Source organism: Pollicipes pollicipes, unplaced genomic scaffold, assembly GCF_011947565.3.
Source record: "Pollicipes pollicipes isolate AB1234 unplaced genomic scaffold, Ppol_2.1 Scaffold_7231;HRSCAF=8579_pilon_pilon_pilon, whole genome shotgun sequence".
In the NCBI taxonomy this organism is placed as follows: Eukaryota; Metazoa; Arthropoda; class Thecostraca; order Pollicipedomorpha; family Pollicipedidae; genus Pollicipes; species Pollicipes pollicipes.
Window position 1 is genome coordinate 4,379,448 of NW_023597034.1, and position 250,691 is coordinate 4,630,138.

The 250,691-nt window shown below is 55.0% G+C and overlaps 10 protein-coding genes, 1 long non-coding RNA gene, 1 other non-coding gene and 2 pseudogenes across 23 annotated transcripts; 4 read left to right on the forward strand and 10 right to left on the reverse strand.

The window, feature by feature from the left end:
- Positions 1-13,669: 13,669 nt before the first annotated feature.
- Positions 13,670-15,408, reverse strand: LOC119109278 (N-fatty-acyl-amino acid synthase/hydrolase PM20D1-like). Its single transcript, XM_037232872.1, has 4 exons — positions 15,400-15,408; positions 14,603-15,088; positions 14,421-14,545; positions 13,670-14,333 (listed from the first exon to the last, which is right to left on the reverse strand). The coding sequence occupies exons 1-4, from the start codon at positions 15,406-15,408 to the stop codon at positions 13,670-13,672; spliced, it is 1,284 nt and encodes a 427-aa protein (XP_037088767.1).
- A 39,906-nt stretch (positions 15,409-55,314) lies between these two features.
- On the forward strand, positions 55,315-58,213 carry LOC119109279 (opsin, ultraviolet-sensitive-like; annotated as a pseudogene).
- Positions 58,214-59,154: 941 nt separating this feature from the next.
- LOC119109434 (carboxypeptidase Q) lies at positions 59,155-73,139 on the reverse strand. 2 transcript variants are annotated; one of them, XM_037233050.1, is made up of 7 exons: positions 72,868-73,139; positions 70,187-70,336; positions 64,163-64,363; positions 63,626-63,896; positions 62,730-63,393; positions 61,586-61,633; positions 59,155-60,062 (listed from the first exon to the last, which is right to left on the reverse strand). In XM_037233050.1, exons 1-7 carry the CDS (start codon positions 73,018-73,020, stop codon positions 59,987-59,989), a joined length of 1,563 nt encoding a protein of 520 aa, XP_037088945.1. In that variant the 5' UTR covers positions 73,021-73,139; the 3' UTR covers positions 59,155-59,986. The 2 variants fall into 2 exon arrangements, 1 of the variants encoding a protein (XP_037088945.1); XR_005095413.1 differs by having other exon boundaries at positions 59,972-60,062; positions 62,717-63,393; positions 72,868-73,137.
- A 13,890-nt stretch (positions 73,140-87,029) lies between these two features.
- Positions 87,030-91,764, reverse strand: LOC119110515 (uncharacterized). Its single transcript, XM_037234371.1, has 3 exons — positions 91,557-91,764; positions 88,038-88,091; positions 87,030-87,423 (listed from the first exon to the last, which is right to left on the reverse strand). The coding sequence occupies exons 1-3, from the start codon at positions 91,605-91,607 to the stop codon at positions 87,208-87,210; spliced, it is 321 nt and encodes a 106-aa protein (XP_037090266.1). The 5' UTR covers positions 91,608-91,764; the 3' UTR covers positions 87,030-87,207.
- Positions 91,765-92,050: 286 nt separating this feature from the next.
- LOC119110240 (WD repeat and FYVE domain-containing protein 2) lies at positions 92,051-100,612 on the forward strand. 4 transcript variants are annotated; one of them, XM_037233983.1, is made up of 9 exons: positions 92,051-92,205; positions 95,927-96,115; positions 96,325-96,466; positions 96,852-97,057; positions 97,461-97,583; positions 97,968-98,084; positions 98,660-98,765; positions 99,110-99,225; positions 99,766-100,612. In XM_037233983.1, exons 2-9 carry the CDS (start codon positions 95,961-95,963, stop codon positions 100,019-100,021), a joined length of 1,221 nt encoding a protein of 406 aa, XP_037089878.1. In that variant the 5' UTR covers positions 92,051-92,205; positions 95,927-95,960; the 3' UTR covers positions 100,022-100,612. The 4 variants fall into 4 exon arrangements, with proteins under 4 accessions (XP_037089878.1, XP_037089879.1, XP_037089881.1 ...); XM_037233984.1 differs by lacking the exon at positions 92,051-92,205 and adding an exon at positions 92,211-92,267; XM_037233986.1 differs by lacking the exon at positions 92,051-92,205 and adding an exon at positions 92,217-92,233.
- Positions 100,613-103,931: 3,319 nt separating this feature from the next.
- On the reverse strand, positions 103,932-120,456 carry LOC119109452 (lysosome-associated membrane glycoprotein 1). The gene is made up of 5 exons (XM_037233073.1): positions 120,109-120,456; positions 117,253-117,659; positions 116,709-116,931; positions 108,040-108,225; positions 103,932-105,106 (listed from the first exon to the last, which is right to left on the reverse strand). Exons 1-5 carry the CDS (start codon positions 120,158-120,160, stop codon positions 104,958-104,960), a joined length of 1,017 nt encoding a protein of 338 aa, XP_037088968.1. The 5' UTR covers positions 120,161-120,456; the 3' UTR covers positions 103,932-104,957.
- Positions 120,457-125,170: 4,714 nt separating this feature from the next.
- Positions 125,171-129,292, reverse strand: LOC119109542 (hydroxyacid oxidase 1). Of its 3 annotated transcripts, none has more exons than XM_037233196.1 (7): positions 129,255-129,292; positions 128,704-128,839; positions 128,269-128,420; positions 127,119-127,239; positions 126,795-126,929; positions 125,957-126,444; positions 125,171-125,397 (listed from the first exon to the last, which is right to left on the reverse strand). In XM_037233196.1, the coding sequence occupies exons 2-7, from the start codon at positions 128,835-128,837 to the stop codon at positions 125,333-125,335; spliced, it is 1,095 nt and encodes a 364-aa protein (XP_037089091.1). In that variant the 5' UTR covers positions 128,838-128,839; positions 129,255-129,292; the 3' UTR covers positions 125,171-125,332. The 3 variants fall into 3 exon arrangements, with proteins under 3 accessions (XP_037089091.1, XP_037089090.1, XP_037089089.1); XM_037233195.1 differs by having other exon boundaries at positions 125,816-126,444; XM_037233194.1 differs by having other exon boundaries at positions 125,171-126,444.
- A 5,356-nt stretch (positions 129,293-134,648) lies between these two features.
- On the reverse strand, positions 134,649-139,588 carry LOC119109543 (peroxisomal (S)-2-hydroxy-acid oxidase GLO3). The gene is made up of 7 exons (XM_037233197.1): positions 139,511-139,588; positions 138,913-139,048; positions 138,378-138,529; positions 137,766-137,886; positions 136,797-136,931; positions 135,328-135,821; positions 134,649-135,095 (listed from the first exon to the last, which is right to left on the reverse strand). Exons 2-7 carry the CDS (start codon positions 139,044-139,046, stop codon positions 135,031-135,033), a joined length of 1,101 nt encoding a protein of 366 aa, XP_037089092.1. The 5' UTR covers positions 139,047-139,048; positions 139,511-139,588; the 3' UTR covers positions 134,649-135,030.
- A 10,575-nt stretch (positions 139,589-150,163) lies between these two features.
- On the forward strand, positions 150,164-176,662 carry SA1 (stromal antigen). Its single transcript, XM_037233234.1, has 21 exons — positions 150,164-150,331; positions 151,006-151,181; positions 151,722-151,895; positions 153,576-153,780; positions 162,034-162,128; positions 162,706-162,836; positions 163,810-163,963; positions 164,901-165,049; positions 165,524-165,746; positions 166,308-166,435; positions 166,756-167,029; positions 167,400-167,612; positions 168,012-168,173; positions 168,556-168,744; positions 169,152-169,305; positions 169,721-169,854; positions 171,209-171,382; positions 171,699-171,907; positions 172,196-172,353; positions 176,117-176,165; positions 176,628-176,662. The coding sequence occupies exons 1-21, from the start codon at positions 150,247-150,249 to the stop codon at positions 176,629-176,631; spliced, it is 3,240 nt and encodes a 1,079-aa protein (XP_037089129.1). The 5' UTR covers positions 150,164-150,246; the 3' UTR covers positions 176,632-176,662.
- Positions 176,663-179,585: 2,923 nt separating this feature from the next.
- On the reverse strand, positions 179,586-194,287 carry LOC119110504 (EF-hand domain-containing family member C2). 2 transcript variants are annotated; one of them, XM_037234355.1, is made up of 18 exons: positions 194,200-194,287; positions 193,206-193,257; positions 192,793-192,873; positions 191,899-192,015; positions 191,274-191,424; positions 190,805-191,028; positions 189,657-189,908; positions 188,278-188,420; positions 187,732-187,841; positions 187,331-187,496; positions 186,847-186,989; positions 185,739-185,938; positions 184,766-184,925; positions 183,825-183,959; positions 181,743-181,887; positions 181,331-181,430; positions 180,371-180,489; positions 179,586-180,031 (listed from the first exon to the last, which is right to left on the reverse strand). In XM_037234355.1, the coding sequence occupies exons 2-18, from the start codon at positions 193,245-193,247 to the stop codon at positions 179,869-179,871; spliced, it is 2,451 nt and encodes an 816-aa protein (XP_037090250.1). In that variant the 5' UTR covers positions 193,248-193,257; positions 194,200-194,287; the 3' UTR covers positions 179,586-179,868. The 2 variants fall into 2 exon arrangements, with proteins under 2 accessions (XP_037090250.1, XP_037090251.1); XM_037234356.1 differs by having other exon boundaries at positions 193,206-193,287; positions 194,200-194,268.
- On the forward strand, positions 181,024-181,095 carry TRNAD-GUC (transfer RNA aspartic acid (anticodon GUC)). The gene has a single exon. It is a non-coding gene; the product is annotated as a tRNA-Asp (tRNA).
- A 1,637-nt stretch (positions 194,288-195,924) lies between the features above and the next one.
- On the reverse strand, positions 195,925-198,074 carry LOC119110510 (uncharacterized). The gene is made up of 3 exons (XR_005095501.1): positions 197,962-198,074; positions 197,334-197,413; positions 195,925-196,885 (listed from the first exon to the last, which is right to left on the reverse strand). It is a non-coding gene; the product is annotated as an uncharacterized LOC119110510 (long non-coding RNA).
- A 943-nt stretch (positions 198,075-199,017) lies between these two features.
- Positions 199,018-203,445, reverse strand: LOC119110507 (meiotic nuclear division protein 1 homolog). 5 transcript variants are annotated; one of them, XM_037234365.1, is made up of 3 exons: positions 203,426-203,445; positions 201,693-201,746; positions 199,018-200,034 (listed from the first exon to the last, which is right to left on the reverse strand). In XM_037234365.1, exon 3 carries the CDS (start codon positions 199,798-199,800, stop codon positions 199,183-199,185), a length of 618 nt encoding a protein of 205 aa, XP_037090260.1. In that variant the 5' UTR covers positions 199,801-200,034; positions 201,693-201,746; positions 203,426-203,445; the 3' UTR covers positions 199,018-199,182. The 5 variants fall into 5 exon arrangements, with proteins under 5 accessions (XP_037090260.1, XP_037090255.1, XP_037090256.1 ...); XM_037234360.1 differs by having other exon boundaries at positions 203,282-203,444; XM_037234361.1 differs by lacking the exon at positions 203,426-203,445 and adding an exon at positions 203,167-203,182.
- Positions 203,446-206,359: 2,914 nt separating this feature from the next.
- LOC119109280 (collagen alpha-2(IV) chain-like) lies at positions 206,360-231,525 on the reverse strand (annotated as a pseudogene).
- Between the last annotated feature and the right edge of the window lie 19,166 nt (positions 231,526-250,691).

The window sequence follows — 250,691 nt, forward strand, 5'->3', positions numbered from 1 at the left end:
GGTCCAAGGACAAAATGCGACAGGGATAAAACTCTACAGGGATTCAATTCGACAGGGCTAACTGCAAAAAGATCAAGAGATCAAAAAGATTAAAACATGACAAGTTCAAAGGACAAAAGCAGACAGGAAGCCCACGAGGTACAAGTGAGCGTTTATGCTGACGCTCTCGTTATCATTACTACAGCTGAAAACGCAGAGTTCTAACAAGATAATTGTAGACGGCCGCCACGTCGAAGACACCGAGGTTTCAGGTGCACTACATTTCATGACCGCCCATCGCCCAGCACCGTGCCGCAACTCCTCGTAGACGCTAACAGGGAAAAAAATGAAACCTCGGAAATGGACAGACTAGACCTAGAACTAAACAGAGCGGAAACAGACAGAACAGAGACCAAAATTAGCAATGCAAAATGAATACGAAAATAGCATGGATTGACTGACACTAAATTAGACCTCAAGATAATAGTAAACTAAGTGACTCAACAAACGAGAAGCGAGCACTAAATCAAACTAGACATGCAAACGGTACACTGACTACACCCGACCCTGGTAACAAAAGAGAAGACATCACTTTGCAATTTTCCGTCGCAGCGCACGATCACAGAGCACGGCCGCAGAACACCGACACGGAGCTCGGCCGCAGAGGTCGTCCGCATACATCTCGGCCGAAGAGCTCGGCCACGGAGCACAGCCGCGGGGCTCGGCCACGGAGCCCAGCCGCCGCGGACATCACGGCCACGGAGCTCGGCCGCGGAGCTCGGCCGCGGACAGCACAACCGCGGGCAGCACGGCCGCAGCGACGACCCATCTGCGAACGCTAGGTAAAACACACGACATACGCAGCACACGCAGCCCACAGTTCGGTGTAAGTTAACCCACATCGCACACAATCCTCGGGCCGCGTGCGATGTAGCTTTCAGCTTCACCAACTGGCATAATAAAGAACAGCTTCGGCTTGAGGCATGACTGGGGGACCGGGAAACAGGGCTCGTGAAGTCAGTGAGTCATGCCCATGTGCGCTGTCCCGTTAACAGGACACACCAACCGGTAGCGCTACACCGGTAGGCATGCGAAGACATTGTCAAACACGACAAGACAGGAATAGCACCCAGACAGTACATTTTGTCCTGATATAATCCCATTGCATTTCATCCATTTCCATTGCATTTCAGCCACATTTAGCCAAACTTAAGCAAATCTTAACTAACGACTTAACCCGGACAGTAGCGATCCGGTGGCCTAGAAGCTCTGTCAGAGCGCCGGGGGGGCTGGCACAGGAGCAGGGGCCATCGGAGACACATTAGGGATCAACACAGGAGCGGTCACGGGCCCATCAGGCACCAATACAGGTGCGGTCAGTGGTCCATCTCCACCATCCGGAGCAGAATCGGGAACATCAAGCACATCAGGGGTGTGCCCACACACATGTCCCTCCGGAACCGCAGCGGATAAATCCTGCATCTCTGACGGAACAGGCATCCCTGTGGAGAGAGGCGCCGGGCCACCCACAGCAACAGCCGCGGTTACCGAATTCTCGCCGGCTTGAAATGTGCCACGAGCAAATGACGACAAGTACGAGTCGCCCTCCGGTGACGCTCCATCTGGTGGCTGAGGCGATTGGGGTGAAGGCTGATCTCGAGCCTCGGGGTCCGCAGATAACGGCGAGCCAGGAATCGTCATGCCTGGGCCCACGACAGGCACTGAGAGGTCATCGGAACGAGGTTTCAGTCTATTGTGGCGAACAACGACAGACTTCTTCCCTCCCGATACCCTCACCCTGTAATTGAGGTCAGACAGCTTAGCCATAACCACCGCAGGCTTTCATGGCCTGACAAACTTGTAGTACTGTCCTCGCTGAGCTACACTCTTGAAAAGATACACCGCGTTACCAGCCTGAAAGTGGTACATGGCCAGGTTCTTGTCGAACAATCTCTTGTTGCGCGCATGACGCTTGTTTGAGGCCTGCAGCGCAAACTTGTGAGACAGTTTGATCCGCTGTGTGAGTCTGGACAGATACTCAGAAATCGTGGCACATTTGGGGACAGCAGATGGTGCCTGGATTTGAACCGCAGCTGGTAACCTAGGATTTCTGCCAAACATCAGGTAGTATGGAGAGTGTCCCAGTGAAGAATGTACCTTGGCTCTGTATCCGAGCATGAGCAGAGGCAAGTGAGTGTCCCAGTCGCCATGGGTCTCGTCTAAGTACTTTGCCAGCATGTCCAGTATCGTTCGCATCATTCTCTCACACTTTGAATTCCCCTCAGAATGGAAAGCAGAGCCATGCGTTTTCTCAACGCCCAGCAATCGACAAGCCTCAGCAAAAAGAGTGCCAGATAAATTTGCAGCATTGTCTGAATGAATGCGGCGGGGGAACCCGAAACGCGCGATAAATTGGTTGACAATCACATCAGCAACAGTGGCGGCAGTCATGTCGGAGACCGGAAACACTTCACACCAGCGAGTAAAATGATCACAGATCACCAGAAGATGCTTGTTCCCACGGGCCGTCGTGGGCAGGCCACATAGAAAATCGATAGACGCAGTCGCAAAAGGTTAATCGGCAAGCAATTCTCCCGCTGAAGCTCTTGGGCGCGGAATAGGATTAGCTCGTATGTTGCACTTCTCACACCGGCTGCAAAAATCTTTGATGGCAGCCTCCATCCCGAAATGACTCTGTGACTGGTGAAATGCATCACCAAAACTCGCGTCTCACCGTTGACGTCAGCGACTCTGAGCCAAAATGGCCACCAGCAGGGCCGGCATGTAGGGAAGTCAGTACACCGGGTATCAACTGTTTTGGGACAACCAGCTGTAGCTGGTCTCCACCACCAGCGCAAATCCGATAGCGGCGGAAGAAAACACCGTCGATAAGTCTCAGACGGTGCCATTGGCGCAAAAGTGGAATCGACTCAGTGTCTACAGAAGAGGATCTTGGTCTCTTGCACAGAGATAAATGTTTCGCAATCTCAGAAATCGCAGAATCCTGATCCTGCTCGTGTCGCAGGAAACTGTTAGACCAGGAATTCGCAGATACTGCACACATATGTTCATCAGTCTGGGTTTCGGCGTCATACGTCATTTGGGGACATCGACTCATCACATCGGCAGGGACATTCTCAACACCAGGTCTGAAAACTACCTCAAAATCAAATGCAGAAAGTATTTCAAACCATCTCGCCAAAATTCCACCGGGTTTTTTAAATGTCTAGAACCAACGCAAGCTGGCATGGTCCGTGCGCAGCTAGAAACGTTTCCCAATCAAATAATGCCTGAAATGTTCGACAAACACGACACACGCCAAAAGCTCTTTGCGGGTTGCGCTGTAATTGCGCTGTGATTTGCTCAGTTTCTGAGAGACATAGGCAATCACACGGTCCTCACCGTCCTGCTCCTGAAAAAGGGCGCCCCGATTCCCAGGTCAGATGCGTCAGTATCGAGACGAAACCTTCCGGCACCAGCCGAAAAACGCGGAAATGACACAACAGGCGCACACAACAGCGCTCGCTTCAGCATGTCAAGCGCGCTTTGCGTTTCCTCAGTCCACACGAACTTTGTTTCTTTTTGGGTCAAGCGGAACAGGGGGGCAGCGATCTCAGCGAAGTTTCGTGCGAACTTGCGAAAATAGGAAGCCAGCCCAAGGAAACTGCTTAGTTCCTTCTGTGCTCTAGGGCAGGGCCAGTCCACTACCTTTTGGACCTTCTCCGAATCGGTGGACACACCATTAGCGGACACTATATGTCCCAAGAAATTCACACTTTTGGTGAAAAATGAGCATTTCTGTAGGTTCAGGGTCAGGCCAGCACTCTCAAAACGTTGCAGAACCGTGTCGAGTTTGGTAATGACATCATCAAACCACAGCCATGCACAATGACACCGTCAAAATAATGGACGCAGTCTCCGGGGGTCACATCTCCCAAAACAACGTCAAGAAGACGGGCACAGGTTGCAGGTGCCCCAGCCAAACCAAAAACCATGCGAGTATAACGGTACGTGCCGAACGGTGTGGTAATGGTAGTTTTGTCCGTCTTCAGGATCCACGGCAACCTGAAAATATGCGCTGTTCATATCCAATTGGCAGAATGTGTCAGAGCCAGCCAATGCCTCAAGCGAATCATCAACTCTTGGTATGTGATATACTAGTACCTTTGACACGGCGTTCAGGCGGCGCAAATCAGCCACCAGTCTGTATGCACCAGATTTCTTTTTCACTAGACAGGTTGGCGACGACCATGTACCTTCAGACTCCTCCAAAATACCTTGACTGACTAGCTCACGCAGCTGAGAATACAGTTCGTCCGCCAGGTGAGGTGGAACACGCCTGGGGGGCTGACGAATGGGAGGATGGTCACCGGTATCAATCTCATTGGTGACCAGATCCGTAAACTCGATATGTCCGTCAAACATGTCAGCGTGTCGTTCGAGTAGCGACTCTAACTTACTTCTCTGCTCAGGCGACAGGTCGGAACCACACTGGTCAGACCGCAGTTTGACAGCTTGCTCAGTCATCAGCTCATCCTTCGAACCGTGTGGATCCTCGGCAAAACCAATCTCCAACCTGGTCAGGGCGCGCTTTTTGGGAATAGTAACGGGCTCAGTCGTCGCATTTCGCACAACAAATGGCACTCTGGAGCCAGCGACAGTCACGAGTGCACTGATGACCAGCAAACCATTCAGTTCATCAACGGGTTCGACGAGAGCAGGGCCATTGTAAAAACTATTCTGCACAAAACCTTTTAAAATAACCTCAGTGCCAGGAAAGACGACTCGGTCAGCACTCAAAGGAACGTCGCCGATCGTCACAGCGCGAGCGGACACTGAACGAACGGCCTCGACGGGGGTAACAAAAAGTTGTTTGGCACGCAAATCAATAACACAGGGGCAATACTGCAAAAAAATAAACACCAAGCAAACAAGGCACGTCAGTGTCATCAGAAACAAAAAATTGGTACGGTGCACTTAACGCCAGCGATGTCGAAAGGCACCACAGTTCGACCAAGAAGTGGGAGCTCAGAATGTGACCCAGTACGGGCCTGTACAGATGTCTTTCTCAGTGAGGTTCGGCATTGCATCACACACGGACTTATGCAACACGCTGATCGAACTACCTGTGTCAAGAAGGCACTGACTATCCACACCAGCGAGGCGCGCCGTCAGACGCATGTCATCGGTTAGTGATATCACATTCGACGGTGACTCAGACTGAACGCCATCGGAGTTTGAGCGGTCCGGTCGCTCGGTGGTGGAACGCTTCGCTGGAGACTGCTCTCTCGGCGGCCGGACCCCAACTCGTTTCCCTGCGGAAAAGACTAGTCAGGACATGTCTGGGGGCACATCACGGCCAACTGGCCAACTGAGTGACATTTGAAGCACTCCCGGTTCCGCATTCTGCAGCGATCGCGGACATGATTCTGCCCACCGCAGCACAGACATAACCGCGAGCCGCGGTCTCTCTGACCGGCAGAAGTGCGACCGGGACGAGAGGCTGCCTGAACTGCGGCCTCTAAGCTCATCACCCTCCTCGTCAACACAGCCAGTTCACCGTCACAGTCGAGACGGCGGATACTGGGCTGATACTGCTTCAGATATGCCCGTGAAACAATCAGGTTACACACTTTAGTGATGGCGCCGTCAAAGGACGGAATACCGTCCGCAATAACAGCGGCATGTAAGCCAGCGGGCAATGTGGCCAGGAAATGGCTGGACATCAGTGAACCCGTATCGGTGAGGGTGGGGAAAGCCATAGCCATCAGCTTTCCAAATCTGATGACGAACGCATCGAGACTCTCGCCCACACTAAACGTCAACTCGCTCAAGGCGAGGTGATGCCCTGTCACGGTCTTAGCACCGAAAGCACCTCTCAACCCTGCAGCATCTCGAAGGTGGCAGCCTGTTGAGCGGGCAAGCTATCGAATGTGTCACGAGCAATGCCAGTGAGTGACAGCGGGAAGGCATTTTACATTTTCTCCCCGGTCCATTCTCGGAGCATGGCATACCGCTGAAAATCATCAAGAAAACGACTCAGCGAACCACATCTATCAAAACTCGGCATCGTCAGACCAGCCACCTCGGATCTCAAATGCGCAGCAGGAGCCACATCAGCCGAAACGGGAGGCTTAGAGTTCATGCTATCAGGAAAGCAATTCAGTCCAAAAAAAACAACGATGAAGCAAGACTAGGTACTTAACCGACCATTGCAGCAGCGCAGGCACCCAGACAGTGTCGCCTGCAGCCCGGTATCACCTGGCAGTCATCAGCCACACCTACTCCCGCTGCTGCGCACGGCACAGCCGGACCGGCCGTCCGCTCAGACGCAGCGCGGCGTCCCGCGCAGGAGGCACGCACCAGACCGACCCGACCGGAGGTCACTCGGCCGGCCGGCAGGCGGGTGGCGGCGGGCGGTCGCAGCGGCGCGCTCAGCGACCCCAGATAAGGCAGGCGTCACCGGGCAGGCGAATGAGCGCGAAAACCTCGTCGACGGGGCAGAAGTCGCGGCGTGGGCCCTCCATCCTACCGCTGCCACCAGTTGTAGACGGCCGCCACGTCGAAGAGACCGAGGTTTCAGGTGCAATGTTTGTTCTATAACGTCGCTTGATAGTACCTCTTGGTGAAATGAAAAATCGATAATTTGGCTTCCACTGGCTCCACTCCCACACAAACACCTCGTCTATCAGAACTCCATCGCTGACCGAGTGACCAGAACCTTAAGGCCCAGTGCCCACGCCGCTGCAGAGGCAGCAGCCAGGATTATGGTCTGGACTGAGAGAGGCCCGATCAACAGGCGCTGGTCGCTCGCTGCCATGGCTAGCTACTGGCCGCTCGCTACCATGCGCTGCTTGCCACGCCTGACGAGGAGCGCACGGTGATGAAGCGGGCAGAGATTCATCAGATTATGAACATCCGCTTGGTCAAGGCTGCTGAACGAGTGTTGGGGGGGGGGGGGGGCTAGGTGAAGGTGCTGTCACTTGATAGGAAGAGTACTTCAAACTTAATAGTGATTGCGTTAGAAGCACCAACTGCCCGGCCAGTCAGATCCAGATCCAGATCATTTCTGAGAAATAGATACACAATTGTGATTAGTCTATCGAACACAACGGAACACATTCAGCCTGAAATGCAAAAAAAAGACTGCAGAGGAGTGGGTGATCAATACCAAATCATCTACGGTGATCATGGGTGCAAGCTCAATCATGAAGGTGATACAGTCCAGTAAAACCTTCAGAACATGGATGCGCCAGGGTGTTATAGGGCTCTGGGTACAGCGCTGCCTTGGCTTCGGATATCATTCACTGCCAGCCATCTCCACATTGGTCAAAGCCCGGATCGCCCACACGCTGGTTGACCACAGTTTCAGTCACTAAAAGACCACAGGTCCAATCAGCAGATCCTCTTTTATCTGTATCTTCAGAACCGAGCCAGTGATTAAATCGTAACTGCGAAGGGCGAGGACGAGGGAAACTGCGCGGGGGCCGCCACGGGAGGCAGGTCCGACGGACAGAACAAAGGCGAGCACCACATCGCCGGACAGCCAGAAGCGAGGCGATTATGTGCAGAAGAGTGTCAGTACGTACATGGACCAACCAACACCAAGCTATAGAGCATGCCGCCCATCTCGAGAACGGTGGAGACGGCGGTGGTTGCCGCAGCTCCTCGTTACTCGGCTGTCACAGCTGCCTTTTCGAGTCACAGCCATGTTATGCGGAGTCAGGGCTATGATGCCACAGAGTCAGAGCCATGTTGCCGCGTAGCCAGGGCCATGTTGCCGCGGAGCCAGGGTCATGTTGCCGCGGAGCCAGGGCCATGCTGTGGCCAGTGTTGTGGGTAAACAACTGCAGTCTTGCATTTTATTTGCTGTTTCTTCTATAATGTCAAGACAAATGTGTGGGTCAAATAAAGATGTCTAGCAGAATTCCTCGGAGATGCTGCCATTTCTCACGAATGTGAAACTCAGCCATACAATTCCTCCATTAATCGGAAGCTAAGCAAGTACAATGCAAAATGTTCTATATGCAGGCAAGCATTCCAGGGTACATTCTCCTAGTAAAACCAAAATAATAATGACAACAACGTTGCAACTTTGTGTAAGCTATTACAGGTGCCTAGATCCGCTGCTAGGCACCTGTAATAGTACGTGATATAATATAATAGTACGTATAGTATAGTACGTGCATCCGTAATAGTAATGGGCACCTGTAAATGTAACAGTACGTGAACTTACCGCAATACCCCTGGCATAGGCCACCCCTAGATTGATCATTGCACATCTTCTGGGCTCCTTTGGACCGGTTACATCACATCAACTTCTCCCAAGGTTTGGTCTTCCAACCTTCTTAATGCAGCATCATCAAAAAGATCGAAATCTTCCATGATATTTACGAGAACGCTATGACATAAAACACCGCAACATAACACATGACGCGTGAAACCGGCGTCGCAGCACCAAAACTGTCAAACACCGAGCTCCGTAGATTTGTGTCGCATTTTAGTAAAATATACGACAGCTGTGACGCATTTTCTGACTTATCGTCAACGACAGCCGAACTATTATCACGTTTTACTCGTGCGGCGCACGGGTGAAACGTGATAATAGTTCGCCTGTCGTTGACGATAAGTTAGGAAGTGCGTCACAGCTGTCGTAGGCGACCCAGATAGACTCCGTTGACGTGAAACGTTTACGTTAATTTATCAAGGTAAACATTCTTATTTTACCTGTAGTGCAATCAGACGAATACAAATCATTTCTATTCTAAAAATTGGTGCAGTATAAGGCAATGCTCAAGGAAAAAATGGACTTAGATAGATACGTTGATAGATAGATTATTACATGTAGGGACAGGGATTCAAACGATCTTCTTCAAGGCGTCAAATTGACCGAACGGGCCGAAACGCCTAAATAAACTAAATAGTGTTCCCGGACAAATAGCAAAATGAAAGGGAATTGAATTAAAAAAGTTTACGAAACAAATGTGGCGAACAAGTCGACAAGGAGAGAAAACGAATAGTAAAAGTCGACCGACAAAAGTCGAAAGGGATAAAAGTTGACAGGGATAAAAGTAGAAAAGGAAAAAAGTTATAAGACGAAAAGTCGACGCGGAAAAAATCGAACCGAAAGAGTCGAAAGACAGAACAATGACAGTAGTAACCGCAACTCGAATGAACAATGAAACAATAGTAGCCATGATGATTTAAAAAAGCCACCAGGATTTGAGGTCTGGTAAGACAGGTGAATAAACCTATGGCCACGGGGAGAAAAAATGGGACGGAATGGGACTAGATGGGACTTGATATGACAGAAGGGAGCGGGCGAAACCATGCGGCACCAGATCATACCAAAAGGGACCGGGCGAAAACAGACGAGAGGCGACTGGATCAGCTGGAACTGGACGAGACAGAAGGGACCAGATGGGACGGGACCGGACCGAGCCGAACGACATTAAAGGGGACCACTCGTGACCGAACGCAACCAGACAACCTCAAACGTTAGCAGACGTGGCCGAAAGCAGCCAGATGTGACAGAGCGGGACCAGACGGACCAGGCGAAACCGGATGGAACCGGACAGAACCGGGCGGAATCGGACGGAATCGGACGAGACGAGATCATACGGCCCTGCACCAGGCATGACGCTGCCGGCTTAGGCGGGACAGAACCGTACACATTTTAAGCTGTCTTTCGGCAAAGTTGCCACCTTAAATGCCGCAATACGATGCCAAAATAAAAGTTTCAACTGTTTCGCAACATCACCTGGCTGCCATCGGCTGCACGGTGGCGCCCGGCCGCGTTATTCCTGGAGTTTTGCGTCGGGGACAGGGAAGGGAGCGGGCTTCGCAGGGCAGCCGCGGGACCGAGGATGGCGTCTGCTGTGCGGGTGTGTCGGCAATGAGCGTGCGCGTGCGTTATGAAACGATAAAAATGCCCACACTGTGTGAACCCATTGCAGGCACAAAACTATGGTACTTCATATCTCGCCGATATCAAGTACCGTTATTAGTATCAAGGACCTATCAAAGCCAGTAGACGCGCAACCAGCTAAGGGCGTTTTCTCGGTATACATCAGTAAATTTGTCATCCGAGGCTACACAATTCCAATTTGCGCATATGAACAATGTTTACCTGAGCATATTGGGACAGTAATTGTCAAAAAGGAAATTTTGACCGTGCCATATTTCAAAGTGCATAACAGCAGTTCACGGATGAGTTAGGAAATTATGCATGTGAGTTTTTGTAATGCAACTCGAATTACTTCCGTGGGTAAACTTGCATTATGCCACGATCGTTTTAAATAAAAAACGGCACGCGTGAGTTTGTGCATGCAATCGGCCACAGCAAGTCAGAATTTTTCATGGAGGGGGGGAGAGCTTAGTGAAAATTCATCGCGCTTTTTTAAACTTTGTGTTGGGAGCCATCTATGGTGAAATTGAAAACAGCGAGTCAGAGGGGAAGGGGAGGGATGTGCTTGGCTGCGTCTGGGCTTACAATGTCCCATCTTACCGGGACAAACTGCGGCCGTCAGCCATAAGCCGGTATAAGCCGAAGGAGGGGGGGGGGGGATGTGCTTGGCTGCGTCTGGGCTTACAATGTTCCATCTCACCGGGACAAACTGCGGCCGTCAGCCATAAGCCGGTATAAGCCGAAGGAGGGGGGGGGGGGGATGTGCTTGGCTGCGTCTGGGCTTACAATGTTCCATCTCACCGGGACAAACTGCGGCCGTCAGCCATAAGCCGGTATAAGCCGAAGAGGGGGGGGGGGGATGTGCTTGGCTGCGTCTGGGCTTATAATGTTCCATCTCACCGGGACAAACTGCGGCCGTCAGCCATAAGCCGGTATAAGCCGAAGGAGGGGGGGGGGGGATGTGCTTGGCTGCGTCTGTGCTTACAATGTCCCGTCTCACCGGGACAAGCTGCGGCCGTCAGCCATAAGCCGGTATAAGCCGAAGGAGGGGGGGGGGGGGGGATGTGCTCGGCTGCGTCTGGGCTTACAATGTTCCATCTCACCGGGACAAACTGCGGCCGTCAGCCATAAGCCGGTATAAGCCGAAGGGGAGGGATGTGCTTGGCTGCGTCTGTGCTTACAATGTTCCATCTCACCGGGACAAGCTGCGGCCGTCAGCCATAAGCCGGTATAAGCCGAAGGAGGGGGGGGGATGTGCTCGGCTGCGTCTGGGCTTACAATGTTCCATCTCACCGGGACAAACTGCGGCCGTCAGCCATAAGCCGGTATAAGCCGAAGGGGAGGGATGTGCTGGCTGCCGTCTGGGCTTACAATGTTCCATCTCACCGGGACAAACTGCGGCCGTCAGCCATAAGCCGGTATAAGCCGAAGGGGAGGGATGTGCTTGGCTGCGTCTGGGCTTACAATGTTCCATCTCACCGGGACAAACTGCGGCCGTCAGCCATAAGCCGGTATAAGCCGAAGAGGGGGGGGGGGGATGTGCTTGGCTGCGTCTGGGCTTATAATGTTCCATCTCACCGGGACAAACTGCGGCCGTCAGCCATAAGCCGGTATAAGCCGAAGGAGGGGGGGGGGGATGTGCTTGGCTGCGTCTGTGCTTACAATGTCCCGTCTCACCGGGACAAGCTGCGGCCGTCAGCCATAAGCCGGTATAAGCCGAAGGAGGGGGGGGGGGGGGATGTGCTCGGCTGCGTCTGGGCTTACAATGTTCCATCTCACCGGGACAAACTGCGGCCGTCAGCCATAAGCCGGTATAAGCCGAAGGGGAGGGATGTGCTTGGCTGCGTCTGTGCTTACAATGTTCCATCTCACCGGGACAAGCTGCGGCCGTCAGCCATAAGCCGGTATAAGCCGAAGGAGGGGGGGGGGATGTGCTCGGCTGCGTCTGGGCTTACAATGTTCCATCTCACCGGGACAAACTGCGGCCGTCAGCCATAAGCCGGTATAAGCCGAAGGGGAGGGATGTGCTTGGCTGCGTCTGGGCTTACAATGTTCCATCTCACCGGGACAAACTGCGGCCGTCAGCCATAAGCCGGTATAAGCCGAAGGGGAGGGATGTGCTTGGCTGCGTCTGGGCTTACAATGTTCCATCTCACCGGGACAAACTGCGGCCGTCAGCCATAAGCCGGTATAAGCCGAAGGGGAGGGATGTGCTTGGCTGCGTCTTGGCTTGCAATGTCCCATCTCACCGGGATAAGCTGCGGCCGTCAGCCATAAGCCGGTATAAGCCGAAGGGGAGGGATGTGCTTGGCTGCGTCTTGGCTTGCAATGTCCCATCTCACCGGGATAAGCTGCGGCCGTCAGCCATAAGCCGGTATAAGCCGCACTGCCATGGCAAGAGTCGAGGTCCGAGAGCCCGTACAAACCCTGAAGTTGGGGTCCCTGTGGGAGGGGGGGGGGGGGGGTGAGGCTAGATGGCGGGGTCTCCTCGATGGCCACAGTATTGCCGCGCCCTCCACCTCCGTTGATAAAACCCATGACCCCGAAAAAGTCATTGTATCGCCGAAGTGGTGTGGTGGTCCATTGGCGACCGCGCCAACATCCACCGTCTGTCTTACTGCGGACCAAGCGACACACAGTGTCATAGACTACAACAAGCCACGCGCCGACGACGCCACTATCTCAACCGGTGCAAATATGTATTCAGCATTTCATGTACACGGGGGCACGTTCATTAGCACATCCTGAGATGTTTAAGCAATTCAAAGTTATCTGTAGGGATTGCTGCACACAATGCAGCTTGAGGCGCATCTGAACGCAATTGATCTAAATAAGTCTTCCCCGCCTGTCACCATACGACCCCTTTCATCGCAACATGACGATTCCCACGTCGAATATCATTGGAACAGATCGACGTAACACTCAGGAGCGATGGAAGTCGTCGGACTCTTCAGAGGCGCCTCGAGTCGCCCCATTCCCGTGCACTGCCGCCCGTTGGAATTTCTCTAATTTTTGGGAGACTCGAGCGCCACAATGCCTGTGGTTCGAGAGTGAGCGTTAGGTGGTGAGATGCACACTTTTGTATATACCCAGAGGGTCAGCGCAACAGTTTCCGCGACGATGCTGACTTTTGACTAGTGATCACTGACGTGGGCAAAGACAGTGGGCATAGCTCGCTATGCCTCCGGTCCCATGTCGCCAAGAATCACACCATTTATGAACAACCGTCGAATTCTTGAAAGTATGCGCTTACGTCAGCGGTGCCGTTTTCTATTCAGCGCTGAGGAATCCAGCCCCCCCCCCCCCCTCTTTCAGACCCCGCCCTCTTACTTTAAGAAGAAAGTGAGTGAAATTCGGGAAGAAATACGTTTTTTTTGTGTATTTTAGAGGCAGATTGCGTCATATTTCACTGCTCATTTCCTTCCGCTTCAACTCATTTTTCAAAACTACGCCACTGACCTATCCTATCCCGTACGTCAGTCATAATCTTCTTTCAGTGGTACGTATATAGCAAAATAACCAAAGCGTGATTGATTAATTATAGTGTATTATCATACACCATACAAAGCTTAATTACGTTATATGATTTGCGTTCTCCATTTGGCTGAAAACTCTCCAAAAACATGTTGGGATGTCATTGCTGTTTTCGGCTCATGCCATGTACTTGGAGACGTTTTTCGAACGTTGGGCCAGTAAGAGGCCATTATCACGATCTCCGGTGAGAATTTTGGCTCAGTTCCTCGGACGCCTGTCTGGGCCCGCAGCATCCCGCTCCCTCGTCTGTCAGGGAAGCTTGCTGATGACTGCCGGGCACTCCAGGTTTTTCATCAGCTTGTAATAAAACTGGATGCAGTTGTGGTAGTTCTCTATGGAGATCTTCTCATCCTTTCCATGGAACATCATCTTCGCTTCACTACTGGACAAAACGATGGGGTCGAACCGTATGACGGTGTCTGTGATACCCTGGTAGTAGATGGAGTCGGTGCTGCCGACCAGGACGGTGGGTGCCGCTCCCACATCTTCACCGTGGATTTGCTGGACGGTTGCAGCGAGCAGACCGAGCACGGGCGCCTCTTCATCGAACCGCGACGTCAGCGCCGGTGCCTTGTAGTGCAGGACCTCTAGTTGAACGTTGGGATCCGAGATGGCGCGGCGGTCGCGCTCCAGAACGTCTTCCTTCGTCTCGCCCGGCATGATGCGGTGATTGATGACCGCCGTCGCCTCCCCGGGCACCACGTTTTCCTTGTAGCCGCCCTTGACGATGGTCACCGCCGTCGTCGTCTGAAAAAGCGGCAGGAAGGCCGGCTTTTTCCTCAGGCCCCAGACCAAGACGGGCGCGAGCAGCGCTATGTTGGCGTAGATGAGCCGGAACAGAGGCGAGGCGAGCGACGCCAGCGCACGGAACTGCTCCAGCGAGGGGCCGCCGGCTAGCCGCACCGGGTGCCGGCTCGGCAGTAGGCGCGCCACGGCGCGCGTCAGCCGCCCAATGGCTGTCTCTGCTCCCGGCGGCGGCAGGCTCGAGTGGCCGGCCGGCCCGCGCGCCGTCATCTTGACGTCCAGGTAGCCCTTCTCGGTGACGGCCATGTGCGCCACGGGCGCGCGCACGCCCCGCACGTCGCGCGTAATGAACGAGCCCTCGTCCAGGACGAAGGCGACGCGCTGGCCGCGCGACTCCAGCAGCGCCGCGACGCGCGCGGCGCCGTGTCGCCCAGACACCTCCTCGTCGTGGCCGAGGGCGATGAGCAAGGAGCGACGCGGCGGGTCGCCGGCCAGCAGCCGCCGCTCCAGGCTCTCCAGGATGGCGTGCGTCGTCTGCTTGACGTCGATGGCGCCGCGGCCCATGACGTAGCCGTCCTGGACGAGGCCGGCGAACGGCGGCCAGCTCCAGTGCTCCTCGACGGCCGGCACTACGTCCATGTGCGAGAGCAGCAGGTAGGGCGTCAGGTGGGGCTCGCTGCCGGCCACCGTCAGCAGCAGGCTCAGCTCGTTCACCGCCTCGACGGTGACGCGCCCCGAGCCGAACACGGCCGGGAAGCTGTCGCGCAGGTGGCGGCGGTAGCGGAGCAGGGCATCGCGCGGTGGCGCGCCCGCCTCCCGCGACACGGTGGGCACGGCCAGGCCGCGCGCCAGACGGTACTCGCTGCCGCCCAGTGCCGACGCCTCCAGCGTCGCCTGGCTCAGCTCGTCCGGCAAAAACACGGGCTGCCGGCGCCGGCAGAGCGCGGCGCGCGCCAGCAGCCGGCCGGCCAGCACCAGCGCCAGCGTCCCCAGCACCAGCACCCACATGACGGGCGTCAGGCGGCGCCGCACTCCGTCGGTCGATTGTCAGGGCGGCCGGCAGACGACAGTGTCGGACGGCCGGGCGTTGATGGCAGAGCACTGCGGCGCCAATCTGGCACGGTGCCGTATCATATCAGATCATTATGTATCCTATCGATATTATCGCGGCGGCGCGGCCCGTGGTCGTGTTCAGGCATACATCTCAGGTAACTAGATGAGTAAGGAGAACTCACGTAACACATTTCATCGCTTGGGACGCATCGTGGGACACATGTTGCTTACACAGTCGGGATCTTGGCATCACCTCTGCCAATGCGGCTCTCCCGACATCGGAATCTTGGCATCGCCTCTGCTAATGCGGCTCTCCCGACTTCGGGATCTTGGCATCGTCTCTGCTAACGCGGCTCTCCCGACATCGGGATCTTGGCATCGCCTCTGCTAATGCGGCTCTGCCGACTTCGGGATCTTGGCATCGTCTCCTGCTAACGCGGCTCTCCCGACTTCGGGATCTTGGCATCGCCTCTGCTAATGTGGCTCTCCCGACATCAGGATCTTGGCATCGCCTCTGCTAGTGCGGCTCTCCCGACATCAGACTCTTGGCATCGCCTCTGCTAATGCGGCTCTCCCGACCGGCGGGGAAGCCACGTGATTACAATGTCTGCAAAGCGCACTGGCCTGAGGATGTGAATATGCATGGACATTTGAACGTTGTGGTGAGGTAGCCATGCCTGGCACCGTAGCTAGTCTGACGGGGACAGCCTGACACGGTAACCAGTCTGGCGGGGGCAGCCTGACACGGTAACCAGTCTGGCGGGGGCAGCCTGGCACGGTAACCAGTCTGGCGGGGGCAGCCTGACACGGTAGCCAGTCTGGCGGGGGCAGCCTGGCACGGTAACCAGTCTGGCGGGGGCAGCCTGGCACGGTAGCCAGTCTGGCGGGGGCAGCCTGGCACGGTAGCCAGTCTGGCGGGGGCACTCAACACGGTTGAAAAACCTGGGCCGATGGCTGTGAGGCTGGGTCCAATGGCTTCATGCATTACCGTGACGAATATGTAGGCAGCGTCGGAGTGGTCCGTTAAAGTTATGCGGGCCAAAAACGACTTCTTGGCCAAAATGTGAAAAGCAATTGAATGCTGAACAGGACCGTTATAGCGTATTGAAAGTCTTCGTTTGCAATTTGAATACGGTGTGCAAAAATCCAACAATTATCCAAAAGGGCTATGACTTACACAATGGTACAAGCCGTCTTGCGTGCGCTAGAATCGTCCAAGGCTTTAAAAATACGCATACACGAGATGGCATATTGGAATACTAAACGAAGAAAGAGATCTAGTGCTGGTTTGAAATGCTGGCCGCGTGATTTCGACTCGAAAATGAATAACACTGATTTACGCACAATGTCCCGTTAGTGATGCAGTTTCACTTTTTTGTGCTTTTCATATTAATGACAGGTTCTGATAGTTCACCAGATCATGTTTTCGAGATTTGTTCCGAAGGTGGACACACGTTACTGACATATCATGCAGTACGCCAGCCAGTTTTAAATTGGTTTATTGGTATATCCGTTCCGTTTCGCAGCATATGGCTTTCCGCCCACCTGAACCCATATGGACTCAAGTGTGCAGAGCACGGCTGTGTGGCAGTACGACTGCATGCTGTTATCTCAGCCGCATTATTTCTGTCTTGTGTTGTTACAGCACTCGGCTGCTCAGCGTGCGGCCACGCGCCTTCCGAATGTATCTGCTGCACAGAGGATCTTCAGTTGAAAAACACGACTGCACAGCCAGGTCATGGACGGCGCCGGCTGGCAGTCCGCGCCGACCTGATGCTCGGCTGGCCGTCGAACGAGCTGGGCTTTTTCAGACGAAATCCGTGAACTTGCGGCAGGCCACGTTTCGGGTTATTGTTTTTCCGGCCTAACTCTCACTCGGTTTGGGCAGCAGCGTGTCGCTTTCGAGATCGGTTTCGAAAAACGCGACATTAGTCGCTTCACGATCGCGTGTTAACGTCACTACGGATCGGACGATGTTGGGTAGCATGAGTGGTTTGTAGACGATACATGCGCCTACATCATGCAGTTTGTTCCATGCCATTATGTGCACTGTCTGCCGAGGTCTGGCGTGCATGCTGTAAAATGTCCAGAAACTGCCTGAGCTTTGGTTTTTAAACGAGCTCGCGTAGACTGCCCGCACTTAGTAAATCGTGTTTTTGTCAGTGCGGTAGTCTGTTCTTTGATTAGTCGAAATGTGCTGATTTCGTTTCGTTCAAACGTGTCGAATTCATAGCCTCCAGCAGCTCTGTGTCACGTTGCATTAGGTATATTTTCGACAGCAACTGATCTAAGAAGGGAACGAACGGAAACGAACGGAAAACAAGGACATGCGGAGCCTTAAAGCAATATCGTAGGTTGTTATTAATAAAGACATATGTGGAAATGTATTTATTCGTTTGTCTGGTTTTTGTTCGTCACAGTAAATTAAGTTACTATCGAAAAAATCCTCACGTAGCGCGACGTTGAACTGCCGGAGACTGCCAGTCCGACGTGTTTGAGCTGAGATAATTGATAATGTCACAGGCGCTGTTCTCCGCTATTGGGTACCCTGGTTATTTGCATAGGGCCTAAGTTGTTTGTCCATGTTCTACCATCGGCCAGCGGTGCGTGGCAGAAAAGCGACAATGTCATCAGTACTCACGATTATTTTATCGGCCGCGTGTGAAACTAACGTTGGACTATTCATTAAAACCGGCAATTCATGGGCGGTTAAGGTCATTGAACGTTAATTGCTATAATTAAAACTAAAAACCAAATTAAGAGCTTGTCGCTGACTGCGAGTAGGCGGCGGAGTGACGCATACAGCATACGTTAAATGAGAGCGGACGTTGAATTTCAGCGACAAAACGACCCAGCACGGTGCATCCCAGGAAAACATTTATGGCACGCTTTGCTCGCGTGAAAATTTTGTTGTTGCGTTTTTGTTGTTGTTGTTGCGTTGTTGGTCTTTTGGCAGCGACTGATACGACAAAGCGTTTCGACTAGATGCATTCTATGACATGACATATTTATGACAACATATTTAACATATTAATTATGACAACAATGACATATTTATTATATATTTAGGTTGATCTGATTCACCTACAAATGCTGGTGAGGACAAATTATTCTCTTGCAAAACAAAGCAAGATGGAAATAGCTTCCTTCGCTTGGTTGTGGCAACATTCACGTTTTGACATGAAACGACCAGATGCAAATAAATCACGCAATGGGTTATGCGCATTCAAGCCGATAGGTAAAGTACCACGATCAGAAAATCCAGGTTACGAAAGATACAGCGTGGTCTGAATCGCGGTTCTTGAAAAAATATAAAAAGCTTCCATTTGTCGTCCATTATGAGAAAGGAGCTCTCTCCAAACATGGCTGTTAGCGTCGTATCATGCTTGAAAAACACTTTGTACGATTCAATAGCTAGTACGCACAGGGGTGGAAAATATTCCAGGCAAGACATGTAAAGGAATCGTGCAATTTCTTGGTTTTGAAAGCTACATCGAGCTGCAAAAGTGCAATAATGTGATCATTTGAACAGGGTTTTGGTCAAGCCGCGTCGGGTCAGGCTGGGTTGGTATGGAAATACTAGAAATGGTATTTTCCGCTGTCCAAGACCACTCCGGTCCGTGCGTGGTAATAATCTTTATATGTTATGCGTGGCAATAATTTTTGTTGCCATGCCTTTCATTGAACCCTAACATTCACATAGTTCGAATTTATTTACGTCTGGGTGGCGTTGGTCGCAAGAAACTTACTAATACTTCTCTTCGGCTTGTTCTGAATGGATAGCTTTTACTGTTTATGGCGCATGCATATTAGTAAAGAAACATATACCCACTGTGTTGTTTTACATCCATAAAATCTTGTCAACTAGCTGTACTAATAAGCTATTAGTCCGGGCAAGTCCACAATGCCTACCGGGCTCAAGTATGATGCCTGCACCAGCTCTGCCCACCGTTCCAGTCACGACCACCGCTGAGCACCGGCATAATACTTTTGCATGATCGTATCCTTGGGCTGTTTAGTGCCGGGTGCAGACGTTTCAACCACGTGACCTTACCGCCGGCCGGAAGGGACGTATCGGCAGGGGCGATGCCAAGACACACTTAGCTTGCCCGGCCACGGGGTGTCAGACACAGTTTTATATCGATTTTGCAGACGTCCGAAAAATTCATTCATCGAACGATTGAATTGGCGCTCTCACTGATGCGCTTCCAATGCATGTTGAATTATAGCTCAATTCGCAGTTTAACGCACCCTAAAGGCCAAAATATGCCGAACCCTAGTCACGGCCATTTCAACCGTAGCCCCTGTGCCCTGCAAACTCTAAACAGAGTTACAGGAGAGCCACCACATTGTTTACCTGAACTTCTGACTGCTCCTGCAGTGTATGCGACAGGGTGTGTCCAAGAAGCCTGCTTGAGACGCCCGCCTCCAGCCCCGCGTTGAGGGTTCTGACCATGTCACTGGCAGCAGCCGTGTTGATGCAGGGCAGGGCGGGACGTGACGGCCCTCATCTCGTGTCGGCCTCCGCCGGCCCGAAGTCACCCACACCGGCCCGCCGCCTCACTCTAGTCCGCCGCGTTTGTCCCGTGGGATGTCTCCCAGACGGGGGCGGCGCAGCGGGGGGGAGAGGGGGGGGGGGGGCAGAAGGGGCATGACACCCTGCCGACACACAGCGGGGAGGGAGAAAGAACAGGAGTGAATGCACTCCCGCTATTCGTTTCGATAAAGGCATGTCGCGGAAATATCAAGGCATCCATATCTTCATTCTCCTAGTTTTTCTCCGAGGAATAAGGCCATAGCTCACTCCTGTCTGACCTAGTCCATGCTATAGTTCAGAACGCCTAGTGTTGTGTTTAGGAGGCGCCTTTGCTAGCTCGGGAAGCCCCCATTATAAACCAGGAGGCCTTTTACTGGACTTGAAGCCATCCTTTACATTCAGGAGGTGCCAGTTCTGGGACAGGACTCACCTTTCACGCATCAGATGGACGCGGCTCTGAATCAGGGTGCTCGGTTTTGCGACAACGATGCCCATTCGTAAATAGGAAACGTCCGGGTTTGGATAAGGGGCCCTTCTTAGTGCCAAAATGTCCTTTTTAGGGTACTGAGATCTTATGATGGGCAATTAGAAGAGCCCATTCTGTTTTTCTTAATTATCTACATTTATTTACTTGGATATGATGCGCGTAACAGCTTTATAAAGGAGCGCATACCCTCGGCACCCCTCCCCTTGAATACAACCCTGCGCAGGAGGCGCCCTGTGAGGGATCCCTATTTTGTCCACGAGGCCCCTTGACAATCCGTGGTGCCGCCCCTGCACTCAGGGCGCAGTGGCGAGTGCAGCGGGGAGCCCCAGCCTCAGTTCCGGGTTGGTACTGATAGCAAGTCGGCAATGGAGGCGGAGGCATGCGCTGCAGACTAAACATTGGTAACCTTAACGAGGCAGCCGTGGCATGTGCAAGGCAATGCGCAGTAGCCTCGCAACGCTGAACTCAGCGGCCGCCTCGCTGCTCCGATCCGTCTCGTGTCGGACGCGCGCCAGCAGGAGCTGACTCTTGCCACGTGATCCGTCAGTGTTCGATGACACTGCGTGCTTGGTTGTGGGGTCCGGACCCGGCTCACAATGACCCTATACTCTGACGTCAGTCCGGGGCGATGGATGGAAAAGGATGGCTTCGAACGGTCCAATGTGACGGTTGGACCCCTCTCCTTCTCTTCTTCCGATTTTCATAAAGGTGATGATCCTGGTATTATATGATCGGAGGCGAAATCATGAGGCGAAATGTCGTCGCTGACGGCATGCTTACCCTGGCGGCACGTTTTCCTGTCAGATCACTCGCCGTCAGAGCCAACGCGGCAAATAACTGTAGATTAGGAAACACTAGTCGAGGGCCGCCGATGAACGTCGAAACCCTCCGGACTTTGGACTCTAAAATCACACATGGACAATCAACCATCGATACGTGCAGCAGCCTTCTAGGGCAGCTGACGAGATGGGCTAACCGTATCTGAACGTGGACCGTATAAGGATGGACTGTGATTTTGAGACTGGCTGAGCAGGGTGGATTTTCCGTCATGGTACAGTTTAAATGAATTCTGAAAAAGAAAAGTCAAAATGGTATCAACTGACAACACTTGACGTGAGCCATCGCTTCTGGTCTAATCATGAAGACACTGCGTCCGTATGGATAATAAAATCGCAAATCTTAAGGGCGGGTAATAGTCACGGTGAATTGCCCTGCACACCTGCACGATCGTCATGGCATACCGAGACCGGTCAAGTCCGGCGGCCTGCACGTGAGGCAATGTCTAAGAAAGGCGGCATTGCCCGTGTCTCGGTCGACTCTTGCTGACCCGGTGTTTCCCAGACGACGCACTGGTCAACCAATACCAGGCAGTTGGGTTCAAGGTGTGGCCTGCTTACGCATACAAGGTTTTACGACGATGTTGAAAAACAATGTCGAAGCACTGGTGGGTTCAGGACTGCGATCGATGGCAAGCTGGTGCTAGCTTGGAATGCGTGCTGGCATTGGAATCCCGGTCCTGCGGGTCGGGGCCGCTGAATATGACCTCCAGCCGGCCTTTTTGGCCATTCGAACCCAACAATTTTGGGTCCCGACGGGCCCTTTAGGCCCCTCAGAACCAAGGGAGCACCCTCTGCGCCCCCCCCCCCCCCTCCGACCTTGCCTGCGTCAATGGGCTGAGCCTTGACCTCATCGCAAAATTTCGGGTCAGCGGCAGAACGTTGCGGCGAGAGCGAGAGCTTGATCTACCGCAACACTCGGCAAGGTCCATGCTGCCCCTTACGTTACCCGGGCGTCAGCGCAACCGCTGCCACCGGCCATAGGCCACCCCAGTCGGGGCCCAATAGCGAATCCCTAAAGTGGCTTGCACCCGCCTCTCCACAGAGTTGCGAATCGGAAGCCGGGCGCCCTAACCAGGTGAACTACCACAGCGAACCAAAGCACGTTGCGGGACGAGACGATCTAAGATACAGTGCCGCGTCGTTATCGTCCACCTGATGCCAGCACAAAAAGGGCGACGAGAAATGGACTCAACGCATTTTGTTTGACGTGTTGCGGCGAAAGAGATATTGGAGGGGTGTTATCGACATTTTCAAACAGCTCTGACCATTACCGCAGCTTCGGAACGTCGAGTTTCCTGACCCTAGCCAATGTTTTTTGATGGCATTGTTATATCACTATTCACTATCTCCTGGAATACTGAAGGTTGATTCTTTTGAACCTCCATCTCATCACCCCGATACACCAATATCCAATATGTTTCTTGCTTATATCAACGCCCAACATGTGTTCAAGCGTCGGTCACGCTTTTTTAAGACAGCGACTCTGAGGGCACAGTTTTAATGACTTGGCTGCCCTTGCGAACTAAAGCGCGACGGAACGCTAGCAGATTGCAAGACACAGGTTCTACTGAACCGACCATTGACATTGCGGGAGTCGGCTGCAGCGAGAACCACGTGCAATCTGTGAATCACTGCGCTGCCGAATGGCAGTTTTTTTGTTTGTTTATGCGGAGTATGCTCCTTTTCCCGCACCAGCCGAATATGTGGCAAAACGCTGAGTTACGCTTCCATCAGTGGAGAACAGAAATCTGGGTCTAAAACGTCCCTTCGACTACAGTACAATGCCTGCTGTCGCTGGCTCTCATTGACTTGAATAGTCGCTCAGAGCCGCTCGACCTTCGCCCGTCTATGAGGAGGCACGCCCAGCGGCCCGGATGGGCTGCTGCCCTCCGCCTCGGACCGGCTCAGCAGCGCGCTGGATCACCTTTGGATGGTCGGACACAATTTGTGGAGAACTAGACGTGCCAGAAGGCTGTCAGAAGAGGTGGTGACGGGAGCGAGCCGGGCGCGATCGCACGGACCGAGCTGGACTGCTGCACGGCACGCGCGGTGCTCTTTCCGCGTCGGGCAATAAACCCAGAGGCTGATGTCCGCTACTGGTTTGGGAGTGAGTGGAAATCGACGCTGCTGACGCTCATGATCGCACAATCATGAGAATGACGTCATACCGGACGGATGGTGCTCAGCTGGGCCACGGTCACGCCTGTCGTCCACAGACCATCGTTTCGTCTGGTACGCAGGCGGTACTTTAACGAGAGCGCGGGGCGGTCAGATCTGTTCACAACGTGGTGTCGTGGATAGCTTACCGGCTGACCATGTGAAAAATATGGCTCTCAAAATCGATACATGTATACATCTTGATATACGTGTATATATGTAGATATATGCCTATATATGCATATGTGGTGCTTGTTGCGTGAGCCTCGACTCCGCAGTTTCCTTGTCGAGCACTGTGTGAATGGTGTCATATTGCGGCGAACACTTAACGTGCCGCAACGCTTGGAACTCTACGCTCTACGCTGAGGGTGGGAGACTGGCGCCACTGACCCGTCCCGCACCCGCTGCTGTCGCGCGCAGTCCGCTCTACACTGAGGGTGGGAGACTGGCGCGACTGACCCTTCCCGCACCCGCTGCTGTCGCCCGCAGTCCGCTCTACGCTGAAGGTGGGAGACTGGCGTCACTGACCTGTCCCGCACCCGCTGCTGTCGCCCGCCGTCCGCTCTACGCTGAGGGTGGGAGACTGACGCCACTGACCCTTCCCGCACCCGCTGCTGTCGCCCGCCGTCCGCTCTACGCTGAGGGTGGGAGACTGACGTCACTGACCCTTCTCGTACCCGCTGCTGTCACCCGCAGTCCATGCCAGTGTAGGGCAGAAGCGTAGACGCGAGAAGTAAACGAGCCCATGTATCCTGGCCGCGTCCCGTTCATAGATATACAGAGGTTACGCGCGTAAACATGGCCCCTGAGGACGGATGCTCGAATAATATCATCATTAAAGCCCGCCTTGCTCCACACAGCACCGACATAAACAACAACGCGTCCAGCACCCAACGCGCTCGACCAATCCACACGGCTGATTGCCGGGTCTGGTATTCCCCTACGATATGGTTTAACTAAAGACCTGGACTTAAGAAAAGTGCCTGTAAAGAGCCTCGTTGCATATGATATTCTTTGTTGGATAAGCGTGGTTTAGCTATAGAATGCCAGCTTAATCGCGCAACAACAATAATTTCGTGGCCAGCGTGTTCAGCTTTTACTAGAACTTCCTCAGAACAATGGAAGCACATTTGAAAATTTTCGGGGCATAATCCATCTTGAAAACGGCTTATGCCGCCGAATGCGGCCAATGTCATCAGTGTCGCCTGATTCAGCTCCCGATGTCAGCAGTGCCGCCCGATTCAGCTCCCATTGTCAGCAGTGTCGCCCGATTCAGCTCCCAGAGGACTCCTACGCGTTTCTACTACCGCTGTATTTACAGCTAAGTGTGAATCTTAAGCTCCATTTTTCCTTCGCAGAATGTATAGTAAAGATGAATGAACGATGGTCTTTGGCTTGTAAAGGGTGGTCTTGGTGGGTGACCTTGGTCGTTAACCGGTCCATCGGTGGACGTATCAATCATTCGGATAATTTTGATATCTCTGTTGCACTGCTGTTGTTGATGTTGAGTTGTACTGAGACATTCACAGCCTACACGTGCAGCTGGCCTCACATTTTCATCTGATCTGGTTGCTGGGATCTGACATCAAGTTTGAAAAAGGTCCCGAAACCGGCGGGTTTTTTGGGGGCGCACGAGGGCGCGTGGCCATCTGCACATGTCGACCTGCACGTTGTTGCCAATATGGTTGTTCTTCTTTTCCCTGGTCCAAAGGTGTCAACGACACATCGATGCCCCTCTGAGTTGGCAAGATCCGCTATAAACTTATCTTTCTATGTCAATCGAATGGATAAGATGAAATCGTAGTAATGTTGCGATGGTGAAGAAGGGTCCGTGCAATCAAATAGCGTTTTTTCAATGTCTAACCACTTGCGCGGCGCAATTTTTATGAAATTTTGTCACAAGATTGCGCTTATGTGCTGAGCACTCAATGGACCTCCAGTCAGTGATTGCAGATTTTTTATCTTCTGAAAGTGTGGTGGCCGGGCCTTGCTGTGCCGACAACGTTGTGCATTTTGTGAATTAGTTGATAATAACGAAATCATTTGATACAGCAAAGACCGTGCCGTTTTTATTACTTTATCAGGTAGGCTGCATACATCGGTTAGGTTCGAATAAACAATTGAATTGAATTGAAAATGGTACATTAACGATGTGCTACCTTAATTTATTTCGCATGAAGTATGTCAAGTTTAGAGCCTTCCTTTCTACGCGCTTGGGTAGGGGGGAAATTGTCCCGGAGGTTTTCCAGAATAATTTCTAAAAGTTGTGGCGTAGCCGCACCAGACTTTGCAAATCTGTAGGCAATTTAATAGCGTACTTTTGGTGATAAAAAGCAGGTGCATCTTGTAAGATTGTTGACCTATGGCAGGTCAAAGTCAGGCCGTGGCTTTTTCATGTTTAGCCATTTTTCAGGCCGTGGTGAAGGCTGTTTTTCGGGAGTTGTTCAGCCTGACGTGGCAATGCAGTGTTACACGAATCCATACGTCTTTGGTATGGGTTCGTAAACAGTAAGACGATTTAATTTGGGATAAAAGCAAACCCCATAGACCTAAGGCCAAGTACAAAGCTCAGAGCAAGGGCAAAAACAATGTGCTTCTATACTGGAGGGCATGCTTTAAGGGGTAGTTTCTGATGCTCATTTCCAATTACTTGATAACAGGGACCGCAACAGAGATCTTCTGTGGGCTTTTTATAGGTAAGAGTAGGTCACAGACCTAAAAAGTCCCAGCTAAACCTTTGGTTCTTAGGAACATACTGTCCAGCATGATCTTTGACGCTTGCTCAAATAAACATCGAAACAGCCTAGAAGGTTTTTGGCCACCATGACCTTCTAAAGGCCAAACAATGTCACTGACCTAACATGGACACCAGTGAAGGTTTTAGGCCACCATAGCCTTCTAAAGGCCAAGCAATGTCACTGGCCTAACATGGACACCAGTGACCTTTTGCTTTGGGTAGGTATCTGGGTTTAAGACGGCTGTATGAGGGGGTCTGGGGGCACTTCGGACCCCAATCTGGAGCTTGACTCTTTAAACTTATTTGATCCAAACGTCATGTTTTATAAGCCTCGAATTTGACACAATTATGCTCAAATTTAGGCTATCCCACAGTGTGAATTTGGTGTTTGTCTCTAGCTCTCTAAGTTTGTGAGATCTCTGGTGGTCAAAGTGACCCCGACCTGATCGTGTGGTACTTATCCGGCCCCCCGGGCGCGTGTTAGATCGGTGGATTTCACGCAGCACATACAAAGGCTACGTACCATACCTATTTGTTTGCTGCACTTCTGCTAGAACTGCTTGGCAGGACTTTGATCACCTTTGATCTTTAATCGCCGGGCTCATACACTCGTATGATGGCGACCGCTCCTCAATGCCACGACGTTATCCTGGCGGACCTAAAGACTTCGCTGCCGCACTATCTTGAGTACCTGGTGTCAACACTTGCTCGGTTACCTGCGTGTCAGCAATGGCCGTAGTTGTCCGCGGTCGCCCGGTGACCTGGGGTCGTCCCAGGCCCGTGACGCCTTTTTGGAGAGGCAAGAATGGGTTGTTCTGAGGAGGTATCCCTGTCAGACAGGCTACGTCGGGCCCCATCATGGACAAGCCGCCCATTGCAAGCCAACGAGCGCAGCTCATGTCGGAAATCGGGCTTCAAAGAACACAGTTCGCGTCCCTACCGTGGTTCTAGTACGTTAAGGTAAACTGCCGAGCGGCCGGAAAGCACGTGCACCGCGAAGTGACGCGTCACATCAGGAACAACGTGATGAAGGACAACGGCATCGGGGTTCAGGTATAGATAGGTACTAGCCAATACGGCTTTCTTCGCTGCGCGAAGAGGCAACACGTGGCCACCAAATGACCACTGCAGTCGGCGCGCCCGAAAACACCAATAAACAACAAAGAGGCGACACCGTTGGTGCTGGTAGCGCCGCCACTAACAACGTAACGTTGACTTATGTCGCACCAATATAAAGCGGTCTTTGGGAATACTTGTGTGAAGTTTAATACACATAGATCACTGGAGCACATTGCACTTGCAGACATGATATATATATATATATATATATATATATATATATATATATATATTGCTCGTCGAGTTGTTGTTACCGATTGCTTCGTCGCTGAAAGAGTCGGCGCCATTCGCTTCAGTATAGCACCGTTTCGGCACACCTGAAGCGTTGCAGCACCTAAAGCAACGTAACATTGGTTTCATTTTAATGGTAAACATTGTGCCTTGATTACCTTTTCTGCATTCTACATATCTTTTCTCCATCTGCGGCAATGGGAAGCCACCTGCAAATGAAGACGTTATGCTCAATCCTGCTGGAAGTTTTGCGCTATGTTTTCAACGGCTTGTTGTCTGAAAACGTGGCGAAAATATAGTCTACGATTTGTTTATCCTACATACATGGAACTTTCACCCTCCGTAATGAAAAATACGTCCCATTGTTGCGCGCATAGAGAGGACACCGGCACCGGACGGACGCGCATAGAGACGGACACCGGCACCGGACGGACGCGAATCTGTGGAACAACACGCCCCGGAGACCGCGGGGCGGACGCCCCGGAGACTGCTGGGCCCGCAGGGCCCCGCCCAACTGCGTCCCCCGGCATAGCTCAGCAGTTACCAGGTCAAGCACCGCTGCAACCCACCGTGGAGGCCACCCCGCTCCGACGCGCACCTGTGACCAAGCCGGGGTGACCCAAGCACCGCTGCCACAACATTGGCGCAATACCACAGGCGGTGTCAAACATCTTAAAACAAACAATGCCAATGTTATAACTAAATGCAAACGAATGAAGATATTAACAGGAGTATATTTTGCAGCTAAAACCAAAGCGGGTCAACACACGATTCAGTGTGGGTAACGAGGTGTTGCAGGTCGTAAATTTAATACATCAGTTTCCGTTGCAAGCCGTACAATATACTTCAGTTTGGCGAGGTCATTCCACTCAGGGCTTTAGAAAATAGCCACGGTAGGCAGGTAGGTAGCAACAGGTAGGTAGCAGCCCAGGCAGGGGAGAGCAAAGGGGGTGCCTCCCCCTCTTAAGTTCTGGGAGACCCGAAGGGCCCCTTGGAACCTACGATTAAGGGCCCAATTTAATGGTTCGAATGGCCCAAAAAGCCCGCCGGATGTCTCATTCAGTAACCCAGGCCCTCAGGGCCGAGCACTTCAGTGCTAGCCAGAGGGCCCTGAGCGGGCCCTGATCAAGGGACCCAATGAGTCGATAAGTTCCTGTATTTCGGTCAGACACTATCAGTAACGTACTGTCGGCTACTTGGCGACATGGGCCTGAGGGTCCATTTCCCAAGCAGGAAGAAAGCCAGAGCCAGCGCTTTGTTTTGCTCGGGGCCCCACAGCGCCTAACAGGGGCCCTGTGCTGTCAAGGGGCCCCGAGTCGGCCGGGGGCAGTGTTTGAGGAGGCCCGAGGGGCTTAGGGGGTCCCCGGGTCTGACGATCAGGGCCCGATTGGAGGGTCTAAGGGTATGAAGGACTGGTCGGAGTCTTATTCAGGGGCCCAGGGGTGTGAAGACAGACCCTCAAATAACGGTCAGAAGGCATTTTGCGCCGATTGAGGATCCCCTAGTCGATATGGGCCTACATACCGGCCAGGTACCACCGTACCTCATAGCCGGCTCCGTGTAGATATGGGCCTGAGGACCCACTTCCCAATCAGCTATAAAGCCGGGACCAGTGGTCTACAATGGTCGGGGGGCCTTGTACCTGTCAGGAACCCACAGCGCCTAACAGAGGGCCCTGTGCTCCCAAGGGCCCCGAGCCGACTAAGGAAAGCGTTCAATGAGGCCTGGAGAGGGCCCCGGCGGCCATCGAAGCCGACGATCAAAGGCCCGGCGTGAGCGCATTAGGACCCGAAGGACTGGCTGAAGGTCACATAAAGAATCGCGGCCCGTAGGGTCGTGACCTGAAATATCAGTCAGAGGCCCTCTTGCACCGTTTGAGGAACACTGAGACAATGCGGGTGTCTGAGTGGGCCAGAGACCACGAACACTGAACAATCAGCTTCATGTCCGTCTGAGCTTCTGAGACCCATTATCCGCGCAGAAACGAGGCCGGAGTCCACGATCTGCAATGTTCGGGGTCCCTGACACAATGAGGGGTCCCTCTGTCGGTTAGGGGCCACTGCACCGAACAGGGGTCCTGCGGCGGCAAGTAGCCCCAAGTCGGAGCGATGTTTGAGGGCCACGTTGGCCACTGCAAGTAACGCCAGGGGGCGGACGCCGAGCGCGCAACAATGATCATCGTAACATAATGTCTGAATGTCTCAAAATCAATTCGTGCAGTTAAAAGATTACACTGGGCGAATTTTTTCAACAACTTTGAAGATTGCTCTCTGGGCAGATTCACGCTAGCAGCAACGCGGAACTTTAGTGATTTTACCTCACGCTTCCAGTTCCCCCACCACGTTCCAGCACCACTTCGCTGTGCTGTGAAGACAAATGCGTTACTGATCAATCTAAAAACCGCATGGGTGACATGTACACCCAGAAAATCTCTAAATGCACGCTTTGGTGTGAAAAACTTCAAAACTACGTCTTTCGGATGCTTCGTTTTTTGCGTCCACCTGTTGGCCACGGCCTAGTTGGCCACGGCTACCGGGCTGATGCTGGGCGGCCAAGGGAGGCTGCAACGCCTGGCGTCGAGTTTTTTTTTTTGGCATGCGAGCGCACATAAAATAATCTGCTGATCCAATGATCTTAGGTACAATCGTGTGATGCCAGTGAACCTGTCCTATGTACGGCTGTGTGTGAGTGCTTTAGCGGCGACATTAGAATAACATCTCCGGACCACCACGTGTAGCATCACATAGGTCTTCCTATAGAAAGGGCAGGTCCGTTCGAGCCTGACGTTCCACGGTGACCCATAGATCACGACCGTGAGTGAGCTGGGGTTAGTGAACGGAGGACTCATTCACCAGCACCATGTGAGAAGGGCCGCGGCTGCGTCGCTCCGCTGCGTCGGGCGACTCCTGCACCGAACCCCTGCTGAACACCCGGCTGCCGCTCTTCCGGTCGTGGCATCTCTCATTAGTCGTGGTGGTCATTTTAACACGTTTTGCTCGCCTTGCTTTTTGCCTTCGCATGAATTTCATTCCTACTTGCATAAATCTTCGTCCGTCTTGTTTTAACTGATTTTGTATTCGGTTACTTGTGTTTTGAAAATATCATCTGAAATGTCTCTATCTTTCTTCCTTCCGGCGAACACTTCCGCTAAGTCGTTCAGGCCTTTAACGGGGCTTTAAGTGACACTGGAAACAAGAAAACTTACAGACTTATGCTGTGGATCGTCACGAAAGCCGAACCTATCGTATGCCAAATTTCACAGCTATCTGTGCAGCCGCCTGTGCTGTGCCTCAGGCAAAAGACGTGCTGGCAGACCGACAGTCAGACAGACATACGCTCGGAAAGCAGTGAACCGGAAGAAGAGGGTGCCAACACGACGGCTCCGGCAGACGGTGCTCAATTAGGAGCGGTGGTAGCAGGGCTGGGATTGAGGATGCATACCGTTTCTCTCCTTGTTAGAGATGCAGGTCTCTATAAGCCACTCTCTATCACATAACTACGCCGTAAATAGCCATGTCACCCGAGCCCGGCTGGACTCCTCAGCATCTCTGACCTGACCTCGGCCCCGGTGACAACACGACGAGACACCCTCGGCCCCGATGTGGAGTACCAGGGAACGGGCCGACCCGGCGAGGCTATCTGTTATTCAGCCAGGTGGCTGAGCAGGCCGACCAGACCGCAGCTGACACGGCAGGCGGGAGAGATGTTCGCACCGTGGACTTATGAGGCTAGCCTTATAAATACCGATACCGCTTAGTAAAAGTTTAGTATGTGAGCCATGCTTGGTGGCGATGCTTTATATAATATATATATATATAATATATATATATATATATTATATATATATATATATATATATAATTAAGGCATAGTAGTATTCATGGCATGACATGTGGGGACTGCTCTCCAGTCCCTGGTCTGACCCGTGTATTTGACATGTTTCTTGATACTTGACATGTCTTCGATGTTAATGCTGTAATGAGGTTTTGCATGCGAAGCGATACCGTGAGTATGTTCTCGAATGCTGCATAAACCTGACCAATTAAAAGTTCCGAATTACCTGTACCTGACAATAGAGAACGTATCTCTGAAACGTTGCACTTGAAGTAAATGTGCATGCTGTCATAATTGCGACATGCAGCCGACCATCGGAAATAAAATCTGTAGCTTACCCAATGCACTAGAATGTTCAATGCAAAGGTCTGGAAGACGGGGAAAGACTGATAAGGGCCTTCATATACAGGCGTATGTGCCCGACAGAAGACATTGTCCTTAAATACACGAATATATATGCATATATATATATATATATATATATATACATATGTGTGTGTGTGTGTGTGTGTGTGGTGTGTGTGTGTGTGTGTGTGTGTGTGTTGTGTGTGTGTGGTGTGTGTGTGTGTGTGTGTGTGTTGTGGGTGTGTGTGTGGGTGTGTGTGTGTGTGTGGTGTGTTGTCACTTCATTGTTTGCCTGCATTTCATTCAATGCATTTAATGTTTGTATCTACCTGTTTTCTTCACTGGTTTGTTGGATGCAACCTTTCGTGCATACGTCCTTTTCGCGTGATGCAAAGAAAAATACAAATTGATAATTGCTCGTTCGTTTCAAATTCAAAGCTGACGGATGATGAGCGATCCTAGAGGAAAGACAATGGGACGGTGCTGGTAGCAGGTTAGTACATCCCTGTTTGAGAGAGTGGTACGTGGATGGTACAGAGGGGTGATACGGAGTCACCCCCTTAGTTTCACCCCTGATAGGTGAGACTAAGGGTGTGATACAGAGTTACCTTGTAAAACTGCAGAGCGGTCTTGGGAGCCTGGTATTGGTGTCGTAAACGTGACAGAAGGAAGGTGGAAGAGACTAGTCCCTTAAAAAACGTGGACGGTGGGTGTTTCGTTGCAGCCGGTACTATGGTTGGACAACCGCCACCATGTTACCAACAAAAGTGGTAAAAGTTGCGGCTTGTGTAGGCTGTCGACAAAACTGTGCTTTTGGCCTGCAGTTTCACAATCGAATGGTGGCGCCAGAGTTTTTTTATAAATTTGATCCGAACCCTTTAAATGGATGGATTTCTGGGATCAGAGCTCACGCTTGTTGTGTGAGCCCTGACCCCACCATCCGATCTCGCAATTCCAGACAACGACAGAATTTTAGTGGTGAAAGCTTAACGTGCCGCAATGCTCGGCACGGTCCGTCCTGCCCTCTGACGTCAACTGACCTTTACAGCGACCGCTGCCACCGGCCACAGGCCATACCTGTCAAGGGCAAATAGCGAGTGCCTTGAAGCGACTCAAACCCATCCTGCCACGGGTGGGTGGATCGGAATGCAGGCGCTCTAACCAACTGAGCCATCGGGACGGACTTGGTGTCGTTGATGCATTGATGTCACTGAAACAAAAACGCTGACAGGAAATCTCACCACGGTTGTCGGTAACAGGATGGTAGTTGATTTGTCAAACCATATTACCGGGTGTTCACGACACACCCACCACCCAGGTACTGCACGGAACTGGTCTCCCCTACCACCTTTCTTTTACGTTTACCACACCAAAACTAGGCTTCCCACGACCACTCTGCAGTTCACTGAACTAACTCTGTACCTATAAACTAGCCCTCTGTTTTACCTACCAGGGGGTTAACCTCCCCCCCTCCCTTAACCATCCACGCAACACTCTCTCAACAGGGGTGTACCAGCCTGTTACCAGCACCGTACCGCTGTCTTTCCTCAGAGATCGTTGATCCGTCAGCTTGGAATTGGAAATCAACGACAGAATATCAGTTTGCAGTTGTTATTTGTACCACGCAAACAGAACATCAAACGAACGCTTGCAAACGCCAAATCCGCAAAGAAATCAGGCAGGCAGGACTGTACGTAACGTTCAGGTTAACAGCTTAACCAGAACACGGTCAAGCAATGACGGTGTCATTCACGATTAACACTAGGGTTCTTCAGTGGCTCTTCGTCACGCAGTATCGAACGATAAGCGCGGGCCAACAGGCGATGTGAACCACTAGGCATGACTCTCATTGTTCTGACAACTTCAGTACATTAGGTTCAGGACGATAGTGTCGGCATAAAACAACGACACTGTCGGGGAAGCCCGTTCCTCACGATGCGGTGTGGAGGACCAAACGCGCCGCAAAGACACCCGCAGACCATCACCGCAAATTGTTTGGACAACAGCTTGAACTCTGGACCCACCAGCAACAGGTCACGTCACGGGGTCAGGTTGCTTTGTGAAGACGGCCTAAGTGCCATACCGAACAGCCACGAGCCAAGCCATAGGTCAGGAAGCTAGTGAATAATGCATCAGACTCTGGACTGCGGTCTCCGGTTACGCAGTAACTGGATTTTTCGGTCAGGGCAAAGGTTACCAGTAAAAGAGCCTTCGTTTTGTTCGGGCCCATCGCCAACGAGGCCATTTTGGACCCTGCCCGACAGGGCAGTTCAAGGGGTATGGCCACAAGTGGTTGACAGTTGGAATTCATGACAACATGTAAGTCACAGGGTCAGGTCAGGCCATCATTGGAGAAAGGTTTGGACAAATTTCCTACTTGGGCAGAAGTGCATCAGCCCCAAATGGGCTCATCAAATGCGGTAATTGAGCGTACTATATTTATTGCGCAACGTCGAATGCCCATTATGGTCTGCTGAGCGTCGCGGACGCCATTTCCGGTGCCATAAGACTGCCGGAGGACACTGTGTCGTGTGTGCGGTCTCTGATATTTCAAGACCTCCGCATCGTTGAGCGATTTGGACAATGCAGGCGGCAGAAAGGCGGGCGGGAAGCGTGGTGAGTCGCATGACCATGGGGCTGGGATATGCAGATACTAGTCTGCCCACGCACACGATACTGGTTCGTGGGTGCGGGGGAATTACCGGTTAAGCTGGCACCTCGTTTTCTCACTTGCGATCCTGCTGTGTACCAATCTGCGCGAAACGTTCCTGATAGTTGGAAATCTTAAGATGTGTCGAAAATTGGTAACTAGCATAAGGTGGTAGTGAACATATTTCAAACATATTTTACAGAACAGTCCCAGAAGGTAGGGTGTTACTGCACATTTTTGGTACATGATCTTCCACTTTCAAAATTCATGACACACTTGCGTTACATGTCGCTAGCCATTCATCTTAAGGGCCCCAGAATATCCAGGTAGCTTACAAAACTAGCCAGTGGGTCTAATTATCCCAGCATCCTGATACGGAACAGCGACCATCTGGTGTATTGAAGGGGTTACCTGTTCCAAAAATGGGCACTCCTGAATATGTAGGGTATCTCATAATCCACCACAAGGCACCATACTTCGTAGCGGGACCTCCGAAGCCATCCAAGGGCCTCCTTAACATTTATATCTACTAATCTAGAGCATGGGCTCGATTCATAAAGCTGACATTATGATCAGAAAACGAGTATCTTGATGTAGAACAGGGCTTCTGATCACGATTCATTTTTCCTTATCTCAATTATGGAGACCTCCTTGGCCTGAACCCTGGCTGTCTACGGGCAGCTACACTGCTTTTAGCATGGAAAAACGAACCTTGCAACAGCTTTGGGTGGCAGAATCTTTTTTTATAAAAAGAATCAAATACATAGGTAAGATGAGATCGGTGTGTTAGGAAGGACCTTGCCGGTGCGGCACATATTAACCTTTCGCCACATGATTATACAACTGAGCTTGAATTTAACGAGTGGATGGTGGGGTGGTCAGGAATTACGCAAGCGCAACCAAGCGTGGGTTCTAAGGCTATCTAACCTTGGTGTAACTAATCCACGGTGGGTTCTGATCCCATGGCACAGGCAAAGGGGACGCAGGGGACACGTGCTCCTTTCGTCCAAGGGGGCCGCGGTGGCCCTGGAACCGACGATTAAAGGCCCGATCTTGGGGCCCGAGCTCTACAAGGATTGCAAGGCCATATTTTTGTGTTTTGAACGGGAGATGATATATTTCGGCAAGTTGCATTTGTTATGGTGTTTCCAGTCTAGAGATGATGTCTTGCACAGATGGTCTTGTGCAGGGCAGTGGTCCAAGGGTTAACATGCACCCTTGCCAACGACTGTAAAACGAAATAGTTGAAATTTAAAGGGAAGTAAAAAACCGACACAGATTAAGCCTTCCTTGACAATGCCAGAGGTCTTGCTAGTAAAAACCTGGATATTCTGGGGCTCTTAGGACAAATGGCTAGCGGCACATAATGCAAGTATGTCATGAATTTTGACAGCGTAAGGTCATGTACCTAGAATGTGCAGCATCATCTTGCCTTTTAGGACTGTTTTGAAAACTATGTTTAAAAAATGTATATCATCCCCTTAAAACTATTACCGATTTTCAACACGTCTTAACATCTCTAACTACCAACTATCTTTCACGCATGCTTGGTTCACATGTTCGCAAGTGACAAAACGAGGTACCAATTTAACCGGTTAACTCCTCCCCCCCCCCCCCGGTACATGGACGAGGCAAAAAATGCAATTTCCAGATGAGGTCTGTCTTTTAGGACGGACCGTGCCGGTGCAACACAGGTTAACCTTTCGCCACATGATTGGGCGTGAATCGCACGCTCATGTGACATATTCTAAACCCATGGGCATGCGACTTACCCGCACTCTCCGCCCACTACTCTGCTGCTACATTTTCCAAAACGTCCAACGATGCGGGGCATTTGAAGTATCAAAGACCGCGCCTGCGACACCGTGTTCTTCGATAGCCTTATGGCACCGGGAGTGGCACCCCGACGCTGAGCAAATTTTAATGAGCACTCGGCGCTCCACAACGAATATTGTACGTTTAACTACCGCATTTGCTGAGCCCATTCGTGGCTAATGCACTGCTGCCAAAGTAGTAACTTTTTCAAAACTTCCTCCACTGATGGCCGGACCCTGCGACTTATTATGCTGTCATGTGTTCCCCGTGACCTAGACCCGTTACTGCGTTACCGGAGACCACAGTCCAGAGTTTAATGTATTCTTCACTAGTTATATGACCTATGGCCTGGCTTGTGACTGTTTCGTCTGGCACTTCTTCGGCCGTCTCGGCTGTCCCCCAAAAGTAACCTGACCCCGTGACGTGACCTGTTGCTGGTGTGTCCAAAGCTCAAGCTGTCCTCTAGAAGGATCTTGCCCTTCGCATGTACAGACACTGCAGTGTCAGGAGTTCCAACTGTCCCCTCCATTGACCTATGTGACCTCTCCTATTTCTATCCGAATACCTAGCCGTCGCTACAGGTGACCTTGTCCCTTTGACGTCCGTTAAGGCAGCGACGTATTCATACCAGAAATCAGCGACGAGTATTATTTCCATTTACAATAAGTTTTCAAGGCCAAACACAAACCTCCGATAACGAAAATCGGATCAATTTTGCTCTGCCTCAAACAAATTGACTTCCGTGGGTCAATTCACCCACTAAAGCACGCTGTACCGCCGCTGCATGACACTGAACTCTTTAAATAGCATCTCATCTGAAAGCCAGTCATAAGTCCCAGCCTGGTATATTAAAATGTCACACTTCGAGGTCTACTGTAATGGTAATAAAAAAAGCTCCAAGGGCAAATTTTGTATTTTAAATGATGGGGTAGGATCGCATTGCCACTGTATGGGATGGATTTGTACAGCTGAGGTGGCGTTAGTAATCCCGTTGTCAATTCCAGCCTGGGCCTTCAAAAACATCAGAGCTGAAGTTGAAACCCAAGGTCAAATTCAAGGTCAAAGGACGGAGTAGCGTCACCATGTCGCTGTATGGGATTGATCTATTAAAATTTTACTTTGGCTTTGATGTTTTTGGAAGCCTAGGATGAAATCGACCTTTCTAATGACACCTTATTAGTACAAATCCGCCCCATACAGTCGCGTGGCAATCGACGCTATCCCGTCCACTGACCTTGAGAATGCGATTTTTAAGCTTTTGCTTTACTATAAACGACCTTGAAGTTTCACGTTTTGATATCCCAGGCTGAAATCGACAACGCGTGTTCTAGGACGCGTTCGGTCGAAGGAAAATTATTCAGCGAATAATTATCTCTCCGATAATCATCTACAAAAGTTTTCCAGTTACGTTGGGCGCATCATGAAATTATCCTTCAGTTTAGTGTCCCATGCGTCTGGCACAGCTAATGGTCATAGTTCTATGCATAGCAAATAAATATTTTCCGTCTGACAATTATATGTAAAAATCTCCGGGGATCTCCCTTGTTACGGAAAATTATCTGGGACAATTTTTCGTGCTGGCAGTGCTGGACACCATCACGGAAATTTGTCCAGCGTGCCGGATAATTTTCAGAAATTATCTACCTGCCGAGCGCGCGCCTAATGATGCCTCATTTGGACAAATCGGTTCCATACAGCGGCAGAGCAGCGCTACTCTGTCCTTTGACCGCGAATTTGCGTTTGCATTTGACATCCGCTGGCACTTCACATTCATACGTGGCTATTACGTGTCATTAGTCTGAGAGATAAAACAGGATGTCAAAAAACAACGGAAAATGATAATGGGTGCACATAAATGCGTGCACGCATAGACAGGAGGACACAATCGCACAAAAAGAAACTGACAGCGCGCTTATAGCTTGTTGAATTCGTTCGCTGAACATCCACAGGCAACTCATTAAAGAGAGACACCGCTCGGCATGCGAAGGACCTCTGTCCTGCCGCCGTGCGCTCCGCCGGGGGCGCAGGTTGTGGTCCACGCGGGTAGTTCGGTAACTGGTCCTCGCATCGGCGTATGTTTCCAGCAAACGGGTAAGACCCTCAGGTCCACCTCGCTCACGGGCTTTGTGCGCAGCGATAACAGTTTGCACGTTATACATCTGGGGGGGGGGGGGGGGGGGCGTGGGAAAATGCGGGTCATTCCCATGGTCAGCAGTACCCGTTGCGGAAGAAAATGTTCCAGGTGGCGTAGACCGATCAGGACGCCGATGCACTTTTTTACCGCATCACTGAGGTGAGTGCGCCAGCTCAGGTGGCGGTCAAATAGCGCCCACGTTTTGTGCGGTCAGGCTATCCCGAACGGTCTCTCCACTAACCCGCACGCCGACAGGGGACAGTCCGTGAGTGTTCTGTCGGGCGCCAAGGCGAGGGAGTTCAGTTTCGGCTTGAGCGTATGGCCGTGAGCTTGAGACCGTGTACATGGAACCACGATGCTAGGGAGGACAGGGCGGTCTCAGTGCGTCGGATGAGGAATGGAAGGTTGCGTTTAGCATCGGACATGATAACTTGGGTGTAGTCAGCGCACTGTGCATCCGGCGCGTGCAGCCTGAGGTTGTTGGCGAAGATTGTGGATAAGAGAGGATTAAGAGCTGATCTCTGGAAGACTCCTAGAAAGGAGTCTAGCTCATGGAGATCTAACTCGTTGAAGTCTAACTCAAGGAAGACTTAACTCACGGTATTTGGGAGGGGTTCGGAGACCACTCTGTCACTAGAAGAAGAGGTTAATTTTATAGAGCTGGAGCCTGGAAAGTAGTTAACCATGAGGAATGACGTCGAAACATTTACTGAGATTCAAGAGGCACAGGAATGAAAGGTGAGCACGATCCATGTTGGAAAAGATGCGGTGGGTAACGGTGAGCAGAGCAGTCTCAGTGGAATGGTGGGGACAGAAACCATGTTGGGATGAGGACAGAAGACGATTGTCGGACATGTACGTGAACACCTGGCGCTGCACCACACGCTCGACAGTCTTGGCCATGACAGTAACGATAGAAATGGGACGGTAATTAATTCCACGGTTGGGCCGCTGGGTTTGAAAATAGGATGAGCAAGGGAGAGCTTCCAGGAATCGGCAAAATCGCGGGGTAGAGGCAGCTGTTGCTAATATGGAGAAGGCTATGGCCGATGACGTCAAAACAGAGGAGCAGGATACGAATGCAAACGCTATCAGATCCACACGCCCCGGAAAGCTTCGTGGAGAACATGACGTCGTGCAGCCCGCCAAGGGTCGTGCCAGTCGCCTGAAAACCGCAAGCGCCCACCCTGGGCAGGCGACATGAAACGTCGGGTAGTTTTTCGAGACCAACCAGGCTGGCTGCAGCGCGGGTTCGACATTGACAAAATAATCATTCATCCCGTCCGGGGTTGCGGTAGGGAGGTTGCGAGCACTGCCCCTTTTCCCCGCTAACGGCGGGCGGACAATCCGGTACGGAGAACTGCTCGCCTGTACACGCAGCCTCTCCTCAATATCCTCCGGGCAGTCACGCTTGATCGCTGAACTTACCCCCCGGCCCAGTTCGCGGAAAGCCGGCGATCTCCCCTCGTGGCGCAATACGCTGTGCCACGTGGTCCAAGGTCACCAGGGTGACAGGTGGTGCGTTTGGATTCCTCAATGGCATTAGTTTATTCGGAGCGTGTTTGTTGATGGTTGGTATGAGACAGTCAGTCAAATGGTACCACATATCAGCGACTAATGGACGCCTAAAAACACCGCGCCAGCCGACATAGTACAAATCACCAAGCAAACAAACATGGTCAATCCGTTTCAACAGTCGAGGGTGGATACGGAGAGGCTTGGCACGACACTTTGGCAAAGCTAAGAGCGTGCGAACAAAATGATGGGGGCTAAAAGCGTAGTGAAAAGCTCCGACACGCTGAACGACGTTATCTAAATCAGAAATGACCGCGTCTTAAAGCGACCCAGAAGAAAGCGGGCTCTCTGACAAACTGATGCAGATGAAACGATCGGAAGACTGCATAGATAAGACAGTAGTATAAGTCTTATTCCTCGGAAAAACCAGGAGAATGGAGATATAGTTAGGCTGATATTTCGACAACATGCCTTTCTCGAAACAACAGCGGAAGTGAATTCAAAGTTGCCTGCTGATGATCCTACTCGATTTTTCAGTTTTTTTTAAAGAGCATGACACATTTTATGACATGACACATGACAAGAGCATTTTTACAGGATACCAACAATCAGAGCATTAAACAAAGAGCGATTGCCAGCCATTACCAAGATGCAGTGCCTATCATGTAAACGATTTAAGCCAGCACACATCACGCATAGAGGCTTTAGGCCCTCGCACATCATTATATGTGGTGCCCTTTTCACCTCTCGTTGTACCCTTTATGTGGTCAGGGCTGTCTCTATCATGACCATGTCACACATCTCATTTAGCCCTCATTGCGCACGCATCACACATAGGCATGATGTGTGCTAGCTTCAAATTGTTAACATGTGTAAGTGATGCTTGACGCGTGATGTGCGATGCCTGTTCCATTGAAATCGTTTGCATGTCAGCTCGCTTGCATGTTCGAATGAAGCGTGATGCGGGATGCCTATTTGCTTGAATTTATTTGCATGTACGCATATGTCCGGGCATTCTAGTTTTTAGATAGGCACTGTATCTTGGTGATGGCTGGCAATCGCTCTTTGTTTAATCCCCGATTGTTGTTATCCTGTAAAAACTGCGCCATGCTCTTAAATAAATCTGAAAAATCGAGCGGGATCATCGGCAGGTAATTTTGAATTTACTTCTGCTGTTGTTTCGAGAAGGGCATGTTGCCGAAATATCAACCTAACTATATCTCCATTCTCTTGGTTTTTCCGAGGAATAAGGCTGATGCTACTGTCTTATGCTATGCTAATGCGACTGTCTTATTTATGTCACCAATGTTCCTCGCTAATGCACTGAACAACTTACGTGATCGGAACACCTCATTTAACTAGTACTTTGCAGTGTTACTAGCAGGGTCCAGGAAATTATAATTTGCGTGATGTCGATCGGTCCGGGGTGCTGAAGAAGTACCCGCTGATCTTGCAGCTCCAGTTCGTTGAGGTCCGCCTGGAGAGCGGCCACGGCACGGCGCGGAGGCCGGTAGATCACAGCCACAGTGAAACGCGGACCGGACTCCGATCTCACACGCAGCCAGAGGGACTCCAGCCGACAGTGCAGTGAAGTTGTCTTCGGCATCAGCGACTGGATGTTGATCAATCCCAACAGCAGGTTCCGACGACGACCGTCCGGAGAAGAGCGCCGCTATACCTGACCGCCCCCGCAGCCCCGGCGCCTGGTGCCGGCATCGCGCCTACCGCGCCGGGCAGCGCGAGCAGCCGCAGGCAGGTCACGGTCAAGGTCACCTTGGCCGGGGTGCGGGGCGAGTTCGCTTCGAGATCAGGCAACGTATCGACAGGGCTGATGGGCGGGGGAGGGGGGGGGGGGGGTCGCTACCAGACAGCGCCGGTGACGATGATACTGGTCCGAGTTGGGAAGGTGACTAGGGTTCTGGTCTCGCAACTGCTACGAACAGGTAGGTTAACACCAGCAGCACCAGAGAGCTGGCAAGAGCGCTATACATCTGTACCGCGGCAGAAGGGGACTGTTTCGTCGAGCAGACTGTCGAGCAGACTGTTTCGTCGGCTGACGGGACGTACGCAGGTCCACGTCACGCCATGAATGCACGACGCCACGTCATGCAGGCGATTACTCTCTCGCACAACAGTCAATGACAGGCACGGAGGACGAGGCACAGTGCGGTGGGGCAAGGAGTGGAGCTCCCGGCACCGCAGCCGACCGGGGGCGCGGCGCGCGGGGAACTGACGACCTTGGATCCTTGACTTTAACTTAACCTTGAATCTTGATTTTGACTTTGGTGTTTTTGGGAGCACGGGCTGGAATCGATGGCAAGTTTTCTAATGATGCGTTATTTATGCAAATCTATTTCATACAGCGGCGAAGCGACGCTACCCCGTCGTTTGACCTTGCAAATTTGCTTTGGAGTCTTTTCGACTACAATGGAACTTGAAGGTTGACATTTTGACATCCTAGGCTGCAACTGATGACTGGCTTCCAAATAATATTCTATTTGAAGACATCAGTGCCGAACAGTGAGAGAACAGCTTCATACTTTGTTTAATTAACCTTTGGAGGTCAATGTGTTTAAGGTAGAGCAAGGTGGACCTGATTTTCGTTACCAGTGGGCTAAGTTTGGCCAAAAGACTCATTTTTAACGGGATCGGTACTCGACGCTGAATTCGAATACAAATGCGCCGCTAACTGAGCGAACATGCCCCATTGCTTGTCATGTTACCGCAGGTTCGGGTGTGCCAGGTGTCGTACACGGATGACCTGACCCCTTGACCTGTCCTTTCTTTGCAAGGTCCAGAGTCCCATTCTTCCTTTTCTGACGACCGTGCCCGCAGCCCGTCATGGCACAATGCCTTTCCAGCGGTCCTCCAACGATGACCTGATTCTGTGACCTGTCCTGTGTAACTGCGGTGATCCGAGCTCCAGCCAGTGGTATACAGTGGCACTTAGCGGTGTTCTCTTGTGGTATCTCGGCAGTTGATCCGTCCTGGTATCATGTTGCCCAGAGTTTCAGCTCTCTTTCACCAGTTATCTGATCGTGTGACGTCTAGCTGTGGTATCTATAATTCCATCCGCCCAGAAAATCAAATTTCGTAAATTTTTGTCATTGTATCAATGCATGCACAATGCGTGATTAATGAATGATCCCAGATAATTTTCCGTAACCAGGGGAATCCCGGACAATTTCCAGAGCATGGTCAGAACGGAATACACACACACACACACACACACACACACACACACACACACACACACACACACACACATATATATATATATATATATATATATATATATATATATATATATATATATATATATATATATATACATTGCTATGTATGGCTATGATCGTCAGCTGTGCAAGGTGCATGGGATTCGAATTTGGAGGATAATTCCGGACCTGCCGAGGATAACTGGAGAATTTTCGTGGGTGTTTATTGGAGCAAAATTATTCGTTGAATTTTTTTTGCGGCCGAACACGTCCAAGAAAACCAGTTGTCGACTCGAGCATGATATATCGAGGCCTGAAACTTCAAGATTGCTTATAGTGGTACAAAAGCTCAAGAAGCAAATTCTTAAGGTCAGTGGACGGGGTAGCGTCGCATTGGCGCTGTATGGGATGGCGATGCGATGGCGCTCATAAAGGCAGGTCATGACCTAGGCCAATGTCATGTACTCTGCGGTAATAGGATGATGGCGCATGTGATTTAGTACTCTTTTCTCCACATGCAAACACCAAAACTACGCGAAAATGCGTAAAAGTCGGCATTATTTGGAAAGAACAGCAAAATTAGTCCTCATCTCAGGTCACTAACCTCTCCTGTTTTAAAAAAAATCTGAAATGAATTAACTTGAGATTCTATCAGGTTTTAGTCATTATAGCAAGTTTGAGGAAAAGCAACAAAAAACGCTCAAAAAAATTATGTGGGGTCAAAACTTTCTAGAAGTTTACCCTTTTGACCTGGTCTAGCTGTTCAAAGAGGCAGTGCTATGCCTTTCAAACCTTAGGGGGAAGTCAACTTTCTCCCGGCCGGTGGCGGGTTAAGGACTCTTATGAACATCTGATGACGACCGGACAGTTAATAGGTGTCCGAGAATCACACCATTTGTTCTCGTCCTGAGACCACCCAAGATCCTCATTTTGTAACTTCAGAAGAATGTAAGCTGTGAATATCCCAAGCAAGTTGGTTCTAAAAATGGCCTCAGTGGCCTTGTTGCCATGGTTGTCTTCTGGTCGTGCACACAGCACTTGGCGACGTTTTTTTTCTGGCTGGGAGCTGGAGTCAAGAAAATAGCACTGTAGGAGATTCAGAGAGACCTATAAAGTAAGGATGGAGGGGCTCTAAAGACATGAAAGCAAGGGATTCATTTAGCCCTCCTCGGCCCCTAAGTTCCCGGAAGTGGGAACCTCAGCGTCTGCAGCAGTCGCCGAGCAATCTGAGCTCCTCAATGGCGAGGAAATGGTCCACGGCGATGGCCGCTGAGACCAGGCAGATCTTCTGATGACCCGGTGCCTCGGTGGCGAAGAAATGACCGATGGCGATGGCCGCTGAGACCAGGCAGATCTTCTGATCACCCGGTGCCTCGATGGCGAAGAAATGACCGATGGCGATGGCCGCTGAGACCATGCAGATCTTCTGATGGCCTGGTGCCTCGATGGCAAAGAAATGACCGATGGCGATGGCCGCTGAGACCAGGCAGATCTTCTGATGACCTGGTGGCTCGATGGCGAAGAAATGACCGATGGCGATGGCTGCTGAGACCAGGCAGATCTTCTGACGACTCGGTGCCTTGATGGCGAAGAAATGACCGATGGCGATGGCCGCTGAGACCAGGCAGATCTTCTGATGACTCGGTGCCTCGATGGCGAAGAAAAGCTTAGCCGGCTGGCCACAACCCTTGTCTACACGAGGCTCGTCTCCCGCGCCCCGATGGCGAGACACGGACTTCGAGTCAAGCTCCCATGACTCGATGGCAAGACACTGCGGCCGCCGCCTCCACACGCCCCCCCCCCCCCCCCCCCACTTCCCCAAATGCTGGTAAAGTGTGGGACCTCAGAATACTGAACGAGGATTCACCCAGCATGCTCACAAGCTATCATGCTCACAAGCATGCTCACATCATGCTCACAAGCTTCTTGCTATCATGACTGCCGCGCCACTGCAACTGCCGCTCATCTACGCAGTCATGCACTGGCGTTCTCTCAGCTAAAAACACGCGCGGTTGCGGCGAGCACAGCTGTATTAACGACCTTTCCGGTTACACCAAACCATCCGAAGCACTGCATACGAGTGAGGCCGACACGTGTGGTGCCGGCCTGAGGTGACCCCGCGAACCGCCTCCCCCTCAGCGACCAATCACGAGCCAGCACACCTCACCTCGGGGCGGGTCACCCATCGTCAGGCTAGCCGTCGGTTGTAGCAGACCTTTCACGACACGTCTAAAATTTTAAACTTCCCCTGGCTCATTAGTCTAAGCAGTTGAATTTTCGGGAATTAGAAATGGAGACCTCGTTGGGGCATTTCAAATGGCATGTGTCCCATTTAAATTGACCAGGCTGTTCTCAAGACTTGTCAGAACTAGAGCCTGGTCACCGGCGGACCGTCACCGTAAACCTCACAGGTCGCAGGAAATATGGCTAAAAATGCCGAGTTTTTGCGAGCAAGCGGTAGCTGGCTACAAAAGCACGACCATGTTTCTGGCTACTTGAAAATCGCGTACAGCCCAACGCCAAAACACAAACGTGCTGCGTGCAGTGCATCGGGCACTGAAAGCAGGACAACCCGAATAACTGGCAGCGGCGATCGGGCACACAAGGAAGGGGGAGGGAGAGGGGGGGGGGGGGGGGGAGGGCGTCGTAAAATAAGTGAGCGGACTGAACAGTAAAAAATGACACACCCTACCCCATGCTACACATGCAATCGGGTTTCTCCCCAGATTTCGCCCACTTTGTCCTCAAAGTTGGGGGACTGGAGCCCCCCTCCCCCAAACTGAAAAGGGCACTACATCTCTTGTCCACGCTGCGAAACAGTGGCACGGCCGTAGTACAAGGCCGGCAGCAGTCTCACCCCACCGGTTATCCACAACGAGGCAGGGCACCGGCGACACAACTAGAACGCAGTATAGAGTTATCACCGCCATTCGCACCTCCAACGTGGTGCACTGCCGCTCTTTCCATACCGCACTACCTTTTGACAGCAGGTGGGAAAAATGTCGCCAGTAAGACAATTACCACAGAAGTCTCACCACGTATAATATGAGACCACTGCGTCCTATCTGCGCAAAGCGAGGTGCGTAAGTGTTTGTATGTTGTCGTCATTGTGAAAACTTTATTGTATCGCCATTTTCAAACGTCGCGCTTATATGTTCTTCGCCGTATCACTATAAAAACTTCATAACTGAATCTTAAAATGTTGACGGAATAAATACAGTACGTCAAAACCGTGATGCCCGTGACCAGCTCAGCATTCTCGTGAACAGAGACGGCGAAATTAAGGGCCAATGAGGTGTTAGTAGCAGATGAAATGTGACGCTGACGTCAACATGGAAAGCTATCGTAGACTCGCATCATTGCCGACGTTTAAAATCTCCCCTCACCCCATGAACCAAAGCGCCATCCCAGGAGGGGCGGTACGGCCAAAGTGACGAATGCATTCAGATTTCAGGGACTAGCTGGTTTCTTTATGCTCTATGTGCGTGCAGATTCCTGCAAGCTATTCTACGTTAGTAATTTAACACTAATTTGCGTGCCTTCTGAGTCAAAACCCAAAGTTCACTGTTCGGCCGCTGCCAACGGCCCAGCGACGAGCACCGCGCAGCGCCGCACGTGGCGGGCGGCACCGCCCAGCAGGTGCCGTTCAGGGCCCGACCTCATCCGCAGCGTTGGAGAAGCCGACCCCCTGCGTGACCCAGGTGTCGGTTCTCCAGCTGGGGTCATATCGGGCGATCCGGACGTACTTCCGGCAGCACCCGTAGATGCCCACCCAGTTGATCTCCGGCAGAGTACGCTGCGCCTGCGCCGTGTAGATGGCCAGCTGGTCATCGTTCTTGAAGACGGTCACATGGCCGTTGTTGTAGCGGACGGTGAGCGCGGTGTAGGCCGATTCGCTGAGGACGGCGCCGGTGTTGGCGGAGTGGGTAACGTCCTCAGCATTGGTGGCGGTTGACCGATATATGAGAGCGCTAGCGGTGTTGTTCCAGCCACCGATGGCGATTAGTAGCCTCTCTGTCGAGTGTCCGCCGAGCATGACGCTGCAGTCCTGCGCCGCCATGCAGTCGTACTTGATGGTCACGTCAGTGGTGGCGTCGATCCCTTTGGAAATGTAGGTGTTGTTCCCTATCTCGAAGACGGGGTCGGGTCCGGTGCCGGCTTCCTCAAACAGCCAGCGGTCGGCCACGTTTGAGTCCACCCTCAGCCAGGCCGGCTGACGCTCACTCTTCACTGACAGGTAGTTGATCGGCTCTGTGAGGGTCAACTGTGCGCTGACCAAGGTAGGATTGTCCTCAGGCCCGATGGTCATGGTACCGCCGCACCAGGAGACCTTCAGACGGCTGTATGATTCCGTGTTGGCCATACCAGGCGTACTGGCGTCGAACACAATACCACGCCTTTTGTTCAACGCATCCCGATAGAAAATGTCCGTTGTGCCGGGCTCGACTATGAATATCACTCGGGTGCCGAAGGGTTGGTCCAAGTGGTTGGCGCTGATCATGGCCCACGAGGTGCGGCTGACTTTCAGGCTGATGTCCAAAGAACACGTTCCCGGCTTGAGTTTTTTGAAGGTATAATAGCCTGTTTCCATAAACCAGTCCATGTTTTTGGGCATGGCAAGGCCGGACCGAACTTCCCAGAAGGAGTCATCCAGTTGACAAGAGCCGCTGGAGCAGACGTACGCCCCTGGCGGGCTCAGAGGCGGCGAAGCGCAACGCAAGTCGGAGGTGCAGGCCTCTCCCACGGCTCGGGCGGGGCACACAGTGGAGCAGTAGCCGTCGCGCGTGCAGCTGGCGTCTTGCCAGCGTGGCTGCGCCATCTCCGCCTGGCGAGCCGGCTGCTCCGTGACGTCATAGTAATCTACACCCGTCTCGCTGATCAGCGAGTGGCCCTGGCACGCCTGCTGCTCCAGCAGCTGACAATTGACTGCCGCCGCCATCGGGCCGTAGTTGAAGGCGCTGCACGCAGTCAAGCCGTCGCACAGCGCCAGGCAGCGGTAGGCATTGGCTACCAAGTGCTGCTCGAGCGGCGTCCGACCCAGCAGCCTCTTACCTGTTCGCCGTGAGCCACTGGCGTACTTGCCTCTCACCAGCCCGGCCAGCAGGACCAGCAAGAGGCACTGGGCGGTGGCCGCGGCGCTGAGGAACGCCATGCCACGAGCTCGTCCAGACCCCGAAGCTGTTTTTCCCGTTTGCGAGTAATCACGGGGGGGGGGGGGGCTGCCGACCTCCCTGGCGATCGGGGCGGGCGAGCGAGCGCACCGGCCGAGACGTACCCTGCGACTCACAGCCGAGTTCGCAGGCTGACCACGTCGTATTTGTTGTTGGCAACGTGTGTTGGTATGAACGGCAAACCGCACGGCTCGCTGAACCTGCCCGTTGGGGCAGTGTCTGTGCCGACCGGGCACCAGCCATGGATGAGTCGCCTGCCGCGAGCAGTGTTGAAGACGGTGACCCTGCGCTCTGCCCGGCAAAATCACGCCACCACCATTGCGGTACAGGCGGATGTGAAAGAGCAGTAGAATCTACTTTCATGTTACCGCCTGCAGGCTACATGTACATGTTTCAAGTATGTGAATAGGGCAGAAAACCTCATATTGAGTCCTCGATACTTCAGCCCTAAATTATGTCATCCATTCAACCTTTCTGTTCTCATTTTTCTCTCCCACTTTGATAACCGGGAAATCGGCAACACATACACCACGGTAAACAGGATAAACAAGGCCTCCTTGCGGAATGATGACCCATGTTTTTAATTCTTTCTTTGGTGCTGGCTTCTGGCCAGATGTAAGTGGCGGACACCGATGGATTTAGCTCAAATTAAAGGGAGTGTTTCACATTTGTTTTGGGTTTTGAGCTGAAATGGCCATTTTGAAGATCATTGGTTGCATTTCACAGCTCTGCCCATCTTAAGAGTCTATTTCGGGGAGACTATTTCAATGTCATCCGAGTATCCGTTACACCACAATAAGATCACTCAAATCCCGCCATTCCATTAATCATGCGGCAATCGAGGCCAGGAAAACCATAATTGTCGAGTCGTTTACGTCTGGCGGCCGTGAACACAATTTCCAAACATAACGGCCTTCAATTGGCTCTCAATCAATGTTGTGCGAGGTACGACGACGCATCAAACGATGACGTATTGGGGGCATATTTACTAAACAGATTAATCGTGTTGTAGAAAGCGGTCATTCGCAACAAAAAGCGTACCAATAGCTATAAGTGAGCTTTTTCTATCATATGTGGTGCCTGCTTTAATATCTTCAAAGGTGGAACATTCCCTTTAAGCTGTGACGACGGGCTTCCGGCGCTCGATACACGTTGTATGATTCTGCTCTGTTCAGGTTCAGCGTATGCTCTATCTTCATTCATAAGACTAAGAGTATGTCGCCAGCCTTCACAATGACGAGACATACCACCATAACGTAACCCGTTATTTCCCAGCATGCACTTGCATTTGTTCAGTTCGTGGCTACCAAACAACGAAGATCCAGCTACCTATGAAGATCCGCATCTGTCTATTGTTTGCAAAAATGTTGCCTCCGTAAGCCAAAATGCAAACGAAAGCCGCCCCGGTCCGACCGCTTTCCAAGCCACTGCTTCATTCACCAACTTGTCTCCGACGCTGGATTGACCTTTTCCGTGACCGGTTACCTTTGTTCTGAGCTATCGGTCCCGTGTTCCGTTCCCATCTTAACCTGGCCTTCTCAGTGGCTCCCAATCTACTCTGCGTGTCGATGGTGGCACCGTCTATGGCCCGGGTGGTTGGATACGTGGTGGTGGTTGGATATAAACGGTCGTGTGGATGGATACAACGACAGTTTGCCTTCTGTTTGCAGGGCTGCTGTTAAGCATTTCGTCAGAACTTGGAAAGGAAATTGGTCCTGCAATGTTGAAGAAGCCCAGGTGAACCGCCCGCTAATAAATGCTGACAGTAATGCAGCCTGCATCGTCGCCAGATGTGTTATCGGTTTGAAGTGAACCAGGTGTCGGTAATGAAGTTAATAGTTGACCATGCTATTTTTGACCATATGATTGGAAAAGTGCGGAAGCTTAAGGTGTTCTCGAAGTGGTTCTTGCTGGAGATCGACGAAAAAGAAGAAATTGATGGGGAAACGATTGCATTCGTCCAGAACCTGTAAGTTTCCTAAGCGAACCCTCAGCCAGGCAATGTGCGTACGATTGTGCGATCAACGCTGCTGTACCTACACCATGCAATATCGATACAAAACACAAATCGCTTTTCAAATGGGATGCCTTGTTATGGTGGGTATAGGTTCGGGCGCATTGTCTTTGTGTGAAAAATGGGGTGGATTGTGGTTGGAACATCCACAATGCACAACTTACCATGCAATTTTACAACCAAACGATCTGTTCCCGCTACACAACACACGACCCAAATGAAAGGCTAACCGGTGATCATTGCTATGCCTTGGTTGCTTGTCCTTTGCTTGAAAACACAGTGCCATTTTTTAACTGTGTTTAGGCCAATAAGCGTCTAAAAAGTGTGTGCGTACATGTTCGTGCGTTTTGGGGATGCCAGAACCAATTCTGAAGCCGATTCGTTCCATGCTGTTTAGCATTTTGGGAACGTTGAAGTGTCATGGTACACACGGGTCCCGCACCCACCCTGCGCCTCTGAAGATGTGTATGTGACGCCCTCCGGTGCAAAAGCGGTGTTGGCGAAGTGGCGTCATCAGTGTTTGAGAACATGTTGCATGGCAATTAAAAAAGCGATTGCTGCCAGTGTACCAGGCAGTGTAACACTTCTTTCAGGCGGTTTGGAACAGCCTTCTGCTTCATAGAATTCGTTAAAATTAGCTGAAGGTAGAAAAATTCCCCAGGCAACCGAAGCCCAGAAATAATTCGGACACTTGCGATGCGCCAGGGTTTGGTATTGTTTCCGAAAATGTGTTTTTCTTTCACTTTCATGAGCACTATACCCTATGCGGTTTCAAAAGAAACGGAAATCTACGCCCTTTACCAGCAGCGGTAGAAAGTAGTGGTAGTAGTAGAAGTACAAGTGATGGTAGCAGTAGTATATCAGAGACGATCCACAGCATGAAAGGCTATGACGTTTCTATCGTCAATAAAATGCAAAGAACGCGAACTTGCAGGATGCACATCTAACCGTAAGCCGAGATCTTACGCTGCCTCGAAATCTTTGCTGCGTGGGTGCATGTTTTTATTATTTTGAACTATTGTCATGGCCACGCCCGAGTTAAGCCCTAGTCAGATGTACCGCGCAGCTTCATAGCCTGACTCTTCTCAAAATCAATCATTTTTGGTCGCGTACCCACAAACAACGTTCAACACGCATTTGCCCGCAAACCAAAATGCTGTAGATAGATTACGTGTGTGTGTGCGTGTGTGTGCGTGTGTGTGTGTGTGTGTGTGTGTGTGTGTGTGTGTGTGTGTGTGTGTGTGTGTGTGTGCGTGCGTGCGTGCGTGCGTGCGTGCGTGCGTGCGTGCGTGCGTGCGTGCGTGCGTGCGTGCGTGCGTGCGTGCGTGCGTGCGTGCGTGCGTGCGTGCGTACGTGCGTCTTTGTGTGTGTGGTTGTGGTTGGGGGTGTGGGTGTGGGTGGGAGTTTGTACGGGTGTGAGTGTGGGTGTTTGTTCTTATGTGATATTATATATGATATATTATATTATATATGATATATGATATTATATATAATATTCTTATGTGATATTATTTTGGGTTCTGAGTGTCATTCATAATCTTTTGAGTCCTTCCCACAGTTTTAGCCTTTTGACACTGGAGAGCGCTTTGCTGCCAATGCATCATTAGCCATACACACAGCAGATTTCCTCATTTCATCTTGACTTCGGTAAACGTCTAATTCAATTTTTTGTGACCCGTAGTTCTGTAACTTATGTTCACTTCCGTAAGTCAGAATAGTGTATCTTCATGCCGTCAGTGACTTCGGGACAAGAGACCATGTGTGAATACAGCTGAACCAGCGTCGTACCTGTGCTCCTGGTTTGGACCTCTTTGCACTCAACTGTCAAAAGCCCTCGCGAGCACTTGGATTGCATGCATTAGGTCAAGTCCAAAGGAGCAGTACATTAGGAGTACTCGCACTAATATCTTTGCAGCGAAATTAGAAGACCGTTTGCCTTTGCAGTGAGCAAATGCGCTGTTTGAAGCCAATGATCAGCGAGCATGTAATGAGCATCGCATTGATGAACACTGGCGCCTTACAGCTGATATCACTTATAACGCACAAACCAATAAACCACCGGTGGAATTCGAGGACAGGATAGCAAAGACAAAAATAATAAAATGTCATCAATGCAGTGGAAGACCAGCAGAAAGGTACTGTTGCGCCGCTGTACTCAGGGCGGCTACATTAGTGGAGTGGTGTCCACGTCCACCAGTCGGCTGCTCGGCTAGCGGCAGCTCTCGTACGTGCGGCGCCGTCGGCCACGCGCGCATCGGCCCGAATCCCACCGCCGGGCCGAGTCCGACCAGCCGTCCACCCGCCGTCGGCTGGGCTGACGTGGCTGTTGTGAGGGGAGCTGTTCCGCGCTGGGCTGACCTCGCGGTGGACGCGGCGCCGCCCACCGGCTGTGGCTCCACGTCCATCAGTCTGGACCGCGCGTGTTTACCTTGTCATTGCCCAGAGCGCAAGGAGTTCACAACTTGGGCGGCCTAATCGGGTTGTTATACCCCGATTCCCCCCCCCCCCCCCTCCCTCCCGATTGGACGCGGCGCCGCCCACCGGCCCGGCTCGTCACCGGGAGACCGTGACGAACGCCGGCCGCCCACGCGTGAGAGGCTGTCACGTGACATGGCCGCTGTTGCCATGTGACATGATATGGCGGCCGCTATTGTCACATGACATGGTGTGACGGCCGCTATTGTCACATGGCATGGTGCAGCGGCCGCAATTGTCACATGACATGGTGTAGCGGCCGCTATTGTCATATGACATGGTGTGGCGGCCGCTATTATTACATGACATGGTGTGGCGGCCGCTGTTGTTGCATGACATGGTGTGGCGGCCGCTATTGTTACATGACATGGTGTGGCGGCCGCTATTGTTACATGACATGGTGTGGCTGCCGCTACTGTCACATGACATGGTGTGGCGGCCGCCATTGTTACATGACATGGTGGGCGGCCGCTATTGTTACATGATATGGTGTGGCGGCCGCTATTGTTACGTGACATGGTGTGGCTGCCGCTATTGTCACATGACATGGTGTGGCGGCAGCTGCTGTTTTTTTATTTACTTTGAGTGCATTTGAAAGCATTCTTTCCATCGTGAAATACTGGCGCATGTCCTATGTGGATGAATGTTTCTCATGCAAGCCACGTTATATTTGCCGGTCGTTTGCGAAATCGGTGGCGATCACGTGAATGAAAAGTTGGGCGAGGTCGCTGTTGCCTACCACCGGCGCGGCGGACTGGCGGCGCGGGTGATTCCGGTCCAGTGCATGCGTGGCCGGGGCTTAATTGGGTCATGTTTATCACGCCGTTTGTTGGCCAACGTGCTGATGTTTACGTGAGCGGTGCGCAGCTCCGGCGATATCTATCGCCATTCGTGGCGGCCAGCGGACAGGCCGAGGTCGGCGCAATGGTAGGGAAGCAACTGCGGTTGTTTGGAGAGGAAGCTGGGGAGTCTTCATTCATCAGCGGAACCCGGCTTACCCAATGCGTGAAGGGATGATGCGCATTCCAGGCCGTGTGCTGTACTAAGCCGGCGCTCAGGTCGCCCGGCGTGGCACAGATCGTTCGCAGTGAGCTCTCTCGGCGCCACGGCCGCAGTCCGACGCGCCGTTAGCAGTGGTCTTGTGCTGCTCTCGGGCCACGGCCGCAGTTCGCGCGCCGTTAGCAGTGGTCTTGTGCCGCTCTCGGGCCCACGGGCCGCAGTCCCCCGCGCCGTTAGCAGTGGTCTGTGCTGCTCTCGGGCCACTGCCGCAGTCCGCGCTCCGTTAGCAGTGGTCTTGTGCTGCTCTCGGGCCCCTGGGCCCAGTCCACGCTCCGTTAGCAGTGGTCTTGTGCCGCTCTCGGGGCCCCGGCCGCAGTCCGCGCTCCGTTAGCAGTGGTCTTGTGCTGCTCTCAGTGACGCACGCAAGAGGAGACCCAGAGGGTGCAGCCTAGCGTTTTGAAATTTCGCGCCCTTCTTCCGATTCATTCAACCAGCCCCAGGAAGCCAGAAGGGGGATGTCGCGAAGCACGAGTGGCGTGGCGCCCCTAGCGCGGGTGAATGACAGACCCTAAGTCAAGGCAGAGAAATGCCCCCCCCCCCCCCACCCAGAAAGGAGGCGTCCCAACCCCATGCAGAGCGGCATCACCCGATACTAAGAAGAGCTGTACCCTATGCTTAGGCAGAGAGATTCAAGTCAAGTAGAGGCGCACCTGAAGCTCGAAGAAAAGTGGCGCCCCTAGCTATCGTAGAAGAGCGCACTAAAGCATACAAGTGTGGCGCCCCGGCCGAAATAAAGGAGCACGCCCTATTCAGTATTTAGCTAGAAGCACCGAGACCAATTCAGGGATGCATATACGAGGGTACTGGGGTCTCCCCCGCCCCCTTCTGCTCAGAGAAGAGGTTAACGCTTTTACACCAGATGCTTTTCAATTTCGCAGTAATTCGGTCCAAGCTCGAAGATTTCGTAGAAGAAATTGGCATTTGCTCCCCCGGGAGGGAGATTTTGACCACGTGTCTGACCCGATTACAGGTAGAGTGACAACTATCATTGAGCAATGCTAGCAGTTTGTAGTTAGTGTCTTTCGGCTTCGTTACCGCTTCGTTTGGTTAGTGTCAGCTGGTTTCAAGTCGGTGTATCTTCCGGCTGCCGAAATCTAACATTAGTACTTAAGATGCCTATAACCGGTAGATTGACGATGCACGCTCGAGTGGACGTGGCCTGCTGCCCGCAGCTTAAAATGCCTATAACCGGTAGATTGACGATTCACGCTCGAGTGGACGTGGCCCGCTGCACGCAGCTAAGCGCATTATTGCTCATGCATTTTGCCGTTACTTTCTCAGTCAAATCGTACTGGCCCCGTTTTGATGCGAGTCCGGGCTATCGACGCCTAGGTCACACCTAGGTCACGCCTAGGTCTAGATCTAGGACGCCTAGGTCTACGCGGACCCCATGCACAGAGCCGTGATCAGTGTGGGCTGAGATAGCGAACAGCCTGACAGTTGGGCCGCTCCAGCTGATAACTTCTCAGTCAGGACACACTTACTTGACCTATAGTCCACCAATATTTCCACGGCTTCGCTCGCATAAAAAGACAAGTAGTCTGCAGACAAAGCTCTGACGTGCGCGTATTTGCGAGAGGACGAAAATCGCATTTGTCACTTATTGATCGACTTAGAGCTGATCAGTTTAAACATCTTGTTGGCCTGTAAGAACACATAAAAGTGCACGAAGCCATGGACAAATGAATCCAGCGGATATAAGGCGCCAACGTTCAGAAGACCACTGCACTATTTGGTACCACGTCTTGCATCTGGGTTCATCGCTCCTGAGACGCGACCACCAAATTAAAAGCGATGGACGTGGGTCTGAATTGCACGTTGCCGCCAGCATACCTCCCACTGAGGTAAGTATTGGTGGATTGGCACCAGGGGTGTAGCTTCTTATCCAGTTAGTGGGGAGCGGGGCGGGGGTGGATGGATCAGCCCCAACTTGGGCACCAGCACCTACCACCCCCCCCCCTCCCCACCCCGCATTTGAGAAAAAGTGGGCAAAACCGGGAGAAACCCTTTTGTTGGCGTCATTTGGGGGTAGAATGCATCATTTGTAATTTTTCACTGATAAGCCCCAAACCATATTGCGAAACTACATCTCTCATTATCAGTGTTTTCCACCGTGATTGGTGGGACTCAGCAGCTGTATTATATGTTAATCTCAAATCTTTAGATAGCAGTTGACCATTGATTCGTCCAGTCGCCATCGATATTGATATAAGGATATGTCATCGGAAGTGATAGAGCTCGGGCCCAAGTTGACTAAAAGTTGACTTAAATTGGCTGAAACCTGAAAGTAATGGAGTGTTTACTGTGCAGCATAGGTTTCATCACGACGTATAAAGCTTTCTAATGCGAGCGATGTTATCAATTGAATGCACTGTGATACGAAGCTGGTGCCAGCTTCGATCAGTGTTTGATTTCATTACGTTCTATGGTCCATTTCGTCTTTTTTCTACTTTTTCCCCCCTTTGATTTCATGTTAGCTCGGACTTCGTGGGATTCTGACCGTGGGCAGGGGTGTATTTCCTTTCCATTTGGACAGCTTCAGCTAAGGGGCGTTCTTTCGCTAAATGAGTTTGGGAGAAGGGGACGCTGAACAGTGATCAATTACTCAAATTACCTAAAATTAACTAACAAACGGACTTACTCCGGATTTGGCCCTCTTTCCAAAGTCGGGGGAGGGGGACTGAGGCCTCAACTTGTCTGCTGAGCAAGTGGGACTCATCCAGAGAGAAACCCGTCTACTGACGCATTGTGGAGGTAGGCTGAGTTATTGCTCGCTGTTCAACCCCAAATCGCCCTCAATTAATTTTCCGAAACCACACCCCCCACTCCTGGGTAACCTGAGTGGTAACCTGAGTAGGGTGAGCCCTGTAGGGCTACCAGTAACCCTTCTCAGGTTACAGAGCTGAACATCGTGTACCTTGTAATTACGTAACTCGTACGCATGCATGTGGCTTTAATATGGATACGCCTTATTAACAAAAAAACGAATGTATAGTTAAGAATATTTTAATGGATAGAGTGGGATAAAATAGTTGAAAGGAATGGTACATTAGCTTAGGAAGCCCGAAGCTAACAACGCCGTCCAGCGGTCTTCACCGACAAGAAAGCGAAGCAGCGCAGCAGCGGACGTGCATTGCGCAGGCGCAGGGTTTGTGTCAGCTTACCTTGATGTCTCGTTGCAGGATATCCGACGGCCATTTCGTCCCTCGATTTGTTGTTCAACTTGTTGTGTTCGACTAGCACCGAATGATAATGCAGACTATTGTCCCTCCGCGAAAAAGTTGTTATGCCTCATTGGTATGCCTGGCACGCGGCGTCCTTCCTGGTCGCCGCATGCGACTGTCATAATTTAGAAATCCTTGGCACGTGCGCGTGCACCTGAAAATGGTGTCGAGTCACTACGGTGTCGCAACGTGCTCCCCAGGTCTGAGGTGCGGATGATGGGCTGGAACACGCCGCCCGAGTATCTCTCGCACGTGGACCCGCACTGGCTGACGTTTCCGGCGCCCGAGCCGGTGGCGCACCACGTCCTCGGAGTCATCTACATCCTCTTCCATACCGTCTCCGTGCTCGGCAACGGCAGCGTTCTCTGGATCTTCCTGACCACCAAACACCTGAGGACGCCGTCAAACATGCTCATCGTCAACCTGGCCTTCATGGACTTCTTCATGATGCTCAAGACGCCCATCATGATCTACAACAGTTTTCCAACAAGGTCCGGCGCTCGGCTGGGTGGGCTGTGCCGTTTTCGCCGCGATCGGTACAATCTCCGGTGCAGGCTCGTCCTGCGCCAACGCGCTGATCGCCTTCGACCGCTACCGCAAGATCTCCGACCCCATGGACGTCACCTTCAAAATGACCATGGGAACGGCGCTGGGGCTGGTCCTGCTGATGTGGCTGTACATTGCTCCGTGGGTGGTGCTGCCGCTGCTGGAGAAGTTCAGCCGCTTCACAGCCGGAGGGCTTCCTCACCACCTGCGGCATCGATTACCTCTCCGACACGTGGGACACCAAGGCTTACATCTTCGGCATCTTCTGCGCCATGTACGTCTTACCCGTGACGTGCATCGTCAACTTCTACTACCGCATCTTTGTGCAGGTATCCGACCACGAAGGCAAAATGCAGGCGCAGTCAGCGCAGATGAACGTCAAGACGATCCGCGCCGGTGCAAGTGAGATGCGTCAGGAGCTGCGCGTGGCGAAGGTGGGCGTGATGCTCACCTCGCTCTACCTCTTCGCCTGGACGCCGTACGCTGTCGTCGCTTTCATGGGCGCGTTCGGCGCCAAGGCGCACCTGACGCCGCTGATCTCCATGATCCCAGCCTGCACGTGCAAGCTGGCCGCCTGCCTGGACCCGTTCGCATACGCCATCAGCCACCCGGCGTACCGGCGAGAGCTTGTGCGCCGCTGGCCGTGCCTCACCGAGCGCGAGGCGGCGCCCAGCGCCTCGCACGACGCCGCCTCGGCCGCCGGCGAGCCGGCCGTGGCGGAGGCCGACCCGCCAGCTCAGCCGCAGACCTGAGAGGGCCGGCCGCGGCCCCAGCGCGGCCGCGCGCGAGGCCCTAAACCCGAGCTGGGCGAGGCGAGCCTCCGGCCTGTCAGGCCCAACTGCAGGCCTGGGCTTGGGCTGCCGACAGGATGGCCTCGACTCTTCAGTCGTAGCTGTCAAGCCGGGTGATGGTTACCGCTGCAGGTATCGTACCGATAGCGTCGGCACTTCGAGGGGAGCAGTCAGGATTTTCTTAAGGGGAAAGAGAGGGGGGGGGGGGGGTTGGAGCTCATTAAGTACCCAGGACGCCGATTTTGAACCTCCTGTCCGAAGCTATCTATAGCGAAAAACGAGAAAAAGGTCGAGCCAAAATCCGGGTCAGGGGATTTTGTCTTCCCTTCCCCCTCCCCTTTCCCCTTTGTCTGCGCCCATGGGCTCTTGTGGAAGCGGAAAGATATGCTTGCTGCAGTGAGAGCGCAACCCAACGGCCTGTTCATAACACCACGTCTCCACCACTCAATCCAAACCCCTCGGATCTCAGCAGAAAACCAGGTAGAATACGATAAACACAATACAACTATTGACGTAGAAGTGCATTGGAAATTTTTAAGCAATCATGTCCATGTATTCACACGGTTCTTGCTACCAGGAGCGTCCGTGTGGGTTGCATATAGACATTTGTAGGACCATGCTGAGGACCTACAAGCTAACGGCCCTCCGGGGGGGTTGGGGGGCTTTAGGGCGCGTCGACCGCTGTAGGTCATGCAACATAACGGCCCTCCGAATGCATGCTTCCCAGCTGATTCAGGCCGTTTGACGTTGAATGCATACACTGAAAATATTGTGATTGACAAAACATTATTTGGGGCGAAATCCACATTGCATCAGGGGCGGGGCCCTCCGAAATATTTATAGATCGACGACTCTGCTTTCTTCTGAGCGGTGTAGCTCCCCTTCAAAATCTTCAAACGGTATCTGAAATCCGCTTCGAACTTCAAACACGGCGAAACAAAAGTTGCAGCTAAAGTCCGGTCGGTTGCAACGAGGTCTGTATTATTTCCAGCACAGCAGTGCCTATAAAAATGGCATATTAGCCGCTGCGAACGGCGCAGTGAGTCACTGCAGTGGTCCTCGACAACTTACCAGACGGAAGCGACAGTCGCGTTGTTATTGAACGCCTTCGTCACGGGACTTCCACAACTTGTTGCTCATTGATGTTTTCGGGCGCGTCGACGGCAGTGGTCACTTTGCGCCAAAAACTTTCACAACTACTGCATACATGTTTACATAACGTTCTCCCAATAAATGCTAGGTCACCAACCTAGTCTACAAACAACTGCGAACACTGTTTATGGCTTGGGCGGACGGGAACTTGTACGACCGTGGCATGGGGTGGAAGGAACAATTTTCGAAACGTCATACTGCTCGCATTAACATCAGCAGGTCGTCAAATAAACACAGTGACAAGCACGACCTAGTCAAGTCCTGGCAATGAGCTCAGCGGACCGAACTATCCTGTCCCGTCAGCGGCCGCCTCGGCAACATCCAACAGCGGCCGCCACACCACGTCACGTGACAGTTTCCCGCGCGCGGGCGGGCGGCGTCCGTCACGGTCTCCCGGTGACGAGCCGGGCCTGTGGGCGGCGCCGCGTCCAATCGGGGGAATCCGGGTATAACAACCCGATTAGGCTGCCGAAGCTGTGAACTCCTTGCGCTCCGGGCAATGACAAGGTAAAAACGCGCGATCCAGACTGATGGGCGTGGAGCTGCAGCCGGTGGGCGGCGCCGCGTCCACCGCGAGGTCAGCCCAGCGCGGAACAGCTCCCCTCACAACAGCCACGTCAGCCCAGCCGACGGCAGGCGGACGGCTGGTCGGACTCGACCCGGCGGTGGGATTCGGGCCGACGCGCGCGTGGCCGACGGCGCCGCACGCACGAGAGCTGCCGTTAGCCGAGCAGCCGAGCTGCTACCGCCACCACCGCCACCAGGCACAGCGCCGGCCGTCGAGCGATGGCCGAGCTCCTGCAGCAGACGGAGGCGTGGCTAGAGATGAAGCGAAACTGGTGGACGTGGACGCCACTCCACCAATGTAGACGCCCTCAGTATAGCGGCACGGCAGCACCTTTCTGCCGGTCCTACACTGCACTGATGACGTTCTGAAAATTTAGCGCGAACAGCACCGAACCAATCGGCGTGAACCGGGGTAAAACGCACCGATCAGGCCGCGCAAACTGTAAATGCCTTGTGCTCTGGGCACTGGCAAACTGTAAATGCCTTGTGCTCTGGGCACTGACAGGGTAAAAACCTGCGATCCAGACTGACGGACGTGAAGCCCATGGTCACGGGAGAAAAAGTGAAACAAAAGCACAGACAGCAAGAGTCGTGCGAATAAAAATGTGTTGTCTGAGAAAGGCAAGGGGAAGCTTGCAGTCCTTCAAGCTCCACTTTTTTGCTTTTCCAAAATTCGCACAGCATCAGATTTAATCATGAAGAACATGTCCATAAATAATTTACTACTGCAAATGGCCCACGTTGTCAACAGGTTCAAATGGCTCATCGGCGACCGCGTGCGTCGACCGAGCTCACACATCGGCCGTACTACGATCACACCATCAGGACGGATGATGATGCACCTCCAGGACGGTGCGCCCAAGCGGCGTGTGAATTTAGCTCAATGAAGGACACTATCTCGATGCGAATTAGTGGAAAATACGAGTGCACACAAAAAGTGAAATTGAAAGTGCGGGGAGCTCCGTATATCCGGAGAAAATGGCCGACAAGCAAACGGCAAGATGGATATGCGAAACACGCTGGTTGTGGTATGGATAGTCTCTGGCATCGAGAAACAGACCGTAAAATGGGAGAAAGGGGGGGGGGGCGACAAAACCGGGTAAGGACTTCACCAGTGTTCATTCTTATAACGGGTGCCCACTAGTACTGTGCATGATAGCAGCTTTCATGTAACCAAATGACCCAAATTGAGCAAGAGAAATGCAGAAATATAATTTTGAGCCGACGCTACCACGCGTGTTTCGTATTTTATTGTTATGTCTAGTCGTGCAAATGTTCCCTGATGATGTTGGTAGGACCAATGAAACGCCATAATATATATATATATATATATATATATATATATATATATATATATATATAAATATGTATATATATATATATATATATATACGGAGCTTTTGCGTAAGATTTTCAAGTGACATCAATGCACTGGAAGACAATGTATGCACCGCTCCAAAAGTATTTTAAATTGTCTAAATGCCCACAAAACACCGCGATGCCGCAGTTTCTCACCCGAAATCCCTGTTCAAAATTACTGTTCATAACCATTGGTGGTGATTCAACGAGTCCAATACATAATACACTAATTGCACATGCACAGAATCACGGAAGATGATCTAGTCGGCCGAACTAAAAGTTCTCAGAGCTCAAACTGAAAAGTAAACCCAATCGACAAAAACAACTGTCAATGTGTGGGGAATAGCAGAAATCAAATCTAGTTCAGAATGCAAGGCTGATACCACTTTTCTCACCTCTTATTTGCTGAGCCCTTCACTGACCGCAGGGGCACTGCAACGTCACTGGAATTACAACACAAAAGTCATGTATTTCAGCACTGCAGCGCTCGATTTCTGCATTTGGAACCGAAAGGACGAAGCGCAGATCCAGCAGATGCCAACGCATATGTCAAACATTGGCAGCAATACAGCCCCCTGCTGGAATAATCCATAGGAGATGTCTCAGGTGTCGTCATGTAAAACACCGTTGTCTGGAGCCTCGCCAAAAATCACCCACAAGGTCCACGTAAGTGACAGCAGAAATCACCCAAGGCGTTCCGTGAAGCATCACTGGAAACCTCTCACACAATCTGCTATTCGACAGCAAGGTTGGGAGGTTGCTGGACCCTCCAACATGGAATATCAACCAACATCAGTATTCACATGTTACATTCATGTCAGCGGGTTTTCGGACCCTGAACAATAAAAAACGACAACAAGCTTAAACTTTCATGCGCGAGGGTTAGAAGACAACAAAGCAGAAATGTTAGAGACGAAGGATTATGAACCACAGTATTCACTGCACAATTGGGGCTGTTAGCTACATGCAAGTCAATCGGGTGTTTCCGAGTTGCAAACGTTGTGCAAAACACCCCATTGTATATGCGATTAGGCATCAAAGCAAAACTGACAAATGTCCTAATATTTTGCGTCTTTGTGCGCACATAAGTAAATTAAAAAGCATGCAAATCTAAAATGTTACCAGCTTGCTATCAAACTAATCTATCTGCAACTAAAAATCCATCACTGAACAATGAGTTAGACGGCTCCGATCTACTGAACAGCCACATGCGTACCTAATGTGCCCGATCTCGCGCGCTGTCACAGGTGTGTGTTGGGGGGAGGGGAGTACCCGGCTTCATAGCTCGGCCCCCACGGAGACTACAGCGTGAGACACACGCTGTCACAGGTGTGTGTTGGGGGGGGGGGGAGGAGAACCCAGCTTCAGAGCTCGGCCCCCACGGAGACTACAGCGCGAGACACACGCTGTCACAGGTGTGTGTTGGGGGGGGGGGAGTACCCAGCTTCAGAGCTCGACCTCCACGGAGACTACAGCGTGCAGCTCTCAAGCGCATAAGGATGTGGTGCACGCGAGACAACACTTACGCAAGGCCTCTACCTGGGGACCCGGTCCGGCACGTCGGCGAACACGAAGGCGGCCGAGGCCATGGTGGCCACGCACAGGTCCATCTCGCGCGGATCCAGCGCGTCCATCGTGTCGGCCTGCGTGTGGTGGTACCAGAAGTAGCGGCTCTGGTCTGTGTCGATACACGCCGCCGGCACGCCCTTCTCGTTGAAGAGGTGCGCTTCCGACAACGGCGGGTCGCCGGCCGTGCGTGTGGAGTTGGCCAGTCCGAAGAGCGAGGTGGTGTGCTTGACGAAGCACTTGGCGGCGTCCGAGCCGGCAATGCGCAGGCCCAGCGGCCGGGACACGCCCAGGTCGTTTTCGATAGCAATCTGCATCTTCTGCACGTCGAACTCGTGGTTCTTGATGTACTCCTTGCCACCGTAGTAGCCCTCCTCCTCCGCCGTCCAGAAGACCACGCGGATGGTCCGCCTGGGCATCAGGCCTAGCTGCTTGAGCAGCTTGATGCTATGGTAGTTGACGAAGACGCCACCGCCGTTGTCCATGGCGCCCTCGCCGACGTCCCAGCTGTCCATGTGGGCGCTGAGCAGCACCATCTCGATGGCGTCAGCGGGACCGTAATCGACGATCAAGTTGCGAGACTTTCTCTGCGGCAGATTCGCCGCCGACATCTTCAGCAACAGCTCCACTGGCTTGCCTGGAACACACGGGCCGTCGGTCACCGCCGCCCGCCCACGAGATCAATACAATCACACGCGAATCACGCCAGTCAGACCAGACGCCATCGCAACCTTGCGTGACACTCGCACTCTAACCTGTAGATCTAGCTTGTAGATTTCGCCTGCAGATCTAGCCAGCAGATCTGGCTGTCAAACCGGAAAGAGCGCATCACTCCTACCGCGCCGTTCGACGCTGGCGCAGTTGCCCACCTTTCTTGAAGTGCCTCGCCATGATGTTAGCGTCCTCGGGCGTGACGGCTGCCGCCGGGATGGGCGTGCTGACGTTGTAATCCATGGAGCCCGTGTGGGGGGTGTTCAAGCTGAAGTCCGTGCGAGAGCGCACCAGAGCAGCCAGCGCTCCTAGCTTGGAGGCTCGGGCCGCACCATGCACACGGTACTCGTTCGACTCCCTGTAGCGGTCTATGGGAAGGTCCTTGGTGTCTCCAAACGGAGCGTTGAAGACGACAATCTTCCCAGACACCTGCAAAGTGGGGAGGTTGAGAATGGAGGTTTCCGTGTCGGCAGCCTACAGATTATCTCCTTTCCGAGCGACAACTTTCCGCACGTGCTTATCGCTGTGCCCCACACTTGGGCTTTCCATTGCGTCAGCCAGCATGTAAAAAAATGCAACACACGTTACCGCCACTAGCAGCGCCACCAACCACACCAGGAAATTCCAAGCTCCATCCCAAACCACAAGCTATCCCTACCCCTACCCCCGAGGCACACGGAACTTCCCACACCCACCTTGGCCTTGCCGGCCTTCTCCATCTCCTCGAAGCTGTTGAACACCACGGCCTCGGCCTTGAGCACACCTGCGGGGTACTGCTGCGTGCCGATGGTGGTGCCCAGGCCCAGGATGGACATGCTCTTGCGGCGCGGCCGCAGCATGAGCAGCGTCTCCTCGCCGCGCACCCAATGTGGCACCATGACCTCCTCCGTGCGCACCTGCCGATCATGAGCCACTTCATGAATTGTGCATGGTGCGTTCACCTACGCCGTACGTTGGTTTCACGTTTCTGCATGCTCTGGTTGCCAATATCTGACCTCATTCCTCAAACATGTCCGAAAGTGGCGAATCCATGGTTTGCACACGATTGTGCATGAGACTCTGCACATACGACCCACACTCCGCCGGCGCGACTGTCGCTTCTCTCTTCTGTCAGTGTGAGTCTCGCTGCGGCTCCAGGCCGCCTTCAACCTTTCCCGTTCTGAAGGCTTAACGTTTCCTTCCTTAACTGAGTGGGGAGGAGAAATAGTCGCGATATCGCCACGCCTCAAAAATACATCGCCTCATCAAACAGGTGATGTATCAAATGCGTTTTTGGCTGGGTTGTTGAAGGTAAAAAATTACTGGTTGGTTGACGGTAATATCCGCCCAGCCTTTGCCCTCACTCCTAGAACAAATCTTCCGCCAAACATGTGCTAGATTTGATTCAATGAACCAATTTGAATGAAATGGCGAATGTTTGACTCAAAATCAAAAGTGGATCCAGTCATTTCTGCCATTCAGCGTTGAATGCTACCGAGCTTGCGATGAAAGATAGATTTCAACGCGCCAACAAACATTCTAATTATAAAACAATGTGTAAGAGTTACCTGCAGTTTGGCATGCAACGCTCTTTAGAATCTAGGAGCCAACATAGAAGACAAGTCAAAATGACACACAAATAACTACGCTAATCCCGGATTTTGACTTCACTTTCCGGATTACAGGCATTTTTTGACACAACTGCCGATGAGGTAGCAGGGAGTCACTTACAGACTTTAATGGGCATGCACAAACCAAAATAAAAGGAGGCTAGGCAATAATTTTGCCAATATGTACATCTAGAAAACAGATCATAGTATTAGCAAGGCAGAAGTGCAGCAAAGCAAGCTTCTTCCAGATAACTTTGAACTAACGCATACAGTAAAATAATCTGTAATCACAATGACTATCACAAAACCACATTGTTAATGATCACAAATGTGCAGGTTTACGACATTGGCACTAGCTTCCGACAAGCTTTTGCAGACTAATGTATTGTGCATACGCATGAGCCGAACATACATTCGCGTGCAAATCACGTGTTACTCTCAGGCAGCTGAGTTCAATTTTTTTCTGGTGCCTATTGATACAACACAGTGGTGATGGCTACACCCAGGAAAAGCGTACCTACTCATCTACATTCAAGGTCATCACTAAGCCGTACCGAAACAAAGGGTCGGAACCAGCCAACAATTTGCCTGAATTCCCAAGTCATTGTGCACGGCGAAACGCATTCTTCATTCATAATTGCTCCATGTCGCGGAGGAATGAGCGGCGAGTTAGACTAGTGCATCGGCCAGCTGTAAGGAGATCCTTGGCCACACTGGGTCAGAAAAGGCAGCTGAACTAAGCAACTGGCATTGAACTGGGAATCACCTTTGGAGCCTGGTCTTATTGCAGGCTATCCTGGCGTCTGTTGAGGCGTGCACAGGCTCAGCCTTTTTCACAAACCCCAAGCACCAGTTCACAGCTGTTCACACATTCAGACCATTCACCCTCATCGACGTATACCGAAAACGTTCCAAATGTGCGGAAAGACTTAACAAGACAATTTTTGCCTAACTCAATGATTTTCGGCATTTCAATGGGCTCTTGTTTGCGAACGGCACCCGCACATCTCTTGCAACGTTCAACAGCATGCCAATAATTTACAATATCGCTCCGAAATACGCAAACCTATGAGTTACCTATGAGTTACCTAGTAAACCTATCTATTGCTAAATGTAACTGAGGGATGCGCAAAGAAAAGTGTGCTTTTTCACGCACACTACGCCTTTTGTTTTCTTGGCCTCCAAGAAAGTAACTTTGCGCATAGTGAAGGGGTCGCCGCTGTTCCACTACCAAAAACTGACCGAATAATTACCCGGTACCCGCCGCTAGGCGTGCTTGCTTAGTCTCAATAGTGTTGCAGTGATTAACTCTAGGTAGCCATAAATATAGTTGCTATATGCCTTTTAAAGCCCATGAAGGTACCTTACAGACACTTTCTCATTTGGACACTTGCAATATCATGTTTTCTGTTCAGCTGTTGATTTGAATAACCGCGATTCCATTTTTGATTCAGCCTGTATTTTCATGTTCAAGAAGCGGCCAGCAAAACAGAACGGTCCGAGTCAAAGATGAATTTCGCTCAAACCTGACCACATGCCTCTGATTTGAATTATCAGCTGGCTCCGATTTCCTTTTTGGAGGGGAGGGGGGGGGCGGCTAAAAGTCGTTTTAAATCATGCACAAGTCAATGACCACGAGTCTGTCTGTAACATGGTGCATTTTTAAGAGTTATACCATGTCATTAGCACCATTTAAGCAGCAAGACCAAGAACGAGAGCTAGGCAAACAGTTTATTTGCTTCAAGACCCATAACACCAATAAGCACCAATAAAGTACACGCCGGCAAACCTGTTGTTTCTCCCCAAAGCTTTAGGTAAATTCCAACATGAATATTGCGAGAAGTAAATTTGCTGTTTTCGTCAACATCTCAAACTGCTAGATCTATTTTTCCTAGCAGCGCTCAGTGGTGCTCACGGTCGATGCGTGGTGCACAATGATGAAATTTAAGTTTGCTATTAGCTGCTTTAATCTAGTAGTTGTTGCTCTGAACTATGCATTTCCGCGCCATTTTAAGTTTATCGTTGTTTCTCGATGATACCATTCTGGCGCACTGCGCGAGGCTGCTCTCAATCACAGGAACACCGATGTTTGCGGGTCATATTGCAACATGTTGACTGGAAAGCGAAGATGTCCCCCAGTCACCTGCAAATGCCTTCACTATCGTGAAACCTTGCCTTCCCAATAGGAAAACATTCCGAGAAGCGTGAGTAGCTTAGATGGCCGGTTAGTCTTTTGGCCGAATGGTAAGGATGAGTGGAGTAGACAAAATTCTGCACCAGAAGAAAACAATCTGCAGGCATATAGCAGCTATAACATTCATTTGTCTATAAAACGTTTCATAAAACTCTGATGAACTCCCCCGTACCCATCTACAGTTGCCGTAATCGCCGCTCTGGTGGAGTTTCCCACTTTTAGAGCATATCTTAAAAAAAAAACATACTCTGGTGCAGCCTCAGAACCAGCTACGTGTGGTAACAACAATGGGTAGTGCCAGAGCAGCACCGTAAAAACATGATAAGGATATCAATTTTGATCATGTTCGCTGTCATCGCTTTACAACAGCGCTACGCTTCCTTTCCTACAATCACGACCGCCGTCGTCACGACCGCCGTGGTATCTCTACCGGTGCGAATAAAAAAGTTTCCGATTGGCACAGCGGACGGCAAGCGCCTGTTACCGAAAGGACAAATTTGTAGAAGCCTGAACCAGGGTGGCACTATGAAAAATATGGCATTACCATTCCCAAAGTCAAAGTGCGCTTGGAAAAGGACTCGCTGTGGTAAACACCATAAGGGAAAAGTAATAAAGGCTATGGTGGCAACAGTTCGTTGAATTCTCAGCATAATAGCTTCATGTTCGCACATCTTTTTCGTAAACAAAGTGTTTACAACCTTTCGTAGCACTTATTACGCAAACAGTTGGACAAGTTAGTGTGTTGCAAATATTGCAGGCCACACATCCCTTGGAAAAAGCAAGACAAATGAAATGTGTTACTCGCATACTCGTGAGCGGGGAGTCCAAAGAGATCTCTCCCCTAGGAACGGCTACTTCAAATCGGAATTCTGGGCTATTTAGAACGATTTCAAAACAACTGGCATTCCTGATCAAATCGTAATGCGTCGTATCGTAATCGCATGATGTATCGATGTGCCAATACGTGCAAAGAGCGAAAAGGTGGCGTGCTCCCTTTAACATATACCCCGTTACTTGGATCTCATTCATTGCTTCCTTCCCCCCCCCCCCACAAACTCAGCAGCTGAATCCGCCATTGGAAGACATCCGCTCAATAGTCATTTCTTCCGTTGATTAATATGTCCTGTCACCATTCAGAACCAGTACGTGTGTGCTTTCTGGGGAGCGACTTTCACGAAAAAATCGGCCGCAAACCCATCACACGGATCCTCGGAAAGATAACATTCACTGATTGTATCACTATCCACACTGATTCTTCCACGGTCACCACCAATTGAAGTGATAACCTCCACATGGCCCTGTCCACAGCCACTTTTACGGTCCACCTTCCGGCAGCCCACATGCGAAGTGCGTGTAATTCGTGTCGCCTTGACACACACCGAGTGACTAGCAATCTGACGTCATCACCTTAACCCACGCTTAGCAAACATTCATGCCACCCGATCCTTCACGGAATGCCTAAGCATCTCTGACCTGACCTCGGCCCCGGTGACAACGCGGCGAGACACCCTCGGCCCCGATGTGGAGTACCAGGGAACGGGCCGACCCGGCGAGGCTATCTGTTGGTTATTCAGCCAGGTGGCTGAGCCGGCCGACTCCAGACCGCAGCTGACGCGGCAGGCGGGAGAGATGTTCGCACCGTGGACTTATGAGGCTAGCCTTATAAATACCGATACCGCTTAGTAAGAGCGTAGTATGTGAGCCATGCTCGGTGGCGATGCCTGAATACAGGTGCAAAGTTTGATGATAGCAAAACTGGTACCGATGCTGTTTATATATATATATATATATATATATATATATATATATATATATATATATATATATACGTGAACTATACCTCAACCATTCTTAAAACGCTGAGCGCGAGTTTGGTGCAGAGAAGTTTCAGTTGCTAACGGAGAGGCATCAGCATTCAATGCAAGCAGTCCAGGCTGATATTCCTGGCACTGGTAGAGTTTCGCCATGGCCCGCTAACCCAGCTCCGCTATCGCCGACACTGATCTAACGCCAGCAGTCCTGGAGCAGCGGTGTATAAATATGGCATGGCTATACCTGAACCCCGAGGGTCGTCGTCCTCTGTCACTGCTTAACAATGAGACATATCACGTGGGGAACAAGTGCTCGCTGCTTGCCGCAGTGCAGCTTCAACAGGCGGATTAGTAGCCCCGGTAAGGACACGGGCTGTGATCGCTGCAGACCAGTTCCCGACACGAGACGCGCTCGTACGTTTGCAATGGACGGCTGGTCCATGACGGGGCCCGACGTCGCCTGTCCGACAGGGGCATCACCTCAGAACGGCCTGGACCTGCCCCTCCTGAGACGACCTCAGGTTACGGGTGACCGCGGGTAATCACAGTCATCGCTGACACGTGCGGAACGGAGCGAGCAGACGATCCCGCACCCACCCGCCGGGTGTTTCCAACAGATGTTTCGGATTTTGCGATAGCGAGGCAGTTGGATTCGCGTCATACACTTGTTGTGGACAGAAATTTCTAACCACACGAGTGTACCAACCGCAGACTCAAGGCCATGCCATGCAGCTCTGGAAGCAGTGCAGCGCACAGAAGTGCCATACGGCGCAAGGCTTAAGTGACATCCCGCACGTGCACTGTGCGGATTCCGCCGTTTGAAAGAAGACCATCTTCTTAAATCTCTCATATTCGCGGTCATCCAAGGGTGGCACGGATATCCGTAAAAATGTTTATCACTCGCCAAGGTAAATCATGTGCTAAAGCTACAGTCACGCCCTTCGCGTGCAGTGCGCATGCCGACATGCCCCTCACCCCATGTTTCATACCCACAGCACCGTCATTTCTTCCTCACCACTCGGCACGTACATCGAGTCAGCAAAGCGTGCGAGCGCGGCGGTCTCGCGCCACTTTTTGTCGCGCGCCTGAGCCGCTCGAGGTTCGCGGCGGCGCGCCGCCACTGACCCTGAAGCCGTCCTGCCGAGCCGTCTGCTCCATGAAGTCGATGGCGTCCTCCAGCTCGTCGGAGCCGGACGGCCGTGCGCCGAACCGCTCGACGAAGTCGTCCAGCCCATCGTAGGCGGCGTGCCGGTGCTGCTGCTCGTTCAGCGCCGCCTGCAGTAACAGTCGAGTCAGCCGGCGGCGAACGGGCGCGACTGCTGGGTCCGTGTGAACAGCTGGTTTGACGGTTATAAACTTTCTTTTATTTAATGATTTTCAAGACAGACAATCCTTGGTGCCATAGCCCCGGAACGACTTGGGAAAAATTATTTGTTTAATTAAATTGTTTATTCAATTAAATATTATTATTTAGTTCATATATATGTATATATACTATAAACATAATATATTTTATAATTTAATGAATTGAACTTGCAACTAAGTCTACCAGAAAACATGCAGCTCGAGGCTGACGTCATCAGATTATGTACTGACGGACAGCCGCTCACATGAGATGTCAGTGGATGAGCCGCGGTGGCCTTGATGTATTGCACTGCAGGAACAGAGCGTTCGCTACACACCAGCACCCTCAACCGAACTTCCCGAGTTCGCCTCGTTTCTATGGCAGACTTCTGCACCCTTCGGTCAGAAATATCTAAAGCATTTGTTCTGAAACCAACCATGCTTTTGTTTTCAAGTACAACAGACCGCGAAACCCAAACGGGCCTTGGTTATATGGCCTCAGCAAGATGGCGAGAGCCGTAAAACAGATTCTTTTGGCCCCAGCTAATTCCATTTAATTTAGAGATGTGGTCTCACAGTCGCTATTCCATACCGATCGTCACGATCGATGTGGAGGAAAAAACCCAGTGTTACCGGCGCTGCAGCAAGTCTAGGCCGGCGGGTGTGCTTCCTCATAGACGGGCGAAGGTCGAGCGACTCTGAGCGACCATTCAAGTCAATGAACGCCAGCAGGCATTGTGCTCGCAGTCCAAGGGGCGTGCCATCCCACAGTCGTTTCCTCCACTGACTGAGCCATATCACAATATTTTGCCACATATTCGGTACACGAAAAAGGAGCCTACTCCGCAAAACGGTCGACAGGCTCGGATCAGGCAGCTCAGTGGTTCACAGATTGCATGGGGTTCTCGCTGCAGCCGACTCCCTCAATGTCACTGGTCAGTTCAGCATAGCACAGGGCTTACAGTCTGCCAGCGTCCATCACGCCTGGGTGCGCAAGGGCGACCCCAGCCACCCACATTGGGGCTAGAGCTTGACGTCATGTCTGACGTAAGTAGCGGACTTTGATCGGTCTTGCGGATTACATTTTCCGGTATGTGGGCGGATGCTTATATTCACATGTTCTCATGTCATGTTCCCATGTTTAAAGCGAAGTTCATCAGTGAGCAGGCTTGGCAGAGAATCTCAGCCTGGACTCGCCCCTGTTGATCCTCCTCTGCACGGAAATTGCTGCGTCATATGTGGTGTTTGATCGCGTACATGCCTGTGGGTACCCTCCGTGAAACGGACACGTCCTGCATGAGTGGAAATCCGATGTCAATATTTAGCTTTCCGGTGTTTGGGACTTGCACATGAATGTGGAAAGCCTCCCCCTCCTCCTACTCCTCCCAGTACAAGACAGTGGCTTTGGATAGGGCATGGATGCGTGCACTTATCCAATTCGAAGTTGCATTTGACCACTGCTTCGCGACGTCCCTCGCATTAACATCGCTGCGAGACAGCAAAGCTAACCTTCCAACCATCGGGTGTCCCCTGCTCCGATTGAACCAGTCCCGAGAGGTCCACCACTCGGAACAATCGTCAATCAAACGGTCCGCTGCCGCTCCACGTGTGAGAATCTCCCGTGGTCCGGACACGGCGCGCTCAAGCCAAACGCGCCACGCTGTCGCCTCTGCGCCATCACACTCCACAGGAATGGCTGGCCTCAGGGCGCTCCTATGCCAACTTCGGCATCTTGGGTTGCAAGACTATGACTGGAGAGGACATGTGTAGGCGGGTAAAGGTGTCTAGATGAAGTTGTCTACGCGCAGCCCACGTCGGGTGTACATTAAAACCATTACACAACTTTGGAGGCCCACGCCGCGAGCTTGCAAGCTTGGAATCACGCAGACATGACAGATCGCTGCTGCACGGTTCAGGTTTCGTACGGCATCGGGAAATGCAGGGCTCGAAGGAAGTACCCAGTCATGCTTTACAATGTAGAGGTTTCTTCCAGCATGATTCCACAGCACGTTCAGCGTCCGAGAAGACATCTGCTACAGCTACCTTCCGTGACGAACGATGGAAGCCAATCGCGTCCGCCGCTTCGCCCGCCTTTTGCGTGTCATGTCGTTGGGAAAGAGCAAAAGGGAAGAACAAACCATGATGGAGCACAAATCGGGCCGACCTTGAGACTCCTCCGCCGAAACGGGAATACTCGGCTGCTGGTTTTCAGCTCACACATCAACATTCGTTATGGCTACCTACCGAGGGAAGCATGGGGCAAGGTCTGGGTGAAAACATTGTGATTCTGAAAACGTGCGACTTTTTCCTTGTTAAATTTCAATTAGGATTCATAAAATAAACACGGCAGGTTCTTTCGGGTCTCATAAACTTAGACTGATCCTGAGTTGGACATGCCTGCAACTTGCTTATTTCAACAGCGCACTGAATTGCATTATCACCCGTTCTGCATGATCACCCACCTGCATGATCTTGTCAACGTCATCCTGATACTGGAGGATGTTGTTCTTCACCGAGTCTGGCAGAGCGCAGGAGGTCTGGGCGCTGGCGCGTGTCAACTGGCTCGCCGCCACCAGGGCCGCCAGGAGCGGCAGGCTGTGCGACCACCTCGTCATAGCCCTCGGTTGCGTCTGCCGGCAGGGAATGAGGCCTCCGCTCCTCCGCAGCCGGCGGTCTCAAGGTCACTGCCCGCCCGAGGCGACGAGCGAGAGCCTGGCCGGGCTTCCGCGTACGAGCTCGGCAAGGATTGGAGGCGAACAGAGCGTAGCGGGTGGAATGTGTGCCACGTCGTGCGTGGATCGCGTGGCATGTGTGCCAGCGGACTGTGCCAGTCGGCCACTTCGTAGTTACGTCGCCACGTAACGACCGCGCCGTCCTACCTGCCCTTCGAATACGTGGGCGGAGGAATGCGGCGCTGAGGCCGCAGGCGGGTTATGCTAATGAGCGGCGCCGTGAAAGACGTGGGTTTCCCGGGCCTCTGCCTCGACAAACACCGGGAATCCCCCCGCCGGCCCGTAGTGTTTCGGCGGCAGCGAGAACCGGCCGATCGCGCCGTGGTGGACTCGCTCTGTTGACAACCGGCGGTGAAGCGGCGCCCTCCATGCTGACACGGTCCGGCTGCCGGTCAGTCCGGTTTACTGCGAAAAAGATAACATCGTGCCGGGAAGGCAAGCGCCGTAGCCAGCCTCTAGAGGCGCCGTTTCACAAAATGCAGTGGGGGCTGAGCGGCGAGAAACGATCAACGTACCTCCAAAAAGGCCAACAAACGGGCTTCTCCCCAGGTTTGGCCCACTTTCTTCCCAAAGTTCAGTGTCTGGAGCCCAAGTTGCGGAGGGGGGGGGGGGGGAGGGGAAGGGGTGAAGCCCTCTCTCCAACTGAATAGGAAGCTACAGCCCTGTCAGCCTCCGAACTGCAGGTGCGCACATCGGGAGCGCCTTGTTGTATGCAGGCCTCTGTTGTTATGGCCTTAGTGCATAGCAGCTCTCTGCATATCTACGTCATGCCGTCAGTCACACCAAGCAGGCCAAGGGCTGATCTAGACTGCATTGCAAGTAAAATAAAGGTCAACGGGTGTGATGAGCGGTGCTGGTTGGTATTCAGCCGTCTTTTTCCGCTGGTCTTCACAGTGTCGGCCAGTCGGTCAAATGCCGGCCAGTTTCGCGTCCCAGGCTTTCTGGTTCCGTTTGACCCGCTGCTCTCATATGCTCTCACGTTGACCTCAGGCTGGCAAGCCACGCTTGACCAGGAGTATCTCGAACAAACTTAATTATATTAGCGGATTCCGTATAGGGATATTCCACGATAAGTGGACAGATCAAAGGGCCAATCTTACGCCTTCATCTTTCTGATCTTCAAAACAAGGAGTCGCAGGGGTTGTCAGCGGTACCGAAGTCGCTTGCGTCAATTTCAGGCCTTTCAGTTGAGCGGTTATGGTGTTGGGCCTCAAGCATTTCCGTGTTGTGTGGTTGAAGGGCTACGTTCGGCGGCGATTTTTTCCCTTACGGTGTAAGAAAACCGTGCAAAGTGTCGACATGATTTATCGACTTTCCATATGGTGTCCGTGTTGTGGTAGCAAAAAATATCGACGGTGGCGTTATGAATATTTGCAATCCACGCACAATCATTCTCCTACGCGATTTGAACCTTTTCTCATGTGATATAGCGAAGTTTGAACCTCATGATCATTAATAGAAAAGGCAGTTGGTTATCGGCTTGGTTATCAGCAGTTGGTTATTGGTTATCGGCTTGGACAGGTTTGGAAAACAGATTACAATGAGGGACTAAGCTTCATTCGCGCCATCCACCGTCGGCTGCCGGCGCAGTACCCCCAACGTGCCTCTCCGCCCATGCACCGGAAAATGAGTACTTTGTGAGAGAGCAGTAAGCTTGAATAAGACAACGGCTCGCGTGCACGTGAAAGTCGACTCAGTGTGCCGGTGACTCAGTTAACTCACTCTAACTCATCAAAGCTACTGAAATGAGGCGACCGTTACTTCACCCCCAACGCCTGGAACAAACTCACGGACAATGAGAGTCAGAGCACTCACTGGGGTTACTCTGCGAAGCCGAAGTGTCTCCCTGACAGTCTTGGCCGCAGCCAATCTGATACTAGGCTCATCTTCTGCTCGAAGGACTTCTCCTTTTGGTACAAAGGAACATACCACCTGCGGATTAGCCCTGCCCAGCAAATACTGGCATAGCTTATCAGCAGAGGGAATACGGTCGAAATGGAGACGCCAGAGGCTGGCACTGGTAGCAACCTTTTTTAAAGTCCCCAACTTCATCGCAAGAGTTCTTCCCATGGGACATGGCAATGTAATGCCACTTGCACTTCCCGCCAAAGTCCTCCTCATGAAAGCAAGTGTTCAAAGAAGTAAATCTGGTCTTGCACTGTGTACCTGATTCATCTCAAAGCAAGATATTTGTTCATTTTTGAAACAAGACTTTTCACTTCCGGCAAAAGATCCTGTAGACATGTATGAACCGCATTTGTGCTATGCTTCATCATGTCTGACAGCCCGCAACACCTTTTATGATCAATCTGTCCAGATTCTGGTCACTATACCACAGAAGGATGTAGCGCGCATTGCGGTGCAAACCAATGAGCCATTGAATTTCGTCTTGGGCGATAAAAGTGTGGTTTTCTGAAAAAACTCTTAAAAATACAAAAAGATCAAAGCTCAATACTCGGGTAGCCATTTTAAAGGTCGTTAGCAAATTTACCCTGGCGTTGGGACCTAAAGAGATGCCTGATTACTGCAACTGTGGCTTATGACAATTTGATCAAAAACTCATCCGTTGGCAGACCAAGTTCGATTAAATTACGGCGGTCGGTGCTCACCCACCGGCCAAATCCAATTTTACTGATCGAATCCAAATTGTCCTCTACTTGCGCATTAATTGCATCAATCAAATTAGATCACACACCATTCTAAACGCAGACAATTCACACACTCCCGCATCATGCAGGATCCCCTATGAACATCACATACGGCATGACTCAGTAGGTCCTTTCAATACGTGCTCGGATGGGGGGGGGGTGAAATTGGCCCCCCTGAAGGTTTTCCGGAATGGTTTCTGAACGGCGCGACGTAGCCGCGCCAAATTTTGCTTATCTATAGAAATTTGAATAGCGGATCGTCAGGAATAAAAAAATAGATGCATCTTGTGAGGTCGCTGACCTATGGCAGGTAAAAGTCAGGTCATGGTTTCAACGAAGGCAATCGCTGGGGAATCGTTCAATCTGATCCAAGAAAGGAGTGCTAGACGAAATCATACATCTCTGAGATGCTGCCTTAGGCAACAAAGCAATTAAATGAACATATCACATCGTTCTGGGTCATAAATGAAGGTCACACTAAGGTCAAAACTAACCTGCTTTATCATTCTAGGGCTTTCTGTACGGGGTGGTTTCTGGTGCTCATTTAGAATCTATTGATTACAGGAACCGCATTATGCACCTTCGATGGACGTCTTAAAGGTCAGAATAGGTTACTGACCTAAAGTGACCCAGGTCAACTTTTCATTTCTAGGAGCATCCTGCCTAGTGTAATCTTTGTCGCTTGTTCGAATGCAGAACTTAAAGCAGGCTTGGTCACCTTGACCTTCAAAAGGTCAAGCAAGGTCACTGACCTTAAATGAGCGTGGGAACTTTTGCTTAGAACGGGCTATCTAGGTTCTAGGGGCCCTTTGGAGACCAACCTGGAATTTTATGTTGTTTTACCTTATTTGACCCAAAGGTCATGACTTGGAACTTCAAACTTTGACCTGAGTGAGTTGACGTACAGGTCAACACACCCTGTAAATTAAGTGTATCTAGCTCTCTTAGTTCCTGAGATCTCAGGGGGGGGGGGGGATCAAAATGACCGTTCACTCGAACGAAGGGTACCCAGCCGGCCACCCAGGCGCGTGTTAAGTGGCATCTCGCGTGTCAACAGATCCAACCACCAGCTCCGCGTCCTGGTGATAATAGCACACGCAAACTACGTGCGTGCCGCTGATATCCATCAAGACGCAGTGCTCGTGGAATAACAGCCTCATGCTCGCGTATATCTAGTTCCGAACAGAGTTTTTCAGGTTTTCGTAGCAACTATTCTGCCAGCTTTTTGCCAATTAGCATGAGGCAAGCATTACAGATCACACCCGTTGGAAAAGCAAGGCAAATGAAAGGCATTGCTTCCATAGTGGTGCAGGGAATCCAGTGAGATTTGTCCCGCAGGAGTGGCTACTTCACATTCAAATTCTGAGCTTTCCAGGATTTCAAGAAAACTAGCATTACCGATCAACTCGGACGTGTCTGGTCTAACAATAAGTGAAAGTAGAAAACGGATGGCATGCTCCCTTAAAACCTCGCACTTGACCCGCTGCTCGTCACTGTGAGAGCAGGTACATTTAATTTGCCTTGCTTGTTACGTGTTTGTTCTGTAATGTTTGCAACACCCTAATGCACGGGTGTCGATTTGTGATCTTTTGTGGGGGCCCTGGCCCCCCAATGTTGAGTTGCCCCCAATGTTGGCTTGGCCCCCAGTGCTTTTGGCTGGAATACCACAAAACACGTGGGTAAAAGATGATCATAACAGCTATCTTCTTGGATCTTCTTGCGTAGTGGCGTCTCGTAATAATCTCATAACAATAAGTCGTGGTTGCTCTCACCACGAGATAAAAATCGTAACAGCTGAGCGGATGAACGATGCAATCAACTTCACATACCTAGCGCCACAATAAACGCAATGATTTGTGAGATTAAAGTGAAAAGCTTCGGAATATGGGGATGACCTAAGCTCTTTGTGGCTAACCCTGTCCCCGTCCTCCACAACCAAAGTGTGTGTCGCCTCCCATGACCGCCATAGAAGAGCGCCATCAGCGCCCTAAGGTGGCCTCTAAAGGGGCGCCTTCACGTGCTGATCAGAAGAGACGCGTGCGTCCAGTGCCTGTTCCCTGGATCCAGCCCTGCATCACTGCTGTACTGCTTAAATGAATGACTTATAATTCATACAATGATTAAGAACACATATTGTGTTAAATAAAAATGAAATGGGCTAAATCCGGTGAGAAAAAAAAATGGGGAAGGTTGCCGAGCCTTTGGTTCGGGCCGCCAAAATAATTTACAAAAATTGACACCCCATTCTAGCAGGTCTAAATATTTGTGTAATAAATGCTACGAAAGCTTAAAGCACCCTGTTTGGACAAAAAATATGTGGACATGAAGCTATCTTCCAGCGAATTCAACGAAACGTTACGCTACATCTTTAATTTCTCACCCGTGGCGTTTACTACAATGGCCGTTTTATTTATTCACGCCACTGCAGGTGCGCACAATGGTTGTTATGACGACGTTGGTCGCGACTGCAGGGAAAAGTGTAATTCAGTTTGAGGCGTTGACAGCGTAAGTCAGGCCTATACTTAACCAAAATTGGTACCATTATCATGTTTGACAGTGATGCAGTGGCACTTCACAGCGCTATTGCTAGACGTAACTAGTCCTGAGGGTTTACTAGGGAATGCTTTTTTAAGATATGCCCAAAAGATGGGTCGATCCCTTTAATGACGATCGACGTCCTGATTTCACGCTGATAAGGGCCTTCATCATAGCATGCACATGAGGGGGTCACGTTTTGACATGAAACAGGAATAATTTGTCACATAAGTAGAAGCGAGTTGCGTGAAGTCTGATTCGCTCAAAACATGCCTCAAAACACGAACAGCAGGTAAAGGAAATGCTTTACAATTGAAGGCATTGAAACAATCATCATCTTTGATGAAATAAGCTTACTTATAACTATTGGTATACTTTTAAGGGGAAAAGAGTGCCCTAAACAACACAATTTTTCTGTTCCACAAATAGGCTCCCCAACTCGTCATTGTTTGAAGACGTCATCGTACCTTGCACACCATTGATCGCGAGCCAACTGACAGTCATTATATCTGGAAATCGTGCTCACGAATGCCAGATATGAACGACTCGATAATTATACTTTTCTCGGCCTTGATTGCTGCATAGCTAAGGGAATTACAGGATTTAAATGGCATTATGTTGTCATGGGCGCTCGGATGACTTTTGAATAGTCTCACCGAAATAGTCTGAACATCATTACGAACGTTTTGATCAGAAACTGGGGGAGCCTAGGTCCTAAGAAGGCCAGGTCTGCAAATCGCACTAACTTATCTCTAAGATGGCTATTTCAGTTTAAAAGCACATACAATTATGGAACACTCCGTTAGATATAGCATCTATTTCAGCAATCATACATTTTCAAAAGGATTTGCAACCAATACAAGCATTGAAATCTAATCAGAACGCACTGTTGATTATTGAGATGCGTATAAATGTATTATGTGGCTGGAGTCGGTGCTCTACAAACGTTAAAGGGTACCAGCAGTGTAGTGACTAAGCTGCGTGAATGGGAAACCAGAGGTACAGGGTTCGATTCCCCGTGGTGCTCGCCATTCGAGCCAGGATGAGAGGCACGTGACGCCATATAGCCTCAGCGGCTGAGTGCATCGAGAAAAAGCCCTAATAACGAGACGCTCAAACAATTGAAAAGGGTCAGATCTCGTGATGTCGCTGTTTAGTGCATCGATTTTACCGGTGTGTGTGAGAGGTGCTGTCGGGCGTTGAATCTCGCAGGTCAAGGCTTTCACTCGGTACCCCAATCACGGTTCTTGCAGATGAGCGCTTTTAGCTTTGAATAAATTACGGTACTGCGCTTTTAGCGCATTGCGCAATTTCAAAGAGAACTAAATGATTCCTTTTCTTTTTCATCGGCTGAGGACCAGTTGTGTAGTCCCACAGGAAATGAGACATTGGGGAAGACTCCGTACATCTTGAGGTATAGCGTGATATTATTCCCAAAGTGTGCACATTTAACAAAGCAACCGTTACCAACGGGTAGACGTGACCACCCGTCAAAGAGCTTCACATTTTCACAGTATCTGACAAATTTTAATATAACTGAAGGTTCGTTGATTTCTGCTGAGCATGAGCGTTGAGCTGCAATCCGCGTGTGCGTCGCGCGCAGTTGCAGTTTGTGCAGGCTTTTGTAAGGAGTTCTTTAATGTATTCTTGTGAGGACCCTCCTGGTCGTTTTATGGAGCATGTTTTAGGTATTTTTACACCATGCAGTGGTCAGCATCGGGGTAATGTCATGTTGATGTCATGCTAATGTCATGGTGATGTCGTGCTAATTTAATGTTGATTTGGTGCTAATGCCATGCTAATGCCATGGTAATTGATGCGTGTGTGATACCAGCGTATTGGAAGTCAGTGACCTCTGCATAGTGCACATAGTCCTTCGTTGTCACAGCTCAAACAGAGAGCTGGGGTTCTCTGTTTGAAGGGGTTCGGGCCCACTTGTTTAACGTCGGAGATCGTGTTGGTGTAGTAAAGCGCCTGTTCGACAATCTTTATACCGACGGTCCGGTTGCAAATTGTCCTTGTTCTGAATAAAACTGCCGCTGCCGCACACAACATTTCGTATTAACCACCCGCACACAAGGAGGTCTTTAACAGATCTCAGCTGAAAAATATACTGAACAGCCACCAGACCAACAGGCCCCACCAGTACGTCCGGTTATTTCGTTGGTCGTTGGGCCCTGTTTAGCGACACCACTGGTCTTGCTGGCCGCGGAAGGCACGAAAGGGCTACCATAGCGGCCAGCCGTAGCGCGCACGACCGATGCCCTCCGGCGTGTGGGCAGGGAGGTGACTGGGCCGGCCACGCGGGGCCGTGTTAGACCAGTTACACAGGCCGACGCGTCTGGCCAGCCGTCTTGGCGGGGATTCGGAACCACCGCAGCACCGAACGGCAGGGGAACCACCGCAGCACCGAACGGCAGGGGAACCACCGCAGCACCGAACGGCAGAGAACCACCAGCACCGAACGGCAGAGAACCACCGCAGCACCGAACGGCAGGGAACCACCGCAGCACCGAACGGCAGAGAACCACCCAGCACCGAACGGCATGAACCACCGCAGCACCGAACGGCAGGGGAACCACCGCAGCACCGAACGGCAGAGAACCACCGCAGCACCGAACGGCAGGGAACCACCGCAGCACCGAACGGCAGAGAACCACCGCAGCACCGAACGGCAGGGGAACCACCGCAGCACCGAACGGCAGGAGAACCACCGCAGCACCGAAAGGCAGGGGAACCACCGCAGCACCGAACGGCAGGGGAACCACCGCAGTACCGAATGGCAGAGAACCACCGCAGCACCGAACGGCAGGGAACCACCGCAATAAAGAATGGCAGGAGAACCACCGCAGCACCGAACGCATGAGAACCACCGCAGCACCGAACGGCAGGGGAACCACCGCAGCACCGAACGGCAGGGGAACCACCGCAGTACCGAACGGCAGGGAACCACCGCAACCGAACGGCAGGGGAACCACCGCACACCGAACGGCAGGAGAACCACCGCAGCACCGAACGGCAGGGGAACCACCGCACCGAACGGCAGGAGAACCACCGCAGCACCGAACGGCAGGGAACCACCGCAGCACCGAACGGCAGGGAACCACCGCAGTACCGAACGGCAGGAGAACCACCGCAGCACCGAACGGCAGAAGCACCGCAGCACCGAACGGCAGGGGAACCACCGCAGCACCGAACGGCAGGGGAACCACCGCAGCACCGAACGGCAGGGGAACCACCGCAGCACCGAACGACATGAGAACCACCGCAGCACCGAACGGCAGAACCACCGCAGTACCGAACGGCAGGGGAACCACCGCAGCACCGAACGGCATGAGAACCACCGCAGCACCGAACAGCAGAACCACCGCTGCACCGAACGGCAGGGGAACCACCGCAGCACCGAACGGCAGGAGAACCACCGCAGCACCGAACGGCAGGGGAACCACCGCAGCACCGAACGGCAGGGGAACCACCGCAGCACCGAACAGCAGGAGAACCACCGCAGCACCGAACGGCAGGGAACCACCGCAGCACCGAACGGCAGGGAACCACCGCAGCACCGAACGGCAGGGGAACCACCGCAGCACCGAACGGCAGGGGAACCACCGCAGCACCGAAGGGCATCCCGACTGGGAACGCCGCGGTCTGCCCGGGCTCTAAGGAGCGAGACCTGCAAGGGAGTGCTGGCAATGAACCAGGCCCTCGCATCACCACACGCTTATAGTTTTGCTGACAAATGAATTGTAATGTCAGGTGTGGCTTAATTGCTATATATACAGGACGCAATCCGGAGGGAGGGGCTAGAAGACGTGCCCCCTTGGACTCCGAAGCGGTGGCTTAATTGCTATATATACAGGACGGGATCCGGAGGGAGGGGCTGGAAGACGTGCCCCCCTTGGGCTCCGAAGCGGCCCATATGCTTCGAAGGGGCCATAGCTGGCCAAGCAAACAAACTTTTTGATATACAACGCAACGAAATTGACTGGACGTCTTTGGGCTTCCAGGTAACCATGAACAGTCACCAGCGAAAGTGGAGGATCCACGAGTAGACACAAATTATTATTCATTCATTGAGAGGCCGGTGCTTCGGAGCTTTGAAGGCTCATGACGCTGTCTAGAGGCGTTACGCTGTTGTCGGAACCCTATATGTCTACTTCCCTGGTCAACCCGGTCGCTAAGAACCCTCTCATGTTGCCTTGATCTCTGCATTTTCTTGCAGGGCCCTACGCTGCCGGTGGGGCACTGTCTGCTAGCTTGCTTGGGCACTCTTGGTCGATCACGGGTCCTCCACGAATTCTTTCCATTCACCCGAAAGACTCTACTCGCTTTTGTCGGGGCCCGACATGCCAGGGTGCACTCAATTGCTCAGGGGCCCTTAATAATAGTATCAGGCTGTTCCCACCTGCTCGAATGGCCTTGTGTTGTTGCTGGGGCCCATATAAGGCGAGGCATCGGACGCCAGAGGGCAGGGTGGAGCGTGCCAAGCATTGCGGGACATTACGAGCACTTTACGGCTTTAAAAGCAAAGTTTTGCCGTCGACCAGGACTTTGACGATCGGATGGCGGAGTCGGTACCCGCACTTAGCGCTAGCGCTCATTCTGGAAATGCATACGGTGGTGTTTGTGGAGCTGGATCAGCTCGCATACGGTCTGGTTCGGAGCGAACCATAAAACGCGTGGTAACGGTCGGTGGGCATCTCTTTATTTATTCAAGGTCAAACAGGGGGTTCATTTCATATAGCAGCCCGGGAGGGTACGATAATACAGGGGAATGTGAATGATTTTCATTTCGACGATACATAGATACTACACATACAATCAAAAGGCACGTACTAAACCTAAAAAAGCTTATGACCGCCCTATTATATATCATAACACATTATATATATATATATATATATATATATATATATATATATATATATATATATATCATAAAACATTACAATCGGAACGTATCACAATTGCTAAAAAAGCAGTCCTTATATCGGAAATGCGGAGGACGGTGTTTTTATCGTTTGATCCCTAGTTGCGTGAACATAGTCATCCTAACATATCCCTTCCTCCTGTAAAAAAACATATACCAGAAACGCTGAACTGGATCTCTCCATTGTGGTGTAAGTTCTTGGCTTAGCAATTCAACAATGTTACTGTCGTAAACAAACCATGGAAAGGCGAAACAAACAGGCCGTGTGAAACTACGGCTTATTCAGTGTGTGGCTTGAACTCTCGCCATGTTTTGTTCAACAGTGGCATGTGTTCCTTTTGCAAGACCAAGACTGCAGTAGCATTCTAATGACCATGCAATGGCAAAACAGGATATAAAACAAAGACAGTCACCAGTGATCTCACATTCTTCAAATCGTGGCTCTCACAGAAGATGCTTGGAGGACAAAACCGAGGAACCTGTCAACACCACCTCAGAGCGCTTCATCGCCACCACTCTGACATCATTCTGAGCGGCCCGGAGCGATTTCACGGGGCCGGTCAGACCGTATCGTAGGATCGTGTTTTCTGAATTAGTTCTGACCTTTTCCTGTCACGTACATCAGCTTAAGACTGCAATTATGTGACTACCCACTTGCCGGACCTGTTGCCCCGAACTTTATTATCGCCTCTGATCATAAGACCCACGTCCACATGGACAAGGCAGCTTACCGTCAAAAGCTCCAGGCCTTTTTGGACTTGAGGTTAGACGCATCACCGTCGACAAGAGTGACTGAACAATCGACCACCTGCAGCGGGTTCAGCTGTTGTTCTTATTGGACCGCCAGGGCGTCATGTGGAGCATCTTTTGTTGTTCCGGTGTGACGGATGTGAAATCTCTGATGACCACCACTGTTGCCGTACGTGTTTCGTAATTGTAGTGGAAGTTGCTGACGCCTTGCAGCGTCAGTATTTGTAACGCTCAGCACCGCCCCTGCCTCGCCGGCTACTAGGCCCCTCTGGCAGGTCGGGCCGGGGGTGGTCTCGGGGTTCGCGTTCGGCGTGGCTGACATTCCCTTGCGTCTGCCGATGCCGGACAATACAACTTGCATCTCGACCGCAGTCGAATGCTACCACACTCACGATTGTGCGTGCCTTTCACTGTTGAGGAAAGTATTGGTTAAATCTTATCCGGGCCAACCAATCTTTTAAAAAGCTGGCGTACGTTGATGCCCCGATCCATTTGTATGGCCAGATGAAAAACCTTCCAGCATTCGCAGACTGGCCAAATGTATAATGGAACCAACATGACAAAAACATGGCAAAATGCCCTAAGTAGCTGATGCTTGTAGCTTAATACCAACCAATTACAAGCACATCAGGCACATGCAGGATACTATGTGGTACAAAATTAACATATCTATAGCGCTGTGTGCTGCGTACCAGACTGATCACGTTCGTGGCAAGGGTGCTGAGGCCAGCCATGATTCTTACGACTGATAATGCACCTAGTTCTTTTGGTATGCTATACAGCTTAGTGTGTAAGGCGAATCTTGGCTGAAAAATCTGCCATCGCCCAGAGACATTAATTCACGCACACTGGTCTTTGGTAATTTCTCTTTACTCAGAGGGCCCTGTGCTCTGGCCGGAGTCCTTTATGTCAGCCTGCCGGGGCACGCCCGATCGTTCAGGGGCCCACCACGTTGGTTTTGGGTTCTTCTCGCCTGCTCTAAGGACCCTATACTTGTTGACGGAAGCCTCTTTGTTTGCCTGCCGCGGCACCCATGATCGCTCAGGCTTCATCTCTATTGGTCTTGGTGCCTTAGCCTTAGAGCAGCGGTCGGATATGCGCCGAAGAATTTTTACGCATTTACATTAGACATCAGCCATCAGCTGATCACATCGACCAGCTGGCTAGTTGTAAATCACCTAGGAATAACATACGTGCTTGGTTGCAATGGTATTTGGTAGCTCACTTTGGCTCATTTTTCCATTTTTCCCGTAAAAAAATTTGCCTCAAAATGGCAGGATTTACTATGCAGAGAAAATCAATAAGCTCCATGCATGTGCGTGCGTAGCACGCCTAGTTTTCACGGTAAGACGGGTACCCGAATAAAAAAATAGCATATCAAAATCTTAAAATGTTATGGCCGGAATGCGACGTTTTTTTGTTGTTGGAGAGGCGCTAAACCTACAATGTTGGGGTGCCCACTTGACGAAATCCTGGAGTCGCCCCTGAATAAATATGTAGATATATCTATTTTATATATATATATATATATATATATATATATATATATATATATATATATATATACGATTGTTGCCAGATATTTGTTTGGCTGCCCTTGGACAGAGCATTTCAAGGATTATGGCGTCGTAGCATCAAACGCAGCGCCCGTCCGCTTGCGCGTGCGATGACGCATCCATCGATGAGAGGGTATCTGTTCAGGCATGATGGCCGAGCCGGACCATCCCTGCGTCTGTTGAACGCAGCTCGTCTGGAAACGTATTACCTGGTCGGATGAGCTTCCTTGCGTGTTTCCATGGGAACGACGATGTGAGGCTGGATTACCAGCCTGACTACCTCCGATCTTGTTGTCCCAGCCCCATCGTACGTGTATCTCATTGCCCCTCGCTGAACCGCGGTCCACTTTTCATCTAATCCAGTCCGACAGAGGGTAAATGCTGTACGACCAGATAACTGAAAAGCCCAAGACAATGTTTCCTGCGCTACTCTCACGAGAATACCCAAGTGCGGCGAGCCACCGTGTTCGCCATCGGCTCGCGATGAAGGATCGGGCCAGCGCAGAATGGCATCGCTGCTGAGTCCCGCAGCGGTTCGTCGCACCCGCCACAGCCGAGCTCAGATGCGCTCTGGTGGCTTCCCAGGTTCTTCTAAACGTGAACCATTCATTCAGCGTCAACGGAAAAGGCGTAATGTATTGGACTCCGAACACCTCGCGGCCGCGTCACATTAAACAAACGTGTCGTAAAACGCTTCCAGCCAGTGCAGTTCGGCCCAGACACAACAGTTATCACATACTTCGCAACGCTTGCTAACGTGCACTGAACGTCCAAAGATGATCGCGCTCCCCCGCAGCGGCCACCACGAACGCCAGCCCAGCGTCCATCACGCCGTGTGCATGCCGTGGATCTTATCGTTGAACTGCGCTTCGAGCTTCTCCAGCTGCTGCTCCATCTCAGCGATCTTGACGCGCGCCAGGTCGGCGTCGGGCGGCAGCTCACCGAACTGCTGCAGCTTGGTGTGCAGCTGCTCCAACGTTCCGCGCTTCTGAGTGAGGAACTCGAACCGACGCAACACCATGTCGTGCGACAGGTCGTCCGTGAAGCCGCGCTGCGCCAGCACACCCTCGTGCTTGCGCACCAGATTGCGGTACTCGTGGACCTTCTCGGTGAGAAAACGCGACTTGGCCAGCTTTTGCTCGATGACGGCTTCGCCTGCGCGCTGCTGATGCCGCCGCCTCGGTAAGCTGCCGCTGCAGCGCCGCCTCCGCCACCAGCAGCTGCTTGACGTCGGCTGCCTGGCGTTGCAGGCCGGCCTCCTCGCGTTCGAGCCGCGCCGTCAGTTCGTCGACAGCGCGCTCGAGCCGCGCATGCTCGAGCAGCAAGCCGGCCGGGCACGGCCGCTCCAGACCGAGCAGCTGCGCGGCTGCCGCCAGCGCCGCCAGCGTGCGCTGAGAGCCGGCCGCCAGGTGCACGCGCTCCAGACCCAGCCGGCGCTGCGCCTCCTCCAGGCGGCGCTGCTCGGCCGCGTACTCGGCGCGCGCACGGCGCAGGTGCGCCGTCAGCGCGCGCGCCCTCGCATCGTTGACCTCGACGGTGCGCTGCAGCTGCTGCAGCAGGGCCAGCGTACGCTTGTCGACCTCGTAGGCCGGCACGTCGGCAGTGCCCAGCGTCTCCATCAGCCACTGGTTCGAACGGACGATCTCCTTGTTCATGACTGCTTCGCGGCCGTGGTATGCTCTGTCAGCTGCTGCTTGGCGGCCGCGGTTTGCTGGGTCAGCTGCTGCTTGGCGGCCGTGGTTTGCTGGGTCAGCTGCTCCTTGGCGCCCGCGGTTTGCTCGGCCAGCTGCTGCTTGACGGAGGAGCGGATCTCGGGCAGCCGGCTCAGGAAGAACACCTGGCTGTTAGGCTGCTGCACGTACACCCTCTGCGAAGTAGATACACGTCAACGGCGCAGCTCATAGATACGATTGCCTGAAATTAGTCTACGCCCGCAATTACAAACGCGCGGGCCGCCAAGCCTGACGGGCCACTAACCATCGAGCCATGAAGCATCATTAGGTTCCCAACTCCGGCCATCATCATCGCCACAATTTCCCACTTTCCGGCGAATAATAGGACCCCCACCCCCACCCCTCCACCTCCGTCCAGTCCATCCGACGTACTTAGGAGACTTAAGCGGCGAAAGGAAAATTTCATCCGTATGAGGTAACCGGAGCACGCATTTTTAGGCATTTTTATGCTTTGAGTGAATTATAGGGAGAGAAAGGCGAAACTGCCCTCCCATTGGACTAACATGAACATTGTACCCTACATGGCACACCAACCGTCGCTCCTTTCGAAATACATAAAGGAATGAAACTACCCACGTGAGGCCTGACACCAGCAGCAGATAACAGCACACATTATGCGCTATATGTATATGGGTTTCTCCCAAATAAAGCAATCATTGCAACAACTACGCATAATATAACACCGGGTTGTATAAAGCGGTTACACAAACCCAGTCACATCTTACGCAAAATCGGCGTCACAACTTACGGCGCCCTTTTTCAGACTACTCAGCTCCGAATCCAGCACTCGCAGTTCTTCGAGCTGAAAAGTACAGACCATTACAGACCAGCTAGCGCTTCGATCCCGTGCTGGTCATCACAGTCGACAGTCGGCAGAGGCATTAGTATGGTCCAAACAAAGCATCCTCCAATACGGTCACATGACCGGGCTCTCTCGAGTCAGATTACCGCAGAGGCGAACACAACGTGGAGATACAAGTTATGGCAGAGGCGAACGAAACATGACGATACAGGTTATAGCACAGGCGAACGAAACATGACGGTACAGGTTACAGCACAGGCGAACGAAACATGACCGTACAGGTTACACCAGAGGCGAACGAAACATGACCGTACAGGTTACACCAGAGGTGAACGAAACATGACGGTACAATTGCTGAGCGAATAGGATCTCCAAAAGCAAGCTAATTCTAGTTGCTGAAAATCGACTTCTCTTGAACGATTTGGGTAAGTCACACACTTTCCACGCCACGACACGACAAACACGACGCCATGGTGAATCCGCCCGTGCACAAGACACCGGCGTCGTGTGAAAAAGAAACACTTTACTGCCCCCAGCAAATGTAGTGACTTGGTCTGGATTTCCGTGGTTTCGGAGCCCTGTGGTCATTCGGCTTGCTCAGATCCACGATATCAAGTTGCGAACAGATTAGCTTGAAACAGGTTCATCCTGCCCGCTCTGGTGTTTTATCGAAGCCCAGCTGGTTTGAGAAGGCATGAGCGTAAGGGGCACGACTGTCACGCGTAGGATTCGGCTCACGAGGCCCGAGTTGAAATCGGCGCATCGCGTTAATCTTTCACTGGCCCTGCCGCAATAACCTACGCGAGCGTTGGCGACACGTTACGAATGTTCCCCTACACATACAGAACTAATCACAGGTAAGCGCCCCGACGTGCCACGACTGATTATGGACACGGTAAAAATTGATAACAAACAACATCCCGGCATCCCACCGACAACGTTACATCCGATAAGCTTAAACGATACCCAGCACGCTGTTGAAAAGAAAGCACGTCATGTTTACATGATTATCATAAATTAATCATCGTGATTGTTGCACTCTGAAAAACGCACGAATATATCCATAAACTTTGAAAAATGATGCATTTCCTGCACATGATACCTTCAGCATCAAGTCTTGGGGTTTATTTCGAGCTAAGCAAACGATACGAACAAAGCGTTGCTTTTCGATGCTTTCGACTATAACTGGCCGGTCACATCTTAAACGTGGGGAGAGGGAGGGGACAGGGGGACCAAGCAGCCGACGTGCCCCCCGCGCTAGGCAATGCCCTGGCATCCTCGCACATGCGCTGCCACATCTTAGGATATGGTAATGGTGAAAAGAACGTGCCTCATACACCAAAAATCATCACCTACCTTGCGAAAGTAATTTAAGGTCGCAAAAAACTGCCATGTATCGGATCTGGTGGTGATAAAGCAGTGGCTGGCCGTGTATCGGGTCTGGTGGGGATAAAGCAGTGGCCGGCCATGTATCGGATCTGGTGGGGATAAAGCAGCGGCCGGCCATGTATCGGATCTGGTGGGGATAAAGCGGTGGCTGGCCATGTATCGGATCTGGTGGGGATAAAGTAGTGGCTGGCCGTATATCGGATCTGGTGGGGATAAAGCGGTGGCTGGCCATGTATCGGATCTGGTGGGGATAAAGCAGTGGCTGGCCATGTATCAGATCTGGTGGGGATAAGGCGGTGGCTGAGCGCGGAGTCCCCGCCAGTCAAACATCGTACCTTCGCATGTAGTATGCGGTCATGGTGAGCCACAAGAGCTGGCTGCGCGTCTCACCACCGTTTCCGAGGTCCGGGACCGGACTAGCCCACCCGTCACGACCTTTGCTTGTGCGTGTCCCTTACCCTCACCAAAATGGGTCTGAGGCGTTTTGAATGTCAAGGCCCAACACTGTATAACTCTCAGCTGTCTGTACTGCTCTGGCTTTCTCCACTGCTCTTTAGCTGCCATATCAGGCAACCTCTCTCATATAGTGTCCATGCAAAAGCCTGGTATGCTGCTTTTCCCTATTGTGAACATTTCACACAACCATAACTTAATGCTACAAGTTAGCTGCAGGCAATAATCTGCTAAAGGGGCATATTCCTCATGTTTTATGACATTCAATAAGAGCCTGTCAAAGCCACAAGCCAGTAAAATGATTGCTTTCATGCCACATCTGTTATCTGTAGCCCCTAATTGATTTTGACAACAAGTATTTCATTTCCAAATTAATTTTTAATGTTGCTTTGGGTGACACCACACTTGCTACAGCATGCCAACCTGTAATTTGAGCATCACATGCGAGTTACTTAGTTCTGTGTAGCTGAATATGACATCCTGGTCATTTTGCTACATAGATAACTACACCCCATAACAAGGAGAGGCTTCAACTAGCAAATTGTGCATAGCCACTTGCATGCACCACTAGTTTTAGACTGACCAGCTTTTCAGCTGAGCTTTCTAAAGAGCTTAATCATAAGAAGTTATTCAGTACTCTAGAAGGCCTGGCTTGCCATAACATACTCTTAGTGGTGCTATAGAAATTACATGGCATCTTCTGTAGCCTTCAAAACACTGGAGTAAAAGATGTTTAGTCTACAGATCCAATACCTTAGCATCACAATGTTAACAGCCAGCAATGAACCCTTATCCTTTCTACTGCTACTGGTGAATGTACAAACACATACACTAGCTATAGCAAGAAATGTTAGCATGCACAAGTAATCTAAATACTTGTACAACTGCTGGTAACTGCAAAACAATGCTAGCTCCAGACTGGCTTCCATACATCTTGGCTGGAGCTTGTATCAATGGTTCTGATGTGCACTTAAGAAGTAGTTTTATCCTGTGAACCCAAGCAGTTACAGTTGGAGACAGTATATAATAATAATAATAATACCCTACAAAACTGCATGCCCCAAAAATGTACCCCAGGATACCAGATAGCTTCATACATACCTGGAGCATGCACAATATATGACCAAGTATGCATTATTATTTCACACCAATTATTTGCTCAGCTGAATTTCTTCAGGGAACCAAACCACAACCATTTGGCATGTTTATAGCATTGTTACCACTCAGGTGCAACAAAATAGAGATAAGCTTTCAGTATCTAATCATTTATAATTATTTTTAACCTTGTACCCACTTAGATGCAATGAACCAAAGATAAGCTCACAGTATCTTATCATTTATACTTCACACACCTGATCACTTCATGAACTGTCAATTTCCCTCAGTCCTTGCCCTTTTCACCAGAGTGAGACAAACATCTTATTGCCTCAGCAGCTGAGTGCTGTTACACACTGGTGATGTTTCATGACCTGCTCATACATCAGGTGGCATACTTTTATTTAGACGTCCCTAACACACTTTCAAAAAGTTTCCAGCCAATTGCCAAACAAGCATGCTGGACTATGTGTTAGACAGGTACCTACGGTTCCAGTGTGGCGACGCCACATTATATACTTCTCTTACCTTAGTAGAATTTTCTGTCCCCTGGCTGTCATGACCATTAGTCCTTTTCATCAGGGCCGCGACCTAAGAAATTTCCGCTAACAGTTCGAAGGGACTCCTGACCGATTAAAGCGCAGTACCATCGCCCAACAGCATCGACGGGGCGCAACCCACTTTTCAAATATTTTTGTCCCTCGGTAGCTGTGCTAACTGCGCGGTAATTGACTTTTGCGGCGGTAATTAGAGAAGATCATTTCTGGCGCTTCTGAAAAATTAATGTCCTAGTACCTTTCAGTAATTATTTCCTATGGCTTTAAATTTGGTGAATTATGTAAATTTCACGCATATTATTCAATATAAGTAGAAAACAAATAAATATTTGCTACTTTGAATGCATTTATAATATCTCATGAGAGAATATTCTATCATCGTCATACAAATTTGGAAAGTATTATTTTAAGGCGCTCAATAATGTCCTGCACTAAAAATTGAAGGATGTTCGCGAGATACCGCGCTTAGAAATAAAACAGAATGTTTCCAAATTGTCAAATCAAAAAGAGGATAACAAATTTATCCGTAGTACCACTTACTCTGATTTGTTCATACTGGTTAAGCAAGGTTGTTGGCGTGCGAAGTAAAACGGTGTGGACGGGCCTCGTCGAAACCTGAGGTGTTTACAAACTGAACGAAGGGGATAGGTCGGCCCGGCTGGGATTAGACAAAGAGAGAGGCGTAAGAATGTGCATTTTGAGGGGGTCTGGCGTACCGATAAACGGTTGCTGGGTTAAATATATAGAGTGTTATCAGTGATGACGTGATCCAGATTCAGTTGATTTCTGCCTTGGGGACATAAACCTTGCGTTTGCTTTATAATTTCACAACTTTTGGGCTTTAAAGGCCATCGCAGCCCGTCTCCAGACTATTCATCGGCTCCAGAGTCCGTCCATACAATGGCTTTTCATGCACTGGGATTCAAACCTACCATGCAAAACTTAAGACAATCTGAGTTATGACACACATGGGTGTAACCTTGCTACAATTTTGTCAGCATGCAAGACTCAAATACATGGTGTAATGTGTATTTCTACATCATGTAGCATGGATTTTTACAGTCTGATTCAGTGCAGACACATGCCTGGATCCATAGGGAAGATCAAGGATCTGCTTGGTTTCTATGGTAACAACATTCGGGGATCTGATTCTGGGATGTTCTGGGGGTTCCAGGCATATATCTGGTCCTATGAATGATGAATATCCAGTATGGGTGCCTTCACTTGTCAAAGCACTTTGATGTATACCAGTGGAAGCTGCAGCCCAGCCCAAGATAAGATACAGTTGCAGAAATGGCAAGATTCTGGAAATTGAGATCAGCTGTTGAGTGCCTGGTATTTGTTATTTTCTCCCTTTTCTGTGGGGAATAATATGAATGATGAGGTGCTTAGCATACTTGGTTCTTGCATGGAGGCCTGGGTTAAAGTCCTGGACATGCCATAGCCCTGAAGCATCAGGATAACCAACTTAGTTCTTGGGAGTTTATGGCTAACTTGGGTTCCTGCAGACACCACAACACTGGATGCTTATAATACATGCTGATATTAGCCAGGTGTAGAGATATAAGTTTTTATGAAAGTTAAGGCACTGTTAGGCAAAAGCACATGCTATCAGATTTGTATTCATTGTGTGGTGCTTAAAATGTAAAGCTTTTAGAACCATTCAGTATGGTTTATCAGCAGTGATGCAGCCTTCTTCACATGTTGCTTAACACAGAACACTGGAACAACTAAAGAAGATAATTGTTTTTTCAAAATATGCTATCTATCACATAGTTTTCTTTTTATTATGATTCATCTCATTTATATTTTTTACCACATTTATGAATGCTATGAATAATATGCATGCCATTATACTGAATACCTCAGACAAGGCCATGCTATTTCATTGTCATTGCTGCTCTGTGCTCTGCTAAAAAACTGCTTGTTCCCTCATCTTGAACCTATCATCATTTGTAATACTCCCTAACAATTCATAAACTGGGAAGCCAGGTGACCTTTGGTCACTATGTTGACCTTGGAATGGGCAGGTAATCATGGTGTGACAATCACATCAATATTGCAATAACCTGTTTCCCAAGTATCTTAAATCTTTTACAGTTGGCCTTGAGGCAAATTGAATTCATGAGCTATCTGGTTTCTGAATCTGGGTATCTCATGCACAGGCATAGTATTCTCAGTTATATCTTTAGTTTTTCATTCTTATTCATTATTCAATTTAATTTTTTATGGCTGTTTCAGCTTTCAATCTTAATTTTATTTTCATTTCAATTCTATTTGTATGCTTCAAACATATTATATGTTCAGGATCAGGAAGTGGTCAGAGACATTGTAAACCTTTTTCCTTCTATGCATCACTGCAAGGCTGAATGTTCTCAACTGAATGTTCCCAAATGAATGTGCTAAATGTTTTCAAATTTTTGAAGGGCTCAAGCTTCCCCCCCAAAAAAATCCCCTATGAGGTGCAAGTTCCTTCGCAATGACCTTGGGATACACTGCTGTAGTGTGGGAGAAAGCACCTTAGACATGCATTTGGCGATGAAAGTCATGCCATCAAACAATGTAATCCAGGTTTGTTCATGCAGCTGCATAGAATGGATAATGCACCCTATATTTGCATATTTGTAATGATAATGTGTCACATAATGATGTGTTAATAATGTGTAATAATGTGATAATGTGTAATGTGTGTCACAATTATATGTATTGAACATTACTATGGTCTTCCCATATTTTATTCTTGACAGGCAATCCAAACAGCAACAACATTTTATGCTCTGGTCCTGATTTTGCTGAAGTAAAATTTTTGGGAACCCTTTTGGTGAAATATTACCCTGTTGCCAATATATTCAGGTAACTTTCCCACCCTTCTATGGTGATCTGGATTTGAATGGGTAACCATGGGAGAGCATTGCAATAGTCTTTAATCTGCTGAGGTTATTTAAGAGTGCTTGCTGTTTGACTTCAAACATGCAATTTCATTATCTGTTTTGAACATGCTGGCCTACAAATAAATGGGTAGAAGGCACATGCAAGTGCAGGTGCCAGCAGTGGTGGCAATGCCAGTAGGGAAGTGGGCTAAAGCATTATTTGTATTGTATCTTTCCATGCACCATCATAGAATTGATATTAAATGCTGCGTGAAATAAGGGGCATATGAGTGGACATGGTTTTTGTCTTTTTTCTTTCCATGCACCATCATAGGTTTGATATCAAATGCTGCCCAAGGTAGAGGCATGTGAGTGTGCATGTCTGTTTTTCTTGTGTCTTTCCATGCATGGTCATGGGGGTGATATTAAACTACTGCTCGAAGAGTGGGGACAGCTGCTCCTCTTCCCCCATGTTCCCCTAATCTGCTTCCCTTGGGTACCAGGTAGGATATTATCAAGTGTCACTAACCTCAAAGGCTGCTCTATGGGTTTCAGGTCCTCATCATAATAATCATATGATAATTTACAAACTTATCACCCATGCTTATGTAAGGTGAAAAGTAGAAGTTCAGTTGACATCAGCTAATTACAGTATGGGTCATATACAAATCAAAATTTACTGTCCTAAAACTAGCCAGCTGACCCAGCTTCCACATGCCCAGAACATCAGAATGACTCTTTCCTGTTTGGTGGATTTGTCTTCAGTGTTTTGTGAGGGAAAACTGTGAGAGTCTTGCCTGCCATATAGTGTTGTGACACAGCTGTTGCATGTCAGCTTGACCCTCTGTTGTCAGTGCCACCTGACATTTCCATGTTAGAGAATTATAATTGCCATATATTGCTATAACACAGTTATCCCACACTGTTAGCACCCTACTCAGTGACCAGCTGCCTTTTCCATGTTTGAGAGCTTTACAGGCCTCATGATCCAGGACACAGCTACTCCATATGCTGTCTGCCATTGTTAGGAGGCTACTAGGTGCCATTCATATGGCAAGCAGAACAGTAATATCTGTTTTGTGACTCTTGCCCAGCGCTCGAGGATGACTATTCTAACATCTATCACTTAGAACAATGAAGGTGTCATTAGCTTAGGTGCTCTTAAAAGGAATTTTCTGCCATTGGGGGCAGGTGCCATGTGCTCTTATCTTACTTCCCCCTCATAATATGGAAGGACACTTGTTTTCATGATTCAATCCTAGGTCTAAGAAAATAAGAGCTCTGGTCTGGCCCAGATAAGTTTGGGCTGGCAGATTGCTGGCTGGCATCAGGTGTGGAATCTCGGTAACACTCCTAGATTGATCATGTTTCTCATGCTGTTCGTGGTGACATACTATGGTCATCCTAAGAGCCTGATAACAGTGCATGTATAATTGACATGTTATGTGACATGCAATGGACACTCCCACAGTGTGGTGCTGAGAGCTGGGCACCAATAAGTCAACATGGCTGCTGAAATAAAGCCAGCTGTGGGTGGAGCAAGAGCCACTGGTGAACGCAAGCTCACTCTCTTGGCTAAGGTGGAGGGCTTCAGTGATGAAGTTCATGATGCTGTTTTTATCGATGGGGAAGATGGCATCATCAGTGCATCAGACGACAAGTACGTACCTGCATCATATGGCTGACATGCTGTGCTTTTGTGCCATTCAATTTGACATATTTCTGCTGTTTTTCTGTCAGAATGTGTCATGTGTGACAGACTGTTTATTGGGGTAAGTCCCTTCGGGCATGGGTCAGCCGCCCGTTGACCTGTCGATGGCCGGTGGGGCCGCGACCTGACGCCGAGCGTGCGTCGGTGGCGGGCGGCAGGTCGGTGCGCGTCTGGCTGCGCCGCGACACGGGTCAGTTCTGGCCGAGCGTCTGCCACTACACGCCCTCGCCGACCACCTGCCTCTTCTACCACGCCGCCTCGCACCGGCTCTTCGTCGGTCTGGACAACGGCACTGTCTGCGTGAGTGGATGACGCTGCCGGCTGGTCTTGTCGGGGGGAGAGGAGTCGATGCAGCTTGTGCATAGGTACATGCAGATGCCACAGCAATGTGCTACACCTGCGACATGTGTATCTTGCCGAGACTGAGCTACCTGATGTGGTAGGGGTGATGGTGCTGATACTGGTTACCTTTAATTTGATGAAGTTTGGGTGACGAAGCCCATGCAAATTGTACACATCGCCAATGGGCAGGGCTCCTATCAGCGGCCTCTTCCTCCCAGCCGTCTGCTGTGTGGCGAAATGACGATATTTGTATATTCGCCGGGCTGACCGACCACGCGCTCTCGGTCGGACCTCTGCTCCCGCCCCTCCGTGACGGACCGCTGCGATGCTGCCATCCGCGCAGGAGTTCCACCTGGCGACCGACTTCAACCGGCTGTCGCCGGTGCGCGACTACCTGGCGCACCAGGCGCGCGTCACGGCCTGCGTGCTCTGCCCGGCCAGCGAGTGGGTGCTGAGCGTCAGCCGCGACAAGGCCTTCCAGTACCACTGCACGGAGACGGGCCGCCGCATCGGCGGACACCAGACCGACGCCTGGTGCACCGCCATGCAGTATCCTCTCGCGCCGCGGCCCGAGACGAGCTGGGCTGGGGAGGGTGGGGTGGTGGCAGGTAGCGTGTGGCGGGAATCGACGTTGTGCGGGTGCTTTAGAAGGGGAGCACCGGGTGGTGATGTGTATGTAACTCAGATATTTCGTGTTGCCCTACTGATTGCATGTAGTTTGTTGGCGTCGAGTCGGCTACGTGAAATTTCGCCTGTGCGTCAAGCAGAAGTTCGTACGACGTAAACATCGATCCCATGGCTGCGGCCTATCTGTGGAAACCATTCGTTGTTCTTTGCCTTCGCTCTTTTTCCGTTCGTTTTTCGTGACTTGAAGTGGACAGCCGCTCGCTGTGCTGTACGTCAGCTCGCGTTCTCCGTACACGGCCCGGCTGCTCCTTAACGCCGCGCTCAGGTACGACGCCACGTCGAAGCACGTGTTCATCGGCGACTACTCCGGCCAGATCACGATGCTGAAGCTGGACGACTCGGGTGCCACGCTCATCACCAAGCTGAACGGCCACACCGGCAGCATCGGGTGAGCGCTGGCGGAGGCAGGGCCCTGGAGCCCGAGCCGACGGCCGACTGGGACTCGGCGCGGTGCCGGGGTCGCCGACGGCCAGCCGCGGCACTTGGAGCGGTTTCTGGCCGCGCTAAGTTGTAACGGAGCGCTATCCTGTGGTGTTGTGTGGGCGCATGTGGCTGCGCTGCTCCTGAGGTAGTTACTATTTAATCTTATGCGCTTACTCCCAGTGCTGTTATCTCGTAGATATGCGTATGTGTCATTCAGGTTCTCACACATTTGTCACGTATTTGCGGTGCGCTGCTGTCGCGTGCGTCATGATGACTTGACCCCGCGTGTCGCCGTTTTCCCGAGAACCGCAGTCTGGGCTGCGTCACAGCGTCCGGTCGTCTCCCACAGGGCGCTGGCGTGGGACGCGCAGCGTCAGTGGCTGTTCTCGGGCAGCTTTGACCAGAACATCATCGTCTGGGACATCGGAGGACGCCAGGGCACCGCTTACGAGCTCCAGGGTCACACGTGAGAGCAGGAGACCACGCTCGCCAGCGCCGTCACTGGTGTTGTGCTGTTAGCTGTTGACATCTGGCCGAGGAGTGTCCAGTGGGGTAGCGTTGATGGGGTTGGGACTGATGATTAAGGTTTTATCACGTAGCCGAAGCTTGCTGCGTGGTGCTTTATGTCCAGCCCGTTTGTTGAAGCCTGGTTGTAGACCTCATCTGGTATGTTAGTGATCTTGATGTAAATATTGTATCACATTGTCTGTTGTCGGTGAGCTGTGCTATGTTGGAAGCAATGCTATGCTATGCTATGCAGTTTGCTGGCACAGAAGCGCCGGGTGCAGGTGAAGTGACCTGCCATGGTGCCTTGTTTGTATAAGTGTTGTTCTTGGGATTACGAAATGCTACGGTGATCCCTGCTTGTCGGCTGCGACCTTTGCATTGGCAACCGCCACACTGTAGGTGCTCACCGCCGCCACATCACGTGATGGGCGCTAGATATGACCGCGCAGCCGAAGCGCCCGAAAGCCCAATGACTTCCACAGGTCCTCGCCACCGCCACGTGCGGTGCCGGACTAACGCTGCTGCTGTTGTCAGGGCCAAGATTCTGTCGCTGTGCTACCACAGCGGGTCCCGTCAGCTGCTGTCGGCGTCCGAGGATGGCTCCGTCGTCGTCTGGAACATGGCCGCCAGCAGGAGGGAGGTGAGGACGGCGGCCGAGAGGCGGCGCCGTCGAGCTCGTGGTGCAGACAGGCCGCCCGGCATGGCCGGCCGCTGACGGGACGCGGAAAACCGGCGCGTGGAGGTCGCTGAAATTTTGGTCGGTGTTTGCGGCTAAGATCGTGAAACTATGAAACCAGAAGACACGGACATGCGGATTTACACGGTCCTGACGGAGAGTGTCAAAGACCTTTCAGAAACCATGCTTCACGGACGCACATATTGTGCCTGCTGCACCCAGCCTGTCGAGGTATGGAAGCGGGGAGGGGGGACGAACCCGTGTCCATGGCAACTCAGCTCACACGGTGCGGCCCGGCGCTGTTCCAGACGCCGGCCTGGAGCGAGTCGGACGTGTGCCAGCTGTGCGAGAGACCGTTCTTCTGGAACATCCGCGCCATGTACGACAACAAACAGCTGGGCTTGAACCGCCAACACCACTGCAGGTCCGTGCCGGGCCGCCGCGGCGGCCGCGCCCCGTGCCGGGTCACAGTCAGCAGTGTCTCACACGGGCACGGGCACTCCGAGAGGGCGCCGGGATGTGTGAGTGTGTTTGACCAGGATAGGGTTTCGATTACATGTGGTTTTCGCAGCTAGTGCGGTCATCAAAAATGGCTGTGTACCCTAGCTATAGCCATGCTGGCTTGGTGGCTGATGCCCTATCGTTACTCGCGCTCTCTTCGTCGCTCAATTCGTGATTCTGCATCGCCTCCGACCCTTGACACCTCGTCCGGCATCTGACGCTGAGTCGCCTTCGCTGCGTTCTACCGCATCAGCGGCGCCCTGCCATCGATGGTCGTCTTGCGCCTGCGATCTTTAGCCGTCTCGCTACCTCTTGCGGACCTCGAGCCCCCCCCCCCCGCGCGACCGCAGACCCAGCCGCGTCCGCACTACACAGCACCCCCTGGCACCACTGGGCCGCCGCGTCGCCGCGTCGCCATCCTGGCTCTGACGGCGCATGTGACCCGGACTCTCCACGTCGGCAGGAGCTGCGGCCGCGCCGTCTGCGACCCGTGCAGCTCCAAGCGCTGTACGGTGCCGCCGATGGGCTTCGAGCTGCCGGTGCGCGTCTGCGACCCGTGCTTCGGCACAGTGACGGCGGCCGGCCACGCGCCGCTCGCCTCCATCCACGAGGCCAAGCACCGGGTGGCGGGCGGCGCGCTGGACACTGCCCGCGGCCGCTACCTCACCGTCGGCCAGGACCGTCTCGTCAAGATCTGGGAGCTGGCGCCGGCCGGCTAGGCGCCGCCCGGTGCCCGTCGCGCCGAGAGGGGGCGCAGGGAGAGTGTCGAGGTGTTTGGCTCGGCGGGCAGCGGCAGGGCGCGGGAGGGAGTCGGCTTTCAAATACCCACCGTCTGCGCGAGCGGTGAACAGAGTGATCCGCGGCCCAGGATCGACCGCGACAGATTCGGCTGCATATCGGGGGTCGGTGCGGACAGCGATCGGTCGGGCCGAGGCACATACAAGGCGCCTGTCGACAGTCCGGGCCGAAACGGGTGGCACGTCGCGGAACATATCACCCGTCTTGTACGGCGCTGGACAGTCTCGGCACCTGTCAACAGTCGTGGGCCACCGCAGGCAGGCGACGGGTCACGTGGTCCGCCGCCTCTCACGGCCGAGCGATGGCGACTGCGAGCATAGCCTGACCTGAGCCGGTGGCGGGTCACGTGACCCGTCACCGGCTTGGGCCTCGGAGCGTTGCCTCGCCACGAGCTGGCGCTTAGGCCGAGCGCGGCGCTGGGGACTCGGACGTCCCGCTTTCGCGGCTGCTGACGCTCGCCGGCCGCGCTTGCTTCCATCGCCCCCGCGCCGTCGCTTCTGGCTCGTGTCTGCGCGCCGCCACGTCGCCGGGGCGACTGCGGCGGAGGCTGCTGTCTGCCGTCTCTCTGCTGCACAAGCTGCTGTCTGCCGTCTGTCTGCTGCAGAGACCCCTGTCTGCTGGCTGTCTGCTGCACAGGCCGCTGTCTGCTGTCTGCGTGCCATTGCTCCGCCGCACCCGTTCTAGTCAGGAGCGGCGGCGCGGCGACCCCGGACGCTGGAGAACGCTGCGGAGGTAATGCCTTGTCGCGCAGGGCGGCGGCTGGGAGACGAGCCGCGGGCCGTATGCGGCCCCGACGGGCGGCGGGTGCCGGTCTGGTCCCACTGACCGGGTTTTGGTGCTGACCCGTCACCTTCTCGCGCGGAACGCCTTCAGGCGACCAGTTGGCCGTCAGCCGCCAAGTGGTCCGGCCTTGCGATTGGCCAATGCATTCTCGTACAGGTCGTGCTTGGCCGGACAGGTAGCCGGACGGTCGCTTGCCGCAACTGCAGCTTGTTTTGCTCCGCTTCGAAATATCGGTGCGGCCGCGATCGGCCTCCTGTCAGAGGCGATGCTGTTTTCTCGGCATGGACAGCGGGCAGCTCTTTCGTGCCTACGTTTTGTGGCTATTTAGTCGAGATTATTTAGACAGGCACCAGGCAAGGCGCTGCCGTAGGTTATGTTTGGTCTGCAGCATGGCTAATGACCGCGTATTTATGCGTGTTGTGGGCGTGATCTCGTGGAAAGGCTTGTGTCGGCTTCTGGCTCGTCATGGCGCGCGTGACTCGGCTCCTGATTTTGTGGCGCGCCGCCAGGCTGCGGCGTGCCTGGAACGCTACCAGGGGTGTATGCGACGCGCCAGCAATTCGCGTCAGGAACTACGCCGATGGAAACCCAGGAGACCACCGGCCAAGCGTGCGTGTCGTGGTCGCGCGCCATTTTCTCGTAGCTTTACGTTGGTCCCGGGCGCTGTACGTCGCGCTGGTCACACCTCGCGTGTGTTTGCGTGGCGATGTAGTTCTGGCGGAAGGTCTGCGCGCGGCCTGCGGCGCGCTGATGGTGGAACGGAGGGTGTCGGGAGGTAAACGGGAACGTATCCTTGAACGGGCTCTTTGTACTCGCCGTCGCTGAGAGCGGCTCCGGGCTGTCCCCTCCCCGACACGCGCTGAGCGCGCCGCCGTCGGCTCTGGCGCGCCCCTGGCGGCCGACGATCGAACCTCGGTCATTTCGGCAGTGTCGTGTGCGGTGGTGGGGAGGCCGGCGACGGCGACACCACTGGGGTGGGACGCCGTGTTGTCTGTGATCGCCTGCGGTTTAGGACCGTGCTCTCCGCGGGCGCCCGGGACTTTGCTCCCGCGCGCGCGCCTAAATCGCGTATCTCATGTTATCTATACAATGCGAATACGACCTATGTTCCATGTTGCGCCCCACATAATATATAAGCGAGTATATGTACCCGGATTTTGTACTTCCGCTTCGTCGCGCGTTTGTTCAGTTTAATTCAGTTCAGTGCATTGCATTCACAAACAATCGAACTTCCGAGTCTGAACGTCACAAACATTCCACATTCTCCAGACCCTGTCACGTTCTCAGCGGACGCGGCGAGAGTGGAAGCGAACCGGCGACCTTGCCTCGCATCCGTGCGGCAACGTCATGGGATCGCAGATGGCGCCACCTCCGGACCAATTGCCGCCAGGACGGCGGCGGAACGCTCCCATTCTGAACTTTGATACACATCTCGACGCGAGCACCGGCCTCGCAGGCGCACGGAAAAGACAAACACGGCAGCAGTAATTCGGTGTTGACGCTAGCACGATCATCTGGTTTACTTACTCTGCCCTGCTGGGCAAGCCTGGCAAAAAGCTGGTGGAGCTGACCTTATCCTCTTCTTGTTTTCTCCTGCATTCTTGCCGCGCCCCCCGCTTATCTAGGGCAGGCTGTATGCGTCAGCCACGAGTGGGCCGGGAGGCCCCTGGGGAGGACAACCCCGACCGCGCGCCCAGCGTACACTCCGAAGAGCATCTGCGCGCGCTAAAACTCAGCGGCTGCCCCCCCCCCCCCCCCCCCCCGATGCATGAAGTCTCACCTCACCATTATCCATTCTCCATCCCATAGCCCTGAAATGATCATTTCTGGTCGGAAGGGTTCTAATCCCGACAACCAAACCAAATAGCTTGCCGCTCGTTAGCCAACCCGCTGCGTGGCCGCAGACCGCCGCACAGCGCAGGCCACCGCCTGTAGTTCCCGGAGAGCCCGGGCCGTCCCCGACATTGCACTGGCGTGGTTAGCGGGCGGCTGCTGTGACAGACACGTGAGCTGCAGCGGCGGGTCCTGTTTCAGCTGGCGCGGCGCCCGCCACACCGCACGCCTCGGCCGCGCGCCGGGCTCAGCAGGCCACGCAGAAGCGAGGTCCGCACACGACTGCTGCGAGGCGTTTGGAGGTCCCGCGGCAGCCACAGACCGCCCTCCTCCCGGCGAAGTCTACGGGGCAGCCGCAGACCGCCCTCCTCCCGGCGCCCTCCTCCCGGCGGAGTCTACGGAGCAGCCGCAGACCGCCCTCCCCCCGGCGGAGACTACGGAGCGGCCGCAGACCGCCCTCCCCCCGGCGGAGACTACGGAGCGGCCGCAGACCGCCCTCCCCCCGGCGGAGTCCACGGAGCAGCCGCAGACCGCCCTCCCCCCGGCGGAGACTACGGAGCAGCCGCAGACCGCCCTCCCGCCGGCGGAGGCTACGGAGCGGCCGCAGACCGCCTTCCCCCCGGCGGAGGCTACGGAGCAGCCGCAGACCGCCCTCCCGCCGGCGGAGGCTACGGAGCAGCCGCAGACCGCCCTCCCGCCGGCGGAGGCTACGGAGCAGCCGCAGACCGCCTTCCCCCCGGCGGAGGCTACGGAGCAGCCGCAGACCGCCCTCCCCCGGCGGAGGCTACGGAGCAGCCGCAGACCGCCCTCCCCCCGGCGGAGGCTACGGAGCAGCCGCAGACCGCCCTCCCCCCGGCGGAGGCTATGGAGCAGCCGCAGACCGCCCTCCCGCCGGCGGAGGCTACGGAGCGGCCGCAGACCGCCTTCCCCCCGGCGGAGGCTACGGAGCAGCCGCAGACCGCCCTCCTCCGGGCGGAGCGGCGTCGGCGGACACTCGCATGCAGCGACGGCGCGCGAGACGCCGCGACGGCCGCTCGGTGGCCCGTGGTGTGTAATGACGTCGGCTTGCAGGTGACGGCAGGCGGGGCTGATGAGGTGCGACTTCCACGTTACTCAATCACCGCCAACAGTTATAGACACGGGTGGAAGGACTTCGGATCGCGGCTACGAACGAGCTGGCGATCAAAAGCCGTCTCCACGTAACACAAACAAGCGCACGGATAAGTATGTATATTTCTGGTATGGCTTACAGTGAACAATACGTGCGAGCCCGCAACCCGAGTAAGCACCAACTGCACTCGAAAAGACAGCATCAAGAACAGAAAGAACGTTTCAAAACTGTACGGAACACCGCTGATAACTGGTGGTCTTTGATACATGGTGGACCCCGCTAGGCGTTATAATGATATTCATCAATTGGGTCTTGCCCACGTTCCCTCCAGAACTACACCCAGCGCAAGCATTCAAACGTTTTCAAAAGCTCCGCCAATACTGCAATCAAGCTAAAAACAAAACACAAGACAATCACACCAACCACGCTATGCTTACTTGTCCTATACACACTCACGCGGGGACTCATTCGGTGGCCATCGGGCGTTCCGGGCGAGAAGAATCTGACGCGATCCTCGGTGGAACTCGTGCAAACCGGAGCTGACCAGTCCACTGAACTCTACCGATATTGGCGCGCCGCTGGCCGCACCCCATAGTCTCCGTGAATAAACACAAACACCGACGCGCGGCGAGCGAGCGCACCAGTCGCTGAAAGCACTTCCTGCTGTCGACGCAAGCGCAGAAGACCGACCCAAGGTCGACCCGAACTCGCCACGCAGCAGCCGACTTAGTAGTACACACGTATAGATTCGTTCAAAAATTGACATAAATGACATAGAGAAGACAGACCACCTCAGATTTCGCATCACTTACGAAAATATTCCCTCCGCTGTCGTCAGATGTTACCACTCCGCCATTTCCCCTATCACGAGACGACAAGCCGACGTGAGGCATATGGAGGCTCAGCGCACAGCAACACATTCAGGATACTGGCTTCACTCACAACTCCCACTCCACTGGCGTTCACCTCCCCGCACCCACTCGCGCAGCTGGCGCCGAACCTCGCCCGCGCGCACACGCACACACACCTTCCAGCGACGGCGGGGAGCGTCCCCCGCCTCCTCTCCGGCCGTCGACGTCGTGTTGACCTTGCGGCTGTTGGCCGGGGCGTCGGCGCGGCAGGCGTGGCCGTTAGACGCTCTGGTAGCCGCGCTGGCGGGCGCGCCGGCGGCCAATCACGTACGCGATCAGGATGGCGACCACCAGCAGGGCGAGCGCGACGCCGACCGCGATCGGCACGATGTCCGAGGCGGCGCGGTGGTCGGCCGAGCACACCAGCGCTGTGGCACGGGGAGAACGCGGTCAGCATCGCCGTGGCAGCTGGAGGGGCACCGGTGGGGTTACCGATAGCGCGGCGCAGGGTGCCAGGCTGGTGAACACAGCCAGGCGGGGTAGCGGGAGGCGCAGTACTGCGACACGCTACCCGCATCCCAGCGGTCGCTGGATACAGAGTGGGGATGCGCTTAACTAACTGTAGGCTCAATGCTTCACTTTTTGGGCGATGTGTGCGAAAGCGTGCGAAAGCCCAAATAATGCTGTAATTGCAATGTCACCTGCACCCTTAAGTCAAGACAGTCTTACAGGTTCGAGTCCCAAAGTCCGATAAACGTGCAATTTTCAGTTGGGTCCGATAACGGTAATTTTCAACAACCACGCAGCGCAAATTAATGATGAAATTTCCGCCGGAATAACACCAGCATTACATGACAAGTTCAGTGCCACCGCCCTTCACAACCGACTAATTCTCCCGCAGCAATTCAACGAGCACAGCATCAACAGCAGAGCACAACAGCGGCAGGCACGCATGACTGGACACAGTGTCGGAGCGAGGGCGAGGTTCACTCGGGTCAGACGTGCCGGCGCCGTCAGCACTCACCAGCCGCAGCTGCGCATCGCCCGACCGCCGACCAGAGACGAGCACAAAAACAGCACCCCACACGACCCAGTTGTCACTACCCAAGCCGACACGTTGGCGGATAATCGCCTTCAGTCGCGTGTTACTGGGAGCTCGCGCATGCTCGCGTTCAGTCGTGCGGTATTGGGAGCTCGCACAGTTCGGATGCGCTCAGCGTTCGGGCGTGGTCTTGCCCAGAGACTGTCGAGAGGATGAGGCGGCTACAGAGGCTCGGGAGGATGGGGAGACAGACGGTTAGTGAGGTTGCCGGCGATACAGACGTTTTAGAGCGGGAGGAGAGGAAGGGGGGGGGAGGGGGGACGAGAGGGAATGCAGAGAAAGGCGGCGGAAACCTTGCGGTGCCATGGACGCATTTGCAGGCGTCCGCCACGCGGCGCGACGCCACGACCGGTGACTGGTGCCCGAAGTGATCGTGTGACAACCGGTTCGGCGGAGGCCAGCCAGTCACGGGTCAGGGTCAGGGCCGCCGCCGTCCGGGCCAGCCCGATGGCACCGCCACGATGGGCACGTTCCCACCGCACCGTCGGGATGGCATGGCAGAGACATCAGAGTACCACGGCCAGCTGGCGGCCAACGGAGGCGATCGGAAGCATCGGAGACGGTATGTATTACGATTTTGACCGACCTCACGCCGCTGCTCCGCACCGGGGGTGCGGTTAATAGGCGTGTGGGCCGGCGCGGTCAGCCGCTCTGAAGACCGCGCCGTCGGCCGGAGCGGCGACCGGAGACGTCAGCGCGCGTCACGGCGCCCCGGCCGGCCCGGCTCTCCGGCCGGCACCACCCCGGACCGTAAACAGACGGCCGGCCGGCCTTGGTCGGCGCGCCGCTCCGCCGGCGGTCCGGCGCAGCCTGCAGACCCTCAGACCTGGCTCGGTCCAGGCCGGCCTGGTCCGCAGCGGCCAGACGCACCGCAGACGCTCCGTCCCGGCGAAGAGCGCCGCCCGGCCGTCCGGTCAGGCCCGGCCGTCCGGTCGGAGCGGGCGCTGGTGGCGAACGAGGCGGGCAGGCAGAGAGGCGGAGCCACCAGCTGGCCGAGGACATGAGGACACAAGGCCACAAGGACACGAGGACACGAGGACACGCTGCTGTCCCCCTACCGACGCGGGGATATGACCGGAGAGCCCTAAAAAATATCCACCCACTAGAGCGCGCGGTCCGGCTCGGTAAGGCACGGCGGTCAGGGTGAGGGTGGAGGCTTCCTCATGGACCAATCACCAGGACCAAGCCGCATCCAAAATAGTAACGAGTAGTGATACGAAGGGAATGCACCCGTTTACTTTGGTTTCTCACTTCAGCATTGCCTTTTTATTCATGTTGCAAACATCATCCCATTTAGCCTTCCAAGCCCCCAATTCTCTCCAGCTCATTCCACCGTGTCAAAAATTCTGCAAATGAGATATAAATATTTTGACAAAGATGGTGCGAATCTTTCATCTGCCCAGCATAATCTACCAACTCTGGCACACTGACCTTCACGGCACCTTGAGCCCCCGCGCGCACATCATCTCGGGCCCGAGGCGATTGAAGACAGGAGGACCCAATTACTAAGCCAGAGAAGCGCGGCTGCCGAACCATCACCACCGTCCGACGACACAGACCTTTTGTCAGAGAGGCCCCGTACCTCCGCCCCGCACCCCGGTACCCCTCGCCAGACTCCCGTCACGAGCGCCTGCAGCAGCGCGGCGCCGCCGCCCCAGCCCAGCTGAGGCGTGGCCGTCCAGCCGCGGCCGACCCTCCAGCGCCGTACCGCAGCGCCAGCCGGCTCATGTGTCGGGCCGTGACGGCCGCCGCTGCACCGCCCCGGTCAGCTGGCCACCCGGTTACGCCACACTTGGCGGCCGGCCAGGGACTCACGGCGACTCGGCCACGCCGCGCGAGCGATGCTGCCGCCGCCGCCGTCGCGGCACAGCGCGGCCCCAGTGGCCGCACCGCCGGACGGGAGGGGAAGAAGCAGTGCGGCGACTAATGCGCGCTCACAGCCGTTCAGCATTTACAGCCGTCCGTATTTACTGCGCGCTCACCGCGAACGTGGGCCGTTCAACTCCTTGCAAGTGCTGATGACCGAAATCCATATTTCCGTGTCATCTGGCGGACGCCGAGATGAGCGCGTGTGCAGTTGTGGTTCTGACGCGCATCTGTCATGCCGCATACACGCACACCCTCCGCCACGACGCTCAGGACGGCTTGCGCCAATACGTCTTATATCGAGCGCGCTGGGATCACTCCAGCCTTAGAAGACTGCGGAAGAGCAACAGACCTCCAGGCCCTTCCACTGCCGCCTTCGTGCGAGCCACTCACGCGTGGAGAACTTGGTGGTGTTGTCGTGCCGGAACGCCTCCAGCTGGGTGTCGATGAGCACCAGCTGGGCCGAGATGTCCTCGTCGCTGGCGAGCAGCTGGAAGGGCTGCCGGCTGAGGCAGCGGTAGCTCGAGTTGGCAGACAGCTCGATCGGCTCCGAGAAGTTGACGCGCAGACTCAGCTCCGCTGCGGGGAGAGCGGCCACAGGTCAGCCACCTAGGTCACGCCAAGGGACAACGAGACAAGTCAGATGGCGAGGTGACGTGAGGAGACACAGGGACGTATCAGAGGGTGAGGTGGCGCCAAGAGGTACAGGTGCATGTCAGAGGGTGAGGTGACACCAAGAAGCGCAGGGATATGTCAGATGGCGAGGTCACGCCGAAAGACACAGGGACATGTCAGAGGGTGACGTGGCGCCAAGAGGCACAGGGATATGTCAGAGGGTGAGGTGACACCAAGAGGCACAGGGATATGTCAGAGGGTGAGGTGACGCTAAGAGGCACAGGGATATGTCAGAGGGTGAAGTGACACTAAGAGGCACAAGGAAAGGACAAAGAGTGAGGTGACACCAAGAGGCACAGGGATATGTCAGAGGGTGAGGTGACACCAAGAGGCACAGGGATATGTCAGAGGGGTGAGGTGACACCAAGAGCCACAGGGATATGTCAGAGGGTGAGGTGACACCAAGAGGCACAGGGATATGTCAGAAGGTGAAGTGACGCCAAGAGGCACAGGGATATGTCAGAAGGTGAAGTGACGCCAAGAGGCACAGGGAAAGGTCAGAGGGTGAAGTGACGCCACGAGGCACAGGGAAATGTCAAAGGGTGGGATTGCACCAAGAGACACAGGAACAGGCCAGAGTAATAAGGCGAGGTGGCATAAAGAGGCACGGGAACATGACCGTGTGCTAAGTGACGCCAGGGCGCGCTGCCACAGGTCGGCGGCCAGCGTGACAAGGAGGCGACGCCAGCGACGCCAGCGGCGGGCAGACATTGGCGATGGCGCAATGCGGTTATCTAAACACAGCGCATGCGGTTGACATGCCGGGCGCAATGCAAACAGGCGCTGCAGGAAATGGTAACGACCAGGCCCCAATTCCGGCCTTGGCCCGAGGAGGATTACACCACACTAGCGCTGCCATATTCATGTCAAATCGCAATTAAACACAAAAATGTGTTGTGATAGCCAGTGGCTCCCACAATATGTAATATTCAATTTCATGCCCCCACAGGTCTTGCGTCGCCAGCCGTAAGCTGGCGACGCAAATGGTGGCGACGTTCGTGTTCTGCCTTCGAACTCAGAGCGGAAAACAGCAACTCCGACCACGCCGGATGCCACAGCGCGTGCCGCTCCGTCGCCGAACTCAGAGCGGAAAACAGCAACTCCGACCACGCCGGATGCCACAGCGCGTGCCGTTCTGTGGCCGGGCGGCTGTTGGGCCGCACACCGACGGCTGTGCCGCTGGTCTGATCCGGCATGAACGCGGCGCGTGGACGCCCCGGCTCTCCGGGAGATCCCAGCGCGCTGTACAGTGCAGACCCCGGCGGCCGCGGCGGCATCCCCAAAATGACCCGGCATGTGTAGCCTGCGCTCATCACTTGGTGACAATCACTCGGTGGTGTTGACGACACGTTCTTAGTTCTACACGGTGAAGACTGGCAAGACTGGGTCACTTTGTGGTGGCGACGACAGTCACCACCATTTAGCGACATTCTCGGCGATCGCTCGCAACTGCTTGATGATGGTGAACTGTTCGCATTACTTGCAGAAATCGGATTTTGCTGCATGTATACAACTCGCCAATTAAATAATATTGTTATGGGCGCAATGCGACTACCGCACCCGCCGCACCCCACAACCACAGCTGACAACGACAGTCACCCTGCCAAAGTGGTGGCGACGACACATTCTTGGGTCCACGCGGAGACGACAGGCACGCTGCAGTGGTGACCGTCGTCACCACGAGCACACCTGGCCGAGGTGGTCACCATATCCTCACACATCACCGCCTTGACGCACCACCTTCCGCAGAATAGCGAAGCGAACTTTAAGAAATATGAAAAACATGACTCCCGACACGTCTGCCACACAGGTCTGGCATTAGTTGCAACGCATCCCGCTTCGGTCCCTTTCATGACACAAGTATAATTGGAACAATGCAACAAATCACGCGTCTTCGCCACTTCCTTTATCATCAATGACGGCAATGCAAGATAAGAGTACAAAGTGTTCATCAAATAGTGGAGCGCCGTATCATTTTGTAAAGCACCGTGCCATATCGTATGGCATCAGATAGTCCCATCCGCTTACTGATGACCCTTTGCAAACTGATAAGTACTGGGCCTTTGCAGAGCATTTGCTCCCTTACAGGGTCTCCACCACGGATGCGCCGCCACAGGGCAGTGGGACGGTGTCCGAACAGCAAGTGGAACGGAAAAAAGTCGAGCGACAAAAAGCCGACGGGAATAAAAGTGGATTGGGCAAAAAGTCAGGACAAAAAGTGTAAAGGAATACAACATAAAAACTCGACATGGAATAAAAGCACACCGGGGAACCAAGGTCTGGGTTTGTGGAAAGTAATGGGAAACAGGAACTAGGCTAGAAACTACGCTAGGCGTTTATGAATGAACCAGTGGGAACCAATAAACGAAATTTGTACTTGCGGGCGAACCGGTGCGAACCAGGCACCAGGGAGCTGCGTTTGCAAAACAACCAATCGGTTCCAGGGACCAGGAAACTGGGCTTCATAAATAAGAGCTGAAACTGAGGATCTAAAATCTCATTTTCACAAGGGGAAAATGGGAGCCAGAAACCGACCTTGGGACCAGGCACGTGTGACGTCTCTGCCCAGCACCAGGGCTAGCGAAAAAGCGCTTTTTGCAGCGGGCGCCATCACTGAGCGCCGCCTCTTGCCGCGGGCGCCTTTGTTGCTCGCGACCGTGCCACAAAATGGCTACGGAGGGAATTTCGATGGGCGTTGGTTGAGACTGGCCAGCTTCTCCCAGCAGCCCACTCGTCAAGACAAATGGCGAACAATTCAGCGAGTAGCAATGACACAGCCTTTAGTTGTGTAAACCGTCGATTGTAGCGCTCAACAGAAGAAAAAAAAACGTCAGGACCCATCTTGAGACTGACAGATCATTTGAGCAACGGAACAAATGTTGAAAACTTGGAGCAGCCCAAACCAGCACAACTTGACCCAATCCATTAGTGCGTGTCCTGCTCGCTTAAATTACAGAGCCGGAGTACGTCGTCTCACAGCACACCGCTGATGCCCAAACAAACACCGCAACGGAGACTGGAGATAGCTACGTCAACGGGGACAAATCAGCACAGAACTGTAAACATTGAGCCAACTGTTTGACACTCAAGAGAGCGGCTTTTTCTGGAAAGCCACCCGATCCTGGTGCGGCGGCTGCGCCAGTTCCGCTGTTCAGCGTACAGTGGTGGTGATCCTCTCACCGCATCCCACCGCTTACGGCAGCCAGCCCGTCCCGGCGGCCGCTGACAGGACAGTCCTCAGCTGCGTCACCAGCCCGGCCGGCGGCCGCTGGCAGGACAGTCCTCAGCTGCGTCACCAGTCCGGCCCGTCGGCCGCTGGCAGGACAGTCCTCAGCTGCGTCACCAGCCCGTCCCGGCGGCCGCTGGCAGGACAGTCCTCAGCTGCGTCACCTGCCCAGCCCGGCGGCCGCTGGCAGGACAGTCCTCAGCTGCGTCACCAGCCCGGCCCGGCGGCCGCTGGCAGGACAGTCCTCAGCTGCGTCACCAGTCCGTCGCTCACGACCGGAGCACGTGCCGACACGTGACGTCACACCGGCTGGGGGAGGGGGTACTTTGAACCGGCCGGCCGGCCAGCCGAACGCTAACAAAGGCGACAGTTGTTTTTAGAAGCCAAACGTGTCGAGTTAGGCTGATGTTCGAGGGGACCAATGCAAGCACCAGTAGATCATTCAAAAGCTTCGTTCAACAAACCAGTGAAAACAACAGGACAAGGCAAGCGAAACAAAGATTGTGACACTTAGCACGAGAACTACTTAAATGAAGCCCGGTGGATCGTTTACAGTGGTCAATATACCTTCTTTCACGGTTGATTCCCTGATACGCTATCTGGCAGCACTCCTCCCATTCCACGGACGTCCGCCTTGCCCGGATCCAACATTTCCACCGAACAATCGTGGCACAGGCCGCCCGGCCTCTTAACAATAGGGCGCACGGAGGACCCTTGACAACAGCTGCAGTCTGGGCACGCTCCGCCTGACGCCGCACTTCGGTGCCGGTGCCCCTCAGTCCCGGCCGGCACCGCGGGCAGTGCCAGAGGCACGTGCAGCGTGACAGTCAGAAATGGGTATCTGCTGATTGAGATGGGCAGCTTCTGAACGATGGAGGCAGAGCACCATGAAAACAAAGCGTTACGTAATTGTGGCAAAACGTCGCGAAACGACATAAACGTAACGTGGTTGAATGAAACATGCTAACGTAACCTTTCCTGAGGGCTCGGTCAAGGCCGAACGGAGAGCGCTGGGGAGTCGGGTCTGAGCCGCGCCGCCGGCCAACCAGCCGGAGTCGGCCGGAGCGGGCTCGCTCCGGCGGTGCGAGATTGGCCGGGGTAACTCCGTCACCCTCCCCAGATAACGTGTCGACTGGCACACTGGTCCAGCGAGGTAAACAGAAGCCTGGAGCGGGCTGCTCGGGCCGCCAACAGCAGCTGACCGCACGCCGGCACTCGGCGGCGAGAGCGCCGAGGCGCGGCCCAATACCACCAGCGGATCGCAATCCCTCTGACGCAAACCGCCAGCCTTCGCCGCAATCGTCGCGAGTGGCCCCGGCGGGCGAGCCGAGCAGGATCGCGTCCCGACTGGTCAGCTGGCTGCCAGCTGCCGACTGCGGGTTACGACAGCCAGCAGCGGCTGACGACAGCTGACATGACAGCAGCGACCAGCCGCTCCCATCCACCCCCACAGAGAACGGCGAAGTGTTACACCAGGCCCCGGGCCGGTCAGCATCGCACACTCGCTCCCTGCAGATGATATCTGCCACCCGTGCACAAGCTGATCTGGTACACGTGCGCACACAATGTGTGTGCGCGTGTAATCCATATGACCTCCCGACGCAACCAACGCGCCAGTGACCGCGGTTATCGGCGAGTACTCGTGCACCACAGGGAGGGGGAGGCGGACCGACATTGTTCTGTGGCCCGGGCCCGCGTGGCTTCGGTCGGCTCGCGTCCATGCGCTCTCGTCCAGCAGTGGCCTGCAGTGTGGCGCCCGCGGCTGTGCTCGCGCCCAAGCGCTCCCGTCCAGCAGTGGACTGCGGTGTGGCGCCCGCAGCTGTGCTCGCGCCCATACGCTCCCGTCCAGCAGTGGCCTGCGCTGCGGCGCCGGCGGCTGTGACGGGGCTTCCCCACCCCTCCCCCTCCGGGCCTGACTCACCGGCCCGCTCCGCACATCACAGCGGGGTTGGGATGACTTCGCTGGAGGCCGCCGCGGCCGTGACCGGCGGACGGGCGCGCGCCCGCGTCCGGCCGGGCACGTTCGGACCAGCTCCGACCGGTCGCGTCGCTCTCGGGGCGGGGCGCCGCCAGCGCCGGCCACAGCACACGCCTGCTCCCACCTCGTGACCAGGCGCCGGCGCCGACCGCAGTGCACTGCCACTGCCGGAAGCGGTCTCATGCCGGTCGCCGCAGCACGCCGGCTGTCCTGCGCGCCTCGCCTGCCCTGCACCACTCGTGTCACCCCTGACCGGGGTTGACCTCATCCCACGGCGACGACTCTGCACCCGGCCCGGCCGATCCCCACCGCGTTTTTCAGTCTAGCGATAGTGGAAGATATTGGGATTACGCGTCGAGCTGTTTGGCTGACCGGGGTGGCGCCGGCGGTTGGCAACGTCGCACGTTTACCGTCGCTAAGCCGGGCTGGCTGCTCCGACGGCAGCCAGCCATGAAAATCAATACATCGCGGCGCGAGATCAATACATGCAGGCGGCCTCACGTAGACTGCGCAGAGGGCAGGATGCACAGATACTATCCAAAGTACCCGGCTATGCGACATTCCACGCCACTTCCTTGCATAGCTGCCAAAGCCGTAGCCTCGACAGTGCGCATGTTGGTTCTGCCTCTTTGGACAGGCGAGCCAAACCATCAGCACGCAGTGCGGAATGCTCCCATTAAGCCCCAGAGGGAGGACGCGAGTCGAGCCGGCGGCGGCGGCGCGCGGTGCGGCCGGCGCGTGGGCGTCCCAGCCGGACCGGTCCCGTGACGCCAGCTCCGGGAACCCAAGCCTGCCCAGGCTCGGCCGGCTGGCCGGCTCCGGCGCCGCCGCGTATCAGCGGCGGCGACCGCAGGGCCGCCGGCCGGCCGGCCGCACCAGCCGCCGGCCCGTCACCGCGCGCCCTCCGCCGAGGACGGCCGGCCGCGTGACTGGCACAGCGCGTGACCCGCCCGTCCGTCCGCCGACAGGGGGGCGCCCCCGGCGCGGCTCAGCTGACCGGGGTCGGGGTCAAGGTCGGCGGCTCGGCCCCGCCCCAGGGCGGTGCCCGCTCCACCGCACCAATGTCTTGGCGGGAGCGGGCCTTCTCCTGCTGGGCGAGGCGTGTGAGAGGCAGCGGTCTGCCTCTCACCAGAGCCGGATCGGTGCTGTGATGCAATGAAGCGCGGTTCACTGCACTGCTTCGGGTGCATATGCGCAACTTCTGGCGGAAAGGAAGCAGACAGAGCCGCCTGCAAATTTCTCACATCCCATGACTGGTTGTTTCTAAAATTCTACAGGATACAGCCGGACCAGTTCTGGAAACATCCGACGGCACCTGCACACGGCACACATCCACCAATGATCGGGCTTCCCAAAGCAGATGATCCAAATCCATCCCCACCGTTAGGCCGCAGATCACTGGCTCTCTAAGGGCTCAAGTAAAGGTCGAACTACAAAGGCTTTCAGCCGTCTCGCGACCCGTCCACGTGCCGTGCCGCCAGCATGCAGGAGCGATAGGCGGCCCCCGCCACAGAATACTGCACCCGGCCGGTGCCCAGCCGCGTTACACAACGGTCGCCGGGAGCTAGCGGCCGCGAGAGGGGAAGGGGATCAGACGGCCGCCAGATCTCAGCAACAGTCGGCACGATCCGGGGCCTCTCCCACGGCAAACCCCGCACTGATCGGCCGCTCCCCGGCCATGTGAGCCGCCATCAATGTGAAGTGCAAACAAACCGCCACCTGATGCCCCCCCCCCCCCCAAATGTGATAAGTTCCTTAACAAACTAGACACGTCGCTAACATACATAAAGCGAACACAATGGAGGGTTTTAGGAAAATCGCTCATGAATTGGTAAGCAAGTTATTACCCACGGAATCAGTCCAGGCGCACCCTACGAACAGTCTTGCTGCATCCGATCCCAGGCCATTACAGGCGCGCCTTACGGAGTCCTGCATTCAATCCTTGACTTTAAAAGGCACATTTAACGGACAAACCAGCCTTCAATCCTGCACTATTACAAAACACGGCAACCAATGACGCGGAAGTCAGAAACAATCGTGGCTTACAAACTTGCTGGTTTTGAAGCATTGGGCACAATCTGGGTTGCGACATTTTAGAGTGCAATGTCCACACTGAAATACGCCCGGGGCAGGCAGAACGGCTGGACTTTAGCGCAGCAAGGCACAACCAGCAAAACCTACCACCGACAAAGGCAAGTGCACCTCGGTTCTAACTACCCTGGCAACACAGTTCTACTACTCCGTTCGCCAATGACGTCACCAAAGACTTCCGACCCGCGTCCTTATCGCGGTCGATCCGTCTGCACCGTGGCTCCGCCGTCGGCACCCTCCTCACCCGGCACCAGCAGGGCTGCCGTCCCGGGCCGGGCCGCGGCCGGCCGGCCTCCAGACGCACACCCGGCACCGCACCGGACGCTCCCATCACAGCCAATCGGAGGCGGCCGGCCCGGCCTGTCGCCGCGGGGCGAGCTCTCGCTCGTGCCGCGCCGGCAGCCGGCGCTGGGCCGGGACGCGCCAGCTCACTGGGACGGGCCGAGCTGGCAACAGCCACCGCCCTGCTCGCTGGAACGCGCTCCCTCCAACCGGCCTTACTCTGTGCGTCTGCAGCTCCGCTTCTTAACACAGTCATCCGTCGGCAATCTCGTCGGCCAATTCTGAGTTATTCATCAGCGTGACAGCTGGAGTCCTATACATTATATCTACACGTAAAATTAAGACACGATTCAATGCTCTCGTTGTCTATCGGTGTTTCAGTGCGCACCGACCGATATGGCCAATTTGCGTCCACGAAAAATGTTGGAACCCTGACGTCAGTCAGAGTCCGTCCGGCCGTGCTTACGTCGCGCAACGACCCCGGCTCAGGGAAGTTGGGCGGCGCTGGCCCGAGCCTCTGATGGGACCAACGGCCTTTGAGCCCCGGTCCGCTGAGCTGACGCCGGTCGCGGTCTCCGTACGCGCAGCCCACCTCAGCTGCCGACCCGCCTGGCGGTCAGGACGTCCACCGTCGGCCGCACAATCTTGCCTCAACCCCGAACGGAACACAGCCCGCCTCACTCACTCGGCCACGCCACCGGGCTGCGGTCGGCGTTCGCCACCCTGCTCAGCCCTCTGCCCGCAGTCGCTGTCCTCCCTACCCCCACCCACCGAGCCGCCCAGACCCACACCGTCCCCGGCAGCACTCACGCTTGTCGTCGGCGTGGTCGGGGAAGTTGGCGTCAGTCATGGCCAGCCGGGCCGTGATGGCCTCCACCATGTAGTGGCCGCTGGTGGCGTTCTCGACGAACGTCACGCGGAACCAGTTGGCGTCATCGCCAGAGTCGGGCCAGCTGATCTGGATGTACTCAGCGCCGTCGCACGAGCCCGTCGCGCTGGCGTTGATCGGCACGTCCAGGAACGCCGTCAGCGTCTGGAAAGGGGACGGGAGGGACGGGTCATGACCTGGCACTCGACCGGACTAGGTCGCGCTCGGCAAGGGCAGCATGCGCCCGAGGCCCGCTGGCCAGGCGCTGGTCGCTTCTAATTTGAATCACTGCATTCTTATAGGACGATTTGAAGCGTAATACAGCGACCAGGCTTAGCATAACGACTACATTGCAACAAAGCGACGTAAGCGCACCCCGTCTCGACCGACTCTCCTTGTGGCTGACCCATGAGACGAGATGCCAACCAGCCTGCGAACAAAGGCCGACCCGGGTCTCGCAGACCAGGACTGGCTGCAGACACCCACCTGGTTGGTTGACGCCAGGTACGGGACCTTCATCTGGATGGCCATCTTGGCCAGGATGCAGATCTGGCTGTTAGTGTCGTCCGACACGCTCCAGTGACCCTGGGTGGGATCCAGCGGCTTGGGCGGCGCCGGCGTCGTGGTGGTGGTCGTGCTGGCGCTGGTGGTGGTCTTCGCGGTGGTGGTGGTGGTCTTCGCAGTGGTGGTGGTGGTCTTTGCAGTGGTGGTGGTGGTGCTGGTGGTGGTGGTGGTGGTGGTGTCTGGAGCCCTTGTGTTGGTGGATGGCTCGGTTACAGCAGCTGTGGTCGCGTCAGCTGCGGGACTGGGCACGGCGACGGCATTGCCAGCGGGTGCTGCTACGCCTGCCTTTGGGTTGATCAGTGTTGAATCTTGTGAGCACACAGGAGAATCTGAAACAAAGTACTCAAATAGAAGGCAATACAAACTGTTGGCAGCACCAATCTCAGCAGCTTGGTCATTTGTGTTTGTATTTATTTTTCAAAATATAGATGAAATCCAGTAGCACTACACAACTTATTTTGCTGCTGGAAATTCATAGGCAATCATGTTTGACTGGCATGACCTCAACCTAGTTCACATGATGAAGCATTGAGATAATGAATGATTTGTCTCAGCACTAGCTTATCATATTGTTAGCCTGAAAAGAATAAGGTGGAGTGAGATTCCAAAGGTGGGTGGGCCAGACTAAGCCCCAATTTAATGGAAGGTCTATCATGTCCATCACTAGGAAGGCAAAAACCTCAATTTTTCACAAAAAGACTGAATGAGTCATGTCAAATCACATGGGTCACATGAGAAGCCTTATATCATATCAGGTGAGAAGGCATCATATACCCCACAGCTCACCATCGGGCATGAGAAAAGCCTCTATCCTAACATGAGGATTGTATTTATATTTGCCATTTTGTGCTGTAGTTCTACAAGGAATGCAACATTTCTTTACAGATAAAGGCACACACATTATATTTATATTATATGATATGTATATATATATATATATATATATATATACATATATATACATACATACATACATACACACACACACACACATATATATATATATATATATATATATATATATATATATATATACACTGCCTTCCTTACTTTGGTGAGAAAATCCCTGAAACCTGTCTTCAGCAGCCTTTTAGAACCACAAGGATACCAAGCAGTGTGAATTGCAGACTGCCAGCAAATGCATGAGGAAGTGCAAGCATCACACACAAGCATGCTAGCCCTAAAAACTAACTTTTGCCACAAGTTCAAAAATTGAACAAATACCATATGACAAGGGACAGGAGTGATATAAGCTGCTGTCCCTATACTAGACACTTGTGTTCTTGAAGTACTTATTAAGTCATGGAGATTGTCACCATGATTATTAAATTACCAGCATATCATAATTCTTGCAATCTTGAATTTAATTTGCTTGTTGGCCTGGCAGAGGCAAGCTCAAAGTAAAAAATCCACAATTAAAAGGCTTTAGGGAGCATCCTATTATGATCATACAGTTTTTGTAACTAGTGGAACCCAGCCTTCTGCTCCCTGTGATGTGGCCAGAACTTAATTAAATTCAAACTTATAATGGTCGCCCATGCTAAAAACATGCACTCTGGGCTGCACTGCGGTCAGTAAGACCTGGCATTCAGTATCACGGGCCAAAGTCAATCCTTTGGGCCCCTGACAATAAAATTCTTCCATTGTTTGTCATTTGTTGGAGTTTTCAGTTGCTCTTGTACTGATTTTATGTGACTGAATTCTGAATCATTATGATATACTCAAGAGAGTTGACCTATTCTGGTGCCATGAACATAGGGTAGCTGCAAGGTGATGGTGTCCTAAATATGCCAACTCTGCACTATGATTTCTTGCCTATTTAACCAGGTACAGAACAACACACTAGTACAGACACGTCCAATATGTGGCTCAGTGCTTCATTTTTTCCACTGACATTCAGCTACAGCCAAATACCTAGTGCTCCCAATATAGTGTCATGTTTCTTAAGAAAGTGCTAAATGAAGAGATGACTAGTGCTGAATCATGTCATTACTAGGCCCATACTGCCTGGAAAGGATACTTGCTATGCTTGAAATGTACAGCAATGCCTGACATCTTATAGAAGGAATAACCCTGAATTAGAAATGCCTTCCTGTCTCCCAGACTACCAAAATTCTTGTTGTGCTGAACATGTCTAGTATAGCAGTAACATCTCAGCAAAAATTCAGAGCATCCATACCATACCATACCATACATCCAAGGGCCCAAGTTGTACAAATGGTTGCTTCCAATTTGAACATTTAGAGAAGTAATGTTTCCAGGAACTATAATGATGGTTATGTAAGCTCATGCTAAAATGCCCCAAATATTACAGCATATTTTGAAAATTCAGCAAAGCTGGCATGGCGCAACCTTGGCAAAAGTCATCTCACAGTTGCAAACATTAGACAGCATCAGGCTGAAAAAATATAGGTTATGCTTATTATTTAGGTGCAGCTCCCACCAATTTCCATGCATAAGGGGCCAATGATTCAGGAAATAGTGAAATTGGGAAGGCAACTAGAGTAAAAAATACTTTGAAACCATCTTTAACACAAACAAATAATCTGAAAACTTGGTGCCATTTGCCCTTGCCCATGTATGGTGCACACAATTATGAGATGGATGAAAAGAGGATGAAATTTTTGCATGCCGAGTTATGCACACCAATGTCGCGCAAACGTCTGATTATCGTTTTTCACTGGCCTGACCCGCCGCAAGGGCTGCTTAATCCTTACGCATTACCATACAGTAATATGGTTGCATCATCCCCAAATAGAATACCGACTAAATACTCACAGAAAGTTGCGAGGAGGCAAAACGCCAACACGGCCGTAGACATGGCCGACATCCTAGGATTCTTCTGACGGCTTCTTAAACGTATCGTTCTTCCAATGACCACGTCGACGCCAATTGCAACGTCGACAGTGAACGCCACAAGCTGTCGTAAGTGTGGCCGGGGCCAACTGTCAAAATTCTGATCACACACACGCCACACACACGCCGAACAACGTCAAAAATGCAACTGAGAGACGAAAACGCGCCCCCACCGTCAATGGTGCGCCTCACGAATGCCTTCGTTTTGTTTTGTCAGCTTTTGCGTATCACGACGCAGCACAGACAAGCGGGCTCCAACTCCCAACGCAATCCAACCATCAATCAGCAATGAATTAATGCAGCCTTGCATTCAGTTTTGTACAGCTGGCTGGTAGAAAGTAGGCATGATGTTGGGAAATCATACACAAATTTGCTTTGGAAAATGCTAATTGACCTGTTTTTTTGGATGCGATGTATCGTTTTACGCTAATTTTATCATACTTTTATTATGTCTTTACACAAAAACTGAGGTTAGATTTACCAGTACCACACCTATATAAGCTGATGCACCAAATTCATTGGTAAAAAACGCTCTAAAAATACTCAGATGTTTCGAAAATTGCAAGTAATTTTTTTCCCGGTGTTCAACAATGCAATTTGGTAACAATCGACTTTTGATTGCTTACCTGTGAGAAAAATGTATTTTCCCGCTTCCATTTATGCGTTGCTATTGCCTCGCAATTGGCAGCGATGGTCGGAATTGCCGCCATTTCGATATTTACAAACGGACAATTTGAGTGTGTCGTGCGCGTTGAAAAGCAAGGGGTAAGGTTTGGAAAGTTGTATTTGGGTGGTTCAGATAACGTGCAATTCAACCGCAGATTTTTAGCCGCTGGCGTTGCTCTTACGTCCCATGTATTTTAGATTTGGTGATGCGTCTCAGATGACCTTACTTCGTTCAGATGGTTTGGTTTACCTACCCTCTTGTTTGGACTTATTTTCGACATCTTTGGATCCTAGATAGATCTGGACATTAGCCAGTCAGCCTGAAGGCTGTGGTAGCTGAATTCGAAATCAATTTGTGCCCAGTGTGGTTGAAAAATACTTTGCTTTGGATGCATATGATTGCAACACTTAGAGCTTCTTCACTTGTCCCATTCAAAGCATCCCATTTATGATGTGTAAGCACTTTGAATAAAAGAAAGCATCCATCACTAGTCATAACACACTGAAAAAGTAAGTTATGGATGCCCATTTAACATTGGAGGGCTGAACTCCCTGCTGTTGTATGTTTGACTCAGGTCTTGTCAATGTGTGCCAAATTTGTGCATTGGTAGACAAATGTGTTTAGCATCATGAAATTTTCAATGACGATGGACAGATGCACAGAAATTACCCCTGCAAGATCATATCTCTGTGATGCAATGGCTCTGTTTGATGAGTTAACATTGACCATGTTCCAAATGCTGAGTGTAGGTTTGCAATGTATGTGCTCTAAATCTGCTGCTGCAATATCTGCTATTTCAGATATGTACAGTCAACCTAACCATGCTTGACCATACTTTATGGTGATCAAGAATTATGAATGGCCACTTGGCCTGTCTGTCCCAGTCTCTTCAAGCCCCAGTCCGGTAACCAGTCTTGCTCTAACCAGTAACCAGTCTTGCTCAGTAATGAGTCCTAGCTCCAGGTCTTGTTAGTTTCCATTGGTGTACTCTTGTCACTGCTCGGTTATGTCTTATCTGGAACTCCTATTCTGACAGTGACAGATATACCTCCATAAACAGTTTATAAAATATCATCATGTCTCTTGTGCAGTGACAGTACTACACCCGGCGTCCTGGTCCGTATTCAGCATATTCAGCGTCCTGGTCCATATTCAGACAGGAATACACACACACACACTACTGGTCCGTATTTAGACAATACTACACACAGTGACAGTACTATGATGTATCAGTCCAGCAGATAAGCAAGTGCTCTATATCATTAGTGTGGAGTTCAACCAATCTGAAAAAATCCACTAACTTTACTGGGCATGTAAAGAATATCAATGTGTTGAGCATGATACATGTTTGTTTCAAACTTAGGCCAAGCTAGACTGAGCCAGATCTTCATGCTAGTTTTACTTGTTGTATGAAAGTCCTGCCGCATCATAATCTGACCACCTATATGCCTGGCTGTGACTTGTGATGGTAATAAGACTGACTATACATAGCTCCCAAAGTAGCATATAGCTCCCAAAAGCAAACCAAGTAGGATCATGTTTATGGCAAGAACAGTAAGGATGAAAATATTATGTGACTCTCCCAGGTTATGTTAACATTGGGGAATTAAGAGTGGGGAGAAGACAGGGAGGGGGAGTGAGGATGGCCCATTTGGCACTCTGCCTGTCATCCTAGCAGCAGTGATGAATTATTATCACAATGGTTCAATAGTCATCTGCCTTCCCCATGCAGGTAAATGAAATTATGCTCTCAAGCCTGATATGCTGAGAACAAGCTTTTTTGAACTCAAAAGTGTAAGAAAACTGCAAATTCTGACCATAGCTCTAGACATAAATCATGATAATTATGCCATTCTCAAGAAAGCAAATCTTGTTCTTCCAACTGCCTTTGCTCACAGCTGCCATGTTCTGACCATTTAATTTCTGCTTAAGGTGTTCTTGCAATGGCCCATCCATCTTTTGATTTTGAAGTGCAATCATTTGCATATATATGTGGTTCATTAAAAAATTTGATGCTGATTCTGTCCTTTATAATATTTTCTCTTGATCACTTTGGGCATGGGAACTAAGTACTTGTGTCCACTGCATGTCAACATCAGTTAATTGTTATGTGGGTTGTACATCTAATTGTTTGTCACCAATGGAATATAGACTACCTCAACTGACTCAGGACTGTTGTTTTTCAGATACAGAGTGCTTAAGACTAGCTTAATTAAATGCTTCATTGTCTTGAAATGATATTTTGTTTAAGTTGAGTGTGGTGAAGAAAGAGCAAAACATTGTCTTGCAGAGCAAGTCCAAATAACTTCAAGGTATGACTGCAATGCCAAGCTTCAGTGGTTACCATCTCTTTTTAATGGTAGAAAACTGTGATCTGACAATGTAGAATTGAAAATTAATCATGCTTGTGTGTCTTAGTGGCTTAAACCAATTTGCACTCATGTGTTACACATTGACTATCATCATGCGCCACCTGTTGGCAATTGTCATATCTTGTCTGTGCCATCGCTCCACTGTGTCGTGCGCCGACTACGCCGCCGCTCCGGAGCTGTCATATCTCGCCTGTGCACGCGCTCCGCCGTGGCGTGCGCTGACCACGCCGTCTCTCCACCGTGTCGCGCGCTGACCACGCCGCCGCACGACCGTGTCGCGCGCTGACCACGCCGCCGCCCCGGAGTGTGCCCCTGGCGGCCGCTGCGCGTCGCCACCGTCGTCTGACGGCCGCGCGCCGCGCCGCCAGATGATGCACCGCCAGGTGGGCGGCGGCAAGCGCATCCGCATGGACGAGGGCCCGCCCACCGACTACGAGGCGCCGCCGCTGACGCCCTACAGCGAGCTGGACCCGGCCACGCCCTACTCGGTGCCAGCCACGCCCTACGGCGCGCACATGGAGCAGACGCCCGTGCACCAGTGAGTGACCGCGGCGCGGCGCCGTGTCGCCGCCCGCGAGCGATGCCGCGGCGAGGCGAGGCATGACATGGCGATGTAGGCGAGACGAGGCGCCTCGGTCGAGCATTCCGGGTCAGGTCGGACCGAGTTGGTCCGGCTCGGGGTGGCGCTTTGAGGCCAGTGACGTTTCGTTCCTCCAGGGGTGGCCGCAGCGCAGGAATCAAGCTTCCGTCTGCGAAACTCGCGGGCCGGATCGAACTCTCGGCGTCTGTTCGTCGTCGACTGATTTATTACCATCGCGTTAGTGCCCTGCTCGCCTCCTTGTGCTGAGACAACAAAGAAGACCATTTTTTACGGGAATGGGTCGCTGCGTTGCAGAAGCGCTCGACGACACGGGCGGCGATGGCGCTCATTCACCCGTTTCTATCGGAGATCATACGTTTGTTGATCGTGAATGTGTAGCGAACACGCCGGGTCGGGCGTATGGACATTGTTCAGGTTCAGGTCAAGATTTTGATTGATGAGATAGTGTCTGGGCGTACGTCATCGATCAAACCCCTTGATGCCAATGTCCAGAGCGCATTAGAAGTGGAGTTGACTGCTCGGGTCGGTTCCATGGACGTCCCCCTCCTCCCACTCCTGTGCTGTGGTTCAGTGCAAAGTCCCACTATCGGCTTCCCTTCATTCCTGCACTGTAATCCCCCGCGAAGCAGTTGGTAGCCCTTTCATAATCGTGGGCGTGCATTTGGAATGGCGTGAATAGCAAGACAGGGCATACTGAAGTACAGCAGTTGTATTCATTATCTCATAATCTATTGGGACTGTCCAACAATGCACCCATTCCAGTAACAGAGGACTCTGTCGGCACCTCAGGTGGTGTTCAGTTCCACTCAATTTCTTTATCCTTTTTTATGGTGCTCAGATATACAAAGGCAGTAATGAAAGTGATGCTCAAGGCTGTCACTTAACGCATGCAGTATCGTAACGACTCTCCGTTGTTTCTTCATTACTGTTGCATCACAGTTGTGATTGCTTCGATTGCTCGATAACTCTCCGAGTCACATCAGCGATCCTGGTGACTTGCAAATTACAGAGAGTGGTCAGTCCTAGGTCTGCGTAGAAATGCTGCTCACCAGAATACAATGGATGTTGCAGAGCTATGGTACATCACTGGCTATAGTTCAATGGGGTATTCTCAGACCACTCCCTCAGTCCTCTTGTTTCCACCACACGGAAGGGTTTTAAAACTGGGCCTGTTTTGATGACTGTACACAGTACACTGTGCTATAGCACGGTAACGGTAGGAAAGGGGGTCTGCGTCCCGTGGGCCGCTTTTGCTGGGGCGGTATTTGCGTAACGTAAGAATCTGGCCGGTGCCATCCGGGTTGGCCGTAGCTCTGTTGCCGCGCGTGACGCGCACGTGTCGACTATGCTGGCTTTGAAACACGTTTGGAGAGACGCTGTTTTATTGTCGAATCGTCTGCCATTATCCCGTCCCATAAAATGCTGTACATATCTTAAGACTTTTCTTTTCTTAGACTTTCTCGAGAACCTTTTCGGTTACTTTGAACGCTTCTTGAGCCTCGTGCGTCACAGGTGCGATCGCTCCGATTTCTCGAGAACCTTTTCGGTTACATCAGCCACCTTCGTGACGCCTGGAAAATACAGCATTGGTCAGTACGTGGGCTGTGAGTCAAGCAGCTCCCATTCGCTGCCAGTTTACGGTTTCCTGTGCTATAACTCACAGCAGAGTCACATGGTTAGCTCCCCTTCAGTACTCTGCTATAGCTCACTAGAGTCCCATAGCCAGCTCCCTCCAGTGCTGTGCTTTAGCTCACCACAGAGTCCCATGGCCAGCTCGCTTCAGTGCTGTGTTATAGCTCACCACAGAGTCCCATGGCCAGCTCGCTTCAGTGCTGTGCTATAGCTCACCACAGAGTCCCATGGCCAGCTCGCTTCAGTGCTGTGCTACGGCTCACCACAGAGTCCCATGGCCAGCTCGCTTCAGTGCTGTGCTATAGCTCACCACAGAGTCCCATGGCCAGCTCGCTTCAGTGCTGTGCTATAGCTCACCAGAGTCCCATGGTCAGCTCCCTCCAGTACTGTGCTAGAACTCAGCGCAGAGTCCCATGGTCACCTCCCCTCCTGCCCGGTACAGAAGTTCACTGCAGAGTCTCATGATCAGCTCCCCTCCAATACTGTGGTAGATCTCACCGCAGAGTCCCATGGCCAGTCGGAGCTCGCTGTGCAGCAGCTGCAGCGCCAGCCGGGCGCCGCGCTGTCCGTCGTGCGCCAGGCCCCAGAGCAGCGGCCGGCCCACGAACACCATGCGCGCGCCCAGCGCCAGCGCCTTGAGCGCGTCGGTGCCGCGCCGCACGCCGCCGTCCATGAATACGGGGCAACGGTGGCCGACGGCGGCCACCACCGGGCCCAGCGCGTCCACCGTCGCCAAACAGCCGTCCAGCTGGCGGCCGCCGTGGTTGGAGACGATGACGCCGCTGGCGCCGCGGTCGACGGCGGTGACGGCGTCCTCTGGCGTCATCACGCCCTTGACCAGCACCGGCAGCCGGGTGACGCCGCACAGCCAGCTGAGGTCGTCCCACGTCAGTGACGGGTCGAACAGGGTCGACAGCTGATCGTAGGTGCTGTGTTGGGACCCCCGCTGATTGGCCTGCGTTGATTCTGATGCAAAGTTGGCCAGCCTGCGAAGGTCGGTAGTTGAATGCGCATTCCACGACAACATGTAAAACTCCGCTTAAGACCGTTTCGAAGTCTCTTTTTGGCTGCGTTTGTTTCTGTTAGGGCTCGATGTGTTTATTCATCATGCTACACATGCTTGATGGAAACGTCTATCAGAAAAAAGAAACGCTGGTCGCTTGTGCTTTTCTTTTCTCTGTTCAGATCATGTTGTGAAGAACATAATTTGCGTATCATCGTGATACATGTTTGGTTATGTAGATGTCTTTGCTGCCGCTCGCGAACTTCTCGCGTGTGCTCCATCTGTGCGGTCGCTGCCTTCGTCTCATGCGGTTCCTTGAAGGCCGTCCATTACCTGAGTTGCGGCGGCATCTGGAATCCGTTCTTGGATATGGTCAGTCTCCGGCCCACCAGCGGCACGTCCACGGTGAGCACGAGCGCCGAGAAGCCGGCCCGCTCCGCCCGCTGCACCATCCTCGCTGTCATCGCCCTGGACGGAGGGACACTGAGAGGAGCCATCCTCGGTGTGTGGAGCCGGTGGCATTGGTCTCTTAGCTGCGACCTCGGTGTTAACACATCATAAGTGCTCTGACGTGATGCAGCACTGTTTCTTTGGCATGACGTCGTCCAGCCAGCCGAAACGCAGGACCGGTCAGTGGTCTGACCGACACCAACTCACCTGTCCTTACACAGGTACAGCTGGTACCACTTGGTGGCATGTGGAGCCGCCTCGGCCACTTCCTCCATGCTGCTGTTTGACGCACAGCTCAGGATGAAGACGGCCCCCATCTCCTCCGCCGCTGGGGAATGACAGAATGTGGGACAGGAGCGCCATTGGGCATTGCTGTGGCGGGAAAGCTCAATTTGGGGTTGGTACGGCTCAGCTGGGCGGGCGTTCGGCTCTCGAGCGTGTGTGGAAGGTTCTGTCGTTCGGGCTCAGCTGGGCGGGCGTTCGGCTCTCGAGCGTGTGTGGAAGGTTCTGCCGTTTGGGCTCAGCTGGGCGGGCGTTCGGCTCTCGAGCATGTGCGGAAGGTTTTGCGGTTCGGGCTCAGCTGGGCGAGCGTTCGGCTCCCAAGCGTGTGCGGAAGGTTCTGCCGTTCGGGCCTGGCTCCCGGTCGAGAGTCTGCTCTGTCCCGCGATAATCAACGTCACGAGTAGCCAGTGGTGCTGCTTTTTAAAATCGATTGGGGGGGGGGGGGGTGAGCCTATACAGTTGACGCGATCTACCCTCAAATCCGGATTGGTCCCAGATGCCGGCCTCTTTGATTAACGTCTCTGAGGTGAAACATTAGAATAAAAGAACAGACATTTGATGGGTTTGAAAATTGCTGTGATGCTCAGAAATTACTTCCTATTTGAAGCCGATGTCATGGTGACATCGGCTGGTGGCAGTGATGCTATGTGATGATCATTATACGGAAAGTGATGTCTAGGCCCTAGTGTACCAGAGTGGAGACATTTGCTGTGTTCCATTAACTCAGTATTCCCTCTTTTGCTTGTATGCTTGTGAGAGGGGGGGGGGGGGGTTCAGAAGGGTATTGAGGGGCTCAAGTCAGGAAGGGGGGGGGGCTCAGTTTCCCAAAAAGTATACAAAGTGACACCCCTGTGAGTGGGACACAAAATTTCATCAAGCGTCGAACGCGTGGTTTAACTACAGCGCTAACGCCACGGCGGAAGTTTTCGAATGCACCCGCTGAATCATGGGGATCGATTTATTAGAGCATAAGCGAACGATTTGTTGGCACTAGCGCTTGCGCCGGCCCGTGCGCCACCGGCGTACTCTGGCTAGCGTCCGTGCGTACTGCTGTCGGTGGGGCGGCGTTACGTACCCCTGGCGGTGGCGCACTCGCCTTCTGGGTGCGCCATCCCCTGCATGCCCGTCGGCGCCACGCCGATCGGCATGTTGACCTGGTGACCTAGCACCGTCTGGGTCAGGTCAATAGTGGAGATGTCCACCATGCAGCGTGGACGCAGGCGGTACCTGGGGGGACATGCGGCATCCACTCCAGCTGACGTGGTGACTAGGAGCTAAACAAACAATATATCGATGAAGACATTCAGAGAAATGCAGTCGTGCCGTCATAGGCCGTTATCGCCACGCCGTGTATGAACGTATCCTGATCTTAGAGAAAAGTGTTGCTGCACTGACAGGTAACACACATGAACCAACCTTTTCCGATCACTTCTACATGGCATTGGATCCGCGTTCCAGATTCGTATCCCGCGCACACCGTGTCGTGCCACGTTGGGGAGATCTCTCTCACCGTTGGAACGCTGCGATGTTGTCCCTCAGCGTCTGCTCTCCGTCGGCCCCGCTGCTGTAGAAGCCCCGGGCGTTCTGGTCCAGGCGGGCCAGGGCCGACCGCTCCAGGTCATCGATGCATACCACGGGGGACATGACTGACAAACCCAACAGGTTAAACGGGCGCACGGTCGTGTTTCATTTTATCGTGTAGCCTTTTCCTGTTTGAAATGTGCTTTTGTATTCTTCGGGTGTGGACGCATGGTCGATAAACCACTCAGCCTTACACACACACGCACGCACGCACGCACGCACGCACGCACATTCCCAAACGCATACCCATACACACACACATACATACACGAACACATACACGCACGCGCGCACGCACGCACGCACGCACGCACGCACGCACGCACGCACACACGGGCACGGGTGTAGCTTATAATATATATATATATATATATATATATATATATATTGTTGGTAAACTGGGCCTGTTCATTGCGTACAAGGTTTCACCGTACGGTCCTGGCGGGCGTGGATTGTGGCGTTGCGGTGTGTAGAGCTCACCGCTGGTGGAGCGACGGTCGGTACCGCAAGGCTGAGGTTTCGGCCCGAAACTGCGCTCTGCAATCTCCAGCGGATGGCCGGTGCACGGTAAACATTGGAGGGGTTGCGCGTTGACCAGGGGCGCGTGGACGATCTTCAGGTTGGGGGGAGGGGGGGGGGAGGGGCGGCAAACGAATAATGGTTTGACAGGTCTTCTTCCCCCATTTTTGCCCCCAACATTTCGTCCACCTAGGTGAGAAAGTGATCTGTTTTAAGGCAACTATTTTGTTTAAGAAATCAACGTGCCCTCATACATACCATAACATGGCGCACCACAACCTCCATATCCCTAAATTCAGTGCAGTTGTCTTTCGCGATCACGGTGTCTAAAAAGAAAGTTTTGATGCCGAAATGCCAGGAATATTTAAGAGGCCACAGTTTTTTTTCATCTTAACGACGGTCATCATATGCTTCACCCATCATATGCTTCACCCATATGCTACCGCACCTCGAGGTAGATCTTGCGGTAATGCGCTGTTCCTGCGGCGACTTTGCGCTTTTCTCACTTCTGACTATGGGGATCAGCACCAGTGCACTGGTGACCTCTGCGGAGGTCCGTTTTTGGTCTAACTGGCGATTGACACTGAAATATCATGAAGAAATTGCTTGCATACGCTTGCACCCTTACAGCTTTTTTCACCCTGCTGTAATGTCTAATACGATCGGACCACGGGTTCATTCATTGACCCATCTACGACTGGTTAGCAAATTATGCGCAATTTCGCATCAATATACAGATTTCTCTCGCGTCTTCACTCATAACGAGTATGAGTTATGAGTTATTTTTTAAATGATCCGCCCTCAATGTCTATGTACCCTTAGCTACTGACTCACCGTTATCAAGCAAGCGTTGGTATACATCATAAGAAAGCCCGACATTTCGGAATGGTCCTCATGGTCACGAGGGAATATTTTTTCTTTTCATCATTTTAGTTTCAATGCTGAAACTCAGAATGCCGAAGAAAAGGGAGATCAGGGCATTTCTGATTTTAAATACATTGCTCTATGGTCTCGCACATATAACATCGAGTTGACGGAGGATGTTTGACGATGAAAGTGTAATAAGAACATTCTCCTATAGTCTTAGTCATTTCATTGAGAGGGTCAAAATTAGTCAGAGACCTGACATAGGAACTATTTTTGACAGAACTTTTTGTTTATGCTGAATTGGAAATTTATTTAGACGACAGAATGTTGCCATTTTGGGGGAACGTTGATCCCGGAGCCAGGAACAGTTTCCTGGTTCTGGCCATTGCGATTGCTCCGAATTATTCTGGGTGGGGCCCAGCGTTAGTATGAAATGACATATGCAAATACATATTGGAATGGATGTTAAGCTCCATGCTCAGCAACGTGGCAGGCTTCCGGTGGCTCGATGAAAATGCCTATTTGGAGGCTGCGACAGAGATTGGTACTGCTAATTTACCACACACTGGTCGATTGACGACATCGCTTGATTTTGTGCGTCTTCATACCTATGTGTGTAGTGCACTTGCAGAAATTTCATCCAGAGTACGGCATATCTAGCCCTTTTGGGGTCATACCTTGTGCAACATTGAGTATGTGAACCGCAAGGAGACGGTGGCAGGCGGATGGTGACACTACTTCAGCGACGTCATGCCTGTGGAACTTACCTAGCAGCGGCCAAACGTTGGCATCCTCTCGGAGTTTCCTCCACGCATCGTTTCTTCAGCTCCTCGATGTCAAGATTGTGCAGCCTCTTTTTGTGAACATGCATGAGCACCAGATGGGTAAGGCAAGATTGCCCCATATTGACGGCAGGGTCTTCAGACGCCAAAGCATAGGGAATGGCCTCCGCAGATGCCACCGTGCAGAGGAGACTGGGTATCAGGGACAATAGTGTTTCGACCTCGCTAAACATCCGCCTCTCGTGTCATCCGTCGCCGATAATTTCTCGCACACCTCCGCGATGGAGGTCGGTGCTTCGGGAAAGCCACTACTCAGCACCGGTAGCTGCCAGTGTAGCCGTTCGTGATCGACGGACGGCGGCAGCTGCAATGCGTTCAACGATGACAGCTGCTGGCCTGACAGACTTTCCAGAACTGCCTGTTCACGATCTACGGCGAGCTGGAGACCAGGGGTGTGGAAGCGGCTCTCCAGCCCGGCGATCACCAGGTCCAAGGCCTCCAGCGAGGCCAGTCGCGAGACCTCGCTGGACGACATCTGGCAGTCATTCGCCGTTACGCCGTCGTGCCGCACTTCCGAGGTGTTTTTGTGCGCCTTCTTGGTGGTGGCGTGACTAGGCCCAGAGCAGCAGCCTTTGCTGTAGCTTGGTCAGTCTCTCGCTTCAGTCGGCCGTTCCGCAGGTCCTGCAGACGGCTTTTGAGCGGGAGGAGCGACTGCAGTGCCGATTGAGCTGTGCAGGAGGCGTTCTGCAGGGACGCTGCCACCATTTCACGAGGCTGAAAGATGGCCACGGTTAGTGCCAGTGAGGCGTACGTGGGAGACTCTTCCGCCTTCTGGGATAGTCCGGCGATTGTAGCTCTCATCTCACCACGACTTGAGCGATCCTCCTCCAGGTGCGACAGCAGCTCCTTTATGTGGTACAGATCCAGCATCCGTTTCGTGGCCGTCGCCCGCACGCACCATCTTGTGGCGCATATCCCCAGGGGTTTTCGAAGCACCTCTCCTTCGTGGAACAGCGGCTTGCACAGGCTTGTGCGCTTTGCCGATTCATTGGTTGTGTTCGCCACATCTTCGACATACTGCAGGCAGTCGGCTACCGGGAGCACTTCCCCGCCAGCTTCTTGGAGGACCAGGTCCGATCTGTGGTTAGTACACGGGACGTACGCATCCAGAGGATTCAGGGGCTTCAGTCTACTCTGTACGTCCTGGTGCGTTCTACTCACGTTCGTGGTAGTGCCTTGCGAGAAACCTGACAGCTTTGTCGCTGAGACGTCGAATCGTGTCAGAACATTCAGGACGATCGTTGTCAGAACCTCACCTGTGCTACTTGGGGCGTCATGGAAACCCACGAAAGCATTCGCGGAAGCAGCGGTGTCAGATTTCGCGTACCGCAGGCATACACCCAATGGTAGGGCGCCACTGATATCTGTGGTCCCGTCAGCGACCACGCCCACAAACTCTGGGGACGTTGTGGACCCCATGCATGGTTCCTTGCTGGATACCGCAGCCAATCATAGCAATGATCTCATATGATCAGGTGCGATAGTTTTGAGTGGCATCTGACATCCAATTACCCCGCTTTTTGATCAACTACACGACGTCACTCAGTTCGTTAGCCACCGCTCGGTCGATCACAAGGTTAAAAAAGGCACCGTCTTTGTGCGCACGTCCAGGGAAAGGGAGCCCTTGTCTTCCTATGTATGATGCGGATGAAGACATCAGAGTTGGCATTTTCTGGGTGGCGACTTGACCCTAGCTTCTGTGCAGTCACGCCGTGGCCCACCCAACGGCAGGTCTTCAGCTGGAGCCTCAACGCCGCATGTCGGTGGCAGTCACTCGTTTCGTGTCCTTTGGATTCCCCCCCCCCGCTTTTTCCAGTCACGAAATCCCCCTTCGAAGGGTGTTGTCTCCACACGTGGCTGTGCGTGCAGCGCACCTTCCGCAGACGCTTTGCAGCGGACTGAGTACAACGCTATCCCCGCCGTGTCATAGCCAATCCGTGGCAAGGTTTGCCTCCACTTCCGCAGACGCTTTGCAGCGGACTGAGTACAACGCTATCTCCCGCCGTGTCATAGCCAATCCGTGGCGAGGTTTGCCTCCACTTCCGCAGGCGCTTTGCAGCGGACTGAGTACAACGCTATCTCCCGCCGTGTCGTAGCCAATCCGTGGCAAGGTTTGCCTCCACTTCCGCAGGCGCATTGCAGCGGACTGAGTACAACGCTATCTCCCGCCGTGTCATAGCCAATCCGTGGCAAGGTTTGCCTCCACTTCCGCAGACGCTTTGCAGCGGACTGAGTACAACGCTATCTCCCGCCGTGTCATAGCCAATCCGTGGCAAGGTTTGCCTCCACTTCCGCAGACGCTTTGCAGCGGACTGAGTACAACGCTATCTCCCGCCGTGTCATAGCCAATCCGTGGCAAGGTTTGCCTCCACTTCCGCAGACGCTTTGCAGCGGACTGAGTACAACGCTATCTCCCGCCGTGTCATAGCCAATCCGTGGCAAGGTTTGCCTCCACTTCCGCAGACGCTTTGCAGCGGACTGAGTACAACGCTATCTCCCGCCGTGTCATAGCCAATCCGTGGCAAGGTTTGCCTCCACTTCCGCAGACGCTTTGCAGCGGACTGAGTACAACGCTATCTCCCGCCGTGTCATAGCCATTCCGTGGCAAGGTTTGCCTCCACTTCCGCAGACCCTTTGCAGCGGACTGAGTACAACGCTATCTCCCGCCGTGTCGTAGCCAATCCGTGGCGAGGTTTGCCTCCACTTCTCTAGAAACTTTCTCCCCTTTCCTCATCGACTTGTTGCTGCACAGTGCTAGTGGATGGGTTTTAAGTAGTCGATGATATACTTGTATGTGGATCAGGAGGCTCAGGAACGACGGATCAGGCCATGTCAGGACTAGGATCCGAAACAGAAACAATCACTATCATGACCTGCAGAAAATGGTTTGTGGCCACTGGGATTGTAATTATTTTTTCGGTGATCTAGAACGAAATGCAAAAAATCGAACACAAACTAAACGCTTCTAATTGGTCATGCGCCCACACTTTATCACTCAGCTGCATGCTGTAGGGTTTATCAGGTCTCCACTACGTAAACAATTTATTTAAATCATTGGTTGTTTTGCTTGTGTCCATGGGGCTTGATTCCCAGTACCATTTACGTGCGTCTTGACATCGTGGCGATTTCGCACATAACAATGCGCCGCACTGCACACTTCTTCGACGCCGGTCTCCCCAAAATGCAGCCGGTGCGTGGCGCGCACATCAGACAGCTATGCTTGGCTGCAGCCTTACAGGCAACACTGCGTTAACATGTCCACTGCCATGGGCGCCGTCAGCGGTTGAAGGTCCGGTGCATCCAGAGCGCAAAAACATGTATTGATAGTCCGGGCCTGGTAACTAGATCGAGGATAGAGATCACCTCCTTCATCGAGGTGATCACGGTCGCATTGCGCGCGCGGAGATTGGTGGGGGTGACGCGTTGTGGCGTTTGGGCTGTGTGCTGTGGCTTGTGGATAGATGCCCCGAAGTCTAATGCTCTGTTGCGGAAAGCTGAAGAAAAATTCTAGTTGTCTGGCAAGAAAAACTCACGATGCCTCGGGTTATAATTTTCCTTTTAACGTCAAAAAATACTCGCGTACATCTCAGAGGCCCGGAAACGTGTCTGTCCTCACACGTTGCGATTGGATGTGGTCATTGTTGCAACGCAATCGGTAGGAAAAAGGGTCTGCGTCCCGTGGGCTGTTTTTGCTGGGGCGGTATTTGCGTAACGTAAGGATCTGGCCGGTGCCTCTGGGTTGGCCGTAGCTCTGTTGCCACGCGTGACGCGCACGTTTCGACTATGCAGGCTTTGAAACACGTTTAGAAAAGCACCGTTTTATTGTCGAACCATCTGCCACTATCCCGTCCCGTAAAATGCGGTACATGTCTTGTTAAGACTTTTCTTTTGTAAGACTTTCTCGAGAACCTTTTCTTATTTACTTACTTACTTTGGACGCTTCTTGAGCCTCTTGCGTCACAGTTGCGATCGCTCCGATTTCTCGAGAACCTTCTCGGTTACTTTGGATGCTTCTTGAGCCTCGTGCGTCACAGGTGCGATCGCTCCGATTTCTCGATAACCTTTTCGGTTACATCAGCCACCTTCGTGACGCCTGAAAAATACCGCATTGGTCAGTACGTGGGCTGTGAGTCAAGCAGCCCCCATTCGCTGCCAGTTTACGGTTTCCTGTGCTATAGCTCACCACAGAGTCCCATGGCCAGCTCCCTCCAGCACTCTTTTATAGCTCACCAGAGTCCCATGGTCACCTCCCCTCCTGCCCCGGTACAGAAGTTCACTGCAGAGTCTCATGATCAGCTCCCCTCCAGTACTGTGGTGGAGCTCACCGCAGAGTCCCATGGCCAGTCGGAGCTCGCTGTGCAGCAGCTGCAGCGCCAGCCGGGCGCCGCGCTCTCCGTCGTGCGCCAGGCCCCAAAGCAGCGGCCGGCCCACGAACACCATGCACGCGCCCAGCGCCAGCGCCTTGAGCGCGTCGGTGCCGCGCCGCACTCCGCCGTCCATGAAGACGGGACAGCGGTGGCCGACGGCGGCCACCACCGGGCCCAGCGCGTCCACCGTCGCCAGGCAGCCGTCCAGCTGGCGGCCGCCGTGGTTGGAGACGATGACGCCGCTGGCGCCGCGGTCGACGGCGGTGGCGGCGTCCTCTGGCGTCATCACGCCCTTGACCAGCACCGGCAGCCGGGTGACGCCGCACAGCCAGCTGAGGTCGTCCCACGTCAGTGACGGGTCGAACAGGGTCTGCACAAAGTTGTTTATGCCCGAAGCCTGCTCTCCTGAGCCCTTGACAGTGTTCTTCAGCTCTTCGGTGAAGTTGGCCATGCTGTGGAAGGCGCAATCTAGCAAGGCGCGCTCACATTCCACAGTATGGCATTGTCCTACATTAGCTTTAAGGGGAGTGTCCCACCTTTGGGGTACATTTAAAGAACACACTCAAGTGGAGCCTCAGAACTACTTACGTCTTACAAAAAAATCCCTGGGCAGTGCCTCTGGAGTATCGTCATGTCAAGGCAAGGTTATTGATTTTAAGTATTTTCGAGTCCAAAGCATGCTTTCAACACATTTTAGCAGCACCAGGCTTCTTTCCTGCAGTCGTGACCACCGTCGTCATGACAACCACCATGCGCACCCCTACTGGTGCGAATAAAAGAACGTTTGTGATTGACCCAAGGGGCGACGTTGCGCATTGATTGAAGTTTGAAAACTGAGAAGCGCATTGGTTGAAGTTTGAAACAGTGCGTCATATGGGTCATGTAACACTCCCATTTCCAAAGCCAAAGTCCGCCTCGAAAAGAGCCACTGTTCTACATTGCATTGGGAAGAAATCAAAGCCATAATATAACGTTTCGTGGAATTCGCGGGACAATAGCTTCATGTTTACATATCTTATTAAATAAATGCAGTGTTTCAAGCGATCGTAGCATTTATCACACACACGTTCTGACGCATACATGTGTTGCAAACATTGCAGAACACATATGTGGGAAAGCAAGGCAAATGAAACGTGGTACTTTCATACTGCTGAGTCCAATGAGATTTCCCCCGCAAGAGCGGCTACTTCAAATACAAATTTTGTACTATATAGAAGGGTTTCGAGAAAACTGCTATTACTGATGGAATCGCACACGTTTAATATAACAATTAGCCAAAAGTAGGAGAAAGGTGGGATACTCTCTTTAATTCGCCCTCATGACAACTTTGGGGCATGCCTTGCGGAGATTCGAGTGCAGGAATTGTCGTCTCGACTTTCAACAGTTGTCAGACTGCCTGACCGCCGCCGCCGGGCAATTCCGCATACCTGAGGTGGGGTGGCATCTGGAATCCGTTCCTGGCGTCGGCCAGCCGTCTACCGAAGAGCTGCGCGTCCACGGTCAGCACGATGGCCGAGAAGCCGGCCCGTTCCGCCCGCTGCACCATTCTCACTGTCATCGCCCTGAAGGGAGGCGTGGTCATTGACGACGCTGCCCGCTAGTCACTGACGCTGCCCTCTTAAGCAGGCACTAAAGGAATGAGAAACGAGCATTGGACTCGCGGTCTGTGGTTACGTCAGCGTTGTGGCGCTTCTGCGATGCATCTCCGACAACTGATGAGAATATATGCTAGGTCTAGCTGGAGCTGGGAGTGAAAATGCTTCCTCTGCAGAAACGTAACGTGCGCACGTTGACACAGACAATTAGGGTCTTGTGGTCTCGGCCGTTTCTATGGAATACCGTTCTACTTAATAGCTTTGTACGTACATTTTTTACGCACTGTCTGGCATCGAATGAAGTCACCTTCGTATCGGTCGTGCCTACGGAATACATGGTTTTCTCCTGTCTGGAGGCCAAGCGCCAACATGTCTTGGCTGCGATCACCCGCTGTTAGTTGCCGGCGTGCCTGTCAATTGCCGCGAGTTGGCAGCTGAGCGCCAGCATTCCTCTGGCGCATGGCGCAGACTACCCCTGCGCTCCCTCGTTGTGGTAAACCCGATCTTTGACATCAAGTTTGTGATAGAGTTTGTGGAGGAAATCAGTTTTAGAATCATATTCTCACCAGTTTGGCTCTCGCCCTTGACAGTGACACTTGAAAACCCGCACTTTGGAGAATCTGTCTCTGCGCTTCGAACTTGTGACGCCAGGAGTAGCGTGGAAAACCTGATAGAATTTTAGAAGGCGAGAGCTTTTGCTCGTCGTACGGTAAAGGAAGCGAAGCGTGCTTCGTGGCGCGCTTCCGTGAGCACGCTAAACTGGTTAATGCCGACATCCTAAACTAGTGGTGACCGTCCTACCTGTCCTTAAGGACGTACAGCTGAAACCATTTGGTGGCACGTGGAGCTGCCGCTGCCACTTGCTCGATGCTGCTGGTGGATATGGTGCTGAGAGTGAAGATGGTTCCCATCTGCTCCGCCGCTGGAAGGTGGTGGGGACGCGTGTCCATCATCGACTCTTCTTCTCATGACAGTTCCACGAGCCAGGCGTACACGCGGGCTAGTCGCAGCGTCGTATTTCGATTGGGTATCGTAGTGGAATTTTCGGACAAATTAGACTTTCGGTGTTCCGGTCCGACAGTTTGGGCTTGACTTTGTTTTCGTGGACGGAATGTGTTAACCAGTGTCCCTGCATCCAGGAGGCACTTGCTCTTGCCCGTAAGCCAAATGGTCTTGAAAAAGGTGCTGCCATTGCGCTCCAAAGCGACCTTGGTCAGTTGCGCCCTTACCCGTGAGCGGTTACTTGAACGTTAGCCGCTGTATCGGCACGCCGGCCTCTGCAACCTGACCGAGGTCAGCAATTCCGTGGGGGAAAGTTCAGATCGACCCTGTTCCGTATCCTTGTGGACGAGTCTGAGCGCACGCCTGACAGGGGTACGCTGGGTATGCGGGTACCCCTCAGTACCGACGTACCTCTTGCGGTGGCGCACTCGCCTTCGGGGTGCGCCATCCTCTGCATGGCTGTCGGCGCCACACCGATCGGCATGTTGACCTGGTGACCCAGCACCGTCTGTGTGAGGTCAATGGTGGAGATGTCCACCATGCAGCGTGGACGCAGGCGGTACCTGTCGAAAGCAGCAGGCGTGTTGGCGGGGGCGAGTGTCCACAGTTGGACTTGTGCCATGCGAGCGTACCATTCACATTTCACATCAGTGTTACAGCTGTGTGAACGTCATTAAACACTTGCTCACACCCATGCACGTCATTCGGACTCACATACTGCAGCGTGCTGGGCTTTAGGTGGTTGCCATGGTAACGCTTGGGAGTCGGCCGTTACCTCCAGCGCCGGGCATAATACAGACATCGTGCGTCCCTTGACCCTCTGGCACGTCCGCGTATCACCCGCGGGACGTGGAGGCTAATTAGCTGAATCTCCGATGCTGCCGCCCATTCCCCGGCGTAATAAAGCTGACACTTGGTCACCCGGCCCACAAGCTCCCCTGATCACCGCTGGAACGCTGCGATGTTGTCCCTCAGCGTCTGCTCTCCGTCGGCCCCGCTGCTGTAGTAGCCCAGGGCGTTCTGGTCCAGACGGGCCAGGGCGGACCGCTCCAGGTCATCAATGCACACCACGGGGTACATGACTGGAACAGCGCAGTGAGGTGTTTAGCTCCGGTCTTCGCGCGCTGTAGTGAGGTTGAGACCTAGCTAACTCCCGCCAGCCTCTGCAAAACGTGCCTGGTTTGGCAGCGCTCAGCGACATGACATGTGCGGGGTGGAATCATTGCAGTGTTCTGTTTACGGGAGTCAAGCAGTCAAGCAGGGTGACGTTTTCTCGCGGGGAACGACGTACGCTATGGTGCAATGGGTCCTGTCGCTTCAATGCATTTATCCAGTGAAACATGTGTTTACATTACACACGGTCATTTGGTGTCCTGCTGGGCCTCCCAGCGGCCCCCGGCGCGTCGGGCGGCGGCGGCAGCCACCAGCCAGACCTCGGCGGACGCACTGGCCCGATACAGGTCGCTCAACTCGATGGTGTCACCCGCCGCTCGGGGATGAGCACGTCTGAACAATCTGGACGGGCGCGTGGCGAAACGACTCACCTCTTGCAGTGGTGGGATGGCGTGGACGGCGCGCCACGTGCCCCACCGCTGAGGCTGCCTCCGGCCGCCGGCCTCCGACCCTGCTCTGTTTAGGCGCGTGTTGCTGCCAGAAAACCCGCTGACGCCGCCAGATGGCCGGGTGGCGCGGCTCAAGGGCGGTGTCAGCGGCACATTACGGGGGGGGGGGGGGGTCAACCCAGAATACTTAGCTAAGTAACGTTGAGCGTTCTATTCGTGTCGTGGGAAATTATGTCAGCCTGCAGTAACGCTCAGACTCGGGATTGGTCTCGAGTTCAGAGGCTTCGTCAGGATTGCAGAGTGGTGGGGATGTGTTGCTGGCGGTCAACTGGTTACGGAGATGTGCTAACGTAGTTGCGATCGGTGCTGTAGCCGATACCCATGCTTCCTAGTGTGGGACACCAGACGCTGGTATCGACGTATACCACCCTGTGGTTGACATTTGCCGTTTGGCTGCATTGGGAGGGATGCCGTGTACCACAACAGCCTGCAATTTTTTTTTGTGTCCTTAAGCGAGCAAACAAACAACACATTGTTATCAAAAGGTGGCTTTTCAGCCACATCAAGTTTTAAAAAAAAACAGCAACAAAAAACAAGAGGCAGTGACTTACGCGCCTTGCCTTTGGCAGAAGCGCTTTACCTGATTGCGTTACGGACAGCCGTGGTGAAGTACGACTGCCACTTAGGCAACATAGTGCCGACGCTAAGGCCAACATTTAGGAGAAATATTGGGGTGTATCACGGTATAAAACGACAATGAGGGTACATAAATATACATCGTGCCCCGCAGGGGCGCCGGGTTCGGCCGGTGTAGGGGACTAGCGCCCCCTCGGGTCCCAGCTCCGGTAACGGTTGGACAGCGCAAGCTGTTCCTTTCAGGGCGTAGCGACCCTGCCGGTACGTGAGCTCCTGCTCATTGTCCCGCCCGCTCCGCTTCCCATTATCTGTTCTCCGTCATCTGGCCCTATCACCACTCCTCATCCTCGTTTTATCGGGGTCGCCTTGCCCCCTCGCCCACGTCCCCGGGTTGATCGGATCCTGGTGGCTGAGGAGCACGTCGTGCGAGTCAGTTACGGCGCGTCCCAACACTCCACTTTGGCCAGAATATCCGGGGGCGTGGGGGGCCCGAGGGGCCCCACACGGGTCTAGCGGCTTGTCGCTCGCGTTGCGGTTGGGTGCTCCTTGCGGGTTTCCGCTTGGGGCGCTTGGCCACGCGCAGCGGCTTAAGGGGTCAAGGGGCGGCGGCGCTGAACCACGGTCAGGACAGGGAGGGGTCTCCCTGGTTACACCTGGCCGTGTGGGAGGCGTCGTTTGCCCTGTTTAGCACCGGGGTAGCCCTGGCGGAACCACCACCCCCTGGGTGAGTGGGCCGTCCCCCAGTTGGGCTCCGAGGTGGGTGGGGAGCCTCGGTGCCGAATGTTACAACCTTACACGCATGGCAACCATAAACTCAAAAAACACCCGCACCCCGAAAGGGGGGCGGACTGAGGCTGCAAGTGGTAGTGCGTCAGCGCCTACCCCTCGGATCTTGATTTTTCGAAGCGCCGAGAAGCCGTTGTCGTCCCTTTCGCCCTTTCAAAGGCGAAATGGGTGTGATCGGTTTGGAAAGGTGCTCCGATGCGATAAGCTCAAGGACGGCGGGATCGAGGTTGAGTCCCAGAACGGAGAGGAGGCCAAACGGGCCAGGACCTCGGATAGGTTTGTGTACTGTGTACGGGATGCGGAGGGGAAAAAGGATGTGTCTGGCGATGGCTGTGGAGGTCCATAGGACAAAGAACTCGTCAAAGGGTATCATGAACTGTTTTGACCTGAGAGATGTCAGTGATGAGGAGATAGTCGACGGTCTCGCTGAGTTCGGGGTAACGGATGCTCGCCGCATCAAGGTGCGCAGAGGTGCGGAGCTGGTCCCCACGAACAACATTGTGCTGACTTTTAATCGTCCTGACATACCATCTGAAGTAAGGGTAGGCTACGTGAAGGTAAAGGTGCGCCTTTTTATTCCGAACCCCATGAAATGTTTTAAGTGCCAAATGTTTGGACATGCGAGGGATTTCTGCCGCAACCAGCCAGCATGTGGCAAGTGTGCTTCTCCGGAGCACCCGAGCGATCAGTGCACTGCAGCGAACCCATGGTGTGTGAACTGTGGGGAAAACCAGAAACCTCACTCCACTTTTGATCGCGCATGCCCGGCGTACGCCAGAGAGAAGGAGATCATCGCACTACAAACCACGAAGAACATCTCATTTCGGGAAGCAAGGGACTTATATGAACTGAGTCACCCTAAGACATCATGCCACGGCGGCCAAGGCCCATGTCCCACCTGAGGTCTCCTTAGACCAGGTGACTGGAACGCAGTTCATTAAACTGCTTACATCGTCCGGGCTGTCGGTTGTACCGGCGTCTCAGGTGCACGCCACAACATCGACAACACTGTCGTCCCCCGTCCCGTTGGCACCTTGTGCCCCCTCTGAGGTACAGGCCAGCTCGCCAGTTGTTACCTCGCCGCCCCACCCCACACCAGCCGAAAGCAATGAGTAGACCGTGGCCCGCCGGGGCCGAACCTCTCGGTCTTCGCCAGTAAGCGCGCGATCACCGGCTTCACAGCCGTCCTCCCCAGGAGCATCACGTCCTACAACCCTGAGTGAGACGATGGGACGGAAACTGGACAATCTTGAGCGCCAAGAGGCGGAGAGACGGGCGCGCGAGGCAAAGCGTGCACGCCTTCAGGAGCAGGAGAGGGCAAAGGCAGCCAGTCGGCTGTCGGGTGCGGGCCCCGGGCCTGCTCCCACGGGGGAGGTAGTCCCACCTCCCCGAAAGCGTGTGGAAGCTCCCTCAGGCCCCTCCGACTCGCGGAGAGACCCGTCTATGGGTGCTCCACCACCACCGCCGCCTTGGACCACGGCGTCGCCGGCGCCGGCTCAGTTTAGGACGGGGCGTCCGGAAAAGCGTGGACCGCCGGGGCCGATTTCGCCAACAGATGGCGGTAGACCCCGGATCCGACCCAGGATCCGCCCGATCTCTTCGGGTTCTGACGACAAAACCAACAACCATGGGCCAGGCTCTAGCGCTGCTGAGTTCTTTTAAAACCTTACAGTGCTGTTAAAGCCTCTTCATTCAGTCAGTTTTACAGTGGAACTGTAGAGGTGTAAGGTCAAGCACCCAGGACTTGCAGACAGTTTTAAGCGCGCACTGCCCGGTAGCCGTGTGTCTCCAGGAGACCAAGTTGGCGCCTGATGCGGCCTTCAGCCTGAAAGGGTACACTACCTTTCACACTGACATGCCAACAGACACCGTTGCTTACGGTGGCGTTCTTTTGGCTGTACACCAAAGCGTACCTACGCGGCGTCTTGTATTGAGAACAGACTTGCAGGCTGTCGCAGCAACGGGGAATTTCAACCGCCGCACCATAACTGTCTGCTCTCTCTTCTTGCCACCTGGGGTTTCATTTCCATCTGGAGGACTACGAGAGTTAGTCTCTCAACTTCCTCCCCCTCTACTCGTTTTAGGCGATTTTAATGCACATCACACTGTGTGGGGGTGTGCTTCCACGAACACTCGCGGGAGGCTATGTGAGGCTCTCGTGCGTGACGAAGGTCTGTGCGTTTTAAATACAGGATCAAGAACGCATTTTACATTGCCATCCGGACAATCGTCGGTGCTAGACCTGAGCATTTGTAGTCCGCAGTTGGTACCACACTTCACCTGGGATGCTTCAGAGGACCCCTTGGAAGTGACCATTTTCCGGTCTGGGTTCGGTACCGTGGTGGTACTGTTCTTGGTACTCGACCTCAGCGTTGGAATTTCAAGAAGGCGGACTGGAGGGGATTTGAGACTCGCCTGGACGAAACGTTCTCCAACGATTTCGACTCTGCAACTCCGACTACGGATGAATTTACGTCTCTCGTGTTGGATGCGGCGAAAGGATGCATTCCGCGCACCTCCGGATGCCCTCGTCGTACCCCTGTACCTTGGTGGAGCGACGAGTGTCGCGACGCTATTCGTGCACGTCAGAGAGCCTTTAGGGCTTTTGACCGGCACAGCAGCACATTAAACCTCTTGGCTTTCAGGCAAGCACGCGCGGCCGCACGCCACACTAAACGAGAGGCGAAACGTGCATCATGGCGCAGCTACGTCAATTCACTAAATCGCCACACGCCGACGTCACATGTATGGGGCCGCATTAAACGAATCGCTGGACTGCATCCAGCAGTTTCCCTTCCCGTACTGCGAGTGGGAAGTCAATACATCACTCACCCAAGTTATGTGGCAGAAGCCATTGGGGAAGCCCTGTCAGACCGTTGCCGAAATGGCACCTGCGATCCACGGTTTTTGCGGCACAGGGCACGATGTGAAACTTCGCAGGTTAATTTTTGTACAGGTGACCTCCTGACGTACAACAAACATTTCACTATGATGAAGCTTCAAGCGGCCATTCGCTCGCTGCGTAGTGTAGCGGAGGGGCCCGACCTCATCCACAATGATATGATACGGCATTTTCCTCCCCGTGTGCTACGAGCGTTGCTGGCAGTTTTCAACTGCATATGGGTGTCAGGTAACTTCCCGCCAATCTGGCGAGAGGCAATAGTAGTGCCTATTTTAAAGCCCGGGAAAAGTGGGATGAACGCTCTTGACTACCGCCCGATCGCCCTCACATCTTCGCTTTGTAAGCTCATGGAAAGAATGGTGAATGTGCGGCTCTCGTGGACTTTAGAACGCCAGAACTTTTTCACGAGTGCTCAGTGCGGATTCCGTAAAAACAGGAGCACGATTGGCCATATCTTAACTCTTGATACCGCAGTGCGAGCCGGATTTAGTAGCAAGCGTCATACCGGCGCCATCTTCTTTGACAGAAAAAGCTTACGACACCACATGGAGACATGGAATTATGACGAAGTTACTCGATTGTGGCATCCGTGGTCACATGGGAAAGTTTTTACAAAACTTTCTGACTGACAGATTCTTTCGGGTGCGTGTTGGTTCTTATCAATCCGACAGGTATCCACAGGACAATGGTGTGCCTCAGGGCAGCGTATTAAGTGTCATTCTTCTCGCAGTGATGATAAACGACATAGGGGACACGCTTCCACATGGGATCAGCCGTTCTCTGTTTGTAGACGACTTCGCTATTTGGTGTAGCTCATCGACCACTCGCACGATGGAGCGACAGCTGCAGCTGGCTGTCACACGTCTGGAGAAGTGGAGTGCTCAACGGTTTCCGGTTTTCTACATCGAAGACAACCGCAGTTCATTTCTGTCGTCGTCGCCGTCACTGTCCTGATATGGAAATCAGGCTGTATGGGCAACGCGTCGCCAATGAGAATACCGCGCAATTTCTCGGTATACGCTTTGACCGACGCCTAACATACCGTGAGCACATCAGAAATCTCCGCGACAAATGTTTAAAATCTCTTAACATCCTAAGGTGCGTGGGACGTACGTCATACGGTGCTGATAGGAGGACACTCCTACTCCTATACCGCTACCTGATTCGTTCAAAACTTGACTACGGCTGTTTTATCTACGACAGGTCATCAGACCTGATCAAACGTACTCTGAACACGGTGCATCACGCCGCACTCCGTATAGCCACAGGGGCTTTTCGGACATCGCCCATAGACAGTCTTCTGGTGGAGGCTCACGAGCCCCCACTAGCATTGCGAAGGCAGATGCTGGGACTGCGCTACACGTGCAAGCTGGCGCAGTTCCCAGATCATCCCACCTACAAAGCAGTGTTTTCGCGTAGCTTACGAAGGCTTTTCCTGCGTCAACGGTCACCAAAAACTTCTCCCTTCTGTGTACGAATGAGAGAGCTTTTAGATGCGAGCGGCCTGAACCTACGGCGTGTCATCAGACCTAAACCCATGGAGACTGCTCCTTGGGAGCTAGCATCGCCAAGAGTGGATGTCTCTCTATCAAATATGCAAAAGCAACGTGTCCTCATGACGGAACTCAAAGGCGCAGCCTTAGAGCACATGGCCTCCTTTGACGGTTACAAGATGACTTATACAGATGGTTCGAAGACGGATGCAGGTGTAGGGTGCGCTTTTGTGTGCGGATCCACCACACGGTCATTCACACTGCCTTCACACGCGTCGGTCTACACTTCCGAGCTTATAGCCATTAGCAAAGCTCTGTTTTATTGAAGTGGACGATAACAATCTGCATTTAATTCTTTCCGACTCCTTGGGCAGCCTGCTGGCTGTTAGCGGCTTCTCCCCGTCGAATCCACTGGTTCAGGACATTGAATCACGTCTTAGCTCACTGGATCGAGCAGGAAAAACGGTCGTTCTATGCTGGATCCCGAGTCACGTGGGGATATGCGGAAATGATCTTGCTGACGCGGCAGCAAAGTGCGCTACGACAGGGACTAGAATTCCTATAACACCACTACCTGCTCAAGACATGTACCCCGCAGTGTCGCTGTTTATGCAGAAGCGATGGCAGTTCTACTGGAACTCGCTGAGCGCCAACAAGCTGCAGTCGGTGAAACCCCGCATTGGATTATGGCAGTCGTGCTTTCGGGACAATGGGGTGGAAGAAGTTGCCCTTTGCCGGTTACGCATAGGTCACACATATGCTACGCACCGTCACCTGCTATTGGCTGGCGACAGACCATGCTGCGGTCGATGCTCTGATCCACTGACCGCGCATCACGTACTAGTCGCTTGCCGCCACCTTACTGCAACGAGAGCGCAGTTTTTCGGACGCCACGTCCAGAGTCGCACGCCATGCGACTTTTTAGGGGATTCTTCGAACATCGTCGGGTTTGGTAAAGTGCTCCAGTTCCTTCGCGCTATAGATTTTCCTGTAATCTTCTCATCATGATGCTAGGGCCGATCATCATGGCTCTATAGGGTGACCTGATTGATGCACTTCTCTGATTGACGGCTCTGCATGAATCGACAGTTATGGGCGCTGCATGACCTTTAGCAGTCGATGCGCCCTAAAACCCCAAATCATCACCATCATCATCAAATATACATCGTGCGAATACGCCGTGACTTTGTATTTCGGCCGTAAGAGAAGTTTCGTAGAGCCAGTGGCCGTCGAGGTTGGAAGAACATGACTGTTTTGGGGAGGGTTGGCACTGGAAAGCTGCGTGCCAGGACGTGAGCATGCTGCTGCCGCTGACGTCCTGGCGCCATGGGCATGCTGCTGCCGCTGACGTCCTGGCGCCATGGACATGCTGCCGCCGCTGATGTCCTGGCGCCGTGGACATGCTACCGCTGCTGACGTCCTGGCGCCGTGGACATGCTGCCACTGACGTCCTGGCGCCACGGACATGCTGCCGCCGCTGACGTCCTGGCGCCACGGACTTGCTGCTGCCGCTGACGTCCTGGCGCCATGGACATGCTGCCGCCGCTGACGTCCTGGCGCCGTAGACATGCTACTGCTGCTGACGTCCTGGCGCCGTAGACATGCTACCGCCGCTGACGTCCTGGCGCCATGGACATGCTACCGCTGCTGACGCACTAGCGCCGTGGGCATGCTACCGCTACTGATGCCTTGGCGCCGTGGACATGCTACCGCTGCTGACGCCCTGGCGCCGTGGACATGCTGCCGCCGTCAGTGGAAGCGCCCTAAAGCCTGAATGACTACTATGCTGCCGCCGTTGACGTCATCGCGCCATAGCGTGACTGGCCTCGCCTGTTGTTGGAGGCCGCCGTCGATCAGTGGGAATGGCTCCGTCAAAGATCGCTCCCCAACCTCGACTTCGCCCATATGGTGCTCTAAGTAGACAAACTTCCGTGCCTGGCTTTCATAATTTCAACGAAGCGAACACCATGCGCCTCGCGATTTATTCGTCCTTTATTATTTTTCCCCTCCCCTTTCACGCGAGGCAGGCTGGCTGGCGCGCTGCTGAATAGTTGCAATCGCTCTTGATTGGTTGTCTGTATGTAACGAACGGCGTTGCGACTGGGCGTCCAGCTCGCCGTAAAACCGCGCTCAATTCGAACAATGTCGCGATTGTCAGCGTTTGAGGGCACGCGAAGCTCTGATGACGCGTTCAGATGGAAATAGCGGTTTAATAGTTGGAAATAGTGTTCTTTGTGTTGATGATTATGATAGAGTAGCTTGATGATGGATGCCACTATGGTCAATAGTCGCTCCCGTTAGTGGCCACCCATTGCAGCACTTAAAATATCGTTTGAAATGTTTTCTGTTGGTCGACATGCATAGTTACTGTGCATGAATTTACTCACAAAAACTGAAAGATCTCGGCGTACAGCCGTCGGCCGTCGCGTCGTGTAAAGTTGCGATACAAAGCGGTACAGGTAACCACGCTATTGATGGATTCAGTGCTACATTCAGCATGGCAGCGAAATCTTCGAAAACTCAGGTGAAAAGTTTTGGGTTGTCGGTTAGAAATCGGCGCAGACTGTGTTTTCGGGAGTGAGCCGTTTGATCGAGCACGCCATATGCTTAAGAATGACTCGGAGGCTCTCGAGTCCTTTTGGGTGTTTCAAAAATAACCTTGTTATTTGGCCGGCAGCCGTGAAGCGGGGGAGGCCCAGCATTCGTATAATCGTCAGTTCTTGCGCAAGCTTGACATGCGAGCGTGCATGAATTGCATTCGCCGAACAGCTGCTGAGAAAGCGGCTGAAAGCGGAGTCGGTCTGCACTTTTGGAATGCGGCTAACGTGCCCTGTCAGTTGTAAGTTCTATGCAGTTTTGTTCGGGCGTTTCAGGATCGTGCGGCGCATCGCCGAGAGCCTGAACGGCAGTGGGCATGGTTGCGTGCGCGTTTTGGCGTCGCAGTGATCGGGCGATCCTGCTGTTTGTCGCCGTATTCCTCGAGGTCTGCGTCGCGCCCACCTGACAGCGTGCCTCTGGGAAGTATGTGCACGACTCTGAGTGCTGTGTTTTCCGGCAGGCCGCAGTACCAGGGTGTGGACTACACACCGCACTACCAGCAGCAGGGGTACGAGGCGGCGGCGGCCGCCTACGACGCGCAGCACCACTACCAGCATCAGCAGCAGGAGCAGCTGCAGCTGTTGCACCAGCAGCAGCTGCAGCAGCAGGCGGCCGTGCAGGTGCGGCTGGAGAGACCGGTGAAAGACGGTGGGGTCCGTACTCGCTGCACTAGCCGCTGCCGTACTGGGTGGAAGCGATGGCACGGAGTGCCGTGAGTGATTGCAGCCTTTGCGGGGCGGCGGCAAACACTGGGATTTTGGTTTTCCGTTTTAGTTTGTTGTGGCTGTGTGCGGTTAGGTTCTGCTGAACATGCGAAAGCAAGTTGTGAGGACTGCTCTGCCTTTTGTATTGCCTCGGCTTTTTACGGACGGGACCGTGGATTGGGTTAGTTAGTTAGGAAACTATGAGGACGTTTCGGACGCGGAACGACTGGACCGTCGGACTTTCTAAAAGCTAATTATTTGTAGCAACCACTGGTCGCAAAGTTGTGCGGTTTTCACCAGCAGCAATCACAATGTTTCACAGGTGCGCTATGCAACTTTTTTGCCTGTTTGCAAGCTGTTTGGTCAGCCGGGCTTTTCGTGCAGCATTGAAATATCACTCCGATTTCACCTGTCAAAATTGATTGGCACGGAAAACGTAGTGTTCCTAAACGCAAAAAGCCGAGTAACACGGATCGAGCCCTCGTGCCGGTCTCGGCGGCCCGGCTTGGCGTCACGGCACCAGCGTCCGCTGACCGAGGGGAGAGCGGATCAGCGTCACGAACAAAAGTGCCGATCCTGTGTTGTCGCGCGCGCATGATGGACCGTCCGTATAGAGACATTCAGAATTGATGTCGGATCTCAGCAAAAAGCGTACATGGACGCGTGCATCAACTGCATGATGTAGACGGCTGTACGGGCTGCAGTTCAGTGACGGATTGTAAAACCGTCCATCCGGCAGGCTCGCCGGTAATCAACAACTCGAATACGGGGCACCCCGGCCCAAGTCGAGGGAGATCGGGCCATGCAGATCACACTGGCGCCAAGCCCGGTTTATTGCGGCCATTGCCACCTACGTTTTTGCAAAACTTTGTTTGCGTTTGCGGAGGCCGTAAACCGTTACGAATTATCGATTCTCTCCATGCAAATTTGCACACCTGACCTGACCCATAGGCCTCCCATATTACAAGCAATGCTATTTTTAATTTGGGTGCCAATGCTCTACCGTTGGACATCACCTATTAAATTATCACGTCAGGTCAACTTTCCGATCCATTAATCAATCTCATTGACTTAGTTTTGGCCTCATTTTTATGGTAACACCACCCAACTCTTACCTTTGATAGCCCCTTGCCCGTCCTTCACTGCACAAACCTCCAATTTACATGGATTCTTTTTCACTTATGTATATGTTTGGATTTGTTGTCGCTTTGTTTTAAACTGGCGCCACCCTTGCAGCAACAACAAATGTACGCAGTGGAATTGGAACAGCAGCAGCAGCATCAGCAGCAGCAGCATCAGCAGCAGCAACAACAACAACACCAGCAGCAGCAGCAACATCAGCAACATCAGCAGCAGCAACAGCAGCACCAGCAGCAGCAACAGCAGCAGCAACAGCAACAACAACAGCAACAGCAACAGCAACAGCAACAGCAGCAACAACAACAGCAGCAGCAACAGCAGCAGCAGCAGCAGCAGCAGCAGCAGCAGCAGCAGCAGCAGCAGCAGCAGCAACAACAACAACAGCAGCAGCAGCAACAGCAGCAACAGCAGCAACAGCAGCAGCAGCAGCAGCAACAGCCGGAGGAGCCGCCACAACAGATGCTGTCTCCAGAGGCCCCGCCGCAGCAGTATGAGCCGATCCCGCCCATCACCATCGCCATGACCAGGAGAGGCCGGGGCAGATGTGAGTACGCGGCAGGAGCAGCGGACGTGTGCTCGCGAGCGCTGCACTTTAAACGCGAGTCTCTGTTGCCGTCATTTCATATTTACCAGTGCGTGGGCCGGTTGGAGGAGCGCTTAGAGCGCCTGCACGGACCCTGGACGTGATGCTTATTAAAGAAGAGCAAAGGGAAACAGTCAACTCAATCGTTGTTGGAACCATGCATCTCGGTCGTCGTGGCCTCCTTTCGCCTTCTTTGCCCTTCGGCTCGCGAAGGATCGAGTGCAAAGTTTGGCTTACGCGAGATCTGGTACGCGCCGAGCACAGTCCTGGTGAGCAGACCATTGTGGCTAGGAGGGGCCGGGAACATGCGAGTTCACTGCGACGCTAGGCAGATCCAACCATCGCTGTCGCCGAGCGAGAGGGCGCCGGCACAGGCGTGGGCGTCGTGCTGCAGGTGCGGCCCACGACCGTCGCCGCGGCGTGCCAGGCGCGGCCGGGTACGGTGTTGGCACAGACGGCGTTGTCACCGCACGAGCATCGCTCGTGCGGTGACGACGCTTGTGCCGATGAACGAGTCGCGCCGAGGTGGAACGCTGCTGGCTTCAAACCTTTGGTCTGAATGACCGCCGGCCGGCCGGCGCATCGGCGCCGGCGCGGGCGGCCGTGGCTGACGCGTGTCGCGCTCTTTGCGGCAGCGGCGGTGATCAAGCGGCCAGCCGAGCCGGTGGCCGATCCGATGCTGCTGGACGACGGGCCGCCGGGCAAGCGGACGCGCCGCGCCGGCCGCGGGCGCGCCGCTGAGGCCGGCGCCGGCGCCGACGAGGAGGCCAGCCTCTACAAGATCGTCAAGGAGGGCCGCACCCTGCTGCAGGTGAGGGCAGGCGGTGGGCGGGCGGCGACGGCGGCGGCGGATCACGGGCGCCGAGGCCGGCCAGGCAGGAGCGTGACCCGTACGGAGCCGGCCAGGCAGGAGCGCGACTCGGACAAGGGGGGGGGGGTCGGCATTGCGGCAGACTGTCCGCTTGTGAGGTCCTGTCCAGGACCGCACCTGGACCTGGACCTAGACCTAAACCTAGGCCTAGACCTAGACCTAGACCTAGACCTAGACCTAGACCTAGACCTGGACCTAGGCCTGAATATGTATCTGAATCTGAACCTGAACCTGAACCTGATCGGCTTTAGGTCTAGACCAGCAAATATGTGACATTATATTTGTGCGCATTATGTTGGGATCGTGCTAGCATTGAGACCGGTACACCTTGAAGCCGCAGGCTGCCGCACATATCACGCCGCTCCAACGTGATAAACGGAGCTGGCGATCCGTGTTCGTTGGCGCGCCGAGAGATCGCACGTCGGGCCGCCACGCTGTGATGCCGCGTCGCGTTTGACCGCCGCCCCGGGTGCGTTGCAGATGGTGGTGGACGACTGGATCGAGCAGTATAAGGTCAACAGGAACGTGGCGCTGTTGGCGCTCAATCAGTTCTTCATCACTGCCTCCGGCTGCAAGGGCATCATCACCTCCAAGATGCAGCAGACCATGGAGGACGTCGCCATCATCAGGAAAATGACCGAAGAGTTCGATGAGGTAACGGATGAGGGCCGTTTCCGCACATGAGTCCGAAGTTCATTTTCTTTTTAACCCGCGCCTCAACGGCGTGCTGTCACCTTCGGCCGAACAGAGGAGGCGCCGGAGTCACCCCTCCCTCCGGGCAAAACCTGAGCAATCTAGAGCGACCAAAGCGGCATTGGAGAGCTGTTCGGGAACCAGCGGAAAGCTCTCGTCAAATTGTCTCAGGTGTGACGGAAGTGACAAATGCGACCTCTGACAGGTCACACCAGCCTTGTAGTGCTTCATTTGGCGCTTTATAAACCCCTCCCATTACCTCAAGAGGTAATAATACTACGACAGTGCCTAAACCCGCATTGAATAGTTCTTGAAAAGCCAAGTAAAGAACTGCTTGATGTCGACAGGTAAGACCTGTGATTTGACATGTCGGGGAACCCTCGTTGAGTGCATTTCAGTGCGAAGCACACTTTACTGATCACTTCTGAACTGGATTTCGTCGACACAATTTAGAAAAAGTGGTCACAGGTCATGAACCGTTAAGTTGAGAAACTTGAAATTTTCAAACAATAAGAAAATTGTGTAATCTCAGATGTCTTTAAGCCACTTTTATACTTCTCACTAATCGTTCATGAGATGCCTCCGATCGGATCTGTAACACAAGTTTTCCCGAAATTCCGAACTGCTCAGAATGTCGATTTGAAGTGGCCGCTCCGAGGGGGGGATCTCATGGCACTCCCTCCTCACCTCGGTGAATGGCGTTCGCCACCCGCTGTACCCATCACCAACGTTCACCTGTATTGACGCTCATTCATGCCGGTAGAGGTGCCGCTTTTAAGTCCGCAGGCCCGCTATATGTGGGTTAAAACAGCTAAAAAAGGATACCTCTTGTCTATATTCGCTGACGACGGCCTTCAGTTGAAACTGCCGTTGTTAGTTGTGGCGGACCAGGGCTGTACTCAAGGGCTGTAAATGAAAGCAAAAGTGAAGAGCTGTGACGAACCTTTGATGGTGTGATTTGGACGTGAGAATGAGAAAAATAAATATCATGTTATTTTGAGATGCTGCTATTTTGAGAGACACCTCCCAGTTCTTCCGTCTGACGTAACTGGTCACGAATTTCAGCACGGCGTACGTTTAAAATGTGCCACAAAGGCTGGGCACCCCCTTTGAATGCGGCCCCGTACTCAAAACCGTTATTATATTCTGGACAAAACCTCGGGGGCGTGTGGTGGAGTCTGCGACCCTATTGGTAGGGCGAGACGCAACGGTCCCGGTTCTGTGGGCATCACATTGAATGCGCTTACCTTTGGGTAGGTGTTGTGCAGCTCATTTTGCCCCATAATTTGTGGGTTATTTCCCGTGACACCGGAACGTCAGACAATCGTTACGCCTGGCCCGTTTGTCAGAGTGTAACAAAGTGGCGTTAGCGGCGAACTGACTCGGTTCCCGACCGATGACTGCTCAGTCTGGCCCGGTACCCGACCGATGACTGCTCAGTCTGGCCCGGTTCGCGACCGACGACTGCTCTGTCTGGCCCGGTACCCGACCGATGACTGCTCCGTCTGGCCCGGTACCCGACCAACGACTGCTCTGTCTGGCTCGGCACCCGACCGACGACTGCTCCGTGTGGCCCGGTACTCGACCAACGACTGCTCTGTCTGGCTCGGTACCCGACCGGCGACTGCTCTGTCCGGACAGGAATCGGGAGAGTACCCGCTCATTCAAACCGGGCAGCAGTGGAAGAAGTTCCGCTCCAACTTCTGCGACTTCGTGTCGACTCTGGTGAAGCAATGCCAGTACAGCATCATCTACGACCAGCACCTGATGGACAACGTCATCTCCTTCCTCACTGGACTGACCGACTCGCAGGTGCGAGCGTTCCGACACACGGCCACACTGGCAGGTCAGTTCCGACACGCGGCCACACTGGCGGGTCAGTCCCGACACGGCCGCACTGGCAGGTCAGTTCCGACACCCGAACGGACTGGTTCCGACACACGGCAACACTGCCGGGTCAGTTCCGACACGCGACCACACTGACAGGTCAGTTCCGACACACGGCCACGCTGGCAGGTCGGTTCCGACACCTGAACGGAACCGTTCCGACACAGTTCCGACTCACTGTCACATGGTAGACCAATGGCAGCGACAGGGTCGCGATGCGATGGTCTCGCTAACATCGTAAAGATTCCTTGCTGCTGTCGACCCCCGGTGCCCAAAATGTGTTTTGTCCATCAATTTACGCACGTCAGACGCCACTGGCAGCTCGCAGTGCGTCTGAGACCCTTCGTAATATGCTCACATGAAGCTGGTGCTACAGTGCCGGCTTACGGCAGACGCAAGGGTGCTTCACACTTCTTCTAAGCATCAGATGTATAAGAGCTGTGGAACTGTGGAACCATTGGGGAACACCATACACGTTACAGTGCACACTTCTGCGAGGAGGTGGTGGTTTCCGATGACTAACTAGTGCCTTCTTTACTTCCGTATGACCATTCGTGCGTCGTTTACCTGGCAGTCTATTGAAATCGGCGCATTGTGTGTTCAGAACCGATCCTTATCCGATACCGGGTGCTCCATGGCACACCTCTCAAGTCAAATATGCAGACGCGCAGACACATGTAAGGACTGCACCGTTCCTTCGTCCGGACGTTCTGCCCGTCCTCAAAGAGTGCGAAGAAAGCGCACGGGCAGGCCAGATCGTTAGCCGCGCCCCAGCCCCGGGGCTGGTCCAAACACCTGTGCTGAATGTTTGATTGTCCCCGTAATGGCCAGCTGTCAGCCTGAGAGTGATCATGGGGCACAACAAACAAGAAACGCATGGATCCGTGCTGCTGCTGCACTACGACATCCACTTCCGTGGCGTTGCATGTATTATTTGCCCGCGTGCTCAGTGGAATAATCCGTCTAACATCCAGTGGCAAGTATTTTGATGTCACGCTGCCCCGTGCGCAAGAACACACTTTACTCTTTGCCCTGCCCGCCGCCTCATTTGTTTCCACCTCGCCACTTGTGCGCGGCTGGCGGTGCTAGGGTCAAGGGTCACGGTGAGAAGTCGGCCAAGGCGGACTTTCGGTCCTCTGCAAGGGCTGGCATTGGGGCAGAGCGGTGATAACGGCGATAGCGATCCGAAAGGGCCTCCTGTCGGCTGTCGGAACGCGGTCCGTGTCGGCTGTCGGAACTCGGTCTTGTCACGAGACTGCGCAGTCACGCCGCTGGGGCGTGGGGCGGGGGAAAGATAACCTATGGTCGCGGATGACCGCTGCTGGAGCAGCCCGCCCCTTGCCATTTGTACCGGAGGGCTGCGGCGCAGTGCGGCAGCCGGGGAGCGTTCGGCGGCGCTGTCCCGCTGTCACCCGCTGTGCGAACGCTTGCCGTTCTTTGGACGGGGTGGTGCCGGGTCTCGTGGCTCGGGTGAGCGCCGGCTGACTGGGGCGGCGCTCGGGGGCGCTCGACGCTGGCGTCTCGTCACACTCGGCGGGCGGTCTAGACGGCGGGGCGCGTGGCTCGGGTGAGCGCCGGCTGACTGGGGCGGCGCTCGGGGGCGCTCGACGCTGGCGTCCCGTCACACTCGGCGGGCGGTCTAGACGGCGGGGCGCGTGACTCGGGTGGCCGCCGGCTGACTGGGGCGGCGCTCGGGGGCGCTCGACGCTGGCGTCCCGTCGCACCCGGCGGGCGGTCTAGACGGCGGGGCGCGTGACTCGGGTGAGCGCCGGCTGACTGGGGCGGCGCTCGGGGGCGCTCGACGCTGGCGTCCCGTCACACTCGGCGGGCGGTCTAGACGGCGGGGCGCGTGGCGCGGCGCCGCCGGCACCGGGCCGCCGCCAGCTCGGCCAGCAGGAGGAGGCAGCCGGCGCCCAGGCCGGCAGCGAGCAGCACGAACACGCGCCGCAGGTGTGCCAGTGTGAGCGGCTGCGGCAGGCGCGCGTCCGACGGACAGACGCCGGGCGCGCGCCGGCAGAAGGCGATGCGCACCAGCCGCGCCGGCCGGTCCACGCGCTCCATGCAGTCGTGGTACCACTTCTGCAGCAGGCCGGCTGACCAGAGCCGGCCAACGACCGTGTCGAGCGGCACGCGGAGCGCGCTGTCGCGCCGGAGGACCAGCCCCGTCGGCGAGACGAGGAAGCTCTGGCGGCTGACGTGCAGGCCGCGGCCCAGCCGGCCGCCGGTCGCCAGCAGCAGGTGGCGCGTCACGCGCGGAATCAGCGGCTCTGGCGCGAAGAAGGCGAGCCGCGGGAACGGCGACGAGAGGATGCGGCGCACCTCCTCCTCGCCGTCACCCGGCCGCCAGCCGCCGGGTAGTTGGCGGAACTGCGGCTGCCCGGCTGCCCACGTCATCAGCGACTGCGACCTGTGATTGATGGACACGTTATACTCGCGCGCGGTCAGGTCCTGCAGGGTGTTGGCGCGCCACTGGGCGGCTGGTCGCGAGAGGAAGGCCACCAGGTTCTCGGTGTAGGCCGTGTAGAAGACGATGCCCATGAAGAGGAAGAGGCCGGTCAGGCAGCGGAGCCGACTGCCGTCCACGGGCCGCTCCACCGACTGGCAGAGCAGCATGCGCACGGCGTCCTCGAGCCAGCCGGCGGCGCCGCCGGGCCGGCCGCGCCGCTCGCCGGCCGCGATGGCCGTCGTCGCCGCCACGAACGCGGCCACGACGCCGGCCACGGCCAACCACAGCGCCGCCGGCACGACATGGAACGGGTCGCGGTTGGTGCTGCTCACCACCGGCCGACTGACGAACCGGAACGTGGTGAGCTCGGTGGGCGCCGAGAAGTCGACGACGTCCCAGCGGCCGGCCGTGACGGTGGCGCCGCCCAGGCCCAGGTCGGCCCGACCGGCCAGCACCTCGCCCACGATGCCGGTCCACGAGCCGTCGGGCCGCGGCCGGCCCCACTCGCCGTCCGGGCTCGGGTAGAGGCGCACGTCGAGCGGCAGCCGGCGCGCCAGCTCGGCCATCACCAGCGCCTCCAGCCCTTCGGCGGGCGGCTGACAGCGGCCCGCCTCGACGCCGCTGCACTCGAAGAACGGGATCGAGTTACCGTAGACGGCGCGCAGCCGCCACGGGCCGTCGCGCCGCACGTGCGGCCAGGCGGCGGCCGGCGCGCGCGCCACGCTGGCGTTGCCGTCAGCGTCGCGCACGGTGACGTGCAGCTCGCCGCTGGCCAGCAGGGTGTCCGGCTGCGCGCAGACGGGCCAGCTCTGGCGGAGGAGCGGCGCCGCCAGGGCCTCCGTGCAGTTGTCGGTGATTATCGCGACGCGCCGGCCCGGCCGCACCGCCACGCCGGCCAGCGACGCCAGGCACGCGCTCGGCAGCAGCAGCAGCACGCCGTCGAGGCCTAGCGCGTCGGCGAGTGGCGCCGTGGCCGGCCCGGCGGGCGGCGAAGGGTCCGGCAGGCGGAATGCCAGCGTCGGGATGTGCCGGCGGCGGCCGAGCTGCACGGCTGACGACGGGTCGGCATCGGCCGCGCACGTGACGCCGACGACGGTGGACGGCCGGAAGAGGTCGGCGGCAGCCGCCAGGTGCTTCGGCAGCGGGTCGCGGCCGCCCGGGTCGTCGGACGGCGGCGCACTGCCGACGAGCTCCACGCTCAGACGCACGGAGCTGATCAGGCCGGCCAGGCAGAGCAGCCGCAGCAGCCGGCGGTGCGAGAGCTGCATGGCCACACCGGCCTCGCGGTCCTCCGGGCGCAAACTGAGCGCCGGCGGCCGACCGTCCTGCCGGGCGGCGCCATCGACCTCGGCCGTCGGCTGGAGGCGCCGGCCGAGGCACGTCCGGGCCGGGTGCCCGGCTGGCGACCGGCCTACACGTGAGGCCGTACCGTGAGGTAGGGCCGTTCCGAGCCAGTGCTGCGCCGGGCCGCCGCCGACGTGTTGCCCGGAAGATTTGTTTGTTGATTTCAGGCTTCCGCGAAACACGCGACACTGCAGTCAGCACGTGCGCTTATGACGTGTTCGGGCTTGGAGCGGGGAACGAGGGCTGGACTTCAGTACCGGATGTGGCTCGTCCTGAGCACGCTCCCGCAGTATTGCTACGTTGTCACACAGCTTGTGAGCTCGCCTTTTCTATGTGGGTAGATGGGGCACCAAAATGTTGCTGATTTGGTTAATTGCGGAAAGTGTCAAATGTATGACGTCTCCGTTGGCGATGGCTCGATGGCGAACGGTGAGCAGGGCGGGCGTCATCTGGGATCGCTCTGGGAGGACGGCTGCTGCGAGGTCATCGGGCGGCGGCTGCCTCTGGCGACGGCTCGATGGCGAACGGTGAGCAGGGTGGGCGTCATCTGGGATCGCTCTGGGAGGACGGCTGCTGCGAGGTCATCGGGCGGCGGCTGCCTCTGGCGATGGCTCGATGGCGAACGGTGAGCAGGGCGGGCGTCATCTGGGATCGCTCTGGGAGGACGGCTGCTGCGAGGTCATCGGGCGGCGGCTGCCTCTGGCGATGGCTCGATGGCGAACGGTGAGCAGGGTGGGCGTCATCTGGGATCGCTCTGGGACGACGGCTGTTGCGAGACCATCGGGCACGCCAGCTGTGCGCTGTGCGCACTGAGTCAAAGACGGGCGTCCCAAACGAACAGCGAACAAGCAGCGACACGCTCCGGAGTCAGCATGCGACATTCAGAGCAGTTTGAGTCAGGTGTTCACTCTTCCGGCAGGGGGATGGATGCCCGTACGAGGGTTTCTTTTCTCGACGACGAACATTGGAAGACGGCCAACCGTGTAATTTTGAATGCCTGATGATTCATGCGTCGCGCACCTTTACCATACACAAAAAGTGGTTGCTTGGTTACCGCTGAGCTTTGAAAGCCTTGCGCAGATCTGAAGACTTGTTTACTGTATCGGTCCGACATTACTTCACATGCTTCATATTGTTTAAAGCGCGATTGTGCGTCAGTTTCCCTCTTTTTTCTCTTTTTTTTTGTTCTGTTCCACGAAAATATTTTACTGCTTTATCTCTAAAACGGTAGGGGTCATCTGATCTTGGATACGACTAATAACGCCCACCACCTGGGTCTGCCGCGCGGGCGAGAGTGCCCTGCCCCACCAACAGGGGTCAGCGTTCCGCATCACATACTTATTTAGCAGCCTGGTGTTGGTCTTAAGGCAAAGCACGCCGGCCTTGTCTCGTTCGCCATGGTATGTACTGCCGCTCAGTACAGTACGATCCCGATACATGCGAAACTGTCAGCAGCTGATGCGAACCATCCATCACTGCACAAAACGGACGTGGTGGTAGTGGATTGCTTGTTTCTTCCTACGCAGTGGCCCAGGTCCAGGTGCACAAATTACCGACGGCTTATCTTGCTGTCAAACTAAGACATCAGTTACTACAATTTACAAGTACTGCCTCCAGTGGCCATTTGCAACGCTTCGTAAGGCTCTTGGAAGGATGAAGTCGCGTGTGACGTTGAATATCATGCGGCCTGCGGATAATCTTATTTTCGTCGGTGGATAGAACGCGCTGATGCTGCGGGCAACGCTTACCACCGGTGAGGTTCTACGACGTGTAACCACAGCTCATATTTTTGACTGGTTGATCACCACTTGCTCAAAGCAGAGTCTTGGAAAGTTCACAAACTTTTGCTTGATGCTATAGTCCGCTTAGGACCAAGCCAGTCTGCAGAGTGTGCCCTGGTTACGGTTCTTCGGAAAACGGCTGTTCTTGATTTGATCGGAGACAATGAGTTGACATCGAACTTTTATTTTGTATTTGGTTTGAATGGCATGCGGGGGGCAATGTGGTACTTCGGATATCTCGGAATGTACCGGACCCAAATCGGCCAGCTGATGCTCATGAAAGCAAATGTTTGGTTTCATGAAATGATCGCCGGACGTACGTTCACTTGTGGTTTGATTAAGTTGTCAAAACTTTGTAAGTGGTGTGTTCGGAGAGGGACCCATAGGGTCGAAACGAACGTAATACTGCCGTTTGTATGATCCATTGAAGTGACGCGTTATGTAGTGGAGTTGATCTCACAAACCATATAGCGTTTAGGGCAATACATCTGAGAGAATGCATATATTCTTGTGTCGTCGCCGCATGCAACAGTGGCAGGCTGGAGGATAAAGCTGGCCTCTTAGAGACACGCAATACGCCATTCTTTGGCGGAGAGAGAGAGAGAGAGAGAGAGAGAGAGGAGAAGAGAGAGAGAGAGAGAGAGAGAGAGAGAGAGAGAGAGAAGAGAGAGGGGGAGAGGGGAGAGGGAGAGGGAGAGGGAGAGGGAGAGGGAGAGGGAGAGGGAGAGGGAGAGGGAGAGGAGATAGGGATAGGAGGGAAGAAGAGGTTGAGGGGAAGAGGGAGAGGAGAGGGAGAGGGAGAGGGGAAGAGGGGAGAGGGGAAGAAGGGAGATGGGCGAAGGGAAGAGGAGAGGGCTAGAGGAGAGGGAGGAGGGAGAGGGGAGGAGGAGGAGGGAGAGGACGGGAAGAGGAGAGGGAGGGGAGGGGAAGGGAGAAGGGAGAGGGAGATGGAGAAGAGAAGCGAGCTCACACTTCTATCAATGTTGTCCGGAGGATTTTGATGCCGCGCAAACATATAGTTCCGAAAATAATACATGACGGGCCATATGACATGTTTTATATTGCGGCACTGTTGAGGGTACGACGGTTGTATAACCATGTTTACCAGCCCGAAACGATAGCAGTGGCGCATCCTTCGTCTACATTGTCATTGGCAGATGTAGTGATGTTAAATGGGTGGGGGGGGGGGGGGGGGGGAGGGTGGATTGGACCAACAACGATAGCGTCCGCAAAAGCATGATGTCGGTATAGATGCCTACTGTAGCTTCCAGAGCACAATGCATGGTACCCTTTAATGCGACCTGACCGCACCCTTGCGATAATTTGTTGGACATGTAACAGAACGATGACATGGTGCAGTGTATGTCCGGGAATAGCCACAAACCTTTGCTTTCAAAATGTTCTTTCCCCGCCTGTAACCTGGCTTAGTGTGTGCTGCTCATTATATCTGTATTTCTGCCGACGTATGGGCGATTGGAGCCAAAATGTGTCATTGTGTTGTGTCTTCGCGTCGCAAATTTTGTGCAAAACGTAGCTAAAATTTTGTTTTTTTTCGAATATGCGTCTGTCTGCACCCAGGGACTGCAACGCCTGTCTTGAATGTCAGGGATCTGTTGGGCTTCGTGACCAGTGTATACCTTGTGGTACATATTTGAAAACCGTTGCCACCGTACGCCCTGTCCCAGCCCGGTGGTGTCCTGTCCATCTGCGGGCATCGCAGCAGTGTGCAGTGGGCTGTCCTGTCCATCTGCGGGCATCGCAGCAGTGTGCAGTGGGCTGTCCTGTCCATCTGCGGGCATCGCAGCAGTCTACAGTGGGCTGTCCTGTCCATCTGCGGGCATCGCAGCAGTCTACAGTGGGCTGTCGTGTCCATCTGCGGGCATCGCAGCAGTCTACAGTGGGCTGTCCTGTCCATCTGCGGGCATCGCGGCAGTGTGCAGTGGGCTGTCCTGTCCATCTGCGGGCATCGCAGCAGTCTACAGTGGGCTGTCCTGTCCATCTGCGGGCATCGCGGCAGTCTACAGTGGGCTGTCCTGTCCATCTGCGGGCATCGCGGCAGTGTGCAGTGGGCTGTCCTGTCCATCTGCGGGCTTCGCAGCAGTCTACAGTGGGCTGTCCTGTCCATCTGCGGGCATCGCAGCAGTCTACAGTGGGCTGTCCTGTCCATCTGCGGTCATCGCAGCAGTCTACAGTGGGCTGTCCTGTCCATCTGCGGGCATCGCAGCAGTCTGCAGTGGGCTGTCCTGTCCATCTGCGGGCATCGCGGCAGTCTACAGTGGGCTGTCCTGTCCATCTGCGGGCATCGCGGCAGTGTGCAGTGGGCTGTCCTGTCCATCTGCGGGCATCGCAGCAGTCTACAGTGGGCTGTCCTGTCCATCTGCGGGCATCGCGGCAGTCTACAGTGGGCCGCCTGCCCTCTGAGTCGGATGTCCGCCATCCGCACTGCCCTGCAAGCGACCCTGGCCATGGCAGTCATGTCGACAGCCGGGATCTCGTGTCGTGATTGCCGTCGGCCGTGGTTTGCCATTGTCGCGGCGGTTCCAGCTGCCGCCGGGTCGGTGACCGGGTGGTGCGGCTCGCTGGGTCGGGCCGGGGCCGCGGTGCCAGCACGCCCCTCTCATGGCGTCGGCTCCCGTTTCAGCGATGAAGCTGATGACGGCGCTGGTGAACGTGGCGCTCACCGTGTCCATCAACCTGGAGAACACGCAGCGGCAGTACGAGGCCGAACGCCAGAAGGTGGGCTGGCGGGCAACGGCGGGCTGGCCGCGCCGGCTGGGGACGCACGTGTGGTGCTGACGTGGATACGGGTGTCAGCAGTATGGCGCCGTCGTGGTATGGCTGTGTGCTGTCTCCTCAGTCTCAGTGTCCGTCCTAGTCTCGGTATCAGTCTCGGTCTCAGTATCAGTCCCAGTCTCAGTCTCAGTATCAGTCCCAGTCTCAGTCTCAGTATCAGTCCCAGTCTCAGTCTCAGTATCAGTCTCAGTCGTAGGCTCAGCCTCAGTGAGGTAGGTACCTGCACCGTTGTGTTAGTTCGCTGCTGACTGGTGTAGCTGCCCCACTGTGTGTAAGCGCGGGTCCTGTCCGAGATGTGGGCTGAAACCGTCCGCTGTTGAATGTCGCAGCACTGGTAGCTTGGACTGAACGGAACGTCTGGATATGGGATGCGGTTCTGGTCAGTTCCATTGTTTTTGCTTGTGTCTTTGTGACGGGCAGTCCTGGCTATGCGGGATTACAGCGGGTCGGGCACCGGCGACACGCCAGCCCCTGGGCTCGCTGTGAGGCTACCTGACGACGAGGGCTCTCTTGCCTCCAGTCACGAGAGAAGCGCGCCAGTGACCGGCTGGAGGCGCTGATGTCCAAACGACAGGAGCTGGAGGAGAACATGGACGAGATCAAGAACATGCTGACATTCATGTTCAAGTCGGTGTTCGTTCATCGCTACAGGTTTGTCTCCGGGATGTCTGGTCCCGCCACCCCAGTATGGGATTGCGAAATTTTTGAAGCATGATGAGGAAGGCGTGCCAATGACGTAGCGAGACGTGTGGTTGTGTAGTCCCCGTCCAGCTGCTGAATATTACGGCCCACCAGTGCGGGGACACTAACGGCCTCCCGCCTGCAACGTGCGCAGCAAGAAAAGCGCGCTCACAGCTTGGAGATTATCTGAGCTATGTGAGAAAAGGAGAGACATTCATGCGCCCGCGGCGGCGAGGTCAGAAAGCTGTTGAAAACGGATAAATCGCCTTTTTCTGTATTCCCCCTGGATAACGCCAGACGGCACACTGATCTTGTGCCGACTGCTGCCCGTGATTTGGGTGCCGCTGTTTCTGATGGGAGTCACTCTTGCGTCTCGCGAGTCCGTCTCGCAGCCGGAGGGCTGTGTTGCTTGTTTACAAAGTACAGGGCGAACTGTAATTATGTATATGGTGCTGTGCACTTTGCATATCTGTGCCACCTGGTAATCCACTGGCTGAGTGGAATGATTAACTCTTCAGTGTTTTCTGAACACAATATCAAACCTGGTCTTCAAAGAGCTCACGGGATATCATACCAACAGACGCGCACTATCAGTGGTAGGCGAACACACCAGCGCTGCGAGGTCTTGCGGATACCTGCATGTTCGACCGGCGGTCCACGGGCAATCACAACTGAGCGTGGTGCCAATGACATTCGACGTCCGTGACATGTGTCATGACACAGCATGCCTGACGCTGCGTAAAACGGCTGCCTGTGTCATGGCCCGTCCATGCATGCAATCTGGTCGATTGCATTTGACTCAGGTCCATCACATTTACCTCACCAAGGAGCCACACTGGTCGCGATGGACAGTGCGTTTGGCGGTGGGCTAGCCGCGCCACCGGGCCGTCCAGCAGCCGGCGTCTAACCCCCCTCCCCCTTCTCCCGCCCCGCCTTGCCCCAGGGACACGCTGCCGGAGATTCGCAGCATCTGCATGGCGGAGATCGGCATCTGGATGAAGAAGTTTCACCAGAACTTCCTGGACGACTCGTACCTCAAGTACATCGGCTGGACGCTGCACGACAAAGTGGGAGACGTCCGCCTTAAGTGTCTGCAGGTGAGCGCCAGGCTCCGGGCAGCTGTCTGCAGGTGAGCGCTGGGCTCCGGCCAGCTGTCTGCAGGTGAGCGCCGGGCTCCGGCCAGCTGTCTGCAGGTGAGCGCCAGGCTCCGGGCAGCTGTCTGCAGGTGAGCGCCGGGCTCCGGGCAGCTGTCTGCAGGTGAGCGCCGGGCTCCGGCCAGCTGTCTGCAGGTGAGCGCCGGGCTCCGGTCAGCTGTCTGCAGGTGAGCGCCGGGCTCCGGCCAGCTGTCTGCAGGTGAGCGCCGGGCTCCGGCCAGCTGTCTGCAGGTGAGCGCCGGGCTCCGGCCAGCTGTCTGCAGGTGAGCGCCGGGCTCCGGCCAGCTGTCTGTAGGTGAGCGCCGGCCTGATGGCGGCGACGCCGCGCCGCTGTAGGCGCAGTCTGCGACCGAGCTACCCTAGTCAGCACACATAGAGGAGACGTTCACAATCGCTGCTTGCCGGTGGCTTTTGGTCCGACTTTTGTGTGATGTCGGCCGGTGCCGGCCCAGAGTCGAAATGGGCCGCTGACATGCCGTGGTTACTCTGCGCTTCACTGCGGCCCGTAAGCCGCCGCTGGGCGTGAAAACTCGCACTTGGTCGGAACCGTCTGCACAGCACGCGGCTAGTTTCGATGTGCTGTGTGATGAGATGTATGGTATTGGTGTTATGGCCGCCGTCATTCGAAGACTCGCCTATGACGCGGCGTTGTGCGGCGCTCGTGTCGCTGATAGGTGGATCTCCCGAATTTGAACTGTCTGCATTCACGAAGTTTTTGGCTGCGGTTGTAGTGTCGCCGGTGGTGTCGCCCGTGGTGTCGCCCGTGATGTCGCCCGCAGTGTCGCCCGTAGTGTCGCCTGCCCGTTGTGTCGCCCGTGGTATCACCGGCGTTGGCCCCACATAAGCTTTGTCATCAGCTAACCAGTGTGCCGTCGCGCAGGCCCTGCAGCCGCTGTACTCGTCCGAGGAGCTGAAGGGCAAACTGGAACTTTTCACCTCCAAGTTCAAGGACCGCATCGTGGCCATGACCATGGACAAGGAGTTCGACGTGGCCGTGCAGGCGGTGCGGCTGGTGATCAGCATCCTCAAGTGAGCGGCCGACGGTCCAGCGGGCGCTGGGTGACCTGCTGTGTGTACCAGAGCTGGCACCGTCGTACTCGGCGTTGTTAAGGCGGCGAGCATCGGTCGCTTTGCCTCCGGCTCATGGCTGACACTGAGGCGGCTGATACTAGTCCCAGCGGTCAGTACGGCTGTGCAGCATTGCGTCTGGCTTCCATCGACTGGCATTTCAACACTTTGCTGTTCACCTCAGCCCAGATAGCCTTCGTAACGTCACTGTGTTGGTGGGGAGGGGCGTTAAGGAAGACTGGGTGAGTTCCAGCGGCACTTCGAAGACGGAGCCCCGAGAAGTGCTATAGTGGCCGTGAGCAGTGAAAAAGCCCAACTCGCTGATGCGCGTGTAACCACTGCGTATACCACGGGCACCGCCGCCACAGTGGCTTGGGAGGCCACCGCGCCGGCCGCACAGTCGCGCCAGATTACTGAGCGCGCCGTCGCCGCCAGGTACCACCGGGATATCCTCTCGGACAAGGACTGCGAGCACGTGTACGAGCTGGTGTACTCGTCGCACCGGGCGGTGGCGCAGGCGGCCGGCGAGTTCCTGAACGAGCGGCTCTTCATCCCGGACGAGGTGCCGCCCGACAGCCTGCGCACCAAGCGGGGCAAGCGGCGTCGCCCCAACACGCCGCTCATCCGCGACCTCGTCCAGTTCTTCATCGAGTCAGAGGTGAGGCGGGCGGCCGGCTGGGGATGCTGCGGGCAGGGGCGCCGCGGGCCGAGATGAGGACGGCAGGAGCGCCGCGGGCGGAGGTGAGGACGGCAGGGGCGCCGCGGGCAGAGGTGAGGACGGCAGGGGCGCCGCGGGCGGAGGTGAAGACGGCAGGAGCGTCGCGGGCAGAGGTGAGGACGGCAGGAGCGCCGCGGGCACGGACACAGCGGATAGTGCCGCGGTGGGCAGACCGAGGCGGCCAGCGAGGTTTGATGGGATGTCGCCGGTGTGGAGCGAGTACTGTCATCCAGGTCAACGATGGTGGCAGGGATTGTTCGGCTGTTTCGGTTTGACGTCGTGATGTAATGGCACATCCGTTTTAACGTCGGACGTCAGGCGTCGCCTGACGCTTGACATCTGACGCCTGACGCCTGACGTCTGACGCCTGATGCCTGACGTCTGACGGCTAACGTCTGATGCCTGACGTCTGACGCCTGACGTCTGACGTCTGACGTCTGACGTCTGACGTCTGACGTCTGACGCCTGATGCCTGACTCGGTGCTCCTCCGCCGCCCGTAGCTGCACGAGCACGGCGCCTACCTGGTGGACAGCCTGATCGAGTCCAACAGCATGATCAAGGACTGGGAGTGCATGACTGACCTGCTGATCGAGGAGCCGGGAGCCATGGAGGAGCCGCTCGACGACAGGTGGGCCGCGCGCGCGCCGCCACGTGGGCTGACCGGGCCGGGCCGCAGCAGTCGACTCCCAGCAGCCAAACCGGCTCGCGTGATACCGTGCTTCTTTGAGCTCGATCGGGCATTTGGACTGCAGTTCCCTGCGCGTCTCAGTGTTAGTGGACACGGTCGGCGTAATGTGTGTGGCGCGTCCAGCCCAGCCGACCGATCAATGCAGCGCTTTAGTCAGGCTCTCGGGCGCACCGCTGCCGTGCTCTGGCACCAGTCACGGCGCCGGTGACTGGCTGTCGGGCGCCTGTGGTCAGCTGACGCGTGCCTGCGCCGCCCGACAGACAGGAGAACTCGCTCATCGAGATCATGGTGTGCGCCATCAAGCAGTCGGCGACGGGCGAGCCGCCGGTGGGGCGCGGCCCAATCCGCAAGGTGCTGTCCGCGCGCGAGGCCAAGCAGGTGTCGGACGACCGGGCCCGACTGACGGAGCATTTCATCGGCACGCTGCCCACCCTGCTGGCCAAGTACATCGCCGACCCGGAGAAGGTGGCCAACCTGATGACCATCCCGCAGTACTTCGACCTGGAGATCTACACCACCTCGCGGCAGGAGAAGGTCCGTGGGCGATGCGGGGCGATGTGCGGCGCTCGCGCCGCACCGGGGTCGATCGGCGCCGAGCGCGGTGTTTGGCGTCGCCGGGGCGCCGTCCAGTGCCCCTTCCTGGGCACTCACCACACTGGAATGCGCGGCGGTGTCGGGCGGTAACATTGATGGAGATTATGGCTGGCCAGGCTACTCGTCGACATGCGAGCCACGTCGCTTTTAGCGCCCTTGTAAACGGTGACGTACTGCCAACTTTGTGCCGGCTCCGGTATGAGCGCGGCACATCCGGGACGACGCGCTTACCCGGCACCGTGCCGTACACGGCGTTGGGTTCCGGGCGCGAGCTGTCCGCGTCCGTGCCGACCGGCCGCCTCCGTCTCAGAACCTGGACGGGTTGCTGAAGCTGAGTCAGGAGATCGTCGACAAGCACACGGATCGTGACGTGCTGGACACGTGCGCCAAGACGCTGGAGCTGCTCTGCCAGGAGAACAACGCCATCCACAGCCGCTGCAACGTGGCGCGTGACACCATCATCGACATGATCGTCAACAAGTACAAGGAGGCCATGGACGAGTACGGCTCACTCATCGCCGGGGTGAGTGCGGCGTCGCTGCAGGCCGCGGGTGGCATGGCTCCGCTGGCGGCGGGCGTACCCAGTGCGACCCACCCTCCGAAAGCCTGCAGAGGTTGATTCAGGTCCGTGTTGTCTGGTTCAGTGTTGTGCGTCGAGACGGCGCGCGTGGTTTGCGGTGTGCGGGTCTCACTGCAGCGCTGTCGTGCGGCCGGCCGGTGGTGGCGCACCTCTGTTGCCGCGTGTGGTGTCGTCGCCCCTGAATGTGCCCGTCCGTCGCCCCTCCGCCCCTCCCTGACGCTCTGTGTCGTGTCGGACGCCCCTCCGCCCCTCCCCGACGCTCTGTGCCGTCGCCGCCGCCGTGCTCCGCCCGGACGATGCGCGCCGCGCCGCTCACCATCCTCGCCGCACCGTTCGCCGCAGTCGGAGGAGCCGAACGAGGACGAGATCTTCGCGCTGATCAGCAGCCTGAAGAAGGTGGCCGTCTTCTCGTCCTGCCACAACCTCGGCCCCTGGAAGATCTGGGACGGCCTGTTTCGTGTGGTGGAGGAGGCCCGCGAGGGCACGCGCAGTATGCCAGAGGAGGTACGCTGGACGGCCGCCGGGCTGGTCGTCGGGCCGGGCCTCGGGCTCGAGCGCGGTAACGCCATGCTTGTCGTTTGATTATTTAAATGTCTAATTTGTCACAGTTTGCCTGCACACATCTGCCTTTATGATTCCAATTCATGGTTTCAGGACGACGGATGTGTGGTTTTCACATCCGCGACACGTTTGCTAGTGTTTCTGTCGTACCTTCTCTCGGACGTGACTCGGTATTTGTTTTCCTCGCATGCCAGGCGTCTGTTTGCGACTGGTGCGTCAGCATGTCTCGTGATCGTTGCGGAAGCTCAGTTGCCCCCCTCGTCGGTGCCCCCGCCTGCCCACCGTCCACTGCCCAGCTGCTCTGACGCGCCTGACCGCGACGCAGGCGATGCGTCACTGCATCTCGGCCTGCATGTTCGGCATCATGTGGGACCTGCACCACACCGAGGAGACCACCGACGCGTCCAACCCGAACGCGCAGGACGTGGACGCGCTGCGCCGCCGGCTGGCCGCCTACATGGAGGCCGCCCAGCACCTCATGTCGGCCAGCCCTGTCAGCCAGTTCAGGGAGGAGGTGAGCGTGGGGCCTCTCGGCGGGGCGGCGCTCGCGCACGTGATGGGATGGCGGCCTGGCCGGGGGTGGTGAGACGGACTGCTGGTTGTTGTACAGGTCATCTGGTGGTACGTGACGCGGTGTGTAGTTTTTGGGCGTTGGTCGGATGGTTTGTTGAAGGAATTACCCCCATGGCATTTACGAATGTGCGCACTGTGCACTGCAGCACATCATTGACCGTGCGTCATCGAGCTGCCGCCGAAGCCTGGACCTGATTTTATGGCCACTGCCACATATCCTCTGGTGTCACGGCACGCCTGGGCGTCATCGGATGCCTGCGTGCGCGCCGATGCGCTCTCGCACGCCGTCTGTACGGCACCGTGCTGTGCGCTTCTCTGACCGTCGTGCGGCGGCGACGTCTCCGGCAGGCGTACATCTCCATCTGCGACCTGCTCATCATCTTCTCCAGCCAGCTGGCGGCCAATCCGCTGCTCAAGACGCTCGTCTTCGCGCCCGACAAGACCATGCAGAGCATGCTCAACGACTTCATCCAGACCTACGTGTTCGTCGACGACGACGACGGTGGGCGGCGCGGGGGTCGATGGCGGCGCCGGCCGCGGTGGGGCCCGCGGCTCTCCCGTGTGCCTGATGACGGGTGGGGAGAGCACTCGTGGTCACGCACGTTTTGCTGCATGATCAGGGACAGGAGACCCACGGCAAGATGTGTGGAGGGAGCAGGGACGGTCGTCAGTTTGTTGTGCCTACCGTCTCCCACGCTGCGTTACGCTAGTTTTGTTTGATGTCATACGCCTAAGCGGTACATGATCTTGTAGCAAGGTGGCGCATTATTGGAAAGTTATGCATTACATTAAAGGGCAAAATGCCACGTCCAGTGTTGTGAACTGCCGCGTTACCACGTTCGTGTAGGTAAAGCAACAGCTATCCAGCAGGTGATTCAGTCTGATCTCACCCTAACGCCCGCTGCCGGCCCCCACAGAGGAGCAGGACGACCACACGAAGATCGAGGAGCTGCACAAGAGGCGCAACTTCCTGGCCTCCTTCTGCAAGCTGATCGTGTACAACGTGATGCCCACCAAGGCGGCCGCTGACGTGTTCAAGCACTACGTCCGGGTAGGTCCGGCGTCCCGGGAATGTTCGGCGTCCTGGGTAGGTCCGACTTCCCGGGTAGGTCTGGCGTCCCAGGCAGGTCCGGCGTCCCGGGTAGGTCCGACTTCCCGGGTAGGTCTGGCGTCCCGGGTAGGTCTGGCGTCCCGGGAAGGTCCGACTTCCCGGGTAGGTCTGGCGTCCCGGGTAGGTCCGGCGTCCCAGGCAGGTCCGGGGTCCCGGGCGGGGCTGCGTGCGCCGGTGGCCGCCATATATGGACGCTCAGAAGGTCCGGCACAGCTCGCTCGCTATTGAAGCGTGGAATCGCGGCCTTTGGGCGCTTTTATTCTGGCATGCATGCCATTTTCAGAACTTGGCGCACTACGAACAGGTAATTTCCATTAATCTAGTCATGCTGCCGCAGCTGCTGCATGCTGCCTTGCTGTTCGGATGTAGGTCATGGACTACTTTCTCTTTACTGCATTCTTCTATTAATCGGTAATGTTTGACATCCTACTGCGTGGTTAGGGCCCATAACATTCACTGTTGAACAATCTGCCGCATGGTTTCGCCTGACGTGACAGTTACGGGCGTGATCTGACCCCGACATAGCAATAACCGGCGTGATCTAACCCCGACATGGCAGTTACAGGCGTGATCTGACCCCGACATAGCAATAACCGGCGTGATCCGACCCTGACATGGCAGCAACTGGTGTGATCTGACCCTGACATGGCAGGAACCGGCGTGATCTGAGCCTGACATGGCTGTTACGGGCGTGATCTGAACCCGACATAGCAATAACCGGCGTGATCTGATCTGACCCCGACATAGCAATAACCGGCGTGATCTGATCTGACACGGCAGTAACGGGCATGATCTGACCCTGACACGGACAGTGATCGGCGTGATCTGACCCTGACACGGACATTTACGGGCGTGATCTGAGCCTGGCACGGACAGTGATCGGCGTGATCTAACCCTGACACGGACAGTTACGGGCGTGATCTGAGCCTGGCACGGACAGTGATCGGCGTGATCTGAGCCTGACACGGACAGTTACGGGCGTGATCTGAGCCTGGCACGGACAGTGATCGGCGTGATCTGAGCCTGACACGGACAGTTACGGGCGTGATCTGAGCCTGGCACGGACAGTGATCGGCGTGATCTGAGCCTGACACGGACAGTTACGGGCGTGATCTGAGCCTGGCACGGACAGTGATCGGCGTGATCTGAGCCTGACACGGACAGTTACGGGCGTGATCTGAGCCTGGCACGGACAGTGATCGGCGTGATCTGAGCCTGACACGGACAATGATCGGCGTGGTCTGAGCCGCCGCGCCCGGCCATCGCTGTTCTGACGTCCTGCCGCCGCCGGCAGTACTACAACAACTACGGCGACATCATCAAGGCGACACTGGGCAAGGCACGCGAGATCAACAAGGTCAACTGCGCGCGCACTATGGCGCTGTCGCTGCAGACGCTGTTCCTGGCGCTCACCAGCCACCCGCAGGCACGCATCAACCGCGCCAGCGACGAGTTCATCTCGCTCAAGGTCGGTCATCGGCCCGACGCTGCGCGTGGTGCTAGTGCTGCTACCGGAAGTGCGGTACGGTCAGGCATAATTGTGCTGTGTGAGAAAGGACTGGACGGTTAGAGAAATCCGTTGTGCTGTCAGGAGTTTTGCGGTGCGAATATGTAGTGTTCGTGCCGTTGGCCGGTCAGAAAGCCGTCCAGACACGGATGTGCTGCTTGGCGCCGCCGTTAGTACTGTCGGCTGGCTGCCTGGCCGTCCGCGATGACGTACCGCCAGCTGTCGGGGCCATTCCCGACGTCAGCCGCTGAAGCCACCGATCGCTGTCATTGCTCAGGAGCTGGCCAAGCGGTTCGCGCTGTCGTTCGGGCTGGACGCGCTGAAGAACCGCGAGGCCATCACGTCGCTGCACCGCGAGGGCATTCGCTTCGCCGTTGACCCGCTGGAGAACCCGCTGGACCCGACCGGGCCGCCGCCCAACATCGCCTTCCTCGAGGTCATGGCCGAGTTCACCAACAAGCTGCTGCGCCAGGACAAGCGCATCGTGTGAGTCGCCGACCGAGGCGGCGTCAGCTGCCGCCTTGTTCATCCTAGGACGTGCTTTTTAACGCCCACGGCATGTCTGCTGTCAAACGGAGGGCACGTTTCCTGTGTCGCTGTCACAATACCCCTCGAAAACATGCACTTATCGCATTATTTCGCAACGACATGAGACGCGTCTCTCGCTTGTGTGCGGTTGTGGCACACGCCGCCGCGGGGCGCGCTTCCCCTGCTCGCGGCGGCCGCCGCCGCCGCGCGCTCACTGACGGCCCGTTGCGCTCGGTCCGCCTGCAGCCTGAACTACCTGGACCGCCGGATCGCGGCCGGCATGCCCTCCTCACGCAGCGAGGACTGGCAGCCGCTGCTCATGTACCGCAACTCGCTGCTGCAGGGCGAGAGCGAGCAGCCCATCATCACCAGCAAGCGCGCCTACACGCGCAAGCGCCGCGACGGTGAGTAGGGCGACGCCGAGCGACGCTGGCCGCCGCCGGCGGCCGGCTGACGCTGAACGGGTCCCACTGATTCGCAGACTGACGCCAGACGCGCGGATGTGGCCGGCGCAGCGTCGGCGAACGCTGAACGGGTCCCACCGATCCACAGGCTGACGCCAGGCGCGCGGACGTGGCCGACGCAGCGCCGGCGGACGCTGAACGGGTCTCGCTGATTCACAGGCTGACGCCAGGCCCGCGGACGTGGCTGACGCAGCGCCGGCGGACGTGGTGGCGAAGGGGCGGCACCTTTGTGTGCCCGTGTGCGTGAGTGCTTGTGTGACTGGTGACCCAGGACGCTGCGGAGCGCCGGAGCTGCGGCTGGTGAGCGTGTGCTGGATGCGGTCTGGCTCCAGTTGAGGGCGTTCGCCGAGTGTGAGCCTCGTGCGTCGCGCTCCGCTCCGCCGTCGGCGATGGCTTGTTTTGAACGCCGTTGGGGCAATCCTGATCGCTCTCTAAACGTCGAGGGATCTTCGAAACGCATACATATAGGAATATCTGCGTTGGTATCTGAAGCCGCGTCGTCAAAGGCCGTTGGACTTTCATGCGCTTCCATGGATGAACGTCACCAGAACTGTAGCTAGCGCTGTGCCCCACACGCTTCTGGTCATAATGGTATTTGGTGGGGTCACCCGTGCTCGTCGCGTTTTATTAACGGCTTTAAACGAAGTGTTGAGGCCAGGCGCACGTGGGACATGGCCACACATGCAGACGTCTGTTGGTTGGGACTACAGCGGTCAGGCATGCCGCCCAAACGCGAGATGCGCTGCCCTCCCAGATGAACACCAAAAGAGGCTGTTGTGTGTTTGTTTGTGTGCGCGCACGTGAGCGCACACGCACATATTTTGTGATATCTGAATCAGTGTCTGCTGTGATCACGCAGCTGAGGAGCTGTGGAACCGCACCGCACCGGCGGCTGGCCGGCACGCCGAGCGCTGGTGTGAACCCACAACGTTCGGTGGTGTGTTTGAGCGCAGGGATTGTCAAAAGGCTCTTTGGGCGCTCGTCTCGTTTGGGGATTGCGTATAGGTGTGCACTGCTCGGAGTCCTACACGCGGTGGTCCGTGGTCGGAATGTATTGGCTTGCAGTGGGCTGGTGGTGGTGGTGGTGGTGGTGGTGGTTTTGTATCTAACCGCTTTCTGTTCTGCTGGTGAGTTGGGTATAACTGGCTGCGGTGATGGGTTATGAACACCTGCTGTTTCGCAGAAGGTGACTGATGGCATGCCGGGCCCGACAGTCCACATGTTATGGACGTCTACTGTCCGACTGCGCCTGATAGGCTCTGTCTTGTCGGGGGACAGTTAACGGGTTATGGGTAGCGGCTGTGCTGCTGCGGCTTGCGGCGGTCCGTGGCGCCCGGTTATGGGCGTCTAGTGGGGCGGGCGCGGTGCCGGCCGGCGTGGCGCGGTCACAGTCTCGGCTGGACTCTGTCTGCAGACGAGCCGCTGCCGGCCGAGCGGTCACCGGTGCGCCGGAGTGGCCGGCTGCGCCCCGGCAGCCACTTCTTCGGTAAGCGCGCCGGCGCACCGCTCGCTCCCTGTGCACCGCATGCCCGCCCGCCCACCGCCCGTCTGTGTGTTCGTCTGTCGGCGTGGCGGCGTGCGCGCGAGACTGGCCTGGGCCCGCTCCGTCCGCCCCTGCTGCCCCCGTCCCGCTCCCGCCGGCCTGCCAGGGGCTGCCCTCTGGTCCTCTCAGCGACGAAGAGGCTAGGGCCGCAGCCGAGCCGGTCGGCACCGCCGGTGAGGGTAAGGTCCATGTGGCGCAGTCAGAAAACTTGCCGGGCATGCTGTTCCCGCTCGGGTTCACCTGGCCCGTCGGAGCTTGCAATGCCTTGCTTTTGGTAAAATGCGAAGGATGAAGGCCTTGTTTACAGCTTAGGTGCTTTGTTTTACAGCCTAGGGAAACGCTTTCTTTCGTCGGCTTTCGTGTGCGTGTGTGTGTACGCTGTTTCGGTTACCAGTGGCGTGCTTACATCGCCTGATGGCTGCGGGCTGATTTATGTTTTGTTATTCTCCATTTGTCTGTATGGTGTGTAGTCTCACGTTAGATTGGTGGGAGTTTTCACAGGTCTGTAGTTGCCGATCTCACGTGCCTGTGCGGCTCGCGGGGCGACTCGTCATACCGTGTCGCGGTGTCGCGTACCTAGGCTGTCCGAGCTGTACCATGTGTCCGGTATCCTCGGGCTGCCCACCTGTTATCGTGACCGTCTGCCCCGCCTCCCCCGCACCGGGCGCTCCTTCCGTCTGACCTGTCCCGTACCCCTGCACTCGGCGCTCTTCCAACGTGACTGGCCGCACCTCTCCGCTTCCCGTGCCGCCCGTTTGACCTGGCCCGGCCTGAACGCCCGTCTGACCTGCCCCGTACCCCTGAACTCGGCACTCTTCCAACGTGACTGGCCGCACCTCTCCGCTTCCCGTGCCGCCCGTTTGACCTGGCCCGGCCTGAACGCCCGTCTGACCTGCCCCGTACCCCTGAACTCGGCGCTCTTCCAACGTGACTGGCCGCACCTCTCCGCTTTCCGTGCCGCCCGTTTGACCTGCCCCGTACCCCTGAACTCGGCGCTCTTCCAACGTGACTGGCCGCACCTCTCCGCTTTCCGTGCCGCCCGTTTGACCTGACCCGGGCCTAAACGCCCGTCTGACCTGCCCCGTACCCCTGAACTCGGCGCTCTTCCAACGTGACTGGCCGTGCCTCTCCGCTTCCCGTGCCGCCCGTTTGACCTGACCCGGGCCCAAACGCCCGTTTGACCTGCCCTGTACCCCTGAACTCGGCGCTCTTCCAACGTGACTGGCCGCGCCTCTCCGCTTCCCGTGCCGCCCGTTTGACCTGACCCAGGCCTGAACGCCCGTCTGACCCGACCCGAGCGCGAGCGTCTGTCTCTCCGCCCGTCTGACCCGGCCTGAGCCTTGACACCCATCTGACCCGGCCCGAGCGTGGACGCCCGTCTGACCCGGCCCGAGCCTGAACACCCGTCTGACCCGGCCCGAGCCTGGACGTCCGTCCCTCCGCCCGTCTGACCCGGCCTGAGCCTTGACACCCGTCTGGCCCGGCCCGAGCGTGGACGTCCGTCTGACCCGGCCCGAGCCTGGACGTCCGCCCCTCCACCCATCTGACCCGGCTCGAGCCTGGACGTCCGTCCCTCCGCCCGTCTGACCCGGCCTGAGCCTTGACACCCATCTGACCCGGCCCGAGCGTGGACGCCCGTCTGACCCGGCCCGAGCCTGAACACCCGTCTGACCCGGCCCGAGCCTGGACGTCCGTCCCTCTGCCCGTCCGACCCGGCCTGAGCCTTGACACCCGTCTGACCCGGCCCGAGCGTGGACGCCCGTCTGACCCGGCCCGAGCCTGAACATCGGTTTGACCCGACCCGAGCCTGGACGTTCGTCTCTTCGCCCGTCTGACTCGGCCTGAGCCGGGACATTCGTCTGACCCGGCCCGAGCCTGGACGTCCGTCTGATCCGGCCCGAGCCTGGACATCCGTCTGACCCGGCCCGAGCCTGAACGTCTCTGACCCGGCCTGAGCCTGGACATTCGTCTGACCCGACCCGAGCCTGGACGTCTGTCTGACCCGGCCTGAGCCTGGACGCCCGCCTGACCCGGCCCGAGCCTGGACATCCGTTTGACCCGGCCCGAGCCTGAGCGTCTGTCTCGCCGTCCGTCTGACCCGGCCTGGACCTCCCTGCTGCCGAGCCGCCTGTCTCACCATTTGCGCCCGCTTTGTTCCAGCCGAGCTGGATGACGAGGAGGACGGCGGCTCCGAGGCCGACTTCCAACAGTAAGTGAGGCGGCGGCCGGCTCTCTGGTCCCCCGCCATCCGGCCCCGACGCCGCACTCAGCAGGCGCAGCAGCGCTGCCGCTCACATTTGCCGCTAGCCAGTCGCTCCAGCCAGACGTCCTGGGTTTACGGTTGGCGCACATTTGAATGGCTTAACCGTCTCAACCATCTCTGAATGGTTTGGCAGCTGATTTAAGCTTCATTTTTGGTCACGCCACGTGACACCCTACCGACGCAGACATTTGGTGATCTTTTCCCGCGGCCAAATTCTGCTGAACACGCCAGATGATGTGAAACGATGATGGTTTGGGCTTTGAAGCGCATTGACTGCATTGGTCATGTAGCGCCCACAAGTTCTAGATGCGAGAACTCGAGGCGCGTGTCGGCTAGTTCGGCTTGTCTGCCAGTGGGGCGGCGCGCCGCGCCTCCCTGCCCCGCTGACAGTCACCGCTCGCCTTGCAGGTGAGACGCCGGCCCGCAGCGCGCGCGCTGCTCGTAACGCTAGGCGCTTGGCCCGTCGGCGGCCGGTAGTCGCGCAGGAGCGGCCGGAGCCCGGCGCCGCCCGCCCGCTTGTACATAGATCTCACGGCGGCGCCAGCGCCACGCTGCGGCGAAATCGCGAACTCCCGCGGCTCGGCCGCTCCGCCGTCGTCTGGGCGGCGGTTCCTCATCGTGTGAATGTGCGGATCATGTGCTGTCGTCGCCGGCGTCGTGGTCCCTTGGACGGAGGTGGAGTGTCTGGGCGCCTGTATGGTGATGTCTGTAAAGGTCACTTGTCTCATGTTGTAGCGCAGACTGGTTAACGTACCGAGTCGACATTTGGAGGCACGTCTCATTTCGATGGTAGGAGAGCGGTTCGGGAGATAGGCGTTTTCATACAGGCATTTCCATTCTCGTCGGTATTCGATGACGTATTCGGAATACACGCTTACTGCTATGATGCTTTTTGTCAACCCTTCCGCTAGAAATGCTTTGGCGGAGCCAACTGAAGGTGAGTTGCAGCTAGTATTTTATAACGCTTCTCTACGTCATACACGTCCGCACCTCGTATGTCTAGGCGTTCTCATTTTCCTCAATCTATGCTAGATGCTTTTTGCATCCAATGGACAACGTGGCCAGTACCTGTAGTCTGTAGTGAGTTACTTTGTCTTAACCTATTTTATCGCTTATCATGGAATATAGTAGGCTTGTTGAGCACTTCTTCACCTTGAATACAGACACCGGTCGGGCATTTTCTCTCGACTAACAGGTAGTCCGGTTAGTAGACCGACATTTCAAGCTAATGCAAGAAACAAACTGTTTGTCTTTAACGCGCGCACCAACCGTCCATTATTTTGGATACACCTGGACGCCTGGTCCACTGACCGCTGACCGTCGCCTGACCGCCCCAAACCCAACCACTTTCCCCAACTCATGTGGGAGCATGTACGTCCGCAACCCAAACACGGCTCGCAGCTGGAAGGCGTCTACGGCTGTGTCCGTCAAGACCCGTTGTGACCTGAACTGACCCATGCCGCGTCTCGTGTTGGTCTGCTCTTTGTGGACTCGTGCTGACCTATGGCTTGACCCGTACTGACCCGCTCCTGACCCGTGCTGACCTGAGCTGCCCTATGCCGTGACCCGTGTTGGTTTGATCTGACCGGCTCGTGGTCACTAACTCTGGTCCGCGCTGCCTCGAGCAGACCTTTGCCTTGACCCGCCGTGACCTCAACTGGCCTATTCCGACAGTTCGCCGGCGGCCTGCCGCGGCCGGGCCGGCTCCACCGGACGCTGCACGCCCAAGCGTCGCAAGACCAGGTGTGACCGTCCAGGGGGCGGCGTTTATCGTGCAGGATAGCGTGATCTTGCGCGAGGCTAGAGCCCCTTGTTCAAGACCCGTTCCAAAGCCGAATACCCAGCCAAACGTGTCACAGATACGCTGACGTGCAGGGAACGTGAATTAAGCATGGTCTCCCTGTACGGTGCTGCGGAAACCTGACAATGTCATTGCTATGCGTAGCAATGCAGCTGCTATGCCACTCATCCGCGATTATCGGACTCTTAAGTCATTCCCCATAGCCCTACGCGTTTCGAGGCGAGTAGTCGGCGCCATGCGGCAGCTGTAGGACCTCTTCCCTTTTGCGCCCCGCGAGTCTGCGCGAGCGCTAACCATTCTCCCTGGACAAGCCTCCCCATTGGTGGCCTGATGGCGTGCCGCTCCGCTGCCGTGAGCCGGCCGCCGCCGCCGCTCCGCGGCGCGCCGCCTGACGGGCGCGCGGCGTGCCGGCAGTCTGGAGGTGCGCGTGACGCCGCAGCGGCGCGCGGCCGGCCGGCGGCCGTCGGACTCTGCTCAGCTGGCGGCCCACCTGCAGGACGTCAGTCTGGCGGAGCCGCCCTCGCAGCGGGTCGAGCAGTTCGACTTCGGCAGCGATATAGGCAGCCCGCGGCTCACCAGGTGAGGCTGACCCGGCCCGGTCCGCAGGACCGCTGACGGCACCGGTCGGGGTTGCCAGCAAGGTGAGAAGGGTCGCTCACCTCTGGCGCGTCGTCTACGTGTTCATTCGGCCTGTCTGCCGTGGTTTGGCTGGCACATCTGAGTGACGCACGGACGACTCGGCGCAACGCCGACGCCACCGCCGGCGAACGGTAGGCTTTTGAGAGTGAGCTCAAAGACAGTTCTACGGGGATGATCTGTCGGCGCCAGGCAGCAGGTGGCGGTGCGATACACCGCTGACCGTCTCCGTGGGGAGTGAGTGCTCACGCGTCCCGTGCAGTGGGCCGCTGACGTCGGCCGGCGCCGTGTGACGCCGCGGCGCGCCCTGCTCCGACAGCCACCTGACGTCGACACCGGCTGAGAGCGCGCCGCGCACCAGCACGCGGCGCTCCGTGCTGCGGCAGACCTCCTACCTGGCGCCCTGGCCCGAACACGGCGGCGAGGAGTAGCCGGCGGCCCGTCCGCTCCCGCGCCACACGGCGCTGGGCCCCCGGCGGACCAGCCGATGGCCCAGCTGTGGGCCGGTCTTTCCGGCGCCACACGGCGCTGGGCCCCCGGCGGACCAGCCGATGGCCCTGGTGTGGGCCGGCCTCTCCGGCGCCACACGGCGCTGGGCCCCCGGCGGACCAGCCGATGGCCCAGCTGTGGGCCGGTCTCTCCGGCGCCACACGGCGCTGGGCCCCCGGCGGACCAGCCGATGGCTCAGCTGTGGGCCGGTCTCATAATGGCGGGTGGAGATCACCGTAAAAAAGCCATTTGCAGAAGGTGGGCGGCAGGCCAGGTTCACCGCAAGCAAGATCTTCTTTTCTGGCTGGGATGTTTCCGTTGCCTGTGCGATTTGTTTGTAAGGTGTACGTGTCATGCAGTTTTACCGTGTTTTGAAGGGTTTGGCTTGGTCGCCGTTGTAAATAAACCATTGAGGTCGTTTGAGATCGTGAGTCGTATTGGTCGCTTCACCAATCACAAGCATTTCACTGCACTAATCGACGACACGATTTTGCTCACGACGAAAACGCATCAGCACCGGACCTGAGCCACCGGCCCTAGCGGTGCAGAGGAGAGATTAAGGGGGATTGGGCACAGGGCCCAATCCACTAGATCGCACTGAAAATTCCACGGGACACCACATTCTACCCGTCTGGAGCCGACCCGGAGCGCCCCACACTGGGACCGCCCCGCTCGCCCGGCGGGGAAGGGGACAGGGACTGGAGCCGGCACGGGGGCGGCGCCTCACTCGCATGGCTCGGTGGGCGGCGGCGGCGGCGGCTGGCCGCTGTCGCAGTAGGAGAGCGGCAGCGGGTCCGGCGGGATGCGCTGGATCATGTCCGGCGTGGGGTGGGCGGCCAGCTCCACCGGTGCGCCCGTCAGCGGTGCGCAGCTGGCCTCCGGCATGCTGCGACAGCGCGGCGTCACCGGACCAGATCACGACCAGATCGCCCAGATCACCTCGGCCTCCGCAGGTCACGGCATGACCGCCGCGGGCGTGCTATTTACGAACAGGCCACGCTATGTCTGCCTCCCAGCGCAACTGTCACTAGGACAACATTATTAACAGCGACGGAACATCATATCAGATGGACTCTAATTGCTAGCGACGAACCGTCTCCGAACGCCGACCGCGGCAGAAGGCAGAGTCTCCCCTGTCACACCTCGACTGACGCCTTGGGCCGTTGCAATGAACATGATCGCCCCGCCTCGGTCATGCGCTGGGCCGGGCCGGCCTTGTACTCACGGCGTGCCGCACGGTCCGCCCGGCGCCTGCTCCTTGGGCGCGAACTCGTTCAGCAGGGACGTGTAGTTGACCGACTTGACCGGCTTTGGGAAGTCCCACTGCTCCCAGGGCTGTCGCAACTGCGTCGAGCGCACGACAGCGGTCAGTAGCTGTACATAACACACCGTAACGGACTGCGCTGAGACGGCAGACAAAGGGGGGGGGGGGCTATTCCCTTTAACCTCCGCCTGCCTGGGCCGGGGACAGCCATCGACGGCAAACTCGGCCGGGTACCAGAGCGATAGTGGCGGCACGGGTCGACGTCACGTTCGATCGCGCGGTGCAAGGACCAATATGCTGGGCGCCCGACCCCTGGACTGTCGCAAATAACGCCGGCCGCCTGCTCCCAGCCTGCTCCATCATGGGCGGGTACGGACGCAGTCGCAGTACGGGTGCGGGGCGCACAAACACGGGACCACAGTCCGGTTCGGTGATGTGAGTTCTGACTCCACCGTGAGAACCGGTGTCGAAAAGAAATCGCGGCACGTGACTAGCACACGTCATACGGTAAATATTACGGAAATGTGGAATCCGTCATAAACCCAAGTCAACGGTCTTCAAGCTTCAAGGAAATTCATTTTATTCCATCTGTACATTCGGCGGCATGCCCTCACTCCTCGATAGTATAGTGGTGAGTATCCCCGCCTGTCACGCGGGAGACCGGGGTTCGATTCCCCGTCGGGGAGCTTTTGTGGGATTTGCTTTTGCGAAGTCTATGTTCTTCTGCACTGGCATTGCTTTCTGTATTTTCGGCAATGCATTATCGATGCTGTGAAAATGTATCCAATATAACCATTTAAAAATGACGTTTTAGACTTTACAACGTATCAGACCACAACAGGAGCGATATTACTGAACCACAGGAGCTTTAGTCAAGGTCGTTACCCAGTTCTAACCGCGCGGCAGGACTGCTCGACTCACCCGCGGTGTCTTCTCTGGCATCCAAACCGGATTCTTCTCCCAGTTCAGCAGCTTCAGGAACTCGCAGTAATTCACGGTACCTTTCTGCGTACGCGGCAGGCTGTGGCAAAGAACGGCGCCGACAAACATCGCGCCAATCAAACGAGCCAACATGCGCGATGTAACCGCAAAGTCTGCTGCGCACAACTGAGCGCAGTGAAATGGAATGCGACACCGCCGTTGCGCACGCGTTCTGAATCTACTTAAAGCCGCGCACGACATGTTCATGTTAGTCCGAAAGTTAGCTCACTATTTCACATCCTTTACACGCGAACTCGACTGTCCAAATGTGCTAGTTCGCACCTACGCCTGCAGCCCCTCCCTCCATCCCATCGCACGCTGCCGGGCCCCAGCGCCGGCGTGCGCCGCTCACCACTCGATGATCTTGTGCACCACGTCTGTGGGCAGCGGCACCTGCTCCTGACGCAGCACGTTCGTGATCTGGTAGCCGGGCACGTCGCCGCTGCGGTACGGGTCGTGGTGCATCAGGCCGTCCTCGATGCGCGAGATGCAGTCGGCTGCGGCACAACGGACCGGGGTGGTGTGTGGCGGAGAGTCGGCAGCGCGCCTGCAGGAGCTGGGAGCGGCAGCCGCGCGGCCAGTAGCGGCTGTGCCCCCCCCCCCTCCCCCCTCCCCAGCACACACCCTTCCACCCATACACTTCTGAGTTCAGAGAGCAGTCCAACCTACCGTTTTTCGAAACACTCCTGTCTCTGGGCATGATGAAAAGATCACGGCAAAATTTAAAACGTTTAACAAACTATACGGATAGTTTTCCATATAGAAATAGTTTTCGATATATGTTGTCAGATGATATGTGCAAATAGTTCCTTCGTCGCCTATATCACACATGTTCCACAACATATAGCCATGTGTTGCGATATATACCATGACCATATAGTATCACAACATGAAGTTTTCCAAATGTTAGTAAAACTGGAAGCCTAGTTAACAAGGAGCAGTATTCGCACAGTGCGTGGCATAGCCGCTCAGTTTGAGTAATAACTCCAAGAGCTCAACCGCCTCAAGCAAGAAAACTGTCCCCATAATAATTCAACACTTTTCAGGGGCGCGTTTTAGGTGATGCCTTTCTTAAGAGCACGCACGATGGGGGCGAGGAGTGGGGTGCATGGAGAAAATTAAGTGGTGACGGAGAACATTGATACACAAGGGCGGCAGACAGCTGTTGGAAGATTGATTAGCAGGTTCAGTTACGAGTACATGCATGCCAAGTGCTCTTAAATGACATTTCTACAGTGCGGAAACGAAGGTATGGCGGAAGGCGCGCGTGCAGGCTGCGTCGCACAGCAGCCGAGACTACCGCAGAAGGCGCGCATGCAGGCTGCGTCGCACTGCAGTCGAAGGTATGGCAGCAGGCGCGCGTACAGGCTGCGTCGCACAGCAGCCGAGTCTACCGCAGAAGGCGCGCGTGCAGGCTGCGTCGCACTGCAGTCGAAGGTATGGCAGGAGGCGCGCGTACAGGCTGCGTCGCACAGCAGCCGAGTCTACCGCAGAAGGCGCGCGTGCAGGCTGCGTCGCACTGCAGTCGAAGGTATGGCAGGAGGCACGCGTGCAGGCTGCGTCGCACAGCAGCCGAGTCTACCGCAGAAGGCGCGCAAGCAGGCTGCGTCGCACTGCAGTCGAAGGTATGGCAGAAGGCGCGCGTGCAGGCTGCGTCGTACTGCAGCCGAGTCTACCGCAGAAGGCGCGCAAGCAGGCTGCGTCGTACTGCAGCCGAAGGTATGGCAAAAGGCGCGCGTGGAGGCTGCGTCGTACTGCAGCCGAAGGTATGGCAGAAGGCACGCGTGCAGGCTGCGTGGCAACAACGCCAGCTCCGTTATGCTGTTTGTTTTGCCACGATGCTGTACCACACATTACAGCTGAATGCACTGCTTGTAGCCCATGACATTAAGTTCAAGTGCATGTTATTCGTTATCGCGCCGCGTTGAAGCAATCGGATCACAAAAGCTTGTGTGATCAGTGCAATTATTTGCGGCTCTAGCTGCAGTTGATTTGCGATGCTACGTGCGACACGAAACGCATCTCAACGTGCATTTTTCGCTCTTCAATCCAGGACTCAAACGAGGTATGCGTACGTAAGCGGCCAGTCGGGCTTATTGAATTTTCTTTCAGTTCAGCCGGCTTTCCATTAATCGCGTCTCTGGAGTTTTGATGAATTCTCCCTTGGATAAATGGAACCTGGCCACCTAGAACCCTCTTTCCTGTGCGCGGGTATCACTCATGTCCCTTGGCATGAGGAACCCCACAAGACACAAATTTGTTCAGGATCGGTAGATATGAATATCTCGGTTTCGCCAAATGCGACACACGCTTTTCGGGAGCGGGAGGGGGGGGGGGGGGGGGGCAGGGACAGCGTGGCGGTGCCGCCGCTGGCGTCACACGGATCACCAGCGTCAGGGCGGGGCGACGCGGCGTGCGCGCGCCGCCAGCTGACCTCCCAGCTTGTGTTGCTTGAGCAGCTTCTGCACGTATCCCACCAGCTCCTCGGTGGAGGCGTACTCGGTCTTGCTCTCATCGGCGCAGAAGTGCCGTCCCAGTGTGATCAGCTCATGCTCAGAGAGTACGTCACCTGGGGAGCCGCGGGGCACGGCACACGCGTCACAACAGCGTTCTGACATTACGCCAGACATGCACGTGGTAAATGTTCACGCTTGCTGGAACATGACCAATGTCGCACACCGGGGGTGTCACTTTGCATGCCCTTGGGGGGGGGGGGGGGGAGGCTGAGCCTCAATATTGATTTGATCTCCCCTCCCCCAATGCTCCTCGGACCCCCCCCCAAAGTGCATGAGCAGAAAAGGGACCACTGGATAACTGAATCACACTAGTACCTGAATTAGTGGTACACTAGATACCTAAACGCACCGCTGTTAATATTATCATCATATATCATCATCATCGCTATCATACCGACTTGAAACGGGGGATCGCTCCGCACAACGTTAACAACACTGAACTCACCAATGTCTGTTGAATTCAATGATGACATCAGCGCCGCAAACCACGAGTGACGGAGCTCCGGGGCAAACCCAGGATTTGGGATACGCCAGGTGACCTTTATTGGCTCAGCCCCCAACCGATCTCAGAAAGTGGCACCCCTGTCACACACACACACACACATCATGGCATGCACCTTCCCGTTGTCGGAAGCGGCAGCGCCGTGCCATATTTGAAGCCCCCACGCCACCTTGGTAAAGGGCGTTCGCAACACCAAGACGTATGCAGTACGCACAGAGGCCGCACCCACCCTCACAGCGGTCCCAATTACGAGGTCTATACCACCGCTGATCTATCCACACTGGAGAGCGGCACTGCGAGCGTGCGAGGGCTTGCCGTCGACGCCACAGGGGAGCTCACCAATAGCAGAAGCCTCACCTGCGTATTTCTTGAGCAGCGAGACCATCTCGTCATAGCTGCAGACGTGGTCGCGAATGCGGTAGCCGCCGTTGAAGTCCTTGTGCATCTGGCGCTGCGCGTCCCTCGGTATGTGCTCGCGCAGCTTGCGGATGATCTGGTCCGGGTTCGCCTTCTCGTACTGCACACACCAGCCACAGATCGGTCGGATGTCTGACTGCCGCCGATCGCCACCGGCGGCGGCCGCCGCCGGTCAGCGGAGTGCTGAGTGCCGCTAGCACAGCCATCAGCCGACGCGACAGCGCGGACCCACGGTCAGTTTACCGAGCACTCTCGCTGGAGACGGCACGCAGCGCAACCTCTGGCCAAAGCATCCAGTCGGACGTCACACTGCCACTGCCTGCCACACTGCCTGAGGTCCGCTGCCGCCGCTCCAAGGCCGTCGCAGCGTCTTTTCGCCGACACATTCTATCGGGCATAAGCCGCTTACACGACTTTCGCTAATGGGTCCGCAATTTTTACCAACGGCCACAAACCTCACTTCGGTCGCTGTGCAGTCGTAATCGAGCCACTGGAACCCTTCGAACCCTGCGCTGGCCGCCTGGCCGTGAAGCGCTCACGTCCTTCGGGCATCAGCGCTGCTCACCTGCTCTGGCCGCTTGTCCGTGTAACTCCCTCGGGTGTCAGCACTGCTTACCTGCGCTGGCCGCTCGTCCGTGTAGCTCCCCCGGGCGTCAGTACTGCTTACCTGCGCTGACCGCTCGTCCGTGTAGCTCCCCCGGGCGTCAGCACTGCTAATCTGCGCTGGCCGCAGCGGCCAGCTGACGCCCGGGAGAGCTACGCGGACAAGCGGCTTGTCCGTGTGGCTCTCCCGGGCGTCCACACTACTCATCTGTTCTGACCGCCTGTCCGTGTAGCTCCCTCAGGCGTCAGCACTGCTCACCTGCGCTGGCCGCTTGTCTGTGAAGATGCCTCGGGTGTCAGCACTGCTCACCTGCGCTGGCCGCTTGTCTGTGTAGCGCAGCGTGTACTCGTCGGCGGCCACTAGCCGGAACTTGAACTTGTTAATGGTGAGCTGGGCGCCGACGAACAGGTCCTCGGAGACGTAGCAGTCGGGCAGGATCGGACAGGCGCGGCGGCACTCCGGGTCGCGCCGCACCGGGCCCCGCTCCAGGAACTGGCCTCCGGCGATCCCTGCCCGGCACGACGGCCGCGCGGCGGGGTCAGCCGAGTGCGGCCGAGACCGCGTGACGGCGATGTGTGTCGTCACGGAGAAAGACGTGCCTTTAATCTGCATGAACTGGGACGTCACGCACCGATGGCTTGCTGGTGGCGTTTGCGACGCCGGAACGACGCCGATTTTGCGAGGCTCCGGTCGCCGGGGAAATCGCCATTTTGCGAGGCTTCGGTCGCCGGGGTAATCGCCATTTTCAGACCGGCGTCGCTGGGACGTCACCCATTCTAATCACAAACACAGCAAGTATGGACGTGCCACCCGAATGCTGTGCTCAGGCCACAGCGAATGTCGTCTCCGTGAGCCGTTTTTTTCTGAAGCCGCATGCGTCACCCCTCCGCCAGTCGCGGAACAAGATGTCGTATTTCTTCTTTTCCGTTGAAAAGTTACTGACCGGGGCGGCGCCCAGCAGTCAACGTCGGCTCGGACAGGGTACACAGCTGTCGCGACGCCCTGGAGGAGACCGGCACACCGAGAACGGGGAACAAAAGGATGCAGGTCTGGAGCGCTGTCCGCCGCCATGCTGCGACGCCACTCACGTCGCTAAAGTAATGCCTGTATGTCGGTAGCACGTCTCACTGTCAGTGGTCGCAGGCAGGCTTCCGGTCAAACGCTTGAACCTAAAGCTGCACGCCATTAGTGGCAGAGGCTCGGCGCGACAAGCCGAGGATGGCGGGACAGCGGCCTATCAGTCCGTGATGGACAGTCGCTGCCCTGACTCGGCTCGAGCTCAGCGGCCTATCAGTCCGTGATGGACAGTCGCTGCCCCGACTCGGCTCGAGCTCAGCGGCCTATCAGTCTGCGATGGACAGTCGCTGCCCTGACTCGGTCCGAGCGCAGCACTCGGACGACCCAGCCGATAACTCACCGCTGTTGGGTATGGGCACCTCGTATATGGAGAGGGTGTCGTCGCTGAGGAAGAAGCACAGGATGAACTTCCTGGTGGCGTCGATCTTGCTGGTGGTCACCATCTGAGCCGAGAAGCGCAGCACATGGCCGTCTAGGCCGTTCCTGCCAGCAGAGCGCGCGCAGGCTCAAGTCGCGCCTTACGCCACAGCTACCACTTTGTCTGGACTCATACACACACATCGCAGGAGCAAGCAAAACATGCGCACTCAGATCTTGAATCTTGTTTTTCCAGTGCTTCAACTGCGGTAAGGCTTTGAGATGTCTTAGCATACACCCAGCGCATGCACCAGACCAGCAAAATCAAAGCAAGGGGCCTGCCCTGAGCCAAGCTCCATGGACAATGATGCCCAGCTGAGCTCAGCTGTGCCACCGCACTTCGGACAGTATGGCTTGGCCGCGGTGTTCTGGCGCCTCCATCCCAACAACGCCCACCCTGTGCCGACCTGTCGTTGACCATGAACTTGTTGAAGTCCTTCTTGGGCGCCTGCGGTATGAGGTTGAAGACGGAGGTGAGCGTGTCCTCCTCGCTGCCGAAGCCAAGATAGGGCGGCACCTGGCGCGGCGGGTCCGGCTTGGGCGGCGGCCGGTACGGCCGACCCTCGCCCAGCTCTGTGGACGCCACCACGGGCGTTGGCTACTTTCAGAACAGCGTGACGGGTCTCGGTACCGGCGCGGACGCACGCAGCCACGCGTGCGCCAGCCTCCGGCCGTCGGTAAAGACGTGCCCACGCGGAGGCCCGCAGCCGACCTACACGACTCGGCTGGCCGTCCGACCCGGCCATGGACAGCATCACATGCTTAACGCGCAGGTGGACGCACGGGACGGCGCGGCCAAGTCGGCTACCTTTCTGGTACTTGATCCTGTAGTAGTCGCGGGTGAACGGGTCGCAGTCGGTCAGCACCATTTCCCGGCCCCAGACGTTCACGTGGGCACCGATGCACAGCTCCGAGTCACTGCGGGACGGGCGGGCGGAAATGGAGCGTCCGCGGGTCACGCACAAGACCTCCGAACATTGACGCCAGTCACGGTCGGCTCCTGGAGTTTTGGTTTGGTCTGTCTAGACACGCTGCCTTCCGAATCGTGCGGGAACCATGAGAAAGCGGTCATCCGAGAATATTAATCAATAATACGACCACTATGTTCCTGCAAGTCGCAGCAGCCACACTAACCACCATTTCGCGTATGTGGTGTCATAATGAGTTCTGTGGACCTCCTTATGACACACACACATACACAGACAGACCACGTTGAACACAAATACTAAGAGCCTCATTCTCTAAACCACAGCGTCATCCCTGGACGTGATTTGTCGTTTCCCGATCGTGAGTAACGCCCAAATGACAGCCAGAGGATGCCACAATAGTGTGACGGCAAAGTCAGACCACTGACTGATAAAAGTCGGACGGGTGGTAGTTGTTGTTGAGGTTGTCGTAGATGAAGAGGCGGCCCATGCCCTTGCCGTAGATGTCGCCGAACGTGTTGAGCACAGTCCTCGGACACTCGACTCCCGGACGGGGCAGTGCCTTCAGTTGCTGGAACAGGGCAGGGCCAACGCGTGACGAGAGTGGCGATAAAAGAGTGGCGATAAAAAGCGCTCTCAGACTTTATGCAACCATATTTAATCAGTGAGTTTGTTTGACCTTGTTGGCCACCTAAGTTCACGGTGGCCAACAACCTTCGAGATTGTTTTGTTTTGTTTTTTAACTCAACTTGCGTCCAGGATTACACTAGGCCTACGTTCTTTCTTCAAAAACGAAAGACTGACCGTTGTCATTTTAGGTTAGTAACGTCCTCTCATCTTTATCAACATCAAATGGAATGTCTCTTGCCATCCCCTTCCTCAAGAAATTCAAGATGAGTGTCATAAACTACCTCATAAAACAGGTTCTGCAGCACAGAAACAACTTGGTTTTAATCACAGCTTGGCCTCCACGCCAGACGCAACGAGAATGAAGTGCTATCCAAAATTCATTCATCTTACTGTTAGAGAAACTATCTTAAAGGTGCATGGCCTCGTCTCACACTTCGCTGTCGCATCAGATTGAACGATTCCCTTGGAAATGCCTTCACTAACAACCATGACCTGACTATGACCTGCAACTGGCCAGAAACCTTACAAAGTATATCTGATTTTGCATACCAAAAGATGGACTATTCAACTGCCCATACTAAGCAAAGTTTGGTTCAGCTACCCCGCACCATTCGCGAGCTATTCTGGCAAAACTTCCGGGGGGGGGGGAGTCAAGCCCCCCAGCGCGTGTTAAACAGCATTCGACAGAACAGTTTGGGTTTACAACAGGGCTTCACGTGACGTGCCGATGCGTGCAGACAAACTCAACACCCCGGTGCGGAAACCACATGGGGCGCACGCTACGAAACCCTGCTCTACGTCAGGCTTAGCTATAGTTCGTTACGGTCCAGGTGAAAAGACAGAGAAAGCAGAACCAAATCAAGAAGGAAAGAACAAGAAACGAAAGGAGAAGATGTAACGAAATCAAGGAGAAAGGAGAAAACAATCGGGAAACAGAAGGAGTGGGAAAAACAGAAAGCAAAACAAAAGGAAAATAAATAAAACGAAAGAGAGAGAATAAAGGAGCAAAAAAGAAAGCAGACAAAATGCATACATCTGCCCGCCCCACTTGCAGGCAGTCACCGGACGCCAACCATGATCCAGTGGCCACAGCTCAGCTCTCGCCAAACTCCTGCCACTCCACCTCCAGAGTGTCTCCCACCTCGCCCACTCCGTCTCCAGCGAGCCAGTGCCGTACCTTCGGCAGGCGGGCGCGGCGCAACAGACTGGGCGCCTTGTAGCGGCCGGCGTTGGGCGGCACCAGCTCCTTGACCTCGATCGTGTCGTCGGCCAGGTAGTAGAGCAGCACGATGTCGCGCAGGTCGCCGTGCTGCACCTCCCGGTCGTCCCAGTAGCCCCAGAAGCGCAGCACCTTGCCGTCGTAGTGCAGGAACTGACCGAGCGTGTCCACCTTCTTGTACGGCTTCAGCGGTCGCATGGAGCGCTCATGCTGCAGGCCGGGGGGGGGGGGGGGAGGGGCAAGCGTGAGGCACGACAGGCACGGCCCTCGGACAACGCCATGGCCGACTGAGGCACGTGCCAGCGCTGTGCCGCCTTCAGATGCGCCTCCTACCATGTATGTGAACTGTGGCGCTTGAAAGACAGCCTCAACTGGAACTGACGAGCTGTGGCAAGGTGTTGTCTCTGTAACGCGTTTGGAAACCGCACTGAACCTCGGCCATGCATAGGTGGAGCCCATGACGCTTGCTAGGAGGACCGCGGGAAAGCGACCAGCCCTGCCGAATAGGACACGGTGGGTCGACGGGGTTTATGTTGAGCGGAACATTGCCGCGACGAATATGGGAGTACCTGGCCGCAGGGAAGGGCAGTCAGCCGAAATCGGGACGGGGTTTCGACGGGGTTAGTGGCGCGACATGCCGCGACGACTATGGAGTTACCTGGCCGTAGGGACGGCAGGTCAGCCGGATTTAGTGAACGGGGGTCGACGGGGTTAGTGGGGAGGACCATGCCGCGGACCACTATGGGAGTACCTGGCCGTAGGGTCGGGCAAGTCAGGCCGAATAGACGGGGTCGACGGGTGGTTAGTGGCGGACATTGCCGCGACGACTATGGTGAGAACGTGGCCGTAGGGGTAGGGCCAGTCAGCCAATAGTACGGGGTCGGACGGGTTGGTTGGTTAGTGGCGGATATGCCGCGACGACTATGGAAGTACCTGGCCGTAGGGAAGGGCAATCAGTCGACGGCAGAATCGGCGATGGATCCTCTGCAGCTTACAGCTGGCACATGCCAAAGCTGGCAAAGCCATCACCCGAACGTGAAGAGCGGGCCGGCAGTCGTCTCCGCCCCAACCCACCCGCGCCCCACACACGCCGCGCCGCAACTCACGTCGTTCCTCGTCTCCATGTAGGCATCGCTGGGAATGCACGTGTCCGGGTTGACACGCACACCCAGCTTGGCGAGGAAGTTGCGCGTGAACTGGTCGCACGAGGTGACGTGGTAGGTGGTGCCGTACAGCACCAGGTCGCGGCCCACGTTCAGGTGCTCGATCGTGTAGAACTCGAAGTCGTCCGGCTCCGGCAGCGGCACCCGGTGGCGGTGCAGCAGCGTGCCTGCAGCACGGCGTTGGCCAAGGGTTCGTCTCTGACGACGCGGGGCGCCGCGACCGCAAACACTACGGGACAACGGCAGGTGCTGCACTGAATCCAGCCCTCGTCCACGTGTCGTAGTGTTGCAAGCCAGGTGCCCACATTTGCCAAAGTTGGCCGAAATGGGTATTTGAAATCGCCGCTCTGAGTCGTCGCTGCTGAGCCAATCGACCTGAACCCTCAAGTCCGCGCCCTGTTGACCCCCTCACCCTGCGGCAGCTGGCTGTTCTTCCACTTGGACTCGATCACCTCGATGGTGTCGTCCTCCAGGTAGAAGTGGATCTTGACGGTGCGCACGCGGCTTCGTTCGACCTGCGAGTTCTGCACGCGGTCGATGTAGTAGCCGCGGAAGCGCAGCACCTGCCCGGTCGCGACGCCGTCAGTACTGAGCGCCGCCGGCTACTGGCATGCGGCAAGCCGTCCAACAGCCAATCTCGGCTATTCGCAGACAGATCATTTGAGTCCGCCCACACCTGCCTGTCTTATCGACGTGCAGTTTAGGGGAAGCGTGTATGGTCGCACATTCCAAAAGATGGTCATCCCACGCTTTGACGCTCCCTTCTGTTGCTAATGGATGACTTTGATCCTCGGTTTATGATTATTGATGACTCCCCATCCGTGCTACATCTGGTCGACGGCGTCACTGACTAATGAGCCAGCTGACCCACCGTACCAACCGGTCGATAGCCGCAGCTCAGAGCTCGTAGTAGTTCGCAGGTAGGCCCCGTCGACCGCACCGACCGAGCCCCAGCTCACGGTGGTCACCGTGGGCTTGGCAGGCTCACCGGCTAGTCCGACCCTTCCTTCCCACCGCAGGCCTTGCCGCGGCGTCACCTGTTTGTCGAAGGCGACCCAGGCGGGCAGGCCAGGCCCGGCCGTGCGAGGATAGAAGCTGTGACGCGGGATGCGCTTGGTCCAGCCAGGCCGCGGCAGGTCCCGGCTGGCGATCTCCTTTCGGCAGCACCGGGGCGGAGGTCAACAGAGGTGGAGGTCAGCAAGGGCGGAGGTCAGCAGGGGTGGAGGGGGTCAGCCGGTGCGGGACGAGGTAAGAGGGATCGGCGAGTGGTGTAAGGCGGAAGGGGCCGAGACTGGGGAGGGGTCAGCGAGCTGTGGAAGACGGAACGGGAGAAAAGAAGAGTGAAGCGGGACGAGGTCAAACGGCGCACGGTGCTGGCTTTGGAATTTAATGTCAGATGTAGCACGCTCGAATGCGACACTGTGACACCCGCTGCTGAATTGATGCACCCTGTTGTACTATCGGGTAACAGTGGTTACGCATTGAACAACTGTCTTAAAATGATTGTCGAGCGTGTCAAAACCATACGGAAATCAAGACACAGATCAAGATACTCACATGGGGCCTTCCCAAACGGCATGAACTCATAGCGTTATCAAAGCATGAGTGTGGCGTAAAACTTGCGAACCAATGCTTGCATGACAAACACGCATGCACCTTGACGTACATTTTTTGCATGTTTTGTGTGACGAAAAAAACATTACTCGCGCCTGATCCAAAGTGAGCACACAACGTTAAAAAGCACATGTAGTTCTAGCGATTTCAATGCCACCGAGATCCCAAGATTATAGTTTTTATCGAAACCTTTTAAAGCAGAGGGAAACGCGCGGGTTGGTGCACGCACGCAAGCACCAGCGCGTGGACGTCTTGAGTTGATTATTTTAAGCGGGACCGATTCCTCTTTCCGTGGAAAACGGTCTCACCATACCCACCTGATCAATGTAAAACCTCTGATCCAACTTGAAATCAAACCGGTGAGGCAGATGGTATCCGGGCTTGAGGGAATGCATCTTCTGTATGGATGCAAAATACACGCATCACCACCGGCTATGTAGCTATTCAGGAAATGTGGAGGAATCTTATCGTTACTCATACCATTCCATCTTACTATCAACGTCTCATTTACACAAATTCCGCAAAACAGGGGCTCATTAATAAGCCAAGTGTGTCTACGCTTTATGACCGCAGGTATGCATATCATGGCGTGCACAATTCATAAATCACCCTGTCTCACACATTAACACAAGACACTCCCCTTTACTCAGCCTCGGAGAATCAAACGGCTATGTTCCCAGCTATACAAACATGATATCGAGCAAAGCAGTGAGAGATATGGTTTACGCACCTTTCCGATTTCCGAGTATCCTGGGATGAATGGTAGCGCCATTGTTTGTGCTCTGAAATGGCTGTGCAGTTGAATCACCGGGCTATTCGCGTTTGACGAATGATGGCAGAGGACGATTATTAGTCACCCATGACACATCGTTTGTGCAGAGAAGCCTCTACATTTGCCATTCGTCTTCAAGAGCCTTCATGGTGGCGGTACCGCCGGGCCAGGGTCACATGGGCGTGCATCGTATAGCGCATTGGTGCTGGCCCTCGCCGCCCACGAGCGAACCTGCGTGGACCACGAGCGGTCCGGCTAATCTGGCAATGCAAGAGACCAAGCGGAGCCATACAGGGGTCCGCCTCCCGCCCGGTGCCAGTCGTGGCGGCGCTGAACCAGATCACGCCGGCCCTCGCCATGCCGGAGCGGGGTGAGCGCACAGCCCAGCTGCGATTGGGCCGTGACAGACCGGAAGGTATCGTGGGAACGAACCGACGGCATCTGAGTCGGGCCCACGGGATTTGATGTTGGAAACGCCAATGCGGGCCGCGTGCGGCAGTCCGGTCCTTGCCAAGAACCCTGCCTGGTACGAGTCGCGTGCCTACCACGGGACATTACTGGTTGGGACCAGGCGTTTCCAGGCTATCGAAAGCCACTTTGGGCCTGAATGTCCTAAAATACCCAGGCAAGTTTAAAAGTTAGGACAAAATGGGCTGGTTTCCACTTATCTACGTATTTCATGTCATCACTCGTTAAAATAAGCATAATTTCATAGCAAAGGGCTAAATTATTACGTTTCCAAATAGAGTTAAGACGAGACAAACTTTAGTGACCGGCGCACCTCGATCACCCTTACTGAAACGGCATGCATTAATCCATAATCGTAGTCCCAAGCCGAAAAGTTGTGTGTGTAGGTTGTCCCCACACAATATTCCCGTGACAGCGGTTGGCTTACTACAAATCTACGCACTCAAGCACATACACAACCATCCACCTCCAGAGTGCAGCTTACCGTATCGGGAAGGTCGTTTTCAGTGTAGGATCTCAGGCTATACGCCTTGTTTTATTCGATGTAAAAGGTTTAAAGCATAGTGTATGAGTCGAAAGTTTTGAATAGTATCCCGTATCCTAGAATACCGAAATTCCCCGCCCTCACAACGCAAAAAATCCTGCACGATATCGCTGAATCCTCAAGCCAGCCGTTCCTAACAACCCAATTATCAACTGACGGCAATGGCGTCCTACGTTACCATGGCAACATGAAAGAACACGACAGTACTAAAATAGCACAAAAGTTACTAGGCTTGAACTGTCAGGCACCGCACGATGTTTAAGCCATCTTGTACCCAGCTATGATATGAACTGCATGTGGCTTTAACAAATCTCCGTTATTTTGGCTGCTACTGCGCAATATCAAGATACGCTAGTGCGCAAATTTGGCCCTGATGGGGCCGCAACGGCTTTGCAATGGCTGACGGGGCAATGGAAGCGAGAAAAACATTCCAAAAGAGAACTTGTGAGCACACTTGCGGTAGCGTAATTGTACTTATCAAGGCCATAGAAGCAGTGGTGCTCATATTAACCCTTACTCTACGAGGGGCCTCCAGGCCACAAAAGGGTTTTCCCGTAATCACGGTGTCATAGGGCCTTGGTAACAGCTACTTCCCGGCTTTGAACACGGCAGTGAAACTTTTTCTTTTTTCTGATATCTTTTATTTCTGATATTTCTGATATCTGATATAAAAAGTATCTGATATCGATGACTCATGCTCTTTGACTTCTTGTGGAAGTACTGAAGGTTGCATTTTGCTACAACATGATTGGCATTTATTTCCCGCAGAAAGTGCACTTCAAAGGTTGTATTCACTGTTTTTCTTTAAACGGAGTGTTCCGACATTTGTATCGTTTTTTTAATTGGAATAGCCATCTTAAAGATTGTTCGTCGCAGTTCACAGCCCTGCCGCTCTTAAGACATAAAGCCGCACTAATTTCTGAGGTAATCACCCGCGAATATGTACAGACTATTTTGGGGAGACTATTTCAAGGTCCCCCAAGGTCCTAATAGCGTCATTCAAATCCTGCCACTTCATTAGTCATGCAGCGATCAAGGCCAAGACAATATAATGGTCGAGTCGTTCATATATGACGTTCATATGCGTTGAAACGCATAATGTTCATATCCTCTTTGCGCCGCTCGTGAGCACGCTTTCCAAATATGACAACCGTCAACTGGCTCTCAATCAGCACTGCAAGGTGCGACGACGCAATCAAGCAATGGCGTATTAACAGACCTTTTTACTAAACAGAAAAGTTGTGTTGTCCAGGTTTTTTAGTTGTTTAGTTTAGTTCTTTAGTTGTTTAGTAGTTCAGTCGTAGTTGAGTTTAGTTTTTCTAGTCGAGTTTGTTGAGTTTTTTCCACTTCAGAGGATCTCAAAAGTTACATGTCAGCTTATTCCATCACATCTGGTACCTGCCTCAAAATCTTCACACGTGGAACATTCCCTTACTTCAGCACTCTGAGGTAGTTAGCTATCGCCCCGGGTCCCTCACGCATGGCCAAGGCGAGAAGAAAAAACAAACGCTCGTAAAGTGGAGATCAAAACCCGTATTTATAAGCGGCCGAAGTCAAGCACAGCGCAAGGGAAGTGCGCGGGGCATACCGGCGACATTACTCCACTTCTGCTGTCTCAACCACGGCTAGGTTTTCTCCGATGTCTGTGACATGTCATTCACCAAATAACTCAATATCCGTTTATTCCTGAACTGTCATCAGGCGAGCTAAAGCGCATGTGCTCCACAAAGTGGCGTATGAAAACACCGATGCCAGGCTGGTAGAAAATCGTTGTAACAGATCGACAATCCTAGGCAACTGCATGACACACTGGCAATGTTTGAGAGTTGGTGCGGCAGGGCCTCTTTATTCCCGAGTTATCAGACTGAAGTTATTTGGCGATCGAGCCACCTGCCAGAAAAAAAATACAGCGCATAGCCGCAGAATTGCGGCAGGAATCAAATTCCGACCCTCACATATCAATGGCCACTCCGCTGCATAGATTAATGGATGCTGAAACCGCGGCTGATACAATCTGCGCGCGGCCACCTATCCGAAATACACACCACTACTGATATGGCGCCAAGTTCATCACGGTGACCTATGTGACAAACATCTGAATATGCGCGAGCAGGCGGACCCAAGCGCGTTACGTGGCCCAGGGACTTGGCAACCGGCAAATCCAGGCAGAGAAAATCACATCCGAGACCTTTGTCGGCAAACGCGGACCAAAAATAAGTCTTCCCGGACAGCGTGGTCCGCTCCAACGCTCAGCAGTTCACTTCACTCCAGCACGCCCGCGCGGACACCCGGCCGCGCAGACACGCCCGTTCGCGGTGTCTCCAGCGTCCACCACGACACCGCACACCCCCGTCGCCGCATCACCTGCACAATCACAGTCATCGGCGTCCGGCGGCGCTCGTGCCGCGCAGAGCACCCCGCTCCGGGTCACACGCGTCGGAGATGGCGCCGCTGCCGACTCCTCCTAATGCCGGGCGCGTGGCTTTCCGTACAAAAATAGCTGGCGGCTGGCCGGCGTGGGCGTTATCTGGGCAGCTGGAAGCCGGCCGTGTCGTCCGGGCCACGCGGCAGACGGGTTACCGCTGCCGCCTCCCTGCTGCGCAGCAGCTCCACCGGCGGCGCCGCCCTGCCGACGGCGCCGGCGGCGGAGCGGTCAGACGAGCGGCGGCCACAGGTGCCGGGGCAGGGGGCACCGGTTACACAGAGGAGGGGCGCGACTGGCGCGTCAATCACCAGCAGTGTTTGCTTTGTGAGTGGGACACAGGCGGAGCGCATGACGCAAAACTGTAGAGAAGGCATCCAGATGAGCGTGTCATAACAGGTAGCACGGTACTAGCGAGTGCGGCGCCGTGCCAGCCAGCCGCGGCTCAGGTTTCAGAATGTGGCGTCAAGGGGTAGGGGCCTTACTTCCACGTCGCCACGGCAGACCAGAAGAGACGTAATTTCCTGTTTCCAAACGCGGCACAAAAATCGAAAAGATACACAGTCTACCAGTGTACCAACGCTGGGCTATTCCCCACAGTTCATCGCTGACAGCAGGCGTCTCCAACGACGCAGCCGAATGTCGGTCGTACCTGTCTGGTCCCGTCGTCTTCTCCAGTAGACCACTGCTACCCAATATTCGCTGCCGGGCCTCAGCATATTCGGCCTCTCGCTGTGGACAATACACGTAGCATGACAGGGCTGTCCATTGTACGCCAGATACGGACATGCGGAGGTCCACGGACCCGGAGCCAGGCCTCACATCTTACTAAGCTTCTCTTACTGCTTGCATCAGTGCTGTCGCAAGACGCAACGCAAGCCACAGAGCACGCAATCGACACCAGGGCGCTATTCTACCCGACATAGTACCGCACAGCCTCAAATCATCGCAACTACCAGTAGGCGACATTATGTGCGCTTCCAGTTATAAGCGCCATCGCCCGCAATCAAGGAATATCATGAACCAAACATTGTCAAAATGAGCTCCGGCCAAACACAGTGCGCTGCATGAGCTGTGTGCTACCAAGCAGTGACCTCTTGCACATAAGCAGGCGAAATGAGCCACTCAACCGGAAAACAATCAGACAACCGCGACTTCAGCACTCCTATAGGAAAGGATTTTGGAGCGTTCACTAGCGCTACAGAGACGCAGCCAGGGACACTCGCCGCCCGTCTGAGACAGCCCGGCCCGCCCGAGGCCCGGCCGCGCCTCCGCGTTACCTGCTGCAGCGACTTGGCCGGCTGACGAGCACGCTCGCCCTGGGCCGGCCGGCCGCCGAGACCCGGGTCGGGCCGCTTCAGAATGGTGATCTGCGGCTCGGCCGGCACGTACTGGGTGCGGCCCGCCTCCTCGGCCTGCACGCGCACCAGCAGGCGCTCGTGCGGCGCGGCGGCGGCGGCGGCGGCGCGCTCGCGGGCCGTCCGCAGCTGCTCCAGCTGCCTGTCCAGCTCCTGCAGCAGCGGCACGGCGAGGTTACACACGGCGGGGAGGCTCGGCCGCCCGCGGGCGGGGAGGCCAGGTCGCCTGCGAACGAGCCAGCCAGGCGCCTGCGGGCGTGGCAGCGAGGTGACCGCAGAGTGTGGGCCGCAGCTGCCCCGGGCATCACCCATGCCCAACGGGGTACTGTGGAGCCTGACCACGCAGTCGTTGAGCGACGGGCTGGAAGGACCATCGTCATACTGAGCCAGACGAGACGCACAGTACTGTCCGTTGATCTGCGCTCAACTCACATCAAACGGTGCAAAACAACAGACGACAACGAACAGGAGTGGGAAACGTTTGGCCCTGGTTATTCGTTCGCGGCCATCTTGCCGGTTTTACCACTTCTGCACCCATCGAATGCGCACCAGAAATCAACGGCATGACTTTGCGTGCTCCTTGCGAATTGTGGTGTGACCAAGGCGCCCAGGTGGTCACTACCTCCTTCGTGCGATCGCGGAGCCGTGGAGCCGAAGACGGTGCCGTTCTGGTGCCGTTCGAGCAGCTTTGAATATCACGCGCCCCGTTCATTGGTGGAATCACCACGGAACCACGGATGCGCCGCTGGCTGTAACCTTAGCGTCACTGTAGTTTGCTGTATATGGGTGACGGTTCCACTGCTTGAGGCGTTTAAACGGAAAGCGACAATTCCCACAGACCCGCCATGCGTCAAAGGTGGCCGCGGCACCGCCGGCTTGTTTCAAAATGAGTTTGATTAATACAACGTTTCAGTTATTTCCTTTTTCCAAGCCATACGATCATACTGCATCGAATTCTTCGGCACGAATACGAAATGACAATGCAAAAGGAATGGTTTATTGCCTGTGAACAAATATGTACATTACAACTAGCCTAACAGTTCAGTCCTTTCTATCACTGAACGTTGAAGTGAGACCCTCGCCTCGAATGCACGCCAACGCGAAGTTCGCGCTCGACAATGACTCCGCGCTTGTCCTGGCGCACTACTCCAAGTAGTCGAAACTGTCCGGAATCCCAAATTGCTTATCGATCGTTGCCTCCTCCATGCTGAACTTGCGCTTGCACCAGGACTTGATGTTGAAGATGTTGTCGGTCCAGCGGTTAGCCGCCTCGATAGCGATGCGCGACTGCTGCCGCATGGCCTCCAGCGCCTCGGGGTCGCAGTCCTTGTACTTGGCAATCTCGGCGTCGAGCCGTGCTCGCTCCTGGCGGCGGCCGGCCAGATCCTTCAGCAGCTGGCCACGCTCGTCGTCCTCCTCCCTGCCCACGGCCGCCTCCGCCAGTTGGGCCTCAACGGTGTGCCGCTTCTGCCGCAGCTGCGCCAGCTGCTCTTCCAGCCCGGCCAGCTTATGCTGGCGCACGCCAGCGCCCTTGCTGGGAAACGCCCAAAAGTAGACGGATGTGCCGATCTTGTCCGTGTCGACAAGACCATCGTCCACCAGGCCCTGGATCACCTCCTTCACCGACTGCGACACGACGCCCTTCTCCTTCGGACCGAGCCGCTCCAGCTCCTTCAGCTGGAAGAAGTCCTGCTTCTCGTACAGCAGGTCCAGCATCCGGGTCCGCTTCTCCTCGGCGCTCACGCCCTTGCGCTTAGACATGGCCGTCCGACTACACGACCTAGCTACAGCCCGGGCTCCCTTGGCCTCAGTGACCCTCAGTCCTGGCGTCTGGCCCCGCCCAGCCAACCCTGGCGACCTCGCGTGATGGGATCCGAAGCTGTCCCGATCAGCCGCGGCGGTCCTGCGTGCTGGCGTCTGGGTGAGTCCCCTGAGCCCGTGGCTTTGCTACAGCTCTTGATCCTCCTGCACGGTGCTTGGGAGTTGGGTCAGGTCCTGCGGACGTGGAGGCGTTGCCTCTTCAGAAAATCAGCCCTCTAAACAGATGAGGGGAGACATGCCCAGCAACACATCACCATACACAGTCTGGCTGGCCAAATGTGGATAATCCAAACCAACATGTGTAGTTTTCTATTCTCAGAAAACAAATTGCAGCTCTATCGACGTCTTCATGCTCAGATGAGTTCGCACAGGCTTGAAATGAGTGCAAATGTGCATGTGTATGACACAGATTCCTGCCAATGATGGGTTGTAAGCAGCCAGCATATCATAAATCACAATGTAGTTGATGTGAGCTTTTCTGCATCCTCAAAAAAGGAGGCTTTGTGGGACAAAGAGGTCAGCCACAATGCTATTTACAGAGTAGCACATAAGAACAAGAAATGAAAAAAAACACACAAACAACAAGGCAGGATCATCACCACACATCATTTACTATGATACCAAATGGAACCCAAGCAAATTACCAAACTAATCACTAGCTTGATGGAAAAAGCTTTCATCATATGCAACAAATGACAACAATGAAAATGACAACATGAGAACAAAAATGAATGCAGCCACATGGCTTGCCAGCCCTACCTTTCATGACATGGACAACCCAACACAGTCTTGTTATAGCGTGAAGACCACCAACCCTGGACCAACATAAATATATGGGCAATCTGAAATAATACCTAAGAGGCAATGTTGTCAGCGTTTTCCAATTCAGAGAAAAATGTCTGCTCAGGAAGTCACTATTTATCACATACCACAGAACGCCTTAATGTGATATCACGGATTTACACACTACAGGGAGCAGTTAATTTGGCATATATAATATGCCTGCTACCTGCTTCATTCAATCATCCACCAATAAGGCTACACACCTAATTTTATCCTATGGATTCTGAGTTTGTGTTGATCTGTCATTCAGCAGTAGATGTAAGCCAAAATAGCTCTATCACCTATTTTCCAGGAACTAATAGAAAACCCTGATTTTTAACAAACAAATTTGTATCCCAACAAATCATTACACCATAGATATTGCTACAAATATCCTCAATTTCTGATATCTTTCAAATATCATAAACTGACAAACATCTACAATGTTTTCCACACTATTGGTAGATGGTACCAATCACATAAATGTTGTGCACTAATTATACAACACCACCGCATGGTTCCTGCTGCATTTCAGCACCACACAACCACCCTGAAGCTTTTGACATACATTCTGAACATGCTCTACTCTTGCCACACACTAATGTTGCATTAAAACTACCTACTTGAAAATAAAGACAGTGAGCACACTACAACCAGGCAATTAACATCACATTTCCATTTCAGGTGTGATGGTGCAATACTGTTGTATTGGCATACATATTGGTTTAGTTTCACTTTACAAAATATGGCAATTGAAATTATTGCTTCAGTAACATGCACGCACGCACGCACGCACGCACGCACGCACGCACGCACGCACGCACGCACGCACGCACGCACGCACGCACACACAGATAGAGATATAGATATATATATATATAGATATAGATATATATATATATATATATATATATATATATATATATATATATATCTGAATATCTTGCTGTATGAGTTATCACCGCAAGACAATAACCTACAAAACAAGAGAGGGAATTGGAGGGACCTACTCCAGAATCTGCAGCCTCTTCCCAGCTGTCTGCAACATCAGCTTCTTCAGCACTCTGTAAAGATAACAGGTCATTAAAAAACAGTGCTTGGATACACAAAGTGACACTCAGATGCAAAAATTTGCAGCTTTGATCTCCACCCAAATTATGGATGAGGTACTGTAAAGCACTTATAATAATACTGTAAGTTTATTATTAAGATACTGTAAGAAATACTGCAGTACTGTAATATTAAATATGGTAGGACTTCCCATGTTTATGACACAATCTACAATATCAGAGGATTTCAAATGAAATAAACATAAATATGTAAGTCATGAGTCACTACAACCTAAGCTGACACTTCCACTATAAAATCATTAGAGGATGCATAAACAATGTCACACTCCATATGACAATGGCACATGCTGAGACTAGTTCCAATAATCAACCAGCAAATTCATGATACTGGGTGTGAAATTAGGGGGTAAGAATAAGTCCCATCACAGTGCCATGCAACTATAAGGTTTAACTTGCACACCTACCCAGTAGTAATGGTACTAATGGGAAGTGTCAATGTCAAAGATAATTATGCTATATCAACTCTTTTTAATATGTGTATCAGCTGACTAGTAATGACAGTAACCACCAATGCAAGATGCAGGTGTCTGCAATAAGTAACAAATATCAGAGCTCTCATTAAGACAGGGTTGGGCAAATTTGAAATTTGGGGCAGCTTTTTAAAGCTTGGAGGCAGATTCCTTTGATCAGAACTTGGCTGACTGACTACTAACTATTGATATCAGTGCCCTAAATCAGTATCATGCCTTGGGCATAAGCCAGTTTCATTGGGCAGAAGCTACCCCAAATTTGTCTTCTCTCTGCTCAAAAGGCCATTTGGGTAGATTTCAGGCAGGTCAAAATATCTCACCAGAATTCTTGCCATTTTCTTTCCAGATTGGGTTATAGCCAGTCTGGAAAACAATCACCTGCTGCTCTAGTTGCCCATATGACACCTGCCTGTTGATGCATACATGCACAAAACATAAACCAGGCTCAACTGCACCCAATTTCACAGATAAGTTTTGCCCAAAATGCTTGGAAGGTAGTTTGCTTGATATTAGCTTCCAACACAATTCCTCAACACATTCACTCCATATGCTTTCACCACTGAATGGCCCCTGCAGTTAGTGCACCAAAAACCCTGACAAGTGACAACTTCCTATATCCTGAAATTAGTGAAAACTCTCCACTTCTCCAAAACTTGGGACAATTTAAATCAAGCCATGCATGCACTGAAGATTGTTGCCACAATGTTGCCACTATGACGCAAATGCTTGGCGTAACATGAATTTCTCACACACTGGAGTTAGGGATTAGGGCATAGGGAGTAAAACTTAAAAAAAATAGGGAATATTTCTTCCACTCACTTTTGAATGAAGGTTCCTACAGTTAACAATTTCAGGGTTTAAGCCAGCAAAGCCTAACATCTTACCATTGGAGTCTGCTCAGAGACCCCAGCCAAACCCGCCGCAGAGGAATTGACCGATGGGCGGATTCTCCCAAGCAGCTGAATCTTCTTGCGGCAGTCTTAATACTTTTTAACGCACCTCACTATAGAGAAGACAGTATCATATTAGAGACGTTTTCCACAAGCAGCTACTCATGCAGTCACCCATGTAGAACCAGCCGCCACTACCCTTTTCTACAACATCCTAAAAATTGAGCACCAGGCAAATCGAGCACAGAATTACAGTGGAGCAATGGATCTGCGTCACCAACGGAAAAGGGGAACGGGCGCCAAAAGCGCCGGTTTGGTCTGACTTCCGTAAATCAACAATAATAGATAATTCTATCGCCTTCCACTTCACAGACTTAACAGATTTAGGTACGAATTGAAATAAAAGTGGACATTCCCATTATTAGGTTTAAGAACGCATATCAATTACAGATCAGTTTAACAAAGGCATAATCTCAGATCGATTTTGCAAGGGTATGACGCAAAAATATTATAATCGTTCTAGCACGGAGCTTCGCCACTTACGTCATTAAGATTGGACGCCAGTACGTTGCCAAAGAAGCTTGTGCATCTGCTTAATTATTCTAGACTGAGCTCGAGCGAACATGTTTACGGTTCTTCTACGCTGTTTTGGCGCTCTCTGGCATATGACCTCTATTTCAGTCAGGCTATCGAACATGGCGCCGCCTATAAAAATGGGCGCCACTGCGGGCTTGCTCCGGTATGCCAGGGGTCAGGTTACTACTCATCTCATCCCAGTACAAACTCATCCCTGGGTATGCCTTATCTAGTTTTAGTACGCAAAATGGTAGGGAGAAGCGATTAACCATGAAGTGCGCACTGACCCAAGTGTTCTTAGAAAATTATATGTGAGCTTTGATGATCGTGTGACAAAAGTATGCGCGCAAAGTTCGCACGGAAAGGTTTGCAAGCAAGCATGCGGATGCGAATGGTGTGAAGAGCTTACCCAAGCAAACTATCTGTGATCACGGCAGTTCGCTGGAATAAAAGCTCGTGTAGAAAAGGTTGTTTGCGAGTAGCATGAATGCAACCATCCGTGAGCAATTGTACGTGCGTCGACGCATGGTTTCCATTAGCAACGCCTTAAATGATACGAGCATTCATTTTGTCTTCAAGCCATTTGAAGTTACTAAAAAATCTCAGTTTGCCCAGAATCCACTTGGGCTCCACTCCCTTACGTTGCTATTGTCTGCATGATAGCAAATTATACATGATAAATGCTTCTAAATCATGTCTGTCGTCACATTTCTTTTCCCATTACACAAAAGGAGTCTCACTGATCAATTACATGGTTCAAATGTGATTCGGTAAAATGACGTTCTGGCACAACTAAGCTCAGAGCGTCGAAAAGTAGCTTTAATCCAACTGAATTCATTACGGACATAGGCTATTTCACTTGACTTTACTGAGGCAATGCCATTGACTGGTAATGGAACGATTTTTCAAAGCGAAAACAATTGCGGGCCTTGTGGCTGAACTTAATTGAGGCAATGCCATTGACTGGTACTGGAACAATTTTTCAAAGCAAAAACAATTGCGGGCCTTGTGGGTTATCGCAGTATCAGGAATTCAGGTAAAATGCGGAATGTACACTTGTGGGAACATTGCGGACACTACGAAGTACTTATTTTCGATGCTCATGTTGGTTTGCTTGCTTTTACTCCTGGCATCTGATCGCGTATATCATAAGTTTGCGATTCATATGATCGCTTGTTTGCAGTTTCCGGAGAGCTAAAGGCCTCGAGACCTTCCAGAAATCCTTTGGTCTGTAATCAGCGCACGTACTCTCGATGATGTATTCGCTTTCGATAGCGTCTGCGGGCATGTACGTGACGTGATCTTAGGGCTTTCTCTCGTACTGTGGTACACGAATACGTGCTTGAGAGCAGTCCGCGCGTCGTTTTTCATTGTGCTATTGATATGGTGATGTCTAGACTGCATTTATTCGATTCCCCAAGCTCGTAACGACGGGGCGCGTTTATGCATGTGGGATGTGTTTATGTCGGTGAAACATTTACGATCAAGCAAATATGACCGTTTTCAATTAGTTTGCTACTTTGCAATGCCTGTAGAACTGGGTAGTATGCAGATTCCTGGAGCCGAGGCCAATTAAGGAGAAGAAAGGTTACGCTAGCTCAGACAGATCTGATGGTTGTGATTTCAGCTGACCACAGAGCCTTTCTTCGCATAGCTGGATCCCGTCTTTAAAAAAATTGCATGTACAGGGCGGGCTAGAAAATAGCAAACTCGAGTACGAATGGATGTGAAATCACATTACATCCGCACCATTTCTGCTGTTCTAGGCGCGTTTTTGGCAATTAGAGCAAGGCCGCATAATAATTACGGGAAACATTTCCACTTTTGTCAGTGTGACTATATTGACATTGCACGCACATAGGACATCTGATAGCACCAAACATTCGCACCGGACGTCCGCCCTCATATGCGTAAATAATTGGCCAACCCGTTGAGCTGTCCCTCTCATAGAAAAAACGCTCGGTGAGGGTTGATCGTTTACTGATCGAAACTGAAGCACGTCAAAATACTCTGGCAACTGGCAGTTGGTACATCATCGGCCAGTTAGAAGCTGAATGCCGACACCTAGCAATCCATCCGCAGCGCCCCATCTGACGGCGTCGCATAGATAAGCTCGTGCTACAATGTTTTGGCCGGGCGGGGCCGCCGCACCCCACCGCCCGCGCCACTCCCGGGCGCTGCGCACCAGCACGTGCACGAGGCGGCCGGCACGCGCGAGGGCCGCGGCCGCTCAGCACGTGCGTCACAGTCGGAGGACCAGGGCCCCGACCGAGTGTGACCTCCTCACACGAACACAAACGGCACCACCCGCCGGCCCGTCCGCACGCTAAACCTACAGCACGTTAGTCAAGCGCTTACATTTCGCACCGCAAGGCGGCGGCAGTGTTGGCGGTACGAGAAAGAGGGGGAGGGGAGGTCACCGTGAGAGCGTTCCTGACCGGCCGCTCCGGATTGCTGAGCGCGGTCGGCGACTGGCAGTGTTGGCAGCGTCTCGGAGTGACTAGAGCCGCGGCGGAGGGGACGAACGAGAACCGGGCGCCGCAGGCGGCTGCGGGTTTGTACGGTCCGACCCGGGCCGGCGGCCGCGCGCGCGCGCTATCACAGCGGCCGCTCAGGCGCCGCGGATGCACACCTGGCAGCGCGACACGCGCGAGCGCAGGTTGCCCCGCCTTGAGCGTGGCGCTGCGCGGCCGGCCAAACTGCTCGTCGTCGTCGATGGTAGCCAGCCAGAAGGAGAACTTGTTGGCGAAGTAGTGGCAAGAGCCGCGCGCGCCGCTGCACTCGATGAAGGGCGTGGCACGGAAGTCCTCCAGGCAGGAGCCGGGCGAGGAGAGCGACTGGCCGCCGCCCTCGGCGCCGGCCGCCGTGTGCTGCCGGGCGCGGTCACGACGTGTCAGGGCGTGTCATGATGTGTCGGCGCCCAGGGCGTAGGTCGAGACGCTCGCGGCGCACGGCAGTAAGCACATACACTTGAGGAAAAGTTATCAACAGCGCGATTAAAAATCGGAAAAATCGATTCAGTACTGAATGCATCAACCGTTGTGCTCAAGCTAAGAGCAGCTGCAAATATCCATAAAGGGTACAGATTCTAGATATCCATGGCCGGCGCTCACCATGGCGAACGAGTATCCAATCCATATACCGTCCCAGCCTTGCGGACACTCGGGAATGTTCAGAGACTGGCTGTGTACGGCCATGACGTTAGAGGGCGCTTCGCACACCACACATCTGAAACAGAGCCGCCGCAGGTCAGGCATACTGACACAACAGGTCAGACTCACTGCCGACACGCCTCGCACACCACGCATCTGAAACAGAGCCGCCGCAAGTCAGGCATACTGACACGACAGGTCAGACTCACTGCCGACACGCCTCGTACACCACGCATCTGAAACAGAGCCGCCGCAAGTCAGGCATACTGACGCGACAGGTCAGACTCACTGCTGACACGCCTCGTACACCACGCATCTGGAACAGGGCCGCCGCAGGTCAGGCATACTGACACGACAGGTCAGACTCACTGCCGACACGCCTCGCACACCACGCATCTGAAACAGAGCCGCCGCAGGTCAGGCATGCTGACACGACAGGTCAGACTCACTGCCGACACGCCTCGCACACCACGCATCTGAAACAGAGCCGCCGCAAGTCAGGCATACTGACACAACAGGTCAGACTCACTGCCGACACGCCTCGCACACCACGCATCTGAAACAGAGCCGCCGCAAGTCAGGCATACTGACACAACAGGTCAGACTCACTGCCGACACGCCTCGCACACCACGCATCTGAAACAGAGCCGCCGCAGGTCAGGCGTACTGACACGACAGGTCAGACTCACTGCCGACACGCCTCGCACACCACGCATCTGAAACAGAGCCGCCGCAGGTCAGGCGTTCTGACACGACAGGTCAGACTCACTGCCGACACGCCTCGCACCACCACGCATCTGAAACAGAGCCGCCGCAGGTCAGGCGTACTGACACAACAGGTTAGACACACCGCCAATACGCCTCGGAGTCAATGCAGAGATTTCCTGGGCGACACACACCATCACACATTACGGCGAGCATACGCTAGCTAGCCGTACATTTCTCATGACGTCAAATATAAAATACCCCATGAGACCAAGCCGGCCCTAGAAATAAAACGGGACAAGCGGAAATTGTCCAACGGCTATGCAGAGCTTATGCAGAGCTTATCCAAATGCTGCTGCATGCACAAAATGCATGTCCAAACAGCAGTAATGAAGAGCACCCCTCGTTGATTTCACGGTCAGCTGCACGCGGCGTGACCGACCCTGAGAGGTCACTGACCTGGAGATGTACTCGCGAATGGCAGTGTTGGACACAGGCATCATCGGGATGGGCGCGTTGGTAGACAGCCAGTAGGACTTGTCGTTGCGGCTGGCGTAGTTACAGACGTTGTTCATATCGCAGAACATGAACGGCATGGTACTGAAGCGTTTCACACAGGAACCGGCGAAGCCTGCGAACATGGGCAGGAGGTGTGAACAAAACAGGAGGCACAGGACACGTCTCGGGCGATTCGTGAACTCAAATTTGGACTCCGGTGAAGCGTCTGTGAACATCAGGTCATCAGGGAAAATATGTCGCACTTCCTGGCGCCCCGCGTCTGCGTGTATATTTACTCAAAGCAGTTTTTGCCCGTCTAGACACTTTTTTGTTCGTGGCCGCTTGAAGCTATCATCGCCAGTTCTCCTTTTTTGTCACTCGGTCTATTTTCTCCTGCCAAAGTTTACACGCCAGGCCTTCAGACCCGTTCAAGCTTCCTCGCCCGCCCCCACGCCAGCACTCTCCAAGCACTCCGGCGCCAGAGGGAGCCCGCGGCTGCCCTCCCACCACCTGGGTCGGAGCCGCCGCCCGCATCCATCCCGCCACCTACCGAGGTCCTGGTGGTGTGCCTTCTCGTTGCCTTCGATGTAGAGCAGCGAGTAGCCGTCCCAGAGTCGGATGTGGCCGGGCTCGCAGCGCGGCACGCTCGAAGTCTGGCTGTGACGCACCAGCAGAATGCCGGTCAAGTAGTCCGGGGAGGCCGAGCACTCCAGGCCCGGGTCACCCTTCTCGCCGGGCGCGCCCTGGCTGCCCTGCGGCACAGCGGCGGGCGCCGGTTGGTGGAGTTGTGCAGCGTGCGGCTGGTGATAGCGACCATAATTTCGGGCGGAATGGAAGAAATGGGGCGCACTTCTTCCAGCAGGGATGCGCTCGTGTTTACGGGTGGCAGCGCAGAGGTGTTACAGGCACGGAATTGTTAGCCTGCATTCACGGCTGTGTCTGCTGACAGGTCGGCGATCATGTGCAATCACCTGCAATTGTTTGATTAATTGCAACGCAGATACCAGGGGACAAAAAGGTCCAAGAACAATGCAGCACAAAAATACATTGAAACAACGGCTGCCACTTATTTGCTAGCACGATCAAAATGGCACACATCGTCGAGCTTCCATTGCCTATACAGCACCACGCGCCAGTTTGTCCACCCACCGGGTAGCCTGTCAGCCCGTCTAGACCGGGCTCTCCCTTGGGCCCGTCAGCGCCGGGCAGTCCGGGCAGGCCGTCCTGGCCGGGCAGGCCCAGGTCACCCTTCTGGCCGGGCAGGCCGGCCGGTCCGTCCTGACCGGGCAGGCCGGGCGGGCCGTCGCGGCCGGGCAGGCCCCGCAGGCCCTGATCGCCCTTCTCGCCGGGCTGGCCACTGCGGGCCGCCTCGCCCTTCTCGCCGCGCAGTCCGGCGGGGCCGACGGGGCCGGGCAGGCCGGGCTGGCCGTCCAGGCCGCGCTCGCCCTGCAAGCCCGGCCGACCGGACGCACCGTCCAGGCCCCGCTCGCCCTTCTCGCCCGGGAAGCCGGCCAAGCCGTCCTGGCCGTTGGCGCCTGCCGAGAAATGGCGAGTGAAGAAGGACGGGGTCGGCAAGGTGTACGTGTTTTAGGTGTTGTGATGAAGAACTGCACTAACTGCATTTCCGATACGTTCGATCTTTCACCCTTTGCAAAGGTATGTGCGACATGAAAGGGTAATCTCAATGCAGCTAGTAAGAAAAACGAGGCGTAGATCCATGAACAAATACGCACAAAAAGGAGAAGACATGACAAAATCGCTAGCACTGTATGTGTTGAGAAGCCTTCGTGCACAGATCAATTGAAAGGCACGCCTAATGTGCTGCAGGTTTTTTCGGCGTAACTCACCTGGCAGTCCCTGATCACCCTTCTCTCCGGGGGTTCCCGGAACACCAGGCAGGCCACGGTCTCCCTTGAGACCGGGGAGGCCGGCCGGGCCGCGGAAGCCAACTTGGCCGGGCCGGCCGTCCTCGCCGTCCAGGCCGGACACGCCCGGCAGGCCACTGTCACCCTTCTCGCCCTGCGGTCCGACTGGGCCGAGCGGGCCCGGTTGGCCGCGCAGGCCCGGCAGGCCCACGAAGCCCTTGTCGCCCTTGTCGCCCGGGACGCCCGGCGCGCCCGGCCGGCCGTTCTTCCCGGGCATACCGGGCAAGCCCTTCTCGCCAGGGATGCCGACCCCGGGCACGCCTTCGGGACCGACCGGTCCCTGGTCACCCTTTTGGCCGGGCAGGCCGTCCAGGCCGGGCAGGCCCTGCTGGCCCGCGAAGCCGCGGTCACCCTTGTCGCCGTCGGGGCCCTCAGCACCAGGCGGGCCCGGGAAGCCCGGCTGACCCGTCTCGCCCTCGCGACCCTCGAGGCCTCGGTCGCCCTTGGCACCGGGCACGCCCGGCCGACCAGGCAGGCCGGCGTCGCCCTTCTGGCCGGACAGACCCGGCACGCCTGGCAGACCGACGGGACCTGCAGCGACGCGAGTTAAATGTCAGCGGACAGGGTGCAAACCAGCGTACACTGCTCCACACCCAAGTGCACGTCACCGCGGTTGAGAACGGTGCGGCATTCGTTCGTTTTATTCGGAGCACTGCGACTCTTAAACCTGGAGCGAACACCTTCACACAAACAGCACGGATGCAACGCATATGTAAGTGTTATTAAACAACCTCGCCAACGTACCGACTGTGCAGTACATTGCACTCGTTGGATGCATGAAGCGCATTTTTGGTTACGCAAATAACCAGATGCTACAAGGCATATCGCAAACAAGCGCGCTCCTATCTGGGAGCGTTCAACCCACCTTCCGGTCCTTCTTCGCCCTTTTCGCCGTCGAGGCCGGGGAAGCCCGGGTTGCCCTTCTCTCCCTCAGCACCAGGCCGACCGGGCAGACCCACCGGGCCACTGTCACCCTTTTGGCCTGGCCGGCCGTCGAGGCCGGGCCTGCCCGGTACGCCGGGCGGGCCCGGGAACGCCTGAGGCGGCCCAACGCAAAAGCAGTGTCAGGACGCGGACACCGTGTTTGTCACAGAATGGCATTCATCGATGACAACAGTCTTGCTATGCATGGTAAAAAAGCTTGGGCATGTCACATCGTCTCCAGTTTTTACTGTATTTAACGAAGCAAAAAGCAGCCTGAGAAACGGTGCATGTCTCTGACAATTATTTTGATGTCGGGTTGACGTTAACAAGCAAGATACGCACCCTTTCTCCCTTCATTCCGGGGAATCCAGGCAGACCGGATTCTCCCTTCTGCCCGGGCAGGCCGTCTTGGGCGGGCAGGCCGTCTGGACCGCGGTCTCCCTTCAGTCCGGGCAGGCCCGGCGCGCCGAAGCCGGTGTCTCCCTTCTGTCCCTCGCGACCGGGTGCGCCGGGCAGGCCGTCAAGACCAGGTGAGCCGCGCGCGCCGGGCAAGCCTGGCTGCCCGGCTTCGCCCTTCTCCGAGGCGCTGCCCGCGTTGCCCTTCTCGCCGGAGAAGCCGGGCCGGCCGAGGTCTCCCTTTTCGCCAGGGAAGCCTCGCTGGCCGGGCTGGCCGGGCAGGCCGGGGCGACCCGCCTCGCCTTTGGTGCCGGGCAGGCCGTCCATGCCAGGCAGGCCCGGCTGGCCGGACGGTCCCACGGGCCCGGGCAGGCCGGCATCGCCCTTCTGCCCGGGCAGCCCGGGCAGGCCGTCCTGGCCGGGCAGGCCGGGGCCGCCGTCCTGGCCGTCGCGACCCAGCACGCCCTTCATGCCCGGCAAGCCCGGCAGACCGGCCTGGCCCTTCGGTCCCGGGAAGCCGGGCAGGCCAGGGCGACCGTCGTCTCCCGGCAAACCGGGCTCCCCTGGGGGCGCGGGTGGGTCAGCGTCAGCAGCCGACAGGGCACACATAAGTCACCAGGCAAACTCGGCCACCGAATCACGCTGGGAAGTAACGCCGGACTGGACAGAATAGTTACGCAAACACAAACAGCACAAGAAGGTGCAGACGTGCCACTGACATAATACATGAAGCCACGAGGGGGCCATCTAGCAGTGTTGCCTTCAAGCGAGAGCGCTCACCCTTGATTCCGTCGATTCCCGGCGCACCAGCGACGCCCTGAGGTCCGTCCGGCCCCGGCAGGCCGGGGCTGCCCTTTTCGCCGTCTCGGCCGGGCGATCCGTCCAAACCAGGTATGCCGGACTCGCCTTTGAGGCCGGGGAATCCGGGCTGGCCGGCTCGCCTGGGAAGCCCTGCTGTCCGAGAAGGCCAGGCGGACCGAAGTCACCCTTGAGGCCGGGCAGGCCGGGCAGGCCGGGCGGGCCGGGCATGGGCAGACCGGCGTCACCCTTCTCGCCAACGGCGCCGTTCTGGCCGACCCGACAGGGCAGGCCGTCCTGACCGCGCTCGCCGGGGAGGCCGACCCTGCCCAGGTCGCCCTTGTCGCCGCGGGGACCGGGCAGGCCGCGTGGCCCGGTGGGGCCCGGCGGGCCCACCGGACCCATCTCGCCGTCGCGGCCCGGCAGGCCCAGCTGACCCTTGTCGCCGCGTTCGCCCGGCAGACCCGGCAGACCGTCCGGGCCCCGGTCGCCCTTCTGTCCCGCCGCGCCCTTGATCAGGGGCAGCGCCCCGTCCAGACGTCCTGGGGAGTCGGGTGGCGTTGGGGGGTTACTGTGCCATGGACAAGAGACATGGCGAGACGGTCCAATGGCGGTCGGTGGCGATCATATTTTTCAATGTCAGAGACATGGAAGTTTGCTAAAAAAAGTTCATAAATAACATCACACAATACAACAAACACCAAATAAACATTAAAGCAAACATGATCCCGAAACACTGTTTATCAATGGACCGCGGATGGCGCCTTTGATCTGAGTTCAGAATAAGCCACAAGAAGGGATACAAGGGCCCGCTGGTTATGTTTGAAGCAGATACAGGGCATTGCGGCTGCAGTGACAATTATGCAACATGATAACTTGCACAGCGAATTAGCCACGTAGGACTGCCTGGTGTTTTTCATCTCACGTAATAGCCAACCAAAGTGTTAAAACTTGTGACATACTGTGACGAAGCTGCAGGGGTCGTAGACCCCCGCCTATGTCGGCGTCAGGCATGGCCGCCGACACTGAGCGCACCCCCGGCGATGTCTCCCCGTCTGTCGCGCTCACCGGGCTCTCCCTTGGCGCCCTTGGTGCCGGAGGCGCCCTTGCCGCCGCGCAGGCCCGACTCGCCCGGCCGGCCGGGCTCGCCCTTGATGGCCAGCCCGTCGAGTCCGTCGATGCCGGGCCGGCCGTCCCTGCCGCGCTCGCCCGGGAAGCCGCGCGAGCCCTTGTCGCCCTTGGCGCCGGGCAGGCCAGGCTGGCCGGGCCTGCCGCTGAGGCCTGGCTCGCCGGCCGGTCCGCTCAGGCCCGGCAGGCCCGGCAGGCCGAAGTCGCCCTTGTCGCCCTTCGCTCCCGTCACCAGGCTGCCCGGCACGAACGCGTCGCGTCCTTTCTCGCCGGGGAGGCCGGGCTGGCCCGGCAGGCCAGCCTCACCCTGGATGAAAGGGAAGGCGGTCGGCGGAGGCAATGGCAGGCACGAGGTCGTGTTTTTTGCTTTTAATACGTTAGCTGATGACGTTGATCAACTTGTAAGCGACACATGACATTCACTGTACACGGGTCGGGGTATCAGTACATTCTCCTTGCCTGTCTTTACTGATTGGGTCGAGCATCCATACAAGTGAATAAATCAATGACTGAGCGAACTTGCGTTTTTCAACACGCTCTTACCTTGCGTTACATTACACTATTACATTATGCATTACCCCGCACCTATATTTCCCCACCTGTAGCTGCCCATTCCATCAATTCCCCTCCCCCTACGAAGAGGTCTAGTACTCTGTCTGGAAGCCTGGCACTCGGCGCACGCCGGGAGCAGCCTCTCACCTCCTTGCCGGGGTTGCCAGTGGCACCGGGCAGCCCGTCCTCGCCGGCCAAGCCAGGGAAGCCGGGCGGACCCTCGGGCCCGCGCAGTCCGGCCGGGCCGGGCAGGCCGTCCAGCCCCGCCTCGCCCTTCTCGCCGACCGGGCACTGCAGGCACTGGTCGCACTGGCCCCCCGAGTCGCCCTTGAGGCCGGGCAGGCCAGGGAAGCCGGCGCGACCCGGCTGGCCGTCACGCCCCGGCTCGCCTGGCCGGCCCGGCGCGCCCGTCTCGCCAGGGATGCCGTCCGTGGTATTGCCCGGCGCGCCCGGCGAACCGGTGTAGCCGCGCTCTCCCTTCTGGCCCGGCTGGCCGTCGCGGCCCGGCACGCCGTCCAGACCGGGGGTCCCTGCGGCGGCGCGGCACGACGCGGCGTCACACAGGCGGCGCGCGAAACACGTCACACGCGCGTCAGTAGACAGCGGCAGGCGGCGCGGAACAGGCTGAGCGGCACTGGAAATCGTCACCAAGAGCACAGGAGTTGGTCTTAAGTAGCAGAGAAAAGAGATACAAGATAGAAGATAAATAAGTAAATAGAAGCTAAAAAAGGGTCACAAAACTTGCACAAAGAAAGCACGTGGAGACCAGGACAACACTTGTCACAAGAATAGCCAAGCAGAAGACAAGAACGGTAGCAGCAAGGCACCGAACAATAGACCAGAAGGCATCGCTAAACGTAGGCAACATTTACATACTCATCCCTACACCCATACCGATATTTGCGCATACCCGTCAACACGTCGGCTAGCTTCACCCACCATTATGGAGACGCCCTTGATGCCAGCCTGTCCGGGTCGCCCGGGCGGACCGCGCTGACCGGGCAGGCCGGGCGGTCCCTGAGGCCCCTCCAAGCCGTCACGGCCGGCCACACCCTTGTCGCCCTTCTGACCGGGCAGGCCCTCAGGTCCGGGCAGGCCGGGCAGACCGACGCCGCCGGCGGGACCGATCGGACCCCGCTCGCCCGTCCGGCCCGGGAAGCCGTCCTCGCCTGAGGCCGAGACGCCACCACGCTTGTCACGCAATCAGCGGCGAGCACGGGACAGGGCTGAAGCTCAGCTTCACACATGTTTGCCAGTCTGCTCCTCAGACGGCATCGCTATCGCCCGTCACTCTCTAAGCTGGTTGGGTTTGCTATTTCCGGATCCAGTTCTTTGTCTGCCCTGTTTCCCGTCTCTTCACTCTTGTGATTCCTTCGAACTAAGGTCAGAGAGGCCGTGAACATCCTGTGACGCGCGCGCCTTGCCCAGAGCTACCGTGATTTATCGATGCAGTTGAGTACAGGTGGGCAAGTTGGTGGGGAAGCGACACCATGATTCTAAGACGACTATTTATACGCAGCGTTCATAGGCGACATGGTTAAGCTCCGACACATAAGGGGTTCGAGCCCCTCCCCTCACATGGAGCACCCCGCCGGCGCCGGCGAGCCGGAGCAGTGCCGGTCTCCCGCTGCCCCCCTCACCTCTGGCGCCGGGCTGGCCGGAGAAGCCGCGGTCGCCCTTCTCGCCCTGCGGCCCACCGGGGCCGCCGCCGGGCGCGCCGCGCGGACCCGTCAGACCCTTCTCGCCGTCCCGGCCGTCCGGGCCCGGCTCGCCCTTGGCGCCAGACCGGCCCTCCAGGCCGTCCAGACCCGGTATGCCCTGGTCGCCCTTGAATCCGTTCGGTCCCGGCGGACCCGGCAGGCCCTCCTTGCCCTGCGGACCCAGGCGCGTAGAGCTACACCTTCTGATGGCCTTCTTCGGCCCCGGTGTATTGATCGTAAAGCTGCTCACTTCCGTTACCTTGCTGGTGGTCGTAATTTAGGAGAATGCTTCAGACGGGGCAAATTGTGCGATATGCGGAAGCAGGATCTATGAATCGCAGATTTGACATGTTTATTTAAAGATGCATGCATGGAAGATAATCCATGGGCGTACTCCGAGAAGCTGCAAAGCGCCTCGTAGATCCAAACCTCACAGCCTACATCTCAAAGGAATGCCTCTTATGCTCATCGCAAGTTCTCATTCTACACCAACAAAGCAGCTAAGGACAGCGCTGCATACGTCAACCAGGCGACGCAGATACCGCCACGCACAGATAGTTCCGCTTCTGACAGGCAGTTTGTCGCACGAAACGCACTTACCCTGGGTCCGGGCGGGCCGGGCAGTCCCTTCTCTCCCTCCATGCCGAGCTGGCCTTGGGGACCGGGCAAGCCGTCCCGGCCGCTGGGACCGGCGGGGCCAGCCATACCCGGCTCACCCTGCGGCCGGGTCACAGGTCAGAGGTCAAAGATCATACGGCAAAGGCCACACGTCAAGCGTCAGAGATCACGGATCCCAGGCCACGGTTCAGTCGCTACGAACTAGAGGTCTTGAATTACGAAAATAGCAGTGGTCAAGGACATGGCAAAAGCTAGAGGTCTGAGGTGCCTTGAGCAGGTCAGAGGACACGGCCAGGCCACAGGTCAAAGGTCACAGACATGACACGAATAGGAGTGGTCGCAGCGGATCACGGGTCAGAAGGCACGCGTGTGTCGGACGCGTGAGGTCACTCGGGGGTTGCTTGGGTCAGAGGTCGCTGGTCATGAGGAGGTGAGCGCTAAACAGTTACATTCACATCATGGATCGCTGATAGATAATGGGTTGACATTGTCGGACGGACCGCATATGGAGGAGAAGTCAGGCACGAGACATACCGTACTACAACATATATATATATATATATATATATATATATATATATATGAATATCTGTTTTTGTGTGTAAAAATAGATGTACGCAATGAAAAACACATATTTTTTGCTTATTTACCCCATCCAATGCAGTCGTTCACCTAGCTGTATTCAACGACATATGCCAAACAAGTCCATAAGAAATTGTAGGCATCACAAGGTACGATAAAACAGAGTGGTAAGCTACGAGTAATTTGCACAATGATTCATTGATTCTGTATGCCAATTACTTCGCTAAAATAAGAGCGCTGCAGCCATAGGGTAATGCTTCATTCACTAGCATTATACACTTTATAACTCGGTCTTGGAAATGTTTGCAACACGCTGATCTATTATATTTAGTACCGGCATGAAGTGAAGCATAAAAGCATGTCTTACCTCCATTCAGAGAGACCTGTTGAACATGAAACAAATGCAGAAGTTAGTGCGTGCGCAAGCAATTGGGCTAAGAGTTTAGTAGAAGCTCTGGTGAAAGCAAGCAACGCACAAACGCTCATGTAAACACGACGCACTGGAGGCCGCGTGATTCCCCGCCGGAGATGAGAACAGTTTATTTGGTCAACTTTGGGACAATGTCTTCCAGAAGTAGACGGAAGTAGTTAAGTTCCGCCAGCACATGGTAGACATCACATCGCGCTCTGTGTCCACCGCATAATTTTGTACTAGAAAAGATTCCTGGCCGTCACTCAGATATGATTCTATATGCTCTAAGAATACACTCAAGCTAGCATCACGTGGACAACGAGTTGTTTAGTGGTGTAGCACCCGTTGTTTAATGGTGTTACAGCACGTTCAACGATCGTTCGTTCCTTTTTCGAACCTGAAATAGCAAATAGAAAGAGGCACTGCCGGATCATGGCACTAAGTTACAACCGGGCAAGGAAAAGCTGCAAGCTAGGTGCCTGCAATGTTACAACCTACGACGCCGGGATACCCGGAGATCCCACGCCATGGAAAGGCAGCGAAATCCCGACATCGCCATACCAACCCCTCACGAGCGCGAGACGCGCCATTTACGCAAAACGCATAAACGCAAGACACACGTTTACCGTCGATTTGCGCACCATTTACGCCTGCCTGCGCAGTTCCGTTGGCTGAAGACCCCATTATTTCTAGCCAACTTTACCGCGCGCTTGATTCTTCAGCATAAGCATAATGCTAAGAAAAAGTAAGGGGAACCGGCGAATTTCGCTGCTTTTACCCGGAAAATATTCCATTTAAGAGCCGAGACATGATCTCAAATGATAGCGTTCCTCTCACCAGCAGCATCCAGGGGCCTCGCTGGAATTAGCATGCTGAGGTGCTTACAATTTTCACGTTTTATATAATTGCACCATTCGGACGGAATCAAAGCGAGACATACGTCTACAAGCCGGGGTGCACGCGTTGATGCATAGGGCGAAAATAGACACAAAACTTGAGGTGAAAGATCACACGGTACGCGGCGTTGCGCAGGTTTATATGCATGTGGGTAAGACTATGTAGGACATGCCACATACAAACATTAACAACATACTACCACAGCAATGTAGTCAGGCATAACAGGTGCGAGACATGTACGAAAACTGTCTTGGAGCTACGGGAAATGTCTTGGAGCTACGGGGCAATACAAGGCAAAGTGGCATAAAGCAGCTGCAAGCCAATACCAAGCTATAGAACACATCACCGCGACACCGACCGCCGCTTAATCTAGGCAAGTCCACGGCCTTCGCGTCACGGGTGGTGTCGAGTTGACGACGTCGCTCAACAGGTGGCAGTGCGCGCCACTGCCGGCCATGCAGCGGCGGCCGGGCGCCGTCCTCACCTGGGGCCCCGGCAGACCGATCGGGCCGCGCACCACCTGCGTGGTGCAGTTGCGGTCGAGCGGCAGCACGTTGGGCCCGGGCCGCGCCGGCCCGGGCGGGCCGCGCTCGCCCTTCTGGCCGCGCGAGCCTATGATGCCGATGCCCATCTCACCCTTCAGGCCCTGCAGGCCGGACCGGCCTGGCACGCCCTGGCCACACAGAGCGGGCAGCGGCGGTTAGTGGCGCCCGCAGCGGCCCCGTTAGAGGCCCCGGTTAGGCGGCCCCGGTTGACGGGCCCCGCAGGCTGCGAGGCCGGCTCCGGACGCGGAGTGGCGAGTTAGCCGCCACTCCGCTGGGCCACGGCGCAACCGGTTAGTAAACCCCGCTGTTTCTGCTGCTGCCGCGTCTCACACCGCCACCGCAGCAGCTGCCAGCGGATCCTGCTGCTGCTGCCGCTGCTGCCGCCGTGCCTCCACGCCACGACCAAGCCTGCTGCTGGTTAGTGAACCCCGCTGCTCCCGAGGCTCCACGCAGCGGCCATTAGTGAACCCCGCTGTTGCCGAGGCTCCACACAGGCGCCATTAGTGAACCCTGCTGCCGTCGAGGCTCCACACAGGCGCCATTAGTGAACCCCGCTGTTGCCGAGGCTCCACACAGGCGCCATTAGTGAACCCCGCTGTTGCCGAGGCTCCACGCAGCTGCCATTAGTGAACTCCGCTGCCGTCGAGGCTCCACGCAGCTGCCATTAGTGGACCCTGCTGTTGCCGAGGCTCCACGCAGCACCGTTAGTAAACCCCGCTGTTTCCGAGTAGTCTCCACACAGCTGCCCGTGAGCGGCGCCGCCTCCAGCCGGCCCTCTGGGGCCGGGTTAGTGGCTGACCCGCTGTGCCTGCGCCCGCCATCCGCCCTCACCTTCTGACCGGGGTAGTAGACGGTCACGTTCGGTTCGCGACTAGGGATCCCTGTGCAGTCCGGCCCCACGCAGGGCACGCCGCAGCGGCCGCAGCCCGGCGGACCCGGCGCGCCCGGCTCACCCGGCGGCCCTATTATGCAGACGCTCTCCTCGCCCTTCTGGCCCTGCTGGCCGGGCCGTCCGGGCCGACCCTACAGCAGGCCCCGAGGCGGGTCACGGGGCGGCCGTCATCGCGCCGGCCGGTCGGCTGGACGGCGGTGCCGAAGGCAGGTTGGAGATGAAGGCACAGTTTGATGGGCGTGGGGGGGGGGGGGGCGACACCGTTTGCTGGCGGGCAATACGACGAGACCGACGATCAGGACAAATCCTGAGGTGGTGGAGACGGATGGAAAACAGGCAGGAAAACAGAGCGTGCAGCGTGGGTGACAAGACAACGTCCGTGCAGAGCGGGCCGAACAACATAAACCGCGCACTGGCGCCATTGACGCGCGGTCCGACAGCGGACATTAAACACATGGAAGCATTCGGAAACGGCAACGTCACAGAGAGCTCTGGGAGAGAGGAGAGCCGAAACTCATGCGACGGGTGGTGACGACGGTACTAGGGAGAACAGATGGGGAATATCCTCCACTGCCTTGTCGCGTTGCGCGCCTACTCCCAGCCCCTCTCCAGTGACGCGCTGTCGACTTGCACAGCACACGAGCGTGGCGCCTCAGAACTCTCCACCTCGCACCGCTGTAAGGTCGCAAGCCACGGACGGTAGCCACGGGATCGGGTTTCTCCTCCGACCCTGGCGGTTGCAACCGATCCCTATTGGGTGCGAACGGAGCGGCAGCAGTGAACTGCCTTCAGACGCACGTGGAGCAGGGTCAATTAGTGTGGTACGTAAAGAGGTACTGAAACAAAATGTGCCGGGACAGCCCCTTGCCCATTTCACGCAAGATTCGTGTACCACCCGACAAAGTACCGGTGCACCAGTTACACGTTTGACCGACCAAAATGGCTCCAATCATCGTTCACCTAACACTTTTGCAGCGTTCCCTCGCATCCACACCATGAATCTGGGCCTGCGTCTGCCGCGTCCCTGCCACGCCCCGGCACGTCCCCGCCACGTCCCCGCCACGTCCCAGCACGCCCCAGCACGTCCCGGCGCGTCTCCGGCACGTCCCCGGCCTGGCGGCGCCGCAGAGATCCGCCGTGGCTGACGTCAGAGAGCTGGCGGGGGAGGAAGGGGGCGGAGGGGGCGGCGGGCGTGGCCCTCCGGCCGCTGCGGCCCACATGCGGGCGGGGGCGGCGCCGCCGGACCGCTGTGTATTTGGGTAGGCGGCGTTGCACAAGTGTTGCGGCCGGGATAAACAGACGCCCGTCCGGAGACGGCTGGCGGCCGGGAGCCTGAGGGCAGCGCGATGGAGCGTCTGTAATGTGTGGACCGCACGCCGGGAGGCCGTTGGACGGATGACGGGATGTGGCTGGCGGGGCGGACGCGAACAACCCACGAATGTTGTCCTGGTCGTTCCTTGTTCTTCAGGAGCCATGGTTGCAGCCTCCCTTAACCATTTTGCACTAGCTGCGGTTGGGGGGGGGGGGGGGGGGGGGGCGGGGGGGGGGGGGGCTGACTCTAGGCGTCGTTTAACAGGCGTCAGCAGTAATGGCACAGGCCTTGAGTGGGATTTACATTGAACGCAGCTATTTAACGTTCTTGTTCTTTGGAATGTCCCGGCCGGAAATGGCGTTTGTTACGAGCACTTTGTTTACGAGCAATTGCAATGTGAGTGAGGGTCGCAATAGTGGGTAACTAGTCGGAAAGAACGAAGCACACCACAACTAAAGATTACTGATTGGTAGCTTATGAAATTTGTGGACATCATATTTGTTTTTTCATCACATTTGCGCCCTATTTCATATAAAACCATTGTCCTGCGACTGAACCCAATACTGTTGAAATCATTGCCCTGAACTCGTTGAACTCTATGACTGAACTTGGTTGACTGTGACTGTATCTGCGGTGCAGGATGGGCAAAGTATGCACGTCAGACCTGGCATACATTTTAAACGAGTCGCTTTACCTTATTCTCGCATATCCCTGACACACATCGAGTCCTTACACCGCCGACTCCAGCCACGTCCGCAGCGACACACTGTTCCTAGCTCCACCGACGTCTCCCGAGCGCACGGGTCGGGTCGGGTCGAGCCCAGGTCACTGTGCTTACCGCGGGTCCGCGCGGGCCAACCTCGCCCTTGTCGCCGAACGGGCCGATGGGACCCGGCTGGCCAGGTACGCCTCGCGTGCCGTCCCGGCCGGGCTCGCCCTTCTGGCCGCGGCTGAAGGGCAGCGGCAGGGCGCCCTCGCCCTTCTGACCTGGCGACGGAGGACAACCGTCAGCCGGCGAGTACGCCGGGCAGAGGGGCAGGGGCAGCGGCAGGGCGCCCTCGCCCTTCTGACCTGGCGACGGAGGACAACCGTCAGTCGGCGAGAACGCTGGGTAGAGACAGGGGCAGAGCTGCGGGAAAGATGCAGCGGTGGGCAGAGACTGTAGCCCTGTATGCCAATAAACAGAAGAAATAGCAGTACCTGGTAAAACAAATGTCAACAAATCTGGCAAACACGCACATAAAATATTAATTTCTTTGTCAGCGGTGATTTGAATAGTGGGCATGAGTCTGCACCGACGTCGAGGCGCGAGAAGCTATTTCGTACAAGTAACGCAAGTAAGCAGATAAAAGGCAGAAATGCTGGTAGAACGTACGCTGCCCCATGCAAGAACGCGCTGTACAGAAGGGGTGACGAGGTCAAATTTACGACAATTCCACGACAAATAGATCAAGACTCAACGTGACGGCGCATCAAGATTTGAGGGCAGGGTGGGCGATAAAAAATGCACGTCGCAAAACATTTGCGCTTGACAGCGCATGGATACAGATGGGCGTAATATTCTGCTAGCACCAAATTGGTGTTAAGCGAGGCAGATCAATATTGATGTTAAGGTTTCAGTGTTGTGATTATAACTTCAGCTGCATGTGATAAGCCCCAAAGCAGGTCGGTTACAATTTCATCTCAACCGCCACGCGCCCGCTTGCAGGTCCCAACAAATGGGCGCAAGTTCAACAAGACACCCGCACGACGCCCGAAACTGCGAATCTCCCGGCCGGCCTTTCTAACCATGACTCGCTTCGTTCGCCCCAGGCGAGGTGGCCAACTACGCTGCCGGCGGTGACGCGGCCGCCTCCGCCTCCGCTGCCACCGCCGCCTCATCAGCGCGCGCCAGGCATTCCGCCGCCGCCACCGCCGCCGTCGATGCCGTCGGGACCGCTCCGCCGCCGCCGCCGCCACCGTCGATGCCGTCGATTGCCGTCGGGATCGGTCCGCTGCCGCCGCCGCCGCCGTCGTCGATGCCGTCGGGATCGGTCCGCCGCTGCCGCCGCCACTGTCGATGTCGTCGGGACCACTCCGCCGCCGCCGCCGCCGTCGCCGTCGATGCCGTCGGGATTGCTCCGCCGCCGTCGCTGCCGCCGCCGACGGCCGATCGGCGTGATTGTTTGCCGCTGGCGTAAACAGCGCGCCGGTTCCGGTGTCGCCGGCGGCCAAATATTTACGGCGGCGTCTGAGGAGCCGGCGGCCACCGGCTGGCGGCGGCGCGGCCCGCCTCCCCCGGCTACCGGGCAGAGCTGGGCTCGGCGCGATCCCGTTCTCAACACCGGCTGCGAGCGCGTGCAGGTGGTGACAGGACGTCGAGGATGAAGTGACGTTCGGTGGTGGCTTGGACTTTGGGTGCATCGCGAGACTGAATAACCGGTCGCGTCCGGCCAGACCACGACTGCACGAACTCATCCGCTTGCTTCCGGTGTGATGGCAAAAATAACTTGAATCAGACAAAATCGGGCTGGATCTAGAGCTTGCCTATTGCCTACAGGCCTGCGTAAATAAATCTTCCGCGTGTGATCCCACTTGCTGCCTCACGATAATTTGGCAGAGGGCGGTCTAGGGACGGATGTAGGATTTCAACAGTCCTGAGCTCAGAGGCGCTGGGTGGGCTGTGATCAAAGCTATCGCTGCCACTCCGCCAGCATCGCACCCGGCGTCCCTCACAGGTTTTGGCGCAGCAGCCGTCCGTCCAACTCCTGTCCGAGACCGATTCTGACTCAGCGTTTTGGCGCGACTCGCGTGTTTACCGCCGCCTGGAGCGGGGAGGGTCGCGACCTCGCTCTCTGGCCCGGCCCTCAGGCACGACAGGTCACACTCCAAGGTCACACTCCGAGGTCGCCAGGCGGCCGTGTCACTCCGACCGAGCTGCCAGCCGCGGGCCCGGCACGGATCGGTCCAGAGGCGCGGCCGGCGGCGGCGCCGGGGCGGCCGCGCGCACGCCCAGAGCGTGACGCATGTGTTGCTCCAGTGGCCGATATAGAGATCGCAGGCGGGAGAGATGAGCGGTGCGCGCAGGGTTAGGACGTCAGACGAACGTGCGAATGTCAGTTGATGGTGTGTCGTCAGCGTAGCGATAGGAAGTTATCAACCGGCCCGGGGGTTATTGTGGAATATAAACGGGTTATTTTCTCCGAGACGACCCTTTATTATCCCGTCTTAAGCGTCAACGTGCGGCGGATGCGTGATATTGATAATGATAATGATGTTATGTCCATTGTAAGTATGTACAATGGACATAACATCACGCGTGGATCAATTTCATAACGAGAAATGTCTAAACCAAATCCAGCTGCCTGAAGTGGATACTTTGAGGTCGCAATATGACTGGACGGTAAAGACGTCCAACTTAACCATACCATGGTAAACCAGTTCCTCTGATATATATATATATATATATATATATATATATATATATATATATATATATATATTCAATGTTTTTATGTCTGGAGTTTTCTCTTCACACCGCAGAAATTTTACCGACAGTTTTGACCGTAGAAAAGGCCTGGACGGAAGGCAAGCTAGAAGGCAAGCTGGAAGGCAAGCCCATTTAGTAATACTTTCGTTATGACGGCATTCTAGTTCGCAACGTTACGGAGGGAATTAAAGCAGAAGGTCGATATTTGTGTCCTTCGGATTTGAATGGGGGTGAAAAGCTCTCGTTGGCGCATGGCTGTAGGCTTCTTCTGGCGGGCAACAATGCAATAAGAAATTGAATGTTTTAAAGTTCCAGTGCCTGAAATGTTCCGTCCCTTGTCGGATGTGAGGCATGCGTATGACATTTTTTTTTGGGGGGGGGGCGGGGGCATTTATGGCATCACAAGGCATTTGGCCTCGCTCAAAAGTTTGATTTGCCTCCCGGCATTTCGCAGCTTTTTGGATGTCCTGCTGGTAAGGTCTTGCGGCCAGCGCAGGCTATGCTTCATCGAGTGGTAAAGTCAAAGTGATCACAGTTTTCATTACGTGAGAAACATTTCCACGTATGCTTTCACTAGGTCAAATGTTAACAAGCCGGTCCAGTTCAGAATCAACACCCTAGCTTTGCGAACTTCCGACAGTTTACGACATCATTTGCGGGAACCTCAAACAAACCTCCGAAAGTGGCCGCTTCTTCGCGCCGCGTGCGTGGCTCGAGGCTCGCGCGGCGTCGCCAGCGACCACGCACGATGGGCGGCCGTCCGATACAGGTGCGCGTGTTTATCGGGCCCGGTAAATCTGAACGCCGCCCGTCCGACTGGGCTCAGTAGGGAGCTTGTGGATTGTTTATGCTGCAGCAGGGCGGAAGATGTCCGACTCCAGACGTGCGATGAGTTAGGTCAATAAACTGCAGGTATGCAGGACTCGCATGTGCACGACGGGCCGCTGAAGACAAGCCGGTGGGTGACATGGATTGGTATACGGCACTAGTTTCTTTCGTGTATCATCACCAACCACCAGAAATTCTGAGCATGAACAGCCAATTTCGTCGTAAGCATTGCTTTACTTCATAATGCGTACATCGTTCGGAGCTTGTTTTAACAGCCACCTGACTTGCTGACGGGGGCTGATGGCCAGCGAGCGTTTTTTCCGTCCTCACAAGAAGAGCACCTCAGCTCCGACTCTTTGCGAGGGGTGTACAGAAATAGCACCCCCGTCGCGTGGGTTCAGACACAGCACCGCTGTTCATGGCGGTGGTGCGGGTGTTAGGCTGTGCGCCGGGACACAGCACCGTTGTCAGGTGGCCAGAGACCGTGCAAAGCGATGGTTCGGTGGCATCAGCCTGCCCTCATCACGTCAGCTCAGCTGTGCTCGTGGAAATGGTGGCGGCTCGCGGGCCTAGAATATCCGTACGAAGTTGATCCCCGGTAGTAGGGTGGGCTGTTCCTCGAATGTGATATTCCGCTGGCGTCAAGACTTGGATCGACAGTGTGAACCGGACTCATAGCGACAGTATGACAGACACATTAACTCTGATCGTGGCGACAGTATGACAGACACATAAACTCTGATCGTGGCGACAGTATGACAGACACATAAACTCTGATCGTGGCGACAGTATGACAGACACATAAACACTGATCATAGCAAAAGTATCACAGACACATTAACACTGATCGTGGCGAAAGGATGACAGACACGTACACAGTCGAAGCGTGAGCGTGAAGAGTTCCGATTCACGCCGAGGCTGAGGAAACGACCTAATTTTTTTAGCTACCATAATATGTTATTAGCTCGACTGCGCAGCAAGCTGTCACATTCCCTTCTGATTAACCGCATTGCATTCCATAATCCGTCCAGCGGAGAAAGTGATAAATTACAAAGTTGCCAGCGCGCTAAGTCGCTGCTAAAGAGACCAAAGCTCATCTAAGCCCTTCCCCGGTCCAGTGCTGGGCATCCGAATGGTCTGCAGGTAGCACATAGAGTCACGCATCGACCCTGGCTCGGTGACCGAGGCCCGCACCTCGTCGGCGCCGACGTCGGATGTGGTTCGGTGACCCGGTGCCCTGTGACCGGCTAGGGGACGCGGCTCACCTTTGGTGCCCGGTATACCAGGGAAGCCGGGCGGGCCGATCGGGCCGGCGGTGCCCGGTGCGCCGGGAGATCCCTGCCAAACAGAGCTCAGAGTCGGAGGGGGTCGCTGGAGCCGTGCTGACCGCTCGGCCACAGCTCTGACGGGCACTTGGCCCAGAGATGTGAACAGGGCAGGGGGGACGCTCGGCGGACATCTCTGCTAGGGGCTGAGAGGCCGAGGCACGAAATGCGAATGTAGAGGTGCACAAAAAACCTTTTTCGGCCCCATGTGCAAAATCGACAAGACTGTTTGAGGGCTGCTTTTGACAATTGCTACTCATCATAACTGATCAGCAGTGCGTACATACAAGGGCGTCCTCTTGAGCGGCAGAAACAAGCGCACTTACGTCGCAGATTGCTTGCGCATAGTTCCACATGTTGGTCAAATGGAGCTGTATACAGGTGCGGCATACACACTAGGACCGGTATTGGTTTTGGGAACGTTCAAGTACGACTGCATGCGCTAATAAAACAGTTTTTCGAGTATTCACTGAACATCGTGTTTGTTCAGACTTTTAAGCTATAAGGAATATCCAAACCTTGTTAACTATAAGGTGAATGCGACGAGAAGAAACCTTAGGCTTTGGAACACAAAATAGACATCACAACGGTGGAGGTTTTCAACTAGAGCTAATGCAGAACAAAGGTAAAAATAAAACGAACGCTTGTGCAGTATGGGCTTCAGGTCACTGCGTTATAATGCTATGACACGCCTCTACGCTGTAAAAGTGGTACGCAGCTGATGAAGGCATCGGGCTGCCAAAGGGCCCATGCTGAGGAAAAGGCTGCGGCAACAACCGCATGCCGTGGAGGCCGAGCGGCTGACACGAGTGGGCCGGGCGGCGCGGGCTGGGTGCTCACGTCAGTGCCGTTGCAGCCGTCCAGTCCGGGGAACCCGCGCGGTCCGGCGGGACCCGGCAGGCCCGGGATACCGTTGATGCCGGGGAAGCCCGGCATGCCCATCTTGCCCTGCGGGTAGGTCAGGTGCGGTTACCGCCCCGCTGCCCGGACTCAAGCGACTGCCGACGACAGGCCGGACCTCATCGGGCGTTACACCCGCTCTCTGAGGGAAGGTCCAGCCAGGGCCTGGCGAGGCCCGGCACGTCTTACACTGCGTTGCTAAACATGGATGCGTGCATGAACTGGGCATCCTGCCCGTGTATAAGGTACAACTAAACATGTTCCGGCATCAAATGGATGGATGAAATGGTGAAAGCATACTAAAAGCCACTAGTTCCATTCCTCAGCGCATGGCTTGCACTCCTGCGACTCTCTTAATCGGAAGTTAAACCAGACCTTAAAGTCCAAAGAAGCCGACCCCGCGCGCTCTCCCGCTGTCTCTCACCCGGTCTCCGACCAGGCCTCTGGGCCCCTGCGGACCGCCGTCGCCCTTCAGGCCCTTCGGTCCGGGCAGGCCCTCCATGCCGGGGAAGCCCTGCTGGCCTTTGACCCCAGCCGGTCCCTGGGAGCCAGGGGCGCCCTGAGGGCGCAAGAATCGGTCAGAGGTCAGCGGGGGTCACGGCAGGCAGCGTGACCGGCGCACTCACTTTGAAGCAAGTGTCGAGATCGGTTGCCGGAGGCGCAGCGGTATGCGAAGGCGCTACATTGGCGGCCGGAGCGACCGTCTTTCATACTGCTCGAGGCCTGAGAATAGCCGCAGGCACACGACACACATGGCACGGCACTCCACAACGCGGTACTTCGGCACACGTTGGCGCTAGGTGAGGTGTGTTGGAGCCCCTCCGGAAGGTACGAGTCAACCGCGTTCCGAAGATGTGTGACATCACACCCTGTATCCAAACTCAAATCCAACCAATGACGTGTCGTCAGGACGGGCCACTCGCCCGTTCCCAAAACGTTCACCTGTACCGATGTTCCTGCATACGTTGACAGATGCGTCCTTGAGCAAGCATGCTGTCATACAATCCTTGCGCAGCACCGCACTGGTGGCTCGGCTGGGCACAACAACAACCCATTTGCGACGCAAGTGAACCAGCGACCTCTGTTGCCAAACAGCTTACTGGCCACAACCAGCCGCGACGCAGCCCGTCCATCGCGCGATGCACCGGAGTACATTACAGCTTACCGGTCACAACCAGCCGCGATGCAGCCCGTCCATCGCGCGATGCACCGGAGTACATAACAGCTTACCGGTCACAACCAGCCGCGATGCAGCCCGTCCATCGCGCGATGCCCCGGAGTACATTACAGCTTACCGGTCACAACCAGCCGCGATGCAGCCCGTCCGTCGCACGATGCATCGGAGTACATAACAGCTTACCGGTCACAACCAGCCGCGATGCAGCCCGTCCATCGCACGATGCACCGGAGTACATAACAGCTACCGGTCACAACCAGCCGCGATGCAGCCCGTCCATCGCGCGATGCACCGGAGCACATAACAGCTTACCGGTCACAACCAGCCGCGATGCAGCCCGTCCATCGCGCGATGCACCGGAGCACATAACAGCTTACCGGTCACAACCAGCCGCGATGCAGCCCGTCCATCGCGCGATGCACCGGAGTACATTACAGCTTACCGGTCACAACCAGCCGCGATGCAGCCCGTCCATCGCGCGATGCATCGGAGTACATCACAGCTTGCCGGTCACAACCGGCCGCGATGCAGCCCGTCCATCGCGCGATGCACCGGAGTACATCACAGCTTGCCGGTCACAACCGGCCGCGATGCAGCCCGTCCGTCGCGCGATGCACCGGAGTACATAACAGCTGCATACTTCACCCCTGGCATAGCGCACGGTGCGTCACTGAACCTGAACGACGTCACTGAACGCCTCCGCCCCCACATTGCGTCGCGCGCCTTCCTACTGCACCCTCAGCCCGGCACTTACCCTGCTGCCCTTTTTCGCCGACGCATTTGCAGCCAACCGGCGCCGCAGCCGCCGGCGCCACACTTCTGCGCGGCGCCCGGCGGCCGTGGCTCTACGTCCGTCTGGCCGTCGCGGGTCTGGTAGAAGCCATAGCCGAAGTTGTCGCCCCGGCCGTCCACCGGCGCTGGCCGCGAGTAATCGACCTGCTGAAAACGCAGAGGACGGCGTCCGGTCAGTGGACGGTGCAGATGGACACACGGATGCTGGCGGGGCCCCGGCGGACACGGACGGTTGGACACTGGAGTCCCTGATGCAGTTGCGCAGATCTGCACATGAGTCTCGGATGGACACGGACGGATAGGAAAAACCCTGATCCCCCTCGGCAGAAACACTGCGGACGGTTTCACTGCTTGCTATGTGAGAACTGGAGGCCCCCATGTCGGGCCGGGGGTTATTAATACTTCGTGTATGTGTGATGATGATGATGATTGCAGTTTGAGAGCGTGCCGACTGCGCTGGCCATTTCGCGCCCAGGGGCGCTGCTGAGCGGAGAAGCATCTGTCTTCACGCCCCAACAACAACAACGCCCGACCAATATCCAGCGGGCAACGAACGGCAACACGTCGAAGCGGAGTTACGGTCCGCCGCGGGAAACACACGGCCCCATCAGCCGGCGCCGAGCGAACTCCAATCACGCCATCAGCAGCCGTTCACAACACGCCGACGCCCATCAGAGAGGCCGGCGTCTGGCCGCAGTCCAGTCTGTCGGTCCGGCGCCGGGCCGCCGGCAGCGGACGGCCGAGCCGCGCCCGGGCGGCCGCCGCCGGCCTGTCCTGCTGCACGCCCCCGCCGCCCCCTGCTGACGAGCCGCAGCTGGCGGCTGCCCGAGCGCAGGCCGCCCACGCGGGCCGCTGCGCTCGGCGGCAGTCGTCCGGCACGACCGCGACGCCGTCACCGCCGGCGGTGCCCCCACCCCCCCCCCCCCCCCGCCCGACCGCCCGGGGTGCCTCCCCCGCCGCCGCGGCGAAGGCGGCCTCTTTGAGTACGCAAGGATGGGACGACCAGTCGCGCAACATTAATGTGGTATGTGCGCGCGCGCGTGTGTATGTCGAAATTGCCGATGCTGCAGCCTCCCTTACCTTACATTTTAGCAAGGCCGTATAAATCTTGTGAACAGCAAGGTAACAAATAGGGTTGTTTACCCGTTATCAGTGCGACGACTTTAACTTTTTGTGTTACACGGCCTTCTTCAGCAGTGTACAGCAACGGTTTTAAGGTGCATAAATGTTCGCGTAGCAATGAGTAGTTCAAACCCGGCGTTTGAAACATATTGTCCGAGCTTTCCGAGGGCTTGATTAAGGACCTGGGGTTTTCAGTTTCATTTGTTGTGCAGCCAACGTCCTACGGCGGCGCAGGTGCCGTACTTCGCTTTGTGAATCCAGTCACGAACCCACGGTTATTTTCTGCCAGTTTGCACGGGCCAAACTAAACCAACAGCCTCCCACCGACTATACCCAGGGACTCGCCAACGGCTGCCGTCGAGGCGGTAGGAACAACAAGCTCGTGCTTAAGCCGCTCATGTGCCGGACACCGGCGGCGAGGGCCCGGGGCGTCCGGCAGGCTCTGGGGCGCAGATGAAAGCTGCAGCGGAATCAGGTCACGCCGGCGAGTTTTGTTAAGCTGACGAGCGATGTCTCGGCGTCAGTTTGCGCGATGCAGACTGGGGAGCGCGCTGGTAGTGTGCAGAGTCGCTGACCTCCAGCGTGGTCCGCTCTGGCTGTAACGGGTGGGCTCGAGTGAAGCTTCATGAGGAGGAATGCGGCTCTAAGTAAACGTAAAGCTCGTTGCTTGTTTAACAACTGGCGCCGACGCTCGGTGTTGGCAGCATAGCTTGTCTTCGCAGTCAAAAATGTGCAAAACTCCTCGCTAGATGCGCTGCGAAAAAGTAGGACGTTACGCACTTTCAATGGACTCGAAGGTACCATCTGGCCCGCGACGCGTGCGTATGTATATAGTTTATTACAGACTGCCTCTGGCATGCCACCGCTGGGCAGATACCGTCTCTGACACACGAACTTGTTATCCTTTGGACGCACCGTGACGGCCGGCGCGCTTATCTCATACAAACACTAAGTGGGCCGGGTTTTAGTTCGCTTCTCTGCGATGTGTCAAGGGGCGCTGCCTTGAATTTGACAGCGTTTCTCATAAACAGTGAAATCGCGCGGGAGCGAACGTGCCGATTTCTGGGAACTCGTCGTTAGTGGTCCATGGCCAGCTGAGCTTTCGCGCTGCGGCTCACCTACACACATCGTCAACGTGTGACAATGCAGAGGACGGGGCGACTGTTCCATCCTTTAAAGATAAGACGAGGATAACAACTGGCGGCCCAAAGAAGCAGTGACAGTGAATCTTCTGAAACCAAGGGATGAGGGGAGGTAAGCAAAATTTTCACCTCAACTCTTTCCGTACAACGCCATAGATTTTAAGCCATTTTTCAATGATCAGGCAGCTGTCCCCACATCCCTCTCGTTTTTGCTGTCCATGCAAAAGTGGTCCCTGCAAACAGTGCTGCAATTTCTTTGGAACCAATCGGTTGACGCTTTGTACAATCGACAGTACGACAAATCCACCACTGCCAACTCAATACCGCCAGGCATCCCACCAGTTCGCTGCGCCAAGCACAACACGTCAGCAAGGCAAATCATTATGCACGCCAAACGTAAACAGGCCGCCTCTCGAAAGCCGTTTTTTCCGTTCGGTCTGACGGCATCGCCTTTCTAAGAATATCCTACCCAAGACGCACCGCGGCAGACACCCACAAGCGTCCCCGACCGGCGTCCAAAGGCTGAGATCACCGTGGGCCAGAGCTCCCCCGGCGCCAGAGGTTACTCATCACACCTGCGGCTGTCCGGGTCATTTCCTGGCCGGCGGCGGCCGGCGCGGCGTTCCCGGCGCCCCCGGACGCTGCGGCCCGTTGCGTCAGCGGACGCGCGGTCCGGGCGCCAGTGGACACGGACCCGGACGGCGGTGGTCTGCGGTCCGGACGCCGGCGGGCGGCGCCCGGTCGCCGACCACCGCCTCCAGAATGTAAGCAATGCCGGTGTCAGGTGTCGCTCGCAGTGGCGTGGAGGATTCCGACCCTGCTCTGTGGGCCAGCAGCTGTCACGGCCGACGGCCAGGGCGCTAGCCGCTTGCCAGTCCTCCGCCCCAGCACAACGAACTCGTCCGGCCGACAGCTGCTGCTCGCGGGACTCGGGCCAGAGCGTGGATAGCTTCAAACTTTGTCAGTGGAGTGACGTTATTTCTTTGGAAGGCAGAAGCGTCTGCACGTTTTGCCGAGTAAATATTTACATGCATAAGACGTGTTTTCTTGAAGCACGTTCCAAATTTAGGCGTCATTCTCTATGCACCGGAAAAGTGTTGTCCGTATACGATAACGCGACGTAGGACAGTGGGTTCGGAATGATCCGACGAATCAACTGGCGATCAACGCGTAGTTAGAAACATAGCCAAACGCAGTTCCACATATCGATGCGTACAGCGTGCCTTCAGCGTTGCAATAGGCACGTGTGCACAGCGTGTACGTGAGCTACGCACAAGGAGCGAGGAACAGGTGGCGGGGATGGAGCAGCAGAGTCAGGAGGCCGCCCGCCTCACAGCCACGTGTGGTCGTGTCTCAGCGTCGGCCAAGGCTCGTCCCACACCTTATTAGGAGATGTGAAAGATGTCAACGCCAAATGACCTTAGATGCTGAATGCATCATTTCACATGAAAAAATAGTATGACTGTTATTAAAAAGCGGGTAGCATGGTGGTTATTGGAGGAGGAAGGGTGGCGTTCAGTCGGCATTTTGGGAGCATCCCACAGCCATCAAATCTGGACACATCACGACATCGCAAGTTCATAACTCCGGTGGCCAATGTCTGCATGCTCTCTGTTCATGGGCATCGCGATTGCATACTTTTGGCGACGATTTTGTTCCAATTGGTCCAGTTCTCCACCACTGTAACACCAGCCGGAAAGCGCAAGCTGTGCTGGCGGCCAAAACAAACGCCGGAGCTGTTTTCTGAGCACAGTATCGGTGACTTCACGCCACCGCAGCGTCGCCCTGTTGACAAGCTGCGTGTTTGCGTGCTGACGGGGACACTGCACTGCGCAGCTGGGCCCAGTCAGCTGACTGCGTCGCTCAGCTGGCGGGGGCGGCACGCGCACTGCGCCTCAGCGCCGGCGGTCGGACGGGCGGCCGCAGCTGTCGGCGACTTCAAAGGCGCCCGGCCGCCGCCAGCGCACCGCTGGCAACACAGCCACGGGGTGGGGCTGGCTTCTGTCGTCGGCCTGGTGGGTTCGCACAGCCAGCGCCGCCAATAAAAAAACGTCAGTTTGCGCGGCTAGTTAGCACCCGGAGAGGCGATTATTTGTACGCTGCCGTTTATCGTCGCTGCGTTTACAATAGCTCTCATTGCATTACACGTGTCAGCCGAGCCAAGTCAGCTCGATCCCGAGCCCAGCTGAGCTCGATGCCGTGGCGCCCGCCGGCTGGCTGTGCACCGGCGGCTGGCCAGTACCGGATGCGGTGGGAGACGGCTGTCTGCGGCTCGTGGCACGTGCACAAAACAGCACGCACCCACACACAATACCGCTGTTAGTGCACCGGTGAACGTGATGTAAACCCACGAACGCCTCTCGATTTATGCGGGCACCGCTGGGGAGACCAGCGCAGTGGACGCGTGTGCTCGATGCTGCTGGAGGTGAGGCTGGTGTTTATGCTGAGAGACGAGCAAACGTAAGGTAGGTTTCGACGAATGAACGAAGTGAGGTGGAGGCTTGAACGCTGGGCAGTATCTTCAGTACTTTGGTTGTTGTTCGCCACGATGCTGTCCGTCATCAACCGTTTACAGGGGCGCAACCAAGGGTGGGGGAGGCCCGGACCCCCATCGGGCCGGATTTTTCGTTTTTCACCATAAATGATTCCCATCAAAAAGAGTATGAAATAGGCATGATGCCTGCTCGCAGAGGTCCCCCCCCCTTAAATACATCCTGACTGTGCCCCTGACCGTCATATCTAGTGACATCCTCATGGTGGCCTCTGCTCAGAGAGCAAAGACCGAAACTGGAAGATGATCGGGCTTCGAACCGAGACTAATGGCAATTGACCGGAGCTGCAGAGGGCAATGCGACAAGCTAAAAATAATGCGTGTGGTGTGCCGAAGAGAACAGGAATCTGACGCATTGTGCTATCTCTAGGGATGATACTGTTCTAGGCTGTTGGGTACAGCTGTTCGAAATAATGACATATCGATCACTTATCTTCCCATACTCATGTTTCGCATCGGGGCATCTCGGCGCATAATCTCATTTATTCTAGGGTCCGTAACGATCAAACTGCGTTCGAGATCACACAACCTCAATCATATCCAGTCCTGATTCTGTTCTTTTAGCCTTCCAACTATCCGCAAAAAAGGACCACACAAATTCCAATCCTCCATCAAGATCGCGTCAAAACCGACTCGAAACTCGACCGGCCCTGCTTCCACCTTGCAGTCTGACTCTGACTCCGACTCGCAGAACACCCGCCCGAGTCTGACGCCGACTCCGCGTGCGGACGCTGGGTACAACAGAGCCTCCGCGACCGGCGCGCTGGCGCGGGCTGGGTTCGCATTACGGCGATCGCCGCCGCCCTGGAACACGAGCCAGCCGCGCCCCAGCGGCCGGCGCGGCCGGCGCGTGCGGTCAAAAGGGCCGGCGGCGGCGGCCTGCGGCGGCCCGGCCAGCGCCGGCGGGACGTGACCGGCCGGATGTGGGCTGGACTCTGGCCCGCGCGCGGCGTCTGCTGCCCTGGATGTTTCGGTAGGCGACATGAGCCCGCCCACGACGACTGGCGACGGCGAGGTCGCGAAATGGCCCGTCTGAGAGTGCTTCCGGGGTGAGCGAGACCCGCCCGGCCCCACTTCTTCAAATCTAACTAACCTACGCTCACTGGCGCCACAACCCATGGCGTCGCAGGCCCATGGATACATGAAGCATGAAGCAGTGGTGCATTTGGACACTGCAGTTGCGCAGTTATTCATAGAGTTACGCGTCATCGTCACCGTACAACACCGTTCTTCCAAAAAAGGCTTCGACAGTGAAGCCACAGGTAAGTCAGCTAGCTGCGTCACAAGTCGAATGTGCTTACTGGAAAAAGCAAATGGGGTTCGCCTTGCCAATAAAGAACGGTTCAATGCACCACCCAACGAGTCGTGAATACTAACGGGTGGGGAAATGGGCGTAGTTCTACGCATGACAGGGCGGAGTGGGGTATGCAACAACTTCTGTGGGTATTGGTCGAAGACTCGAGAATACTTAGAAGTGTGCCTGCTTGATGAGGGCGCGATCAATCAGAAGTCTCTCTGTTGTGGCCGTGGTTTAGCTTTGATCTGCTGCTGGCAAACGCACCGTTGCCGCGGTGCGATCCCACAATTAAAGGGAAGCATATCGAATAACAACGATGAAAAATTAAAATGTAAATGATGGAAAGGCAAAATATCGAGAGGATATATCATAGCATGACAGACAGAGAAGTGGAAAATGATCGATTGGCAACATATCAACAGAAGATCGATGGGGCTACGCCGAAAAAACGGAAAGTGATAAAATGGCGAAGCATCCAACGCAATCAAGATTAACCGACCAACCCAAACCAAACGATAGGAAAACCAATCGAAGCAGGAAATGAAAATATGAAAAATACCTTACCAGCCGCCAAGCTTATGATCAACGGGAAACAACAACGAAATGAAAAACTTTCAGTTAACAATAATTAAGATAATAAATATTCATCAGATATAACCAAATTAGGCTTGTTTGTACCTTGCTGGGCGTATATTAAAGGTGTATGAGGGTGTGCCCCCGTGATCGATCATTCCCCATCCGACATATTTTCCTGTGGCCAGATCTCAAAGAAGTGATAAGACTGCAGTCGTTCTTCAGAATACAGCACAGACAGTTTCCAAGTTGCTAAAAGAAATCACCACTAATTTGACATCGAGCTCGCTAACATAAATAGACGCACTCGGAACCTCCTAAGAGCGCCAAAATGCCAATATTTGCACTCCAAAGTGCGAGCAACCCCAGGGTTACGGGAAAATGCTTGTGTGGGGCACAGCGGCACGCATCATACGTTAGCTGCGCCAAGTGATGGGAGTGAGGATGCCGGTTTTGGCCATAATACGGTGCGAAAACTACTACCGGAATCACTGCCTCCAAGTCTCAACTGTGTCCAGTTAGGACGTCCATTAATTACCCCACCGTCTATGCAGCAGGGACGCCAGAACGTGCCGAGTCAGTTTCCGTTGAAAAAGTCTGCGTTGAAAAAATGTTGTCAGTTTTCTGGAGTTTTCCAGCTCGACTTGCCATGACCTCAGCAGAAGAGCGCCACATTTGTCCGCCTGCGGAGGCCATGCCACCACATCCGCCTGTTCTAGCCATTTCTGGCCATCTCGTCCACCTCGACGCTTGTCGCGCAGCACCCGCTCATCAGCCTCTCCTGGGAACACCTGAGCACCTCCGAAGCCGGAGTCGGCGCGGGAGATCCCCACCCGACCGGGCTCCTCCGACTGGTGTCAAACACAGGAGCAGAGGCGGCCGCCGCGCGGCCGAGTCAGACGGACGGGCATTACCGCGTCCAGTTACGTCCGCCGCCGGCCGGCCGGTGTTGCCGGGCACCGCCGGCCGAGGCACAGTCGGTGCGCCGTGAGACGCTCCGCACGGACTGAAACCCTCCCGTCGATGGTGACGCTGCGAGCGGCACAGAGCGGACCCGGGAGCCGCGCGCTGTGAGACGCTCCTCACGTACCGCGGACTCTTCCGCCGACGGTGACGCTGTGAGCGGCACAGAACGGACGCGGCAGCCGCGCCCTGTGAGACGCTCCGCACGTACCGCGTACTCTCCTGCCGACGGTGACGTTGCGAGCGGCACAGAGCGGACCCGGCAGCCGCGCCCTGTGAGACGCTCCGCACGTACCGCGATCTCTCCCGCCGACGGTGACGCTGCGAGCGGCACAGAGCGGACCCGGCAGCCGCGCCCTGTGAGACGCTCCTCACGTACCGCGGACTCCTTCCGCCGACGGTGACGTTGCGAGTGGCGGAGAGCGAACCCGGGAGCCGCGCCCTGTGAGACGCTCCGCACGTACCGCGATCTCTCCCCGCCGACGGTGACGCTGCGAGTGGCGGAGAACGGACATGGAGCCGTGCGATGAGGTTGGGCCGGGTCCCAGTGGCGATATCTATGTTGGCTGCCATTTTCCGCGAGCTGTAGTGCACAGGAGAGTGCTGAGGCACTCGTGCGGTTGATAAGCCATCGGAAGAAACACAGGATGGACAGCAGCACGACAGGAGGCTAGATGGTGGAAAGAGGGAAAGCTTGTCACTCAGTTCAGAAATGACACAAATATTTATTTTGTTCCATCAGCAAAGAAGATAAGAATCCATCGACTTCTCGTCTGCATTCACATAGACAAGGCCTCCTCACATAAAAGGCGCTGAAAGCTTGAACGTACTGGTTCTATGGTTTTGAAGCATCACGCTTGTCAGAAACCGGCTCCTCTGACGTGGGAGTATATCTCTGGAAGAGCAGATGATGCTGAGCAAATGATGATGTCAATAACTCCACGGAGATCGTGTTTGGTTACGCAAACAGTGGAGAGCAAGGCAAATAAACAGGTCAGCAGCTGCTTGCTGACTTTCCCGAGCAATGATCCGACGATTGACACTAGCTCAGGGGGAATACAGCACGAACAGGCCATGCAGCTGCAGCGCTGGAATGTAAATGCTCGCGCGGATGTGCACGAGGCATGACTCAGTGGCCGATCGCATTTCTGAATGCATACTTCTATTTTTCTTTATACTTTTTACTGACTGCTCTCATGGATGGCTTTGCAATGAGGGTCCATGCAGAGGGCAGTTCACTGCGAAGATTAAGCCCAACAGATCAGTAAAGAGCACTCTCAACTCAACGGACGGCTTAAGATGAAGGATTACGGCCGCGGTTTCTGGACGGCGAGCCTTCATGGCTGGCAGGCAGTCGCTGGCGAATCTCGCCCTCTCCAAGCGGGACCCAAGCTTTTCACCAGCGGAATCGAATCGAATTAAGAAGTCAGCTCCACTTGGCCGGAATCACATTGGAATTACGCTCCTCTGGTTATTAGGCCGAGTTCCATTGGAAGTTGTTTAGAATAACCTGTGGCATTTGTTCGCACTCGGCCTAGAAAAGATCTGACTCAGGGAATTATTCAACCTAGCCTGTGGGTCAGCTTGGTTGACTTGACATACTACATTGTAAGATGCCCATCCAGCACAGGCCAATATGTAACATAACCTGTCAAGTATCTGTCGAAGTGGGTGGGAATCCCGGGAGTCGGGGTGAGAAGCTGGAGGTGTCAGAACCCCAGCAATATCCGGTTTGAATGACAGTCCGACTTGTCCTGTAACCCTGGATCCACCCATGTATCCAAGCTAAACGCGAGCATGCATCTGGCGGCATAGCGGCAATAACTGAGCAGAGCATAGGTGGTGCTGCGGCTGCGGGCCGACCAGGCTTACAGCTGCAAAGTCTCACTCGTACTCGCGATAGAGTGATCAGGACTGGGAGCTCAAAGGCATCCCGCTCCAGACGCTATCTCAAGGCTAAAACAGTGATGAGACTGAGCGACGATGAAAGGTCGTCCATGGTGTACGTCGTCGCAGTGACATGAGCGCATTGGCATAGTGCTTCCGCGACCGGAGATAAGGAATGTCACCGGAACTTTTTCCAACACACACCAGTGCCTGAGTACCGGTGTTGAACTGACCCCTCTTTCCCTTAACCGCGGCGGTGGTGTGCCGTCGGTGGACCCCGCACTCCCGTCATCTCCGCACCTCCCGCACCCCTCACGCGGCACGCCCCTGCGCGCTGCAGACCGCCGACGGTGAGTGCCGCCGGTCGGCCCCGCACTCCCGTCATCTCCGCACCTCCCGCACCCCTCACGCGGCACGCCCCTGCGCGCTGCAGACCGCCGACGGTATATGCCGCCGGTCAGCCCCGCACTCCCGTCATCTCCGCACCTCCCGCAAACCCTCACGCGGCACTCCCCTGCGCGCTGCAGACCGCCGACGGGTGCAGGCGCCGTCGACAGACAGGCCGAGCCGGCGGTGTCGTGGGCGGGACGCCGCCGCCGCCGCCGGGCGCTGACGCCGGCGGGGGCGGCGTTTTTAGCTCGGGTTCAGGGGCTGGTTCGGGCCGCTCCAGGACCTCCCGGCCGCGGCGACACAAACAGTCTGACTCAGGCGCCGGCGGCAAACAACCAGCGCCGCCTGGCCGACCGCGCTCCGAGGCGGGCGTCGCCGGCCAGACGGCCCAGAGTCCTCTGGCGAGCTGATGTGAACTCGGAGCCATGTCCAATGCATGCGAGACGGGCTGGGAACTGCTGGCCACAGCGTCAGCGCCTCATCCAGACGGGGGCCAGACGAATCTCTGGGACGAGCCTCAGTGCCTCCCTGCTTGAAAGGCTCGCGGTGACAGGCAGTGCAAATTAGATATTATTGTTCAACATGCTTATATCGATGGACTGCTGTTCACCACCCAACATTCCGAGAAAATCACACAACCGAACGAAAACACTGCCAGAACCACGCTCTTCAAATAGCACACCGCCTTCACAGCTGGCGCCCATCTACCTCCCCCAAGCAAGTTGCGTGCATCTGTCTGGAGCTCTGTGGCACAAAGTGCGCTGTCACGATCTCTGACAGCTAACCAGGTTCGCCCATCGCGGATGGTAAATATACTCGCTGCCTGACCCTTTGCCCTTCTCAAACGAAGCGTCGGTTGCATTTAGATTCAAGAAGGAGAGGCTCCCTTCAACACTGTGTAGCTCGTACAGTTTCTGTTCATTTCGGTTCTTTCTCCGCGGGCGGCATGGACAAAGCACATTTGCCTTGTTGTGGACTGCACGAATGCGCAATAACGTTTACGAAGACACGTATCTCCATGAATATGCTTACACCATGTACCCCTTTGGTATCGTTTTGACTTCTAAAAGGAGTCAGGAATGAATAAGAAAGCGAGAGGAAACATGAATGCACGTGCTGTGCCAAAGTGGATGATGATGGCCGGTGTTTACTGGTCATTCCGCTTGGCCTAGGGCAGGACAAACGGCGGCCGTCTCTGTGTTTGGTCGTATGGCCAATTGTTACTTCTTTGCCGCTGCCTTAAAGAGCGGCATACCCGGCGTAGGCCTTCCGGTACAAAAAAGGACTACGCAATGGAGCGGAGCGACCGGAGACGCCCCCGCCCTCGCCGCGATGCAACGTGATAGCGAGGGGACATCGTGACCCTCATCAGCGACGAGCGCCAGAGGAGCAGCTGCGCTGGCGATCCAGGAATCCACCCAGGGGCGGGAGGGCAGCCTCCCCCGCATGACCCCCACTGCGCGGTACGCGGCGCTGTAAGTGACGCTGGCAGCGCGGTCAGACCAATCGGCCGCTCCGCTCAGCGGGCCGCTGATCGGCCGCTGTTGGTGTTGGCCGCCCGCGCCGCCCGCGCCGCCCGGTAAACAATGAGCGGCAGCGGCAGCGGCGCCGTCCGTCACCGCCCCGGCCGCGACCTCCGTCGCGCCCGCGGGGCATCACGTGCCACCCCGCCGGTGACGTCAGCGGCGCCAGCAGCGACCCTGTGATGTCGCACCGGGAGAGCGCCGGGGCTGCGACGTCGGCCCGCTGTCCAGGCCCAGTGGTCTCTAAAAAAAGCTGTCCGAAAGGGAGACTTCGAGGCCAGATGCCGGTCCACCTTTCACACGCTTTCTTGCCGTTCGCGAGCTAACACTGTTCGTTCATCGATTTGGGCTCAGCCAGCTGGCGAATGCTAGCTTGTGAGCCCGCGACACTGCCACATCTGCAGGACCGAATCGAGTATTTGCAGACCACACATGCACACATGTGGCGCGTGGAATACTTAAGCCTGTGCCTTGAGTATCACCAATCACGCTAAAGAAACCAAGCACTTCTAACTTCGAGTCATCAGGATCATGCTCCAACAAAAGCAAGGACGAGGGCGAAACACTGCCTGCCTTTTCACGCACCGCAGAAGACAGAAATCGGCCAGGACGGTCACTTAACGTGGTGCTGGGCGAACGCGCCGCCCGCGCCGCCCGGTAAACAGAGCAGCGGCGGCAGCGGCGCCGCCCGTCACCGCCCCGTCACCGCCTCAAGCACGGGACGTCCGCCCAGTGCCATCCATGCCGAGCCCTTCGCTGCGCTCCGCGCCCAGTGACATCGCACAAAGTGCGTTGTCACCGGCGCGGCGCCGCATAAACTTGTGCAATTGGATAACGGCCGCCTCAATTGGCGCAGAAGACGGCGTGCAACAAGGCAGGCGGCGTGCAAGACGCCCCGCCCACGCACGGTGCACGTTTGAAGCGCACATTCGCCGGGGCAGCGACGGCCTTTGCGACAAGTGGACGATGATCCAATCATGGCCGTCGCTGCGGTCGGCAACACACTGAGCTGGGTGGTCCAAACGCAATCTCGGCGAGCGAAGCCTGTCCTCGGAATTATCGGTGGATGGGCTGGACATAATGACATGTAAGACATTGTATATAAGCCTCCGACACCTCGTGTAGAGGTATGGGCCCTTGGCTGTGCCGTTGCACACTAAGAGAAAACATCTGAAAGGTTCTCATTCCCGAGATTGGTGCACCGCAGTCAGTCGTAAGTCCTAGCAAACTTATTACCTGAAACCAAATCTAAGGCGATCGAAATGCAATTCTGTTGAACATCGATTGGTTTCAAAGTATTGATGAGAGAAATAGCTAGTTACAATGACAAACGATCCAATGCATTCATAATTCTAATCAAGAGATCGAGTAATTTTCAAGCGAAGAGATGGGCCATCCCGAAGAACACCCGCTCTAGATCCATGCTTTGCTTAAACAGCAGTTTCGAGAAGCCTTTCTTGACGTCGCAACGTTCGGATCCGCTTCCGAGCAACTGGAAGAGTTTGTTGGGTCTGAGATACTGAGGTCTTTTGATCCAAGAAGGCGATGTCTCGAGGGTTGGCGCACATTGTACCCAAGGCTCCTGATATGCACTACTTCAATTCCAAGACTTCAAAATAAACACACCGGGCTGCTTGGAGGACATGGGTGACTGCAGAGCATGGCTGGCTCTCTAAGACAGTAAAATCGCCACAACCCGCTCTCTTGGTCAGCAGCGGAAACATCAGCCCGCTCTGGAATGTGCAGCATGCCAACCCGAGCCACCAGCTCCTCGAGCTGTGCTAACGGTCAGCTCCGATGCACATTCTGTGCCGGCGGCGGTTCGGCCCGCCCCGGGTGCGCGCCTGCAGCTCTGTTTGGCCGGGTGGCATGCCCACGACCGCAGCGTGCAAAAACGGTGCGGCGCGCCGCTCGTCTGCACGCCGCGGCGGCCCGGGTGACGGCACAGGTCAGCGGCACCAGTCGCGCAACCAGAGCCCGGGTAAACACATCTCGGTCACTGGGACGGAGCGCCAGACGCCGCCCGCGCCGGCGCCGCACCGTCGCCGCCGCCGCCGCCGCCGCCGCGCGCAGTGGCCCAGTAAAAACGCGTCCGGCCCGGCAGATAGACGAGCGCGCGCGGAAATCCGGCGCGACGCGGCGGTGGCAGCGCGGCTGCGGCAGGTGGCGCCCCTACCGTCCAGCCAGCTGGCGCGGCAGTCAGCTGGCGGTTGGCCCGAAGAGATGGCTGGGCGGATGTCTTGGCTGCTTCCCCCCCCCCCCCTCCCTCCCCCACCCCACAGTTCCTCTGTTGGCAAAAGTCGCAGAGAACATTCTTCGGTTGGAGCACGAGATCTTCCTTGGTCGCAGGAAACATGAGCGAAACAATGAGAAACTCAGCTCAATCCAGTCTCCAAGAGCGTTACGATGATATCTTGCAAAGTTCAACAGCCGGAAGCGATTTAAATGCCTGAGGAGCTCAAAAAGAGCCGGATCCTTCCGGCGCTGCCTGACGGACTCCGCGCGCGTATCATCAGAGGTGTTAACGGAGGTAGAGTGCGCCGTGCAAAACGCCGGCTCCGGGAGCGGGGCGGATGGCGCGCGGCGTCAGGTGCGCCGGAGCCCCCGACAGAGAGAGCGCACGATCAGGCTGATAGACGGAGCGATACTTTTTGTCGCTATCGCCGAGCTGAAGGGAGCTGAGGGGATTGAGAGAAAGAGAGAGCAAACGAAAGGGAACTGTGTGGGAAGAAAGTAATGGAGAAAGAGTGAGAGTGGGTCTGTGTGTGAGGTGAATGAGACGTAAGTGAGTACTTAGCAAGTGGGTAACTGCAAGTAAGGGAGTAGGTGAGTTAATGCATAACTGGTAAAGGGTGATGAGGGGAGGAGTAATTCACCATAGAATGGGGAATTGGGTTGTGCAAAAGCGTGAAGATAGAGAGTGAGCAAAGAGAGAAGAGAGAGAGAGATAGAGGAGAGAGGAGGAGATAGAGAGAGATAGAGAGAGAGAGAGGTGAGAGAGAGAGAGAGAGATAGAGAGAGAGGAAGAGAGAGAGAGAGCGACGAGCGAGAGAGAGAGAGAGAGAGCGAGAGAGGAGAGACGCAGCGAGCCGAGAGAGCGCGATAGCGAGGAGATCTTGAGAGCGAGGCCCGAGAGGGCGCTAGGAGATAGAGAGATATCGGGCCCGTTTGGCGGCATTGGCCAAATTATGTTTTCATTTTGCTATTCGAGGACCTAACAGATACATGACCAATAAGAGCAATGCAAAACCACGCTATTTCACCATGTTCAGCGGTAGTAACGTGAAATGGACCAAGATGTGAGGACACAGGAAAAGTCACCGTTGACTTTTTGCTTTTCCCATTTCACTCACGCTGAAATGAAGGCTTTTGTTAGTCTTTTGACATACTTCATGTTCTCACTCAATGACGAAAACGTTGGTTCAGTTTAACCGGTACAGTTACTCAACGTCATAAAACCCAGGTGAAAAGTTAAATCAAGCGGTGATCAACGTCTTCTGAAATTTGCCATTCAAAGTGGTTAAAAATCAAAACAGTAAAACATTTGACCAAGCCTCGCTGAGAGCATTCATTACAAATATCGCGTTTCCCGCTGACAGTGAGCACTGCCCGCCCATCCTTGGACGCGCATATGTACAAACACGGGAGGGGGGGGGGGGGGAGGGGGCTTAAATTGTCCACCGTACTGAACGTTAAATGTACCACATTTAGTGGTGCTGGATAGAATAACCTTAAAGTAAATCTCAAAATTACCAGATAGTTCTCTTAAGTTTTCTCTTTCTATACACCACCAAAGTTGCAATGTCGAACTTAAGTGGGCAGACCATGGCCTCCCCTCCCGGTCCACCACCTCCGGTCGAAGGATGAACATAAAGTGTTCACTCCCAACAGGGACAGTGTAAAGGGGGGGGGGGGGGCACAGGGGACATGCCTTCCTTGAGCCAACATGTTTGTCCCAGATACTGAGTGATTTGTGCAGGAGTTTGGCCTGAATCCGCAGGAGGCCTGAGAAAATTTGTATTTTGCCCTCCAAACAAAATTCTGGCTACGTACAACATGCTTGACGTCCAACGGAAAACGCTGGAATTGTGACCAGTCACGTCCTCGCACCGTTTTACAACACTTGTCTCGGGGCCTCAGATTAAAGGACACGCGCCGTCTGATTCTCCCGAGCGCGCCGCAGTCCCGTACCGCCGTTTCCGCCTTATGAAAGGCCGTCGTCCTCGTCACGACGAGCCGCCGCTCCCAAAATAGCCGGCTCGTTCATCACGTCGACAGAGCGCGTGCAGGGGCGGCCGGCGGTTCAAGGAGCACGGCCAGGTGCTGGTCACGCCCTGTAGACCAACCGCGTGACGTCACGAGACGGATAAAGCTCACGTGGGGCAGAATGGCCGGACTGAAAGGATGCGCAAGGAAGCGCGCGGTCCCGGCCTTCAATAGCCTCGGCGCAGTTTTTCGGTGACGAGGTGGCAGTGTCGGCGTCGGGTCCAGGCGGTCCCTCATGCATTTCGTAAATGACAGAATGAAATTAATCGAGTGTGCAAGAGAGAATGACAGTCTGGTGTGGGCAAAGCGCACGGCCGCGAATGCGGTAGTGCGATCACGAGAAGGTTTGGTGCTATAAAACCGCGGTGGCCCGTGACGTAGCGTCATCAGCTCAGTTCCAGACCACATCGGATTACCGGTTCTGGATGGTTCTGGACTGTGACACTGACGCTGACAGCGATACCAGGACTGTAAGACTGACCGTGGAGCCATAAGACCGAAACTGTGGGACGGCGAGAAGCAGCGCTGACAGTGGACCGTCCTTACCCGGGCGACTATCCGCAGTGACGTGGATCGCGCCGGCGCCGCTACAACGACGGGCCTGCTTTGGTCACGGATGTGCGCTGCGCCAATGGCGGACATGCGCCACACTGATGGTGGACCTGGGTCGCGCCGGTGGCGGACGTGCGCCACATCGATGACGGGCGTGCACCACACCCATGGCAGATGTGCGCCACATCGATGGAGGATGTGCACCGCGCCAATGACGGGCGTGCGCCGCGTCAATGACGGAATTGTACCGCACCAATGACGGACGTGCGCCACGCCGAAGACGGACATGCGCCATGCCAATGACGGACGTTGCGCTGCGTCAATGACGGAATTGTTACCCACCACCGATGACGGACGTGCGCCACGCCGAAGACGAACGTGCGCCATTGCCAATGACTGACGTGCGCTGCGTCAATGACGGAATTGTACCGCACCAATGACGGACGTACGGCACGCCGAAGACGGACGTGCACCGCGCCAATGACGGGCGTGCGCCGCGTCAATGACGGAATTGTTACCACACCGATGACGGACGTGCGCCACGCCGAGGGACGGGCGTGCGCCATGTTTCGTCCGTGTCGGCGACCGACGCCGCGATACTTGGCATTCCCGCTTCCGTGGGCCTCATTATCGCGGCGGCAGTCGTGGATGCAGGTCAATGACACGTGCGTCAGTGGGGCGCGCCAGCTCCCGCGTCCGAGATCGAGGGCCGCACCGGGGCAGCTGGGGTCCAGATGGTCGCCGAGAGATGTGATATAACCTGGACAGGCGTTGGAATGAATGCCTGGCCTTACCAGTGCGTTGGTTTTCAGTTCCAAAAATCACAGATGTGGATAGTGCTCATGTCATGACAAGGGAGGTCCAAATGAGCTTGACGATCTGTATTTTGGAGTTGAAGTGAACACTATGCGTTGTCTTGAACACCAAAAGGTGGCATGATGTGAAAAACGTTCAAGATGTAAATAAGAAAAGCTCCAAGGTGTTTCCTTTTTTATTATCACATTTGACTACAAGTTTGGCTGTGTCGAATTAATTTTGCTTGATCTATGGTATGATTTTTAATTTGAGCGGTCCGACCAGGCCCGGCCATCACTCACAATAGAAGTAAATATCTTTGAAACCACTCATAGCAGGTGCATACAGTTATCGGTGGCAAGCAGCGCAATGCCTGGCAAAATGGACTGCATAAATTGTCAAGCACTGGAATGCTAGCTATTTGATCGGACAGGTCTGTAATATTCGCACAATTTCACCATACCATTTGAACAACGTGGAAAAGGCAAAACATTCCGATCGACGGAAATTTAAGAGCACTGGTCGAACCCAGGTCCAGATGCCGGCTCGCCGGCGTGGTATCGGCACGAGACTATGTAAGATTAGCGGAGGAGAAAAAAGTCAACGGTACCGGGAAAATGACAAAAAGTAAAAAATAATAGAGAAATTGGTGCCAGAATTTGGCAACTAAATCATACGTAAACGTGAGACCAACCGCACGATTTCGGCGAATACACCGGCTAAAAATTATTAACATATTTCAATGCTCTCAGATCGCGGTTGTGCCTGAATCGCCCGGAAAACGGTCAGTATCAACTGTTATGAACGCGATATCGAATACCAGATTGATTAGACACACTGACATGGGCTGCAGACGTTGTCTGGCTTCACTACCTTTGTATTTCATATTCTCCACGCAATACCAACTATCAACTCCAAATGTTTTTGTCACCTTGTTCGTCTTAAGCCGTATCACGCAACTTGTGGGCAATAATACCTCATCTAACCGCAGTAAGCAATATAACCGACAGAACCAGTACTTTCGACACTTCGTCACGAAAAGTCACCGTGGTTGGTGTCTCTTGTTTCCGACGAGTAACCGGCCTTAGTCTGCACTCAACGGACCCCGACATGTGTGGCCGGGCCCATAAGTAATGGCCTGACCACATTGGCCGTGACGAACAGACGCGTGTGCCCCGGTGACGGACGAGGGTGCACCGCTTGCCACCGCTTCTCCCCTGCTCCGCCGCGGGGCGTCTGGCCGCTCCCCTCCCCGCCCCACATCTGGGCAGGTCCAGGAAGCGCGCGCGGGGCGGGCTGGCCCGTCGCCGTCCTCGCCCTCGCTTCAGGACGGTTTCAGTCAAAACAGGGTGCGCGCGAGGCGGGCACCCGTGCAGAACGCGGCGTTAACGAGGCGCGAAGGACGGCGCGACGTCTGGACGTCTCGTCTGCGCAGTGGGTGGACTCTCCGGATGCGGGGATTGCAGAGGGGCTCTAAAAAAGCAGACGCTTTGCAGAGCGGTGGTCGGAGTCGGCACGCATCGCTGCGGCCACGCAGGCGATGATGTCATGCGTCTCCTCCCCAGCAGGCCAGAGCCTTCCGCGCTCGGGCCATCCAGTGGCGGACGACGGCGTACAGTCGCGTCCCGAATGAGCGGACTGGGCCATCCAGTGGGGACGATGGCGTACAGTCGCGTCCCTCCGCGGACTCGGCCATCCAGTGAGGGACGATGGCGTTCAGTCACGTCCCGAATGAGCGGGCTTGGCCATCCAGTGGGGAACGATGGCGTAGAGTCGCGTCCCGGACGAGCGGGCTCGAAGTACGAATAAACTGCCACCGGTTTTCCTGCTACGCGGAAAGTGTGGCAAATTGTAATGGCATGTCGGTAATGCGACTGACACGCAAAATATGCATACGCGCACCACGGGACACGCTGCGTTGAAGCATTATTGCCTATTGAATCAAATTCGGCAGCTCCAGTTTGATATTGAATGCATTCCGAAAAGTACTCCAGAGCTGGCACAAAAAGCTTAGACTGGACGCAACACAATTTCGTGAAATGAAGCGGTCAAAGCGTACCTGCATGGTAATGATTATTGATTTCAGGCCTTTAATTGGACACAGTTAATGGCCTGGCACCATGGCCATCCGCTTACAGGTCGCATTAATAGAATACGGCATCATTTCACTTTCATGTAGTATGCTATCTTTCGTGCTTAAACGTTCTACACGTCTGGAGGACTCAACCTCCTTCCCTAACATTATCAAACTTTTATATGGGTGAAGGTGATGGGTGTTGTGTTGAAAGAACCACACACAGAAGCGAAATCTTGCTTTTTATTCTGGAAACGTTTCACCCCCGATCTTTACTCCAAAAAGGAGGTGATTAATGTAACAAAGCACAATGAGGGATATGCCTCTTACCGGGTCAGCGAGTGTTGTTGAGCAGAGCAGCGCGAACAGTGCGGACACTCTGAAACCATCGGTTCTCCGTCAGTAAACCACAAATGAGCACAGACGCTGTTCATGCGAGGAGCCGAGAGCATAAGGCTTCACCTGGCAGCAGGCACATGCATACGTGAGAGATGTCACCAAACAGTAGGCACATAGCTGGACGATAGTGCACGGTTGAAGAAGCTCCACCAGAACTCACATCTTTCCACATCGTCATCAGCTACAGTAAACACGATATCCCACTTCTCCCAAGGATGTCGCCGAACTTTCATGGAAGTTGAACGGATCACCATATTACAGCGCTCATACCACAGCAACGTATTCAACAGTGTCCAGCTTTCGAAACCGTTTTTAAACGCATACTGGAGCTTGTTGAAATAGCTTGATCAAGTTGAGTTTGCGCAATGGATGGCTTATGCACCACTAGTGAATATTATCCTCAGCAAGTCAGTCGCTCGCTTTATTCGTTATCCGTGCTCAGTCAGTTTATTTATTCTGCTGTCATAAGGGAAACAATCGGGCAGTGTTTGCATATCGGACAGCCACGCTGTCCTCGCATCCTCTCCGGCTAAGGCTGGCTTTATTCAAAGCCACTTGGATATATATTTTGTTTGCCTCGACCCCAGCCACGATTAAATAAGCAACTGGCGTCTGGACATTCCAAGCCAATGTAAACGATTTATGGGCCGACTCCGCGGCCGGGCAGACGGACGACACTCATAAGGACGCGCCGCCAGCACCGATGATGTCATTTCGGACAGCGTTCGTTCAAGTGGACGTTCCAATGATATGAGATCATATCTGAAAGGCGCTTCCTGCCGGCAGATAGTGCAAAACTTGAAATGCAATGAAAAGCTTCTACTTAATCATCTGCTTCATCTAGGCAACAGTGACATTTCTGGCGTAATTGATTAAAGGATGCTTGGTGGACCTCCCAAGGGTCTCTCGATGACTTTTTAAGAAAATAGTGACCGGGGAAAGAACGCCCGCCAATTTCAATGCGCAGATAAAGCTTCAACACGAACATCGGTTCGGGATTTTTCAAATGCAAACTTAAAGGGAATGCTTCGCATTTGGAAATATTCAGGTAAGCATCAGGTGTTATGAAATAAGCTCACTTAAAACTATTGGTATACTTCTAAGTGGAAAAGATCACACTACACAACACAACTCTCTGTTTAGTAAATATACTCCCAATACGATATGGTTACATTACGTCATCGTAGCTTGCACAACATTGATTCACGGCCAATTGACGGGCGTTATATCTGGAAATCGTGCTCACGAAAGCCAGATATGAACGAGTCAACCATTGTATTTTTATTGGTCTTGATCGCTGCATGGCTAATGAAATACCAGAATTTCAAAGGCATTATAATGACGCCATGGATGCTTGGGTGACCTTGAAATAGTCCCTTCTAAAGAGTCTGCACATCTTCGCGGGCGTGTAGCGGATCACAGAAACCAGAGCGGTTAGGTCTTAAGAAGTGCCGGACCGTGAACTGCATCGAATGGTCTCTAACATGGCTATTTCACCCAAAAAACCATACAATTGTGCAACATTCCCTTTAACTTCGGCTTTAGAGACGTTTCGTTCACTAGGAACCGGCCTGGCTCTCGTATATACTCCTGTGCGAACTTAAGGTTTCAAAGCATATATGGACAGGATTGTATTACAAATAGCACTGATCGTGAGCCCGTGCCCGTTTCCTATGATTTTGAAAACGGTGTTGTATGATGGTACACATGAGACATGTTAAAAATATATTCACCATAAGCCTAAAGAATATGCAAACGCATGACCACGAGATAACCACGTAGCGGCGTGGCGGCAAGGCTTTGGGAACAAAGAACCTAAACAGAGTCGAGGTCTGAATAATGGTGAAATGAGGCCGCGTTGATGGTTTACTTAGCATCCGAA

Excerpts from the sequence above, each read along its gene's own strand:
- LOC119109278 (XM_037232872.1), bottom strand. Across the intron at positions 14,546-14,602 it reads CCCTCGGCCACGACGAGGAG|CGCGTCGCCTTCGTCCTGGA; the intron begins GTGTCTGGGCGA and ends TCGCGCGGCCAG. Across the intron at positions 14,334-14,420 it reads GTCAAGATGACGGCGCGCGG|CCGGCACCCGGTGCGGCTAG; the intron begins GCCGGCCGGCCA and ends CCTACTGCCGAG.
- LOC119109434 (XM_037233050.1), bottom strand. The coding sequence starts at position 73,020 with ATGACGAGGTGGTCGCACAGCCTGCCGCTCCTGGCGGCCCTGGTGGCG. Across the intron at positions 64,364-70,186 it reads CTCGGCAGGACGGCTTCAGG|GTGCGCACGGAGGAGGTCAT; the intron begins GTCAGTGGCGGC and ends CATGATCGGCAG. Across the intron at positions 63,897-64,162 it reads AGAAGGCCGGCAAGGCCAAG|GTGTCTGGGAAGATTGTCGT; the intron begins GTGGGTGTGGGA and ends CCCACTTTGCAG.
- LOC119110515 (XM_037234371.1), bottom strand. The coding sequence starts at position 91,607 with ATGAAAAGGACTAATGGTCATGACAGCCAGGGGACAGAAAATTCTACT. Across the intron at positions 88,092-91,556 it reads GGACAGAAAATTCTACTAAG|CTCGAAGAACTGCGAGTGCT; the intron begins GTAAGAGAAGTA and ends TGTACTTTTCAG. Across the intron at positions 87,424-88,037 it reads GTAGTCTGAAAAAGGGCGCC|AGGGTGTACGTGCAGCAGCC; the intron begins GTAAGTTGTGAC and ends TCTACTTCGCAG.
- LOC119110240 (XM_037233983.1), top strand. The coding sequence starts at position 95,961 with ATGGCTGCTGAAATAAAGCCAGCTGTGGGTGGAGCAAGAGCCACTGGT. Across the intron at positions 96,116-96,324 it reads ATCAGTGCATCAGACGACAA|GTCGGTGCGCGTCTGGCTGC; the intron begins GTACGTACCTGC and ends GGCGGGCGGCAG. Across the intron at positions 98,085-98,659 it reads TACGAGCTCCAGGGTCACAC|GGCCAAGATTCTGTCGCTGT; the intron begins GTGAGAGCAGGA and ends TGCTGTTGTCAG.
- LOC119109452 (XM_037233073.1), bottom strand. The coding sequence starts at position 120,160 with ATGTCGGCCATGTCTACGGCCGTGTTGGCGTTTTGCCTCCTCGCAACT. Across the intron at positions 117,660-120,108 it reads TTGCCTCCTCGCAACTTTCT|ATTCTCCTGTGTGCTCACAA; the intron begins GTGAGTATTTAG and ends ACTTTGTTTCAG. Across the intron at positions 108,226-116,708 it reads CGACCACGCCGACGACAAGC|CGGAGCTGAGTCTGCGCGTC; the intron begins GTGAGTGCTGCC and ends CTCTCCCCGCAG.
- LOC119109542 (XM_037233195.1), bottom strand. The coding sequence starts at position 128,837 with ATGTCCCCCGTGGTATGCATCGATGACCTGGAGCGGTCGGCCCTGGCC. Across the intron at positions 127,240-128,268 it reads CGAGTGCGCCACCGCCAGGG|CGGCGGAGGAGATGGGGGCC; the intron begins GTACGTAACGCC and ends GTCATTCCCCAG. Across the intron at positions 126,930-127,118 it reads CTGTACCTGTGTAAGGACAG|GGCGATGACAGCGAGGATGG; the intron begins GTGAGTTGGTGT and ends CCCTCCGTCCAG.
- LOC119109543 (XM_037233197.1), bottom strand. The coding sequence starts at position 139,046 with ATGTACCCCGTGGTGTGCATTGATGACCTGGAGCGGTCCGCCCTGGCC. Across the intron at positions 137,887-138,377 it reads CGAGTGCGCCACCGCAAGAG|CGGCGGAGCAGATGGGAACC; the intron begins GTACGTCGGTAC and ends ACCACCTTCCAG. Across the intron at positions 135,096-135,327 it reads ACTGGCCATGGGACTCTGCG|GCGTCACGAAGGTGGCTGAT; the intron begins GTGAGCTCCACC and ends GGTATTTTTCAG.
- SA1 (XM_037233234.1), top strand. The coding sequence starts at position 150,247 with ATGCTGTCTCCAGAGGCCCCGCCGCAGCAGTATGAGCCGATCCCGCCC. Across the intron at positions 169,306-169,720 it reads GTTCGTCGACGACGACGACG|AGGAGCAGGACGACCACACG; the intron begins GTGGGCGGCGCG and ends CGGCCCCCACAG. Across the intron at positions 169,855-171,208 it reads TGTTCAAGCACTACGTCCGG|TACTACAACAACTACGGCGA; the intron begins GTAGGTCCGGCG and ends CGCCGCCGGCAG.
- LOC119110504 (XM_037234355.1), bottom strand. The coding sequence starts at position 193,247 with ATGGCGCTACCATTCATCCCAGGATACTCGGAAATCGGAAAG. Across the intron at positions 192,874-193,205 it reads GATACTCGGAAATCGGAAAG|AAGATGCATTCCCTCAAGCC; the intron begins GTGCGTAAACCA and ends GCATCCATACAG. Across the intron at positions 191,029-191,273 it reads GAACAGCCAGCTGCCGCAGG|GCACGCTGCTGCACCGCCAC; the intron begins GTGAGGGGGTCA and ends GCCGTGCTGCAG.
- LOC119110507 (XM_037234365.1), bottom strand. The coding sequence starts at position 199,800 with ATGTCTAAGCGCAAGGGCGTGAGCGCCGAGGAGAAGCGGACCCGGATG.